Below are 221,794 nucleotides of genomic sequence, written 5' to 3' on the forward strand. Positions count from 1 at the left end.
ATTCTCAATAAATGTTTCTCTGTGGATCTGACCATGCTTTATGTATAAGAAACATATGCTTTAAAAGGACATCTTATGAGTGACAGTTTCTCTTCTATAAATAACTATTTTCTTTTTTAAAAAATTGTTATTAGTGAAACACCATGAGATACAGTTGTAGACTTACAAATTTTTGTGCTTGGGTTTCAGTTATACAATGATCAAGTACCCATCCCTCCACCAGTGTCCATTTTCCACCACCACGGATCCCAGTATCCCTCCCACCCCCCATCCCTCCCATCCCACTCTGCCTCTGTGACAGGGAATTCCCTTTTGTTCTCTCTCCTCCTGGTTGTTGTGGTCTGCAAAAGAGGCATTGAGTAGCAATCATGTTCGGTCTGTAGTCTTCTTTCAGCATGCATCTTCCATCCTGGGCAGATTTTCCCAACACCCTTTATTTGGTGCTCCCTTCTCTAGCTGAGCTGCCTTTCCCCCTAGCGTGTGCGGCTGGCCTCCAAGTTATGGAGTGAACCTCCTGGTATTTATCTCGGCTATTCTTGGGTGTTAGTCTCCTTAAATAACTATTTTCTAAAATCATCTGTTTTTCCTCATTGAAGGCATTTGTAATTGTTATGCCTCATAGCTCCCTCTAGTGAAGTAAACTGGTAATACAACAATTAAGATACCTCAAGGGCCCAGGGAGGTAATGGCGGAGGGCTCCACCCACTGCACCACACGGCCTCCAGAGCATTGAACACTGCCCGATATGACACCAGAGGAACCCATCACCACTGGGAGTGGCCAGGGTAACTTCTTGCCGCAGCGTTCTTGAACTCTGCTGGCTGAGATCCATAGGGAGTGGCCTCTGCTCCCTAGCACTGCTAGGCAGTCTTTACCAAAATTCAGAGAAAATTATCCCTACACTCAGGTTCAAACTGTTTCTACTCTGTACTTACCAGAGTTCAGTGGTGCTTTATTTATCTTTGCCAAAATAACCTATGTAGGATTCATAAATAAATCTCCGAAGATATCAACACACTGCAGAAATGCCCGCAGACCCTGTTCCAGGCTGACTCTCATATCCGGAACAGCCTGGAAGGGAGCGGGTGAGCCCACAACCCGCCCAAACAGAGCCCCAGCAGCTGAAAACCTCCACACTCCAATCGAAGCCAAGTTCACGGCCAGATTCCACAGGCTCAGGACAAGCCTCTTCCAGGAGCGAATCTGTTGAAAAACTCAGGTATGCGGGTTTTGTGACCAAAATCTCCAGGCTCTCATGGAGTCAGGGATAGGTGACCTTCTCCCAACCCTTGTTTTTCTGAGAGCCTGGCAGTCACGCCCACGAACTGCCTCTGGTGCCAATAAGTTCATTAACCGGCCATGATCTACAGACTCATAAATAAATCTTGGAAGAGATCAACAAGCTGCAGAGATGACTTTGGACCCCAAAGTCACCATCCAGTTAAAAATTTAACTTGAGCTGTATCACCCTATTTAAAATTTTGGAATTTCTGGAGTCTGTGGCCACAACATTGCATACTCTACCTCACTGATGTACATTACAGCACTGTAGCACACCACATTGAGTGGGATGCAAACTAGAAGGCAACTGATCTCAAGAAAATATTAACACACAAGTCTTAACCTTTAACAACAAACATGTTAGTAATTTCTATACAAAGGCTTAATGTCTCCAGGGTGAGATACAACAATCCTCAAACAATTTCTTCTTAAGGATACCCTTTGAACATTTTTAGTGAGTTATTGATAACAATCAATATAAAATAAATTATTTAGGACCTGCTATTGGGGCAGGCTTGGGTGGTGGAAAAATTGGAAATAATGGTGGTGGGAAGGTGTAATGGTGATAGGATTGGTGTTAGAATAGTGAATGCAATAAATCATCATGAACAACTTTCTAAAAATAAAATAATTAAAAATTAAAACACCAAAATAACCTATGTAAAAATGTCTGGGCAGTGATGTATCAGAAAATAATGCAAACATAGAAGAATACTTATAGTTTGTATGTCACCACTTTTAAATCAAAAAGCCACTGGTGCTTGTTAACACCAAATGTTATGTTAAGAAGTTTACTTAAAGAATGTATAATCTGTGTAAACATTATCAGTGATTTAACATTTACTGCATGGTTGTTTTGCTCAAGATATGCTTCAAGACAAAAATCATTTAATCATCCTATTCATTTTTGAAAAGTTCAAAAGTAAGTATAAGAAAATGATATATTGGTTTAGCTAGCTAGTTACTTTTTTCTCTCTATAGACTATAAGGGAAAATAGGGAGTTTTGAACCTAATGAGTGGTCACTCTCTGGAGAGGCAGGGGAATGAATCAGAGGAAGACCGTAGGAACTTCCAAAGATTGGAACTATTTCATTCTCGTGAGGTGGTGGGTTCTTGGATGTTTGTTTCATTATTGTGCTTTATTGCTTAGATGCTCATTTCTTTGATCAAGCAACCCCACTTTTGAGAGTGTCTTTATGTAAACAAAGTACTTGCATGTAAGGATATACTTTGAAAAGGGAAAATAGACTTGAGGGAAGGGTGGAGAAAACTTGGGACAATGGAGGAGAGGAGGTTGCAGTGGTGGTGGGGTTGGTGTTGAAACACTGAATGCTGAACCAAATGTATTATGAACAACTTTGTAAACTGCGGAGTTTAAATAAAATTGGGGGAGGAGTGAAAATTATGCAAGATGTCAGCATTTTTTAAAAAACATTGACATTTTTTATTTTATTGAGTCATTGTATGTGAGACATAACATGTTTTATGCATGCCATGTTACCGTACGTTCCTCCCAGCAGCTGCCAATATGTCTCCATCACAGCGCACTGGGCCCTTTCAACCTGCCTTCTCCCCACCCGTACGTAGCTCTGTGACCAGAATCCAGGGGTTTGTGTTTATTGTATGTTGTCTCTTCCAGTATTGGTATTTCTTCTTCTGATTTACATCACTTAGCATCACTCCCTCTTAGTTCCATCCATGTCATAGCAAAAGGCAAGATTCAGTTTTCCTTTGATCTGAGTCTAGTTTTGCCTCCTTCATTGAGCAGGTAGGTTGTTTCCAGATCTTCACTATTGTAACTAGTGCTGCAATGAACATAGTCGTGTATCTACCTTTACATATTAGTCCCTTTGTGTTCTGAGAAATTTTCATATTTTTTCATCATCTTTGCAATTTTTAAGTATGTAATATAGAACTATAACTATATAGTATGTAATATAGAGTTATAACTATAGTTCTATAACTATAGTCATCATCCTATACAATAGAACCTTAGAAATCTTTAATAATAAAGAAATCTTCTCAATTGTAGTCTTTGACAAATTGTTTCCCCAATTCCTCACCTCTATGTTGTCAAGCACCAGTCTACCATTTCTAGGGTTAAGCTTTTGTCCTGAATATTAGAGATACTTAAATTACACATATAAATGATGTCAAATAGCATAGCATGGCTTCCTCTCCCTCTCTGACTTTTTCACTTAGCATAAGTCTCCCCTATCTCTTCTCTCTCTGATAAGTAAGAAGTTGTTCCTCTATATCCCTAGAGAACCTGCTATATGTGAATTTATGTATTTATAGATGTATTTTCTTGAGCACGAGCAACTCATGACCCGGAAACATTTTCTGACTTGGGATTTTGTCTAATCTGTCAGTACCTTATAGGAGGGGCTAAGATGTTGTCTGGTTTATACATACCTGAAATGAAAGAACTACAGTGCACCAGTGAGTCTGTTTATTTAAACCTCAAAGACTCCATGGCCATAGTGTCTTCTTTTACCGCTTATAAAACCAACATGAACCCGTACACCAAATAAGTACATTGGAAATGGTCTAGCTAAGCTTAAAAATACTTAACAGGACTTAGTGTTTACTGAAATTTCTAAGCTCATAGAGTAGGAGCTGTATATACAATTTTGTTTCCAGGGACAGAATCCTCTTCCTTAGAGAATACTTCTTCTTAATAGTGAATAGTGGAAGATATTTCAGCAACTTTAGAACCAATACAATCAGGTTAAGAGGAGGATGACTGGGTTGCATGCCAGTCAACTTTGAACAAACATTGACATGTTTCTATCAGAAATTGCCTCTAGATTTCAGGAGTATTTGAGTTCTCCCCTCCCTCCTTTTAAAATGGTGTCAGAAATTAGACTTGCTGCAAGCTCTTGATTCCAGGTCCTGCAGCTCCCGATTGCCCCAGGTCAGCACCAAAGCCGCCACCTCCAGCAATCAAAATACAGGCACTGGTCATCAGCAATGATGACCCACTCTGTCCTGTTAGCAGACTTCCTTGGGGATGAGGCTTCAAGAACCACATCCCCTTCCCTCACTGGGCACATTTCAGACCAGATGAATGGTGCCACCAAGGTGCTACCAGTCTTGAAAGCTATCCCCTGCTATGATGCTTCCTTCTTCAGGACAGAGCTGGCTGGAAAACAACAAACTATCACACTGGATTTGAGCTGCAGCCCTTGAGAGCCACTGCCCTTGAGAGCAGATGCCATATCCCAGACAGACAGTTGTGAGCTCAGTATTAACAATGAGTAATTTTGCTGTACAGGGACATTTTTCCTCCAGACCATCTGAGATATGGAATTCTATGGTGTTCACTAAGTGATCATGACATAAGACAACGTGGAGATTCTATATCAACCAGCCACCATCTCCTGGAGGCATGATACTGAAGAACACCTTGTGGTTCCCAGAATGATGGAGCTGAGGATGGAGGGCATCAGGACTGTAAGATGCAACCATTCTGTGTGGATTGGCACTTCCATTCTGGCCTCTCACATCTTTGAAAGAGGAAGGATCCATCACGAAGAATATGGATGTTTGGTGTCCTTCCATAACCCCACCGCAGACTTCTACAAATATGTGAGCAGATGCATAGAAAATAATTCCTATGTGATTTCAGGTATAGAAATATGTCCTAGAAAAAAAATATATATATACACACATAAACCTTTTAGCAAGGAAAGCCTCTTTAACAAATGGTGTTGGCATAACTATACAACCACGTGAAAAAAAATGGGCCCAGACTTTGACCTAACACCACGCACAAAAGTCAGATCAAAATGAATTAAAGACCTCAACATCAGACCAAAATCCATTAGGCAGATTGAAGACAAGGTCGGAAAAATCCTCCATGATATTGAAGCTAAAGAGATCTTCAAAGATGACACGCCACTGACCAACCAAGTGGAAACAGGAATAAACAAATGGGACTATATTAAACTAAGAAGCTTCTGCACCTCAAAAGAGACAGTGACCAAAATACAAAGACAATCCACAGAATGGGAAAGGATGTTCACCCAATACCCATCTTATAAGGGTTTGATATCAAGGATATACAAAGTACTGGTTGAACTCCACAAGAAGAAAATATCCAACCCCATCAAAAAATGGGGTAATGAAATGAACAGAAACTTTCTCAAAGAAGAAATCCGAATGACCAAAAGGCACATGAAAAAAATGCTCTTCATCACTAATCATCAGGGAGATGCAGATCAAAACAACTATGAGATATCACCTCACACCACAGAGACTGGCACACATCCAAAAGAACAAAAGCAACTGGTGTTGGCATGGATGTGGGGAGAAAAGGACCCATCTTCACTGCTGGTGGGAATATTGACTGGTTCAGCCCTTTTGGAAAACAGTATAGGCGCTTCTCAAACAATTAGAAATTGAGCTCCCATTTGACTCAGTAATACCACTTCTGGGAATATATCCCACAGATGCAAAAAAATATAGTCGAAATGACATCTGCACTTGTATGTCCATTGCAGCACTGTTTACGATAGCCAGAATCTGGAAAAAAAAAACAAGTGCTGGAGAACAGATGACTGGTTAAAGAACCTTTGGTACATCTATACAATGGAATACTATGCAGCTGTTAGAAAATATAAAGTTATGAAATTTTCATATAAATAGATCAACATGGAAAGTATCATGCTAAGTGAAATGAGTCAGAAAGAGAGACAGACATAGAAAGATTGCACTCATCGGTGGAATATAAAGTAACAGAATGGGAGGCTAACACCCAAGAATAGTAGAGATATGTACCAGGAGGTTAGCTCCACGGGCTTGGAACGGCTTCCACATACTGGGGAAAAAGGCAGCTCAGATAGAGAAGGGAACACTAAGTAAAGGGTGTTTGGAGGACCCTCTCGGGATGGGAGGTGTGTGCTGAAAGTAGACTATAGACCGAACACGATGGCCACTTAATACCTCTATTGCAAACCACAACACCCAATAGGAGAGAGAGAGCAAAAGAGAATGCCCTGCCACAGAAGCGGGGTGGGGGGTGGAAGGAATGGGGTGGTGGGAGGGCTACTGGAATCATTGGTGGTCGAGAATGGGCACTGGTGGAGGGATGGATACTCGAGCATTATATAACTGAAACGCAAGCACAAAAGTTTGTAAGTCTACAACTATACCTCATGGTGATTCACTAACAAAAAATTAAAATAAAAAGAAATGTTTATTGTTACATAGTGTTTTATTTTACATTATCATAAAATATTCGTATACTTAAATTAAGAATTTGAAAATACTACTTTGCTCTATTAACAGATGACATAAACCACACTCTACAGTTCTTAGTAACTTGTGTACTAATATTAATGGATGATCTTTTTGTTTATATGTCAGATACTTAGCTATATGTATACCAGTTAGAAATGTAATTTCTTGTGTAAAGAAACAAATTCAAGCACATATGCTGCCTAAGCCCATGTGCTGCCTGTGCTCACGCGGCCAAGTACATGTGGTGCCCGAGCACATGTGTCGCCCACGTCTATCTCCCCTCTTGAGATGTGTACTTTCATGCTTTCATGAAAGTACACATCTGTGTATTTTCTGTGTATTTTCTGCTTCTAATGTGTGGAGGCTCTCTCTGCCCTTGGAGAAGCCCGTATTCTCTCTTGAATATGTTACTCTCTCTGACTCTAACTTTCTCTCCCCCTCCACACCTTAAAAAACCCTCCAAATAAAATCTATTTATTTTAAAAAATTCATTTTAGTTGTTTGATTAATTGGTCTTTTGATGAATAAATGTATCTGTCTTTATCAAGAAAAAATATATATACACTTATTGTCAACCCCATGAAACAGGAATAAAACATTGAAAACCATTTGGACTTTAAACTTGCACTGACATCACCACTGGCTTATTTTCTCCTTCGATGGAGAAAAATCTAAATCTAGACTCAGAAAGATGGTGATGACTGTGATCATACCTACCATCATGTGCTTCCCAACACTAGACCATAGTACCCAGACCCCCCCTTTCCTGACTTCTGGCTGAAGAAGTCTGTGATTCCCAATCAGTATCATGTTTACTTCTCAGGAAGATCCTAGCTTTTCACTTGTTTCTGTTTAACCACCTGTACAAATGAATTTCTAGTCCCAAAGGCGTTATCTGTAAATAATTAGTACATTAAATTGTTCTGTCTTCTATTCATGTATCATGGTCCTGAAAAACTTAACTTGAGGAAGGTTAAGGTTGTTAAATTAGAGTTGCTAAGTTAGAGTGTTAAGATAGTAAAAGTTTAAATGTATCTTCATCTCATTTTATTTCTGATGCTAAAAAAAAGTTCTGATTGTAAAGGTAGTCACGACCAAGCTTCAGAAGATTCACATAAGTAATAGGACCTTGGGAGTCAGGAACTGGAATACAGAAAATTTTTTTTGAGTCCCACGTGTTATTTTTATTGTGATTTTTTTCTGTGTATATTAAAAACTATTTCTTAGTCAAAATCCATACAAAAGTAGGTGGTTTGATCAACCAGTAGTAGTTAATACAGAAAATTTGAAAAAAAATAAAAGAAAAAACATTGAAATTTGAAAAATAAATCCCAGTCCATTCTGCTTCCAAGAAGAAACAAATAAGATGTTTTTCCAAAACAGTCCTTGGGGCTGGAGACAAAGGACATCTGTCTTGCATGTGGCCAATCTAGGTTTGATCCCCAGCATCCCATGTGGTCCTCCTGAGCACCTCCAGGAGTAATTTCTGAATGAGGGCCAGAACTGCTCCATGAGTATTGTCAGTTGTGACCCAAAAAGAGAAAAAAAAAGAGAAAGAAAAGAAAGAAAGATAAAAGGCATTCTGTTTATCAAGAAAAATATGTAGAGAAGTCAAGTTTCTCTCCCCAACATAAAGTGACAAAATAGGAGACTAACATCCAGGAATAGCCGAGATAAGTACCAGGAGGTTCACTCCATGGCTTGGAGGCCAGCCACACATGCTAGGGGAAAAGACAGCTCAAATAGAGAAGGGAGCACCAAATAAAGGGTGTTGGGAGGATCCTCCCTGCATCCTTCAGATGCAGGCTGAAAGTAGACTATAGACCAAACATGATTGCCACTCACTTTTGCAAACCACAACACCCAAAAGGAGAGAGAGAACAAAAGGGAATGCCCTGCCACAGAGGCAGGATGGGATGGGGGGATGGGGGGTGGGAGGGATACTGGAACCAGTGGTGGTGGAAAATGGGCACCGGTGGAGGGATGGGTACTCGAACATTGTATAATTGAAACCCAAGCACAAAAATTTGTAAGACTACAACTGTACCTCATGGTGTTTCACTAATAAAAATTAAAAAAAAAAAAAAGAAAGAAAAAAAAAGTTTCTCTCCCCAGCACAGAAGAGACAGTACAGCATGTAAGGCATCTGTCTGACATGCTGCCAACCTGGGTTTGATCCTCAGTATCAGTTATGGTACCCTAAGCACACGCATGAGTGAGCACAGAGTCTGGAGTAAGCCCTGAGCACTGCTAGATGAGTTCCCACAAACAAAATCCAAAAAGGGCTTCATAATTCGTAATGAAATGTGCAAATCACTATTAATTCCTCTGCATGAGATTTTCACTCTTCCCCTACATTTTCACTTTTAATAAGGTATTTCAGCTTTCAAAACGAAACAGAACATCATTCCCTTGAGATTTTAGTTACAATTTTGAGCGCCAGGAGCCTCATCTTGGATTTCTCTGGCACTCACCAATGAGTGTTTCCGGGGCCTCTTTCTGGCTAGTCTTGAAACTCGACTGATCATCTTTCTCTCGTATCCCTTGAAGACAAAAATGAAGTATGTATCACAACAAATCTACCTGGTGGGTAAGAAGAGTGTGTTTCCTTGACATCACTACGTTTTTTTTTTTTAATTTTTTATTAGTGAGACACCATGAGGTACAGTTGTAGACTTACAAATTTTGTGCTTGGGTTTCAATTATACAATGATCAGATACCCATCCCTCCACCAGACATCACTAAGTTTTCAAAAGGAATTGGAGCCAGCACAAATGCTGTCTGGCTTATAGGGGTGGCTGTGGTTTTTGAAGGACTGACTTTAGTAATTTCTTGTCCCTCTATTGGCCAAAAGACTACCCCACATTCTAGCTGTGTCCCTTGTCATGGGCCAGAGGTCTTTGGAAGCACTGAAGAGTTCCCCCCTCACACACACACCCCACTTTGTGGGTGTCCTAAGGCATATGCTTCTTCAAAAGGGGCACAAGTGTAAGGTGCAGAGACCTGCATCCTGCTTTCGAGTGGTGCAGTTTTCAGCTGTCCTGAGCACGCAGCCGCAGCCACCACCCTCCCCACTCCCAAGCCAAGTAAAACCCCAAAGGGCTCTTCTCAGAAACCCAGAGCTCAAGGAGCCGCAGTGGTTCAGCCACGGGATGACCCTTAAGCAGAAGCTGTCCCTGCTTCACTACCAGGCCTGCTGACATTGGGCAAGAGACAAGGAAGGTAGTTGTCATGGGCTACTACTCTAGTCTGTAGGACTCCGTAGGGCTGCCTTGGAAGACCCCCATAGTCAGCCCCAACAGTCAGCATCAGGGCGGGGGAGAGGGGAGCATCCGTTTGGGGAGGGGGAAACGGTTGAGGATGGAGAGCGCCTGCGTGGTGATATCACAGGGCTGCGGCTCCAGCTGGTAGCTGGCTCCCGGGCTCTGGATGGTTTCCGTTCCTCAATTCTGCCCCCTGCATCGCCTGAAATCCGTCACCTCACAGCCTTTATTGTGGTCTCCTGCTTTTGTGCTGGGACTGTCCTCCGCCCTTCATCTGTGCTGGGGAGCCCGACAGATTCTGGATAAAAATGCAGGATGCGGAGCAGAGAGCTGGCACAGCGGGTAGGCCGGTACCCACCCTGTTGGGATTCCTGGCCCAGCATAAGGGGCCCGGAGCACCCACCGCATTCGCCCCTGAGCACAGAGCCCGGAGTAAACCTGCAGTACCTTTAAGTGTAACCTCCCTAAACAAAACTGAGTTTAGACAAGCGTTTAAGGCACTGAATTATTAGTTTATTTCCTATGCAATACCTGGAAACAGTGAAAAAAGGATTCATTCTCTGAAATTAAAATTTAACTAATGGTCCGTAATTTATTTGGAAACTTTGACAGTGAACAGGTAAGTGACTACGTGATTGTTAAGTCCTGCGTAAGAGAATGAAAGGAAAATATTTTGTTTTAAAGATCAAGAGGGTTTATGATCATTTATATTTTCTTGTAAGATGGTGCTATGAAAAGAATTTGAAAAGCTATATAGTGAATTGTTTATTAAAGCATATTTTAAAATGTAGGTGTGAACCTCTGCATTTAATCCCCTGCCCCCCTTATAGTTTTAGTACTCAGTGCCAGAGTTTTTAGGCAAAACAAAAAGTGATTCGACTTCTATATTATCATTCTATTGCAATATCACTAAGCGTGAAATCCAAGGTTAAAGATAAATTATTCAACATTGATGGTTATAATGATCCTGTTATAAGTATTTAAAGTATTAAAATAATTTATTAGAATCAACTAAAATGACAGTATTGCTTTTAAGCCATTATTTTGTGTATTTTTCAGGTCACAGTTATTCATTTGAACTATTGACTATTAATGATAACCAAGGTATAGTTATTTGTTAATATTTTGATTATTTTGATAAGTGGAAAAGTAATTTCTTTCATTTGAGTGTTCTCTTAGTAATCAATATTTGGTTTGGATAAATCAATAAAATTATCATTTTTTTACTGAGCTGGTTATTAAAAACTGAACAAAAAGCACACCGAATGTTTCCTGACATGAGGTACATCTCTGCCTATGCAGTACTGAGATCAGTGAAGGACTAGGGAAGGAGTTCAAAATGATGTTTTAATAAAGGCCACGCCAGTGCTGCCTGAACCTCAGGCCACACCTGGCCCTCCTTGGGTACTGTGCAGTACTGGGGATTGAACTCCGAGCCTGCACATGCTATGTGTGTGCTCTACCAACTGGAATTTTTTCTTGACCCCTTTCAAAGTGATTTTTGATGAGGGTGAAACCAGATGGCTGTCATTCATCCAGAATTTCTGAGTAAGCATCCTGAGCTATTACTTCTTTCAGAAAATATTTTTCCTCTATGCATATAACAGCAGGAATAGGTTTCTTAAAGGTGGTCCCAACAACCATGTGGTTTCTAGGGTCATTTTAGGTTGCAATGATAGTAACATTTGTTACTCTGAACCTGTCTGTGGTGGGAAGTTAAGTCATCTACAGAACAGAGCAGTCTGAGCCTCGAACTATGTTTCTTACACTCTCCTAGATGTCCATGCAATCATGGAAACTTATGAGTCAAAACCCTTTCATTATCTATTCCACTTAAAAATATTTTAAGCAGGGGACGGGAGCAATAGCACAGCAGGTGGGGCATTTGCCTTGCATGCAGCCGACCCGGGTTCGATTCCCAGCATCCCATATGGTCCCCTGAGCACCGCTATGGGTAATTCCTGAGTGCAAAGCCAGGAGTAAACCCTGTGCATTGCCGGGTGTGACCCAAAAAACCAAAAAAATAAAAATATTTTAAGCATAGCATGTTTTGGGACTCAAGTAAAATAAAAGTAAACAGAAAGAAATACAAAATAAAATTCAAAATAGTGTTAATCAGAATTAACTGCTCTTAATGTTTTAGTATATAACAGTAGCACTGTAACACTGTCCTCCCATTGTTCATCGATTTGCTCAAGCGGGCACCAGTAACATCTCCACTGTGAGATTTGTTACTGTTTTTGGCATATCAAATTCGCCACAGGGAGCTAGCCAGGCAGGGTACTCTCGGTAGCTTGCCAGGCTCTCTGAGGGGGGTGGAGGAATTAAACCTGGGTTGGCTGCATGCAAGGCAAACACCCTACCTGCTGTGCTATTGCTCCAGCCCTTATAACAGTATCCTTTTGAAATAACTTTTGAAAAATAACTTTTCAAGATATTCCTTTTAAATAATTTACTAAAATTTTTCAGTGCGGTTGAATTTTAGAAGACATGCTACATATTTGTCCTATCTCTTGTTCTTCTAACTGTACCTCATGGTGTTTCACTAATAAAAATTAAATTAAAAAAATATGTGAGCACTTAATTTTGAAATCATCTCAACCAAAGAAAAACTAAGAATGGTCTAGAATTGAAAATTCAGACTTTTACTGGTCATAGATAACTTGATAATTCATTGATTGATCAACATTTCTGGAAAAGGTTAAAATATTGTTACCTGATTTAAAATGTTCAAAGTAAAAAGAGGGAAATAGTGATATAACAGAAAAAAAAAACTTCATTAATGATCCCACTGATAACTGCACTGAGCATGTCTGTAGTATGTCTAAAGAGTGTGTCCTTCTTGAATTTTTTATCTGATTGTGTAGTTTTTCACCAACACAATGGTGATTACCATTGTGTTTGCAAAGCATAATATAACTTAATTTTTCCACTACTTCCTTCCATGTCAAGAAATATACCTTAAAATATACTCTTCTCAATCACTGCACAGTATTGCATAATGACTGTATCATAATTTAATAATATATATGCTTAAATTATTTTCACTGCCACTGTCCTCCCGTTGTTCATCGATTTGCTCGAGCAGGCCCAGTAACGTCTCGATTGTGACAATTGTTACTGTGTTTGGCATATCGAATACATCACAGGTAGCTTGTCAGGTTTTGCCGTGTGGGCGAGGTACTCTCAGTAGCTTGCCGGGCTCTCCAAGAGGGGCGGAGGAATCAAACTCGGGTCGGCCATGTTGTCTGCTTGCAAGGCAAACACCCTACCCACTGTGCTATCACTCCAGCCCAAATTATTTTCATATCTAGTTAATAATGCTGAAAATTCTCAAAATTCTCACATACAATTGACACTTGTCTATTTTCTTTATAATAAAATAATTCTGTTATTGAGAAATGAGATAGTATACTTGCTGAAATACAGAAAGAACTTGCTTAACTGATGGTTATCTGTCAGGATGTTACCACTCACCGTGTACTGAAAATTGAAAGTTCTTTATGAAGTGTTATGAGAGAAAGTGACACCAGTCCTCTATAGTCAATGCCAAGACATTTAAAATGTCATGTGAGACTATGTGGAAGAGTTTTTACCAATCAGTTAGTCCTTATGCAACATTAGTCAGCTCAATCTCTGACTCTGGTTGGAGTCTGATTAATCTTTAGTCATCACAGTTGATTGGTTCAGTATTACTTAGAGCTCACTTTTTTTTTTTTTTGCTTTTAGAGTCACACCCGGCATTGCACAGGAGTTACTCCTGGCTCTGCACTCAGGAATTACTCCTGTCAGTGCTTGGGGGACTATATGGGATGCTGGGAATCGAACCTAGTTTGACCACGTGCAAGGCAAACACCCTACCCGCTGTGCTATTGCTCCAGCCCCAGAGCTCACAATTCTTAACCAGATACCAAATTTCAGTATTTTGTTCAACGTAGAAGGGCGCTCAGAAAGGGAGAGAGGGAAGTGCTGACTGAACTGTGTGCTCCCTATCTTGGTCCATGTGGGAAGAAGCAGTCAGTGCGAGAGGTAAACATCTGAGGAACACACAGATAGAAATATTCCTGAGGTAATAAGTTAAGAATGTAGGTACAGTTGTGAACCGTGTCAGATCTTAGCATTTAACCAATCAAGAGTCAATAACTCATGAAGAAATGAGAAGAATCAAAACCCAGGGTTGGAGATGGGCTGAGTGACCAGTTGTGTGGTCACTCACAATATGTGTATCACCAATGATGGATTGAGCTCACCTCAGGAGTCTGTCTGCAAAGCGTTTGGTGTAAGACAAAGAGGTGGTACAGCAAAGAGTCTGTACCGTATGAAGGGAAGGAAGAGTATCTCAGCAGCTTCGTCCAAAGCAAATTTTGGACAAGAAATCAGAAGTCCATTATAGAGCTGGGAATGTGGCTCAGTATTAGAGCACTTGCCTTGCATGTGCAATACCCCATTCCCAGAGAAGTGTCTTGATTTGACCTATTTATATACTCCTGGAAGACCCCACTAATACAACTATTTGGCATGGCTCATGACTGCCTCTGCCTGCACTGGGAACATTTGTTAAAGACCATCAATTAGAGGCCAATGTTAAACATCACGATTGCCTGAGGTGTAGGTTAACAATCGGGACCAGCAATAGAGCAATGCAGTATTTCTCAAGCAGTTGTCATACCGCCCCCTAGGGGTCCTCAGGATCTTTCAAGGAGGCCACAGGTAAAAATGGTATAAATGATTGGGAGAGGGATGCTCAGGTTAGATTGGAGAGGAGCAGAGGCACTGGAAAGAAACGAGGTCGAAACGGCCGTGGTTGGCAAAGGATTGGGAGACACTGCACTAATTTATATGCCATAGAGAAGTTTAAAAAGTTGCAGCATGTTCTTGGGGATCTAGAAGGCGACTTGCACATTGAGGGCTATGCACATATGCAGGACTTAAGGGAAAAAATGAGAAAGCCTAACTCTCTCACTTTTGGCTAATCTTGAAACTAAGTACGAGGAGAAGAATGAAAGTTTGATGGAGTTGTCAAATGCCTGGCTGAGTGTTGAAGGCGGTCTCTAACACACATGTAAAGCGTTTTCATAATGGTTGAGAGAGTTAACTGGTTCCAGGAATCTAGATGGAAGAACCTCTGTCCAATTATTAGCTACTTACTTCGCTAAGCAAGTTGACTTCAGTGGCCATACTGCACAAAGAACAGAGAGCTTACCAACTCTGTTCAGAAAAGTTACTCAACAAATTTAAAAACAATCAACTCTGGAAAATGGAAAAATCCAGTTGCTGTATTATTTTAAAAGCCCAGTTTTTTGACAGAAAATTAGTACATGGAAATAGAAAAGTCCCATAACCTTAAGAAGAGTTACTTTTAGGGGCTGGAGCAATAACACAGCGGATAAGGCATTTGCCTTGCATGCAGCTGACCCAGGTTCGATTCCCAGCATCCCATATGATCCCCTGAGCACCACCAGGAGTAATTACTGGGTGCCTGAGCCAGGAGTAACCCCTGTGCATCACCGGGTATAACCCAAAAAGAAAAAAAAAGTGAAGAGTTACTTTTAATTTTTGCCACTTACATAAGATAGAAAGATGAAAGGGGGGGGGGTGGAAAGACAGTACGGTGGGTAGGGTGCTGGTCTTGCATGTAACGGACCTGCGTTCGATCCCTGGCATCCCATATGGTGCCCTGAGCACCACCAAGAGTGATGCCTGAGCACAGAGATAGGAGGAGGAGTGGGGGGAGGAAGAAGAGGGGATGTAGGGGAGGAGGAGATAGCAGCTAGGATCTACCTACTGCTTTCCCCCTGGGTGAGATGGATGAGGCATTGGTAAAGGAGTTTTATTCTCAGATTAAAATTTCAAAATGGAGGGGCTGGAGCAGTAGCACAGCAGGTAGGGCGTTTGCCTTGCACATGACCGACCTGAGTTCAATTCCCAGCATCCCATATGGTTCCCCTGAGCACTGCCAGGAGCAATTCCTGAGTGCAGAGTCAGGAGTAACCCCTATGCATCACCGGGTGTGATCCAAAAAGAAAAAAAAATTTCAAATGGAAATGGTGTGGCTGTGAGGTCTTCAACTTGACCCTGAAGTCAACTTGCAAAATACAACTATACTATTTTCTCGTATATTTTTAACTGTGACCATTTACTCAGATTATAATCACAAAGATTAATCTGGAGCTAGAGGTATAATACAGAAGGGAGGGCACTTGCTCTGCACATAGCCAACCTGGGTTTGATCCCCAGCATCTCATATGGTCCTCTGAGCACCGCCAGGTATTAATTCCTGAGTGCAGAATCAGGAGTAAGTCTTGGGCACGACTGGTGTAGCCCAAAGACCGAAAAAAGAAAAAAGATTAATCTGACAACAGACCATCAGTCTTTTTTTTCCTTTTTGGGTCACACCCGGCGATGTACAGAGGTTACTCCTGGCCCTATCAGCTGTGCTATCAATCCAGTCCCCATCAGATTAATCTTGCTTTGTTCCTGTATTGTTTTGTTTTTTGGCCATGCCTGCCTGTGGTTTCGGTTCACTCCTGGCCCTAGGCTCAGGGAATTGTACCAGCCCAATTTCAGGTAGTTTAAGTAGGAAATCCTTACTTAGATTAATGCATTCTCTTCATCAGTATGTACTTCATAGTTTATTGACTGTCTTCCAGGGTCCTCACACTTTGCTTCCTTCCGTAACATATAACTGCCACCACCTTGTACAGTTTATTCATAAATTAGAATGTGTGGTATTGCTCTTTGTTTGTACCTTCAGATTTCCCTTATCGGTGGGGCTGGAGAGATCGCGCAGCAGGTAGGGCGTTTGCCTTGCATGCAGCCGACCCAGGTTCGATTCCCAGAATCCCATATGGTCCCCTGAGCACCGCCAGGAGTAACTCCTGAATGCAGAGCCAGGAGTAACCCCTGTGCATCGCCAGGTGTGACCCAAAAAGGAAAAAAAATCAGATTTCCCTTATCAGAAAAGGACGTGTGTTTTTAACTTCCAACTAACATTTGGTTGTTTCCTCACTATCTGATGAAATGATAGCTGGAAGAAATGAAATATCTTCCCTGATGTTTTAGTTAAACATAACATTAGCCAGAAACCATGAAGCCTTCTCTGGTGGTTCTCTTCAACCTACTTAGTCCAGTGTATGGGGGAAGCCAAATGCTGTCATCATCATAATAAGAACATGTAAGAATTGCTAAAAGTTCTCCAGGGCCAGGGCGATGTGCAGAGGGTGGGAAGATATTCTGTGCAAAGAACCCCATGCAGGAGCTGGGGTTCAATTGTTGGCCCAAGATGGTCCCCTAAACACAGCCCCAGAGCATTGAGATGGGAGCATCTCCCACAAGAGACATCCTCTCCATTAGATACAACAGGAAAAGAACTAGACAAGACGGTATTCTCTTTGTGGATGACTCTGAAAGGTTTTTTTTTTTTGTTTTTGTTTTTGTTTTTTGCTTTTTGAGTCACACCTGGCAATGCACAGGGGTTACTTCTGGCGGTGTTCAGGGGACCATGTGGGATGCTGGGAATCGAACCCGGGTCGGCCACGTGCAAGGCAAATGCTCTACCCGCTGTGCTATCTCTCCAGCCCCAACTCTGGAAGTTTTATCTTGATACTTCCAAACACTAAGTTTAAGAACCTTCTTTTTTTAAAAACTTTTTTGTCCATTGTTTTTATTTATTTTTTTCGTGACTTCTTGCTTTTATTTTTTTTTAAATTTTTATTAGTGAGACATCATGAGGTACAGTTGTAGACTTACAAATTTTTGCGCTTGGGTTTCAATTATACAATGATCAAATACCCATCCCTCCACCAGTGCCCATTTCCCACCACCACAGATCCCAGTATCCCTCCCACCCCCTATCCCCCCCATCCCATCCTGCCTCTGTGTCAGGGCATTCCCTTTTGTTCTCTCTCTCTTATTGGGTGTTGTGGTTTGCAAAAGAGGAATTGAGTGGCAATCATGTTTGGTCTATAGTCTACTTTCCACATGCTTCTCCCATCCTGGGAGGATCCTCCCAACACCTTTATTTGGTGTTCCCTTCCCTATCTGAGCTCCCTTTTCCCCTAGAATGTGTGGCTGGCCTCCAAGCCATGGAGTAAAATTCCTGGTACTAATCTCAGCCATTCTTGGGTGTTAGTCTCCAATTTTGTTACTTTATGTTCCCCAGATAAATGCAGTCTTCCTATGTCTATCCCTTTCTTTCTGAGTCATTTCGCTTAACATGATACTTTCCATGGAGTACCACTTGTATGTAAATTTCATGACTTCCTCTTTTCTAACAGCTACAAAGTACTCCATTGTGTAAATGTACCAAAGTTTCTTTAACCAGTCATCTGTTCTCAGGCACCCAGGTTTTTTCCAGATTCTGGCTATTGTAAAGAGTGCTGCAATGAACAAACAAGTGCAGATGTCACTTCAACTATACTTTTTTGCCTCTCTGGGATATATTCCCAGGAGTGGTATTGCTGGGTCAAATGGGAGCTCAATTTCTAATTTTTTGAGAATCGTCCATACTGTTTTCCAAAAGGGCTGAACCAGTCGGCATTCCCACCAGCAGTGAAGGAGGGTCCCTTTCTCGTCACATCTGCGCCAGCACCGGTTGCTTTTGTTCTTGTGGATATGGGCTAGTCTCTGTGGTGTGAAATGATATCTCATTGTGGTTTTGATCTGCATCTCCCTGATGATTAATGATGTGAAGCATTTTCTCATGTGCCTTTTAGGATTCTTCTTTGTGAATTCGGATTTCTTCTTTGTGAATGTTTCTATTCATTTCATCTCCCCATTTTTTGATGGGGTTGGATGTTTTCTTCTTGTGGAGTTCAACCAGTACCTTGTATATCCTTGATATCAACCCCTTGTCGGATGTGTATTTGGCGAATATCTTTTCCCATTCTGTAGACTGTATTTGTATTTTGGTGACTGTTTCTTTTGAGGTACAGAAGCTTCTTAGTTTAAGATAGTCCCATTTGTCTATCTCTGTAAGAACCGTCTGTTTTAAGAGCCGACACTCTGGGCTCCACTCTTCTAGGCTCTGAGGACCACCTGGAATCTTGTGCTTGGTGTTGCCATGGACATGGAGTTCTTATCACTAGACTGTCCTGTTCCCAGCCCCAGGTGAAGACTTCAGAGTGTAGGTCTCCGAACCAGGGTGGGCCGTCTCAGCCTTGGCCTCTTCTGTTGGCTAATGTCCCCTTACCCTCACATAGTATTATAAGAGTGGAATGTTTTTAGAGGATTAGCAGGGAGGTGGGGTGGAGCAGGGCAGGGAGGAGGAGAGGTGGCGGGGGGCAGACTTTGGGGCCAATTGATTGGAATGTTTATACTGTGCTCACTGTGGGGACCATCAATTGAACTTTCTGTGCCCAGCAACCTCCTTTAGGGGAAGGATAAAGGGGAGCTGGGGGAAGTGATTGGGAGTGAGCGTGGAGTTTAGAAAGGGCAGAAGCAGGTAAAGAGTTTTCAGGAATTGTGCCAAAAATTGACTTCATTTTGTTCTCTCTTTCCTTTTGGGTGTTGTGGTTTGCAAAAGAGTCATTGAGTGGCAATCATGTTTGGTCTATAGTCTACTTTCTGCATGCTTCTCCCATCCTGGGAGGATCCTCCCAAAACCCTTTATTTGGTGCTCCCTTCTCTATCTGAGCTCCCTTTTCCCCTAGCATGTGTGGCTGGCCTCGAAGCCAAATTCCTGGTACTAATGTCAGCCTCTGGAGGGTGGGATGGGGGGATGGGGGGTGGGAGGGATACTGGGACCTGTGGTGGTGGAAAATGGGCACTGGTGGAGGGACGGGTACTTGATCATTGTATAACTGAAACCCAAGCACAAAAATTTGTAAGTCTACAACTGTACTTCATGGTGTTTCAATAAAAATTAAAAAAAAAAGAAAATTAAATCAATCATATTGAAGGAATTAAAAAAGATTGACTTCATGGATTTGACTTGGGGAAACTGAAGGTTGAAAATTATGAAAGAAAGGAAAAGGCTGTACGTGGAAGGCCACAGGAAAGAAAAGCTGCTGGCAGAGTCTAGAGCAGGGTTCATTCTCTTTCAGGAATAGTTGTTCTCAGGCTCAGCCCTGTGGCACTGCGGGCAGACTGGAGGATGGACGGCAGGCCTGGCAGGCCTGCAGGGACCGCTAGCTTGAGGAACCCACCTTTGTTCTGCTCCACCCTTGTTCGTACCTTTCCCGGATGAAGGTCATGGGCTGTGAGCCCTGGGATTCTGACTTTCCTGCAGCAACGGGGAATTTACTAGTGGCTGGGGTTGGACCTCAGACTCCTCATCACTATTTATGCTCAGATGGGGCAGTTAAATTTTTTCCTTCTTTTTTTCTCCTCACTGCCCAGAATTTAGGGACTTGTGCCACATTCCTGACATCTCAGTGTAAAAATTGCATTGCTATGTTTTAACTTGGTAATTTTGTTTTTTATTCTCTATTAATTTCCACTGTCTTTGCTCTGTAAAATGTTGAGGGCCATATTTTTTTTTTGTTTACCCACACCTTTGATTTTTTCTATAGAATATTTCAGAGAGTGATAGCACAGCGGTAGGGTGTTTACCTTGCTCGCAGTCAGCCTGGCTGAGCTAGGTTCGATCCCTTCGCTCCTCTCGGAGAGCCCAGCAAGCTACTGAGAGTATCTTCCCCAAATGGCAAAGCCTGGCAAGCTACCCGTGACGTATTCAATGTGCCAAAAACAGTAACAACAAAGTCTCACAATGGAGATGTTACTGGGCCTGCTCGAGCAAATCGATGAACAACGGGAGGACAGTCCTACAGTGCTACAGTGCAGACCACAGCAATAGTGGGTAGGGAGTTTGCCGTGCGTGTCGCTGACCTGGGTTCCATCCCTTGCATTTTATGTGGTTCCCTGAGCATGCCAGGAGTAATTCCTGAGTGCACAGTCTGGAGTAACCCCTGAGCATTGCCTGGTGTGACACCAAAATAAACTTTTTAAAAAACCAACCAAACAAAAGAATATTTCAGGATGGGAATACTCCAAATCACCATCATGCTATAAGATTGATTTGAAAGGCTCTTGTGTGATAAGTAGCTATCTTTAAAATGTCGTATAGGCCCTCCCGTTGATCCTCGATTTGCTCGAGCGGGCCCAGTAACGTCTCCATTGGAGACTTTGTTGTTACTGTGTTTGGCATATCGAATACTCTCAGTAGCTTGCCGGGCTCTCTGAGAGGGGCAGAGGAATCGAACTCGGGTCGGCCATGTTGGCCGCTTGTAAGGCCAATGCCCTACTGCTGTGCTATTGCTCCAGCCCAAAATGTTGTATATGTAAATGTAATCAAACATTTTTTTTTCTGTTTCGGTTTCTGGGCCACATCCATATAGTCGAATATCTTGAAAATAGTCTTCCTCTATTTTATGAGCTAGAATAATGTGAAGGGCAAGTTCAAGATGAATGTTTCACAGGATTTAGAAAATGTCATAGTATTGTAGATTTATAAATTTGTGGGCTTTAGAAAATAGTGATCTATGCTCATTAAGTTCTGTGTGTCTTTGTCATTGGAGGAATAACTTGTATTTTAAACACATTAAACATAAAATTCATATATGCTTTTCCTTTTCTCAGATTAATTGTTGATTTAAATTCAACCACAAGACAATACCATGTCAGCAGCAAAGAACAATCTTCTGTTACCCCTTCTCACACGTAAAAATAAGTAAGTGATAAGACAAATTTACTGAATTTTTGCTTGTTAATTTGGGACCACACCTGACTGTGCTCAGGACCTCTCCTGACTCTGCACGTAGGATCATTCCTGGGGGTGCTGATAGAGAGGCAGGGATACACATGGGGTGCCAGGATTCCAACCTTGGTCAGCCACGTGCAAGGCAAGCACCCTACCTGCTGCTGTACTATTGCTCTGACCCCAATTCACTGGATTTAATTTTATTAAAACATTATATTGAAGTATTAGTTGACAGTACTTTTGACACTGGAGGGCCACCAGTGTGTTCAATCCTTCCGCCATTGTCCCAGTTCCCTCCTGATCATTGCGCATTCTCAGTTCCCAGTTCTGTTGATCATGCCTCAGGGTTTCTTTCTAACGGAAACGTCCCATCCCTTTCTTTCTTTGGCCGCCATCTTACAGAGCTGGCCACCTACCGCATACGCTGCAAGGGCCCCATCTCAGTCAACACATGAGACATTATTGATTTCCACAGTGATGGTCACCAGTGGATTTTCTTTTTAGTGAGATTAGCGGCTTATATATACATCAGTGGATGTAATAAACATAGGAATGTTTCAGATCTGTGAATTATTAAATTAACAATAGTGGTAACTAACCGCAGGGCTGTGATGAGGACCAACTGAGGTTTTATTAGTGAAGTATGGGGACAATGGCTGATACTCTGTAAATGTCATTGAAATGTTAGACAAACTACTTGTAAGATACTTTTGTCCTGGAAAATGTGTCCATTATTTTTTCAAATATTTCGTCATTCATTTTTTGATTTGTGCATTTCTATATACAGAATGTGATTTCGTCTTGCCCCTTCCCTTCCTGTTATTGTTGCTGTAGTTGTGATGCATGAGGCCTGTATATATTGGTAGCAGTGCTCACTGGACATGTATGTTTTGGTAGTGGTATTTCTTAGAGATTTCACACTTAGTTGCAGTGTCCACACATGCTCACATACTTAGTTATGGCTTTACAGAGGGCATACACTTCTGTTGTGCCGCCAGGGGTCCCAAATGTCAGTGCCACTGGACTTGCACTCAGCAAGAGGTTGGTATTGGGGAATTCACTCTCAGCTTCAGCTTCACACCTACAGAGCAAGTTATCCCCATTGGCGAGCAGCTCTCACTCCTTTGTCTCCAGGGTTTGTAGTGTGAGTTCTGGGAATCCGTACTTTTATTCTCTTTTTGAGCTTTTAGAAGAAGAATACTCGTCATCTTGAATAGAAACTCAAGATTTTATAGGAAATTTTGGGAATGTAATTTTGATAGGGCTGGAGCGATAGCACAGCGGGTAGGGCGTTTGCCTTGCACGCAGCCAACATGGCCGACCCGAGTTCGATTCCTCCACCCCTCTCGGAGAGCCCGGCAAGCTACCCAGAGTATTCGATATGCCAGACACAGTAACAACAAAGTCTCCAATGGAGACATTACTGGGCCTGCTCGAGCAAATTGATGATCAACGGGAGGGCCTTTACTTTACTTTACTTTACTTTTAATTTTGATGAAAATTTTGTTGTTTTGTTTTGAGACTACACCTGGTGTGCTCTGGACTTACTCCTTGCTCTGTGCTCAGAGATCACTCCTGGCTGGCTCAGGGGAACTATATGGGGAACTAGGATCAATGGGGTCAGGTGCATGCAAGGCAAGCACCTTAGTGCAGTACTATTTCTCTGGCCCTTTGATGAGAATATTAAATGTAAACTATGTATCAGTTGTTACATATTGTTGTCACATACTGATATTTTTGGCACAGAATGTGTGAAGAGAGCAGGCTGTCTAAAAGCCAGTAATATTTGTGAAAATAGTGAATCTATGCTATGATTTTATTATTTTTGACAGATAATGCAAGGTGTATTTTCATGCCTTATTTTATAGATTAAGAAATTAAGTTACAGAGAGATCAAATTACCCAACTCCTTGGTTTGGTGGTAGGAAATATGAATTTTGGATAATATAATCATGTACATTTTTTAAATGAATTAAAAGAAAAATTAATGTTTATTTGGACCTATAGTATACATTTAATTAAGAAAAATCTTGTCTTATGCATCATTTAGACCATTCTTGGCCTTCCTATTTCTTCCCTACTAAATGCTAATATTTACTGTTATGGTATTTTCTTTTTCCTCCACTTTATATTCTTTCATTAACTATTACCTACATCGACCTCCTTGTTTCCACATATCTCTGTCATGTTTCTCAGATCCACCCCAGAGTATGTGAGTACTTGGGAAATATGAAAGGAAGTTGAATCATTAGTGATATATTCACTTTCCTTCACTCTCCTTCCCCACCAGTCACATACACACATTCATACACACACGTCTAGATTAAGGATTCCAGTGATGTATCTAGAATTTTTTTTCCTTTAGTTTTTGTTATTTTTCCTCATGATTTTCTGTTTTGTGTCCTGTTATTCTGTCAGGAAAAAGAAAAAAGAACCCAATTGCTTTCTTAAAACGTCTGACTGACTTTTTTTTTTTTTAACTTTTAAAAATTCTTGTGCAGAGTTATGGCTGATTCTTCAGAGTGCAGTAATCGCATTGACGAAGAAAGGTAAGTTGACTTGTCAGATATGAGCGGTGAAAAGTTAATTAGGAGGATCAACGACAATAACGAATTTCCATGAGAGAGTATAAAGTTCCTCAGTTAATTTTCTCTTTTGGACCTATGAGCTGAATAGAACAGCACAAGATGGAAATTGCTTTTTCTTAGTCTGTTTGTGACTCTTAGTACCTAGATGTGAACACTCTTCAGAAACTAGCAGGATGTTTGTGTGTGTGACTCCACTGGGGTGGGCTTAAGGGGGGAAGCAAGACGGAGGGTGCTGGAGCTCCCCCGGAGAGGGTCAGGGTCTCGATGACCTTTATCGCTAGGATAAAATTGCTAAGGGCATATGGAAGCCCTATATTTAGCTCTATCTCTAATTTTGAGAGGTCTTCATACTATTTTCTTTAGACTTTGAACCAGTTTCCATTCTGTCACCAGTGTACAAGTGTTCATTTTTCTCCACATGCCTGACAGCATATGTTGTTCCTGGCAGCTTTTAAATATAGGTCATGTGGTGCTGGAGTGATAGCACAGTGGGTAGGGCATTTGCCTTGCAGGCAGCTGACCCGGGTTCGATTCCCAACGTCCCATATGGTTCCCTGAGCACCGCCAGGGGTGATTCCTGAGTGCAGAGCCAGAAGTAACCCCTGAGCATCGCTGGGTGTGACTCCCTCCCCAGAAAAAATTAAAAACAAATATAGATCATGCTCACAGGTGTAAACTTGTTTTGATTTACATTTCCTTGATAACCAGTGATGTTGAACATATTTTGATGTGCATCTTGGCCATCTCTGTTTTCTTTGTTGAAGTGCCTCTGCATCTGTTTCTCCCACTTTTGGATAGGTTGTCTGCATTTTTGTGATTCGTTTGTGAGTTATTGAGCTATCTTGGATAGGAGCTTTTTGCCTGACAAGTGTTGGGAGAAGTTTTTCTCATTCAGCAGGGTATCTGTTTTAGTGATAGTTTACTTTGCCCTATAGAACTTATGTTTTTTATTTAAATTACATTTACATTTTTTATGTATTTGTTTCCCCTTCTCTCTCTTTTTTTTTTTGTGGTGGTAGTAATGACGAGGGGTTGTAAACTTGTGTTGTGATGCTCAGACATATCAGTTTGTGGTTTCCTGGAGGTCCTATGCTTTGTTATGTCAATGGGAAGTTCAAATTGCAGTACTGCTAGAGTTACTTTGGCATGTGAGGTTATGATCACAGGGGCACAGATAGCCTTTGTATCCATATTGTTCTAATGGATTTTCCAACTTCATTTTTTGTTTATTTTTGGTTTGGGGGCCACACCTACTGGTGCTCAAGACTCAATCCTGACTCAATCCTGGTGCTCAGGCATCAATCCTGGCAGTCTTGAGGGACCATATGGTGTTCCAGGGATTGAAACCAGGTCAGCTGCTTGTCAGGCAAATGCCTTACTTGCTGTACTATTGCTCTGGCAATAAATTTAATTCTTTTAAAGGAATATACCATTTTCCGTAGAGACTGGATCAATTTACATTTCCTTCCACAGTGTATCGGAATTCCATTTTCTCTATATTGGTCTCCAACACTGGTTGTTTCCAGCCTTTCTGACATATGACATTTTCACCAGTGTGAGGTGACAGATCATTGTGAGTTGTATTTCCCTAATGATAAGTGTCGATAATTTTTCTCAAGTGTCTATAGACCATCTCTATATTTGTAGAAGTGTCTGTTCAATTCATTTATACATTTTTAAAATTGGGTTCTTGTGGGGTTTTGTTTTTTTTTGTGAACTTGCATAATATTTTTAATAGGTTAATGCCTTGTCAGATGTATGAGTAGGATTCCAGAGTGAGGCAGGAGTCTTTCCCCTTTTATACCTATATAACAAAGATGAGTGGGTGAGCATTTCTCTGGTATGGTCCAAGAATGTGGACCATCAAACAGCGAGAGAGGATGCTGAGATGAGTATCTTCGGCTGTCAGGATCCAGCAGGGCACAGGATCATCCAGGTTATCATGCATAGCTCAGACCCATGTAACATTGTATGTAGCGTCCATATTGTATGTAACATTCCATGCTGGTGATTCTCTTTCTTTCTTAGGGCCACATTTCTAATTTTGCCCTGCCTGTTCATTCTCCTTTTATTCCTGTAGAGTATTAATTTTTCCCTAACTTTATTTAAACAACGTGCTTTTACAAAGCTGTTTTGTAATACAGTTGTTTTGAGCATTCAGTGTCCAACACCAATTTTATCACTACAAATTTGACCTTGCCTCCACTCTTGTCCCCAGTTTCCCACCTGCCCTCCACCCCCCCACCACCAAACCTTCCCCCTTAGTATGCGCAAAATAATTTGTCTTGTACTGCTTGCTACAACAGAATGGAAAATAGAGTTATCAAAAAATAGTTCCGTAAAAAAAATTTTTGTGAAAATTGTTATATCCCACAATGGTATTATTAAAGTCATTGTTGGGATTTACAAAGCTATTCCTGCTTGTTGCTGACTGAGCCTTCTTTGTTATTATTTTCGTTTATTGAACTTCTGAGCTACTTTCCCATCCAATTTGCTGTGCTTCTACTAGGCTGTTGGTATTGTGGAATTTGAAGGTGCTGCTCTAGAAATGGGGTGATTCTTTGGCACAGTGTCTCTTTCAAGATTTGTTGTGCAGATGTGAAGCTGCCCCATTTATATGCCAGAGGTCGCAGGGGTGGGGTGTAGCTACTGGGGCTTTCCGAAGTATGATGAGAGAGAACATAAAAAAACAGAAGTTCATGGATAATTAGAAAAGCTACTGCTATCTTTTAGTCGCCCGTTATTTTCCATATAATCTTTGCATAAGCACCAAAAACTTGGTCACAATCATGGTATTTAAATGAAGAATTCACTCTACCAGTTATTAATAAGAAATGAGCCAGATCAATACAAAGGGGAAAGAAGAAAATGAAAAGTGGATGGATCAAATAGATCCAGATACGTAGACCTGTCGGGGACCTCCAAATGCCTGCCATTACTTGAAGCTGATAATCCAAACTGACCATCCCATTGGATACAGCCATTTTTAAAGTTGTATAAAGATCACGATCATGATCACGATCATCCTGTTGTTTGCCGATTGCCTTGAGCAGGCACCAGTAACGTCTCCTTGTCCTAGCCCTGAGAAATGCTCTTTCAGGGTTAGTAGAATGAGACCCATCATTGTTACTGGTATGTGGCATATTGAGTATACCACGGGGATTTTTGCCAGACTCTGCCGTGCGGGCAGGATATATTCGGTAGCCTGCCGGGTCTTCCAAAGTAAGAACGAGATAATAAGATGTCACACGGCCACACGCTTCTGGGAGCTGGGTTTTATAGTCTCTGGTCTTGGCTGTTGATTACCTGGCACCGGGGGCAGTTGGTGGGTGTGATGCCTGCCTACTGGAAGATGGGGGATCAGGGTGGAGGATGCTCAGCCTCGATCCGAGCAGGCTTGGAGATCTCAGCCCCAAGATTCGCATGCCTGGGTTCCTCTGCCGGTTCCTTCATGCATGAGGCTTGTCTGGATGTGTGGACAGTGGTCTCAGCATGGCTGTGGCTGGTTCTGGAGGTCTTTGACTGCCAGGGCTCTGCCCTGTATAAAGATCTTTTTTTTTATTAGTGAGATATCATGATGTACAGTTGCAGACTTACAAATTTTTGTGCTTGGGTTTCAATTATACAGTGATCAAACACCCATCTTATTTTAATGAAAAACGTCTATGAAATCACAGCTTTTGATCATATATATTTTCATCCTCTAGCACTGATAAGAGCAAATTGTCGCCCGTATACAGCAAGTTTTCTACTGACAGGTGAGATACAGGTCTAAAGATACACAGAAAAATATTAAAAACAGAATTTATATTTTTCTAACTATTTACACATCTGTCACTGTCACTATCCTCCCGTTGTTCACCGATTTGTTCGAGCGGGCCTAGTAACGTCTTCTTTGTGACACTTGTTACTGTGTTTGGCATATTGAATATATCACTGGTAGCTTACCAGGCTTTGCTGCGTGGGCGAGATACTCTCGGTAGCTTGCAGGGCTCTCCAAGAGGGGCGGAGGAATCGAACTCAGCTCGGCCAGGCTGGCTGCCTGCAAATGCCCTACCCGCTGTGCTATCGCTCCAGCACCTAAAAATATTTTTATGTATTTCATGATAAAAGCCCATGTTGGCTGTGTGCAAGGCAAATGCCCTACCGCTGTGCTATTGCTCCAGCCCTTAGTATCAGAGTGTTTGAACTGTGGAAATATTTAAATAAATGTCATCACAAAATGCTGTTACACACTGAGATTAAATAAACAATAATCACGATCACGATCATCCTGTTGTTTGTCGATTGCCTCGAGCAGGCCCCAGTAACGTCTCCTTCGTCCTAGCCCTGAGATTTTAAAAAGTGCCATATTCAAGACTCTTTCAGGGTTAGGAGAATGAGACCCATCATTGTTACTGGTATTTGGCATATTGGGTATGCCACGGGGAGTTTGCCAAACTCTGCTGTGTGGGCAGGTTACATTCAGTAGCCTTCCAGGTTGTCCAAAGTAAGAAAGAGATAAGTAAACAATAATATCTGGATGCAATAGTTTCCCCCACACACAGGCCTAAAATATTATCATTTAAATTCTGATTTCTAATAAAAATGTGCCAGGTTCAATTTAGTGATACACTATTTTATTTATTTTGGGTTTGATCCCACACCGAGCAGCTCTCAGGGGTTACTTCTGGCTCTGCACTTAGGGATCACTCCAGGTGGGCTTGGGGGACCATACAGGATCTCAGGGATCGAACCCAGGTGGGCCACATGCAAGTCAAAAACGCTACTTTCTGCACTAACTCTCTTGTCCCCAAAACATATAATTTTAAAAATTAATCCAAAGATTAACTATTTCACAAGTCATACTTGAATTTTATAAAGTGGTACCTGATCGTGTGTCCTTTTAATCCTTAGGACATACCTTAATGGACTGACATAAGTATTTGAGGAAGTAACCAATGAAACATAAGTCACTATGAAACATAAGAAATTAAAGAATACGTGTAATGAAATAATAGTACATATGCATATTTTTACTTTGTAAACACAGGCATACGGTATGAAGGAAGGGATTTGTGATGCTTATTCTCAGGAGCGTCCATAGTATTAGAGTTTTTTGGTTTTTCCTTTTTTTTTGCTTTTTGGGTCACACCCAGCGATGCTCAGGGGTTATTTCTGGCTCTGCACTCAGGAATTACTCCTGGCGGTGCTTGGGTGACCATATGGGATGCTGAGGATTGAACCCAGGTCGGCCACATGCAAGGCAAGCGCCCTACGCGCTGTGCTATAGCTCTGGCCCCGGTATTAGAGTTTTGATGCTATATCTAAGTCGTCTCATGGTAGTATCAAAAGTGAAATCTATATTTGAGGATCCAAATACATAAAATAAATGTTTCTCTTCTACGTGTATTGCCCTTACTTTAACTCAACAAGAAGCTCAGTTTGTCCATTGTGCAGTACAATTAGATTGGGACCAGAGAGTGAGAATCAGATTCTGATGAAGCCAGAGAACGGTGCACAGTTGCACAGAGAACGGTGGGGCCCTCCACAGAAAGAAATAAAATGAGTACCTGGGTCTGTTGCCCGCCCACCAGAGTTCAGCAATATGTGAGACTAGTATTCCACATGCAAGCCCACCATCATGGAAGGATCCTGAGACCCGTGCCTGTGGTCACGTGGCACTCCATAAAGACCGTGGAAAGCAACCAAAAAAGGTGATATTAAAATAGCGAAGAAGATACTTGAAAAGCGGAAAGCAGGTGGGGGGAAAAGGCGGGGGGTGTATCTCTACAAAGTCAAGTGCAGCAATTTTTTTTTTTCATTTTTTTTTTTTTTTTTTTTTTTATTGAATCACTGTGGGAAAGGTTACAAAGCTTTCAGGTTTATGTCTCAGTCATGCAAATATCAAACACATTTCCCTTTACCAATACTCATTTTTTACCATGAAGAACCCCAATAAAACCCCACCCCCCACCCCTCCCCGTCCCCGTGAAGCAGATGAATTCTAGTTAACACTCTATCTGCTTTGATTAGATTCATTGTTTCAACAAAAGATTCACCACTATTATTTAGAGTTTACCCCCCCCCCCCAAATCAGACATGCTGAAAAAGCATTGTGAAGTGATTTGCTTTCTACGGCTGGGTTCAAGAATTAAATGTTGGTTTTGGATTTCTGCTCTTTTACCTATTGACCCTGGAAGTATTTCTACTGAAAGTCAGATAGTTAAGAAATTGGTTTCTGTGTTCTGGAGTCCTGGCCGTGCTGGAGAGCCGCTCGCGGGGGGCAACCGGTGGCCTCGGTAGGGCGTGAAGGGCGGAGCGAAACGCCCCCCTTCCCATGAGGTTTTAGTCGCCCCCACACTCCCGGCTCATACCTGCTGTCCACAAGGCTCCCATGTGGCCGCCATCTTTCTTTCCAGAGAGGAGAGGGCGAATGGGGCAACACCCTTTCCCCTCCGGCAGACTTGATGGCCTAGATCAATGCAGAGTCTGTTCACTTTTCTGCTCCAAGCTGCTGGGTTCTGCATTAAGTCCTTGAAGTGCAGCAATTTTTTAATTGAGATTCTGTAGTTTAGAATATTGTAAATAATAATTTCGCATGCATATGATTCTAACACCACACCCTTCCCCAGTGAACTCATATCCCTCTCCAGGAGCCCCAAGGTCTCTCTCCTCCACTCCCCTCTCCACCTCCAATCTCCCACTGTGCTGCCTTTGAATTGTGTTGCTTTCATTTTCAGAACTGAGGTTAAAAAAAGGAGGGGGCACATGTCATAGCAGTTTTCTTATCCCTAGTCTCCTCCCTTCATTACTAGATGTCAAGTTCTAGGATACTATAATATTGACTGTGTGGGAGGCTCACTAAATTGGAATCAGGGAAAAGAGAAACCTATTTGGAGCACAAAGAACATAGAAAATGGTTAATTTTAGCTTTAGATTTGGGGCCACACCAGCAGTGTTTGGGGCTTGCTCCTGGTTCTGCGTCCAGGGCTCGCTCCTGTGTGCAAGGCAGTCTCCTTCCTCACTGTATCTCCAGTCCTCATATGTGAATTTTTAAAGGGCCAACTAGTTAATGAGAGAATAATTTTAACTAATTTGTACCAAAGTATTTCATCTAGAGCATCCTGTGATGCCTTTGTATCGTTTTGTTTAGCTGTCATCAAGTAAATTTAGAGCAGGAATGTCTGCCAATAAAGTAGGAGATATAATAAAGATGGAGCGATAGCTGGAGCGATAGCACAGCGGGTAGGGCGTTCGCCTTACAAGTGGCCAACATGGCCGACCCGAGTTCGATTCCTCGGCCCCTCTTGGAGAGCCCGGCAAGCTACCGAGAGTATTCGATATGCCAGACACAGTAACAACAAAGTCTCCAATGGAGACGTTACTGGGCCCGCTCGAGCAAATCGACGATCAACGGGAGGGCCGTTGATCGTTGAAAGGTAAAAGACCTTTACCTTTACCTATAATAAAGATACAAAATATATATACCTCATAATTACAGTTAGAGTATAAGAAGGAAGTTGGAGGAGGTATATTGGAGTTTGGGAAGTTTCATTTTTTGAAGAATTTAATAAAATATCTTTGACCTTTCAAAAATCTTGGTCCAGAGTGACAGTACAGTGGGTACTATCACATTGCCTTGCACATGACCAACCCAGGAAGAATCCCCAGCATCTCATATGGTCCCCGAACACTGCCACAAATAGTCCTGAGTACAGAGGCAGAAGAAACCCTTGAGCATCACAAGGTGTGATCCAAAAGGCAAAATAAATAAATAAATAAAATCTCTACTGTAGTATATATCTTTTACCTTTTTCAGACCGAATTGGTAGAAAGGTCATAAGAGAGATGTCTCTTTTTTTCTCACTGATTTGTTATCCTCAGTTAACTGAAGTTTAAGGTTCAAATATCTTCTTAAAATGTTATTTTAAGATCAAGTAGAGTAGAAGTTGGAGAATCATTGTACAATGTAAATTTAAATTTAAATTTGCACTTAATTTTAAAGGTAAATCATTATTTGCATTAAAAATAAGTGTACAAAGATAAATTGAGTATTACTGTCTTCGTTTTTAATTCTTTAGTTGTTACTCCAACAAGTCGAAAGAAAATGAAGACTATGCCGTATCCCAAACAGAAAGGTGAACATACATACATATATGTTTATTCAAAGAAAGAGGAAGGGACATTGAGATTTATAAAATCTGATGAGTTATGGAGTCGTTGTTTCAAGATCCAGAAAAAAGAGTGAGAAACAGAGGTCTGAGGATGGAGACATATGCATATTTATTCTTGGAAATATCCATGAAGAGTCAGTATTTTGGACAAGGATTATAAAGTTCTATTTAATGTGTTTAATCTTCCAACGAATTAAGTCACATTTACCAAGTCCTTTCAATTCAAAGAATTTTGTTTGCTTAAATGAATTTTCATATCTCCTTCCATGTAGAGCATCATAATGATATGTTTTTATGGTTTTTGTTATTTGAAGTATGATGGAGCAACTGTTACAGGCTGAAGACCAGTATGAAGACATTTACTTTCTCCATTCATCTGAGTAAGTCTGACACTTAAAAGGAAGGTTGGATGTCTTTTCTTTGAGAATAGAAGGCTTGTACTAAGTCAGGAAAGGAAAAAGAAAAACTGAAAAGGTGTAATACTTAGAAGGGACGAGGTACATATTAATCACTCTAATTGAATTTTCAGGTAAGTATCATGTTTGTAAACATATTTCAGCACACTTAGAAATAAATGTTCTAGTTTGAAAATGTGAAAGTGTCACTAGCAGGGAGTAATTTTCATTGTAATCTCTTAAAGGAGAAATGCAAGACAAACTAGTCTTCACTGATACTTCTTTTTTTCCTGAATTTTTTCTGATTTCCAGTTTTATATTGTCTATGAGCAAACAACACACATACCAAAATCAAACATGTTTCCCTGATTCAGTTCCTCTTCATGTTCACTGACATTTTATTAACTCCAGTTAAGTTCTCATTAATTTCACTGAAAGTACTTTCTGTTACAGGTTCTATTATGATCTGAAACCATTTTTATTATGTACTTGAACAAGAAAACAATATATTCTTAAAATCAGATGTCTGAACTGCATACGTGTTTTTTGAGGTGTTTTATTTTTCCATGTTAATCATGTCTAATTTTTTGTTTTTACCTGGGGGCATACCCATGAGTGCTCAGGGTTGCTCCCCCTGGTGGTGGGGCTGTCCAGTGCCAGGGATTGAACTTGCATGCAAACCACACACAATGCTGGTACTTTGGGCTGTCTCCCTGGTGCTGATCAGTTATTTAATCACTCACCAGCTTGCATTAATGTTGGATATTGAATAGTACTGAAGAGGAAATTGCAGGGTTTTTTTCCCCTTAGACAAAGAGTACGAGGAGTACACATAAAATAGAAAGACAGCTGATGAGTAAAATAATTATTTCATTACTCATCAATGTCCATTTTCTTTATCATCGTAAATCATTCATGAAGATTTTGCGCTGCCAAGTAAATTATATGTAGCTTCATATTTGCTATGCCTGCCCTCTGGTGGACTGCCCAGGGCTGGAGCAACATTGAGCATGGCAGTCATTCTTGATCACTTGATATCCCGTTACTCATCGATTTGCTTGAGCGAGCGCCAGTAACATCTCCATTCGTCCCTGTCGCGTGCTAGTGTAGCCCAATGGCGTCTGCTCGCTACAGGAACACAAAGAGCCTCAAACCTATCATTCAGGGTCTTGACGAAGAAGTCTGACCATCTTGTAGGTGGACGGCCAAATGTTCTTTTGACGCAGCGAGACGTCATGGCAGTCATTATTTCTTCTTAATTCCCTTCAAATGAAATAAAGTGAGGAAGGGCAGTTGTTTTAATAACAATTCTTTTTTTTAATCTATCGGTAGCATTTGAGTTAGTCCTGTGAGAAACACCGGTGTTTCAGAGCAAGGAGCCAGTATAATCATCCAGGAACAATAAATCCGTCCACGAATAATCGTTCTTCCTGGCGGGCAATTCTTTTTGTTTTTTAAAATTTCAATATTATCGATATTGAGGTAACATGTGTACAGTAGTATTAATGCTTATATTTTTGTTGAACAATTTTGCTGCACCACCAAAGTGCCCCCAACCCTCCACCGCTGTCCTTTGTCCTTTCTGTCAGGACTTCCCTCCACCCATTGGTAACCCCAGTTCTAATAGCAGAGTCCAAGGGTATGTGTTCATTCCTTGGGCTCTTGTTCATTCCTTTTCTTTGTTACTTTTTTAAAATTTTTATTAGTGAAACACCATAAGGTACAGTTGTAGACTTACAAATTTTTGTGCTTGGGTTTCAGTTATACAATGATCGAGTAGCCATCCCTCCACCAGTGCCCATCCTGCACATCTGAGTGAGGTCACACAGCATTCATCCCTTACTCATTCTGTTTCACACAATACCTTCTAGTTCCATTCAAGTCATGGCAAAGGGCGTGTAAACAGAATTCTTATTGTTGATACCATTCCTTCTAGGTTCTTTGAGCATTATGCATTTTTTTTTGGTATTTAGACCTGGTATCAACTTGCATTCCATTTAGAATAACCTTTGTAGTTATATGAATATATTTTTTGTTAATGTATGCACAAGTGCATTATATATTTGGATTATTATTTCTTTCTTGAAGTCCTGCCAACAGAAGACTTTATTTAGTTTTTATGTTTTAATGACTATATAATACTTCATGGCATCATGGTTGTGCCAAATTCATTTAAATATTCAGATATTATTGGAAGTCCAAATTGATTACAACCTTGTTGTTACCCAAACAAAGTATAAATTATGGATGAATAGTATCTTTGAGGTCAGATCTGTGTATTATTCTTTCCTTATGATACATTCTGAAAGTGAAAATTCTATAACAAAGAATGCTTATGAAGCTATTGATACTGATATCTCCCATTTCAATATGCAAAGTGGAGGGGCCAGAGAGATCATACCTTGCCTTGCACACGGCCAACCTGCGTTTGATTTCTGGTATCTCTCATGGTGCCGTGAGCCCACCAGGAGTGATTCCTGAGTGCAAAGCCAGAAGTGACCTCCTGAGCACTGCTGGGTGTGTCCTTCCCAAAAAAGACACAAAGTGTAAATTTCTTCCTCTCCCACACTAGCCATTATTTATTCTTTCAATATTCTAAATATGCTTTTCTGATGTATATTACTTTGACATTTTGGTTTGCACTTTTCTAATAGTGTTCGCATTTTGTTGTTTGCTGCTAAATTTGTTCATTTACATTGAGGTGTTTATCTCTTAGCATTAGATCGAAAAGTTGGCTATATCAGTCCTTTAAATATATATTGTGAAAGTACATTTTTCTAGGTAACCAGCCTTTTACTTTGTAAAAGTTTATAATAGTCATGCAATTAAGTATATCCGTATTTCTCTCTATGATTGATATCTTTGTGTCATACTTAAGAAATCTCTACCCAGAATGTAAATACATTCACCAAATTTGTTCCTCCATGTTCTGAAATACTTTTTTGCCCAGTTTTAATTATTTCTGTTGCACTTCTAACCTTTTCAATTGCTGATGTTATTATTATTCATGGTCTTCATAACCAGATTCAAACATCGCAAAGAAAGAAGGTTGTGTTTATTTCTTAATTGCTGAATTGCTAGTACCTAAGATCAGCCAATTCTAGGCCTACTGTGTGTGTGACTGACAGAATTAACTAATTTCTGAATAAATTATTTTAAATTATGTTATGAATTATTATATCGTACATCTTTTCCAGAATCTATTTTAAATATCTACTTTCCCAGAACCTATCATTTTACTGGTACTTTGATTACAGAAAACTTTTCACATTAAGGTATAATTTATGAAGTTTTTTTAATTTAAAGTTTTTATATCTATATTCATACATAATGAATTTTATGTGTGCACAGCATTTCTGTGAGTTTTGATAAATACTTGTACTGTGTAACCACTACCCTAACAGTGACAACGGACAGGTCTTCCATCCCCTAAGAGTTTCTCATGCACTTTTGTTTTCAACAACTCCTCCACCCCCAGCTCCTGTAAATCACTGATTCGTTTTCTGTCTGTTGTTGCACATTTCTAGTATTATTTAATGGCATAGATGAGTATTTAGTCAATTGAATTTGGCTTCTTTTCGAAAGCATAATGCACTTGAAATTAATCTACATTAATACATGTATCAGTAGCTTGTTCCACGCTATTGCTTAGTATTTCATTATATGAATGCATTAGCACAGCAGGTAGGGCATTTGCCTTGCACGCGACTGACCTGGGTTCGATTTCTCTGCCCCTCTCGGAGAGCCTGGCAAGCTACCAAGAGTATCTCGCCCACATGGCAAAGGCTGGCAAGCTACCCGTGATGTATTTGATATGCCAAAAACAAGTCTCAAGTTGTTAGAGTCTCACAATTAGAGACTCTAAAAAAATAGAGTAACAAGTCTCACAATTTGTTGTTAGACGTTACTGGTGCCCGCTCGAGCAAATAGATGAACAATGGGAGGACAGTGCTGCAGTGCTATATTTCTTTTTCCATTCACCCATTAATGGGAATTTGTATCATTTTCAGTTTGGACATGTTATGAATAATGTGATGTTGAACATGTGCATAAAAGTTTCTCTCTTTTTTTGTAGGACAAAGATTTAGTTTTTATTATTTTTTGCAGTGATTTCTTGTTTAAAAAAAATTTTTTTATTGAATCACCATGAGAGATTCAGTTACAAAGTTGCTCATGAATGAGTTTCAGTCATACAATGTTCCAACACCTGTCCCTTCACCAGTGCACATTTCCCACCACTGATGTCCTCAATGTCCACCACTCCTGTCCCCCCAAGCCTGCCTCAATGATAGACACTTTCAGACACTCTCTCTCTCTGTCTGTCTGTCTCTCTCCATAAAAGTTTTTTTATTCTTGGTTGGTTTTCCAAGGAATGGAATTGCTAACTCTTATGGTAATGTGTATTTTTACCTGTATATTTAACCCAGTAAGTCGTATTTTCCAAAATGGCGAACCATTTCAAATGGATGAGAGTTTGGGGGTATGGTGCCGCCAGCTGGTCAATCTGTATATTTCAACTCTAGTCCCACCACCACTCAAACCTGCCGAAAAGGCAATGCTAGATAATTTGTTTTGTATTGCTTGGTATGGATAGATATAATGTCCAGGAAATTCTGTATCTTTCTCTTCTGGGAGCTTTGGTTTAAAGTCTCTGGGTCCTGGCCATTGATGAAATTACATGGCGCCAGGGGCAGTTTGTGGATGTGACTGCCAAGCTACCGAAAAACTGGGGACCTGAGAGGCGGAGGACCAGTCCCAATTCAAGCGGTCCTGGAGATCTCAGTCACGGGTTCCCATTTACCTCTACGCTACCAGCCCTAACTGCATCTTTTGATCTCTTTCGAGATATATAGCTAAGATAAGGCTAATAATGAACTTATATAGCTGAGGTGGTTTGTAGGTGTGGCTTCCACATAACTAACTTTTGGCTGCTTAATTTCTTGGTAAACTTGGCCCCAAGTTTTAAGGGTCTGGCCAAAGGCACAGCAGCAATTTTGGGGTATCTGGAGGTTTGAAGGCACCATCTGTACCCTTCACCAGTGTGCATTTTATACCAACATTGTCCTCTGTTTCCCTTCTGCCACCCCCAAGCCCCCCGCCACACACACAATCTAATTCTGTAGCAGGCACTTCTCATTATTTTATATAAATATTTCTTGTCAGGTAAGAAAAGTCCATTCTTAGTGCATGAAAAGTTTTTAAATTATATACTCAGTGTGAGGGGGATTGGCTAGAGGAAAAAATAAATTATATATTAATGTTAAATTTTAATTTTAAGGGCCACACATGGCAGTGCTCAGGGCTAATCTCCTCTGTGTGCTCAGAGGTTGCTTCCAGGGGACAATATGGAATGCCAGGAACCAAACCCGGTCAGCTGCATGAAGGCAAACACCGTACCTGCTCAAACGCCCTACCTGCTATACTTTTTCTCTGGCCCCATATATATTTTTAAAATTATAATGGGGCTGTAGCAATAGCACAGAGGGTAGGGCATTTGCCTTGCACGCGGCTGACCCGGGTTCAATTCCTAGCATCCCATAGGGTCCCCCGAGCACCATCAGGAGTAATTCCTGAGTGAAGAGCCAGGAGTAACCCCTGTGCAACGCTGGATGTGACCCAAAAAGAAAAAAATATTTTAAGGGGCTCCCAAGCAGTGGTCAGAACTCTCTGGTGGCCATTGTGATACTGACCTGGCTCAGGCCCTCTAATGCTACAGCCTGCCAGGGTCTCTTTGGTGATCCAGAATTATACCCAGTGATGCTTGTGGGAGAGGGGGTTGGTTTCATATGGTATCAGGGATCAAGCCCAGGTTTCATGCCCTTAAACCTATGTCTCTCCATACCTTGAGAATTCTTGTTATGTAATATATTTTTACTGGTTTTGATATCAAGCTAGACTCTTAAAATGAGTTTGGAAATAAGTTCCTCTTCTATTTTCTGAAATAGTTTGTTTATAACTATTATTTCATCCTTAAAGAACTTGGTGTAGGGACTGGAGAAGTAGAACAGCGAATAAGGCACTTGCCTTGCATGAGAAAACAGAGTTCAATCGTCAGCATCCCACATGGTCCCTTGACCACTGCAAGGAGTGATAGTGATTACTGATGTAACCAGTAATGGCTGGTGTAAGCCATTACAACTGATGTAAGCCAGAAGTAACCCCTGAGCGTCATAGCGAGTGACCCCAAGACCAAAACCAAACAAAAAACAACCAAAACTAAAAAGAATAATTGAGTGTAATTCGTCAGTGAAATCACCTGAGCTTGAAATTTTTTTATTGTTGAAAAGTTTTAAACTAAAAGTTCAGGTTCTTTTTTAAATTTTTATTTGTTTGCTTTTTGGGTCAGGCGCAGGGATCCACAGGGTTACTCCTGGCTCTGCACTCAGAAGTTACTCCTGGCGGTGCTCAGGGGACCATATGGGATGCTGGGAATCGAACCTGGGTCGGCCGCATGCAAGGCAAACGGCCTACCTGCTGTGCTATCACTCCAGTCCCCAGAGGTTTGTTTTTTTTTATGTATTTTTAATTTCAGAATCTATTTTTAGATGCCAGGGATCTAACACAGGGCCTCAGAAATGCAAGGAGAGATCTGTACCACTGAGTTACATCTCTGGCTGCCTTTTTTAAATTGTTTAATTGAAGTTGCGGTAACATGGTTACAGTAGTAGTTAATATTTATGCTTCAAGAGCACATGACCCTGCTCCTTCTCCACAAACAAAGTGCCAACAAAAAACACTGTCAGTGTTAATTCCAGTCCATCTTTTCCTCGTTTCCCTCCAGCACCTTGGTAACTTTAGTTGAGTATTCAAAGACCAAGGGCTTGTTATCGTTTGAAAGCATCATTCCTTGCAACTTTCTTTGGAGGGGAGTGGCACACCAGGCTGTGCTCAGTGGTTGGTCCTGGATTTGCTCTCAAGGAATCTTTCCTGGAAGGGTTCAGGGGACCATATGGGGTGTTAGGGATTGAACCCGGTCAGCCATGTGCAAGACAAGGGCCCTCTCTGCTGTGTTTTCATTCCAGCCCCCACCCCACCCCGCGCCTGTTTTCTTGGCTTTGTTTCTTTATATACCATATATTGAGTGAGATCATCTAGCATTTGTTCTTTATTTCACTTAACATGACCCTATCTAATTCTATTTAAGTTGTAGCAAAAAGGCCAGATTTCATCTTTTCTTATAGCTGAGGAATATTCCATTATGCGTATATACTACAACCTCTTTATCGACATATCTGTCAGTAAAGACACTTGAATTGTTCTCATATGCAGGCTATTGTAGATAGTGCTGAATCGTTCTGTTTTTTATTTTTCATTTTTTGTTTTTGTTTTGGTGGTGCTGGGGTTCAAATTGGGTTCAGCCACTTGCAAAATAAGTGCCTTTACCCCTATTCTATTTCTTTGGTCTGGAATTAATGGTTTTATGTTCTTGGGATAGATACCAAGGAATAAAATTGCTGGGTTTCAAGGGAGCTTTATTAGTAACAAAATATGAGATTAATACCCAAGAATAGCTGAGATCAACACCAGGAGGATTACTCCATAGCTTAGAGGCCAGCCGGGTATTCTAGGGGAAAGGGCAGTTCAGATAGAGAAGGGAGCACCAAATAAAGGGTGTTTGGAGGATCCTCCCAGGAAGGGAGATGCATGTTGAAAGTAGACTATGGACTGAACATTTTTGCCACTCAATGCCTCTTTTGCAGACCACAACACCCAAAAGGAGAGAGAGAACAAAAGGGAATGCCCTGCCACAGAGGTAGGGTGGGAGGGGGGGATGGGGGGGATATTATCCATGGTGGTGGAAAATGGGCACTGGTGGAGGGATGGGTATTTGATCATTGTATGACCGAAACCCAAGCACAAAGATTTGTAAATCTACAACTGTACCCCATGGTGCTTCACTAATAAAAAAAAAAAACAAGGGAGCTTTATTTTTAACTTTTTAAGAAGTCTCCATACAGTTTTCCATAGAAATTGAACTAGACAACATTCCAACCAATGTGAATGAAGTCTTTCTCTGCAAACCCACCAACATTGGCTGGGTTTTTTTGGGGTGTCACACCGGCGATGCGCAGGGGATACTCCTGGCTCATGCACTCAGGAATTACTCCTGGCGGTGCTCAGGGGACCATATGGGATGCTGGGAATCGAACCTCCCTACCTGCTGTGCTATTGCTCCAGCCCCCTGGTTCTGAATTTTTTTTATATAAGCCGCTCTTAAGGGATTAAGGTGGTACCTAATTGTTGCTCTGATTTGCATTCTCCTGATGATGTTGAAAACTTTTTATATGCCTGTTAGTCAGTTGTCCATATGTCTTCTTCAAGGAACTCTTTTTCTTTTTTAATCTCAGCTCATTTTAGGATGGCATTTTATTTTTTCACTGTTGAGTTTTGTGAATCTATTTTGGAGAATGTTCTATGTTTGTATAGGTTCTTATGGGTTTAGAGTCTTACACATGTGCATTAACTTGTGTTGTTCTCCTTACTTATTCTTCTGTCTGGTTGTTATGTGCATATATCTTTTGGAATTGATGTGTCTAATGATGGAGCGGGATGTTAAAGTATCCTGCTACTATTCGTGCTGCTGTCCTTGCCTTCCTAAGGTGCTTGTGTTTTGGCGATTATCTTTAATTTAATGTATATGTGTTCATAAGAGTTAAGTCCTCTTGGTGTACTGAGCTCTTAATATATACTGTCCATGTTTATTTCATACTGTCATTTTACTTTTAACTCTATTTTATTGGACACAAGTATGACCGTGCTGCTTTCATGAGACTACTATTTGCCACTATGATTGTTTTCTATTCTTTTACTTTGAACCTGTATTTATCAGGAAAACTCAATTATATCTATTATAAGCAACAAACAGTTAGGTCTTATACCCAAATACATCCAGTCTCTCCGAGCATTTTGAAGCATACATTTGATCTAATATCATATAGAGGTATATTGACATAATAAAATTTATTGACATTTTTCTGTGAGCATTTTGGATGTTTTGCAGTTTGTCTTTTTTTCTCTGGCCTTCCCTTATTTTCTCCACTTTAACACTTTGATTTAGGCCTTTTATGTGGTGGTCAGTGCCCATTTGCCTGCTGTGATTTCTCATAAGAATTCTTTGCCTTGAGACTTCTGCTGATCTACCCTTCCAAATGAGATTACTTTACGGCTGAGCTCACTGATCCTACTTGAAATAGAAGACAGAACCCCACACTGCTTTTATTTGATCATAGTTTAAAAAAAAAAACTCAGGGGCTGGAGCAATAGTGTAGTGGGTAGGGTGTTTGCCTTGCATGCAGCCAACTCGGGTTCGATTTCCAGCATCCCATATGGTCCCCCAAGCACCAGCAGGAGTAATTCCTGAGCGCAGAGCCAGGAGTAATCTCTGAGCATTGCTGAGTGCGACCCAAAAAGTAAAACAAAAACAAAAACAACTCAGCTTTATATATTTACTTGAGGATAGTTGGGTAGTCATTGAAAGAGACTTTATATATTTACTTGAGGATAGTTGGGTAGTCATTGAAAGAGATATGAAAGGCTGCTAATACTCCTTCAAGTCATGCCTTTGTGTCTCCATGATTATGTCACGCATGATTTTTGAATGTTCAGTTTGTTTGGTAAATACAGATTTGGATACAGTTGTCTCTGTGTGAATGGAAGGACTTATATTAAAAGAATGACAAACTCAAAAAAATTTTACCTCTTTTTGGTCAATCAGTCCCATCCAATAAGCCTCAGCTACCCAGTCCTGGGTGATCTTGTGTGTATAGGTAGAGAGGGAGATACTAGAAGGAGACAGGAGCTCTTACAACTCAGCTCGGGCTAACACCCATGCTGTTAGCTTAAGCTGCCATGGTGTTGTTCAGCCTCAGTTCTGCCCACCAATCTCACTCCAATCTCCTGCTTCTATGGTCTCCAGTCATGAATACTGGCTATGAGCACAGCTTGAGGATGGAGTCTACTTTGGGTGGAAGGTGTGTACCAAAATGGAGGTTTCAACAGAGTGAGAAATTGTTCCCCACCGCCAATTTTCTCCAGCTGTAGGGTAAAATAAGGCATAGATGGTCTCTCTAACAAATGGGCTTTCTCCTTCTCCTCCTGTTAATGGGAAAAATCCATGGATCCCTATGGTATTTCACCTAGGAGATGTTTCTTACTAAAACCTCCAAAGCACACTTGCAAATGCCTTAGGATTCTTTCATTTTTTAAAAACTAAATCACCATGAGATACAGTTACAAAGCTTTCATGATCAAACACCCATCCCTTCACCAGTACACATTTTTCGCCACCAAAATCCCCAGTACCCCCACTCCCCCATCCCAACCCTGCCTGTGTGGCAGACAATTTCCATAATACTCTCTCTCTACTTTGATTACATTCAATATTTTGGCACCATTCCCATCATTGGATGGAAAAGAGATGGAAAGGCCCTCCCGTTGATCATCGATTTGCTCGAGCGGGCCCAGTAACGTCTCCATTGGAGACTTTGTTGTTACTGTGTCTGGCATATCGAATACGTCACGGGGAGCTTGCCAGGCTCTGCCGTGCGGGCGAGATACTCTCGGTAGCTTGCCGGGCTCTCCGAGAGGGGCAGAGGAATCGAACTTGGGTCGTCCATGTTGGCTGCGTGCAAGGCAAACGCCCTACCGCTGTGTTATCGCTCCAGCCCATCATTATTACTTGGAATTTTTCCACCACCACTCATACCTGCCAAAAAGGCAATGCTAGACAATTTATTTAGTATTGCTTGTTTATGTATAGCATAAGATGTCGTGAGAGCAGCCATGTGTTCCTGGAATTCTAAAATTTTAAATAATTAGGGCCTGAAGAGATCTCTGCAGCAAGCTTCTCGGTTCTGAGATTTTGTGTGTGTGTGTCTCCAGATCACGGAGTTAAGTAGCCTGGTGAAATCCACCTAGTGCAAAGTCCAGAGGCATCTCTGCAGCGAGCTACTTGGTTCCAAGATTCTTTTGTGTGTCTCAATTCTTTCATGTTCAGCTACAATATACAGAGGGAAACATATTTCTGTAGATAAGTTATAACAGGACAAGAAAGCCATTATTCCCTCTCCAATCTGAAGCCCATTAATTTTTTTGCAATGGAAGCAAGTCTGGCCAGATCTGATAACTTGCTCAGGATGCCACTTTCCATCACTGGGAGACCAGGAGTACAGATTTTTTTTATTTGTAATGCTTGTTTTAAAAACCTATTTTTATAAGGTTGTTCATGATGATTTATTACATTCAATATTCCAACATCAATCCCATCACCATTACACCTCCCCACCACCATTATTTCCAATTTTCCCATCCACCCCTCAAACCTGCCCCAATAGCAGGCACTAAATCATTTAATTTATATTGTTTGTTATAAGGTAAAGGTAAAGGCCCTCCCGTTGATCGTCGATTTGCTCGAGCGGGCCCAGTAACGTCTAAAAACGATCCAAAAATGTTTCCTTAGGAGAAAGTGTCTAAACGATTGTTGTGTCTCTTCTAGGAACCGTTAACCCCTTGTATAAGAGTTTACTAATATGTTGTTAGGGTTAAAAATTAGCCTTGTATGTTAATATTTTCTTAACTGAGATTGGTTGCCTTCTTCTTTACATTCCATCCAATGTGGTGTGCTAATTCTTGTATATCGGTGGTGTGGAGTTTAAGATGTTGCACAACCGTGTGCTCCAGAAATTCTAGAATTTTGAATGGGGTGACACAGCTGGCGTTAAATTTTTAGCTGGATGGTGACTTTAGGATCCAGAAGCATCTTGGCAGTTGTTGGTCTTATTAGAGATGTATTGGCTAATCTCTGAATCATGGACATTAATGAGCTTATATGGTACCAGAGGCAGTTCATGGGCGTTACTGCTAGGTTTCCGAAGAACAAGAAGATGGGGAGGTCGCCCATCCCCAGTTCTATGAGAGCTTTACAGGCAAGTTTTACAGGCAAGTACAGTGTTAACGAACATTCAAAGACTAATGTTTTATTCACATATATTCCACAATGGAAAGTAGAAAAAATCATAAAGCCTGAAGGGAAATATTTACAGTGAAAAATATCTTGTTATGAGACTTGGAAGTACTTTCCTGTTACTATACTTATACAGTCTTTTGTTAATTGATTAAGTTACATTATAGGTTTTAATAAGTATGTGATAAATGTGAAAACTCTACAGTTTTGTTTTTACTTTTTTTGGAGCAGCAACATAATTAAGAGAGCTATATACTACATTGCATCATCTTTCACATTCAGGTATGTGAGATCCTAGAAAAGAGGTAATTAAATATGGATTTTTTAATTAAATTAAATATGGATTTTATTAAATATGGATTTTTACTTGTTTTTTTTTGTTGGGGGGGGTCATAGCTGGTGGTGCCTAAAGATTCCTCCTGCCTCTACACTCAGGGATCATTCCTGGTAGGCTGATCAGACTATGGGATATCAGGGACTAAACCCCAGTTGGCCTGTGTCAGGCCAGCGCCCTCCCAGCTGTACGATATCCCAGGCCCACTAATATGTAATGCACTTTCAAAAGGAACTGCAGCTGAATTTACTACTCTTCTTAGATTATACAAATATTATAATTGATTTATGAAAAATGTATTTATGATAATACAAGAGAAAAATGCAGGTTACTTTAAATTTCAATCATGAAGATGTTTCTGGAAAAATGTATTTATATTTATATTCTTTCCATGTTCTCAGCACAGTGCCAGCAGCCTCCATTAATACTGGTTGAAAATAACACTGATTTTTAAAAATCTTACAAAGTGATCTCTTAATAGTTTATGTTAGTCTTGCTTTCACTTTTTATTACTAAGTTCTTAAAAATTACCCAGGTTAATGAAGTGTTAGTTATTATGAGATAATGATGGAAGCCCTTATGCAATTTCCAACTCTTGAGAGGAGTTTACAAGTAGAGACTTGTGATTTTAACTCACTTTACACAGTCAATCTTGAGGATTAGTCTAATGTGTCTTGTCTAAAAAAGGCATGATAATATTAAGAGATTAGTCAGGAATTTTATTTCCCTACAAAATTCTAATGGGTGAGAACTGAGTAGATTTTTTTCTTTTGTTTAGATTCTAAGGCAATGCAATTCTCTATACTACTGGACAACTTAATCCTAAACAAAGACATTTTGGTGTCAGGTCATAGACCTAAATGTAGTTTTAACGATAGAGGTAGACACCACTTATCCTTATTCTGTTTATTTTTTGTAGAATATTGGGAATTTTCCTGGTCTTTGTGGATGTGACCCTCATCATTGCAGAACAACTTGAACCTGAAAGCTCATTCTATACTCTTTTGGGATATCATTCATTTGCTTTAGCTATTGCTTTTTTTTTCTTATTTGATATTCTTCTTCGAGTATATGTAGAAGGGTAAGTTTGATTAATTTGTTTAAAATACATAAAGTCATCATGCGATGAGTGGAATGGAAAGGAATGGGAGTGAAGAGAGACGGTTGGCAACTACACCACCTCTGCTTCACTGATGACATTGTTCTAATAACACCAAACATTAGCCAAACGGCACAAATGCTGGCCGACTTCGACCGTGAGTGTGGAAAGATCGGACTGCAGCTGAATCTCACGAAGACAATGTTTATGAAAAATGGACTACTTTCTGATGTTTCATTTGCTATCAATGGAATGAAAATCTCCGAATGCAGCAGTTATGTGTACCTAGGTTGAGAACCCAACATGACAAATGACCTGGCACCTGAGCTGTGCAGGAGGAAGAGAGCAGCATGGAACGACTTGTATGTTCATTGCTGCACTGTTCACAATAGACAAAATTTGGAAAAATACCCAAGTGCCTGAGAACAGATGATTGGTTAAAGAAGGTTTAGTACATTTACACAATGGAATACTATGCAGCTGTTAGAAAAGATGAAGTCATGAAATTTACATACACGTGGTTCTACATGGAAAGTATCACGCTGAGTGATGCGAGCCAGAAGGAGAGGGACAGACATAGAAAGATTGCATTCATCTGGGAACACAAATTAACAGAATGGAAGGAAAAACACCCAAGAGTAGTTGAGATAAGCACCAGAAAGTCTGCTCCATGGCCTGGAAGCCGGCAGCACATGCTGGGGGAAAAGGCTGCTCAGATAGAGAAGGGAACACCAAGCAAAGGATGTTTGGAGGATTCACTTGAAATGTGAGATGTGTGCTGAAAGTAAACTATAGACCGAACATGATGGCCACTCAATACCTCTATTGCAAACCACAACACCCTAAAGGAAAGAAAGAGCAAAAGGGAATGCCCTACCACAGAGGCAGGCCGGTGTGTGTGTGTGGGGGGGGGGATTGGGGTGGGGGGCTGGGAGGGGTACTAAGATCAGTGGTGGTGGAGAATGGGCACTGGTGGAGGGATGGGTACTCGATCATTGTATAACTGAAACCCAAGCACAAAAGTTTGTAAGTCCACAACTCTGTACCTCATGGTGTTTCACTAATACAAAAAATTTTTTAAAAATTAAAATGTTATCTAGAAAAACTAAATAAATTGGAAACTCCCCCCTCCCCAAAAAGAGCGTAGAATAAATAGCTAAGAGGACAAAGAATCTACAGCTATAGGCACATCTTTTAGAGTCCACTGTTCTCCCTGCACTAACATACGCCTCAGAGACATGGGCCCTATGAAATTAGGATGAGAACGTTATTCGGTCTCCCAAAGAGGAATCGAAAGACCTATGCTTGGAGTATCGCGCTTCATTCAAGTGAGAGAAGGAATCCGGAGTTCCGACTTCCGTCGACAATCGAGAATCAGGGACACTGTCTTGTTTGCCAAGTCATCAAAAATCAGATGGGCTGGACATATAATGCAATTTGAAGACAACCGCTGGACTAGAACTGTTACCAACTGGATTCCATGGAATGTCAAAAGACCGCGTGGCCACGTTCGAGATGGTCAGACTTCTTTGTCAAAATCCTAAACAATGGTTTGGGGCTCTTGGTGTTCCTGTAGCGAGCAGACACCATTGGGCTACACTAGCACTCAACAGGGACACATGGAGACATTACTGGTGCCCACTCGAGCAAATTGATGAGTAATGGGCTATCAAGTGATCAAAATACATAAAAACTAGTTTATGTAGGGTACACCTACCAAATATGTACCTCCTTATCAAAAAGCGTTCTCTTTTTGATATGTTTTAAATTTTCTTATTAATAATAAGAAAAATAACATGACAAATTCAAATTTTTTTTATCGATTTGACTTTAATGTTATTGTTGTAACTGCTACTGTAGTCTCCACCAATGTTTTCTTGATGGTGCCTTCAATAAACCTTTCTGGTTTTGCCAGTAGCTCTGTCTATAAGCACATTGTTGAGAAACATGTGGAGTATAGCTATCAATGTTTTTGTTTATAGAATTTACTCTAAATAGAAACTGACGATATTGATGCTGGGATGTGGATCAGTGACAAGAGCACTTTGCCTTGCCTGCATGAGACCTGGGTTTGATCCCAGTGCCAAAAAAAAAAAAAAAGAAAGAAAAAAAGAAAACAGAAAAAGAAAAGAAAAAAATAGCAACAAGCTGAAAGCATATTTATTAAATGCTAGATCATGAACAAGTTCCTCCCTCCGTTAAAAGATTTTGATAAAGTACACAGGGGACATGAAGGGGACTCACCCTGAAAGGAAGGCTGGCCAGGAAAGCAGCAGTTTGTTGTTCTCTGCTCACTGACTTTCTGAAAAGATGGACCGAATGAGCTCCGCCCTGGAGCAGAGCTGCTGTAGGGGTGAGGAGCTGAAACTCGCTTCACCTGAAGCATTTCGGAAGGCAACTTATCTCTCCTCCTCTGGCTTTCTCTTAATGCTTCTAAACAGCTGCCCATACCTAGGTTATTTGGAACTTGAAAGGGGCCGCCTCAGAATTGGAAGAAGTTTCCCCTGAATCATCATGCCCTGAATGAAGGGAGCGAGTATTAGGGAAGAAGCAGCAGCAAATGCAAATTCAGACGGGTCCAGGAGGAGGCCACCCATCCAGGGGTATTTCAGTGCTCAGGGGGCCAGATGTGGTGCTGAGGATTTGAACCAGGGGCACAGCTGCATGCAAATTGGCTCAAGCAAAGCTAGAGGATGAGTTTTCAGGCCAGTGCAGTGAACCTCTGTCTCTTTTATAGGTTTCTCTTGTGTATTCCCCACAGCCGCGATGTGTTCAGCTTCAGTTGCCCAGTTGCACTTCCCAACGCCCTACCTGTGCTGAAACCTTCTTGCCTCATGTTCAGTCATTTGGTTACATCTCTTTCTGTACTTAGTTACCATATTGTTGCTTTTGTCATATATATGTGTAAAATAATAAATATGAATATTTCCCCTTAGTGTCACCTAGCAAATTTGTTGAAGTAGAATTCTTTTTTTTTTTCAATTTTTATTAGTGAGACATCATGAGGTACAGTTGCGGACTTACAAATTTTCATGCTTGGGTTTCAATTATACAATGATCAAATACCCATCCCTCCACCAGTGCCCATTTCCCACCACCACAGATCCCAGTATCCCGCCTACTCCCTATCCCCCCATCCCACCCTGCCTCTGTGGCAGGGCATTCCCTTTTGTTCTCTCTCTCCTTTTGGGTATTGTGGTTTGCATAAGAGGCAATGGGTGACAATCATGTTTGGTCTATAGTCTACTTTCAGCATGCTTCTCCCATCCTGGGAGGATCCTCCCAACACCCTTTATTTGGTGCTCCCTTCTCTATCTGAGCTCCCTTTTCCCCTAGCATGTGTGGTTGGCCTCCAAGCCATGGAGTAAAATTCCTGGTACTAATCTCGGCCATTCTTGGGTGCTAGTCTCCATTTTGTTTAAAGTAGAATTCTTAATGAGGATGAGTCAAATCATTTGTGTTGTTAAAATATTCCCGGGTCTGGAGAGAAAGTTCAGGAGCCAATTTGTACACAGCTGTGACCCTGGTTCACATCGTCAGCACCACATATGGTCCCCTGAGCACTGACAGGAAGAGCCTTTGAGCACTGCTGGGTATGGCACAAATCTTCCCCGACCTCCAATGAAATAAAATATTCCAATGTCTTTTTTGGTAGAAGGGCACAAATTTTGTATTTTATGTTTTATATTACAGGAGACAGAAATATTTTTCCAATTGGTTAAACTCCTTAAATGTTGTCATTGTTGTGGTGACTCTGCCAATTGACATCATGTTCGTATTTTTTCACTTAGATAAGAATATTCTTGAGGCTATTCCCAGGTAAGAAGCAGATGAAAAGTTTCTTTCCTTTTCTTTTTAGTCTCTGACTTTCATTTTGCACTGTTTAAACTGTGTGTTGAGTCCTTGACAGATTAACATATTAAAAATGAAATGATTAGGTACATATGCTGCCTGAGCCCATGCGCTGCTTGCACCCGCGTGGGCAATCACATGTGTCACCCGAGCACATGTATCAGCCAAGCATATGTGTCACCCACATCTCCCCTCTTGAGGTGTGTACTTTCATGGTTTCCAGTCTAATGCTGGGATTTGTCTCCGCCCTTGGAGAAGCCCGCATTCTCTCTTGAATGCATTATTCTCTCTCTCTCTCTCTCTCTCTCTCTCTCTCTCTCTCTCTCTCTCTCTCTCTTCCCCTCCAACCTTCAAAACCCTCCAAATAAAGTCCATTTACTTCAAAAAAAAATGAAATGATTAGACAAACAGCTGCATAATTGTCACTGTCACTGTCACTGTCCTCCCGTTGTTCATTGATTTGCTCGAGTGGGCCCAGTAACGTCTCCATTCTGGAGACTTTGTTGTTACTGTGTTTGGCATATCGACTACATCATGGGTAGCTTGCCAGGCTCTCTGAGAGGGGCGGGGGAATCGAACTCGGGTCGGCCAAGCTGCATAATTAGAAACAAAATATGGTGGTGTTTAGGAATCATGAAAGGTATATACAGAAATTCCTTTGATTGAATAAAGAAAGAGTCCTTGAATAGAAACCAAAGAGTTTATTAGCCACTTGTACTGATTAGCCACTTGTACAATTACTTAACTTTTTACAATTAAAAATTCTCATTTGAATTCCGGAGAAATAACACAAAGGGCTGAGAACACTGTGTTTCAATCCCTGACACCACATGGTTCCTTTAGCTGGTTACTGTGGAGAGTAACCCCTGCCAACACACACACACACATATGCGCACACACACACACACACACACACACACACACACACACTTACTCACTTCACATTTGACTTTAACTAAAAATACTTCAGTATCAAGCTCCTGATTCCCTTCTTTACTCAAGAGAGCACTGATTTGAACATAGACAAAATTTGCACGTATCCATTGATTCTTATAAAGAAAGCCAATAGAATAGAAGAGCCTGCGGGTGTGGATAGAAACACAGCTGTTAAATTGTTCCATAGAATTAGAATGAAAAAAGTTGGGGCAAAGTCTTCATTGTCAGAGATTAAGAAGCTTAAAATGTGTCTGAGAGCTTTTTTCTGACTCTGTCTGCATTAGAAAAAGAAGATTATAGGGGACTGGAGAGCTAGCACAGCAGGTAGGGCATTTGCCTTGCATGCAGCCAACCCAGGTTCGATTTCCAGCATCCCATATGGACCCCTGAGCAACACCAGGAGTAATTCCTGAGTGCAGAGCTAGGAGTAACCCCTGTGCATCGCTGGGTGAGACCCAAAAAGAAAAAAAAAAGATTATATACTGGGATATTGGTGTTAGGTAGCTCCAAATATACTGCATTTTTCTGCATCCAAACTCACCAGAACTTCAGTTCAGGTTCTAACAAAAATTGGTGCCATATAATAGGCTTTAGGAGTTGTTTGAAAATAAAATAAACAGGGAACAGCATGCGGCCAACCTGGGTTCAATCTCATGTGGTTTCCAGAGACCTCCAGGAGTGATTCCTGAGCGCAGAATCAGGAGTAAATCCTGAGCACTGTTAGGTGTGGCCCAAAAATAGGAAAGAAAAGAAAAAAAAAAGAAAATGGCCAGTATAGTATGGTTCTTCAACCAGTAACCTCAGCATTATCTTAAAGTCTTTGCCAGATATCCTTCATGTGGGTGGATGGTAGGTGTGGGATTGGCCAAGGAGTAGGGTGTGAAATTGCCCTTTGTTATGAATCACTGTTCTAGACTTAGTCTATAATGACAAAGCCTTTGTTTCTGAAGCAAAAATTGATCTTACTTTCTTAAACTTATTGTTTCAGAATGTTTTCCTGTCCTCTACGACTTACCATTTTGATAAGACTTTTCCATCTAACTTACCAAAAGAGACATCTTGAAATACTGACCAGAAGAATGGTATGTGGTCAAAACATGTTTAAGACTCAGAAAAATATTTGTGTTTCAAGAAGCAGCAATAAGAGTTCTAGCCACTGATTAATTATAAGGGGTTTTTTTGGTTTTACGTTGATTTATATTTAATATTTTAAATTCTCAGGTTTCCGAAAACAAACGGAGATACATGAAGGATGGATTTGACCTAGACCTCACTTATGTAACTGGTTTGTGAAGTTTAACTACTGGTTAATTTAAACTCATGTCACATTTTTCTTATGTGTAATAAGTTTATTTTATTATTGCTTTGTCTAAATCATACTTTTTTAAAGCTTTCTTTGTCCATAAAAACATATGCATGGGACCCAAGCCATAGTACAGTGGGTATGGCATTTGCCTTGCATGTGGCTCACCCAAGTTGGATCGATGGCACCCCATATGGTCCTCCAAGCCCACCTGGAGTGTACCCTGAACACAGAGCCAGGGTTAAGCCCTGGGCACTGTGAGGTATGGCCCAAACTCCCCCTCCCCCCAAACAAAAGCATTTGCCACTGTAGTGGGTTGACATTTATAGTATGATCTTCATAGTGGAAACTCCATTGTCATCAGCTATTTGGATACAGCATAGAGCGTTGAATGGAATTTCAATGGACTCTATGACCTTGGTTTAATATATGTTGAGTGCTAGCCAGTAGTTATCCTGAGTTCCAAGGATCCAGAGAGATCTGTTCATTTCTAGAAGATCAATGAACATAACTATTGATTTGAAAGTCTCTGATTTCTGGGTGAAGAGCACTAGAAGGCATCTCGACAGCAGCCTGACAATCCCCACTCTTGCTGGAGCACATTTCTCTAATTTTTCTTTGCATTTAAAAACTTCTCACCCAGAGGTATGGTGCCACCAGCAGGTCAATCTGTACCTGTGAGGCGAGTGCATCAGCAGCCTGATGGCACCTTCAGGCTTCCAGATACCCAAAAATTGCTGCTGTGCCTTTGGCCGGACCCCAAAAACTTGGGGCAAAGTTTACCAAAAAAGTAAACGGCCAAAAGTTAGGTATGTGGGAGGCACACCCACAAACCACCTCCTGCTCAGCTATATAATTGGAGGCAAGGCCTCTCTGGTTCCTGATCAAACTGCTTAATGGCCATGATCCCAGAGACTCAGAAACAAATCTCAGAACCCAGCGGCTTTTGGCAAAAATGTGTCCAGTCCCTGCAGTAGGTTATAGACACTGGGCCACCCCGGGTGGGAATAGGTTTCGGGCCTTGACCTGTTCCCCCTGGGGGCCCGTTGGCCGCCATCCTCCAGAGGCCACTGGACAGTCAGGTTTGGGCCCGCAGTGAAGAAACATGTGGGGCCTCATGGGTTGGGAGTGGAGCTGACCCTTTCATCCCCGTCCCAATGAGACTCCTAGTCGTCGCCCACAAACGGCCTCTCTGGCTCCTGATCAAGCTGGTTAACGGCCATGATCCCAGAGACTCAGGAACAAATCTCAGAATCCAGCAGGTTTTGGCAGAAATCCCTCCAGATTTAATTGTTAAAATTTAGGAATTTCAAAATCACGCAGTCACTACTGCAGCCGCGCAACATCGTATGTTATTCATAACCAGTAATAGAAAACAAATTGTCTTCTACTGTTGCCTTTTCGGCAGAGCTGAGTGTTGGGGTAAAATCCCAAATAATAATGGTAGGTCTGGCGTCAAAACATTGAATGTAATCAAAGTAGAGAGAGAGTAATGTGGAAATCATCTGCCCCACAGGTAGGGGAAGGGTGTGAGGTGGGGGTATACTGGGATTTTTGGTGGTGGAGAATGGACACTGGTGAAGGGATGGGTTTTTCTTTCTATGACCTAGACTTCGACCTAGACTTAAACCCAAAAGCTCTGTAACTGCTCTCATGGTGATTCAATAAATAAAATTATAAAAAATGAAAAAAAAAAGTAAGGTCGAGTTCATGCCCAATTCAATCAGCCTAATCAGTGGCTGAATAAATAGCAGTACTCCTACATAAAAAAATAAATAAATAAGTAAATAAAATCTTCCCACCCAGAGGGAGCTCCCGACTGAGGTTAACAGAAATGGGAGCCAATTGAGGCTTTAAATCATGCAAGTTTAATGGTCATAAAATTGGCTAATTTAATGTTATCTTGGTTAGTTTGAAAGTTAGCTAGGTTTTGGCTTTGTCATTTTAAATACCGAGTTATTTTCTATGAGAAAGGAGTCTCTGAAAATTAAACTATCATCTATCATTTCACATCTGTAATGACATTAATAATAGTGCCTGTTTAACTTCCAGACCGTATTATTGCTATGTCATTCCCATCTTCTGGAAAGCAGTCTTTCTATAGGAATCCTCTTAAGGTAAGGGTTGTGTAACAAATGTTCTATTTCTCAGTAAACTCATGGATAAATAATTTTAGTATTGGATGAGAAATAACAATATTCTAAAAAAAATTTTTACTTTTAAAGTAAAAGCTGTAATGGGTCATTGTCATTTTCTGTACTGTAAATCACTTAGTAACTTATAAAAGCAGTCATTTAACTCATGGTAATGTCTTTACCATGAGGTTTGAGTTGGGCTTAACTGAGTGTTTCTGCTGATCGGGTAAAAGCTTAACTAATTTCAGGCGGGCTGACTCCTGCCCCTAGTCTAAAGGGAGTGACTGGATTTCTCCATGAAGTGGCCCATTCTCCAGCGCCATGTCAGGCCACTCAGCAGCAGTGGCAAGGATCCCACTAGCTAAGAGCAAAAAGGAGATTCAGCCGAAGAGAAGGACAACATGGAGGACGGGATCCATAGATCCCGAAGGGAAAAAAAAAAAACAGGTTCCAAAAAGAGCCGAGATCATCGGGAAGTCCCAGATGGGGTAGGTACTGCACCCCGCCTCCCCCAGATGGAACCCTGGTGACCAGAAGCCTCTACAAGCACAGCTCGAGTATGCGGGAACTAGGACTTTTCCTCAAAACCGCGCGGCTGCTTATGCGGCCGCGTGACATCTCTCTATATACAAAGTGATCCATGGGAAGTAAACCACCCAACATTTCTCTCTGAAAATCAGAGTTAAGTTTGGAGCACGGCCACAGTCCCAGAAACACAAGGACTTAATGCATAACCCAGCAGCTTGGAGCAGAAAAGTGAACGGGCTATGCGTTAATCCAGGCCATCATGTCTGTCCGGAGGGGAAAGGGTGTTGCCCCATTCGCCCTCTCTTCTCTGGAAAGAAGGATGGCGGCCGCATGGGGGCCTTGTGGACAGCAGGTATGAGCCGGGAGAGGGGGGCGACTAAAACCTCATGGGAAGGGGGGCGTTCCGGTCCGTCCTTCACGCCCTACCGAGGCCACCAGTTGCCCCCCGCGAGCAGCTCTCCAGCATGGCCACGGCCCCAGAAGCACAAGGATTTAATGCAGAACCCGGCAGCTTGGAGCAGAAAAGTGAACGGACTATGCGTTAATCCAGGCCATCAGGTCTGTCTGGAGGGGAAAGGGTGTTGCCCCAGTCGCCTTCTCCTCTCTGGAAAGAAAGATGGCGGCCGCATGGGAGCCTTGTGGACAGCAGGTATGAGCCGGGGGAGTGGGGGCGACTAAAACCTCATGGGAAGAGGGGCGTTCCGGTCCGTCCTTCACGCCCTACCGAGGTCACCAGTTGCTCCCCACTAGTGGCTCTCCAGCACGGCCACGACTCCAGAGCACAGAAACCAATTTCTTAACTATCTGACTTTCAGTAGAAATACTTCCAGGGTCAATAAGTAAAATAGCAGAAATCCAAAACCAACATTTAATTCTTGAACCCAGCTGTAGAAAGCAAATCACTTCACAATGCTTTTTCAGCATGTCTGATTTGGGGGAAGGGGGGGTAAACTCTAAATAATAGTGGTGAATCTTTTATTGAAACAATGAATCTAATCGAAGCAGATAGAGTGTTAACTAGAATTCATCTGCCCCACAGGGACTGGGAGGGGTGGGGGATGGGGTTTTATTGGGGTTCTTCATGGTAAAAAATAAGTATTGGTAAAGGGAAATGTGTTTGATATTTGCATGACTGAGACCTAAACCTGAAAGCTTTGTAACCTTTCCCACGGTGATTCAATAAAGAAATAAATTAAAAAAAAAAAGAGCAAAAAGGACTGGAAGTCCTCTAGAGGCCCAGACTCAAATTAGTGTGATGCAGTTTTATCACATGGCATAATATAAAACAAATTACAAACCCAGTTTGATTGAAAGGAGCATCAAACAGATTGTGTCTCTTTGGTGGTGGGGGAGTATGATGGTGGGAGGGGGGCATGCCTGAATGTGCTGAGGAAATGCTCTTCTGTGTTCAGGATAATTTTTTGGCAATACTCCAGGTACCATGCATGTCACTGTCACTGTCCTCCCGTTGTTCATCGATTTGCTCAAGCGGGTCCAGTAATGCCTCCAGTGTGAGACTTTGTTGTTACTGTGTATGTAATTCTGGAAATTGAGCCTGGGCCTCCAGGGAGCTTACCAGGCATGCACTCAGCCTTTTGAGCTATCCTCTGACCTTCCATCTCTTTACCTTATTTTGGTTTTTGAAACATACCTGGTGAGTGATTGGGTATTACTCCCAACCCTGTCACTCCCTGTGGTGTTCAAAGGACTGTGAGATGCTTGAGATCAAACTTGGGCCTCTCGCATACAGGCTATGCACTTGAGTTCATGCCCAATTCAATCAGCCTAATTAATGGTTGAATAAATAGCAATACTCCTACATTAAAATAAATAAATAAATGGAAATAATATAATCTAATAGGATTACTGAAAGAGGTAATTAGGGTAAATATTAAGAAGAGATCATGGTAGAGATTATATCTCTATTTTACTCTATCAAAAGAGATGATGGGAATTCTTTTGAAATTGTGACTGGAGAAATCTCAGTAGTAGAGCACACCTGATTTGTATGTGTGAGGCCTGGATTCAATTCGTGTCTTTGCAATTAATCAATCAAATGTGTGTTCTTGGGTCAAGATCTTAAATTACTCATGGTGCTTACGGTTCCTCTAGACTAGAGAAAGGAAGAAAGGGAGAGTGGGAGGGAGGGAGGGAGGGAGGGAGGAAGGAAGGAAGGAAGGAAGGAAGGAAGGAAGGAAGGAAGGAAGGAAGGAAGGAAGGGGTACCGAATGATCTCTCTCATATGTGGGACCTTGTTTGCTACACAGCAAAGTAGCACCAAAGGACCAAAGGCAACATAATGGAAGAACTGATCTACACAGTTGAGTTGAAAGGGAGGGCCACTGGGATCCTTGGCAGAGTGAGGTAGATACACTGGTGATGGACATGGTGTAAGAATTATGTGCATGAGAAACCATTATTAACAATATTGTAAGCCACAGAATCACAATCAATAAAAATTTTGTTTTGTTTGTTTTTGTTTTGGGGTCACACCTTGGTGATGCTGGCTCTGTACTCAGAAATTTCTCTCCGCAACTCTGGGAATCAAACCTAGGTCGGCTATTTGCAAGGCAAGCGCCATACCCACTGTACTATCTATTCAGCCCCCACTGTAGAATCTTTTTAATAAAACAAAATTAAATGGTAGTCATCGGATTTACTGATACTATTTTTTAATTTTGTTAATAAAGTACATGCACTGTTAGCTCAAATATTTTCAAAATTTAATAAATTCAGTATGTGAATAAAAATAGAATAAAAGGCCCTCCCGTTGATCGTCGATTTGCTCGAGCGGGCCCAGTAACGTCTCCATTGGAGACTCTGTTGTTACTGTGTCTGGCATATCGAATACTCTCGGTAGCTTGCCGGGCTCTCCGAGAGGGGCGGAGGAATCGAGCTCGGGTTGGCCATGTTGGCTGCGTGCAAGGCAGACGCCCTACCCGCTGTGCTATCACTCCAGCTGGAGCAATAGTACAGCGGTAGGGCATTTGCCTTGCACGCAGCCAACATGGCCGACCCGAGTTCGATTCCTCCGCCCCTCTCGGAGAGCCCGGCAAGCTACCAAGAGTATTCGATATGCCAGACACAGTAACAACAGAGTCTCCAATGGAGGCGTTACTGGGCCCGCTCGAGCAAATCGACGATCAACGGGAGGGCCTTTACCTTTTACCTTTACCTTTACCTATTTCACTTTAATTTTAAAATGCATTTGCATGACTTAGGAAGGAGAGGGACAGAGAAGGGGAAAAAATCAAGAGGAGAAGGAAAAAAATGAGAAAGGCAAGTGATGGGGAACAGGGGTTGGAACCTCAGTTATATTGGTGACGTGGGAGAGTAGCATTGTTATATCCAAAGCACGGACTTGGCAACTTGGAAAACATGAGATCTAAGTTGCAATTACCAGACTTTGTAATGTGCCTGTCAAGATGAAGGCAAGGGGAATGGACTACGTGGACACTGGTGGAGGGAAGTTGACCCTGTGCTGGGACTGGTGTTAAAATAGTATATGTCTAAAACTCAACTATCAGTAACATTGTAAATAATAGTTCTTTAATTAAATAAAACTTTTAAAAATGTATTGGCAAAGAATTATTAAAATACTATAAATTTTATATGTACATACCTATCAAGAAATACACAGTTTGAAGGCTGGAACGATAGCACCGTGGGTAGGGCATTTGCCTTGCACGAGGCCAACCCGGGTTCGACATCTAAAACTCTTCAACACTGATATACAAGGAGCAACACACCACATTGGATGGAATGTAAAGCAGAAGGCAACCAATTTCAATTAAGAAAATATTAGCACACGGGGCCGGAGCTATAGTACAGCGGGTAGGGCGTTTGCCTTGCACGAGGCTGACCTGGGTTCGGTCCCCGGCATCCCATATCATCCCCCAAGCACCACCAGGGGTAATTCCTGAGTGCAAAGCCAGGAGTAATCCCTGAGCATCACTGGGTGTGACCAAAAAAAAAAAAAATAGCACACAAAGCTCAGCCTTTAACAACATGTTAGTAATCTCTTATACAAGGGCTTAATGGTTCCAGGGTTAGATACAACAATCTTCACACACTTTCTTCTAAGGAACTATTTTTTGATCATTTTTAGCAAATTATTCATAATAATCAATGCAAAATAAATTATTCAGGGCCTGCTATTGGGGCAGGTTTGGGTGGTGGTTGGGAAAATTGGACATAATGATGGCGGGGAGGTGTAATGGTGGTGGGATTGGTGTTGGAATATTGAATTTAACAAATCATCGTGAACAACATAAAAAAATAATAAAATTTATAAAAGCATATGCTTATTATATATAGCATATAATTAATAATAAAATAATATTTAAATGACACATTTTTTGTTGTAGAGTATGCTGCTGATTGAACCCATTACCTCATATATGCAAAGTCACTAAGCTACATCACCATGCCCTTAATAAGTTTATTTTTTCCTATCACACATACACAACACAATCCTATGGCATATGGTATGATTTACTTATTTAAATAGTGCCTTGGTCAGTTGTAATATCCAAGTTATTAGAGAAAAGGCATATCTCTTTAGAATTAGTTCCAGATAAGAACCCCAATAGTATTGTTGATTATTTGCTTGGAAAAAAGAATTACATATTTATATTTAGAGTAGAGGGCTAGAGCAATAGTACAGCAGAGAGGGCATTGGCCTTGCATGCGGCTGACCTGGGTTTGATTCCTGACCTCCCATATGGTTCCCTAAGCATCACCAGGAGTAATTTCTGAGTGCAGAGGGTGTGACCCAAAATGCCAACATAGAACTGTGTAGACACTTTAGGTAATCAAGCACTACTTTGTAAGCTATTTGAAGACTGATGACTTAAAACATTTAAACTCCCATAGGAGACTAACACCCAAGAATGGCCGAGATTAGTACCAGGAATTTTACTCCATGACTTGGAGGCCAGCCACACATGCTAGGGAAAAGGGAACTCAGATACAGAAGGGAGCACCAAATAAAGGGTGTTGGGAGGTTCCTCCCATAATGGGAGAAGCATGCTGAAAGTAGACTATAGACCAAACATGAATGTCAACCATTGCCTCTTTTGCAAACCACAGCACCCAAAAGGAGAGAGAGAACAAAAGGGAATGCTCTGCCACAGAGGCAGGGTGGGATGAGGGGATGTGGGATGGGAGGGATACTCGGATCAGTGGTGGTGGAAAAATGGGCACTGGTGGAGGGATGGGCGTTTGATCATTGTATAATTGAAACCCAAGCACAAAACTTTGTAAGTCTACAACTGTACCTCATGATGTATCACTAATGAAAAAAAATTTTTTTGAACTCCCTATATCCTCTCTGCAAGGTGCTAAATAAGGGACAAATATGTAAAATTTTGGTCAGTCCTAGAAAATTGCTAGTGTTGATGTCAGTTGAGTGGCTATAAGATATTTGTGCATCTTTTTTAGGAAGTTGTGCGGTTCCTGGAAACTAAGCATGGAAACCACTATCAGGTCTACAATCTATGCAGTACGTACACGACTTCATATTCTGCCATTATAGAAACACATCACTACCTGTAAGATGATTCGGTTTTTGCTTCTCACCTAATTAGAATTGACTCACCGGGTGGTGAGAGGTTAGTTTTTTTTTTTTTCCAAATCTCCATCTTGCACTGGCCTTATTGGGTAGAAAAAGATTGCTCCAGAGCAGAAAGTATGGGAGACTAGAAAGGAGGTGGCACTGTTTTAGGAAGTCTGTTTTTGTGGTGTGAAGTTTAGGAAAATCTTTCTGGTTTCTCTTCTGCCAACTTGTGTTTTGAAGACAGACCATTCACCAAATGCGTTCTCTCACCCACTGGGAGTGTGGTATGAGAGGAACTATGCAAAAACAAACAACACAACACAACTGTAGAAAACAAATCTGCCTCTTAATTTTTCCTCCTATTTTTGAGTACACATTTTCAGCAGGCAAGCATTTGAGTTGGCCGCGTTTAGTTCTGTTCTGTGGTGTTTTAATCACTGATGACTCTTTCATAAGTAATATGCTAGAAAATTAAGAGTCTATCTGCTCAACATGCCAAAATAAGTTAATAGTCAGATTACTCAGGATTGGGCTGGAGCGATAGCACAGTGGGTAGGGCGTCTGCCTTACACGCAGCCAACATGGCCGACCCGAGTTCGATTCCTCCGCCCCTCTCGGAGAGCCCGGCAAGCTACCGAGAGTATTCGATATGCCAGACACAGTAACAACAAAGTCTCCAATGGAGACGTTACTGGGCCCGCTCGAGCAAATCGATGATCAACGGGAGGGCCTTTACTTTTACTTTACTTTACTTACTCAGGATTAATAAACCACCATTATCTTTTTTCTTAACTCCCTGTCATTTTTTGAAAGATATTTTTGAACCCCCTTTTTTGAACCTCCTACATTCCCCCCCACCCAGAGAATTCCTTTGGTATGAAGGCACAAAGAAATTTCTAATAGAAAAGTATAAGTTATTTGAAGTTAGTTCATCTACTCTAGTTGTAGGGATAGAAATATGACCTGCATATCATTTACTTTTAGGTGAAAGAGCTTATCACCCTAAGCATTTCAATTATAGAGTCAATCGAATCATGATTGATGATCATAATGTTCCCTCTCTGAGGTAAGTTCAATAGCAAATTGGCTCTCAAAAGAAGGTTAAAGGGGGCTGAAGCAATAGCACAGCGGGTAGAGCGTTTGCCTTGCTTGCGGCCGACCCGGGTTCGATTCCCAGCATCCCATATGGTCCCGTGAGCACCGCCAGGGGTAATTCCTGAGTGCAGAGCCAGGAGTAACCCTGTGCATCGCCAGGTGTAACCCAAAAAGCAAAAAAAAAAAAAAAGAAGTTTAAAGATAATAGACTTAATTTGTTTGCTGGGGATGCTCAGGGGTTACTCCTGCCTCTGTGCTCTGGTGGAGCTCAGGGGATAATACGGGAAGCTGCGGGTTTGACTGCATGCACAGCAGATGCCCTGTCCACTATACTATTACTCTGGACCCTAGACTTGATTTTAAGTGTGTTAATTCAACTAAAACTCTTATACTTAAAATCAGGGAAATGTTGGTATTCTGCATGGAAGTAAAGAAGTGGCTGGCTGAAGATAATGAAAACATTGTAGCAGTTCACTGTAAGGGAGGCAAAGGTAAAAATTTCTTTCATTTCTCTCTTTTAAAAAATGCTACAGTGGGCTGAAGCAATAGCACAGCGGGTAGGGCATTTGCCTTGCACGCAGCCTACCTAGTTTCGATTCCCAGCATCCCATATGGTCCCTCGAGCACCGCCAGGAGTAATTCCTGAGTGCATGAACCAGGAGTAACTCCTGTGCATCGCCGGGTGTGACCCAAAAAGCAAAAAAAAAAAAAAAATGTTACAGTGATACAAAAACTAAACATCTGATTCCATTAATTAGTATCAGCCGCTATTGGTTTTCTAAATATTAGCTTTAGGATTGTAGTAAGGGAAAGACACAGGGAAACAAGGGAAGAACAGAGAAACCTGGACGAGAAGAACCAGGGACGGTTAAGCAAGGTTTTTTGACAAATAATTTTTTTTCTTTTTAGAATTTTCAAACAAAATATTTGTCAAAATTCTAGGGCTGGAGAGATAGAGGGTAGGGTATTTACCTTGTATGCAATCAACTGGGGTTCAATTCCTGGCATCCCATGTGGTGCCCTGAGCAAGAGTGATCTCTGAGCACAGAGCCAGGAGCAAGTCCTGAGCACCACTGAGTGTGACCCCAAAACAAACTAACACAAAAATTTATCAAAATACAAGTGACATTTAACTTTAGCAATTATCAGAGAAGTTTTTTTTAATTTAATATTGTTCTTCAACTTGAGTTAAACAGTTTTTTTTTATCCCTTTAGACTTTCAGTATCACCTAACTGTATTTCATAATTTTTGGCAAAGACTATCCATTTTGGTGGAATATAAGGCAATTTATTTTATATTGAATGCCAAGAAGACAAAAATTAAAAAAAAAAACTGCCTGATGTAGCAAAACAGAAGTTCCAGTCTGACTTTAAAACTAGTTTCAAGCCATTACTTATTAAGCAAGTTCTAATTTTCGCTCCACGTGTTGAAAATGTATAGATTTGCCATTTGTGGTACTATGGATAGATGAAAAACACAGAGATAAACAAAACATAATCGCCTGTTGTTTTCTCCTCCCCCTCCGTTGTTGCTTTTGTTAGGTGACTGGAGGTCACACACATACACCTCTGTCTGTGGCACCTGCTCATTTTGTGGTGGTGCTTGCTGGGGTTTGCGCATCGGGTCGTGGTGCTCACACACACACAGGCAGGATGCAGACCTTTGAGGCGTGTTGCCTTGGGCTCATGTTTGCCAGAGTCACACGCACTCTAGTCGTGGTGCTCACCCACACTCTGGGGTTCACTAGAGGTCACTGTCGTGTCTGGCAGGGATCTCACTCCCTCATCACGGTGCTCGCACGTTTTTGAATTGCTCTGCTCCCCAAGAGTTGCACCACTTTATTTCATTTTATGTTTTTATTTTATTTATTTATTTATTTATTTTTAATTTTTAGTAGTGAAACACCATGAGGTACAGTTGTAGACTTACAAACTTTCGTGCTTGGGTTTCAGTTGTACAATGATCGAGTACCCATCCCTCCACCAGTGCCCATTTTCCACCACCACTGATCCCAGTATCCCTCCCACCCCCTATCCCCCCCCCCATCCCACCCTGCCTTTTTGTTCGCTCTCTCCTTTTGGGTGCTGTGGTTTGCAAAAGAGGCATTGAGTGGCAATCATGTTTGGTCTATAGTCTACTTTTAGCATGCATCTCCCATCCTGGGAGGATCCTCCCAACACCCTTTATTTGGGAGTTGCACCCCTTTAGTTGTGGTGCTCACACACCAGGTTGCAGTGCCTTGGGAATTAACTTGCAGTGCTGGGAATCCCAGATAATGAAGCTGGGGGATCACACTGGGAGCGTGTAGTTCCCAGGGGCTCTAACCACCGAGCTCTCTCCCGAACCCACGGAATGGCCAATTTTGGACCATCTTTTACTTTCAGAAATGGCCATTTCATAAGACTCAGCACAGAATTATCCAAGCTTTTGATTAAAACTTTTAATTAAAACTAATTCCCTAGAGCTTTAATTTCATATTGAACTTTTGCTTTAATTTCAGCTTTAATTTCCACCCTGAAATTAAACTTTACCTTTAATTTCAAATTAAAACACTAGTTTCAAATTTGCTTTTAAAAATCTTCTTTCTGGAAGCAATTTTTACTATTTTTCTATACCCACAACTTGCATAGATTTTCCTTTAGGATTGATTGTTTGGAGGACTAGTATTTAGTTGTCATACATCAGAGTAGCCCCTTTCCTCAACCTTTTATTCATATTAGCCTTTCTTTCCTTATTATTGGTTGTCTCCTACATGTCACCAATTGTATCAAACAATCTTATTTGTTTGCTTTGGGGTCTCCCAGTTATGCTGGAGCCATGAGGGGCTACACTTGGTGTCAATGATGCTTAGTAAGCAATTCTCATCAATTTGTTCTCAGTCCCATGCAAAGTCTTCATAACTATTTAGGACTGTTTCTGAGATCTTAGTACCACACTACATAATTTTACAGCACTATAATATATCTTCATAAGAGCAGGGGTTGGAGCTGGAGCGATAGCACAGCGGGTAGGGCGTTCGCCTTACAAGAGGCCAACATGGCCGACCTGAGTTCGATTCCTCCGCCCCTTTCGGAGAGCCGGCAAGCTACCGAGAGTATTCGATATGCCAGACACAGTAACAACAAAGTCTCCAATGCAGACGTTACTGGGCCCGCTCGAGCAAATCGACGATCAACGGGAGGGCCTTTACCTTTACCTTTACCATAAGAGCAGAATTTAGTGCTCTTCTTATGCTTAATATTTTTTTTCAAATTTTATTTTTTTTTCTTTATGGGTCGTACCCTGAGATGCACAGTGGTTATTCCTGGCTCTGCACTCAGGGACTACTCCTGGCAGTGTTCAGGGGACCACATAGGATGCCGGGATTCGACCCTGGGTCGACCGCATGCAAGGCAAAAACCCTACCCACTGTGCTATCATTCCAGCCCTTTATGTTTAATTTTTTAAAGTATTACTCAACAATAACATTTTTAGTATTTTTTTAAATTTATTTTTTGTTAGATATTAGGACACCATAATCTCCTCAGTTATTCTTAGCTGGGTTTTGAGCGTGTGATGTTCCAACACTAATCCCACCACCAGTGTCCCCACAGACTGCCTTCTTGACAGTCCCAATTTTTTTCATTATAATGTAGGAGTACTATGATTTATCCAGTCATTTATTAAGCTGATTGAATTGGGCATGAACTCCACATTACTTTTTTTTTTTAATTTTTAAACTTTATAAGTTAGTTCACAATGTTTGATGACATTCAGTACTCAAACACCAATTCCACCACCATTACACCTTCCCACCACCATATTCGGGATGTTTCCATCCCAAACCCTAATATCTGTCCCAAAACACAACCAAAATAATGTATTTCGTATTATTTGTTATGAAGAACTGCTGAACACGCTTATAAAAAAAAGTGTTCATATAGGAAACAGTGTGAAGATTGTCCTATTTTGGCAGGAATGTCTTAAAGACATTCTATAGGATATCACTAAAATGTTGATAAAAGTTTGGGTGATGTAAGCTTTGGTATATATACCTCTGAAAATATGTATATATGCACATATATATTTCCCTCTATGATTTGTTGCCTACTATCTGAACCCCATCAAATGTGGTGTGGTAATTATGGAGAATGGGTAGGGAGTGTTTTATGATGTATCACATGGCTGTGTGGTCCAGGAATATGCTTACTCACATATGACGCTCAGCCCAAGCATGTGGGGAGGGCCTTGAGCATGGTGGTGGTTGGGTTGTGGAGGCTTTTGGCTGCCGGAGCTGGGTCCCTTGGGGCGGGGAGGGCTCTCATCCACCCCTCTCTGGGGTGCTCCATGTGAAACAGCCTGGCGTGGAGTTCGGTGGCATGGGGGCCTCATCTTATGCTCCCTTTTGGGAGAAGCAGCCATGTGATCTGGACGGGGGCCAGTGGCAAGATTATCTGGTGCCAGCAGGAGGTGGCTTGTGGGCGTGATCCCTGGGTCACCGGAGACTGGGGAAAGCAGGCAGGGGATCTCTGCTCCTGGTCCCATTGAGCCCGGAGTCCAAAGTCACAAAGTTACGAATTACCTGGGTTCTGTAGGACTTCACTCATGCGTGAGGCTCAGCCTGACTGCATGGGGAGCAGCCTTGAGCATGGCAGTGGTTGGGTTGTGGGGGTTTTTGGCTGGTGGATCTGGTCCCTTGGGGTAGGGAGGACTCTCACCCACCCCCCTCTGAGGCGCCCTGGAGAAGACAGCCTGGAACGGGGTCAGGACATTCTGCAGAGCTCTTTCAGGAGTTTTTCAAGACCCTGGGTCTTGGCCATTAATGAGATCACATGGCGCTGGAGGCAGTTTGTGGGTGTGACTGCCAAGCTACTGGAAAACTGGGGATCTGGGGGGAGAAGGCCCAGTCCTGATCCAAGAGGTCCTGGAGCTCTCAGTCACGAGTTTCCACCTACCTCTTTGCTACAGGCCCTAACTTCATCTTTTGATCTCTTTTGAGATTTATGGTTCTCTGAAATAAGGCCAATAAATGAGCTTATATAGCTGAGCCTGAGGTGTTTTGTGGGTGTGTCTCCCACATACCTAACTTTTGGCCATTTAATTTCTTGGTAAACTTGGACCCAAGTTGTTGGGGTCTGGTCAAAGGCACAGCGGCAATTTTGGGGTATCTGGAAGTCTGAAGGCACCATCAGGCTGCTGATGCATTCACCCCGCAGGTACAGGTTGACCCCCAGACAGTCCCATTTTTACACTTGATTGTTGTAGTTTGGATTTCATCCTTACTACATTGGATCTGTAGTTTAGGTACATACATACAGCTCATCTCTATTCTACCAATGTGCTCGAGGCTCCTGAGCCTGTCCCCATACCTGACTCCCATATCCTATATGTCTCTTCTTCCCCCTCCCCCCTTGTTTTATTTTCTTCCCTGTTCTTATTTCTATGATCAAGTATTAAGTGTTGTCTAGGTATCCTCCCTTTGAGACCATGTGTTCCCATTTCCTATTTTCCTTCTATATGCCCAGATAAGTGAGACCCTCCAGTATTTGTCCTACTTCTGACTCCACTTAACATTATACCCTCCAGTTCCATACACGTTGCAGCAAAATGCGTGATTTTTATCATTGGTTGCAGCTGCATAGTATTCCACTACGTAAATATAGCACACCTTCATTATCCACTCATTCATTACTGGACTCCTAGGTTGATTTTACATGCTATCTATTGTGCTGAGTACTGCAATGAATAGTGGTGAGCATATGTCCTTTAGAATAATGGGCACACAATGCTCTATATTGGGGATAAATGTCAACAAATGGAACAGCTGAGTTGTATGATAACTCTATTTTAACTTCTCTGAGAGACCTCCATTGTATTTTCCAAAGGGATTGGACCAGATAGCATTCACACCAGCGGTGGATGAGAACTAAATGTCAGGGTGAACAGAAGCTTATAATGTTACAAAACCTGTGTTGAATATTTCAAGAAGATTCAACGAAAACAGTGAAATTGAATGCCTACTCCTAAGATGTAGTTGAATTAAAAGCTAGTAAGAGCAATGTAAGACATTGGGACAAAATTGGCAACAGTAAAGCCTAGGAAGAGTCTTCGTCTAGATTCTTCTAATGATTCTGAGAAAGGAGGTAATAGGTGATGCAATGTTTACAGTATGGGCCCGGCCTTTCTCAGAAGAATTTCAGCTGGGAGGTCCCATACTGTGACTTTTTGTTAGAACTTTTAAAAAATATTCAAATTAGTGAATAGGACATTTAGTGAATACAATATTTATGTTTTAAGTAAAAAATAATATCTTGGAAGCAAATCTGTATCGTTTTAATGATTCTCTGCTCTGCCTGGCATCCTGGTTGAGAAAGCACAGCCACAGCACAGGGATCTGTAAAAGTTTCTTTCAGTCGAGGAAATATCCATTATGGAGACCAACAGGTATTTCAAAATTGAAATGTTAGTGTTCTATACAAGGAACTTATAAGGTCATTTATAATCAGACATCTCCATTAGCCAGAAGCTTTTATTTATCTTCATTCATTCATTCATTCATTCATCATCCTGTTATTCGTCGATTGCCTCGAGCAGGCCCCAGCAACGTCTCTTTCATCCTAGCTCTGAGATTATATTCAAGGCTCTTTAGGAGAATGAGACCCATCATTGTTACTGGTATTTGGCATATTTGGTATGCCACGGGGAGTTTGCCACACTCTGCCCTGTGGGCAGGCTACATTCGATAGCCTGCAAGTTTGTCCAAAGTAGGAATGAGATAATAAGATGTCATAAAAAAGATGTCCTGATTAGTCTCTGAGTCTTGGCCGTTGATGGGATTACACGGCGCCAGGGGGCCAGGTGGTGGGTGTGACCCCCGCCTACTGGAATTTGGAGGATCTGGGTGGAGGATGCTCGACTCCAATTCGAGTAGGCTTGGAGATCTCGGCCCCGGAACCCGTGTGGCTTTGTCCCTCTGCCAGTATCTTCATGTGTGCGGAGAGTGGTCTCAGCATGGTGGTGGCTGGTCCTGGAGGTCTTCGGCTGCCGGAGCCCTGGTCGGGGCGGGGAGGAAAGCTCAACCCGCTCCCCTCCAAGGGACCCCGGCGAGGAACAGCCAGGCGCAGGGGCAGGAGACTTTATTTATCTTAGATTTTTAAAAATTATCCTTTTAGGATGTTTGGAGGATCCTCCCAGGAGGGGAGATGCATGTCGAAAGTAGACTATGGACTGAACATGTTTGCCACTCAATGCCTCTTTTGCAGACCACAACGCCCAAAAGGAGAGAGAGAACACAGGGGATTGCCCTGCCACAGAGACAGGGGGGATGGGGGGATGGGGGTGGGAGGGATATTATCCATGGTGGTGGAAAATGGGTACTGGTGGAGGGATGGGTATATGATCATTGTATAATTGGAACCAAAGCACAAAAAATTGTAAATCTACAACTTAAAAAAAAAATAAAATAAAATAAAGGGGAAAAAAATTATCCTTTTATTATCCTAGATGAATATTTTATTTATCCTGGTAAGTGGTACAAAGACCTCTTTGGGTGTATTTGACTTGGATACTGCTTTTCAAACCATGAATTGCAAAATAAGTTTACCAGTTTTCAAAAAAAAAAAAGAATAGACTAAAAAGTAGCACTACAAACAAAGAGGACAAATTTGAAGTTACATAAAGTAAGGTCAGCTTATAATGACTAAGACAAAAGTTGTAGGTCATGATAGAAATAAAATAGCAACATTTTTTAACCCATGCCTTGTGTGGCAGTATAAAAATATTAGTTGAAATAAAACAGTATAGTCCTGGGGAATTAGGAAATAAAACGTGAGATGCTTTGGGAATGAAATGGTATGAGGCCAAGGGTGTTTTTTTGTTTTTTGTTTTTTTAATGTACAGAAGAGAGAGAAAGGCGAAATGGAGGACAAGCGGAATGGGAGAGAAGTAAAAATTAAACACAGAAAAATAAATATAATAATAGAATCTGAGTAACAGGCTTAGAGGAGTCTATTATACTATTCTCTTTAATATGTTTTGTACCACTCTTTAAAATGGAATGCATAGGGCCGGAGTGATATTACAGCAGGTAAGGCATTTGCCTTGCATGGGGCCAACCCAGGTGTATAAAACTCTGAGGAGAGCCAGGGGATGGCCTCGATGGCTCTTCCCCTGGCTGCCCAGGTTCTGGGGGCCCGGACCTCCCTCACAGCCGGGGCGGCCCGGGCCATGGGGCAGATGGCGGAGGAGACGAGAGCCAAGCCAGTTGATTGATCAGATGCCATTTATTCCATTCTCATCTCCGTTCACTCCTGTCTCTCTTTCTCTTTCTCTCCTGGGACCCGATCTGAAACCCCTCTTTCCTGGCTCTGGCTCTAAATCTTGATCTCGATCTTCACCCCCCAACCCACTCTTACAGTCTAGTTAAATCCCAAAACCATGAGGGGCTGGGCTTACACATAGGTGTGGTCACAATCAATAGGGGTAAAGTTCTTTCCCTCAAGGGATGCTAATTCTAGGACAGACTCTCTTTCAGCAAGGTCAGAATTCCACGGGTGTGTTTCTCCTCTCCTTGTCCAACAAACATATAAGCATTCATAATATTAATCATTTTCTATGGACACAGTAAGAAATGCATTAAGCTTATAGAATTGCTCTCCTGGGGTCATCCTGATCTCAGACTACAGCGCTCAGGCCAGATTAGTCTTTCAAATCCCTAGCAGAGTCCTAATCTTGTCGTTACTTTTGGATCATGATAGCATTTGTCCATGATCAAACTCTTAACTTATAGTTAAGAATTGTGGCATTTTGGCCAGGCCCATCTCGATGTCAGGGTAGCACATAGCTTACCGCTTACCCTGGTTCCATCCAGTCCCTCATTGGGACCCTGCTCTTGGGGCCACTAGGAAGTGAGGGCAACTGAGGCTTAAGTTGAGAAAGCAGATGCAGGGAATGAATAATATTCGACGACAATTAAATCCCAAGTTACAAAAGCATAATATTAATTATCTTCTTGTGTCTATACAAAAGGACGTTGCTTTAAAGTAAACTATTCAAATGACATAAGGAGAGGAGAAAGGCAATATTAACTTACAATACAAGTTCAGTGTCCTAGAAAGATCTGTCCTTAAAAATTAACAGAAACTGGTTAGGGGAATAAGCTGATTAACTGTTTGGGGAAGAGAGCATAGAGAAGTGGTTACAGATAAAAGAACGGGAGTGACTCAGAGCACTTTGATGGGTGAGACCCAATAAACCTAAACTCCTTGTGGCAAGAGAGACAAAGGACAAAGCAGTGTTATCCTACACCCAGGTTTGATCCCAGTATCCTAAATGGTCCCTCAAGCACCCGTCCTCCCATTGTTCATCAATTTGCTCAAGCGGGCCCAGTAACGTCTCCATTTTTTTTTGACACTTGTTGTTACTGTGTTTGGCATATTGAATACATCGCGGGTAGCTTGCCAAGCTCTGCCATGCGGGCGAGATACTCTCAGTAGCTTGCCGGGCTCTCCGAGAGGGGTGGAGGAATCGAACCCAGCTTGGCCGGGCTGGCTGCCTGCAAGGCAAACGCCCTACCACTGTGCTATCGCTCCAGTCCCTCCCCACAAGCCCCACCAGGACTAATTCCTGAGTGCAAAGCCAAGAGCCATCCCTGAGCATAGCTATGTGTGTCCCCAAAACAAAACCAAAAAAATGGTATGCGTAATGGACATTATTAATGTAGGTGGAATTTGGGGTTCTCTTCATGTTTTCTTTTTGTAGGTTTTCATTATGTTAGAGAAGCAGGGTGTAATTAGTGTAATTATTTATTTTTGTTAAGTAGCTTTAGAGTCCTAGAACAGCACTGGTTGCCTCTCCCTAACCCTCACCCCAACCCCCCAACCTCCCATCCTCAGGATCAAAGCAAGCATTCCCGCTGCCTTCATGTCAGCACAGAATTCTGGGTCGAACCTCACAGCAGTGAAAGAGCTTTGGCTATTTCTGAGTTAGAGTATTTTCACCAAACACGGAGAGTGAAGCAAAACCAGTTCAAATTAACTCTGAATATTTCTGAGAGGTTTTTGATACCAAATACTGCCATGGACAGTTCACGAACAAACTTCTTTTCTAGGAAGAACTGGAACTATGATTTGTGCCTACCTTCTTGCCGGAGAAATATTTTTAACTGCAGAGGTATGAAAAATGGTACTACAAACTGTCTTACACCCATTTGCTGGTTTTGAAACCTCACTGGTAGCATACTCAAGTGATTCTTTGAGTCATGATATTAATAAAATTGTTTGGGGAGGTGGATATTAGGGGCCCTGGGTTTGATGTCTCCTTGTTTAACTCGCACTAGTTAGTGACTGGCCAACGTCTCTCTTCTAGGCCAGTTTCCAGGTGAGGACAGTGAGAAACATGCTTCAGCACAAAATTTAAGAGAGTGACAAAAATCTCAGTAATTGAGAAAAAATAATATTCTAATACAGTATTTTACATCAGAATTAATGAACTAGAGGGCTGGAGCAGTAGCACAGTGGGTGGGGTGTTTACCTTGCACTCAGCCGACGACCTGGGTTCGATTCCCAGCATCCCATATAATCCCACGAGCACTGCCAGGAGTAATTCCTGAGCACAGAGCCAGGAATAACCCCTGAGCATCACTGGATGTGACCCAAAAAACAAACAAAAAAACCCAGAATAAATGAGCTAGTCTATGCTATAGATAGACTTACCAACATTTTAAATATAGATCAGTCATACCCAACAGGGATAGGATAGAGGTAGGTGGGTGAGTGCGGTGGATTTATACCAGCCGCAGAATTGAGGTCTCACTCTCCTGAATTAGTCCGTGCCCGGGTGGCTCTCCCTCCAATAACAGGACCCGCTCCATCCTCACAAGGAGACTATCAAGATCGATTAAGTTCTCCAAACGGCCTTGTACATCCTTGGACGTGCTAGGTAGATCAGAGACAGCGCTTTCAACTCAGAGCAAACCTCTCCTGAATGCTGCTGTCTTTGGTCTGGCTAAGTAGTCCGCTGAGTCAGCATGGGTGACTCCTTTCTGGCCACTAGGGGGCACTCCCAGCAGTCCACAGGCGCTGAGTCTGACAACACCTGCTACTTGTTTTTCTAATTTGAGACACACATGTTTAAAAGTCTGTGTGTGTGTGTGTGTGTGTGTGTGTGTGTGTGTGTGTGTGTGTTAGAACCATTGGTTGTTTCCAGTAGTTTGGCTCACAATCTTTCAGTTGTTAAAAAAAAATTGTGAATTTGTGACTAGCTTGTTTTGAAATAAAATAGATGGTAATATAAAAAAAATCTAACCATGTAAAGAATATTACCTTATGCACATTTTTCTTTTCTTTTGTATGTACTAATTTTCATTTTCGTTTTGTTATTTATTCTGAAGTTGAATACAATATTGCAACACTGATCCCACTTTATTTATTTATTATTTAGATTTTTATTAGTGAAACACCATGAGGTACAGTTGTAGATTTACAAATTTTTGTGCTTGGGTTTCAGTTATACAATGATCGAATACCCATCCCTCCATCAGTGCCCATTCACCACCACCACTGATCCTAGTATTCCTCCCGAACCCCCCACCCCCATCCCCTCCATCCCACCCTGCCTCTGTGGCAGGGCGTTCCCCCTTGTTCTCTCTCTCTTTTTGGGTGCTGTTGTTTGCAAAAGAGGCATTGAATGGCAATAATGTTTGGTCTAAAGTCTATTCTCTGGTAGTAGGAATTTTAGTACCAGGAATTTTGCTCCATGGCTTAGAGGCCAGCCACACATGCTAGGGGGAAAGGGAGCTCAGATAGAAGGGAGCACCAAATAAAGGGTATTGGGAGGATCCTCCCAGGATGGAAGAAGCATGCTGAAAGTAGACTATAGACCAAACATGATTGCCACTCAATGCCTCTCTTACAAACCACAGTACCCAAAAGGAGAGAGAGAGAGAGAGAACAAAAGGGAATGGCCTGCCACAGAGGCAGGGTGGGATGGGGGGATGGGGGGAGGGATACTGGGATCTATGGTGGTGGGAAATGGACACTGGTGGAAGGATAGGTCTTTGATCATTGTATAATTGAAACCCAAGCACCAAAATTTGTAAGTCTACAACTGTATGTCATGGTCTCTCACTAATAAAAATTTTAAAATTAAAAAAAGTAATTAATGGATCTCCAATAAATAAATAAAGTACCTAACAGTGAAAAAACACTGAAAGACAAAATATACAGATAAAAAAATAGAATATAGTTTATTCTCAGCACGCATGTCCCATCCTGGGAGGATCCTCCCAACACCCTGTATTTGGTCCTCCCTTCTCTATCTGAGCTGCCTTTTCCCCCAGCGAGATCCCACTTTATTTAAAATGACCTTTTCCACAAAGTGTTATTCTCTAATAGAAATTACATGACCTGAAATTAACAGAAAATCACTGATAAAATACAGTTGTATAGACTAAACGGTTCCAGTAAAATACCATTGTATAGAAAAAAGTCTAAAGGTAAGTTTTGTTTTGCAAGTCCCTTTTTTTTGGGGGGGGGAGGGCACATCTGGCAGTGCTCAGGACTTATTTCTGGTTCTGAGCTCCAGGATTACTCCTAGGGGTTCTGGGGACTACATGGGTTGCCAGGGATTGAGCCCAAGTCAGCTGCATGCAAGGCAGGTACCCTCCCCACTGTACTATCTTTTCAATCTGGTTGTTTTGTAGAACTTTTGTTTTGGTGTTGTATATGTAGAGGTGTGTGTGTGTGTGTGTGTGTGTGTGTGTGTGTGTGTGTGTGGCCTAGGTTTATTGGTGTGGATTGTACTTTAAAAACTGCAGGTTTGGGGCTAGAGCAATATCACAGTCGGTAGGGTGTTTGCCTTGCATGCAGCCAATGCGGATTTGATTCCCAGCACCCCATAAGGTTCCCAGAGCACCACCAGAGGTAATTCCTGAGTGCAGAGCCAGGAGTAACCCCTGTGCATCACCAGGTGTGACCCAAAAAGCCAAAAAACTGCAAGTTTGAAGTTTAAGGGTTCCATAGGGTCCCCCAAGCCTGACAGATGTAATCCCTGAGCACAGAGCCAAGAGTAAGCCCTGAGCACTGCCAGGTTATCACCTTGCCCCCTACCCCCCCCCCCCAAAATAATAGCAAGTTTGAAAGGCTTTTGGATGCAGAGCCTGAAGCTGAGCACCCGAGACCAGCCTCCAGATCTGTGTTCTCTCAACTCATCCTCAGAAGCTTCAGGATAGGCCACATGGTTTTCTTTCAGACTTAATCTGATCCTTTTTAAAAATAGAAAGATATGGGAAGGATCCGGAGGTCTCTAGGGTCTTTGCAGTTCTAAAGTTGTGTGCATGTCTTTGCAATCTGACTGAGAGCGGTTTTTGAAGTGGCTTTGTTAATGTTATTATTTCAAGTAGACTCTACCCCAAGACCATCGGCATAAAGAAACGAGGTGCCCTTAGAAACCTCAAGAAGGAGCTGGAGCAATTGGACAGTGGGTAGGGTACCTGCTTTGCACATGCTCGATTCAGATTCAATCCCTGGCACCTCATAGGGTCCCCTGAACACCGCCAGAAGCAAGCCGTGAGGACTGCTGGATGTGATATGCGCCCCAAAACCAAAAGGGGGAAAAAAAAGAAAAAAGAAGCTTTAAGAATGTCTTCCAGAGAGATGGAAGGTGTAGATGAATCCTGACTGGACTTTCTGCCTCCTTTTCTTTAGGAAAGTCTTTTTTACTTTGGAGAACGGCGAACAGATAAAACCACCAGCACTAAATTTCAGGGAGTAGAAACACCTTCTCAGGTAGGTTTCCTTTTATTAAAGGAGGTTCTCTGGGGGTTGGGTTAAGGCAGTTCCTATGGGTTCAAGTGGGTTTCACTTGAGATTTCCTGTTGGTGATCAGGCAGCTAGTGTTCGGGCTGAGGACAGGTCTGGGTCCCTCCAGGGACAGAACCACAGCTCAGGCACTGCCTGTGCTTTGCACGCCAAGTTGTCCCCAGCTCATCCTCCTCTCCATTTTATACTGTTGAAGTCTACAGACGTTGATCCTCTTTTCAAAGTCTTGTTTCCTAAGACCGGGAAACAGCTCAGAGCCCCGGTGTGCTGCAGGGTGAAACATGTGACTGTCCGTCATGGATGGAATGACTGGAAAACTCAAATTGTATGTAATGACGAATGCCAGGTTAAAACATTTATTTTTGTTGCCACTGGAAGAGGGAAGTAATTAGGGATTTCGAACATGGAAATGGCAAGATTAGTGCTGGGCATTGTAAATGCATGTGTTGTTTTTACCCTGTGCCCTAAAACTAAAATTTTTGCGTGGTTTGGTTTTGGGCTGGGGTGTGGTGAGAATGTGTTGGTGAATAAGGCTGGGTCTGAATATCTAGACCCTGCAGCCATCGTGTCTACCGGCTAGATCACACACAGCTCCCATTGGGGAAACTCTGATTCATGGTCTCAGCTCATCCACCAAAAGTTCCTAGCCAGTTCTCTTGTCAGTCTGGAAGCAATGTGGCGGAAACACTGTACCAAGGACCAGGAAGAATGGGCTTCACAGTCTAAACAGTTCTTGATCCGGAAAGCTCATGTCCCTGGATCTCCATTTCCAAACCTAGAGTTGGTCCCTCCTCATGGAGCACTTGAGACTGCTGAGCAAGATAGTGAACGCTGAAGTTTTGTATGGTCCAAGGAAGTCTAGAATGTTGTCAATTTTAGGGACCGGAGTGGCAGCACAGTGAGCCGTAGGGGTTTGCCTTGCCACAGCCGGCATGGGTTCAACCCCCAGAGTCCCTTATCGTCGGGTTACCCGAACCCAACCAAGAGTGATCCCTGAGCACAGAGCCAGGAGTAACCCCTGAGCTCTGCCATGTGTGGTCCCAAAATAAACAAATATTGTAAACTCTATAGGAAAAATTCCCTTGCTTCTGTAACAAATTGAAAGAAAGAAAAATGAAAGGAGGGAAATCTTTAAGCCAAATGAGACTGTAGAGAGACATGGCAGCCTAATGATGTGTCGACTTTGTTGGTGTCTTGATTGAAATAAATTAAATTTATATATATATAAGATTATGGAAATTTGGGGGCAGAGCGATAGTACAGGGGATCGGGCATGTGCCTTGCATGCAGCTCACTCAGGATTGATGCCCGTCTGGAGCCCCTCTGGAACTCAGAGTGATCCCTGAATGTAGAGTCAGGAGTAAGCCCTGAGCACAGCCAGGTGTGGCCCCCCAACAGAACTAAACAGATTATGAACATTTAACCATGGACTAGACCAGACGCTCGATATTATTAATAATATCATATTATTAATCTTAAGATATAACACTTGGAGATGATAAATGGCTCCCAGGTGTATTCAAGAAGTACCGTGAGATACACTGACATCCTTGTAGAAAGGACAGGGCTGTGGCTCAGGGTGGGAGCAGAGGGGCAGAACACTGTCTCACTGGGCTCTGACCAGTGCCAGCCCCCAATATCAATGGACCACCACAATGCAACCGAACTAGTGCGCTGGTGTCTGGCATTTCCTGCCAATGCTTGGTTCAGGCTAAGAGTGGAGACTTCAGGATTTATTTTTCCTAAGGTAGATGTGAAGCGACGAACATAGAAATGTCTGTACATGTACACACACGTCTCGTGATATTTCCATCTATTCAGTCCTTTGTCACTTTGCCTAACAGGTGCTGACTCCGCCTCCATGTAAGTTGTGGTTTCTGTCGTTTTGCAGAGTAGATATGTCACCTATTTCGAGTCCGTGAAATATAACCACAACCTGACTCTCCCTCCAAGAGTAACCCTCACGATAAAGCAATTCATTATCTACTCAATCCATGGTAAGTGCTCATGGGGAATCGGGCAGCTGGGCCTGAGGACTATTGCTCTCAGGGTCTGGGGGGCTGACACATACGGGAGATCCTGACTCCTTCCCATGGGCACACAAGGGGACCCTCGCCCCGAGACTGCCGGACCCACAGCAGGGCTGACCACGCCAGCAGCCCCTCGGCCACCTCCACCTCTCCTCCCCATCACCAGAGTGGGAACTTTCCTCTTCTTCCCTCATCTCCTGTTCTCATTTCTGCTCTGGGCTCAGCTCTGGGTGGACAATTTTGTTTGTTTTGTTCAGGGGACACACCAGGCTGTGCTCAGGATTACTCCCGGCTCTGTGCGTAGGGCTCACTCCTGGTGGGACTTGGGGACCATACGGGCTGCCGGGAACTGAAGCTGGGAGGCCACGTGCCAAGCAAGCTCCCTGCCCACTGTGCTGTCTCTCCTGCCACCTGGATTAACGTTTCCAGTAGAGCCAGTGGTGGAGCCAGGGGAGAGGCACATAACTCTTGGAGCCTACTCTTCTGAGACTCACGTTTAGTTCACCTTGGCCTCAGTAGCACCACCACTGGTTCTTTTCTCACCTGCATGTTCAGAGACCCTTGACCCCTCATCACACCAAGACTCTTCCTCCGTTCCCCCACCCCCCCACCCCCACCCCGGCCTTCATGGCCTTGAATGAACTGCAGTGAATACCAGGAGAGCGCCTTCATTTTGTTGCCTCTAATTCTAGTTGTAGAAGTTAACAGATTAGTATCTGCTTTGGGCTTGGCCTCACGCTAGTGGTTGTATGGCCCCAAAGAGTCCTCGGACTGTAAGCAGAGTAAGTGAACAAAGTGGCCACAGTGCGGGGGCTGAGTCCCGAATAGCATTCTCATCCTGTTTACGTAGGGCCCAGGTCTCTGAGGTGTATGTTAATGCAGGAAGAACAGTGGAATTGAAGAGATGTGCCCAGAGCCAGAGGTTCTTCGTCCTCTTAGCTATTTCTTTGATGCTCCTGAAGGCGCTCCAAGCCTCTCTCTTCATCCTACGCAGGTGCCAGGTCATTCATCATGTTGACTTCTCGACCTAGGTACACATAACTGTTGCATTCAGAGATGTTCATCCTGTTGAGAGTGAATGGAACGTCAGGAATGAGACTGTTTCTCATAAACATTGTCTTCATGAGATTCAGCTGCAATCCGACCTTTCCATACTGACGGTCGAAGTCAGCCAGCATTTGCTCTGCTTGGCTGATGTTTGGTGTTATTAGAATGATGTCATCAGCAAAGCAGAGGTGGTGTAGTTACCGACCATCTATCTTCACTCCCATTCCTTCCCATTCCAGTCATTGCATGACATTCTCAAGGGTGGCACTGAAGAGTTTCGGTGAAATGGTATCACCCTGCTGAACCCCTCTCTTGATGTCAATGATCACTTCCCTGTAGAATGGTGAGATTCTGGTAGTAAATCCGCTATACAGCTCATGGAGGATCCTGATGTATTGAGATTGAACGCCCTGTTCAGCTAGAGCTTCAATGACCTCTTCAGTCTCAGCAGAATCAAAGACCTTCTTTAAATCAATGAACGTTAAACAGAGTGGCATTTCGAACTCCCGAGAAACCTCAATGAGCTTGGTTATCATGTGGATATGGTCGATCGTGTTGAATCCTTTTCGGAACCCGGCTTGCTCGCATGGTTGTCCTTCATCTAGTGTTCTGCCAATTCTATTCAGGATGACTCATGTGAATGGCATGTAAACGACAGACAACAGGCAGACCGGGCAATAGTTGCCAATGTTGTGGATGTCTCCCTTCTCAGACTCATTTGGGGTTTTGTTGCAATCACACAGTGATCAAACACCCATCCCTACACCAGTGCACATTCCCCACCACCAATATTCCTGGTATGGCCCCCTTTGCCACCTTCCCCCTGCCTTCATGGTAGACATTATTCTCCATAATCTCTACTTTTGCCCAAGTGCATCCCTGATTCTTGACTGTCAATGGAGGTTCCTTCTCTCACTTGAGTGAAGTATGATACTCCAAGCATAGCTCTTTCGATTCCTTCTCTGGGATACCCGAATAGCTTTCTTATCCTGTTTTCATAGGGCCCAGGTCTCCAAGGCATATATTAGTGCAGGAAGAATGGTGAAGTAATGAAATTTCATGTCTTCTTCAGTGTGAACTTTATGACCTTAAAAAAAAATCTCCAGACTTAGGAATTCTGCTTTTGGAGACAGAAGTATGTTTAAAGACTTTCTTCTTGAGAAAAAGACCACACAAAAACCCCAAATGAGTCTGAGTTGATATAAAGTTGGAATAATTTTTTTCTTTTCTAATGGGTGAGACATTTTGGTCTTTTTCCTAACCAGCCTAACTTTCTTATTTTATTTAGGTGTTGGAAAAGGCAATGGAAGTGATTTAAAAATACAGATAATAATGGAGAAAAAGGTTGTCTTTTTCTGTTCTTCTTCCAAAAACTGTAAGGTAAGAGAAGATAAGTGAGCTGAAAATCCAGGTGTTTTTCTTAAAATTCACGTCAAAAATCATGTTGACCTCCCTACACCATTGCTTACACGTTTCTGCTGTAAGTCAGAGCCTAAAGTAAATTCCTTGTTCTGAAGAGTTGTTTTCAGGGCATTTTCTAGAAAACAGTTCCAGTTTGGATTGTTTGTTTTGCCTTTTCACTCTTGCACAACTCTCACAAATCCATCAGTTTTAAACTCATATCTGGTCTTTTTTCTCCATATTTCTTCTTTGTCATCTAACACAGCTTCCTAAATTTCAGTAAGCATGAACAACACCTAGGAAATTGTAAAGGGCACATTTTTAAAAAAAATTTTATTGGTGAAACACCAAGAGGTACAGTTGTAGACTTACAAATTTTTGTGCTTGGGTTTCAGTTATACAATGATCAAGTACCCATCCCTCCACCAGTGCCCATCCTCCACCACCACGGGTCCCAGCATCCCTACCCCCCCATTCCCCCCCATACCATCCTGCCCTTTTGTTCTCTATCTCCTTTTGGATGCTGTGGTTCGCAAAAGAGGCATTGAATGGCAATCATGTTCGGTCTATAGTCTACTTTCCGCATGCTTCTCCCATCTTGGGCGAATCCTCCTAACACCCTTTATTTGGTGCTCCCTTCTCTATCTGAGCTGCCTTTTCCCCTAGCATGTGTGGCTGACCTCCAAGCCATGGAGTGAACTTCCTGGTACTTATCTCGGATATTCTTGGGTATTTAGTCTCCTATTTTGTTACTTTATGTTCCTCAGATGAATGCAATCTTTCTATGTCTGTCCCTCTCTTTCTGACTCATTTCGATTAACATGATACTTTCCATGTAGTATCACTTGTATGTAAATTTCATGACTTCATCTTTTCTAACTGCTACATAGTATTCCATTGTGTAGATCTACCAAAGTTTCTTTAACCAGTCGTCTGTTCTCAGGCACTCAGGTTTTTTCCAGATTCTGGCTATCATAAACAGTGCTGCAATGAACAAACAAGTGCAGATGTCACTTCGACTATACTTTTTTGCCTCTCTGGAATATATTCCCAGGAGTGGTATTGCTGGGTCAAATGGGAGCTCAATTTCTAATTTTTTGAGAATCGTCCATACTGTTTTCCAAAAGGGCAGAACCAGTCGGCATTCCCACCAGCAGTGAAGGAGAGTCCCTTTCTCGCCACATCCTCGAAGGGCAAATTTTTATGATGCACTCTCAAAAGCAGGAATGGAATCCAGGAATCTCCCAGAGTTCCAGACTTTCCAGAAAAGTTTTCAGCACCCTCTTCAGAAAAAAGGAAACCCATTCATGGTCCCTCCCCCTGGAAATTTCCTTCTTTAAGTAAGCAAATGGAAAGGGCCCCCAATTGGACAGAAGCTGCTGTTCCTCTCAGTGTTTCATCACCCACCCGGGGGATGGTGACACCCATTGGAGAAACCCAGCAGTGTCCTGAGTAATTCGAGCTCTGAGGCTCAGAGGGATTAAGTATGAGAAACTGCACTGGGGAGGAACTGTACCCAAAGCAGTGGGTCAGGTTGTCATGCTGTTTTTCTAGGTGAGCTATGATTGACCTGACTTACAGTAGTTTTGGGTGCACAGCGTAATGACTTGATCATTTTGGAGTATGTTATTGTATCCAGTAATACACTTCAAAATGATCACAAAAGTCTCGTTAGGATCTGTCAGCACAAAGTTTTTGCCTTGTGCTGAGAAAATTTTTGCAACTTTCAAATATGTAATGCAATATTAATGACTATAGTCACTATGAATGAGACCAGTTGTAGTTACCGAGAAGATCAGCTGAAGAACTTCACATCGGAACCCATGGCCTAGAATGGAACGAACAGGGTGAGAGACTGTCTGAGTTCATCATGTCGACCAAGACCATTCATGGTAACTCACAGTTCCAGAAGGCAGAATCTAAACGATGGACATGGGAGTCTCCCGGTGGACGATTCCACAACGAAATAGACCACATCATATTCAATCGACGGTTTTGCCTGACTGATGTCGCTGTTGTCCCAAAATTTCGAACGGGATCGGACCACCGTCTCCTTCGTGCAAAATTCTACTTCACAGAGCGGGGAGAAAGGGCTGCAAAGTTCAAAAAGAGAACTCCCAGAACGACCACCAACTGGGAACTCTTTGGTACTATTGCGGCAACATGGGAAGATGCCATTGTTGACAACATTGACGAGGAATACGATCGACTGGTTCAGCACCTCCATGAATGTGCGAGGAACGCCAAGAGAGAGATAGCCACAAAAAGTCGCCTATCTTCGAAAACTCTTGAGCTAATTCGCCAGCGTGGTTTGGCGCATGCCTCAGGCAACCGCAAGCTAACGTCCGAGCTTGCAAAGCAGTGCAGAGATGCGATCAAGGAAGACCTCAAAGAGAGAAGAGCAGAAGTACTGGTAGATGCGGCAGAAGCCGGGAAAAGTATTCGTAACGCCCGCCTGTCCTTCGCCAACTATAAGACCAAGATGACTGCCCTCCGACGTCCTGATGGATCCATCACATCCTCCAGAACGGCAATGGAGAAGATTATCCATGACTTCTACTCAAATCTCTTCGATAGCCATGTCCACTTGCCGACATACCAAATTCCACAGGATGGGTATGTCGTTCCCAACGTTCTCCCCTCCGAAATCCGACACGCCATTTCGTCGGTAAAGAAACAAACAGCACCCGGCCCAGACAAGGTCAGACCTGAACACCTGAAGAACCTGCCGTCAGTACTCATCAATACACTGGCTCGGCTCTTCACTCGCTACCTGTCTGAATGCAAGGTTCCATCTCAATGGAAAACCAGCAGGACCGTACTACTGTTCAAGAAGGGAGACATCCATGACATTGGCAACTATCGCCCGATCTGCCTATTGTCTGTCATCTACAAGTTGTTCACTCGAGTCATCCTGAATAGGATTGGCAGAACACTAGATGAAGGACAACCATGTGAGCAAGCAGGGTTCCGCAAAGGATTCAGCACCATCGACCATATCCACACGATAACCAAACTCATTGAGGTTTCTCGGGAGTTCAAGATGCCGCTCTGCTTAACGTTCATTGATTTAAAGAAGGCCTTTGATTCTGTTGAGACGGAAGCGGTCATTGAAGCCCTAGCCAATCAGGGCATACAAGCCCAATACATCAGGATCCTCCGTGAGCTGTATTGCGGATTCACTACCAGGATCTCACCATTCTACAAAGAAGTGATCGTTGATGTCAAGAGAGGGGTGCGGCAGGGTGATACCATTTCACCAAAACTCTTCAGTGCCACCCTCGAGAACATCATGCGACGACTGGAATGGGAAGGAATGGGAGTGAAGATAGATGGTCGGCAACTACACCACCTCCGCTTTGCTGATGACATTGTTTTAATAACACCAAACATCAGCCAAGCGGCACAAATGCTGGCCGACTTTGACCGTGAGTGTGGAAAGGTAGGACTACAGCTGAATCTTACGAAGACAATGTTTATGAGAAATAGCCTTGTTCCTGACTCCCCATTCGCTCTCAATGGAACGACCATCTCCGAATGCAACAGCTATGTGTACCTAGGTCGAGAGGTCAACATGACAAATGACCTGGCACCCGAGCTGCGCAGGAGGAAGAGAGCGGCTTGGAACGCCTTCAAGAACGTCGAAGAAATAGCTAAGAGGACGAAGAACCTCCGGCTCCGGGCACATCTCTTTGATTCCACTGTTCTTCCTGCATTAACATATGCCTCAGAGACCTGGGCCCTACGCAAACAAGATGAGAACGCCATTCAGGTCTCCCAAAGAAGAATAGAAAGAGCTATGCTTGGAATATCACGTTTCACTCAAATGAGAGAACGAATCCGGAGTTCTGACATCCGTCGACGATCAAGGATCAGGGACGCTGTCTCATTTGCCAAGGTGTCGAAAATCAGATGGGCTGGTCACGTAATGAGATTTAAAGACGACCGTTGGACTAGAGCTGTTACTGATTGGATTCCACGGGATGTCAAGAGACCGCGTGGCCGCCCACCTACCAGATGGTCAGACTTCTTTGTCAAGGTCATGAACGATCGGTTTGAGGCCCTCCATGTTCCTGGAGCGAAGAGATGCCATTGGGCTACACTAGCACGCGACAGGGACAAATGGAGACGTTACTGGCGCCCGCTCGAGCAAATCGACGACTAACGGGAAGTTAAGTGATTAAGTGATAGTCACTATACACTAACCCCCATGATTTAGTTATTTTATTTTTTTTTTCAGTTTTTTTAATTAGTGAATTACCATGAGGTACAGTTACATACTTAGAAACTTTCGTGCTTGCGTTTCAATCATATAATGATCGAGTACCCATCCCTCCACCAGTACCCATTCTCCACCACCAAAGATCCCAGTATCCCTTCCACTACCACTTCCCATTCCCCCTACCCTGCCTCTGTGGCAGGGCATCCCCTTCTGTTCTCTCTTTCCTTTTGGGTGTTGTGGTTTGCAATAGAGGTATTGAGTGGCCATCATGTTTGGTCTATAGTGTACATTCGGCACGCAACTCCCAACCCGAATTGGTCCTCCAAACACCCTTTATTTGGTGTTCCCTTCTCTATCTGAGCTGCCTTTGCCCCCAGGATGGGAGGCCAGCGTCCAAGCCGTGGAGCAAACCTCCTGGTCCTTATCTCTACTATTCTTTAATGTTAGTCTCCTCTTCTTTTACTTTATATTTCACGAATGAGTGCAGTCCTCCTATGTCTGTCCTTCTCTTTCTGACTCATTTCACTTGACATGATACTTTCCATGTTGATCCACTTATATGCAAATTTCATGACTTCATCTTTCCTAACAGCTGCATAGTATTCCATTGTGTAGACGTATCAAAGTTTCTTTAACCAGTCATCTGTTTTGGGGCATTCGGGTTTTTTTTTTTTTTGCAGATTTTGGCTATTATAAACAGTGCAGCAATGAACATACAAGTGCAGATGTCATTTCTATTATACTTTTTTCCACTCCGGGATATATTCCCAGAAGTGGTATTGCTGGGTCAAATGGGAGCTCAATTTCATAATATTTTGAGAATCATCCAGAATGTTTTCCAAAAGGGCTGAACCCAGTTGGCATTTTCACCAGCAGTGAAGGAAAGTTCCTTTCTCGCCACAAGCCGCAGACCAATGGAACAGGGTGGAATATCCTGACACACACCCTCAAATATATGATCATCTAATATTTAATATGGGAGCAAGAAATGTGAAGTGGATCAAGGAAAGCCTCTTTAACAAATGGTGCTAGCAAAATTGTACAGCTACATGCAAAAAAAATGGGCTCAGATATCTACCTAATGCCATGTACAAAAGTCAGATCAAAATAGTTTAAAGGCCTCAACATCATACCAGAATCCATAAGGTACATTGAAGACAATATTGGCAAAACCCTCCACAACATTGAAGCTAAAGGTACCTTCAAAGATGACATGCCACTGGCCAAGTAAGTGGAAACAGAGATAAACAAATGAGAATATATTAAACTAAGAAGCGTCTGCACCTCAACAGAAACAGTTACCAAAATACAAAGACAGTCTACAGAATGGGAAAGGATATTCACCCAATACCCATCTGATAATGGGTTGATATCAAGGATACACAAGGCACTGGTTGAACTCTACGAAAAGAAAATACCCAACCCCATCAGAAAATGGGGCGATGAAATGAACAGAAACTTTCTCAAAGAAGAGATCCTAATGACCAAAAGGCGTATGAAAAAAATGCTCTTCATCACTAATCATAAGAGAGATGCAGATCAAAACAACAATGAGTTATCATCTCACACCACAGAGACTGGCCCACATCCAAAAGAACAAAAGCAACCGGTGTTGGCGCGGATGATTTAGTTATTTTAAAACTCGTTTGTGGTTTGTATCTTTTTTACCATTTTCACCCATTTCATTCTCTCCTACACAGACACACACACACACACACACACACACACACACACACACACACCTCTAGCAAATACCACCTGTTTCTATATGGGAGCAAGAAATGTGAAGTGCGCTTGATTTAAAAACAACAGGGGCCAGAGCGATAGAACGATGGGTTGGGTGTTTACTGCATGCAGCTGACCCAGGTTCAATCCCCAGGATTCCATATGATTTCTGAACAGTTCCAGGAGTAATTCCTGAGTTCAGAGCCAGGAGTAACCTCTGAGCATTGCCAGGTGTGACCCTCCCCCCCAAAAAACCCCAGCCACCAACAAAAATTCTATATATTAAGTGAGATGTACTGCATTTGCCTTTTTCTTTTGACTTATTCCAAATGTCTTCAATGTCCATCTGTGTTGTCACAAATGGCAAGATTTCTTTTTTTTTTCTTTTCTTTGTTTTTTTGGTGTTTGGGTCACACCTGGCAATGCTCAGGGCTTACTCCTGACTCTGTACTCAGAAATCACTCCTGGCAGTGCTCAGGGGGACCATATGGAATGTTGGGGATCAAACCAGGTAGGCCACATGCCAGGTGCCTTACCTGCTGTGTCATTTCTCTGGCCCTCATTCATTTCTGTGACTGGATAATTTCTTATATTTTTGTATATACCATATTTCTCTATTTGTTCATCTATCCAGGGACAATTTGACTCTTTCTATATCTGGCAATATGTGGGACATGAGGTACTGGAGATAACTTAGGACACTATATCCCTGGTCCTATTTTTAATTTTTTTAGTGACCTTAATACCCTCTTCTTGTGCACCAATTTCCATTCCCACCAACAGTGCTCAAAGTCTCCCTGTTCCACATCCTTGCTAGCAGTTGAGTTTCTTACCTTTTTTATAGTTGGCATTCTAACAGGTGTGAAGCAGTAATTCTTTATGGACTTGATTTGCATTTTTCTCAGTGATGAGTGATGTTGAGCATAATTTCTCACACCTGTTGATATGTCTGCTTTGGGGAAAAAATGCCTCTTCTATTTTTGATAGGACTTTCTGGGGTGTTTGTTGTCATTGTTTTGTTCTTGCTATTGCACTGTGCATTGTTTTCTTAAATGTTCAAGAAACGTCCAAAACTACAAACCTTTTCTGAAGCCACAGGAAAACTTTCTTCATAGGTATAAGAAACATCCTCTCTTGGGGAGCCCAGGGTGAGTTCAGCAGCAGAAGTACCTGTTTGAGAGCAGAAAGCCTCAAGGTGAATCAACAGAGCTGCCCACATGTGCCAAGCGTGAACCATGCAGCCCTGCTACTCATGCCTGGAAACTGATGCCTGAGATTCTCATGCAGCTACCACTAAAGGATGCAACCCGGGAGCATCACACTTCAACAGGTGCAGCACCACCCTCTGACGAGCCCAGCATCTTAAGAGTGCAAGCCCCAAAGGGACCCAGCGCAGGGTGTGAGAAACACAACCAATATGCTGTCACAGCAGTCAAAGGATGAAGGGAAGGAGAATTCAAACAACAAATGAACAAAAAGCCCTCAGGATCTTGTCTTTACTTCTGCTATTACCTCTCCAACAATATTTATTCCTTTCCCCACTGTGGGTACTTACCCAGGCAGAATTCTAGAATTTCTGTACCTAGCGCCCTATGTGCACAAATTCTGGTTGCACTCACTCATTCCCCTGCCTTATACGGTGGTTGTTTTCCATTCATCCACTACAAACATATTTATGAATGTCTGCTGTGTGTTAGAGGTAGGACTTACATCCCTGCCAGTCTCTGCTCCAATGACTGGGCCACACTTGTCAATCCCAATTTCTCACACGGCTTTTACTGTGCAGCTTCAGAGCCACCAGCAGGAGCCTCTCATTCCAGCCTTCCAATTTTACTCCTCTGATTTGTGCTTTGCCATGGCCCTACCCCCTCTAAATCCAGTTCATGGTCATTATACCTTTTCCGTGTCTATTCATTATCTGTCATTTTTTCTGTTCCCATCACCACTGCCTAGTTTCCGACTTGCTTTGCTCACGCTCCCCACTTCTATGATGATTTGACCTTTCCTCTCCTCTTTTCCAGTGCACTATGTAGGATCCTGCAGTATACATCAGGAAGTGATCCTTTGGTTGTGGAAAGTTGTAGTGAGAACCATGTGTACACAGGGACAAAGCCAGTTCATCCCTTTGACTTTGTCCTTCCTAGATTCTATCTAGGAAGATTACATCTTCCTTTCCCCACTGTGTTGAAAAGATTCAGTTAGCTAATATGTGTGAATATAGTTGTAGTTTTGGGAACTATAAACCCCCAAATAAATGTTATATGTGCTGGTTATCAAGCCATCCCATGAACTACTGCCCTGTATTCTCCAACAGCTTTATTCTTCTTTCTTGAACTCTCAAGGCACTTCTCTGTAATGCCTCAGGTTATTTCCAGCAGTAACTTGGCTTTCAGACCCCATTTCAGGGAGCCAGAGCTATAGTACAGTGGGTAGGGTGTTGGCCTTGAGTACGGCCGACATAGGTTCGATCCCTGGCATCCCATATGGTTCCCCAAGCACCACCAGGAGTAACCCCTGAGAATCGCTGGATGGGAGCCCAAAAAAGTCAAAAAAAAAAAATTTAGAAATCCAGTCAGACCCCATTCCAAGAAGACTGGAACACAGCACGCTCAGGGCTCCTTTTTGGTTCTGCTGGTATCTCCTCCCTCCCTAATGCTGGTCTGAGTTCTTAGTTCAGTTGTACAAACCCTTCACTTCATTGTAACAAACCCTTCACTTCCCACCTCAGTGTCTGCTTCCTCAGTGAAGGTAAAGCTTTTTCATTCTCCACCCCTAGTCCTCCTCCACAGCACACAAGTGCACACTCGCTCTTTATCATACTGCTGGACACTTGTCATTCTCTCTGTTCCTGTGTGTACAACTCTCTGAGACATCAACCGAATCATCTCCTGTTCCTGCATTTATCACAGGGCCTCACACAGACCCTTCTCATCGTGGATGCTCCATTGTTCAAGGATGAATTAAGAACAAAGAGATACTCAGTCTAGCTGCAAAGTCATTCATTCCAGATAATCAGTCTGTCTTTGATCACCCCATTAGCATAGACAAGACCATGAACCAGGCTAGAATAGTTGATCAGTCATTCATTGATTTTTTAATATGAATGCAAACTTAAAAATTAAACTTCTTGATGTGTACCCATCACACGAAAACCAGGTGACACATTCAACAGTAATTTAAGCTTGAAGAGAATATTCGATACTTTGATTTTCAACAGTGTCCTCCCCTCAAACACATTAGCCTTTTAAAAGTACAACTGGGGCCACAGAAAGAAGACAGAGGTCAAGGTGCTTGTCTTGCATGTGGCCAGCCTTGGTTTGATCCTCAGCACCACACAGTGCCCTGAGTATTGCTGGATGTGGCCCAGTCCCTGTTCCAAAAAAACTTACACAGAAAAATCTCATCAAATAATAAAAAGGCCCTCCCGTTGATCGTCGATTTGCTCGAGCGGGCCCAGTAACGTCTCCATTGGAGACTTTGTTGTTACTGCGTCTGGCATATCGAATACTCTCGGCAGTTTGCCGGGCTCTCCGAGAGGGGCGGAGGAATCGAACTCGGGTCGGTCATGTTGGCCGCTTGTAAGGCGAATGCCTTACCGCTGTGGGCTAGGGTGATAGCACAGCGGTAGGGCGTTTGCCTTGCACGCAGCCAACATGGCCAACCCGAGTTCGATTCCTCCGCCCCTCTCGGAGAGCCTGGCAAGCTACCGAGAGTATCTCGCCTGCACGGCAGAGCATGCCAAACAGTAACAACAAAGTCTCCAATGGAGACGTTACTGGGCCCGCTCGAGCAAATACCACCAAATAATGATTAACATTTATTCACATGTTTAGTATAGGTAAGCTACGAGAACAAGAGCTCATCAGGAATATCGGAAGCCACGATAAGTAAACATGAACATCACTGTTACACTTAGCGTATTATCAACTTTCTGAACTCTTTGTGTTCACACACAGATATATCATGATGCTGAGGCAGACAAAGTAATAATTAAACTACAGAGCTGTCCACATCTGCAAGATGATGTGAAAGTGAAATTTCTCTCTTCTTCCGTGAGTAACCGAGAAACAAAAAACGGCAGTATGCTTGTCTAATCTTTGAATAATCCCAGTGTGCTGTTTCCTTTGCTAGAGTTCTCCACACTATACACGAGAGAAGATGCTGGTCCCAAATTGAGATGGAGAGAAAAAATAAGTCAAAAACAAGTCTAATTTTTTAATTAGAAAACACTGAAGTTTTGGAAATTTTGCTCAGTTTTCAGATTTGTTTTCTTTAGGGTTTTTTTTTTTTTGCTTAGTTTGGGAGGTTTTCATTTTTGTTTGTTTGGTTTTGTTCTATTTTACACATAGAGTAGCGATTGGAGACCCAAGCAGTGCCAGGGATAAGTCAGTGCCTCGTGCATACCAGACATGTGCTCTGCCAATTTGAGTTATCTCACCAGCCCTCATTTGGGTTTCTTTTCTGTGCACTTTGTGTGTTAATTTTTTAAAAAATTTTTGTTAGTGAAACACCATGAGGTTTGTAAGTATCAGTTGTATACTTACAAATTTTTGTGCTTGGGTTTCAGTTATACAATGATTGAGTACCCATCCCTCCACCAGTGCCCATTCTCCACCACCACTGATCCCAGTATCCCTCCCACTCCCCATCCTCCCCCCCATTCCACCCTGCCTCTGTGGCAGGGCATTCCCTTTTGTTCTCTCTCCTTTTGGGTGCTGTGGTTTGCAAAAGAGGCATTGAATAACAATCATGTTTGGGACCCATTTCTTACAAATTTTTGTGCTTGGGTTTCAGTTATACAATGATCGAGTACCCATCTCTCCACCAGTGCCCATTCTCCAACACCACTAATCCCAGTATCCCTACCACCCCCCAACCCTCCTTCCCACCCTGCCTCTGTGGCAGGGCATTCCCCTTTATTCTCTCTCTCCTTTTGGGTGCTGTGGTTTGCAAAAGAGGAATTGAGTGGCTATCATGTTCAGTCTATAGTCTACTTTCAGCATTCATCTCCCATCCTGGGAGAATCCTCCCAACACCCTTTATTTGGTGCTCTAATAAGGGAAAAAAAATTAAGCCCTTTGTAATGATTTGGTTTTGGTGTCAATTTTACTATGGAAAATAATCTTTTTATTTAAAAAATACATGTTTTTTCTCCCAGAATATTCCTACATACTATGATAAATGCGCATTTTTCTTCTGGTTCCATACATCTTTTATACAAAATAACAGGTATGTCTATGATGTAATTCAGTAAGAACAACTTAATCTTCAACATTTATCTAATATACAAATATTTTTCTTATTGCTATAAAATCAATTTATAGAAACAAACAAAAATATACTTCCGTTCCTTTACCTATCTTAATCTGGTTATTTAAAATATGGCTATTATTTCTTCAAAGATAAGATTTCCAGATTTATTTTTCTGTTTTTATTGAAGCAGCATGATTTACAATACTATTAACATGAGTTTCACACCTGCACCAGAATGTCAGCTCCCCTCTACTACCATCTCAGGGTCCCTTCCAACCACCTCACCTCCTCAGTTCTGAGGAAAATATGGTCATTGTTAAGACCCACTGTTGTATTATCCTTAAGGCCCATGGCATAGAAATACATCATAAGCTAAAATGTATTTAATAATCAGATTTTGAGTATTGTAATAAATTCATCTCATTGGCGTTTAATAAAAAATTGTTGTATACTTTGAGTATGACAAATCTTCATTATGTGTTTTTTTTTTCCTTTTGGGTCATACCCAGAGATGCACAGGGGTTACTTCTGGCTCTGCACTCAGGAATGACCCCTGGCAGTGCTCAGGGGACCATATGAGATGCTGGGAATCGAACCTGGGTCAAACTCAGGTTGGCCGCATGTAAGGCAAACGCCCTACCCACTGTGCTATCGCTCCATCCCCTATATGTTAATTTATTGGTGACCAAATGCTATGCCAAAGTAAGGCATCATCTAGGAAGTACAACTAATTAAAAAACCTAATAGCTCAGTGGTGGAGGGCTTGTTTTGCATGTATGAGACCCAGGATTGAGAGGATTGATCCCTAGCACCAAAAATAAGCAAATGCAGTTGACACACTCATCTCTAGGAAGCAATTATCAGATACACTAATTAACAAGTCACTTTTAAACAGCTAAAAAAAATCATACACAGACTAACATTTGAACAGGATTTCCTGATCACTAAATTAGGATACACTTTGGAATTATTAGACGCTTATGATTCTAGACCTGCTAGGTTCTATCTGGAAACTCGTTCCTGAGTCCCAACGTTGGCCATTTTAAAGGAGTATTTGTGAAACTGGAACGACAGTACACAGTCCTGGCTCTGTGCTCAGAAGTGACGCCTGGTATTGGTCAGGGGAACGTATGTAGTGCTGGGGCTTGAAACAGGTTGACAACATGCCTTGGCCCCTGTACTGTGTCCCCAGCCCTCTATTTCCTGTTCTAATCTCTATCTAAGCATCTCTATGTTCTGTGACATATAAAAATGCTTACCAACCTAGATGTCCCCAATTCTGTCACAGAAAGTGTCACAAGAACCAGCACCATGTTGTTACTGATGTTAGTTACTGGAGATGAAAATTCTTTGTGTCTCACTCGGGGAACTGGGAGAGTGAGTTAGCTCTTCAGGCTGAGAGTCTGCCAGGGGCTTCGATAACTAGGGCCATAAGTGATGCTTTAGAGCCCCACCAAGGCTGCCTCTTCCCCCCCCCCACCCCCGACGTTCCTCTTGACTCCAAAATAACACCTAATGATTTCTCTTTGTTCTGTTCTAGGCTTTATCTTTCAAGAAATGATTTGGACAATCCCCATAAACCAAAGACATGGAAAGTTTACCGACCAGAGTTTGCTGTTGAGGTCTACTTTGACAATCAGTCAGTTAAGGCATAGCTGAGTTAGTGTCGTTCCCTTGTAGGGTAGAATCATGTTCTTCCCCACCCTGCTCCTCATTTCTCCCTCCGAAACTGACTTCCTTCCTGACATACTTACATCTGTACATATGTTCTTGAGAAATCTGTTAAATATATACCAGGGAGATGTCAGTGATTTTTTTTTTAAGGAATACACATGAAAAGTTTCTGTCTGAGATTTGGATCACAAAACACAGGGGTATTAATGAACTTTGGAATAAAACTTTCATATGAAAAGAATTGAGATATCTGACCATTGGGCTTTCCCCCAGACATTACTTGTGTATTTTTGGAAAACCAAGTATTCCTGCTCTGTTTCACACCTGTGATTTCAGATTCCTTTTCTCTTTTCTTCTTCGTCTGACTCACAAACTGTTAACAAGCATCAGACTGGCTGCAGAGACCTAAGTTGTCAATTCAGAGAAAAATCTGTTCACATAAGCCGTCTCCCAGCACGTTCTTCCTTTCTGTCTGTACTTCCAGCACTGCAGAGAGAATATTCCCAGCTTCCTTTTGTATACGGACAGCTGTGAGGGAAGGTAATAGAATATCACGAAGGATTAAGAATCCAAATTGAGCTCCCAAATTTGCATTCTTAATCCTTCGTGTTTAGCGAGGTTCCGTTACCTTCCCTCACAGCTGTCCGTATACAAAAGGAAGCTGGGCATATTCTCTCTGCAATACTGGGACCCGTGGTGGTGGAAAATGGGCACTGGTGGAGGGATGGGTATTTGATCATTGTATAATTGAAACCCAAGTGCAAAAATTTGTGAATCTACAACTGTACCTCATGGTGTTTCACTAATAAAAATTTTTAAAAAATAAAATCTTTGAAATTAAAAAAAAAAGAATCCAGGTTGATTTCTGCCATTGTATAATGCTGTGATGAAGACAAAGGAAATATTTTCCTAGAGAATTGTAGAGTTACTATTTTATTTCAGAGGAAGAGAGCTTTGGGCCACATTCCCCTATGCTCAGGGCTAACTCTGTGCTCAGGGATGGCTCCTTGTGGGTGCTCAAGGCACCATGTATCAAACCAGGATCAGGAGCATGCAAGGCAAGCACCTTACCTCTGTGCTGTCTCTCAAGCTCCTTAAGTCTCAGATCTTAAGAAAGGTTTTGCAAGGTGAGCACGTTACGGCTGCACTATCAAGACACTATTTTTTGTTTCTTTTGGGCCACACCTAGCAATGGTAGTAGGGGATTACTTCTGGCTCAGCATTCAGGAATTACTCCTGGCAGTGCTTAGGTGACCATATGGGATGCTGGGGATTTACGGCGGTCAGGCATGAGCTAACACAAGCATCCTACCCCTTGTACTATCTCTCCAGTCCACCCAAGATACTATTTTGATTTCCATTTTTGTTTTTGTTTTTGGGCTAGACCTAGTGATGCTCAGGGTTACCCCCAGCTCTGCCCTCAGGAATTGCTTCTGGCAGTGCTCTGGTGGGGGAGGGGGGGCTGGAGTGATAGCACAGCAGTAAGGCGTTCGCCTTGCGCACAAGCCAGCCCGGCCAAGCCGGGTTTAATTCCTCCGCCCCTCTCGGAGAGTCCGGCAAGCTACTGAGAGTATCTCGCCCGCACGGCAAAACGTGGCAAGCTCCCCGTGATGTATTCAATATGCCAAACACAGTAACAACAGGTCTCAAAATGGAGACGTTACTGAGCCGGCTCGAGCAAATCGATGAACAACGGGAGGACAGTGCTCTGGGAACTGTTGGGGGTTGAACCCAGGTGGCCTCATGCAAGGTAAACACCCTGTCCACTGTACTATTGCTCTGGTCCCGCAAGACACTGTTTTAAAACTCACCTGCTCACAACCAACACTGCGAAGGAAAGTCCCTTTTCATTTTAAGTACAGGTGTGGTCCTGGCAGGGAGCCTGTCCTGCTGCTGTTTTAGTCACTTTACTGCCAGTGTATCTAAAGGCCATAATTGCCCTTGAAAGCTTAAGCTCTCTGAGCTTAACAGACATTATCCTCACTTAAGTGATTCTTCTTCTTACTGCCAAGACTATCAACTATTTAGCCCCAGTGGACCTCCTCAGGAAGTGAGCTGGCGGCTAAGAAGCCACTGTGACTCTGTTAAACCAGTGGACCCTTGTTCCCAGAAACCCTGCATGACAGAAAGCGCACTCTTCCAGTGGTGGCAAAGGCCTCTCCGATCCAACAGCTCTGCCTGAACCACCCCGGCTGGCAGCTCAGAATGGCTGCGGTGGCCTCAGCACATATTTTGAAGGGGGGGATGGAGCAAATTTTCTATTAGAGAAGAGCTGGTGGGCACCAGGGTGGCACAGAGGAACTCCTCAGCTTGGAGTTCCAAGCTGAGGTCATGAATGCTGAGAATGCTTGTGCAGCCCTGGAGGCGGCCTGGGTGCAGGTGACCTTTATTGGCCCTTCAAAAGACCCCACAGAAAGGGATCAGCTGCCAGGATAGAAGCTCCACTAAAGCGATTTTGTTTTCCTGACAAGCGCCTCAACTTCCCCAACCTGGCCTGCCTTGGCAGATCCCAGAGGAGTGCGCTTCTAAGTTCCACCACATTAGAACTCTGGTACGGCTCCTGGTGGTTATAGGCCCTGTGTCGTGGCAGAAGAGGCTGGTCTCATCAGCCTTAAGGCCCAGCAGCAATACCCTAGACTGGGTGGATTCAGTGGCGGCTTCAGTGAAGGGCCCCTGTGAAGAGCACGATTCTTTAACACTAGTCGCACCATGGAAAGCCCATTCTTGAAGCATCATGTCTGCGGGCTGGGGGACGGGCATCCTCCCAGGGGGCTGGACTGCCACTCTAAGCGAGACTCAGCCCAGCTCAGGGGTCAGGTCAGTGTACCAGGGCTGGGGGCCAGAAGTGCCACAGCCAGAGCCAGGGATGAAATTCGGGGCCCATCATGCCAGGGATGCACTGCAGTCTTCTGAGCTTTCTCCCCAGCACCAAGACTGCAGTGGGGTTCCCTTCTGATCCCCCAAAGTGCACTGAAACCTCAAGCATTTATAAGTTCCTGCCTTCTCCTGGGTTTGCTCACAATAAACAAAGAGCTTTTATTATTTGTGCCTGATTCAATCAGCTTAATCAATGGCTGAATAGTAGTATTCCTACATTTAAAATTTTTAAAAGTTTAAAAAAGAACTTTTATTGTTTTAGGGCCTAGAACCCAATGTGAATCACTCCTAAAACTCTTCTAGCAATTTTTATTATAACTTCATAATCCTGGTTTTCCTGAATAGAATATATTAACCTGAGATAAAAATAGCCAATACCTAAGAGCAAAAAAAAATTAATTTTAAACAGAATGGCATTTTGCCCAGTCACATCACATCCAGAACCTAGTAGAGAAAGAATTCTTGTGGGTCAATTTTCAGAACTGTAGTTATGTAGACAGAGAATGTGCCTTTGTGTCAATGTACCTAAAACGAAATGATTTTTTATATTAAAGACAAGAAAAATCAAAATTCCCCACAGCAGACCCTCCTGAATTCTTCAATGAACCTCACAACTGGTTCTTAGCCATGATGTCAAGTACTTCAAATAACTCATCTTCCCGAGTTTGGGATATTAACAGTGATGAAGGAACAGTGGGATTTCTTTAAACATAGCATGTCAAGTCGCTGAATTTTGCCTGCTTATCAAATATATCATGGGTAGCTTGCCAGGCTTTGCCGTGCAGGTGAGATACTCTCAGTAGCTTGTCAGAAAAGCTATATCCACTGTACCCAAATTCTTTTTTTTTAAATCAACACTAGTACTAATTTATTTATGTCTTCCAGTATCCATTTAGAATTGACAATTTCCTGATGAGCCTATTAATAGTCTCTCTCTCTCTCTCTCTCTCTCTGTTTTTTTTTTAATTAGTGAAACACCACGAGGTACAGTTATAGACTTACAAATTTTTGTCCTTGGGTTTCAGTTATACAGTGATCAAGTACCCATCCCTCCACCAGCACCCATCCTCCACCACCACGGGTCCCAGCATCCCTCCCCCCTCCCCCCCGTTCCCCCATCCCACCCTTCTTCTGTGGCAGGGCATTCCCTTTTGTTCTCTCTCTCCTTTTGGGTCCTGTGGTTTGCAAGAGAGGCACTGAGTGGCAATCATGTTTGGTCTATAGTCTACTTTCAGTGTGCTTCTCCCATCCTGGGAGGATCCTCCCAACACCCTTTATTTGGTGCTCCCTTCTCTATCTGAGCTTCCTTTTCCCCTAGCACATATGGCTGGCCTCCAAGTCATGGAGCAAAATTCCTGGTACTAATCTCGGCCACTCCTGTGGTTCAAATTCTGAACCATGAATCAAGCAAGCAGAAGGAAGAGAGAATTCTCCCGGGCCAGGTCTCGGGTCCTCCCCACCACCCTCCCTTCCGTTCACCTGCTAACCACCCTTGCTCAGTGCTCCCTGGCCTTGGCTTCCTGCTGGCAGTCAGTCCTGGGGCGGCCGACACCAAGCCCCACTCAGAGCTCCCAGCCAGAGAAGTCTGGAAAGAAAAGGCAGAGGAATGTTTTCCTTGCCCCGGAAAAGGCAAGTGGGCACGAGCCAAAGCTCTCTAGCCCCCAGTGCCAGCCCTGTCCCTCACCCACCCTTGGCTGTGTTGCTCCGGCAACGGGCTGGTTACCGCAGAGACACTGCACAGGGCAAAGCTAGGGGGGAGAGCATGGTGCTGTCTAGGCAGACACAGTGCGGCAGGGGAGCACCCTCCAGGCAGCCCTTGCCTATCTGGGAGCTGCCTGGACTGAGGGTGATTTCAGGAGTTGGGGGGGGGGGGCAACAGACCCAGCTCACATTCCACCCGCAGGCCAGAAGAGCAGTTGCCCGTCCCCACGCGTGAGAAGTATACTGACTGGAGTTTTTTGTTGTGACTGTCAGGCAGAGGCTTGATAAAAATCATTTTATTAAAAGCTTCATAAAATCACTTTTATTTCATTGCTTTATAAATTCACACGCTACAAATAGTCATCATTAAAATTCCCTCAGTACCAGGACCAAATGGAAGACGCCAGGAGTTAGGGAGAGATTCCACTCCCCCCTCCCCATGAGATAAATTTCAGAATGGGTCGGCGCCGACCTAGCTCAGGGCGGAGACGGACACGAGCTTCTGTTTCGTTCTCAGGGGACAGATCTTGGCCCAGGAGCACTGCCACTCGGTCCCCAGACAGGAAGCAGGGGTTCCTTTCGGCTTTGGCACGCCACTCCCCAGAAGGACCACAGGTTGGTGGAGGCAATGAACACGGGCTGAGAGGAGGTCCACAGGCCAGAGATCATACAGTGGGATACCCAGAACCCCACAGGGTCACGGGTCCCAGAAACAAGGTCAGGGCAAAATGAGGGTCTTCAGTCCCCATCCCTGCCAACCCCCATCCCGTTGACCTGAACCCCAGAACTGAAAAACTGTTTGGGAGAAGAAAGGGGGAAGCTGGAAGTGAAGGCCCTGCTCTTGTCCAAAAAGTGTGATGCTCTGATGTGGTGGTGGACGCTCCCCTGAGAAGCAGCGTGGCACTGTCTGAACGAACAGGAGAGCGTCTTGGGGATGTCCGGGATGCCTTCTCCAAATGAGATGGAGAACACGGGACACGCACCCGTACACAGCTGACTTCTCTTTCAAACCCAGGCGGATGTGTCAGACTTAAAGGAAGGAAACCACAAGGAAACTCTTTTAAAAAAACACACCATTTAGTATCACACGCACGTTCAGCAGATTTTTAAAAAGAACCACGAGACCCGGAATGGGTTATGCAATCCTTTGCAACCATCTTCATGAGACATGGTAATCTTTGACACGTTACCTCATGAGGTGTGGGATTAAATATGGAACCAACTGGGCTTCCCTCACAACCCAGAGCCATTCAAACTGCAGATACAGGCACGAGTTTAGACCAAAGCCTGACACAGCTGTAACTCAGATTGGGCTCCGAGGGCCAGTGGTTAGCCTAGATATCCCAGCAAGGCCACAAGCAGCCAAACTTTCTACTGCAGCACAATCGTGGGCACAAATTTTACATATTGTGTTAGAGGTCCTTTCATAAAGTCTACGATTAGGGTGGAAGAAAGACAAAAAAATAATTCCCTCTAAAATCAAAGTCACTCCACATTGGTCTTGCACTTCTTGAAACCCTGAGATCAAATGTCTGTACTTGGATCACGGACCGCCTGGAACATTTCAGGATGCTTCAAACTGGCTCATCATCAGCTTCCGGCTGTATTCATAGGCCAAAAACAGGGCGCCGTTGGCAGGGAAGGCGCGGATCATCGTAGGCTTCAGCCCAGAATATAAAGCGGTTACTCCTAGAAGACAAAACAGTGCTCAGAGACGGAGCTGCTCTCCCTGGAGCCCAGCCTGGGAGCCTTGCACGCTGATACTCGCACGCTTCACGCAGCAGGAGGTGTGCGATAAAAAACCAACGAGACAAGCAAGGCTCTTCCAGGCTTCCCCGGGCGAATGACGTCACACTAATGGAAACACATGCCAGGTACGTTCAGGTGACAGCACTCAGCAGCCGGCTGATGAATGAATGGGGCAGAAATGGCAAGGCCAGGTCAGGGCACTGCTGTTCGCCTGTTCCTGAGTGCAAAGGGCATCCACACAGAAGCCAGAGTCTGTTGCTAATGCAGCGTGTTTCCTTCAGTGAAGCAGACCGGGGAGAGCTACAGGCAGGGCTGCCGGCTGGAGGCGGCACATGCACCCCACCCTCACCCCCACCCACATCTGTGCAGGGTTTTCCTGGGTTCTCCAGTGAATTTCCCACCACACCCCAAGGATGACACATGCCCTGGTGTGTCAGCTGACCCTGTGTAAGTGAGGCAGGTGTATGTACGTGCCCAAGGTAGGAGGGCATCCGATCCAGGCCTGGCTCTCACCTCAGGACCCCAAGGCTGCAGCCACAGTGACCAAACACCCCTGAGCCTGAATGAGAACAAGCAGGTTGGAACGTGAAGGAGGACACACGCGGGAAGTGTCTTTACTACACAGGGAAGTGGTGCTTCCCATAATTAGGAGTGCGCCAGAGGAACTGAACTCTAGTTTACAACACTTAGCCTGCGGGAGAGGAGGCTTCTTCATGTCTTTTACTGTGACTCAGTTTCCAAGGACCTGCCATTGAGGCTGCTGGAGAACTTTCTCCGTAAGTGCAACCCAGGGTCATAAAGAACAAATTGGCTGGGCTGGAGTGACAGCACAGCGGGTAGGCCTTTTGCCTTGCATGTGGCCGACCCAGGTTCGATACCCAGCATCCCATATGGTCCCCTGAGCACCGCCAGGGATAATTCCTGAGTGCAAAGCCAGGAGTGACCCCTGTGCATCGCCAGATGTGACCCAAAAAGCAAAAAAAAAAAAAACAAATTGGCTAATGAAGAGATCAGGACTTTATATATATTTAAAGTAGCACTACACTGTAGCACTGTCCTCCCATTGTTCATTGATTTTCTCAAGCAGGCACCAGTAATGTCTCCATTGTGAGACTTGTTGTTACTGGTTTTGGCATCTCAAGTATGCCACAGGGAGCTTGCCAGGCTCTGCTGTGCAGGCAGGATACTCTTGGTAGCTTGCCGGGCTCACAGAGATGGACGGAGGAATTGAACCGGGGTCAGCCTCTTGCAAGGCAAATGCCCTACCCGCTGTGCTATCGCTCCAGCCATAATTAAAGTACATCTGTATAAACTATGTTTAAAATTATGCAAACTTAAAGGGGGGGCTAGAGTCAGGACTGGATAAAGTGTGTGTGCTCTATTTGAGATACAAATAAGTTTCCACCTGCCATTCGTTGAAAAAAGCTATCTTAAGCACTAAGGGACAGACTGGACATGAGGAGGACATGTGATTTACTCTATAGTTGGCCCAAACCAGCTTTAGATAAACATTTCTTCAGAATTATGCATTCCTGAATAATTCTTGATAGCAAACCACCCTCAGAATGGCGAGGGCATTTCAAATCCCTGCAGTCTTCAGGAGGCTGCACGTTCCTTTCAACCCGTGGGTCCTCTCCAACGGCCATCTGCTGACAGTGCTCTGTGAAACATGGTGTTATCTTCCACATCTTTGTCCACACAGTAACTAGTCCTCCCGGGGACCTGGGATTAGCCCACTGATGCAGTGTCTGCCCTGCAAACACACCACCTTGAGTTTGATCCCTGGCACTAGCCCATGTGCCGTGTGTGATCCCGGTGACGGTGACGTTTGAGTCTCAAAGTGCACAATCTCTTGTGCACCATAACCAGGTATGTGACCCCCAATGAGTACACAACCACAACCAAGTATGTGGGCACATCAATGTAGCCACATCAACTACAGGAGAAGGGGGAAGTTCCTTCTAGACTCTTTAGAAGAACAATTCTCATCCCGAGGTTAAGAATAAGAACCTTTAGGGCTAGAGCAATAGCACAAACCCACAAACAGGGTAGAGAATTTGCCTTGCACGCGGCCAACCCAGGTTCAATTCCCAGCAATCGATATGGTCCCCTGTGCACTGCCAGGGTCAATTCCTGAGTGCAGAGCCAGGAGTAACCCCTATGCATCACCAGATGTGACCAAAAAAGAAAAAAAAAGATAAAAAGAATAAGAATCTTTAACAAGAATTTTTTTCCTTTGGTTTTGGGCCACCTGGTTCTGCACCTAGGAATCGCTTGTCACTGTGCTCGAAGTACCCTGTGGGAGGCCAGGGATGGAATCCGGGTCAGCTGCATACAAGGCAAGCACCCTCCCTGCTGTATTCTCTCTCTGGCGCCTTAATAAGAACATTCTTAAGGATAACAAAGTGAACTAAAGAGAAGAGTTTGGAAACAAACCCACAGACGGGGGCTGACGCTATGTCTGAAAAAGCCGATGAAATAGGAAGAAGGGCATGAGGTGCTGCCAAGGCCAGTGGTGGAGGAGAACCCACCCACCCTCCTCCCACATGGCACCAACTCACCTTCATTCCTCATCACGTTGATAAAGGTCCCAACAAAGCCCGCCTGCTTCCCAGACATGGAGAGAACCTGAATTCTGGACTTGATACAATCCACAGGGTACACAGCAAGCCAGAGGCAGATCCCACCAACTCCGCCGCTCAGCATCAAGGGAACAGGGCCTGGCAGAGAGAGGAGCGACAGTGGGTGTGACGTTTCCGGGGCTCAAGAGCACAGTGAGTGCCCAGCAAGATGCACGGCCATGGAGCACAGTCCTGAGGATGCTGCCAGAGCCCAACAGACACACGGCAACTCTGGTCTGTCTGCCTTTTCCCAGGTCACTGCAAGCATTGAAGCCCGAGGGCTGGAGCAATAGCACAACGGGTAGGGCGTTTGCCTTGTACACGGCCGACCCGGGTTCGACTCTCAGCATCCCATATGGTCCCCTGAGCACCACCAGGAGTAATTCCTGAGTGCATGAGCCAGGAGTAACCCCTGTGCATCGCTGGTTGTGACCCAGAAATAAAAAAAAGAAAAAAAAAAAGAAGAAACAAATCCCGGCCAGGGCTGAGGCTGAGGGCTGGGCTGGCATGGTGGCGTGGCTCCTACCTCAGCTGCTCAGGGCAGACCCATGCAGAAGCACCAGGCCCCGGCAGCATGGCAGGGTCCCTGCCTTGTGGGAGAGGAGAAGCCCCTCAGACAACAGGCTCCATCTCCAGACTGCTCACCCCAGTAACAGCCGAATGCCCAATGGCCCTGACTTCCCTTTCCCGTGAAATGACCAAAGTCATCTAACTAAATGGAACAGGCCTGAGAACTTGATTAACTCCTCCCATCACCAGAAATAAATCCAATATACTTCAATCCAGTACTGAATGGAGTTTGTTTGTTTGTTTGTTTTTTTAAGCACCACTGATACATCAAGCAGCTAACAGGACATGTTAGGAAGAACCACACTTTCCTCTGCTCTCAAAACATGATTAAACCTTAGAACCAAATTTTAAGCTTATTGCAGGGTGGCTTTTAGGGGATTTTTATTTATCAATGGTTTCCCATTGGGACAGTGATGGCCACACTGCTGTTTTCCCGAGATGGATCTAGAGACATGAGAACATGTTCTCCTGGGGAGGAAGTTTGGGACAGAATGCTTCAACACCAGCCTTGGGCATTACTGAAGTTTGACCACCTGCACCACATCCCTTCAGCCTCCAGAAACTTAGCCCAGTGAGGGGGTCCCCGGGCAGGGTCTGCAGTGATGGAGTCAGCCACAGGGAGCAGACACGATGCGAGCCAAGTGCTGGCAAGGCTGCCACTTACCCAGCTCATCCTTCGGTCTTCCAGCTGCAAAGAAAGAACGGCTCAGCTCATAGCCGCCGAAGAAGAAGAAATAGCCGGGAACCTCTCGAAGGAGCGTGCTCGAGAGTCCATGGTAGAAGCCCATGGGGCCATCCTTGCCAAGGATGCCCTTCACGACGGACCAGACTGTGCTGGGAAGAGACACAGAGAGACAGTTAGGACAGGGTGCAAGGTGACAGGGAGCTCAGACCGTGACAGACCTGATGGAACTCCAGCCAGAAACCAGAGATCTGGAGTCAGAAAGATAATCCAGCAGGTCGGGCACTTCTCCCACACAGAGGGAACCGGGTTCACTCCCCAGTACCCCAGATGGTCCCTCAAAATCCGCTAGGAGTGATCCCTGAGTGCAGAGCCAGGAGTAAGCCCTGTGCACTACTGGGGTGTGACCCAAAAACAAAGGGGGTAGATGGACAGAGAGGCTTACTGGAGAGAGTGAGGGTGGGGAGGGAGGGAGAAAGGGAGGGAAGAAGGGAAGAAAGGTGAGAGGGGGGAGAGAGAGAGGGAGGGAGTGAGAGAGAGGCAAGAGAGGAGGGAAAGAGAGAGAGAGAGAAGAGAGCAGTTGATTTTATAGACAGAGAAACCAGAATTCAGAGAAGAAAAGAATTCTGTGGCAGGATCTCTGGCACTGATACAATTTGAACATGGTTTTTCACCTTAGTGTTCAATGGTATCGTTATTTCATTAAAATGCATTTAGTGGCTGGAAAGATAGTCCAACAGACAAATGGCCTGCTTTGCACGCAGCCAGATTTGCTCCCTGGCACCATATACGGTCCCTGAAGCACCACCAGGAATGAACACTGAGCACAACATCAGGAGTAAGCTCAAAGTCTAGCCAGGGATGCTCGCCACCCCTCCAACAATGCATTTAAACATACATCACACAGGTCAGAATTCCATGGGCCCTCGGGAGCCCAGATCTCAGGCTCACAGGTCAAGAGGACACCCCTGCCTTCCCTAATGCTGGAATGTGAGCTGTCTGTCCGTGATACTCTGAGAGGGCCATGTGGGAGGTCCAGCCTTCTGGCATTATCCTCTGATTGGGAGGGGCAAGTATACTGGAAGCACAGCGGGTAGGGCGTTTGCCTTGCACGCAGCCAACATGGCCGACCTGAGTTCGATTCCTCCGCCCCTCTCGGAGAGCCCGGCAAGCTACCAAGAGTATTCGATATGCCAGACACAGTAACAACAAAGTCTTCAGTGGAGACGTTACTGGGCCCGCTTGAGCAAATCGATGATCAACGGGAGGGCCTTTACTTACTTACTTAGACAAATCTGTGTCTCTCTCTGACACCTCATTTTCATATTGTCTGAAACTTCAAAATACTCCAGCCAGGAACCTGATAATACAGCAGTTAGGGTGCTCATCTGACCTGAGTTCAACCCCTAGGATCCTATCTGAGCCCTTCAGAGCGCAAAGCACAGACCAGGGCACAGAGAACAAAGTCAGGATTATGCCCTGAGTACCGCCAAGTATGGCCCCAAAGCAAACAAGATACTCTCTCCACCAAGGCCCCAGGAAACGGAGGGCATGTGCACAGTGGGACTTACTTTTGGCCCGTGGCCACCTTCCCAGATGACTCCATCTCAAACATGGTCTGCAGCCGGCACTTCACCAGCTCGGTGGGGCAGAGCACCAGAGAAGCAAAGGCTGAGGCGAAGGAGCCCGCAGCCGCGTTCTGCAGATCACTGCAAGGTAAAGCACAGGTAAATGACCATAGGGCTCACCATCCTCCAGCAGGACAAACTCAGACAAGTGCCCACCAGCGCTCACCGCCCTCCAGCACTGCTGATAAGGGAGAGCCAAAACAGAGCGGAGAAATGTCCCCCTCGACGCCGTGTGCTGTATCCTTTAGACTCATGGGGTGGGTGGGAGGATGGGATAGCGGGTAAGGAGTTTGCCCTACACACGGCTGAGCCTGCTTTGATCCCCAGTACTGCAACTGATATCTAAAGCACTGCCAGAAAATAGCCCCTGGAAAGGGTGTTGCCCCATTCGCCCTCTCCTCTCTGGAAAGAAAGATGGCGGCCACATGGGAGCCTTGTGGACAGCAGGTATGAGCCGGGGGTGTGGGGGCGACTAAAACCTCATGGGAAGGGGGGCGTTCCGGTCCGTCCTTCACGCCCTACCGAGGTCACCAGTTGCCCCCCACGAGCGGCTCTCCAGCACGGCCACAGCCCCAGAAGCACAAGGGCTTAATGCAGAACCCAACAGCTTGGAGCAGAAAAGTGAAAGGACTATGCGTTAATCCAGGCAATCATTTCTGCCCAGAGGGGAAAGGGTGTTGCTCCCTTCCGCCCTCCTCCCTCTGGAAAGAAAGATGGCGGCCACATGGGAGCCTTGTGGACAGCAGGTATGAGCCGGGGGTGTGGGGGCGACTAAAACCTCATGGGAAGGGGGGCGTTCCGGTCCGTCCTTCACGCCCTACCGAGGTCACCAGTTGCCCCCCACGAGCGGCTCTCCAGCGCAGCCACGGCCCCAGAAGCACAAGGACTTAATGCAGAACCCAGCAGCTTGGAGCAAAAAAGTGAACGGACTATGCATTGATCCAGGCCATCAAGTCTGCCGGAGGGGAAAGGGTGTTGCCCCATTCGCCCTCTCCTCTCTGGAAAGAAAGATGGCGGCCACATTGGAGCCTTGTGGACAGCAGGTATGAGCCGGGGGAGTGGGGGCGACTAAAACCTCATGGGTCGGGGGGCGTTCCGGTCCGTCCTTCACGCCCTACCGAGGTCACCAGTCGCCCCCCGCGAGCGGCTCTCCAGCACGGCCATGGCCCCAGAAGCACAAGGACTTAATGCAGAACCCAGCAGCTTGGAGCAGAAAAGTGAATGGACTATGCGTTGATCCAGCCCATCAAGTCTGCCGGAGGGGAAAGGGTGTTGCCCCATTCGCCCTCTCCTCTCTGGAAAGAAAGATGGCGGCCACATGGGAGCCTTGTGGACAGCAGGTATGAGCCGGGAGTGTGGGGGCGACTAAAACCTCATGGGAAGGGGGGCGTTTCGCTCCGCCCTTCACGCCCTACCGAGGCCACCAGTTGCCCCCCACGAGCGGCTCTCCAGCACGGCCACGACTCCAGAACACAGAAACCAATTTCTTAACTATCTGACTTTCAGTAGAAATACTTCCAGGGTCAATAGGTAAAATAGCAGAAATCCAAAACCAACATTTAATTCTTGAACCCAGCTGTAGAAAGCAAATCACTTCACAATGCTTTTTCAGCATGTCTGATTTGGGGGGGGGGGGGTAAACTCTAAATAATAGTGGCGAATCTTTTATTGAAACAATCTAATCAAAGCGGATAGAGTGTTAACTAGAATTCATCTGCCTCACAGGGACGGGGAGGGGTGGGGGGTGGGGTTTTATGGGAAAAAATAAGTATTGGTAAAGGGAAATGTGTTTGATATTTGCATGACTGAGACATAAACCTGAAAGCTTTGTAACCTTTCCCACAGTGATTCAATAAATAAATTAAAAAAAATAAATAAATAAAAAAAAATAAAAATAAAAAAAAAAAAAGAAAATAGCCCCTGAGCACCTCTGGGTGTGACCCCAAACCCCGTACCCCACCCCCAAAAAGAAAAAAAATAGAAAAACAAAGGAAAAAAGAATCATGTAGCTCAATAGTAGAGTTTGTGTGAGGCCCTGGGTCCCATCTCAGGCACTGCAAAAGATCTTAAAGAATTCCTTAGAGCTTTAAAATGAACAGTAGCAAGGGGTATAGTGCTGGCAACAGGTCAATCTGTAGCTGCAGGGCGAGTGCATCTGCAGCCTGATGATGCCTTAAGGCTTCCTGATACCCCAAAACTGCCACTGTGCCTTTGGCCAGAACCCAACAACTTGGGAGCAAGTTTATCAAGAAATTAAAGAACCGAAAGTTAGGTATATGGGAGCATTGCCCAGAAACCACCTTCAGCTCAGCTATACAAACCCATTTATTGGCCTTATTTCAGAGACAGAAAGAGATCAAAAGCCACAGTTAATCTCAGACCACGCATGGCTGAACAGACTGGGGCAAATCAGAGGGGGCAGGTTGGCCTGTGTCTGCCCAGGCAGAGCCCCCGGCAGCTGCCTGCTTCCACAATCCAAAATCACCGCCATACCCCTGATCTGACTCAACCATCTCAGGATGAACCTCACCAAGACATAATCTGCTGAACATTTGGGTATGCGGGTTTTGTCACTGAAATCTCTAGGCTTTCATGGAGTTGGAGTGGGCTACCTCCCCCCACTTCCCAATACACATGGAAGCACTGGCAGTCACCCACACGAACCGACTCCTGCGCCACCATGTAATCTCTATTACAGGCCTTGCTTCAGAGACCCATAAATAAATCTCAAAAGGGATCAAAAGCCAGGACACAGCAGTAAGTCCTGGAAGACCCCACAGAACCAGAATCTCTCTGGGCCCCATACTGAGCCAATGTCACCGGGGTACCCCAGATGGAGCAGGTGAAGTCTCCCCGCCTACTCCAGATGGAATCCCGGTGACCAAGAGTTTTCACAAGCAAGGCCCAGGTATGCAGGTTCCAGAACTAAATCTCCATGCCACATGGCTGCAGAGGTGCCGGGCTGTCCCTCCCTGGCTCCCCACCCACTCATCCGCCTGGCTGTCACCCCCACAATGTGCCTCCAGGCATCATCTTAACACACCAACAACCCTGGTCCAGAGATGCCCAAGTGAATCCCAAAATGGATTATTGCCCTACAGAAATGTCTCTGGAACCAAATTACTTACAACTAGGATTCCAGAAGCACGTGGCCGTGGCACCCATGATATTCAAAATAAGCAAGGGACAATAAATGATCTAGCATCTGCCCCTGGCAGGGAGGCTTGAATGGTGGTGGGAAAATTCAAGCAAAACATAATGCCCCAAAACACAGCAAGAGTATTGGGGAAATTGCCTGCCACGGAGGCAGGGTGAGGACTGGGATGGGGGAGGGGAAGATACTGGGGACACTGGTGGTGGAAAATGTGCACTGGTGGAGGAATGGGTGTTTGATCATTATATGGCTGAATCTCGAACATGGAAGCTTTGTAACTGTATCTCACGGTGATTAAAAAAAAATTAATGTGGAGTTCATGCCCAATTCAATCCTCTTAATCAATGGCTGAATAAATAGCAGTGGAGCGATAGCACAGTGGTAGGGCGTTTGCCTTGCACGCAGCCAACATGGCCGACCCGAGTTCGATTCCTCCGCCCCTCTCGGAGAGCCCGGCAAGCTACCGAGAGTATTAGATATGCCAGACACAGTAACAACAAAGTCTCCAATGGAGACGTTACTGGGCCCGCTCGAGCAAATCGATGATCAACGGGAGGGCCTTTACTTTACTCCTACATTTAAAATTAATTAATTAATTAATTAAATGGACAGCAGCGCCCCAACTTCCATGAGGGGTGCAAAACCTGGAAGTGATAATAACCCAGTCACACAGCCGCCAGCAGGCTAAAAGCAACACAGGCGAGCTGACAACTCAGTGCTGGCTCTGTGAACAGCCCCACCCACATTTCTGTGCTCAACTTGAAGCTCTAAGAAGTTCTGGAGCACGACCTGAGCCGGCACTTCCCAGGCAGCTTGGTAGTACAGGGTGCAGGCAGCTCAGTAGGACAGGGTGCAGGGGTGTCTGCAGCGGGCAGGACGGACGTACTCACAGCTGGGAAATGGGCTCCCTAATGACACCAACCAGGACCTCTCATAGACTCCCCCAAGTCCCCGGGGTCACATCCCCCAAGATTTCCCTGAACTGGTGTCAAACCTGAGCATAAAACCATTCCTGGGGTAAGAGCGATAGCACAGCAGGTGGGCTTTTGCCTTGCACAAGGCCGACCCGGGTTCAATCCCCAGCATCCCAGATGGTCCCCCACACACCGCCAGGAGTAATTCCTGAGTGCAGAGCCAGGAGTAACCCCTGAGCATCACTGGGTGTGATCCAAAAAGAAAAAAAAAATTTTTTAATTAAACACACACACACACACACACACACACACAATGCTGCTTTCTACTCAGTGGGAGTCCTGGCTTCCATGCTGAGGTGTGTGCACGACAGCAGCCTAGAGCCTCAAACTGGCCTCCCCCAGCCCCATCTCTCAGAAGGAGGGTTTGGGCTTCCTTCCCGGAGGGAGACGCTGCTGACAAAAGGTCTGTTTCACTTTAGAGAACCATATGCCAGCTCGTCCTGTAGTCTGAGGAGCACCCAGCGAGCCAGAGTGGGAATCTACAGCGCGTGGCCACCGGCCACTCATTGCTCCTTCACTTAGCTCGCTGGTCAAGACCAAAGTTGACATAGGAGATAACTCAGTCCCCTCATAACTATTTGCAATGTCAAAAAAGGCCCTTTCAGTAAACCCTACCTATTTTGTTTGGATCATGGGATGCGGTGCTTGCAAAAGTTCAGCCAGGAAGGAAATAATCCTGGTAATGTGTAACAAACTTCCTGTGATACCAGTCTATAAGGGAAAGTCTATGCCAGAGTCTCCCGGCATTTGGACTTCATGTGTATGTTAACGTGTACTTTCGGATCTTCTGGAGAAAGCCATGAGGAATGTGAATAAAAAGGCAAAAAATAAAAAATAAAAATACCAAAGTTGAAGTGTTTCTGCTCTCTCTGCCACCGTGCCGGCCTGCAGAGCCCATCGGGGCCTCCCTCTGACCTGTCCACCTGTTGACGGGCATCAGGGCTGAGAACTGAGTTCGCCAGGCTTGCCGAGCAATGGTGGCACCTGTGCCCACAGCTGGGGCATCTAAGGCCAGTGGTGAGGCCACACCAGCACCCAGTGGCAGTGCAAGGGTGAGGCCCGTCAGATATACAGGGACTGTTGCTTCCTGTAAACCCTGTCACTGCCCAATGCATTGAGCCAGGCAGCCTGGCCCCAGACCACACCTGCCGGATGAGCACTGGGAACTGGAACGTGTCAGGGGGGCAGGGGCTGGGAGGTTGGGCTCTGCAAGGCTCCACTGTCGTTGTTTCACCATCCAGCACAGAGCCCTGAACAGTGCTGCTGAGTGAGACCCCGTCCATCTGTCTGTCTGTTCATGCAAAAGTCATCGAGGAACCCAATGGGGTAGCATCCAAACCTAGAGCACACAAATGACCACTGCAGAAACTGCCAACAGCGAACCCCAGCCCCCCCCCCCACACACACACACTGGTGCCTCCTTTCCTGCTTGTGCCTAGTTCTCTTTCCTCCAGCATATTTTTATAAACTGTCTTTGAACCTGTTTACTTCTCTAGGGACCATGCCCAGCCATACTGCGACAGTGCTCAGGGGTCAGTCCTTGGCAAGGCTCAGGAGACCATACTTACTGGGTGCCAGGATCGAACCAGGGTCGGCCGTGTATAAGACTAATGCCTTAACCCCTGTCCCATTCCTCCGGCCACCAAACCCTAAGATTCTCTCTACAGAATGAGGTCCCCAAAGTGTGAGGGTCTGACACTGTGGGGAAGGGATGGAGGGACTTGTTCAAGGGCCTGGTGTGGGATCCGACTTTTGGAAACTGTGCAACTCTACCCCTAAAACATGCATCGTCTTCTATAAACCAAGATGATCTCAAAAACCTCCATACATGAGAAAGTAATGATGAAGCATGGTGCTTTGTGGTGGGACATCTGGGGTAGGGCTCAGTGGGTCAGGGTTCCTCCTGGCAATTCCTGACCTACTGGCTCCATACAAGGCCCGAGGAGGCCATGCTGTTTGGGGTCTGGGGGCCAGGGCTCCCTGGAACAAAATGACAGTGCTTGGGAGTCTCCAGGGCTGTACCTAGTAGTACTCAGGGATCCCCATGGTATCAGGGCTCCAATAGGGTCAGCCGTGATGTTGAGTCCCTATACCCTAACAAGACCACCAGTAGCACTGACCTCAGATATCATGAAGATAATACGTTAATTTCAAATAATTTATTGGGGTGGGGGAAATGGTCAAAGGTTGGAGCACATGCTTAGCCCATGAAGGCTCAGATTCGATCCCTTGCACCAAATCGTCTTCCAAGTACCCCTACCCCCCCCCCCCCCACCGCTCCTTTATCCCCAATACAGAGCTGGGAATAGTCCCAGAACACTGCCAGAAACAAAAACAAAAAATCAAATTATTTTTACAAATATCAATATTCAGGGATAGTGAGATAGTACAGTGGGCAGAGTGCTAGCCTTGAGTGTGGCAGCCCTGGACTTTATCCCCGATAGCCCTGATGGACCCCCTGCCTGGCTCTGTGATCCCTGAACACAGCTGGGTGTACCCCCAAAACTCAAAATACAAAAGAAAATCAACATTCAAAGAAGGATTAGCTAAACGTCCCACAGATCCCTGAACTCTTCTCAGCTCTGAGAAAAGGCCCGGGAATGACCAAGCTCAAACCAGGATCCAAAGTTCCCGGACACTCCGCCAAAACAAACAAGAAAACCCCATGAGCTTCACCTGCTGCTTCTCAGATGCCCAAATTTCAAGTTTCTCCTCAGCCCTATTTGCTCAGGCAACCTCTTTCAATATTCTGCATTTTGCTGATGAAACAGAGGCCCAAGCCGAGGTCCTCGCCCTCTGCTGTGTTTTGACTCCAGCACCTCACGGACTCCTGTGGGTCTGCTCCTGTAAGATGGTGCTGGAGATAGTCTGCATCCCCAAGGAGTGCTGAGACGCCTGGGCTATGCAGCTCATACTTCCCGAGGCCTGAAATCTATGTAAGGCTTCTAATCAGAAAAGAAAGAGCTGATCTTTTAAAAAAAAAATAGGTTAAAAAAAAGTATCAGCAATGGAGTATTACGTAGCTGTTAGAAAAGATGAAGTCATGAAATTTACATACAAGTGGTACTACATGGAAAGTATCATGTTAAGTGAAATGAGACAGAAAGAGCAGGATAGAATAGAAAGATTGCATTCATCTGGGCAACATAAAGTAACAAAATAGGAGACTAACACCCAAGAGTGGCCAAGATTAGTACCAGGAATTTTGCTCCATGGCTTGGAGACCAGCCACACATGCTAGGGGAAAAGGCAGCTTAGATAGAGAAGGGAGCACAAAATACAGGGTGTTGGGAGGAGCCTCCCAGGAAGGGGGATGCATGCTGAAAGTAGAGTATAGACTGAACATGATTGTCACTCAATGCCTCTTTTGCAAACCACAACACCCAAAAGGAGAGAGAGAACAAAAGGGGATGCCTTGCCACAGAGGCAGGGTGGGATGGGGTGATGGGGGGTGGGAGGGTTACTGGGATCCATGGTGGTGGAAAATGGGCATTGGTGGAGGGATGGGTATTTGATCATTGTATAATTGAAACCCAAGCACAAAAATTTGTAAGTCTACAACTGTACCTCATGGTGTTTCACTAAAAAAAATTAAAAAATTTAAAAAATTTGAAAAGTCAAAAAAAAAAAAGTATCAGAAAATGGGGCTGGAGAGAGTGCAGCAGGTAGGGTTGCATGCAGCTGACCTGTGTTCGACCTCCAGCACCGCCTAGGGTCCCCCTGAGCCCCAACAGGTGCCTGAGAACAGAGGCAGGAGTAAGTCATGAACAGCGTGGGGTGTTTGCACCCAAAAGACAAAACCAAATACAAATTTTAATGCAACGAACAGGAAGTGTGACAAAAACACTGGCTAGAGAGCACCCAGCGAATCCAGGCTAGACAACAGTGTCTGTTTTGGGGGGCCGCACCTGGCAGTGCTGGGGGTGTGGGTGCTCCAGGCGCTGCTGTGGGGAACCAGGGGGTGGGGGGAGGGGAATAAATTGGGGTTCCCAAGCGCACACCTGTGCTCCCGCCCCGCCCGCCCTGCAAGCCACCTCCTGGCCTGGGCCGGTAAGTCCTTGGGGAACAAACGGCACCGTGGCCCCACCCACCTCAGCTTGGCCTGCGGGTCCAGCCCGATGACTTTGCGCACCACCTGCTGGCAGAAGCCGTAGCACATGAAGAGGACGGAGTTCTCGGCGATGTTGGCGATGAGCGCCGGGCTGGTCCCCTTGTAGAAGCCGCGGAAGCCCACCTGGGAGTAGGTCTTCAGGCAGCAGTCGGTGAGGCCGCGGTACAGGTCGGGGAACGTCTGCATCTTCACCTTCATCGTGTCGAAGGGCTGCCCGGTCAGGACGCAGGCCGTGCCCCCTGCAACCAGGATGAGACCCCCACCACTCAGCCTGAGCCAGCCGCCCCAAGGCGACCCAGGGCTGCCTCTGCTTCTGCTCGGCTGGACCTCTTCTCCCCCTACACCTCCAGCCTTCCCGTGGGACCCAGGGGTCCCTAGTGTGCCTGGAAACACACACACACACACACACACACACACACACACACACACACACATGCTACGGTCACATGGTTGGAAGAGTTGGATACTGAGGTTTCCTCTCATTCTCTTTCTCCCTCCCCCTCTCTCTCCCTCCCCCCCCCACACACAGTGGAAGAGTTGGATATTGATTCTCTCTCTCTCTTTCTCTCTCTCTCTCTCTCTCTCTCTCTCTCTCACACACACACACACACACACACACACGGGGAGACAGAAGCTGTGTTCAACAACAAAGTCACAAAAGCAAATGGCAAGGTGGGATGCACACCGAGGATCTTCCACCCTGGGGTCTGCTCTACCTGGGGTACCTGGGCCTTGACCTCTGTTCTGCACCCAGCGCGCGGGACAGCCTGGGGACAGAGCACAGATGGCAAGGAAAAGGCCGAATGCAAGCAGTGACTTGGCCGCAGTGCTCTGCGCGTGTCGGGGCCATATCAAAGGAAGGGGAAGAAAGAGCCTAAAAGGGCAGCTCACTCTTCCCTTCCAAAGCCCGGGGTATCAGCCAAGAATAAATAACCAAGGGGGAGGCAACATGCAGAGCTAATTAATCCCTCGAGACTTCGATGTTTGACCCAGTGGAAAAACATCTCATTTGAACCTTACCAATTAGAGGTGTGTACCCAGACAGGGCACAGACTGAAACTTGACTGTACTTTAGTATAAACCCTCCTTGATATCCTTTCAGACTACAGACTATTAAAGGCAGACCAATCTAAATCTCATTAGGTGAGCCAACAGGGTGTCTGAGGTAAGGAGAAGAATGAAGCATGTCCTGTCCCATCCCAGCCCCAGGCCAGCATTTTGGGGGACTTCTGCTGGTTTGTCATCCCTGCGTTGGGCCAGGCACATCCTCTGTGTATATCAGGAAACAGAACCACCAAGCAGGGTTATTCAAGTCTCATTAAAAATGAGGACTGGAGAGAAAGCTCAGTGGGCTGAGCATGGGCTCTGCATGCAGGGGGCCTGGGTTTGATCCCAGACACCACCTGGTTCCCTAAGCACTGTCAGGAGAAGTCCCGAGCATAGCCAAGAATGACCTCCCAAATCAGTTCTTGAGGTGGGAGGCAGTACAGCAGTTAGGACACACATCTAGCATGCACGTACTATGGCACCACATGGTGCCCTGAGCATCACTGGGGTATAGCACCAGAGGCTTACAAGCACCGCTAGGTGTGGCCTTGGGCCGCCAATTTTGGGGTGACATGGGAACCTTCAACACCAGAAGGCCTAGCAGCATCACAGCTTCAGGTCCTTGCGTTAAACCACCAGCCTCAGTTGGCTGAGAATGATCTGTGGGGCCCCCAAAACCTCCTGAGCACCACTTGTGAACCCACCCACCAAAAAAAGAAGATTGACTTTAAATTAATCCCTGGCAGAAAAACAGATTTCCAAAGAGCCTAAAAACTCTTTGAGCATAATTGCCTCTCTGGTGCCTCTTTTGCAAACCACAGCACCCAAAAGGAGAGAAAGAACAAAGGGGAATCCCCTGCCACAAAGGCAAGGGTAGGATGGGGGGTTGGGGGGTGGGTGGGTACTGGGATCAGTGGTGGTGGAGGATGGGCAGTGGTGGAGGGATGGGTACTCGATCATTGTATAATTGAAAACCAAGCACAAACATCTGTAAGTCTACAACTGTACCTCAAGGTGCTTCACTAATAAAAAAAAATAAATTAAAAAAAACTGGTCTCTTTGCAATCACAAGTGTGTGTGCTCTGGAATCCCATAAGCACCACTTTTTCCTTCGAGAGAGTACTGACTTCTGATTTGTCCTATATCTAACCCCAATTCTGAATGTGTGGGCTATAATTTAGTAAATGGGCACTAGAATTAGAGTGGTATTCTAACTCTCACTTACTGCTGGGCTGGAATAAAATAAGATCCTCGTCTTATCCAAGGGGATGAAATCCAGATGCTTTTTAATGGGCACATAATCTGGATAGGCCTGATGCAGAGAAGCTGAATAAGGCATTTAATTACGAGCACTAATAATTTAGCTGGGGGTCAGGGATACAGTACGGGAGTTAAGGGTTGGAGTGCTAGCACAACGAGTAGGGCATTTGCCTTGCACGCAGCCAACCTGGGTTCAATTCCGAGCATCCCATATGATCCCCTGAGCACCACCAGGAGTGATTCCTGAGTGCAGAGCCAGGAGTAACTCCAGAGAATCACCAGGTGTGACCCAAAAAGCAAAAAAAAAAAAAAAAGGAGTTAAGGCACTGTCTTGCATGCGGCCAATCTGGATCCAAAACCTGGTACCCTATATGGTTCTCAGAGCACTGCAAGGAGTAATCCCTGAGCACAGAGCCAGGGGTATCACCCCAAAGCCAAATGATGATGACAATGATTATAACAGTAATTAGCTGGAAGTCTTTCATAATTTATCCCAATGATCCTGAACAGTTAAACCATCAGAGGCTGTAATACTGGTGGCCTATCATGGGCGGGAAAGGGGCATTTCCAAGGTAGGTGGTTAATAAAGTTTCACTCCTTTCCTGGAAACCAGCCCACTTCCTGTGTTCTTCTCCACACGGAGGTCCCACCCTCGCACCCACCACGTGTAGTCCCTCCTTGAGCCTCCCCGGTGGGTATGACCATGCTGAATGTCAGCACCAGCCAGTGGGGTCTAATACCAGCAGATTCTCAAATAGCTGTCCAGGCACTGCCCCTGGGAAGAATGTCCAAGGATCCAATATTTCTGCACTTGCTTAAAGCTCAGTCTACTGAGCTGAGACCCACTCAATGGCAGATCTGAGCCCAGAGTGCAGCCTGCACAGCCAGAGGCAGGTGACTGCTCACAGGTTCCCTAGTCAGAGCACTTAGTCTGGGGAGCTGCAGCCTGACCCCAGCAGCGTGGAAGCCAACCCTCTAGGCAGGAGGTTACTGGCACAGAACCGAGGAGCCCTCAATGGCCCCTGCTCGGGGCAGGGCACGCTCCGTGACCTGCAATCCAGCAGCCAGGTCCAGGCCCTGCTCTTCTTATCAGCGCCTGTAATGTGCTGGCTCGGGCCGTCTGGGGTAGCCTGCCTCGACCTTTGGTTCAGGGAAACACACTGTGTTCCTCTCTGAACCAAGAGAATGGCAGGAAAACAGGAGGTGGCCCTGTGACCACAACTTGATCTGCTGACCCAGGATGTCCCACTGACCAAGAGGACAGTGGACAGCCCAACCTCTGGCCTCTTCACTCTAGGGAGCTGCAACCCACTCTGAGAAACAGTGAGGAGCTGGAGAGACGACTCAGAGGCCAGGGCACCTACTTTGCGTGCAGATGCCCAGGTTCACCCCCCAAAGCCGCAGGGTCCCCTGAGCACCGCTAGGAGAGATGCTCGTGAGCACAAGGCTGGATCAGCTGGCCTGGGCCCCAAACCAAACACACAACTGTTGCAAAAACGACATTGAAAATCAGCGCAGCAGGGCCAGAGATAATACAGCAGGCCGGGCTCCTACCTTGCATGCACCCAATCTGAGTTTCATTCCAACGCCCCATTTAGTCCCCCGAGCCCTCCAGGAGTGATCTCTGGGAGGACAGAGCTAAGAGTAAGCCCAGAGCACACCTGGCTGTGCCTCCCTCCCCCAAAACAAAATTGAATCCGTGCAGGAGGCAAAGGGAGCAGCACATTCCAGCTCCTGCCGAGCACTGGCCGAATTCTGAAATCCAGAGACCGGCAATGCTATCCCAATGCGTCTAGCACTGGTGCTGCTTGGGAGACCAGATGGGATGCCAGGAATCGAACCCAAGTCAGAGCCAGGAGTAACTCCTGAGCATCAACAGGTGTACCCAAAAAGCAAAATTGAAAAAAAAAAAAAACAGGGGGGAATGCTAGGCAACTTTCATCCATGCGAAGAGCAGACACCCAGGACCCTTTTTTAAGGGGATTTATTCCCAGGGAAAGCAAGCTTATGGCTTTAGGGTTACTCTCTAGAGAACTGCACATGCTCCCGGGTTACCTGCAGCACCCGCGGTCAGGTCTATGGCCGCTTGGATGGCCGGATTGCTCTTCATCTTCTCACGCTTGGCGGCCGGGGTCTGGCGAAAGTCACTCTCTGCAGCTTAGGGCAGGCACCTCGTGTCCCTGGCAGGAAGCAAGTGCTCAGTTGGTTTCCGCAGCCTTCTCGCCTGGAGGCCAGCTGCCTGGGTCGTGGCCTGGCCTTCTGGGAAGCCAGGAATCGGTTCCACAATGGGGCCTCTCTGTGGAACCTGCACGGCTTAGCTGGAGCGATCAGTATTCATCAGCCCCACCCACCACCTCCCCCCAAAAGGCTCACACCTCAAAACCCTTCTCCCCAAACCAGTGGAGGCATGTCAGCCTTTCTGGAAACCTTTGAAATGAATTCCAAAGAGTACACCCACAGCACATACATCCCCAGTGAGCAAACTCGGTTTTTCAGAGACGGGCACTGAACTCCCAGTGACCTGTCTGCTCTAAATGCAGACACAGCCAGGGGGAGTCCCCAAGAGGGTTACCGGATGCTCACAGGCTAGATGCTCACCTGCTGCTCTGATGCCCCAGAAGACACCCCAGAAGCCCTAAAACAGGGGCTGCTGTTGGAACACTGTATACATGAAACTATCATTAATAGTACTGTAAATCGCGGTGCCTACTTTTTTAAAAATCGTATTTGCATAGTAAACATTTGATGCATTCTCCCAAAAAAGAGTGTTAATTTTTTTTTTCTTCTTGGGTCACACCCGGAGATGCACAGGAGTTACTCCTGGTTCATGCACTCAGGAATTACTCCTGGCGGTGCTCGGGGGACCATATGGAATGCTGGGAATCGAACCTAGGTCGGCTGCATGCAAGGCAAATGCCCTACCCGCTGTGCTATTGCTCCAGCCCCAAGAGTGTTAATTTTTAAGGTGTTAAGGCCAGCACTCATGTCGGTCCTGCATTTTGCTGCTGAACCATATCCCCCCTCCCACTTCCCATGTTATACCTGGACTAAATAAAGGAAGGGCTAAGTCGCAATCATCCTAAATTTACATTCTCTTGGTTTGGTTTGGATCAAAGCAGCAAAGAAACCAAAGCACAACTTCCATTGTGAGGTACAAAGGCCAATACAAATAACCACATGCTGTGACTACAGACATGCTTTTTTTTTTGCTTTTCTTGGGGGGGGGGGGGTTACACCCAGCAATGCACAGGGGTTACTCCTGGCTCTGAACTCAGGAGTTACTCCTGGCGGTGCTCGGGGGACCAAATGGGATGCTGGGAATCGAAGCCGGGTCGGCCGTATGCAAGGCAAACGCCCTACCTGCTGTGCTATCTCTCCAGCTCCCTATAGACATGCTCTTTGGGTACAGATAGAGCACACAGTTAGGGCAAGATTGCCCGGGGGACTCGAGCACATGCTTTGCATGACGGAGCCTCAGATTTGATCCCAGCACCACAAGGTCCCCCAAGCCTTGAGCAAGGGAAGCCCGGCCTTTAAACCTTGCTAAAATGAGATCCCTGGACCAGTGAGATAGAGATTAAGGCACTTGACTTGCTTATAGCCAACCCCAACTTGATTCCTGGTGCCACGTGATCCTCTGAGCACTGCTGAGAGCCAACCCTGAGCACAAAGCCAGGAGTAACTCCAGACCACCGCCAGATATGTGGCGCCCAAACATTTTTTTAGTGCAGACTCCATAGCTGGCCTCAGGTGGGACCAACCATGCTGCTGCTTCTTATCTGTGCCCAGAGGAGCTGATATATAGTGACTAATCACACTTGAAGAAGAAACTGAGTTTATGCACCCCAACTTTGCTTGACAAGACTCAGGGCACTTGCCACAAGTTCAAATAACCGGGTATCAGTTCCTGGAAATCTTAATTGAGTACACTTGGGCAGGAGTCTGAGTAACTGTGAGAAAGCAAAAAGTCTACTTCTCTATCATTATACAAAAGGCAAGGAGGCAAAGGCAGGAACATGTAAAAGGTGACAGAAAAAGAAAAAGTGACTTTCACAAGGAAGATTAGAATAATTTGACAAGTATCTCTTCATGGCTTTCAAGCCAGGGGAGGAAACTTCTATGTATCACAAGGTACAACAAGGTACAGTCCCTTGTCACACTGAAGTCGTCCCTGTCTCCCCCACTCTCGGGAGGGGGACCCCACTAGATAGACGATAAACGTCAATTGGCAGCCTAGACGTCAACTGAAAATAATCGGGGGCATCAAATTATTTGGGACACCAAGAAGTTTTATAACCACTCAAAGCATTTCACCAGTGACCAGATAACCAAGATTCTTTAGCTCTCTACAAAAAGATTTTAAAACCAACAACCGCAAAAGCACAAGACTTAAGGAGAAAGAAATCAGGGTCCAGAGTGATAATGAAGGGGTAGGTAAGACTTGCACAACAGATCAGTGGTTCAATTCTTGGCACCTCATGGTCACCAAAGGACCGCCAGGAGTGATCCCTGAACACAGAGTCACGAATAAGCCCTGAGCAGGAAAAGAAAAGAAGGGGAGGAAAAGAAAGGAAAGAAATAAACAAAGCTCAGCAGTCCCGGCTCTGAGACACCGGCTCTGCAGCTCCAGGCTCAGGAAAAGGAGGGAGATGTGCTCTCGAGAGAAAGGTCTCTGGGTTCTAATCCCACCTCCCCCTTGTCCAGCTGGAAACTGAGGCCAGGAGACAAGGACTTGTCCAAGGTCAGCAAGCCAGCAGGAGAGAGAGGACAGGACTCAGGCTGGCTTTTGAAACTGTGCCTACCAACCAAAACTTCGTCCCAGAGAATTCCAACCTATCTGGAAAAACAAAACAAAGACACCCACCTCCTCATTTTAGAAGAAAAACAGGGGCAAGTAGGAGCCTCAGAGACGGGGCCCGGTCAGTGTGGTCTCTTGACGTGGTTCCTTGTGGTCCTTTTAAAAAATGTTTAAAATTTAATCACTGTGAATTACAAAGTTAGTTATTCATTATTGGGTTTCAGGCATAGAAGGTTCCAATACCCAATCCCTTCACCAGTGTCCACTCCCCTCCACCAATGTCCCCAGTTTCCCTCCCACCCCCCCAGCTTCCCTCTATGGCAGTCACTTTTTTCTTTATTTTTTCCCCCTTTTGTATACCACAGTGGGTATCTCCCAGAAGGGTATCTCCTCTTCTTTCAAGGAAAGAGATGGTGGAGATGGCAACTTAGTTGCCAATATGATTTCAGCCCCTTGAGAGGAGCCTAACTAAAACAAATCCTATGAATTACTTGTAGCATCACTAGGATAGAAAACAGTGTTGGCAACAGATTCAAGTCAGCAGTGGGCAAAGCAGAGTTTTGCAAAAAGACCTCACACGAAAGGCTGAGGGTGATTTGTGAGTCTTCCCAAGGAAAGAACTGGTTCCTTTGCGCGACCCTTTTGCCCTCTTTCAAAGCAGGGCAGAACGGACGCTTCACTTGTACAGTGAGACAACAGCGCCAACCAGACATCATTCCTGCTGGATCCCTGGGGAAGTTCACTTCTCTCCCAAGGTGGGGGGGTTGCTTTCTGCACTAGGTTGCCCGACTCCTCCAGGAAGATTCCAGCTGGAGACTCAGCTTGGCCTCGATGCAAACCAGTACTGCCACTCAACAGCCGGACAAGGAGCACCTCCACCTCCGGGGGGTTCGAGATGCTCATCCGATCCACGCACCGTTAGGAGCCCACTTGCAACTTTCCATGTCACGTTCTAAATGTCCAGACACCGACCCTGCAACCTGCGAGAGTCTCCCGGGCAAAAACGCGGTCCCCAGCGCCCCAACGCGACCGCGCGGCCCCCCACCCCCGGAGGCCGAAGGACACCACGCGGGGGGCCAAGGAGCCTGATCGCGGCGGATCAGGAGGCCGCGGAGCCCCGTCTGCAGAATCCCCGGGGCAGCGCGCGCGGTGGGGGCACCCGCAGGTCCCGAGGGTGGCACGTGGGCAACGACGCCCGCGTCCCCGCCCGGGAAGGTCGCGGCGCCCGGACGCGCAGGCCCGCCCGCCCGCTCCCCGCGCTCTCGCCACCCGCGCCGGGCCCGGCCGCGCTCACCGCCGCGCGGGGGACCGCGTCCTGCTCGCGCTCGGTCGCCGGCTCCGGGCGCTCCCGAGACGCGGGGCGGCCGCTTCACGCGCGCGTCGGCCCGGCCGGCCCCCGGCCCCGCCCCCCGGGGCCCGCGCCCGGGCCGGCTCGGAGCGGAAGTCGGTGCGCGCCGGAGCGGAGCCGCGCCTGGCGCAGACGCCCGGGCACCGCGGGCCTGCCAAGCCGACTGGGAGCTGGACCCGGCTGGGGCGGGTCGGAGGGTCCAGTGGGCTCCCCCGCGACTCCTCCTGGCTGCGGCCTGAGCCCGGCCTGCATCGGAAATTCTAAGCGGGCCGGATGCGAGGGAGGGAATCCGGGAACCCTGGGGTAGAGATGGGTGTTGAGTGACGGGCTAAAACTAAATCTTGTACAGTAAAACCAAGTATTGCACAAAAGCTCAACTCCGGGTAACTTTGTAAATCATGCCTCTTTGATAAAAATTAAGATATGAGTGCAATATCTGAGTGTAAAACACCTGTAGTGTAAATGTATGATCTATTTCTATATGGTTAGCACGGTTGGCACTGTCCTCCCGTTGTTCATCGATCTGCTCCAGCGGGCCCAGTAACGTCTCCATTGGTAAACATATAAGATGTAAGATATGTATGCGTCAGATATAGAAAGTACAAAGTATAGCTAAATATGTTGTTACTGTCAACAAACACTGTCCTGTTGTTCATCGATTTGCTCAAGCGGGCCCAGTAACATCTCCATTGTGACAATTGTTACTGTGTTTGGCATATCAAATACTTGCGGGTAGCTTGCCAGGCTTTGCCATGCGGGCGAGATACTCCCGGTAGCTTGCCGAGAGGGGTAGAGGAATTGAACCCGGCTTGGGCAGGGTTGGCTGCGCGCAAGGCAAACCCCTACCGCTGTGCTATCGCTCCAGCCCATCTAAATATGTGTTTTATATAAATTAAAATATACATAAATGGGATGTATAAATAAGTGAGTACAAAAGTGCAGGCTGGTCACAAAGGGAAAATAACCCTGTATGGAGCCCGCGACAGTCCTCAGCGCACGTCCTCCCAGGAAATCCATCCTCTGAGATGACGTTCAGGAAGAGTGCGCCCACTGATGGAAACCAGGTCGTTGTTCTGACCTTTTGGTGTCTATGGGAGGAGAGACTGTTTCTAACGTGTCCTCGACATTTTATTTATTTATTCATAGTTGCTGGAGGACACCTTCGGGAAAATGGTAGACCCCCAAGTCAAGGAATTTTCTTCAGCACCCCAGGATACAGTGCTGCCTATTCTGGGACTGGTGCTCCTGATGGAGCTCTTTCTGAGTTACAGCTGGAGACTTGCTGGGTTCATCTGCTTCCCCACCCTTATTCATTTTTTCACATCCCGCAATGAGTATTCTTAAAACAGTCTCATTTGGCTGTACTTTCACCCGTATGATTTTATACACACACGCACACACACATTTTATTTAAGCAAATAAAGTTTACAAAGTTGTTTGTGATGATTTGTTACAGGCACTCAGTCTTACAACACCAACTCCATCACCACTGTTACCTTCCTTTCACAACTGGCTCCATTTTCCCAACCACCCCACAAGCCTCCCCATAGTAGGCCCACAAGAAAACTGTCCCGGGGGCTGGAGAGATAGCACAGCCAGTAGGGCGTTTGCCTTGCATGCAGCCAACCCGAGTTCGATTCCCAGCATCCCATATGGTCCCTTGAGCACCGTCAGGAGTAACTCCTGAGTGCAGAGCCAAGAGTAACCCCTGTGCATCGCCAGGTGTGACCCAAAAAGCAAAAAAAAAAAAAAAAAAAAAAAAAAAGAAAGAAAACTGTCCCCTAGCAGCCAGAATGTGGGTTCTCATTGCGAATGCCTTCTTGATCTGGAGGAACTGGCTCCTGGGGTGAAGGGGTAGGTCGCTTTGTTGGTAGCTGCCCCCTGTTGTTGCTCCTCTGCCTGAGCTGTCCTTTCATCCTCCTCACAGGTCTGGCTATTTCTGGATTTGCCACAGTTCCCATCCTCCATGAGCATCTTGGCACCCGCTGCCCTTCCCAAGAGACTCTGTTGAGTGTCATGACATCCCGAGGGTGCCTCTCCCCCTGAACGGGCGCCACAGGACCATCTTGACCAACGTTATTGTGATCCACATCCTCATCCCTGGCGAGCGCTGGCTCCGCTGGGCAGCTGCTTTGAGAGCGAGGTTCCAGGCTCTCATGGAGTAAGAGACACGGTCCTGGTTCACAAGGAACCAGCGCGAGCAGCCCAGGCAGAGGGGAAGAGGGTGCCCGCTTTAGAACTTAATCCTTGGAACATCTCTGTTTGCTTTGTGACTACACTCAGTGGTGCTCAGGGCTCACTCCTGGCACTGCGTTTAGGGATCACTCCTGGAGGGACCCGCAGGATCCTAATGGAGTGCTGGGGATCGAACTGGGATCAGCTGCATGCAAGGCAAGCACCCAACCCAGCTCTATTGCCTCTCTGCACACAGTTTAAAAACAGAGGTCAAAAAGGACTTTAAGTGACTAATCCCCAAATGTACATGTAACTTGACCATGAGAAAAATATCCGGAAGCAGAAGTTGCAGTTAAATGCACCCTCACCCCACCCCCCCAGAACAGGAGACTTTTAATAGGGTCTGGTCCAATGAATTTTAGGACTTAAAAAAAAAAATAAGGCTCAAAGAAAACATCACACAGGTCATATCAGCTGGCTTTGCAAATTCATTTGAAAGAGCACTAAAATGATGAAGAAATCTCTGCCTGACTTCTAAAGGGTGGTTTCAACTTTTTAAAACCCAGCTCTCAGGTGACTGCCCCTGGCCTCCTTTGAACTCTGCTCCCTGAGTTGGCCAGAACTTTCCATCCACCCTCCTTATCTACCTGGCTCCAGACTAAGGCCCCTAATCCCAGTGGGCTTTGGAAGGCGCGGCATCCTTTAACCCCTTCCTCTCTGACCTTCATAAGGATAGTTCCAGACTGTCTTTCTTCCTTCTCCATGTACAATTCTTCTCTGCCTTGCTGCTCTTAAGCTTTAGCTTCCATTTATCCTGTAAGCTAAAAAAGTCATCAGGGAGCTTAACAGGCAGAACTTTAACCCTGGATCTACAACGGTTCATTTTGTTTGTTTTGGGGATGCCAGGGATCGAACTCTGCAACTCGACCTCTGAGGCAAGGCAAGTGCTCTACTATTTTGCTATACCCCCGGCTCCCTAATCAACAAATACGCCTTTTTCTTCTCTGGCGATATGTCTCATCTGCTTTTCCTCCCTCTTGTTGCCTTGCTTTGCTGTGGCATCTTGACTGGCCCCCGTGCCGCTGGGTGAAGAAAGTGAGGCTTAGAGAGGACCAGTCATTGTCAACGTTACCAAGTACTGGAGAAACAGCTTTTCCTTCTTTCTCTGATTTTGCAGTTTCTGCAGTACCGGGGATAGAGGCCAGCACTCATGTCAGCCCTGCCACATCCCTCCTCCCCTTTCCCATGTTACACCTGGACTAAAGGAAGAGCTAAATCATAATAATTCTAAATTTACATTCTCTTGGTCTGGTTTGGGTTGGATTGGGGGCCCACACCGGTGGTTTTAAGGGCCTCTTCCTGGCTCTGTACTCAGAGTGACCTCTGGTGGTGCTCAGGGGACCCTGTGAGGTGTCAGGGATTCTAACCCCGCTCCCAGCAGACACAGCCACACGTGAAGCAAGTGCCTCACCTCCTGCACTAGTGCTATAGTCCCTAAAGTTCACATTAAAAAAAAAAATTTTTTTTATTGAGTCATCATGAGATACACAGTTACAAAGATGTTCATGATCGGGTTTCAGTCATACAATGTTCTAACACCCATCCCTCCACCAGTGTCCATTTCCCACCACCGATGACCCCAGTTTCCCTCCCACCCCCACCCCACCTTCAACCTCTCTCTATGGGAGGTACTTCTCACTCTCTCCGCCTCCCCCCCTTTTGGGCATTATGGTTTGCCGTACAGATACTGAGGGACTGTCATGTTTGTTCCTTTACCTACTTTCATTACGTAGTTCTTATCCAGAGTGATCATTTCTAACTATCTTTGTCATAATGATGCCTTCCCTATCCCAACTACCTTTTCCCCAAGCACTTGAAACAAACTTCCAGCTGTGGACCAATCCTCCTGGCACTTGTTTCTACTGTCCTTACTGCTATGCTAACACCTGGTTATGGCTTCTTAAAATCATTTAAAGGACAGAGGTTCTCCTAGAATAGCTCCTTCCGTAATAATTTCATGAAATCACCTTAGCCCCATAACAGCCTGACTCATGACTGGTTTTACCTGTGTTTTAGGGAGAAACAAATACACACATGTTTAAAAGCTTAGAATCTGGGCCAGAGCGATATAATACAATGGACAGGGCACCTTCTTTGCAAGCATCAAACCTCAGCACTACATATGGTCCCCCAAGCATTGCTAGGAGTGATCCCTGAGTGCAGAACCAGACATGAGCCCTGAGCACACCAGTGTCACCCTCTACCCTCCGCCCCCAAAATGCTTAACATTATTGGATTAGGAACAAAAGAATGGGATAGGGATCGAACTGGGGTCAGCTTCATGAAACACAAATGCCTGTCGCCTGAACTCTCTCTCTCTGCCCTTAAAAGCTCGACCTCTTATAGAGCCTTGATAACAGATTGGAAATCACCTGGTTATATTAAATCCTGCAGATCTTTTTCCAAGGCTAATTCCCCAGTAGCCCTATGGCCTCCTGAGAAGCCAACTTGAGTCCTCTGCATTACTGCCCTCAGTATGGTTAGGGAATATCCAATAGTATTATTAACTTGGGATCAAAGCAGCAAACCAAAGCACAAATCCTGTTGTGAGGAGCTATTTGCTGTGCTTGGACTTGCACAACTCAAGGACATCTGCGGTGAAGGGACAGGTGTGACGCAGGTCAGAGGTAAGGGGACAGACTGGGTGGCTAACTCATTTGTCCTTTGCTGTTTCAACAGAATTTCACAATGCTTTGGTTAATGATACCAAAACACTTACACCACTTGAAGATTTTTGGTCCTGCCAATATCTGGGTGTGTTTTAACAACATGTTAATTAGAATTGCGAATAATTCAAAAGCATTGATCATTCCTTATTCAAGGGTGCTTTTAATTAATGAATGAAAGAACAAAATAATGCTTTAATTATACAATTTCAAATCCTTGGCTACTGATATAAGTTTATTGGAAATTCCCATAAATCTCTTTTGGAATCAAGTACTTTAAATAAACAAGTGTGGATTTGGATTTCTGCCTAGATATATATGGAGTAAGGGAGTAATTGGTGTTGTTTGAGAAGGTTGTTATAAAATATGTTAAAGGGAGGAGACAAATTGTCTTTTCTTTGGTGGCTTTTTTTTTTATCTTGGGACCTGAATGATAGTATAGCAGGTGGGGCATTTGCTTTGCATGTAACTGACCTGGGTTTGATCCCCAGTATCCAATATGGTCCTCTGAGCACCACCAGGAATGATTCCTGAGTGCAAAGTCAAAAGTAAGCCCTGAGTAAGTACCATGGTTTACAAGGGTGTTAATAATAGAGTTTCAGGAGTACAATGTTCCAATTCCAAGCTGTTGTTGTTGTTTGTTTGTTTTTTGGGGTCATACCCGGCAATCCTCAGGAGTTACGCCTGGCTCTGCACTCAGGAATTACTCCTGGCAGTGGACCCTATGGCATGCTGGGGATCCAACCCAGGTCAACCACATGCAAGGTAAAGCCTTACTCACTGTACTATTGCTCTGGCCCCAATTCCATGTCTTTTTAATGGTCTAACAAAAGAAAAAGTAAGAAACTCAACTTAGGTGTCTGTTTCATGAGTCTTAGGTTGAACCTGTAAAATATATTATAATAGTGGCCATAATTATATTAACAAAGAATTAGGGGGAGTGCCCAAATGGGTAAAATGCAATAGGAAATACTATACTGTAATTAAATTTTTAAAACTAGTTTCTTGAATTATCTGCTTTATGATATTTAACTACAAACAGTAAAAAGTCCAGCTCTCAGGATATTTATTTGAATCGAAAAAGAAGAAGTGGAAGGGACTGTCACACCGCACAACAGTTATCTGAATCAATGTCTCTGTGTTTCACTTGGCTTTTTGCTTGTGACGTCAGACCAACCTGTCACAGCCTTGCCTGCAACACCCGAAGGCAAGGGCGGAGCACTCTCCTTTTATCAGAGGAGGGAAAATCTTTCCCCAAACTTCTTTCACTTCCACTCTTTCATTGGCACTGAACTGGATCTTTTGCTCCCATCCAAACAAAAATGCTTGGAAGAGAATGGAGTTACCATAAGTGGGTTGAGAACAAGGTTCAGTAAATGTCTTCAAAAATGTACCAGCAAGGGGCTGGAGCGAGAGCACAGTGGGGTAAGGCATTTGCCCTGCAACACGGCTGACCTGGGTTTGATTTGATTTCCAGCATCCCATGTGGTTCCCCAAGCACTGCTAGGAGTAATTCCTGAGTGCATGAGCCAGGAGTAACTCCTGTACAAAAAGAAAAGAAAAAAAGTACCAGCTAATGGAGCTGGAGAGATAGAACAGTGGGTAAGATACTTGTCTTTTACATGGCCCACCTTGGTTCAAACCCTGGCACATGGTCCCTCAAGCCCCATCAGGATTGATCCCTGGACACAGAACCAGATGTGCCCCACTCCAGCTCCCGCCCTCATCTCCCCACCACCACCAAAAAAAAAAAAAAAAAGATGATGGAATAAAGAACTGTATAGGCTGGGCAATAGTACAGAGGTTAAGGTGCTTGCCTTGTGCACAGTTTACCTCAATTCCATCACTGCCACTACATATGCATGTGGTCCCCCAAGTACCACCAGGAGCAAGTACCACCAGGAGCAATCCTTAAGCACAGAACCAGGAGTAAACCCCGAGCACTGCAGGGTAAAATGAATGGCAAGATCTGTAAGTTTCAGGTGGAGGAAACTTGTCTGGATTTACCCAAGTTCACTTGACATGAGACAGTGCCTATGGCTGGCGCTTAGTGAATGTGTTGGTGGCATGAAAGATTATTTCAGATAGTGGCAATGGAGCAGGGCAACTGGATAGGACAGAAGGTGCCACATCCAATGCAACACACCGTGGAAAAGACACCCAGCTCCAAAGATGTGTCGGAGCCGTCAGGGGTCAGTCTTTGAGAAGAAAAATCCAAGCAAAAGTCTGTTCCATGCAGTGCCAGGGATTTACCTCTCGAGGCTGGAGCACATTGTCTGAGAGAGTCATGGTGTATCTCTACACCACATGGTCCTCTGGGAACCACTGGGGGTGAACCCCTGCACACCATCAAAGGTAGCCTCCAAACAAACAAACAGAAGCCAACACTTTCCAGACTGACACTAAACATTCTCCAGAAAATCTGTGTGAAGAGCCTAAAGAAGGGCAAGGAGCTGGAAGCAATGAGCAAGGAGAGGTGGGAGCCAGGGAGAGCCCAGAGCAGTTGGTCACAGGTACAGGGTAACAGTTATTCCAAGTGCACTGCAGAGCCCCTGTGAGTACCGGAAGCAGGGAGGTTAAATCGGAAAGGATGATCTGAATTAAGTTATAGGAGATGATTTTTGTAGCACAGTGGGTAGGGCGTCTGCTTTGCACGCAGCCAACATGGCTGACCCGAGTTCGATTCCTCCGCCCCTCTCGGAGAGCCCGGCAAGCTACTGAGAGTATTCGATATGCCAGACACAGTAAAAACAAAGTCTCCAATGGAGACGTTACTGGGCCCGCTCGAGCAAATCGATGATCAACGGGAGGGCCTTTACTTTACTTATATTTCATTATAGCCTCACGTTTTACCAAGTTGTTCACAATACAGTTGTTTAGGCAATGAAACACCAACCCCACCACCACTGTGACCTTCCTTCCACCAGTGTCCCCAGTCTCCCACCCAGCACTGCAACCTGACCCCTGGAAGTTACTATTAAATTTACTTCATATTGTTTGTTACAACACAAAGACAAAGAGAGTTATCAAAATTTACATCGAGGGGCTGGAGCAATAGCACAGCGGGTGGGGTGCCTTGCACGCGGCCGACCCAGATTCGATTCCCAGCATCCCATATGGTCCCCTGAGCACCGCCAGGAGTGATTCCTGAGTGCAGAGCCAGGAGTAACCCCTGTGCAACGCCAGGTGTGACGCAAAAAAGAAAGAAAGAAAGAAAGAAAGAAAGAAAGAAAGAAAGAAAGAAAGAAAGAAAGAAAGAAAGAAAATAAACTTACATCGATAAGAGTCAACTTGTGACCATTGTTCTATCTCACGGTGATGTTACTAAAGTCATTGTCTGAGAGTCTACTGTGTTGGTTCATGCTAGTTTTGTGTCTAGGAAGAGAAAAAATTGTAGGAAAGTGAGAGTGAGAAGAAGGGGAAATATTGACCAGTCAAGGCACTAATCAAGGAGGGCTTAGACTGGGAAATAAAACAGAAGTCAGAGGAATGAACACAAACCCAGCAGCTCTGCTCAGGTCCAATAACAAGGCAAAGCATGCATAGTAGACACACACACATACACACACACACACAAAACACACACACACACACACCCCCCTAAGTGCTTTGTATAGCACATAAATATTCTTGCCTGCAGAGGGCACTTGAACATTACAAATGACAGAGGTCTGAAAGCAATTTCCCAAGGGCATCAGTTAAGACCAGGAAAGTAAAACAATTTCAGATGAAGTCACAGTCTTGACTTAGAATTTAAAAGAGGGAGGAAGGAAGGGAAGGGAAGGAAGGGAGGGAGGGAAAGAAGGATGAAAAAGGAAAGAAGGAAAAGAAGGAGAGGAAGAGAGGAAGGGAAGGGAAGGAAGGGAGGGAGGGAAAGAAGGACAAGAAGGGAGGAAGGAAAGGGAAAGAAGGAAAGGAAGAGAAGAAGGGAGGAAAGGAGGAAGAAGAACAGGTTGGCTCAAAATGACTTGTACAATAAGCCAGAAACTTGGGATTTCGTGTAAATTAGCTTCATAATATCAGCAGCCTCCTGGTGGGTAAATGAGAGGAGTTTAACAGGCAGGGCTGGGGAATGGAGGACAACTGAGAGGGGTGTCTGGAAGTCTGACACAGCACTGAGAAGTCTGAGCCGCACAGAGTTGGCCAGGGGGATGGAGAGAAAATATGTGTGGGGGTGGGGGAGGAGGTAGGTGGAGGCACCAGGGCTTCAGATGCTTCAGCATTTATTATTATTTTTAAAAATTGAATAACCTTGAGCCTCAGTTACAAAACTTTCATGTTTGAGTTTCAGTCATACAATAATCGAACACCCATTCCTCCATCAGTGTACATTTTCCACCACCAATGTCCCCAGTATCCCTCCCACCCTGTCTGACCCCTTCCCCTGCCTCTATGGCAGACAATTTCCCTCTTACTCTTTCTCTTCTTATGGGTATTATGGTTTGCGATACAGATACTGAGAGGCCACCGTGTTTGGTCCTTTATCTACCTGCAGCACACATCCCAAGAGATCCTTCCGACTATCATTGCTTCAGCATTTGACTGAAGGACAGTTCTGCCCGTAAGCCCATCTACCATCTCAAATCGCTCACTAAAGGGTTGTCTGAGCATAACTCAGCCTCTTATTCTAACACAATACCCTTTCAGGAGACATGATCTTGGTCTTTTAGAAACAAAATACAAAACCATTCTACTGTCCATATGGGAAGAATGTGCCCTTTTACATAGGATGGGAGACAGGCACCTGGCCAGTCTAATTGAAAGGGTCTGAACCAAGGTGGTGTTGGGCCACACCCAGTGGTGCTCAGGGATCACTCCTGGTCAGCTCTGGGGATCATATGGGATCAGATTTGTGTCAGCTGTATACAGGGCAAACACCTTACCTACTGTACAATTTTTCCTGCCCAATCAGTTAGCCTTATCTTTTTTCAAAGATGTCAGAATTGGATCTGGCAGGCTACAACGCACACATCCATTCCCCACCCAAAACAGGAAACCCTCGTGACAAACTATGCCCCAGGGTACCCAACCTCGCCCACTTCCTGTTTGATAGACCCTTTACAGTGCCTTGCCTTTGGAAAGATGTTCACAATCATTTAAGACCTTTGGTAGTGAGATCACAAGTAAGTGAAGGTGATTGACTGAGACTGCTAGATAAATAGGCCAAGGTCTATTTTAGACTTATTTCTCAAAGGACAAATCCTAGTGTACCAATCACTGCACTGGCCTCGCTAATTAGATTCGCAAATATTGACTGTTCCTGAACTCCTTCTTACGTGATGTTACCCATCTGCTGTGACAAAAATCACCCTAAAATGGATCATCTTAATGTTATATGTGAATTAAATGAAATAGGAGATATATGCTGTCCAGTCCTCAGTGATAGCAGTTAGAATGGTTATTATCACAAATTACTGTGTGGCAGGAATATATGGAAACTTCCCCTTTAGTTGGTGGAATTTTTTTTATGTGCTATGTACGTAGGAGCATTGAAAGTTTTAATTTAGAGTTGATTTCAGAGGGCAAGAGTGTTGTGTGATTTTATGAAGTGGATTAAAAAAAAAAACCCATAAATTCTGGATACTCCTTAATGTCTACCAAACCAACCCTAGAGGCAGAATGTAAAATTGTAGCCCAAAGTAAATACAATGATTTCCATGAAGAATATGTTTGTTTATATCAAAGGATCCTTTTATACAGCAGGCAACAAAGCAACATTTAGTGGGAAATGAAGCTACATCTGTAAGTAATGGTAACAGAAAATCACATTAATTCAATGTGATTACAAATGTGGTTGCATATGGCTTAGCAATTATGATGGGAAGTGGAGCAAAATAAGCAGACATGCATTTTGAAGGAGGCATAAGCAAGTCGCCAATGTACCTGTGACACTCACCCTGCTCTGGCTTCTGTATTCCATGTCTCACCCTGAGGCAGACTAAGTGGCTTCTCTGTTTGTCCTGTTGTGTCACCCTGCAGAGGCAGTTTGGCAGCAAGTGGCAGAATGGCAGAATATTTCTCACTTTTCCTGAATTGCTGTGTATTTACTCATTTAAGTCTTTCAAAGGTATATTGCTTCAGATTAGCATAGGAATGAAATCGCATGAGAAATTTATGTGAAGTACATTTAATATTATGGAAAAGAAGAGCATGAAGTGAAACTGTTTATAACATTAACTGCTTGTAACATTCACCCACTATTTTAATGTCTTTGGTGCTATTTTTGAATAATTAATCCTATTTTAACACCACTATACAACTAATACTAGGGATAACACACTTCATCAACCTAGTGACCCATATACTGAACCCTTTTCTAACTTGCCAGCTAACAAATTTCAAGTGTAGTTTATTCATAGAGGACAATGGAATCGATTGAGTGGATAGAAAGATAGAGTTTAGGGGTGTGTGGTATGTTATATAGCGACAAATATAACTATTATATGAACTCTAGATACCTGCCAGCATAGACAATTTTTTTATTTTGTCAGCTAGACCAGCTTTTCCCAGGAGGTCTTATGAGTATGTATGTATATATGTGTTTTTATTGAATATGTAAAGTAAAAGTAAAGTAAGGCCCTCCCGTTGATCATCGATTTGCTCGAGCGGGCCCAGTAACGTCTCCATTGGAGACTTTGTTGTTACTGTGTCTGGCATATCGAATACTCTCGGTAGCTTGCCGGGCTCTCCGAGAGGGGCGGAGGAATCGAACTCGGGTCGGCCATGTTGGCTGCGTGCAAGGCAGACGCCCTACCCGCTGTGCTATCGCTCCAGCCCATTGAATATGTATATAGGTATATGTGCATCCACGTGGGAATGCTTATGCATATGTGTACGTGTGTGCATATGATGCCCAGAATCAAACTTAGGATGTCCAAAGAGAGGCATGCACTCTACTATTGAGCTATACTCCTGTCCTTCCCAATAGCGCTCGTTATACCCTCTGACATATACCCAAGAGGACCACTCCTTGTCTGCCACAGAGAGCCATATGCTTCTCATGTTTCAGAACATGATTCCTCCTAAACATCTGGACTGGTCTCATCCAAGGATGAGATCATTATATCAATTACTATATTTGGAAAACTCTTTTCAACATCCATCAGTAAGTATGCTACTTCATTATAATACAATTGAATGCAATGACAATACTGTTCTCACATAAGTTTCTGCCTTTGAATAATAGATCTACCATGAATTGACCAAAAGAATATACTTCTTATTTCTTTTTTTGTTTTGTTTTGGGGCAACCCCCCAGCAATGCTCAGGAATTACTCCTGGCTCAGCGGTTACTGAGGGGTTACTCAGGGGTTACTCCTGGCTCTGCACTCAGAAATCACCTCTGGTTGTGCTCAGGAGGACTATATGGGGTGCCAGGGATGGAGTCCCAGTCAGTGGTGCAAGGCAAACGCCTTACCTGCTGTACTCTCTCTGATCCCTAGACTCTTTGTTTCTTAAAATGTTGTTTTCCTCAGCACTGCATATAGAATATAATTGAATCCCTTTAAAAAAATTTTTTTGAATCCTTAAAAGTGACAACAATCTGGAACTGAGAGCTAGTCCAGGTGCTAAGATACAAAGCTTGCATACAGAAAACTCTGGATAAATTCCCTGTACCACACGGTCCCTGGAGCATCTTCAGTGTGGCCCTAGAGCCCTGGGCCCCCACAAGAATCTCCAGGGTGGCCTAGTTGGTCAAGAATCATTGGGAGAGAGGGGCCGGAGCAATAGTACAGCAGGTAGAGTGTTTGCCTTGCACTGAGCCAACCTGGATTCAATCCCTGACATCCCATATGGTCCCCCCAAGCACCACCAGGAGTAATTCCTGAGTGCAGAGCCAGGAGTAACCCCTGAGCATCGCCGGGTGTGCCCCTCCTCCCACCCCCCCCCAAAAAAAACCAGAATTACTTGTCCTCTTGAGCTCTGCTGGGGTGCCCCACTTCTCAAAAAAGCAACCACAATCCATCTGCCAGGAGAACACCCACCTACAAGCACACAAGTTTTGTACTTAAGGCTCTCCCAGTCCTCCTTACATATATCTTCATTCAGTTGTTCTTTTTTGTTTTCGTTTTAGGGCAACACCCTGCAGTGCTCAGGGTTTACTCCAGACTCTGCACTTAGGGATCACTCCTGGCTAGATTAAGGGACTAGATGAGATAGCAGAGATGGAATTTAGGTTAAACTGTTCTGCTGTACAGTTTTTCCCGGGCATTGTAGGTGTTCTTTGTATTAATTAATTAATTAATTAATTTTATTTGGGAGGGCTGGAGCGATAGCACAGCGGGTGGGGCGTTTGCCTTGCATGCAGCCGGCCCAGTCAGCCCAGGTCCAATTCCTCCGCCCCTCTCGGAGAGCCCGGCAAGCTACCGAGAATATTTTGCCCACACAGCAAAGCCTGGCAAGCTACCTGTGGCGTACTCGATATGCCAAACACAGTAACAACAAGTCTCACAATGGAGACGCTGCTGGGCCCACTCGAGCAAATCGATAAACAGTGAGAACAGTGCTACAGTGCTTATTTGGGAGGGTGGCAGTCACATCCAGCGAGGCTCAGGGTTTAGTCCTGGCTCTACACTCAGGCATTAGTCCTGGTGGTGCTCCAGGAACCATATGAGATATTGGAGATGGAACCTGGGTCATGCACGTGTAAGGCAAACACCCTATCTGCTGTAATATTGCTCTGTCCCTGGCTGTTCAATTTTAATATCACCAGTTATGGGACAAATAACTTCTCACGACATGAAGCACAGTATCAGTTCTGTCCAAAATAATTTCAGTTTAATCACTAGGATTGCTCAATCTCGGGTGGCTGAACGCCACTTGTCCCTCTAAGAAGTTGGGGGATGCCGACCTAAGGGCATCACAGACAGCCGAAGACCTCCAGGACCAGCCACCACCATGCTGAGACCACTCTCCGCACACATGAAGGTACTGGAGAGGGACAAAGCCATGTGGGTTCTGGGGCCGAGATCTCCAAACCTACTCAGACTGGGGCCGAGCATCCTCCACCCAGATCCTCCAAATTCCAGTAGGCGGGGGTCACACCCACCACCTGGCCCCCTGGCGCCGTGTAATCCCATCAACGGCCAAGACTCAGAGACTATAAAAACCAGCTCCCGGAACCGCGCGGCAGCATTCGCGGCCGCGCGACATCTTATTATGACATCTTATTATCTCATTCCTACTTTGGACAAACTGGCAGGCTACCGAATGTAGCCTGCCCACATGGCAGAGTCTGGCAAACTCCCCGTGGCATAACCAATATGCCAAATACCAGTAACAATGATGGGTCTCATTCTCCTAAAGAGCCTGAATATAATCTCAGGGCTAGGATGAAGGAGACGTTACTGGGGCCTGCTATACAATCGACGAATAACAGGATGGTCATGATTCGTGATTTGTGAATCACTAGGATAGCACAGCGGTAGGGCGTTTGCCTTGCATGCAGCCAGCCCGGCCAAGCCGGGTTCGATTCCTCCGCCCCTCTCGGAGAGCCCGGCAAGCTACCAAGAGTATTCAATATGCCAAACACAGTAACAAGTCTCAAAATGGAGATGTTACTGGACCCACTCGAGCAAATTGATGAACAATGGGAGGATAGTGTTTGTTTATAGTGTTGTTAATCACTAGGAAACAGAGAAGAAGGGTATACTGCAAAACAACTAGGTTAATCCTTCCAAAATGTCAGGATAAGGAAGGACAGAGACCAACAAGAGAACTAAAGTGGATTCAAGTAGGAGAAAGTGGCAAGACATTCATAGCAACATGTGATCTCTGGTTCCTGGACAAGGGGTTTCTCTTTCGTTAAAAGGACACCATTGTTGGTGAAATTTGAAATGACCTATAGATTGGACTGAGTATGTATCAATATTAGTTTCCCTAATTTCAAATGCCCTCATTTTTAGGTAATACAACCAACATTATTTAGGGGGAAATGCATTGTTTTGTGAAAAAGTAATAGGGTGCAGAATGAGAATGACAAAAAAAGGGGGGGTTAAGATTTGTGTGATTTGAAAATAGACTATAGACCAAACATGATTGCCACTCAATGTTTCTTTTGCAAACCACAACACCCAAAAGGAGAGAGAGAACAGAGGGGAATGAATGCCCTGCCACAGAGACAGGGTGGGATGGGGGGATGGGGGGTGGGAGGGATACTGGGATCCGTGGTGGTGGGAAATGGGCACTAGTGGAGGGATGGGTGTTTGATCATTGTATAATTGAAACCCAAGCACAAAAATGTGTAAGTCTGCAACTGTACCTCATGATGTCTCACTATTAAAAAATTTTATAATTAAAAAAAAATTTTGTGTGATTTTGGGGCCAGAGGGGTAGTACTGTAAGGTGCTTGCCTTGCATGTAGAGAACCCAGGTTGAGTCCCCAGCATCCTATATGGTATCCCACCCCTAGAACCCCCGAGAGTAATTCCTGAGTGCAAAGTCAGGAGTAAACTCTGAGGATCACAGGATGTGGCCCTAAAACAAAACAGAAAAGAGTAAGGATATGAGAGAAATATGTCGTGCTTTTGTAACTTTTCTGTGTGCCTGGGTTTATGTCAAAATAAACATTTTGTTAACAAAATTTCTTTCACTTTTTAATTTTTTTGGTTCACACCTGACTGTGCTCGGGGCTTATTCCTGGCTCTTTGCTCAGGAATCACTCGTGGCAGAACTTGGAGGGCCGTATGCAATGCCAGGAATTGAACCCAGGTTGGCCATGTGCAAAGCAAACACCTAACCTTCTGTACTATCTCTCTGGCCACTAGAGGAAATTTCTTTTTGCTCATCTTTGAACCTTTGAAGGTGGTGATCAGAGTCTCAGTTTTACCTGAATGGCAGCAAACACCTAGAGCTAATTGTTCTGGTCCTTGTCACTGTCACAGACACCTGAGGGACTTGCCTGTCTCTGTAGCTGCCCTACCCCATAGGCTGCTGCGGTCAGTCCCTTTTGCATAGAGGAGTATCAGTTCCCTTACCCAGAGAAGGTAAGGGAACTTGCCCAACATCACAAACAGAGGGGAGGTGCCCAGCGGCTGACTTCCTGAGTGGGTTATCTCTGTCTGTTCCCTCCAACTCCATCAAAATCCAATTGAGGGAGAAGATTAGCATGGCCCCTGCGCAAGGACGACACGCAAATTCGTGAAGCATTCCATATTTTTCAGTAGACTATAGACTGAACATGATTGCCAGACTCAATGCCTCTTTTGCAAACCACAGCACCCAAAAGGAGAGAGAAAACAAAAGGGAATGCCCTGCCACAGGGGTGGGGTGGGGTGGGGGGAATAGGGGGTGGGAGGGATACTGGGAGCATTGGAGGTGGAGAATGGGCACTGGTGGAGGGATAGGTACTCAATCATTGTATTAACTGAAACCCAAGCACAAAAATTTGTATGTCTACAACTGTACCTCATGGTGTATCACTAATAAAATTTTTTTTAAAAAATCCAATTGAGGGACTATGTTATTCTTTATTTTTCACGCGTTTGGTTTCTTGGAAAATAATTTCAAACATGTCAGGAACATGTGGGTAGGACACTTGCCTTGCACACACAGTCAACCCGGGTTTGATCTCCATCATTTCATATGGTCCCCCAACCCCACCAGGAGTCATCCCTGAGCACAGAACCAGGAATAAGTAGAAACTGAGTACTACTGGGTGTAGCCTCAAAACAAACAAACATGTGTCAGAGTTTATTGCTCTCCAATTACAGGAATTTAGTGGGCGTTCTCTACGAGACATAGCTTTCAAATAGCTTTGTCTGCCCTTCGTATTAGGTCCTGTGTTGGCCTGTGTCCATGTAGTAAGGAACTCAGGAAACCATGAAATTAACTTGCTAACATAAAACAGGATCTTTCTCTTGGGATGGGTTTCAATATTTGTTTTGTATTGTGAACCAGCAACACTAAATAATGTCACCCATAAATATTTGAAATCTGTAAACATAGGATATTTTCCTCAAGATCCTTTGAGCTTTCATGATGCATTTCTGCATCATTTTAGATCAGCCTTACATTAGGGTGTGACCACATTTATCACTACAAAATGGTTATCTCCTATTTCACAATATGAAAATTATGTTTAACAGATGAAGGGATTAAGTGACCTTTGAAACATATTTTTTGTTCCTTACCACAGCCCTGCTTTTCATCAAAGAATCTAAATAATCATGGTACAGCTGGATGCTACAACACAATGACTCAAAAGTTTATTTTCCAAGAACTGGGTTTGCCTTTCCTAGACAATATTACCAAAAGAAATCACCTCCATTCCACTATCTCCTTGACAACCTTTTACTCTCCCAGCTCTGACTTTAAGCAATTTCAGCATTTATTATGAATTCATTTTAACCATAGAGAGGAAAAGCAAGGACAAGAAGAGAAAGTGACATTCAGACTAATCCATTTTTCACCTTTTTATCATCCTAAAAAAGCAGATGGGAGGACAGGTGAGACAACCATCTGATTTAAAAGTCACTTAGCGTGAGACCAGAGAGACAATACAGGGGCCAAGGCATTTGCTTTGAATCTCCCACAAATAAAAAATTAAAAAATCACTAAGCATGTATGTGAATGATTTTTGCAAACCTCCTATTTTACTGTTATGGAGGATTTATGCTGGTGGCAGGGGAGCTACCAGTATCTTAGAGTTCCTTACTTTTAAATAGTAAAATCAGCACCTATAATTTTAATTTGAAATGCATTCTAATTAAAACCTCTCTAATTGATGGGTTCCTCAGGTTTCCTCGGCTCAGTCTTCATCTGTCTTGCCACACTGGTGGAAGAACCTTGGTTTTGCTAACATCAGCACTTGAGTGTTGTCAGTGGAACTGCAGCCCGCCATCTCAGGCTGGAAGGACGCCAACAGGACACAAACCTGCCATTATAAGGGCGTGAGAACTGGGGAGGGAGGCTGGGCTGGAGCGGGGAAGCCTGGGGACTGGCACTCGCTGCTCATGTGACCTCAGGAGACACTTAACTCTCTGGAGTTTGTTTTCCTCATTAGTAAACAGGAGATAAATGTCCTTGCTTGTACAGGGCTTAAGGTTCTTGCCTTGCACACAGCTATCCCTGTGCCATCCCTGACACCGCATATGGTCCCTGTAAAACTACCAGGAAGGAGTGATTCCTGAGCATGGTCAGAAATAAACTTTGAGGGGCTGGAGCAATAGCATAGCGGGTAGGGCGTTTGCCTTGCACGCGGCCAACCCGGGTTCGATTCCCAGCATCCCATATGGTCCCCTGAGCACCGCCAGGAGTAATTCCTGAGTGCAGAGCCAGTAGTAACCCCTGTGCATTGCTGGGTGTGACCCAAAAGGAAAAGGAAAAAAAAAAGAAAAGAAAGAAATAAACTTTGAGCACTGCTCCCTGTGGCCCCCAGACAAACCAATCAACAAAATCCTTTACTCTGCCTATCTCAACTATTACCATCATGATGAAATTCAATAATGGATATGACAGTTCTTTGCCAAATTTGATCTAAATTGAAATAAAAATTTCTTAAAAGACCACCAAAGGGGGTTAGTACGGTGGGTAAGGTGATTGCCTTGCACTCAGCTGACCAGGATTTGATCCCTAGGACTACATATGGTCTCCTGATCCCTGAGTACAGAGCCAGGAGCAATCTCTGAGCACTGCCAGGTGTGACCCCAAAACAAAATCAAGGGGCTGTAACAACAACGCAAATCCATCAAGATTGTTAGGGTTTGGGGTTGGGGGAGGTAGGAATAAAGAATTGCCAAAGTAGATTGATAAAGTGAATGAACCTGGGGGCAGAGCAACAGTACAGAGTGTAGGGTACTTGCCTTGCACGCAGCCAGCCTGGGATCAATCCCCACCACCACATATGGTCCCCCAAGTCCCACCAGGAGTGATCTCTGAGTGCAGAGCCAGTAATAACCCCTGAACAGTACTGACTGTGGCCCCCCAAAACAAAACAAAACAAAAACAATTCCATAAATTAAAGGAATTTAAAAGTTTGCTGGGATCTGATAACAAGTCCAAAAAAATGGCAACGCATCTTCTGTGGAAGGAAAGGTGAGGACCCCTAAGCTGCCAGGAGTGATTCCTGAGTGCGGAGTCAGGGTAAGCTCTGAGCACAACCATGTGTGGCCCCCAAAGAAAACAAAAAAATGCTCAGGTATTTCAGAGTGAACAAGAATATAAATTAGGGGATATGGGGGCTGGAGCAATAGCACAGCGGGTAGGGTGTTTGCCTCGCACGCGGCCAACCTGGGTTCGATTCCCAGCATCTCATATGGTCCCCTGAGCACCGCCAGGGGTAATTTCTGAGAGCAGAGCCAGGAGTGACCTCTGTGCATCACCGGGTGTAACCCAAAAAGCAAAAAGCAAAAAAAAAAAAAAATCAAAACATAAATTAGGGGATATGGTGCCATCCAGCAGGTCAACTTATATCTGCAGAGTGATTGCATCAGCAACCTGATGGTGCCCTGCACCTCTGGCCAGACCCCAGCAACTTGGGACCAAGTTTCCTGAAAAATTGACTGCCCAAAAATTAGGTTGGTACGCCCACAAACCACCTCCAGCTCAGCTCTACAAACACATTTATTGGCCTTGCTTCAGAGACCCATAAATAAATCTCAAAAGAGATCAAAAGCGGATCATTTAAGCTCATTAATGGCCATGATTCAGACACAAATGAACCTCCAACGAGAGCAGCATGCGGTAGAGATGTCTCCCCATCTCATGCCAGACTGATTTCACCGGGGCACCTCAGAGTAAAGAAGGTGTGTCCCTCCACCTGCCCCAAATGAACCCCAGTAGGCGCAAACCTCCAGAACCCAATCACCACCACACTCACGACCGACCTTCACAGACTTGTCCTGAGCCCCCCACGCGTGAGAATGAATCTGCTGAAAAACCCAGGTATGTGGGACCAGTGACTAAAAACTCCAGGCTTCAAGAGTCGGGGATGGGCGACCTTCCCCCATCTCCCCGCCCTTCCAGTTTCCTGGTACTCACACCCAAGAACTGCCTCTGGCCACCATTTAAGCACATTAATGGCCATGATTCAGAGACTCACAAATCAATCTTGTAAGAGAACAGTATGCCACTCAATGCCTCTTTTGCAAACCACAGCACCCAAAAGGAGAGAGAGAACAAAAGGGAATGCCCTGCCACAGGGTGGGGTGGGATGTGGGGGGGATGAGGGGTGGGAGGGATACTGGGATCATTGGTGGTGGAGAATGAGCACTGGTGGAGGGATGGGTACTCGATCATTGTATAACTGAAACCAAAGCACAAAAATTTGTAAGTCTACAACTGTACCTCATGGTGTTTTACTAATAAAAATAAAAAATGAAAAAACAATGTTAAAAAGAGAGAGAGAGAGAAAGAGAGAGAGAGAGAGAGAGAGGGAGAGAGAGAGAGAGAGAGAGAGAGAGAGCAGGATGACAGGGAGATGCCTCCAGGCCTCAAATATTTAAAACTTTTAGAATTCCAGGAGCACATGGCCATTTTTGTAGCCACGTGACATCTCATACTATTCATGGCAAGCAACACAAAATAAATTATTTAGCATCTGCCTGAGGGGCAGGCTGGGGTGGTGGTGGAAATATTCAAAGTACTGGTAGTGGGAAGGTGCAATGGTGGTGGGATTGGTGTTGAAATACTGAATATAAACAATTATTGAAAACAACTTTTTTAAAATTTTAAAACTGTTAAAAAAATTTAAAAAATTTAAAAAGTAATGTGAAGTTCACGCCAGCTTCAATCAGCTTAATTTACGGCTGAATAAACAGCAGTACTCCTACATTATAAAATATATAAGTTAGATATGTTGATTTTTCGTCCACCACTACCAAATTCTATCTGCACAAAATTAGGCACATTTGTATTGGTACTTAGTTTTTCCTTTGTGTTGGAAAATCCTGTGAGCCAAAGATTTCTGGTCATCTACTATGTGGCTCTCAATGGTTCTCAGAACTAGGCAAGGTCCTCAGAACAGTTAATAGACAAAATCCATTTTGTTTTTGGCATTTTGAATTGTTTCTACTCTTGGTCGTACTCAGGGCTAACTCCTGGCTCTGTGATTAAGGATCACTCCTGGAGGTGCTTGGAGAACCATGCAGGGCTGGGGATTGAACTGGGATTGGCTACGTGCAATGCAAACACCTTAACCTCTGTAGTATCTCTCCAGTTCAACACAAAGACCTTTCAAGGAGCACACAGTCTCTCAGTGCAAAACAGACAAGGATGTAAGTACATAAGTATGCCAGGTATAGTTTTCTGTACTGATACTCTATAGAAAGTGGAAGAAGTCGTACTGGAGAGATTGCTCAGTGGTCAAGCACATATTAGCATGTGTGAGGCTTTGAGATACATCCTTGATATTGCATGACCTCACTAGCTGAACATGGAGCCTGTGAGTATGGTTTCATCACCTCCCCAACCCCAGCACCATGGGTGTGGACCTATTTTTCTTTTTTTAAAAAAAGATAGAAACAGGGTTTTGACATGAAAGAAACCTCAAGATAAAATCTAGGCTCCTTGCAACAAAATGACTGAACATTTGTTTAAAGAAGATGGACATGACTCTGCCTTTAGAGGAAGTGATGATAAGAGATGGGATGGCTTTATCATCCTCATCCTGAAATCTTTCATCTCTTTATGGCCAGGCAGATGGGACCTTTCCCTCTGTCTTCTTGACCTCGTTGTCTCAGCCAATGGCTCAGCCAATAAGGTCAAGTAGCCAGATGAATATCAGAAAGATTAGTTGGAGATAAAGGACCATTTTCAATACCTGCACAGGAAAATCGATGTGACTGTAAGTTACAGAGTAGATGAGCCAAGGTAAAGGTAAAGGCCCTCCCGTTGATCGTCGATTTGCTCGAGCGGGCCCAGTAACGTCTCCATTGGAGACTTTGTTGTTACTGTGTCTGGCATATCGAATAATCTCGGTAGCTTGCCGGGCTCTTCGAGAGGGGCGGAGGAATCGAACTCGGGTCGGCCATGTTGGCTGCTTGTAAGGCGAACGCCCTACCTCTGTGCTATCGCTCCAGCCCTGATTTTATTATCAAGCCTATAAACTGAGTGCGATTTTATGTGTTCTTTGGTATGATTTGGCAGTTATTTTGTGGGTGTGGGAATGCTTGACAAAATTTCCACATAAATATACAGTTTTGTTTTTTGTTTTTTTCACTTTATTGACTTTTTTTGGTTTTGTTTTGGGGTCACAGCCAGATGAGCCAAAACAAGTGTTTTTATTCTGAGGCTTCAAGAAACACACGGACTCACAGTGACCAAAGTTGATGCTCTAACTAGATGTCTGCCTTCCCACAGAGATAGGTTTCTGTGATTGAAAGATTATTTCTCAACCCAAAATCTGGGCCAGACTCATTCTTCTAAGAGGCAAGAGCTTTTCTTGAAACCCAAACTCCTATGATCTTTGCTCAATATAATCCACATGCAAGGAGATTGCATCTTGGAAGATCTGTTCTGGACATCTTGGGAAGACAGTGCAGGTAACCTCCTGGGGAAGTCCTAATCTTCATGGCTATCTAGTTTGCTTCAGTCCCATCATCTTGTCTTTAACTCTAACTCAGAGAAGAATAAAAGGTTTGTGAGGGACTCCTATTGACTTTTTCTTTGGGGGGACCACAATGGCAGTGCTCAGGACTTACTCCTGGCTCTGTACTAGGGATCACTTGTGGTAGGCTAGGCCCTCTGGAGTGCCAGAGATTGAACCTAAGTTGGCCATGCGCAAGGCAACTGCCTTACCCACTGTACTATAACTATGGTGCCTCCTGATCACTTTTTAAGGGCACATCACTTTGAGTCACAGTCTTCTGATTATAAGCCTATCATAAAGGAGGCGGGGAAATATCTCCATTGATGTGGCCAAGCACTCAGCTGAACATCCAGGAGAAGGAAGGAACTGGTATTGTGGGCCAAGAGCAATTCTGTCAGAGTGGAATCAGATGTGGCAGGAGGCTATTTGAACCAGGCTACTCAAAGAAGACAAGTCTAAATTAGGGATTGCAGTAGGGGCCAGTGAGAGCAAGGTTGAGTGTTAACCCCTACTCTTGACCCTGAGTGAGACACTCCCAGGCAGATCACAGCCAACCTACCCTCATGCTGCCAGTTGCCAAAGGTGACCAGGATCAGGCTAACTGCAATAGGAAATTCCTCCCGAGTTATATGGACACTTCACTTACCCTTATTATTATTAATTATTATTATTATTATTATTATTATTATTATTGGGCTAGAGCGATAGCACAGCGGTAGGGCGTTTGCCTTGCGCGCAGCCGGCGGCCGAGCTGGGTTTGATTCCTCCGCCCCTCTTGGAGAGCCTGGCAATCTACGGAGAGTATCTCCCCAGCACGGCAAAGCCTGGCAAGCTCTCCGTGACATATTCAATACGCCAAACACAGTAACAACAAGTCTCACGATGGAGATGTTACTGGGCCCGCTTGAACAAATAGATGAACAATGGGAGGATCGTGACCGTGATTATTATTATTATTTTATTTTTGATTAAAGAAAAGAGGGGGCTGGAGCAATAACACAGAAGTTAGAACACTGAATTCAATCAGCTAATCAGTGGCTGAATAAATAGCAGTACTCCTACATTAAAAAAAAAAAAAAGTTAGGACACTTGCCATGCAAGAGAGGAATCTGGGTTCAGTACCTGGCATCCCATATTAACCCTTGAGCCCCGCCTGAAGTGACCCCTGAGCACAGAGTCAGGAGTAAACCCTGAGTACCGCTGGGTGTGACTCCAAACCAAAACCCCCCAAAAAACCAAATATTGACCCACTTAGGGATCAGGGTGTTAGCTCAAGAGGTAGAATTTACTGTGATAGAGTTTGATCGCCAGTACGGCAAAAATAAATCGCTACATCAAATAACGTTTATGCCACAGACATATGTCGGGGTGGCATATGCGTTCCTTTGGGACACTGTAGATCCTTTCTTCCCCCCCAGCAATGCAAAGTCATCAGTTCTGAGCCTGAGCTTACTGGTGTGTGCAGTCCCTGTGCCCGCTTGATCACGCCCTCCTCGTGCAGCTTTCCGAGCCAGACCCAGCACCTCCACCTGCAACCTGTCCACCCACTCTGCATGGCGTGGGTGTGTGTGTGTGTGGGGGGGGGGGGTTCCCTCGGCAGGCGGGGTCGCCTTGCAGGTAACAGCCTCCGCCTGTCCCACCCCACCCTTGCAAGCCCGGAACGCAGTTACGCGACCCGGTTGTGCACCGGAAGGGGACGGTGCGGACCGGCTCGGCCTGGGAGCGGAAGGAGCGCCGCGGGACAGTTTTAGCAGCGGGACGCACTGGTTCCCGGCGCTTGTCCGCTCGGGCGGCCTGGCCGTGATGTTCCCGAGGGTGTCCGCGGTCGTCCACCTCCGGCCCGTTTCCCGCCTGCCTTTGAGCCCCGGAGGCCCGGCTGGGGCGAGCGCGGTGCTCGCGGCCCAGCACGGAGCGGTCAGGTACCGTCGGCCCGCGGGCTCTGCAGAGCGCTCTGGTCCTCGCCGCTCGGCGCAGGTGTCCCCGCGGGAGGGGGGGAGGGGGCATCCCGGGGTCAGCGCACGAAGTGGGGGGTGGGGGGACGCGGCCCCGGAGAAGCCCTGGCCTCCAAGCCGAGGGACAGGACGCCCGGGCAAGAGGCCGTGACTTGTCCAAGGTCACGCCGGCGCGACCCCCCGGAGCCCCTGCTGAGTGGGGGTGGTTCCGCTGTCGGCCACGCACCGCCCCCTTTTGTAACTCCAGCCACGTTGTGGGGGGCCAAGTTGGTGGTCTTAGTTTGGGGGGAGCTGCTCGGCAGGGGGTGCTGGGGGTTTCTTTGATGAAGGTCACGGTCTGGGTTCCTTTTGTCCTTTGTGCATCCCTGACAGTGCTCTCGTTGTCATTGAAGTCCAGTCTTCTTCCAAGTTGGCCATGTGGGTTCGAGGAGGATAGAGCTGAGTGAGATGGTCTCGGGTGGTCTCTTAAGACTGCTGGCAGAACTGTTTACAGTAGCCAGAATCTGGAAAAAAACCTCAGTTCCCCGGGAACAGACGACTGGTTAAAGACACTTTGGCACATCTACCCAATGGAGTACTATGTAGCTGTTAGGAAAGATGAAGTCATGAAATTTACACACAAGTAGTACTACATGGAAAGTATCATGTTAGGCGAAATGAGTCAGAAAGAGAGGGGCAGACATAGAAAGATTGCATTCATCTGGTGGATATAAAGTAACAAATAGGGGACTAACACCCAAGAATATCCGAGATAAGTACCAGGAGGTTCACTCCATGGCTTGGAGGCCAGCTGCGCAGGCTAGAGGGAAAGGATAGAGATAGATAGAGAAGGGAGCACCAAGTCAAGGGTGTTGGGAGGATCCTCCCAGGATGGGAGATGCATGCTGAAAGTAGACTGTAGACCGAACATGATTGCCACCCATTGCCTCTTTTGCAAACCACAACACCCAAAAGGAGAGAGAGAATAGGGGGGAATGCCCTGCCACAGAGGCAAGGTGGGATGGGGGGGGATGGAGGGTGGGAGGGATACTGGGATCTGTGGTGGTGGGAAATGGGCACTGGTGGAGGGATGGGTATTTGATTATTGTATAATTGAAACCCAAGCACAAAATTTATAAGTCTACAACTGTACCTCATGGTGTTTCACTAATAAAATTTTTTTTTAAAAAAAGGTGCTGGCTGAAGAGGGAGCCAGCGATTTGAAAAAAGCCCCCCCCCCAAAAAATTTTTTTTTTTGGTCACGTCCAGCGATGCACCAGGGTTACTCTTGGCTTTGCACTCAGAAACCACTCTTGGTGGTGCTCGGGCGAACCATTTGGGATGCTGGGAATCGAACCCAGGTCGATACAGATTCTTCAGCCCCATTCCAAACTTACAACCAAGAGTGCTCGACTCTTAAATAGTCCCTGTAGGTGACTCACTTAATTCTCTGTGTTAGATTCACTTACCTGACTCAGTAGCAGTTTCTTCTTTTGTGCCCTGGGAATAACAGAAGCTGCCCTGTAAAGAAGCGGTAGAACAGAACTACTGAGATGTGGTCCTCACGGGGCGGCGCTGTCCTTATCAAATGCAGATTCCTTAATCTCTCTCAGAGCTTAGGAATCAGAACTCTGAGGAAACCAAATGATCTGTTTTAACAGGTCCTGGGGAATTCCTCCATCTATTTGTGTGGGCACTAGTGCTTCAACCAGGAGGCTCGCTGATGCCCTGCACTGTCTGCAGAACGCCTAGCACAGAGTCACCATTAGGCGTCAGTGGGGGTGCAGATACAGTACCTTCTCCCCAAAGTGGAAATAACATTTTTTTAAGTCTCACAATATCAGATATCAAAAGGGATTTTAACCTAAAAATAAAATGAGATGTGTGGGGAACGTAGAATTAGAAAAGCCTGAAATAGGGGCCGGAGCGATAGCACAGTGGGTAGGGCGTTTACCTTGCATGCGGCCAACCCGGGTTCGATCCCCGGCATCCCATATGGTCCCCCCAAGCACCACCAGGAGTAATTCCTGAATACAAAGCCAGGAGTAATCCCTGAGCATTGCTGGGTGTGACCCAAAAAGCAAAAAAAAAGGAAAAAAGGGGAAAGCCTGAAATAGAAATTATTTGTGTTGTTCCTTTTCACAGATATATCTGATAAAGAAAGCAGAATAGCAGTGTTGGCCTTAACCTTACTTCTGTTTCATTTTAGCAGAGCCATCAGGTGAAACTTGGTTAAATGGCAAAGCTTAATGCAAAAGATGCCCAGAGAAATATAAACCGATTTAAAAAAATAAAATAAATTAGCCATTTTATATTGATTTTTCAAACCATTTAATTACAGATTCTGGGTTTGGTTTTGGGACCACACCTGACAGTGTTCAGGGATTCAACCAGGGTCAACTGTGTACATGGCAAACTCCCTGTACTATCTCTCCAGGCCCTGTATTACACCTTTACTCTTAATATCATACTCAGAGTAAAGACTTGGCAGTCAGAATTGGGCTTGAGCAGAATAAATTAAAATATAATGACCATGTAGGTGTCTTGCAAGGTTTTGGTTTATTTTTAATGTTATTGGCAACATAGAAATGGTCTAAAATGGTATTTGTACCTAGCAATGGGATAAAGGCTGACAGCTGATAGGAGTACCCAGCCACCGCAAGGACCTGGTAGTGTGTATCCCAGCACACGTAGGAGCCCTTTGTGGTCTTGGAGTCACTTGCAGCTATTTGTGGTCTTAGGCCTCAGAAAGATCTGAATGGTTAGACTTTGGAGGGCGGAGCAAGAGGACAGCAGGGAGGGCATTTGCCTTGCACATGGCCAAGCTGAGTTCAATCCCCAGCACCCCATATGAACCCCTGAGCATGCCAGGAATAATTCCTGTGTGCAGAGCCAGGAGTAACACCTGAACATTGGACATTGGATGTGTCGTCCACACCACCCCCCACCCCCACCACCAAAAAAAAAAAAAAAAGACCTAGGATAAGTCATTTCTCTGGTTTCTGTATCGCAAGATGGGAACATCACAGACTTTGAACTGATGGATGGGAGTATGAGGAAATAAATGTACCTGAACTAGATTGCATAAGACTAGGCACGTAGTGTATGTACAATAAATGTTAAGATGCTGGTCTAGGAGCTGGAGTGATAGCACAGTGGGTAGGGCGTTTGCCTTGCATGCAGCCGACCCGGGTTCAATTCCCAGCATTCCATATGGTCCCCTGAGCACCGCCAAGAGTAATTCCTGAGTGCAGAGCCAGGAGTAAACCCTGTGCATTGCCAGGTATGACCCAAAAAGCAAAAAAAAAAAGATGCTAGTCTAAGTGGTTAACAGTGATTTCCAAAGGTTAACGATGATTTCTAAAAAATAAAAGGAAAAGACTTGACAGTTTCTAAAAACATTTTGAGTATTTCTTTTGTAATTTTTTTGTTGTTTTTTTCTTCAATACGTCTTTCCAGGACAAATAATATCCAGAGATATTTTGGCACTACTAGCGTGATTTACAGCAAGAAAGATGAGCAGTCCGTTCCACCCCAGGAGACTTCCAAGGAGACAGAGGACCAAGATGGTGTGAAGGAGAAAAAGAAAAAAGACTTGTTGGGTATTATTAAGGACATGAAAATCGAATTAAGCACAGTAAATGTGCGGACTACAAAGCCACCAAGCAGACGACCTGTTAAAAGCTTGCCACCTGCAGTTGGCAAACCTCGGAAAGCTGCAGAAGATGCCCCGAAGCAGAGGTAAATTGAATTCTAATGGAATATTCTTGCAAAGTGACTCTTTCAACTTTAGTGAAGCTTTATCCCATAGGGGAAGAAAAATTGTAGATACTGAGTTAATGAAGATAGAATACCAGTTTGTAAAGATAGAGGCTAATAATTACTTGGAAATCGCTGTTACTTGGTGGATATGTATATCTAGAGTATTTATACTTAATGATTCCAAGTGCAGCCAGTGATGTTTCGGGCAGTTTGTTATAGATTAAATGCACTATTTGGTTTTATTGATAAATTATCATGTCTACATCAGTGGCATCACTGATTCAAGTGTGTTGTATGTGGTTTTACAATTCCATAACTTCTTGGTAGAATGAGCAGTTATGTAGAGTCCTCAAAATACTACATTTAACATTTTGATGGCATTTTTGGTTTCTGCACTGTATCCAATTTGATCAGAAATACCTGTAGAAAGTGTAAATGGTTGGTTGAGAGAAGCTGATTCAATCAGTGAGTACCTTCACCTCCTTTAAAAGATGTTTTCAATTAAAAAATATTATATATAGGCATATGTGAGTAGATAATAAACAAATACAAATACTTGTTAAAAGTGTTTTTTTAAGCTTCCAGACCTGTTTGTAACTCATTGTGCTTTTTGTCATATAGTTTAACTATTACAGATTTTTAAAAATTACTTCCAAATTAGGTATGATTAAGACAGGCGGGGGCTGGAGCAATAGCACAGCAGGTAGGACGTTTGCCTTGCATGCGGCTGAACCAGGTTCGATTCCCAACATCCCATATGGTCCCCTGAGTACCACCAGGAGTAATTCCTGAGTTCAGAGCCAGGAGTAACCCCCGTGCATTGCCGAGTGTGACCCAAAAAGAAAAAAAAAAAAAGAAGTAAAAACCTAGGAAGATTCTTTATTCAGATTACTTCAGAAGTGATTTTAAGTTCTTGCTCCATGCTTTCCACTTTAACCAATATTGGAACTATGGGAAGGTGTGGAGTGGCCACATTGCCCAAGTGATTATTTCTATCTTGGGACTGCTAACAGTGAGCTATGTTCAAAGACCTGAGTTTTTGTTTCTGCGTCAAAAGATTGATGAATGAGGTCCGTTTGTTTTGAATTTTCAAAAGGTACCTTTTGGGGCCAGAGAAATAAAACAGGAGTTAAGGCACTTGCCCTGCATCCCACCAGCCCTGGTTCAAATGGCACCGCATATGGACCCCCAATGCCCCAGGACTATTCCCTGAGCATAATTTCTCCACCCCCAACAAAACCTAAGTACAAAGATGCCTTTTTGTGATACCTTTTAATACCTCAAGCTCCACTTTATTTATTTATTTATTTATTTATTATAATAGGTTTATTTCAATTTTTCATATAAACAACAGGCATTCACATACAGTGTTAGACATTTTACATTTTTTTTCTTTTTTTTTTAATTAGGCCCTGGGGCCTCCTGGGCAATTTGCATTGTGAGAATAAAATCACTACAAATATCTGGAACACCTTTCCTTAAGAATCTTATAATCTAGCAAAGGAAAGATTTATGAACACATGGGAAGTTAAATTGAAATGATTTTTTTTTTTTGATTAGCGAAACACCATGAGGTACCGTTATAGACTTACAAATTTTTATGCTTGGGTTTCAGTTATACAATGATCAAGTACCCATCCCTCCACCAGTTCCCATCCTCCACCACCACGGGTCCCAGAATCCCTCCCACCCCCCTACCCCCCATCCCACCCTGCCTCTGTGGCAGGGCATTCCCCCTTGTTCTCTCTCTCTTCTTTTGGGTCCTGTGTTTTGCAAGAGAGGCATTGAGTGGCAATCATGTTTAGTCTATAGTCTACTTTCAGCATGCTTCTCCCACCCTGGGAGGATCCTCACAACACCTTTTATTTGGTGCTCTCTTCTCTATCTGAGCTTCCTTTTCCCCTAGCATGTGTGGCTGGCCTCCAAGTCATGGAGCAAAATTCCTGGTACTAATCTTGGCCACTCCTGGGTGTTAGTCTCCCATTTTGTTGCTTTATGTTCCCCAGATGAATGCAATCTTTCTGTGTTTATCCCGCTCTTTCTGACTCATTTCGACAAGCCCCATTTTAAAAGGGATCCCTGGTGCACAGAATTGGGTCGATCATTGTTTTTAAGGGCTGGAGCGATAAAACAGCGGTAGGGCGTTCGCCTTACAAGCGGCCAACATGGCCGACCCGAGTTCGATTCCTCCGCCCCTCTCGGAGAGCCCGGCAAGCTACCGAGAGTATTCGATATGCCAGACACAGTAACAACAAAGTCTCCAATGGAGACGTTACTGGGCCCGCTCGAGCAAATCGACGATCAACGGGAGGGCCTTTACCTTTACCTTTACCTATTGTTTTTGGTTAGAGTGGTACTGCCACTATTGTTCTATATATTGCCTGCTCTTAGTTTCTTCATAACGAGCCCTTATTTATACCCCTCAAAGTTGGCAGATCAGACAGCCAGCATTCGGGTTCTTTTGGTTTGGAGGCCACATCTGGTGGTGTTCAGGACTTACTTCTGGCTCTGTGTTCAGGAATCGCTCCTTGCGGGACTCGGGGATCGTATATGAGCTGACATCCGCACTGCCATGTGCACGGCAAGCATCCTGTGCTCTGTACTATAACTCCAACCTCTTACCCATAAACAGTTTTTTGTTTGTGGGTTCACTGGGTTTGAATGAAACATGAGGACCAAGTTGACCTCCACTCACAACCATTGAGGACCTCGTTGGGAGACTTGAAGGCTTGCTCACTCACAGATCTGCGGTAGATGCTGGCTGTCTGCTGGGGACTGCAGCAGGATTATTACTAGAACCCTCGCAGGTGGCTTCTGTGGCCTGGATTTCCAAGCCCCTTGGTGGCAGGTTCTGAGGATGAGTGTCGTGAGAGAAAGTGAGCCAGGAGACATTTGTGTTGTTCCAAACGAGCCTTGGAATCAGATTGGACACCACCATGCTCCTCCTTTTCTTGCTGATTCTTTGTCATCCCAGCAGTGGCCAAAAAAGCATTTTCAAACAGGTGTGATGTACCCCAGGGTGCCCTAGGGCACAGCTTGGAAACCAAGATCCGATCCTGCCTGGAGCTTCCTCGGAGAGACCTTGGGACCATGCCCTTTGGTTTCTTAGAAACCATCTTGACTCTCTGAGATCTTAACAAAGGGTTTTGCAATCTCTCCTGCAGCTCTTTCTTGTGGTGTGTGTGTGTGTGTGTGTGTGTGTGTGTGTGTTTGTGTACATGTGTAGAAGACCAATGCATGTGCTTTTCTGCTAATCAGTATGCCATGGTGTGATCTTCAGACTTTCTCACACTGCTGCAGCCTTGGTCTTTGTTTAGAAGCCACGTCCAGAGGCTGGAGAGATGATACCACTGGTAAGACCCAGCTTTGATCCTTCGCACTCCATATGACCCCTTGGCACTGCTAGGACTGATTGCTGAGCACAGGGCCAGGCCAGCACAGGGCCCTGCTGGTTATGACCCCAAACTGAACAAAAACAAAACTGACACCAGGTCCATATTTCCGCTTTCCTCACTGTCTATAGTTCAGAATGATGGTAATGTTTTCCTCTTGATTCCAGCCTGTTTTGACTTCTCTCCATGTGATAGTTCTTACTCCCCTTCACATTTTACCAGGAGGCACTTTGAGCACTGAAAATCTTCTTAGCTTCTTAACACTTCCATTCATAAGTGTTTCTCCTGTTTTCCATATTACTGGAAGCAGTTCTGAGCTAAACAGAGGTCTGCTTCGTCCAGCCTCTGGTAACATTTATGTTCCCAAAGCCCCCATTGACAGCTTGAGGGTTGTGACATGAAGCCCTTTGAGGCCCTGTGCTTGCTAACACTCTCTTCAAGGGAATTACAGTTTTTGTTTTGTTTGGGGATCACACCCAGTGATGCTTAGGAGCTACTCCTGGCTCTGCATTCAGGGATCACTCCTGGTGGGCCCAGGGGACTATATGAGGTGTTGGGGATCATTCAGCCTTGGGTTGGCCACATGCAAGGCAAGTGCCCTTCCCCCATACTATCTCTATGGCAATAGTATTTATATGCTCTTTTTGTTAATGCAGTACCGAACTCCCAGGCATCATCATCCTTTCCATTTACTGACTGGTGCGTAATGAGTGTAATGCAGAAAGCCAAAACCTAATGGCTTATAGCAGTCATCGCATTGGGGTCCGGAATGTGGCTGCCTCGCATATGGAGGTACCAGGTTTGATCCCTAGTACCACAATGCAATACCCAACAGTGAGCGCGGATGTTTGTATTTAGGGCCGAGCCTGTGAGCTGCAAGGAGCCCGGCAAGGCAGGTCAAGGCTGGATCTGCAGTCACCTGGGCTTGCTCACTTACTATTCAAGTGGCCAGAACTGGTCGTCAGGTGGACTGGAAGTGGGGACTCCACACAGCATCTTCCCCCAAGGCCCTTCAGGTGGTCCAGCATTCGGATAGCCGGGTGTCATAGTCAGATATCCATGTGGTCCAGCGTTCTGATACCTGGGTGTCATAGTCAGATGTCTTGAGAGATGTGAGAGCTGTGTCACCATCTTGTGTGACTTAGCTTTGCAAGTTAGGGTATGTGACTTCTAGATCAGTTGGGTCACAGAGCCTCCACTGGTCTTTAAGGGGAGAGGAAGTAGATCCCCACCCACATCCCTTTACGGAGGGGCAGGGGCCAGCAAGGCTTTGTAAGAACATATGGTTTCATTCACTAGAGGAATACAATCTATTTTAAAAGATCTGAATATAAATTTTAAACACAAATTTTACAACTGAAAAATAGTGTCTGGAATTCAAACTTCTCTAATCTTGACATAAAAGAAGTAGCAAGGAAAGAATTCATAAACTTGAAAATAATGTGTTACATCTCCCTTTCTCTCCCTTTTTATCTGTTAGTATTGGGGCATACCACGTTCATTTTCTTTGAATCTTTATGTTTCCATGTGGGCCTTTCCTCTCCTTTTACACGTATCTATTAGATATTTCTCGGAGAACCAGCTTAATGTTGAAGAATTCCTTTGACAGTTGGTTTTCTGAAAAGTTCTTGATTGTTCCTTTTAAACGGAATGGTCACCTAGCTAGTGGATTATTCTTGGGCAGAATCCTCTTCCCACCATCATTTTATTTTTTCTTGGTTTGGGGGGGGGGTCACACCCTGCAGTGTTCAGGGCTTAATCCTGGCTCTGCACCCAGGGATCATTCCTGTCGGGGTTTAGGACTGGGGCAGGGAGGGGTCATATGTGATGTCAGAGTCAAACCTGGGTTAGCTACTTGCAAGGTAAGTGTCTTTCTGCTGTCCTACCAGTTTGGCCCCCTGCTTAATGTATTGTTCTAAACTAATACTGTGCTTCAGTAAATGGCTGTTAACTTCAGCATTTTTGAGTTTGGATCAGACCAGTGCCTAATTTTAGGATTCTTGTATTGTGTGAGAAATTAAGTAATGTTTTCGACTGACAAAGTGTTTTCCCTGAGACAGACTCACTGTCATTAAGCTGGCCTCGGTGCTGCCTCAGTTTCCTTCCTTGTTTTCTTTTGCAGCGGTGAGCCCCTGAGTCCCGAGTTGGTGTCGGCCGTGTCGGCTGTCGCAGACTCTCTGCCCTTCGACAAGCAGACGACCAAGTCAGAACTGCTTAGGCAGCTCCAGCAATATGAGAAGGAGTCCAGGGCCCAGAAAGAAGGAGAAAGACCCAAAATTAGGTGAGTGCCTCAGTCTGTCGTGCCTGCTGGCACCTCAGAGTAGGCTCTTTCCTGGGACTGGTGAGTACAATTAGACACACTGTATTCCTGTGTGTAGATTACATATTTACTATAAGAGATGACTCATAAAGTGAATAGCATTAGTTTTTTTTTTTTAAACTCGTATCTTTAGTAAGATTTCAGGATTTTGTTTGGTTTCTGAGGGGCATTGTTTGGGCCAGTGCTCAGGGATCACTGCTGGTGGTCCTCACAAGACCATATGTGGTGCTAGGAATTGAACTGGGGTTGGCACCATGCAAGGCAAACACCTGTACTATCTCTTTGGCCTCAAGATATTAGTTTATTTCATGCCCAGTGAGTGCTGGAGAGGTAATACAGCACGTATGTGAGGCACTTGCCTTGCACACGGCTGACCAGGCTTCCATTCCTGCACCCCATGTAGCTCGCCAAGTCCCTCCAGGAGTGATCCCTGAGCACCACTGGGTGTGACCCAAAAACCAAAAAAAGTTGATTATAAAAATGAAAGCCAAGATATTATTCCTGGCTCTGCACTCAGAAATTATTCCTGGCAGTGCTTGGGGGACCATATGGCAAACACCCTACCCGCAATTGAATGGTTAAACTTTAGTTTTACAAAATTATACTGTTTCCTGTCTCTGGAGAAGAAATAGTAAATTTAGAAAAGCAATCATGCATATGTAAAAGGGTAACACAGTTTCTGTGAGATTTCTTGATATTAAATAACTTACAAGGGGCTGGAGCAGTAGTACAGCGGGTAGGGCATTTGCCTTGCACTCAGCTGACACGGGTTCTATCTCCAGCATCCCATATGGTTCCCCCTGAGCACGGCCAGGAGTAATTTCTGAGTGCAGAGCCAAGAGTAGCCTGTGAGCATTGCTGGGTGTGAACCCCCCCCTCCCCACACACACACACCCAAGTAAATAAATAAATTGCTAGTTTTATGAACATTGAGGTAAGTGTTAGGCCCGATCCCTTCCTGGTTTCTTACTGTGGTGCTCTGACATCTTTCCCCTCAGCCTCTCATCTTCAGACTCCTCTTGCCAGGTTTGAATGCTGCCGACATGAAGTCAGTGGTTATGCTTTGCATTGGAGAACATCCAAAGACTTGAACGGGATGTGTACCAGATTTATCCTGGAAACTGAGAATAATACATACAAATGACTAGACTGTCTCTTGTATCACTTGTTTAGGGCCAGGGAGATAGTTAAAAGCGCTGAAGCACATGTTTTGCATGCTATGTGCTCATTTTGAATCCCTGTAACTCCATGTTCTTGTGAGCATGGCCAGGAGCAAGCCCTGATAACTGGTGTAGGAGTAGCCTCAGAAGACCGCAACCTATGGGGCCCCCTCCCCAGAAATCACTTCTTTATATTATCATGATGTAAGACAGCAACTTAAAGGTGCCTAGATTTCTAGAATGTTTAAACATAGTTGGTATGCATACAGATGTTGATTGCATGTCAGTAAAATTCTCTGTATGTTTATTTGTAAATGATATGTTTATGTTTTAAATGAATGTTTGTTTTGTTTTGACCACACCCAGCCAGACTGAGGTATTGCTTCTGGCTCTGAACTCAGGAATTATTCCTGGCAGTGCTCTGGGGATCATATGGTAAACCCCGGCAGGCCCCTAAATCAACATTTTTTTAAGAGCATCTTTAAAATACAAAGGAGGGACTGGGGAGGTAGAGCAAGTGCTAGAACTCATGCCCAGCCTGTGCAGAGCCCTGAGTTCGTTTCTGGTACTGCATGGCCCTTGAGCACAGCTAGAACTGCTCAGGTGGCCCTTGAGCACCCCTGGCCCCTCCTAACAAGGTCTTCTGGGAGTGGCCCCTGTTAAAAAGAAATAAACATATTTTTTATGGAATATGAATTTTCATATTTGACATTCTTATTTAAACATAATCTTTTTCTGAAATTGTGCATAGAAATGGGGAAAAATTAATTTGATGCTTACCATGGTTTGGAGGTGGGTGGGAGTGGCCAGGGGCACTGGTGGGGGTGTGGTATTGGAACACTCTGTATAATTAAAATCATAGTGCCTAAAGTTTAAAAAGATATATATATATATCTTTAAAGACTTAAAAAGACAGGAATCCTAAGTTTAAGATGGTGCCTTTACTGTCCCTTTTCTGGTTTTAGTTTCAGTAACCTAATATCGGATATGAAAGTCGCTCGGAACACCACAGCAAGAGTCAGTACAAGGCCAGTGCATCAGATCCAGTTTGACGAAGGCACTGACCATATTCTTCTGGGTGAGAAGACGATCGACATGAGAAATAGGTATTCAGACTTTGCAGTCTGTTTGCTCTTATCTACTGACTGTAGTGCCCATTATTGCTAACTCTTTGCACATTACAGATGCACTTTCCTCGTGTACCATTTTCTAGAGATGGAAAGATGTTCTGGGTTTCGCCCTCTATTTATGGTACGTTTTCCTACAGCATTCCTCTGAACCACCCTCCCTCTCATGGGGCCTCTAGGAGCAGCTCCTTCCTGATTTACAATAACTGGCACTGACTGACTGTATTCTAAACAATGGGCATCTTGTGAGAAGCAGTAGTTTTCATTCTGTGGCCCTAACAATTATTCATATATTCTTCATATCTCTGTATATACATTCTTCTTCATAGTTCGAGAGAAGACAAAGGAAGGAAGGAAGCTCTGGTATAGGAACCAGGGAGATAGCTCTGAGGCCTGGCGCCCCTGCCTTCTGCCATCCATAATTCCTGGCACCAGACACCCCACCTCCACCCTCCACTGTTCATTGTCGCCCTGGAGGCCTCTGAGTACTGCTGGGCCCTGGTGGCTCTCAGCACTGGTGGCCCTGAGCATTGAACTCAGGCCTGAGCAGCTGGGCCAAGCCTCGAATGGCGTGGCCCCTGGTCCCCCTGTGCCATGCTCAAGGGGGAGCATTCTTCCCCGCTGCACCCCACACTCAGCAGCCCAGCATAAGACCTCCAGGGGAGGGTGACTGTGGCAGTGTGAATTTCATGTTTTGCAGGCCAAGATGAAATCCAGGCAGGGCTTCATTAGCATACACGTTTTTATTTTTCAGTAGAAAACTGTTTGCATTTACAGAAAGTTTCTGTTTTCTCCTTTCTACCAGCTGTAAGGTAGTAGTGGAAAGAAGGGAACAGACATTTAGTGTGTTTTAACAAAAACAAGTTCCCTCTGTAGCATACCCTGCCGCATCACTGAAGCATTTTCAGTGTGTGTTCGATGAATTTTTATTTATTCATGGTACACCTGGTGGTGCTCAGGGATCACTCCTGGAGGGACTTGGGGGACCATACGGGATGCTGGGGATTGAACTCAGGTCAGAGGTGTGCACGGCTTGCAAGTGCCTTACCTGCTATAATATCGCTCTGGCCCATCCATGGATTTTGTTTTAAGTGAAATCTAAGGAACTTGGGTAATTTCCTTATGCTGTGCAGTAGACTAATTTGTACAGGGAGATTAGAAAAGATGGGTAGCAGTTAATATTGTTAAGAGGTCACAGTGGTTTGGAAAATTACTCTGATTACTAATTTTCTAGCACTGTCACTGTCCTCCCATTGTTCATCGATTTGCTTGAGCGGGCCCAGTAACGTCTCCATCGTGAGACATGTTGTTCCTATGTTTGGCATATCGAATACATCACGGGTAGCTTGCCAAGCTCTGCCATGCGGGCGAGATACTCTCGGTAGCTTGGCGGGCTCTCCGAGAGGGGTGGAGGGATCGAACCCAGGTCTGCCAGGTTGGCCGCATGCAAGGCAAGAGCCCTACCACTGTGCTATAATTTTAACTTTTTATCATGGCTTATTAGTAGAACACATACCTGGAATTTTATATCAGATTCCTTACGAATATTTAGCCTTAGGCTAAGGAGACAGTTGGAACTGCGAAAGGCGAACTGCTTAGCATGCCAGAGGCGCAAGATGAATCCCCAGCACCCAGGGTGACCCCTGAGCAGTGTGGAAGCAGCCTCTAATGCACTAACAGGTGTAGCCCCAAGACAAACACAGAGGAATATTTAACTTCAGTCTTCTTTGAATCTTTGAATTGATTCCCTGTAGCTATTAGAATGCTGCAGCATACTTGATTTTGAAAAATACTTTTTTTGAAATTAGAGATTTCAAGGGAGAAACTAATAGGGAAGGGTTGATGTACAAGAAACTGACTAAAGTCCTCCGGAATACGGGGAAGCAGTGAGGTACCAAGTTGCTCACCGATTTCTGACTCGGATGATCCTGAGATAACCCCGCCTGCACTGAGCCCCAGAATAGTGGAACATCCTGGGCCAAATTCTGCAGCTGAGGATGGAGAGTGGGGAGGCATGGGGCAGTGGCCACCTCCAAATCAGTGCTGGGCTACTGGCTGCTGCGAGGACTTTGCGACGTCAGAGGCCCCTTCCTGACTGCGCTGACTGCCCCTGGGGAAGGTGCTTCCTGAGAGGATCCTATTCTAAATGACTTTCTGCTGGGCTGGAAAGCAAGATGGACTAAGATGATTGTGTTACAGGTGGCCAACCCCAATTCAGTTCCCCGAGCTCTGTCAAGATTGATCCCGAGTACAGCCAGGAATGGCCTCAAACGAATTTTTTTTTGTGGGGGGGGGTCACACCCGGCAGTGCACAGGGGTTACTCCTGGCTCTGCAGGAATTACCCCTGGCGGTGCTCAGATAACCGTATGGGATGCTGGGAATTGAACTCGGGTTGACAGCGTGCAAGGCAAATGCCCTACCCACTGTGCTATCGCTCCAGCCCCTCAAAAGAATTTTTTAAAACAATTTTTCTTGGGGACTGGAGCAACAGTATAGTTGGTAAAGTGCTTGCCTTGTTTTTTGTTTTTTTGTTTTGTTTATTTTTTGCTTTTTTGGGGGGGGGGGGGTCACACCCAGCGATGCACAGGGGTTACTCCTGGCTCTTCACTCAGAAACCACTCCTTGGCGGTGCTCAGGGGACCACATGGGATGCTGGGGTTGGCCGCATGCAAGACTTGCCTTGTTTGTGGCCTATTCAGATTTGATCCCCAGCATCTCAGATGGTCCCCTGAGCACCACCAGGAGTGATCTCTAAAACTGCTGGGTGTGGCCAAAAAAAATAAGACATTTGAGGAATAGGGAAAAAACATGCATAAACTACATAGTGAATGCACAGTAAATGTCCATTCTTACCTTTTCCACTCTATCAAGTGTGTAATCACCAGGCGACTGGGGAGCCCTGTGGCTCTCCCTCGTTGCCTGCGTTCAGTGGTCTTAGGCCATTCCCCTCCTAGGACGGCCAATGCCATGGGCAGGTGCAGGAGGAAACGAGGGCCAGGCTGCTTGGTGATCAGTTGCTGTTCCTTCCATTCTCCCCGCGCACCTGTTCCAGTCTCACTGAACCCCTCATTCTAGTCTCACACTGTCTCCTTTTGTCTCCCGCTCATCTCTCTGCCCTCCATCTGGCTACCTGGTGTCTCCCTCTCCCTCCCCTTCCGCTCCCTTTCCCTTCCCTCTCCCTCCCCCTCCCTCCCAGCCTTGGGGGTAGCACAATCAACATACCAAAAGCCCTTCCTGATCAACAATCAGGCACTAGGGAGGAAATACCACCTACAGGTGTTTCTCCACTCCTTGATCCAGTAGCTTAATTAACATCTTAATTCTACTTCTTAGTATTAGTTATTTTGTATGGACACAGTGAAAGGAATATATTAAGCCTGTACATTAAGGCTCTCCTGGGGACATCTCACTATAGATCTCAGACTACAGTGCTCAGCCAGATTAATCTTTCCTAACCCTAGCAGGATCCTAATCCAGATGCTACTTTTTGGATCAGGACAAAATCTGTCCATGACTAGGCTCTTAACTTATAGTTAAGTACTACAGCGCTTTTGCCTGGCCCATTTTGATGCCAGTGTAGCATACAGCTTGCCCCGGGTCCATCCAGTCCCTCATCAGGACCCTGCTTTTGGGGTGCTAGGAAGTAAGAGAGAACAGATGCCGGGGCTGGAGAGATAGCACAACGGGTAGAGCGTTTGCCTTGCATGCGGCCGACCCAGGTTCGATTCCCAGCATCCCATATGGTCCCCTGAGCACCACCAGGAGTAACTCCTGAGTACATCGCCAGGTGTGACCCCCCCCCAAAAAAAAAGAGGGGGCTGGAGCAATAGCACAGCAGGTAGGGCATTTGCCTTGCATGCGGCCAACCCAGATTCGATTCTCAACCTCCCATATGGTCCCCTGAGCACCACCAGGGGTAATTCCTGAGCACAGAGCCAGGAGTAACCCCTGTGCTTTGCCCGGTGTGACCCAAAAAGCAAAAGAAAAGAGAGAGAAGAGAGAGAGAGAGAGAGAGAGAGAGAGAGAGAGAGAGAGAGAGAGAGAGAGAGAACAGATGCCCAGGAGTGAATATCATTTGGAGTCAATTAACTCCCAAGTGACAAAAGCATAGCAATAACTGTCTTTCTGTATCTCTACAAAAAGGACTTTGCTCTGAATTAACTATGCAAAGGGCTTAAGGAGAAAGGAAAAGCAATATTTACAAATTAAGAGTCTGGTTAGGAGATAAAGGTAATTGACCAGTTGGGGGAAGCAGAGCACAAAAAAAAGAGGTTACAAATAAACACAGAGGAATGGGAGCACTGTGATGGGAGTAACCCAATAAGCCTAAGCTCCCTGTGGCAAGGCAGAAAGGACAAACCAATATTACCCTTCTTTCGAGCACTTTTGTGTGTTTTTGTTTGCACCACAAGGCTTGAACCTGGAGATACGTTGCTCTGCCCCTGAGCCACGTCCCAGGTCCCTGGCAGGACTTCCTTTAATCCAGTAGCCTACCCACCTGAGAGGAATCTGGGTGAATGCCGATGGGAAAAAGCATTAAAGGCACTGAGGGTAGCTTGGAATATCCATGACTCTGGTTAGAGATATCAAATATAAATAAATGTCTCCTACAAGAAAACATGTGATTTGATATCACTTTGCCTAATTTTAAGGCTGTGTTTGTATTTTTATTTCATTTAATTTAGTAGAAAAAAGATAATTTGATCCAAAAGGATTCAAAAACATTTTAAAAATTGACGCTCCTTTAAGGACTAGAGAAATTGGGGTTAAAGCAGTTGCCTTAACCCTAGTTTGATCTTGACACTGCATATGGGCCACCAGGAGCAATCTCTGAGCACTGCCAGTATGATCCACGTCCCCCAAATTAAATTAACCATCCCTCCCCATTTATAAACTGATTTGGAATGTGCCAGTAAATTTTTTTCAAGGGCATGAATCTATACCCAAAGCATAAACATTTGATTGAAGTAGACCAGGAAGATGTTTCCTGTTAGCTCTCTGACATTAATTTCAATAGTTAATTAAAAATAATTATGTACAGAAAGTTAATAATTTCAAAATTGTAAGATGATTGCTTCATCCACTGTAGGGTTTTGATTTATCTTTTTTTTTTTTTTTTTTTGGCTTTTTGGTCACACCCGGCGATGCACAGGGGTTACTCCTGGTTCATACACTCAGAAATTACTCCTGGCTGTGCTCAGGGGACCACATGGGATGCTGGGAATTGAACCCAGGTCGGGCCGAGTGCAAGGCAAACACCCTACCCACTGTGCTATCACTCCAGCCCCTTGATTTATCTTTTATAATTTTAATTAAACACTGCAGTGTTTTCTTTTTTTTTTTTCTTTTTTTTTAAAATTTCATTGAATCACTGTGAGATAGTTACGAGCTTTCATGTTTGGGTTACCATCACACAATGATCAAACACCCGTCCCTCCACCATTAAACATTCCCGACCACCAGTGTCCCCAGTAAATCCCCCCAACCCCCCTTTCCCAACCTCTCCCTGCCTCCATGGCAGACAATATTCCCCATACTCTCGCTCTACTTTTTCGCGTTATGGATTGCAATACACACACTCAGAGGTTCTCATGTTTGGTCCTTTATCTGCTTTCAGCCCATATCTCCCATCCCAACCGATTCCTCCAGCCATCTTTTTCTTAGCGATCCCGTCTCTATTCCAGCCTTCTCCCCTTTGCTCCTGAGGTAGGCTTCCAGCTATGGAGCAGTCTTCCTGACCCGTGTCTCTACCATCCTTAGGAGTCACCTTCCTTTTACGTTGTTTTATTCTCCACAAATGAGTGCAGTCCTTCTATGTCTGTCCCTCTCTTTCTGACTCATTTCACTTAGCATGATACTCTCCATGTCTATCCATTTATAAGCAAATTTCATGACATCATCTCTCCTAACAGCTGCATAGTATTCCATTGTGTAGATGTACCAAAGTTTCTTTAATCAGTCATCTGTTCTAGGGCACTTGAAGTTGTTTCCAGATTTTGGCTATTGTGAACAGTGACATTGCAGTGTTTTCTTTACTTAAACTTAAGTCAAGTGTTGACTTTAATACCTCTACCTTAACATTTTCTTGATATTTTTCTACAACATTGGATTTTCTAAATTTTGTTTGTTCTGATTTGGGGCTACACCCTGCAGTGCTGAGGTCTTTCTCCTGGCTCTGCACTCAGAGATCATTCTTGGTAGGAATGGAGACCATATGGGATGCCAGGAACTGAACCTGGTCGGCTGTGTGCAAAGCAAGTACTCTCCCACTGTATTATCTCCCTAGCCCTGGATTTTCTAAATTCTTAATATTAAATGGGTTAACTTAAATTGTGACAAATTAAGCTAACCTTTACAATGAAGTGTTTGAGGAATTAAACTGCTCTCACCGTTTTATTGTATTATAAAGCAAAAATTGAAGTGCATTTTTCCCTGTTTCAGTCAGTGGTCCTGCAGTCTTGAGAGATCAGTTAAGAGTAGTGTAGGTCAGTAGATTTATTTTAAATTGTAGATTAACTGGTGCATGTAAAAACTTCTCATAAACATTTTGTTGATTGCGTATAAGTATTCGTTAAAATTGTTTTCTTTTTAGTATTAAGAGAAGTATATCCAAGGGGAAGAGACTTAACATTTTTGAGCCGAAGACAGACACTGCAGAGGCACCCAAAGCAGGTTTGTTAAGAAAAGAACTCTGGGACCAGAGATGGTACCGTGGGTGGCCGGGGCACTGGCCTTGCTGGGGCCGACCTGGGTTCCCTCCCTGACATCCCTTATCCCTGACATTCCTGAATGCAGAGCCAGGAATAAGCTCTGATCACGGCCAGTGTTACCCAAAAACAAAACAGAAAGAAAGGTGGATGGGAGGAGGGAAAAAAGGAACTCCACTATTTCTGTGCTGTAGAAACGTGTCATCTTTCCTTCTTCACAAAGTTTCTGAATGCTTTGAGGGCATACTGGTTGGGCATTTTGAGATCTCATCTTGTCACTAGCCTGGCTCATGTTTATGAAGTTCCCCGATGTTCTTGGTTTTGGTCAGTTTGGAATGCTTTGCAGAGACCCTACACTTATTTTGCTTTCTGCCCCCTGGGGGGGGGGGGGGGGGGGACAGCCCAATTCTCCCCTAGAAATATATTGGGTTTTTTTGTTTGTTTGTGGCCGCAGCCAGCTGTGTTTGGGGTTCCTCCCAGCTCTGTTTTATTTGGGCCAAACTGTTCAGAGGCTTGAACTCCCTCAAGCAGGCCCCCAGCCTTCCGAGCTATCTCCCACCTAGGAAATCGCGACACTTGCTGCCATCCCCAGGTGAGGCACTTGGATTTTTGAAGGATCTTGCTTTCTTTTGTGTTTCGCTTTGTAATTTTTAAGTCTGAAATCTTATTTGCGAAACAAATACTGAAATTCAGATAAAAATATCCATTTTATTAAAAAGTAGAAAATTAGTGTATTTCAGTAAAGAAAATTATGTGCAAATTTATGAAAGTGGACTCGAAGCCAGTTCTGTTTTAGTGAGTGGTAATTGCATGAGTCTAAGGACTGTCTTTTGTTGCCAGTTGACATTTGATGACTCCTCTTTCCTCCCACCGCCAATAATGCCTGACCCCTAGTTGGCATTCAGTAATTCCCTATTGGTTCACTGAGCTTCTCTGTCCCAGGCCAGCCTGCTGAGTTCTTTCTGCTGTTGCCACAAGTTCCTCCTGCTGACTCTGGAGTCAGCTCCAGCCGAGAGAGAGTGTGCAGCAGTAGGAAGAGCTTTGGTGCTGGGTAGATCTCAGTCCATATTTCAGTTCTGCTCTGTGAACCTCTCTGAATTTCCCTTTCTTGGCATAAAGTAGGTGTAATGCATACTTTTTGAGGATTAAACAAGGTAAGAGAAATCTCGGGCAAAGGGCAAGAGGCATTCAGTAAGTGTTCACAGCTACTCAGCAGTGTAAGAATAGCAGTCATGATGGAAAGGACATAGGCTGGTCAGTGTCCACTGGATACATGCTTTAAATATGACCAGGATAAATAAGTAATGTTTTAGTTGCTCTGCAGATATCGCTGATTAGCCCAACTTGAGTCATTGTTTCTCTGCATCAGGTGTCCAAGGCCAGTGGACTCAGTTTCCAACAGTTAATTGTGTGACCAGTTAATTGTGTACACCCCAAAACTCATAGAAACCGGGCAGGTAGGTCACTTTCTTTGCATGCAGCCAACCCTGGGTTCCATCTCCGGCACCCTATATGGTCCCCTGATTGCTGCCAGAAGTGATCCCTTAGCACCGGCAAGTGTGACCCTCAAAACAATAATAACAAAGTAAAAAAAAAAGGAAAAGAAAAGAACCAACTTAGAAAGAGCACACTCTAGGAAGAATAAATGAGCAGGTAAACCAATGCACCTCCCTGTCGGATGCTGTAGAACTGTCTCAACAGTTAGCTCTGTCCCTTTCAGACAGTGACTTCAGAGCCTAGGCCCTCGACTCTTCTGCTGCGTGTGGCTTCTTACTCATCAGAGGTTTGAGATTTACCAGTACTGTTGCATCTGCCGGGACTTTGTCTATAGTAGCAGGTGTTTGTAGGAATGTACCATGTCTGTGTTCACTCACCTTTGGTGGGTGTTCTGATTGTTTCCACTTTGTACCTTTTACAAATATAGCTGTTATTCGTCAATTGCCTCGAGCAGGCCCCAGTAACGTCTCCTTCATCCTAGCCCTGAGATTATATTCAAGTCTCTTTAGGAGAATGAGACCCATCAATGTTACTGGTATTTGGCATATTTGGTATGCCACGGGGAGTTTGCCAGACTTTGCCCTATGGGCAGGCTACATTCAATAGCCTGCAAGTTTGTCCGAAGTAGGAATGAGATAATAAGATGTCATAAAAAGATGTCCTGATAAGATGTTGCGCGACCGCAAATGCGGCCGTGCAGTTCCGGGAGCTGGGTTTTATAGTCTCTGAGTCTTGGCCGTTGATGGGATTACACGGCGCCAGGGGGCCAGGTGGTGGGTGTGACCCCTGCCTACTGGAATTTGGAGGATCTGGGTGGAAGATGCTCGACTCCAATTCGAGTAGGCTTGGAGGTCTCGGCCCCGGAACCCGCGTGGCTTTGTCCCTCTGCCAGTACCTTCATGTGTGCGGAGAGTGGTCTCAGCATGGTGGTGGCTGGTCCTGGAGGTCTTCGGCTGCTGGAGCCCTGGTCGGGGCGGGGAGGAAAGCTCAACCCGCTCCCCTCCAAGGGACCCCGGCGAGGAACAGCCAGGCGCAGGGGCAGGAGACTGCTTGAGCTTTTATGTACAGGTCTTTGTGTTGTTTTCTTTTGGGTATTATCTAGGAGTAAAGCATTATCTATCTATCATTAGCTGTTTCAGAAATTGCACCGCCCTTTTCCAAAGTGTTGTACCATTTTACCATCCCACTAGCAGTGGCTAGTAGAAATAGGACTTCTTGGGTTTCCCAATAAAAGATGGCTTCCCTTCTATAGAAATCACTCAGCACCCCACCCCGCCTGGAACTTTACCTACTGTAAATAGGGAAAACAAAAGCGCTCCCTGTTGTGCCTAAAGGCACTCCTACACCCCCCCTCCACACACACACACACACCCGGGACTTTGGACAGGGAGGGGAACATTGCTCCAGAGGCTGATTACCTGGCTTGCCATGATTCTAGTTGATACACTGTAGAACTCTCCTCCCATTGTTCAGTTGTTCATTGATTTGCTCCAGCAGGCACCAGTAACATCTCCATTGTGAAACTTGTTACTGTTTTTGGCACATCGAATATCCCAGGGGTAGCTTGCCATACTCTGCCATGCGAGCGGGTTACTCTCAGTAGCTTGCTGGGCTCTCCAAGAGGAAAGGAGGAATCGAACCCAGGTCAGCCGCTTGCAAGGCAAACACCCTACCCGCTGTGCTATGATTCTGCAACTGATTCTAGTTGTAGTCTTATATTTTATATTTGTTTCAGTGGCGCTCTCAAAGAGTGAACTACTGCTGAATTAGGAGCATCAGTTGGAAATGTAAGACCAAATCAGAGTTAAGCATAGCACTTTAAAAAAAAAATTTTTTTTTCATTGTGGGCCACACCTATGCTCACACTGTGCTCAGGGCTTACTCCTGGCTCCGCACTCAGAAATTACTCCTGGTGGGACCATATGGGATGCTGGGGATCAAACCCAGGTGGGCCACTTGCAAAGCAAGTACCTTTCCACTTTATTCTGTCTACTGTACTACCTACCACTCTAGCCCCTAACGATAGTACTTTTATAAAGAAAGCGACTTACTTTGACTTGTGCCTATATACAATGCTTTTATTACACAGAGACGGCCCCTACACTTTGGGATGTGGAATTTGCGAAGCAGTTAGCCACAGTAAACCAACAACCCTTTCGGAATGGTTTTGAAGAGATGATCGAGTGGACAAAGGAAGGGAAACTGTGGACATTCCCAATTGACAATGAAGCTGGTAAGTCAGAACCGCAGAGGTCTGATGAAATTTCAGTAATTGGATAATCTCTGGCATATGTTCTGTTATAGGATCTAAACTTTTGCGTCAATGTCAAAACTCTGGAGAAATAGTTCTTCGTGTCCTGAAAGAAATCTAACAGTTACTTTTAAAAGAATATTAAAGTTTTACTTAGTTATAGGTGTTTGAGAAGGAAAATAAAGTAAAAGGCCCTCCCGTTGATCATCGATTTGCTCAAGCGGGCCCAGTAACGTCTCCATTGGAGACTTTGTTGTTACTGTGTCTGGCATATCGAATACTCTCGGTAGCTTGCCGGGCTCTCCGAGAGGGGCGGAGGAATCGAACTCGGGTCAGCCATGTTGGCTGCATGCAAGGCAAACGCCCTACCCGCTGTGCTATCGCTCCAGCCCGAAGAAATAAAATTATATGATAAATGTATCGTGAATTTCTTTTAATGAGTGTTGAGTACTCCAAATGAGGGTAGTTGCTAAGATTATTTGGAAATCTAACATATTTAAGTATTGGATTAGAAGATAAATTCCATTTTGGAGAACATTATAGTTCTTATGCTTGTGGTATCTTGTATTTGCAAAACCATTGCATTAATGAGGTGCAAGGTATTTCTACATAAAGCCAATTAAAGCAAAAGTGCTAGGAGGCTTTGAAATTCTATTGAACTCTTTGGCTTATGTACCTAGATGCTTTAAACTAATAGTAAATATTACCTGATTTCCTGGGGATTTTTTTCAAGGATAGTAGCTCTTCGTCCATTCAAAGAAGAGCAGTATAGCCATGTTACTACTTACTATTTTTCCTTTAGGGGACCCACGTTGTCATCAGTTAAATGTGTATATTGAATTCTTTTAGTTGGAGGAGGGGGAGGTGCTATAATCTGAACTTGTCTTGAGGCCCCACCTGGTGGAACTCAAGGTTTACACTCCGGCCTTTTGCTCAGGGATCACTCCTGTAAGTACTTTAAGGATTCGTATGTGATGGCGAGGATTGAACCCTATAGGCTATATACAAGGCAAGTACCTTTCCTGCTGTCTTCTCTTTGGCCCTTCTAGGTATATTTACAATTCGAAGAGAGCTGTGTACTGTTTTTTGTTTGTTTGCTTTGGGGACCACACCCAGCAGTGATTGGGACTTAGTCCTGGCTCTGCACTCAGGGATCACTCAGGATGGGGCACAGGGACCATATGGGGTACTGTGGATTGAATCCTGATTGGCTGCATTACAAGACTCCAACCCCAGATTTTTAAATCTTAAAATATTAGCGAGGATACTTTATTTTCCCAGATTTATAAATCTTAAATATTTACGAGGATACCCAGTAAGGTAATAGAAAAGCATGCCATTAGTGGTACAATGTCTTCAATAGTTTAACACTTAAATTTTTCAGATTCTTGAGTGTTCTAATTCCAAAGCAATTTAATCAGAGCCAGAGGGGTAGTACAGCAGGTAGTGTTTTTGCCTTGCACACAGCCAACCTGGGTTCGATCTCCAGCATCCCATATGGTCCCTGTCCCCTGCCATGAGTGATCCATGAGTGCATAGCCGGGAACAACCTCTGAGCACTGCCAGATATGACCCAAAAAAGCAAAAGAGGAAAAAAAAGGAAATTTAATCTTAATTTTGGCCTGTTTTTTTTTTTTAAGGTTAAGGAAAAAATACATGTATTTCAGCCTGGCTGTGGAGATAAGTGTGACATGCAGCCATGCACACGTTATCAATGCATCACAGTCAGAGGGGAGGTGTCTCTTTCTGACTAGGGCAGTTGTTATCTGGATGAATAATAGGAACAGAGTACACTTTCTCACTTTGATCACTCCCCACAGCACATGCGTAGGAAATTCTGAGTACCAGGAGAGATTCGGGACCAGAGAGAGCCTTAAGTACTTTAATAACTTTATTTCTTACTCTAAATTTGTAAGATTGATAAACTAGGCTCTCTCTGCAGATACTAGCTTCATGAATACCTATGGTGCGCTATCTTTGTGTCCCAAATGAAAGCTGTTTTTAAAATGCTAAGAGTAATTTTAAGTATGGAGAGTTGCTGGGACAAAAATAGCCCCGTCCTGGAAAACAGTCACCCTTTTGTTTTTATTCTTCAGCTAGCTTAAACTTTTCCACTTCTGCTGTGACACCCTTTGATATTTATGGAGAACATGTTGTAATCTGAGCTTGTGAGAAGAGTCTGACAGTTTGAGATCACCATAAAAAGTGGGTTCTTCTGATTACCATAAAAAGAGGGTTTCGGCCTGGAGAACATAGGGGTGGGTATAAAGATTGTTAGATATAAAGATTATTAGGTCCATGTCAGCTGAACTGGTCTGACAGTTGTTGCCGATGAGACAGGCAGCCTCCAGCGACTAACAGTGATGGTGAGCACAAGTAGAGGTTGTGCAGAGTGAGAGTGAGTGAGACTTGGTCTGCCTCGTAAAAGTCCCTGTCACGGCATGTAACTGGATTGCACCCATTATCCGTCATATCTTATTTAGGACTGTATTTGCCAGTACTTCATTGCTTTTAGCCTTTGCTTTCCTTGGCGTGTGTCTCCCAAGTGTTGCTCAGGAGACCCAGGAGCCCCTCCCCTTGATGCTTGGCCCGGCCACGATGGTACTTCAATACTGGGGCTCAAGATACGGTGCTGGAGATGGCCAGGGTCACTTCTGGTCATTGTGAGGGGGCCACCAGTGTTGCTGCAGTCAGCAGTGCTCCAGGAGGCCATGCAGTGCCGGGGTTCAAACGGGGGTCCTAGACATGGAAAGCATGCACCCCTAGTCTTGTACTATCTCCCAACCCCTAATTAAAGTTTCTCTCGAGGGGCTGGAGCGATAGCACAGCGGGTGGGGCATTTGCCTTGCTTGTGCCCGACCCAGGTTCGATTCCCAGCATCCCATATGGTCCCCTAAGCACCGCCAGGAGTAATTTCTGAGTGCAGAGCCAGGAGTAACCCCTGAGCATCTCCGGTGTGACCCCCCAAAAAAAAAGTTTCTCTAGAGGCCATTCCCAGTGGTGTGGGCTCAGGGCCCACTTTCAGTTGCTCACTGTGGTGCCATGAGGGGCAGGATACAGTGCTGGAAATTAATTTTTCTTTCTTTTTTTGGAAGGGGGGAGGCAAGGGAGGGGACCACACCCAGTGGTGCTCAGGATTCACTCTCCCTGTGGGTTCGGGGGACCATATGAGATGCTAGAGATTGAAACTGGGTCAGCTGCATGCAAGGCAAGTGCCCTCCCTCTGTCCTTTCTCCTGGTCCTCTCAGCTACTTATATGCTCTGCCACCCAAGTTCTCTCTGGCCCCAAAGCATTTTTATTCTGACTCAGATCTTGATTTTTTTTTTCCTTCTTGATACATGGAAGTCAGCTCTCTTTGTTTTTTTATGATGTTATGAAACCTCTAGATACATAGAGGTCAGCTTTTATTTTGCCTCAATATGTTGTAAAATAAAACATTTTACTTAATAGTTATGTGGTTTTCCATTGTATGAATACATTGGAAATTATTTTACCATTTTTATTTATTTTTTTTGGGGGGTCACACCCAGCAATGCACAGGAGTCACTCCTGGCTCTGCACTCAGGAATTACTCCTGGTGGTGCTCGGGGGACCATATGGGATGCTGGGAATTGAACCCGGGTTGGCCGCATACAAGGCTAACACCCTACCCACTGTGCTATCACTCCAGCCCCCTATTTTAACATTTTCTTTCTGATTGATGGAGATGTAATGGATTTTTATACATGTCTTTTTGTATATATTTGAGTTCTTTTCGTTTCCAAAAGGAGCAAACAACAGGTATATTTTGCTTAATTTTAATTTGTTTGGCTGGGGACCACCCCTGACTGTGCTTGGGGCTCACTCTGGCTCTGTGCTCCTCACTGGGAGAGACCCCGGGTCCGTGTGTGCCGGGGACTGAACCCGAGTCAGCTGATGCAAGGGAAGCGCCTCACCCTTTACCATGTCTCCAGTCCTGTAAACGTGTCTTTTAATTGCAGTAGTTACACATTCTCTTCTAAAAAAAATACCCTGGGGCTGGAGCAATAACACAGCGGGTAGGGTGTTTGCTTTGCACGCATCCAACCCGGGTTCAATTCCCAGCATCCCATATGGTCCCCTGAGTACCGCCAGGGGCAATTCCTGAGTGCAGAGCCAGGAGTAACCCCTGTACATCGCCAGGTGTGACCCAAAACAAAAACAAAAACAAAAAAATAACTAACCTGTCCCCCTAATTACCTGAAGACCCTGTTCTTCATATCCAAACTAATACCAAATATTAATTTTTTAATTATAATTTAAGGAAAATAGTGGTATCATGGGCTGGAGCGATAGCACAGCGGTAAGGTGTTTGCCTTGCACGTGGCCTACAGGGCCGATCCGAGTTCGATTCCTCCACCCCTCTCAGAGAGCCCGGCAAGCTACCGAGAGTATCTCGCCCGCACGGCAGAGCCTGGCAAGCTCCCCGTGAAGTACTCTATATGCCAAACACAGGAGCAACAAGTTTCACAATGGAGACGTTACTAGGCCCGCTTGGGAAAATCGATGAACAACAGGAGAACAGTGACAGTGACAGTGGTATTGTGGGGTTTTGCAGAGTGGGGGCTGAGGGGTATCAGGAGCCACATGCTGGCGGTGCTCAGGGGCTACTCCTGGCCCCATGCTCTGGGGGTGAACCCAGGCCACTGACATGCAGCGCATTTGCACTTGCCCCTTGAGCTATCACCCTGATTTACCCCCTGCACCTCCGCCCCCACCACATCGTTGATGTTACGTACATTTGGTGGGGATTGATTGGGGACCAGGGCTGGAGCGATAGCACAGCGGTAGGGCGTTTGCCTTGCACGCAGCCAACATGGCCAACCCAAGTTCGATTCCTCCACCCCTCTCGGAGAGCCCGGCAAGCTACCGAGAGTATCTCGCCCGCACGGCAGAGCCTGGCAAGCTCCCCATGATGCATTCGATATGCCAAACACACTAACAAGTCTCACGATGGAGACGTTACTGGGCCCGCTCGAGCAAATTGATGAACAGGAGGACCGTGACTGACCGTGACTGATTGGGGGCCACACCCAGAGGAGCTCAGGGTCTTATTTCCAGTGTGGACATTTTCAAATTGCTTGTTTTCATATATGTTGGCTATATTAATTTGTATTTTTCTCTAATTCACCTGTTTTTAGTCTTTGACTTCTTTCCCCCACTGGGTTGTTCTATCATTTTATAAGAACTTGATATATTAGAGACTTGAAATTTGTTTTTCAAATTTCTAAATTACATGTCTAATTCCGTTACTCATTTTTGGTGTTACTCTAAATACCTAAATGTCACACATTCATCCTGCCAACACAGATCATCTTAATTTTTGTTAGATCTGTAGTAATTTTTATTACTGACTAATATTTATAAGTCTCAGGATGCCGATCCTTGGTGGGGGGGTTGAAGTCGTTGTTCTAGGGCAGGGAGCAGTCTCAGAGGACTGCAGAGCATGCTTGCATGTAGGAGCCACGCACCCAGCTGCCGGCACCTGCAGAGGTGCTCCCCAGAGCACTGCTCTGGGCACTGTGCCTGAGCACCTCTGGCCCTGGCCCAAGGAAAAAAGAAATGCTCACTGTCCTAAGCATCATCGGGTTCTTTCACCTGGAAATTTCAGTTTTCAGTTTTGAAGAAATTTTATTTTAATTCACAGTTTTAAAAAAGTAGAAGAAAGCACAAGGAAATGGAAGAATGTTCCATGTTCATAGATTGGAGGACTCAACATGGTCAAAATGAGTACCCTGCCCAAAGCATTATGATGCAGGTTCAGTGCTGTGCCCACCGAGATTCAAGCGGCATTCTCCAGGGACACAGGACCAGTACTGCTAAAATTCCTATCGAACCGTTAAACTCCTGAATAGTGAAAGAAATTCTAAGAAAAAGATGGGCCTTGCATTCCCTGACTTGAAGCTGTTAGAAGGCTGTGGTGATCAAAGCAATATGGTACTGACATAAAAGCACTTTCAAGGGGCTGGAGTGATCCTAGAGCAACTTAAGTGTTTGCCTTGCATGCAGCCATTCTGGGTTCAATTCCCAACACCCCATTTGTCCCCCCCAAACCCACCAGAAGTGACTCCGGAGTGCAGAGTGGTGTTCAGGGCTTACTCCTAACTCTGTGCTCAGGGATCACTCCTGGCTGACTCAGGGACCACCTGGGATGTCAGGGACCTAACCTTGGTTGACCATGTTAAAGGCAAGCACCCTACCCCCTGTACTATCTCTGTGGCCTGATACTTCTGCTTCTAACACTGAATTTCTGAGAACAGGGCCTGGAGAGGTAGTGCAGTGGGTTGGGTGCTTGCCTTGCAAGCAGCCGACCCGGGTTTGATCCCCAGCATCCTATATGATCTCCTGAGCACCACCAGGAGTGAGGTCAGAACCAGGAGTAGTCCCTAAGATCGCCAGGTGTAGCCAAAAAGAATTTCTGAGATTGGGAAACCCCTTCTGCTGGTCAGACATTGGTGAAGTCATGGTCGGCACTGGCGGGTGTCGATGTGCACTAGACTTTCAGAAGACACAGTGGAGAAATCTGAAATAACGCTGCACCGGGAATGCTTTTCATGGTGTGGGACAATTCAAAGTGGCCCCTGGGAGTTGGAAAATCAAGTCAGGATACGGGAATTCTGAGTATGAAGAGGTCTCAGCAGTGCTATAGAACCAACTGTATGTTCGTTTTTGCTGCATGACCAGCCATTTGAAAGCTCAGTGAAAATGATGGGTTTTATCTTGTGGGTTTTCTGGCTGGTTTGGGGAGGTTGCAGGGCTTCTTTTGGGTGCTCTGTTTGTCAGTGGGGAGATGGTGATACCTGGGCTGTGTTGTGCTCATCCTCCTGCAGGCTAGCCTGGACTTGTTCAAGTGGCCACAACACAGGCCCTGACCACAAGAGAAAACAAGTATTGATGTGCAGGCGCTTTTCAGGCCTCCTCATGTTGTGTTTGGAGATACCCCATTGGCCAAAGCAGATAACCCGGTCAACTCCCAAATTCAAGTGTCGAAGAAACAGGCTCTGTTTCTGCGAAGAATGGCCAAGTGCACTGGAAAGGGGCCGTTGTACATGAAGGCCATGACACGACAGCATGTGACAATATGCCACGTGGGCTCATTTTTGACAGGCTTTAGGTTTTACAAAAGTAGTGCAAATGATCTGTTTTCCAAAAGTATTGTAAAAGATCTCTTCACTGTTCAAAATTGTACTCGTCTGTCAGTAACAGAATAATTCAGAGTGATAGAAAATTTCAAATCCTTTTGGGATCAGGCTGGAGCCATAGTACTGTGGGTAGGGCGCTTTCCTTGCCTGTGACTGACCTGGGTTCACACCGCAGCAGCCCATATAGTCGGTCTCTTGAGCACCGCCAGGTGTGATTCCTGCTTGCAGAGCACCGTTGGTGTGGCCTCAAAACAAAAACAGTAGCATGTGGATTCACATGGTGTTACGAGGAATAATAAATGTCCCATTTGTCCTTTACCAATTTAACCTCAGTAATTACCACGTACCTGAAGTACAATAACTGCCGCAGAGCTGTCATTGGTGCAGTCCCTTAGCCTGTGGTGACCATATCTGCTTGCCTCCCACTGTCTCCTGTATGGAGGGAGAGTCAGCTTGGTGCCTGATATTCAGCATGCACCCAGCCTGTTCTTTGTTTCCATCAGTTTCCACTTCAAGAAAAATATACAAGGGCCAGAGCAACAGTTTAGTGGGTAAGGTGTTTGCCTTGCACACGGCCAACCTGGATTGAATCACCAGCATCCCATATGGTCCCTTGAAGCACTGCCGGGAGTGATTCTTGAGTGCAGAGCCAGGAGTAATCCCTGAGCTTCGCCAGGTGTGACCCAAAAAGTCAAAAGTATATATGCAGATGGAATCGTATAGTATGTAATCTTTGATGGCTGAATTTTTTCACTGCGAGATGAATTCTATGGAAGTTTATCCAAGTTGTGGAATAGTAATTGTTATGGTCTTCTTTTGTTTTAATTTATTGCTGAGTATTCCATATTTTCAGTGTACTGTATAACCATTCACCTGAATGTACTGTTGAACAGTTTGCATGATAGACTTCTGGGTTTTACCAGAGTTCATCTGTTACAAATTAAGGTACTGTGAATACTCATGTTCAGATTTTTATGTTACTATTTCTCTTGGATAAATACTTGGGACTACAGTTGCTGGATCATATGGTAGATGCATATTTATTTTTTAAGGAAAGTTTTTGTTTTTCAGAATGGATATTTTGTATCCTATTACCAATGCATGAATGATCTATTTTCTCCTCATTTTTTCTGTTTTTCACATGGTTGGTAGTTTCATGGGTTTACGTAGTGCTTTGTTTCACACTGTTCTCTCTTTATTTAGTTTTGACCACACTCAGAGGTGCTCAGGGGACCATGTGTTACCGGGGATCAGACCAGGGTCAGCAGTATGCAAAAGGAGCATCTCTCCAATTCTTAGTGGGTTTGGTTTTGTTTTGTCTTGGGACCATACCTGGCAGGTCTCAAGGCTTATTCCTGGTTTTGCACTCAGGAAACACTCCTGACAGGGCTGAGGGAGTCAAACCCGTTCAGCTGCATGCAAGAAAAGCACCTAATTTGTGCTTTTCTTGTGCCATCTCTCCAGTCCTTCACACTTTTTTTTTAGTCCTGGTGCTTGCCAGAGGTTGTGCCCCCCTTTTAAGTTGATACACACACACACACACACACACACTCACTTACTCACACACAGTCACACAAACCTACTGTCTTGTGTGGCCAGAAATTACTTGCCATGACAAGGATCAGACTGCAGAATTGCCAGACTGACTGTGACTGTCTCATTGGCCGCACCAAGGGTTAGACTCATAGCCTGAGGCTAGCAGGGCAGATGCTTTAACCACTAAGTGTGCTCCCAGTCCTAGGAAGATGGTATTTTAAGTCTCTTTAATGATATGGGAGTTCTTGCTCAGTTAATATCATTTACCCTGTCATAGAGTTGTTTTATTGGTGAGCAAACCTATGTCTGACGCAGGTTCTTTCCCTAACTGTAATGCTGTTACCTAGCTAATGTTGATTTTATGATGTAAGATTTGCATTCAGAATTACAATGTGTCTTTTTTTCTTATTTCCAAGGTTTTGATGATGACGGTTCAGAATTTCACGAACATATATTTCTGGATAAATACCTGGAGGATTTTCCAAAACAAGGACCTATTCGCCACTTCATGGAGCTGGTGACCTGTGGCCTTTCCAAAAACCCATATTTGAGTGTTAAACAGAAGGTGGAACACATAGAATGGTTTAGAAATTATTTTAATGAAAAACAGGATATTCTAAAAGAAAGTGGCATTCAGTTCAGTTCATGACTATGCAATTTTTTTATTTCAAGCTCCTGGAAATAGGTATATCACTAAATAAATTCTACTGGAAGTTTTTCTATATTGTGTTCATTATTATATCTGATTTGAATGATATAAATGTTAAATTGTCTAAATGTATATAAATCATGGTAACTAAAATATTCTTAAGGGGCCGGAGTGATAGCATAGCAGGTAGGGCGTTTGCCTTGCACGCGGCCGACCTGGGTTCGATCCCCAGCATCCCATATGGTCCTCCAAACACCGCCAGGAGTAATTCCTGAGTGCAGAGTCAGGAGGTACTCCTGAGCATCGCTGGGTGTGGCCCAGAAAAGCAAAAATAAATGTTCTTAAATGCTAAACAATTACCAGCATTTGTAGATGCCACTAGCAGTTTCTTTAAGTGAAGTTACATAACTTTATTATGCAGGGATACTGAGTTGAAGGAGAATGTGGAATTCTCCAGAAGCAAGCACCAAAGTCAAAGAAATCTGTGCCCTTAACCAGGGACGCAGGCAGCCCAAGGGTTGAATGCTGTGATGAAAGGACGGTTGGGATGTGGGCCACCCCCACCTCCACCCCCCCCAACACACACACACACACACACACACACACACACACACGCCCAGAATGCAGTGAGTCAAGGGAAAAAGTTGCACGCCCAAAGTCAAGGGTGTGGCCAGCTCTGACCCAAAGCAGTATCTCAGAATTATCTGTGCTAAAGGCTACTTCCTCTAACTTTGTACTTTCATTCAGTGACTATACTTGTTTTAAAGTAATTACTTGCCAGCTATCTGCTAACATCAGTGTTGTAGCAGTTGAGGGGCGTATGTTTATGTAGAGAATACAGATATCTAAATATGATAAATCATGTACATTTGCATCTATAACCAAACTGAATTAACTTCCTTGATTTAGTCTGAGTCACTACAGAGAAGTAACTTTATTTAAAAAGATAAGCTGTTAAATTCCCACATGTACCAATAAATAAAGGGCATATTTCAATCCTTATTTTGGACCTTCATGCCAATATTAGAACTATTTTTTATTACAAGGTGGTACAATGTGATTCAAATTAATGTAGCTCAAAAGAATGAGGATTCTTGGGACTGGAGCAATCGCACAGTGGGTAGGGTGTTTGCCTTGCACGTGGCCAACCCCAGTTTGATTCCCAGTGTCCCGATGGTCCCCTGAGCACCACCAGGTGTGATTCCTGAGTGCAGAGCCAGGAGTAACCCCTGAGCATCGCTGGGTGTGACCCAAAAAGGAAAAAAAAAAGCAATAATTTAATTTTCAGAGACCACAGGCCAGTAGTCTCTGTCCCTCACACAAGCAAGCAAAATCCTTGTGGAGGAACCTGTTGCAGTCTCAGTTTCATGTTGCAAACACACCAGGAAATGAAGCAACATGAATTCACACCGACACAGACAACAAACACCACAGAATGAGACTTTTAAAGCCTTAAATAAGGTAAGGTAAAGGTAAAGGCCCTCCCGTCGATCGTCGATTTGCTCGAGCGGGCCCAGTAACGTCTCCATTGGAGACTTTGTTGTTACTGTGTCTGGCATATCGAATACTCTCGGTAGCTTGCCGGGCTCTCCGAGAGGGGCGGAGGAATCGAACTCGGGTCGGCCATGTTGGCTGCTTGTAAGGCGAACGCCCTACCACTGTGCCATCGCTCCAGCCCTGAACCATATAAAAAATGTAAATCGTGTAGGGGCTGGGGTGATAGTACAGTGGGTAGGGCCTTGCCTTGCACACAGCCGACCTGGTTTCAGTCCCTGGCATCCCATATGGTCCCCCAAACCCGCCAGAAGTGATTTCTGAGTGTAGAGCCAGGGGTAACCCATGAGTACTGCAGGACGTGGCCAAAAAAAAAAAAAGAGCATAAAACAGACTTCTATAAAAGTAGTGAAACAACTGCACAGTAAAGATTAAATGAAGTTTCACAACATGTTACTCCAAAAAATATGTCTAATGGTGTGAGTGGGGGTGGGGAGTGTCTGGGTCGCTAATTCAGACCCTTAAGATAGTCTGTAAAATACCCCATGTGCTAGGCATGATCCTGGCAGCTGTGCTGTCCGAGAGCCTCAACACCAAAAGTGCTTTCATGCAACGCCACAGACAGGTGTTTGTAAGCTCAGCTCACAGGGCACATCCCCCCCCACCCCCCTTCGTGCGCACTGCTACAAGATATGTGAGCACCACCACTAAGTAGTATAGTCCTCTTGCAGGCACAGTTGTGAGCACTGCAGCCAGGATGGGCATGAATATCACCCCACTGCACATGCATGCACATACCACAGCTAAAGAAGAGCGATCAATGAGAAGCGCCACGACCGGTAGCCTGAGTACTGTAGCTGATGTGTGACCTTGGCAAGCAACATCAGAGTGGAGAGATAGTACTGCCGGCCGCTAGGGTACTTGCCTGGCACAAGGCCAACCTGGATACACTCCCAGCACCACCTGTGGTCCCGAAGCACAGAGCCTGGAATGTGTCCTGAGCAGCACCAAGTGTGGTCCAAAAACCGAACTGTTGGATGGGATGTAATGTAGTAGGCAACCAATCTCAGTTAACAAAATCCAAACACACAAGGCTTAATCTGTGGCACTTTGGTAATCTCTAGCACGAAGATAATGGTTCCATGGTGAGATACAACTCTCTTCACTAACTTTCTTCTAAGGAAACAATTTTTTTTTAAACTTTGTTTTTATTTTATTTATTTTTGCTTTTTGGGTCACACCCGGCGATGCACAGGAGTTACTCCTGTTTTATGCATTCAGGAGTTACTCCTGGTGGTGCTCGGGGACCATATGGGATGCTGGGAATCAAACCCGGGTTGGCCGCGTGCAAGGCAAACACCCTACCCGCAGTGCTATCGCTCCCAGCCCCAGGAAACATTTTTAAATCATACTGTTAACAAATTATAACCAGCAATATAAAATAAATTATTGAGGACCTGCTATGGGGGCAGGCTTAACAAGTGGTTTAGGAAATTGGAGACAATGGTGGAGGGAAGGTCTGATGGTGGTGGGATTGATGTTGGAATATTGAATATAGCATCATCATGAACAAGTTTGTAAACCACTTTTTATCAAGTGTAAGGGGAAAATAAAATTTTTAAAAAACCCAAAAGAAAGAAATTGAATAAAGAAATAAATTATGTGTAACAGAAATTGTTAGTGTAAGAAAGTAATCTTTATGTATTCAGATTTTCTAAACGAGAGAAATAAAGAAATAAGATCGGGTGGTCATTGGATAGTTAATGGGTCTGTAGCACTGTCCTCCCGTTGTTCATCGATTTGCTCAAGCGGGCACCAGTAATATCTCACAACAAATTGTGAGACTTATTGTTACTGTTTTTGGCATGTCGAATACGTCACGGATAGCTTGCCAGGCTTTTCCGTGTGGGCGAGATACTCTCGGTAGCTTGCTGGGCTCTCCGAGAGGGGCAGAGGAATCGAACCTGGGTAGGCAGTGTGCAAGGCAAATGCCCTACCCGCTATGCTATCGCTCCAGCCCAGTTAATGGGTACATGTACTTTATGATTTTTTATCTTTAAAAAAAAAGTTTTTAATTGAATTACCATGAGATACACAGTTACAAAGATGTGGTTGTGTTTCAGTTACACAGTGTTCCAACCCCCATCCCTTCACCAGTGTACATTTCCCACCACCAATGTCCCCAGTTTCCTTGCCACCACCACCCCACCAGCCTGCCTCAATAGCAGACACTTTTCTTTTTCTCTCTCACTCATTTTACAATTTCTAAAGACATCAATTCATAGCTCAACAAGATTTCTTAGTCATGTACATGACCGGCAGCACCTCAGAAGGCTTGAATCCTTGGTTCCCTTTAGCAGCAAGCTCTGTGTTACCCACTGCCTTGGTTTCATCCTGTCCAGTCATCCCAATAGGTGCAGAAGTGTCACTGTGGAAATTAGGACGCCATAAAATCCTGAGTAAACAACCTAGAATTCTGCAAACGATAATCTATTAAGCTCAACACATCAAGGTTAAGGACGGAAAGCTGTTTAACTCAACCAATCAGAGCTAACCATTTCAAACAATGAGGAGACAGCAATATACCACAGCTGATGAAACCCAGGGAAATTTTTTATGCAACACAACTAAGAGTTCAAAGCAACAGTTATAACTGCTTATCAGGGTCAGAAAGATCATACAATGAATGTAATCAATGTAGAGAAGAGTTAGGTAGAAATCATCTGCCTCACAGGCATTAGGAGGGGTGGGAGGGGGGGTATATTGGGGTTCTTGGTGGTGAAAAATGAGTACTGGTGAAAGAAAAGGTGTTTGATCATTGTATGATCGAGACAAACCTGAAAGCTTAGTAACCTTTCCCACAGTGATTAAATAAATAAATATAAGAAGAAAAAATATAATAAAATTATGGGAAAAAAAAGTAAGGTGGAGTTCATGCCCAATTCAATCAGCTAATCAGTGACTGAATAAATAGCAGTACTCCTACATAAAAAATCATACAGGAGCTAAAATGCTTGCTTTGCATGCAATGGACCCTGGTTCAAATCCTAGCACCCACATATGGTCCCCTGAGCACCATCAGGTGTGGGCCCAAAAACTAAAACCAAAAACCAAAGCAATGCTTATCAAAAATAAGAGCAATCGGGCTGGAGCGATAGCACAGCGGGTAGGGTGTTCGCCTTGCACGTGGCCGACCCGGATATGATTCCCAGCATCTCATATGGTCCCCTGAGCACCGCCAGGAGTGATTCCTGAGTGCAGAGCCAGGAGTAATCCCTGTGCAACACCGGGTGTGACCCAAAAAGAAAAAAAAAGAAAATAGCAATCAGCGAACAAAGCAGTCAGTACTCAAGAACTGAGGATAGTGTTTTAAACAGAAATAATAAAGCTAGGCTAGAGATGTGGTTCAATGGTAATGTGCATGCATGCCTTGCCTGTGTGAGACCCGAGTTTCATTCTCAACAAAAGAAAAGAATGATAGAGAAAAAGAATAGAACTAAAGAACTTAAATTTTTTTTTAATTTTTTTTCTCTTACTGAAATTTTTTTTCTAATTTTTTGTTTTAATTTTTATTAGTGAGACACCATGAGGTACAGTTGTAGACTTACAAATTTTGTGCTTGGGTTTCAATTATACAATGATCAAATACCCATCTCTCCACCAGTGCCCATTTCCCATCACCACGGATCCCAGTATCCCTCCCACCCCCCATCCCCCCACCCCACTCTGCCTCTGTGGCAGGGCATTTGCCTTTGTTCTGTCTCTCCTTTTGGGTGCTGTGGCCTGCGAAAGAGGCATTTAGTCGCAATCACGTTTGGTCTATAGTCTACTTTCAGCATGCTTCTCCCATCCTGGGAAGAACTTAAAAATTTTTAAGCTGAACTTGAAAATGCGATAAAATACCCAACCTAGAAGCAACTGTTAGAATCAGAAAGCTGAAACAGAACAATGAAAAACACCCAAACAGACCAGCAAAAAAAAAAATTAAAAAAAAAATTGAAAACCACAAAACAGCTTAAAAACTTTGTGAGATACAAGAGAATAACCACATCATAGGAGGTCCCCAGGAGAGTTGAGGAAGGGATAGACACTTTCATTTGAAAAAATAACTGAGAACTTCCCTAACTTGGGTAAGGAACCAAACATTTAGTTACAAGAGGCTTAAAAGTGCTACAAACACTGTTAGAAAAGATGAAGTCATAAAATTTACATACAAGTGGTACAACATGGAAAGTATCATGCTAAGCGAAATGAGTCAGAAAGAGAGGGATAGACATAGAAAGATTGCATTCATCTGGGGGATATAAAGTAACAAAGTATGAGATTAATACCCAAGAATAGCTGAGATCAGCACCAGGAGGATTACTCCATAGCTTAGAGGCCAGCCGGGCATTCTAGGGGAAAGGGCAGCTCAGATAGAGAAGGGAGCAGCAAATAAAGGGTGTTTGGAGGATCCTCCCAGGAGGGGAGATGCATGTTGAAAGTAGACTATGGACTGAACATGTTTGCCACTCAATGCCTCTTTTGCAGACCACAACACCCAAAAGGAGAGAGAGAACACAAGGGATTGCCCTGCCACAGAGGCAGGGTGGGATGGGAGGGATGGGGGTGGGAAGGATATTATCCATGGTGGTGGAAAATGGGCACTGGTGGAGGGATGGGCATTTGATCATTGTATAATAGAAACCCAAGCACAAATTTGTAAATCTACAACTGTACTTCATGGTGTTTCACTAATAAAAAGAAAAAAAATGAAAAAAAAAGTGCTACAAACAATAAACCCGAATAGGAACATGCTGGTAAAAAATTAAAGATGGAAAAAATGTTTAACAAACATCTAGAGCAAAACCAGGTTATTTGCAAGGGAACCCCAATTAGAATATCATTAATTTTTCAGTGGAAATCTTTCAGGACAGAAGGAAATGATGCAATATATTTAAAGTAAGGAAAAGAATTTTCAAATGAGAGTATCCTGCCAGATTATCTTTCAAAACAAAATACGAATCAACTGTGTAAGATTTGCATATTGACAATTGACAGTCACTGTAGAAAAAAAAATTTCCGGGATTTGGAGAAATATATTCCATGTTCATGAACTGGAAGAATTACCATTGTCAAAGTGACCATCCTAGAAAAAAATGTTGTACAGATCCAATGCAATCTCCAGGCACATTCTCACAAAAGCATTGTACAGATCTAATACAGTTCCCATCTAAGTTCCAATGATATATTTCATGAACTTCGATTAAGCACTGCTAAAAATTATAGGGAATCATTAACCTCCTTGAATAGCCAAAGCAATTCTAAGGGAAAAAAGATGGGGGACAGACCAGCAGGAAAGGTGGGTGCTTACTTTGTATGAGACTAGCCTGGATTCAATCCAGCACCAAATATGGTTCTCTGGGCACTGCCAGGAGTGATCCCTGAGCACAGAGCAAGACTAAACCCTGACCACTGCCATTTGTGACACAAAAACAATGCCCCACCCCCCCAAAAAAAGAGGGAGGTATTGTATTCACTGTTTATGCTATAAAGCTAGAGTATCAAAACTGTGGCACTGGAATAGCCTCTGATAGAATAATTAAAGTGAATAAGTCATAATAATTATGACTGTTGATCTATAACAAAGGAGCTGGGTTCATGAAATGGAGTAGAGAAACCACTTCAACAAATGGTGTTCAGAAAACTTCATGTAGACAACATACAAAAACAAATGAAACTGGATTTTTTTTTAAAAATTGTATCACCCTGCGAACGCCCTGAGATACAAAGCTATTCATGGTTGACTGAAACTCAGCCATGAAACTGAATTCTTATCTCACACCATACACCAAAGTTACTTTGAGGGTCAGAAAGATAGCACAGGGGGTAAGGTACTTGCCTGGTTCAAATCCCTGGCACCAAATATGGTCCCAGAGTGTCCCAGAATACCACCAGCAGTGATCCCTGAGTACAGAGCTAACAGTAAGCCCTGAACAGTATTGGGTATGGCCCAAGCCCCACAACCAAAACCAAAAAAAAAAAAAAAAGTTGGAATTCAAAGTCGATTTTATTTTATTTGCTTTTTGGGTCACACTGGGCTATCTTAGTGGTCTATTCCTGGCTCTGCACTCAGGAATCACTCTTGTCTGTGCTCAGGCCAGCCACATGCAAGGCAAACTCCCTACCCACTAAACTATCACTCCAGCCTCCTCAAAGTAGGTTTTAGACAAGAGGTTAGACCAGAATTTATAAAATACATTGTGGAAAACATTGGCAGAATTCTCCAGGATACGGACCTCTGAGGTATTCCAGTGATTTGACTTCACTGGAGAGAAAATATTTGCATATCATATATCAGATAGAGGACTAGTACTCAAGATATATAAAGCACTCCTGAAGCTCAAAAAAATGAGAAATAAACAGATGCTTGGCAGGTTGAGTTTCCCTCCCCGCCCCGAGCAGAACCCCAGCAGCCGAAGACCTCCGGAACCAGCCACTACTATGCTGAGACCACTCTCCACACGCATGAAGGTAACGGCAGAGGAACAAAGGCATGCGGGTTCTGGGGCTGAGATCTCCAAGCCTGCTCAGATCAGGGCTGAGCATCCGCCACCCAGATCCTCCATCTTCCAGTAGGCGGGGGTCACACCCACCAACTGGCCCCGGCACCATGTAATCCCATCAACGGCCAAGACCCAGAGACTATAAAACCCAGCTCCTGGAAGAGAACAGCACAGAGTCTCCTGCCCCCGTGCCTGGCTGTCCTCGCTGGGGCCCCTTGGAGCGGGGGGGGGGGGGGGGGGGGGGGGGGAGGGGGGGGTTGAGTTTCCCTCCCTGCCCCAAGCAGAACCCTAGCAGCCGAAGACCTCCGGAACCAGCCACAACCATGCTGAGACCACTTATTATCTCATTCTTGCTTTGGACAACTTGGCAGGCTACCGAATGTAGCTTGCCCACACGGCAGAGTCTGGCAAACTCCCCGTGGCGTACCCAATCAGCCAAATACCAGTAACAATGATGGGTCTCATTCTCCTAACCCTGAAAGAGCCTTGAATGTGGCACTTTTTAGAATCTCAGGGCTAGGGTGAAGGAGACATTACCGGTGCCTGCTCGAAGCAATGGATGAACAACAGGATGATCGTGATCGTGATCATGAAACAGATGCTTCACTGAAGATGAATATGACTGCCCACTATCACTTATAAATTAAAATGCAAATCAGGAGCCAGAGTGATAGTACAGCAGTGATAGCACACAGGTTCAATCCCTGTAATCCCATATGGTCCCCCTAGTACTGACAGGAGTTATTCCTGAGCATAGAGCGTGATCATCACCCCACCAAAAAAAGACAAAAATGCAAATCAAAAGGACAAGAAACAGGCTGGAGGGATAGTACAGGGGGTAGGATGTTTGCCTTGCACGCGGTCGACCCAGTTTTGATTCCCAGTATCCCATAAGGTCCCCCAAGCACTGCCAGGAGTGATTCCTAAGTGTAAAGACAGGAGTAGTAACCCCTGTGCATTGTCGGGTGTGACCCAAAAAGCAAAAAAAAGAAAAAAAAAGACAAGAAACACCACCACCACCACCACTTCTGGTCCACCACTTCCTGCTGGGTCCAGCAGCCTCCACGCGAGACCCTGCTGTATAAGGGGCCCAGCACCACATCTGGAGTGTGTGGTCACTGGAGTCATCAAGTCTGACACTGCTCACAATTGAATTTCCTGTCACTGGGTGGAGAGATGAGTAGGGAAGGAAAAGAGCAAAACTCAACCTAACCCTCAGTTTGGGGGCAGGGGGGAGGGTGCGACTAACAACATAGACTGGACCACAGCCAAACACAATGGGAAAGACACAGACAAACCCACCAAGCTCAGTGGGTGAAAACAGTAACGGAGAGGCTTAGCACCAACCTGTCCTGTAAAGCCTCAGGAAACGGCTGTAGTAGCACTACCGTGAGGATATTTAATGAGCTCAAAGAAACCATGGCACAGGTAGTCAGCAAAGCACAAGAAAGTGTGAGAGCTGAAATGAGAAAACGACAGGCAGAACTGACAGGAAGATAAAGAAAACCTGTCAGAAGGTTTGAGCTGCAGAATTAACAGCAGCTGAGGAAAAGATCGAGGAACTCCAAGATAAGAGGGAAACCGGAGACCGGAGCGATAGTACAGCAGGTAGGACGTTTGCCTTGAATGCGGCCAACCTGCGTTCGATCCCCTGCGTTCCATATGGTCCCCGAGCACTGCCAGGAGTAATTTCTGAGTGCAGAGCCAGGAGTAAACCCTGTGCATCGCTGGGTGCTGGGACCCGTGGTGGTGGAGGATGGGCGCTGGTGGAGGGATGGGTACTTGATCATTGTAGAACTGAAACCCAAGCACAAAAATTTGTAAGTCTATAACTGTACCTCATGGTGTTTCACTAATAAAAAGAGAGAGAGAGAACGAGAGAAGAGGGAAACCTCTAGGAAACAACAGATGATGGGAAAATAAGAAGAAATGGACAGCACAGCAGAGAGCTAAGGAATGAGTTTGAGGAAGAATATCAGAGCTGCCTGAGTCCCTGAAGGAAAGAAAGGTGAATGTGATGAAGAACCAATAGTTGAGGGGATGGGGAGACAGAGAATTTGGTCTTTGCTTTGCACATGACCAACCCAGATTCAATCTCTCTTGCACCATATGTTTCCTTGAGACTTGCCAGGAGTGATCCCTGAGCACAAAGCCAGGAGTATGCCCTGAACACCACCAGGTCTGATTTAAAAAAAGAATAATAACAATAACAAACAGAAAAGAAAATAATCTATGCATTTATACAGGCATGCAAATACACTGTTAGGAAGATTTTAAATAACCATGTCTTAAGGGGCTAATGCAAATCTGATTTCTAAAATATATTAACTCAAGGACTAAGCAATTGCTGAAAACAGAAATTTAATGGGTCTCAAAATAGCTCCTTGAACTAAAATCCTAGTGGTAGTGGCAGAGAGGAGGAAATAGCTCAGACTAGGAAAAGGAAAAAGCTGCTGGTATATGCTTATGATTTAAAGCCTTTTCTAAAAAAAAATTCTGTTAACTGTACAAGAAAGAAAGGACATTATAATGTTTCCAAGGTTTCAGTAGCTTGATGACTGGTGAAATATGGGTGTTCTTTACAATGCAATGCAGAATTAAAAAAACAGACACAGTGTCAGGCTTGGTACCATTAAGAGAGATCAAATGAATATCTGATATTAGTTTACCTGATAGGTAAAGGCCCTCCCGTTGATCATCGATTTGCTCGAGCGGGCCCAGTAACGTCTCCATTGGAGACTTTGTTGTTACTGTGTTTGGCATATCGAATACTCTCGGTAGCTTGCCGGACTCTCCGAGAGGGGCGGAGGAATCGAACTCGGGTCGGCCATGTTGGCCACTTGTAAGGCGAATGCCCTACCCGCTGTGCTATCCATTCCTAATTGGAATAAATAGAATATATCTCTCTCATTTTTCAAAAGAAGAGCAAAAGCCAGTCTGAAATAACTTTGTACTTACTGCTGTTCAACGAACAGTTTAGAGGACAAGGAAGCAAAGACAAACGCTCTAGCTGTATCTTCGCCAGCCAGCACCTACATTGTTGGTGACTGTGGACTTTCTGGATATTTCTCTTTCCTTTTTTTCTGCTTTAGTATCAGGAACCTTGGATAAAACCCCATGCCATCCTATGAGCTTTGATCAGGCAGACCCAACTTATTCGTTTCAGTCTATTTCCTACTTAGACAATGGTGCTTGGGGGTTGCTCCCAGCAGGATTCAGGGGACCATGCAGTGTTGGATTGAACCTCCTGCATGCAAAGCATGTGTTCATCCTGTGAAGCTCTCTCCTCATGTTTGGGGGACTCAGAGAAGCAGAATGAAAGATCTTTGCTTATGATGGAAGGGTCACCTCGAACACTCAGATACTCTCTTCTGTAGCATAGAGATGTTCTTTCACACCTCTCATTCATTCCCTGATTTGCCAAAAAAGTTCCTGGATTCTGCCAAGGGCTGGCCTCTACAGACTCTATGGTAAATGCCCTGGGGGGGGGGGGTGCTCCCTGGCCTGGACAGTCATGTTCAACATGACTTCTCCAGGAAGTCTCTCTCCCTTCTTTGTTAAGTGGTTTCTCCTTTTTCACTTGTCTCTTTAGTTTCTTTCCAACACTTCCCATCAGGTACTGTGTTCCAGAACTCGGGTATGGCTAAACCCAAATAGTTACTCAATAAAACCAGTGAAGTGAGTTTAAGGAGGAATGAGACATGCTGCATTAGAAAGAGAAAAGTAAAGATTCCACCGATATGAATTACAAGACATTGAAAGGAGTTGATGTGTAAAAGTTGATCATGGAGGGCAGAGAGGATAGGTCAGTGGGCTGGAGCACACACTTCTTCTAATAAGGGAACCTGGGTTTGTTCTAGTACCTCATGATCTCTGACCACTGTTGGGAATGATCCCTGAGCACTGAGCCAGGAATAGCCCATGGACACTACAAACCAAGCAAAACAAAGTGCAGCATGTAGCCAGACTATGTACGAGCTGAACTGTTTCCCTTTCCACAGGACACTTGTCTCAGGCCAGCACTCTGGAAATGATGCCTTAGATTTTCTTAATTCTGGGGTGCAGAAATGGAGGGCCATCTGCCCTGTTTTGTTTATAAGAAGAGAAATACCATCAAAGCATGGTCTATACATGCAAGGGAGTGCCTTCACTGTATCACTGTATCACTGTCATCCCGTTGTTCATCAATTTACTCTAGTGGGCTCCGTAATGTCTCATTTGTCCCAGCCTTGAGATTTTAGCAGCCTTCTCTTTCCCATCTTTCCCAACACTACCATATTGGAGCCTCTTTCAGGGTCTGGGTAATGAGGCCCATTATTGTTACTGTTTTTGACATAATGAATACGCCACGGGTAGCTCGCCAGGCTCTGTCATGTGGGCAAGATACTCTCGGCAGCTTGCCGGGCTCTTCGAGAGGCCCACATCTTATAATTTAAAAAGAAAGTTGCAGAACCAGGGACTTGGCTTTCCCCATGAACGTGCCCCTGGTGTCTTCTAGGACCCTGGGACACTCACCATCTCTCCACGACATTAAAGCTAACAGTATCTTCAAAGATGACACGTCACTGGCCAAGTAAGTAAAAACAGAGATAGACAAATGGTACTATCTTAAACTAAGAAGCTTCTGCACCTCAAAAGAAACAGTGACAAAAATACAAAGACAGTCTACAGAATGGGAAAGGATATTCGTCCAATACCCATCCTACAAGGGGTTGATATCAAGCATATACAAAGTACTGGTTGAACTCCACAAAAAAGAAAACATCCAACCCCATCAAAAAATGGGGTGATGAAATGAATAGAAACTTTCTCAAAGAAGAAATCCAAATGGCAAAAAGGCACATGAGAAAATGCTCTACATCACTAATCATCAGGGAGATGCAGATCAAAACAACAATGAAATATCATCTCACACCACAGAGACTGGCCCACATCCTAAAGAACAAAAGCAACCGGTGCTGGCGCGATGTGACTAGAAAGGGACCCTCCTTCACTGCTGGTGGGAATGCCGACTGGTTCAGCCCTTTTGGAAAGCAGATGGATGATTCTCAAAAAATTAGAGAAATTGAGCTTCCATTTGACCCAGCAATACCGCTCCTGGGAATATATCCCGGCGAGGCAAAAAATGTATAGTCGAAGTGACATCTGCACTTGTTTGTTCATTGCAGCACTGTTTACAAGAGCCAAAATCTGGAAAAAAACCCGAGTTCCCCGAGAACAGATGACCGGTTAAAGAAACTTTGGTTCATCTACACAATGGAGTACTATGTAGCTGTTAGAAAAGATGAAGTCATGAAATTTACATACAAGTGGTACTACATGGAAAGTATCATGTTAAGCAAAATGAGTCAGAAAGAACGGGATAGACACAGAAAGATTGCATTCATCTGGGGAACATAAAGTAACAAAATCGGAGACTAACACCCAGGAGTGGCCAAGATTAGTACCAGGAATTTTGCTCCATGACTTGGAGGCCAGCCGCACATGCTAGGGGGAACAGCAGCTCAGATAGAGAAGGGAGCACCAAGTAAAGGGTGTTGGGAGGATCCTCCCAGGATGGGAGATGCATGCTGAAAGTAGACTATAGACCGAACATGATTGCCACTCAATGCCTCTTTTGCAAACCACAGCACCCAAAAGGAGAGAGAGAACAAAAGGGAATGCCCTGCCACAGAGGCGGCGTGGGATAGGGGGAAGGGAGGTGAGAGGGCTACTGGGATCATTGGTGGTGGAGAAAGGGCACTGGTGGAGGGATGGGTACTTGATCATTGTATAATTGAAATTCAATAACAAAAACTTGTAAGTCCACAACTGTACCTCATGGTGTTTCACTCATAAAAATTAGAAAAATGGAAGTTACTTGATCTCATTGATAATCAAATATATGCAAAGTTATCAGTGACACATGGAAAGAGTAACACATACTGAAAACACTGGTAGCCAACATAGCTGAGAGTGAGGAAACAGGGCCCCTTGTCGGTCATGCTTTCAGCAGCCATTTTATACTCATGGGCCAGCTTTGGTCCTTGGGTTTTAGACAGAAAACCATTATTCTAGACCCCTTCCCCGATCTCTGCCATCTTTCCCTTCTCATAGTTGTCTCACCACGAGTCACACACACACCTGGCTGGGGTGCACACCTGGCTGGGGTGCACCTCTCCTGTACCACAGTCCCAGCCTGTCACCCCAAACGTGTTGACCCTAAAACCTCACTCTGCAGCCCAAGTGAGAGCACAAACCAGCTGCGCCTTGACCTTGGGGCTCAGTGGCCCCCCACTGAGCACCACAACTAGAAATGAACATGAATTCATTTGGACTGTGGTAAAGTTGGTGGGGATCACATGCCCCAGCAGAGCCTCAGGGACAGGGCCTGGTGCAACCAGCACTGGGGGTTGAACCCAAAGCTACCAGGGTCAGTGCTACAGGCATTGGCATCCCCGGGCCTCTGGGCACCTTTCTGAGAGCACTCGCTACTGGTTGAAATGTGCAATGTGCTTTTGTCTTAGCAATTCCATGTTTAGAAATGATCTATCAGGTATGTGTAACTTCAAGTATAATAAAAAGCATGTGCGGGGCCAGAGAGATAGTACAGCAAGTAGGATTTTTGCATTGCCCACAGAAGACCCAGCTTCTATTCCTGGTACCCCCAGATGGTCCCCTGAGGCAGCCAGGAGTGATTCTTAAGTCTGAGTCAAGGGGAAGAAGCCCTGAGCACTATTGGGTGCAGCCCCAAAACCAAAAATAAATAGGTATTAAGTAAATAAAAATGTGTGTGTGCACACGTGCATGTGTGTGTGTGTGTGTGTGTGTGCGTGTGTGTGTGTGTGTATGTGCATTGGGAATGAAGAGAGGACATTCAAGAAAAAGCTATAGTACAGAAGCCCCAAGGTCAAGGCGCAGCTGGTTTGTGCTCTCACTTGGGCTGCAGAGTGAGGTTTTAGGGTCAACACGTTTGGGGTGACAGGCTGGAACTGTGGTACAGGAGAGGTTTGGCCGTGGTAGAGACCCCGGGAGTTGCTGGAGAGAAGAGGAACCCAGAGGTGGAGAAAGTAAGCCCAGGACTTGGGGTGACCGAGTCAAAGACTGTGTGACCTCTGCTGCCCTCCCCGAGACAGGCAGAAAGGAAACTGCCCCCCAAGTTCAGGATTTGAACAGAGACGCCTCCAACTCCTGATCAGAGAGCCGACTCACATTATTACTATATTTTTTATGATAATCTCTTTTATTTTTTTAATGAGTTACAAGTAATCTTTTATCCTTAAAAGTTAGTAAAAGAAGGCAGCATAATTCTAGGGAGTGTTTTCCAGGATCAGGTTCTAGTCTGATCATCTGTCCATTTGTAGTGTAGCCTTTCTTCGATTGTGTATACTCTGCAAGCTGTGTACAAAATGGGGAAAATGATATCCTGGAAATGTACTTGTGTCTGAAAATTTACTTGTCAAGGGCTGGAGCAATAGCGCAGCGGGTAGGGTGTTTGCCTTGCACTCGGCCGACCCAGGTTCGATTCCTCCACCCCTCTCGAAGAACCCGGCAAGCTACTGAGAGTATCCCGCCTGCACGGCAAAGCCTGGCAAACTACCCATGACATATTCGATATGCCAAAAACAGTAACAACAAGTCTCACAATGGAGACATTACTGGTGCCCACTCGAGCAAATTGATGAACAAAGGGAGAACAGTGCTACAGTGCTACATAAGATAAAGGAAGCAGTAAAGAAGAGCCATGTGATAATATGGAAATTCAGAGAGAGTGAGCAAAAGATTCTTAGCTAAAAAGGCACTGGAGAGGAGGTGGGAGTAGCCTGGGCGGTGCTTGGAAGGACATCTGGGACACTGATCTCAGGAGGGTCTCCACAGTGCAACCCACTAGCTCCTCCAAATACGCCCACACGCTTAAACTCAAGCGCAGCTGAAAAAAAAGAAACAAGAAGCACAACTGCTTCCGGGGCCCCCTGGTTCTCTTTACATGGGGGGTTTCCCATCTGCTCACCATTGCCTCCCTCCACATTGAATCACAATCTTCTATTCATGTGTGAGTTTCCTCAGCTTCACTCTGAAACTCCTTGAAGCTCGTTTTTCCTAGCACCCAGCGATGCTCAGCGGTTACTCCTAGCTCTGCACTCAGGAATTACTCCTGGTGGTGCTCAGGGGACCATATGGGATGCTGGGAATCGATCCCGGGTTGGCCGCGTGCAAGGCAAACGCCCTACCTCTGTGCTATCGCTCCAGCCTCCCCCTCCCCCTGCCATTGTTGTTTTGATCTGCATCTCCCTGATGATTAGCGGTATGGAACATTTATATTTCTTTTTTGAGGAACTTCTGTTCATTTCTTCTCCCCATTTTTTGAGGCTTTTTTCTTGTACAATTCTACTAGTGTCTTGTATATCCCGGATATTAATCCCTTGTCAGATGGGTATTGGGGTAAATATTCTTTCCCATTCTGTGGGCTCTCTCTGTATTTTAGTCTCTGTTTTTCTTGCAGTGCAGAAACTTCTTAGTTTGATGCAGTCCCTTTTGTTTATGTTTGTTTCCACTTGCTTGGTCAGTGGTGTTTCATCCTTAGAGACGCCTTTAGTTTCAATGTCACTGAGGTTTCTGCCTGTTTTCCTCCATGTGCTTTATGGATTCATTCTGACATTGAGGTCTTTAATCCACTTTGATCTGACTTTTCCCTTATAATTTGTGTGTCTTATTTTGTGCATTTTAGAAACACTATTCTGAGAGGGAGTCCATAGATTTTTCCTTCTCAGCCAAACAAGCGCATGGCAGGTAGGAAGGGCAGTGGTTCAGGAGTATAGCATCATCAACCACTCTCTAACCAAAGATTGGGGTGTCACAGCTCAGCTCCCCTCAAACAGGCACCCTCTTTGTCCTCTCCCCACTCATAACTTTTTGGACTCCGACAACTCTTCCAATTAGACTCAGCACTGTGCTCCCATTTTCCAGTTTAACTTCAGAACGGCTGTCAAATCCGAACGCCCTGCCTGTCTTCTCTCCAAATCTTCCTCTTGCATTGCCACCAGTCCCCTCTGTTTTTTTGTGTGTTCAGCTTATCTTAAATTCATCATCTCTCTTTACAAATTACTTCCTTTCCCCATTCTCTCTCTTCTCCTATTCTCTCAAATTCAAAGTGCAACTATCAACTTGGAGCATGATGTGGCTAGTCAGAAAACAGTCCATTTATTCTCCTAGACATTTAAGTTTCTCCGTGTTGGATGGTCTTTATTTTATAGTATTTTAGAATTAGCAGGGGGGGGGTGTGTGTGAGTCTACATTAATCTTAATCTACACCTTAGATGCTGTTCACATTTCAAGCACCCTGGTTAGGAACCCATAGTCTCAAGGGGGATTATTAGCATTTGAATTACCCTCATCAGAAATTCATTCTCTGGAGATAGTTATACTGGCACTTTAAATCCATTATTGATTTACAAATGAGATGATAAGATCTCTGGAATTTTGCTCCATATAATCCAAGAGGACCAAATGGAAACCAACAGGGCTAAAGCAAGCATTGATGTGTTATTGCAACCACAGTGAGTGACAGGGGGTGGGCACTGTTCCCTTCACTAACATTCCCATCAGGAATAAGACCTGAAAACAGCTGGGTGTGCCCCCAAACCAAAAATAAATGAAAGTTTTAAAATATGTCATGATCACCAGTTTCATTTGTGTATCTAAAGATGGCAGGGTCATCAAGTTATCTACTTTCCTTACTGAAGCCTCATTAAAATGTCATTGAAGGGGCCAGAAGCAGAATACAGTGGGTAGGTAGGGTAAGAACCAGAGCCCATATGCTTTCCTTGCAGGTGGCGGACTCACGTTTGATACCTGGCACCCCATATGGTCCCCCGAGCGCCACCAGGAGTGATTCCTGAGTACAGAGATGGGAGTAAGCCTGAGCACCACCAGGTGTGCCCCCCCCCAAACAAAACAAAACAAAACAAAACAAAAAATGTCAATGAAGGGTTTTATTTTGTTTTCTCAAAGTGTACACATACAAGTTTGGAGAGACTGGGAGAAAAGAATGAGAACATTCAGGAGTCTGGAGAGACAAAGGTGGTGAAAGTGGATTGACAGGCACAGAAAATGAAACTGACCTATTTCACACGGTAGAATTCTGCCAGGGATGTGGTTCAGCAGTACAGTATTTGGTGTTTCCTGTGTGAGGCTGAGGGTTCAATTCCTGGCAGTGGCATAAAAACGAAACAGAAGTCTCCACCCCTACCGAAATCAGCAATCAATTACCCTATAATTTACTGGGATTGTGGGGAGTCAAGGAACGGGGGTAAATAAGGAATATTGACTGAAAATATGTTTAAGAAGAGTTAGGTACCTGTTCCTTCTGTGTTTTGCTTTGGGGCCACGTCTGGTGGTTCTTGGGGCTTACTCCTGGCTCTGCACTCAGGGGTCACTCCTAGCAAGGTTAGACGAATCATAGGGGGTGCTAGTTAATAGAATTCGGGTCAACCGCATGCAAGACAGCTCCCTACTCGCTGGAGGAGCTCTCCAACCCCTTGTCCCTTACTGTTCTCTGGCAAAGAACTGGAGTTTTGTTCCAGAGAGGGTAAAACATAAGAGTTGAACTGGAAGTTGTCAGAGATGTGGGATTGTGTTGCCTCTTCACTGTATTGTTGGTGTTTTGCCAGTGAACTGTGCAGTTAGCTGAAACTCATGAATACTGTCTTTCAGTACCCTGTGCTTTCTTTTTTTTTTTTTTAATTTTTATTAGTGAGACACCATGAGGTACAGTTGTAGATTTACAAATTTTGTGCTTGGGTTTCAATTATACAATGATCAAATACCCATCCCTCCACCAGTGCCCATTTCCCACCACCATGGATCCCGGTAACCCTCCCACTCCCCTCATCCCCCCCCATCACACCCTACCTCTGTGGCAGGGCATTCCCCTTTGTTCTCTCTCTCCTTTTGGGTGCTTTGGTTTGCAAAAGAGGCATTGAGTAGCAATAATGTTCGGTCTATAGTCCACTTTCAGCATGCATCTCCCATCCTGGGAGGATCCTCCCAACACCCTTTATTTGGTGCTCCCTTCTCTATCTGAGCTGCCTTTCCCCCTAGCATGTGTGATACCCTGTGCTTTCTAAAGTTAACATTTACACTGGTGGACCTGCTTGTCATCAAAGGTAAGGACCAGAGCCCCAGGAGTGGCAGGATGCAAAGTCAAGAGAAGGTGCCAGAGGAAGACGAAAATCCGAAGTGTCTGTGTTTAATGCACATCAAGTGGACTTGATAACTGGGAAAGTGTTCATTAAAAAGACAATCAAATGCAGAGTTGCCACGAATCTGCCTTTCTGGCAATCCATCTTCCACACTATTCCTGGGATGGTTTCAAGGTGCCAGTTGCTTCAGAAGCAAAGACTCAACTCACCTACTCAGGCTATTCGAACAGAAAGAGGGTTTGCCAAGAGCTCACTTTGCCTTGACTGGTCCTTGTAGGAGCGGGTCCTGTGCCCAGTGTGCAGCTGCACTGTCCCCCTGCTGCTGGCCTGTCCTCCTCTCCCTGCTATCCACCCAGGAGATGTTATTAGGCTACACCAGAAGTAAGAATGGGGACCAGGCCAGGCCCAGAACCCAGGACACTCCTAGGAGCAGGCCGGCAGTGCTTTTCAAGCACAGACAGCGTGATCTGGAAGGTAGATTATTTCCGATAAAACTCCTGGAACATTCTTTAACTTTTTAAATATTTTTGTGTGTGTGTGTGTGTGTGTGTGTGTGTGTGTGTGTGTGTCTTTGACTGGTGGGCAAAAGTCTTCGTGAATAAAAGTCTACAGTGAAGGATCTGCTGTCAGTCAGCGGGAGAGCTGTTTTTCTGTAATCATTGAACAGCTGAGTTAAGTGGCTTCATTTTTTTCATTTTTCACCAAGACAACTGCTGCAGATAGGGCATCAGTCGCTGCTGCAAGAGCAGTGTCTACTGGCCCCAGAGCTACCCTGGCGCACTGAGAATTGGCTGCAGGGCATGAGATTCCAAGACAGGACAGAGTTCCTCATGACAGCACAGCTGAGAGGGAGCCTGGGTGGGGCTGTCCATGGCTGTCCTGGTTCTAGTCACAACAACATGAGCATGTCCCGCTGCTGAGTGACTAATGATGCTGTTTTTCTCTTAATTGCCAGACTGGGTTAGGGTACCCCAACATCTCGAGATAGGCTTTTGAGAGGAGTGTCTGACATTTCATCGGGAGCGGAGCCCTTGGGAGGTCCTGTTAGCAGCTCGGAGACCTTGGTGGTTGTTGACATGTTCTTTGGCCACATGGATTGCTTACGGTTTTCTGGCTGAGGAAGATTGTTGACTCTTGCCCTGCCCTGGTCTGGGAAAAATTATAAACAATATTGCTGACTGTCTGTGGAGTCATTTCAGAGTGCCCTAGACCCGAAGGTAGCAGAGGTGGCATTTGCCAGCGGTCTAAGAGCAAGTGTTTCCTAACCACTCACACATGAACACTTGGGAATGTTCTTTCCATCTCAACACTGGAGCTGGAGACTGAGCTCAGAACCGGTGTCACACCGACAACCAGTCACCCTCATCTCAACTTTGTTTTTTGGGTCTTTTTTTTTTTTTGCTTTGAGTGCTTAAAATATTTATTTATTTATTTATTTATTTGTAGACTTACAAATTTTGTGCTTGGGTTTCAATTATACAATGATCAAATACCCATCCCTCCACCAGTGCCCATTTCCCACCACCACAGATCCCAGTATCCCTCCTATCCCCCATCCCCCCCCCATCCCTCCCTGCCTCTGTGGCAGGGCATTCCCTTTTGTTCTCTCTCTCCTTTTGAGTGTTGTGGTTTGCAAAAGAGTGGCAATTGAGTGGCAATCATGTTTGGTCTATAGTCTACTTTCAGCAAGCTTCTCCTATCCTGGGAGGATCCTCCCAACACTTTTGGGTCTTTTTTTAATCATGGTGAGATGCAGTTACAAAGTTGTTCCTGCTTGAGTTTCAGTCATACAAAGGTCTAACACCCATCCCTTCACCAGTCCACATTTCCCACCACCAATATCCCCAGTTTCCCTCCCGCTACCTCCTGTAACCCCCAGTCCTTTTGCTTTGTTTTATTTTGACTTCAGGACCATGCCTGGTGGTGCTCATAGCTCTGTGCTCAGGGCTCAATCCCGGCTGGTTCCATCCCGGAACCAACAAGCAAAACCTTTGAGCGTCCTCTCTGGCCCAGTCTCACCCATAGGTACTTCAACTTGGAAAGAACTGGTCTGACTGGCTTAGTAGTCACTGAAATTCTTTGTTTGTTTGTTTGTTTGTTTTGGGGCCACACCCACTGGTGCTCAGGAGCCCCACCTGGCTCTGGGCTCAGGGGTTGTGCCTAGCAGTGTTCAGGGGAATCAAACCAGGGCTGCATTCTCACCACAGGCTAGGCAAGCAAACGTCTTTGAACTGGCCCTCTGGCCTGTCACCACAGTGCTCAGTGGCCATGACTGTGCTCTCAGGGCCCCTCTCGACCTACTGTGGGTGAGCCACTCCGATGAGACTTGATTCCTCCTCTTTCGTCACGGCCAGCTCTGCCCCCAGGGGCCCAGCACAGCTGCCCTGAGCAGGTGCCTGTGGGTGAGTCAGTTTCATCTGGGTGTGGAAAGCGTTATGTCTAGCAGACAGATTTTTTAATCCAAAACAGAATTTGAAGATACCATTAGCTTCAATATCACGCAATGCCAACTGGTTTAGCCTTTTTGGAAAACAGTATGGACGATTCTCAAAAAATTAGAAATTGAGCTCCCATTTGACCCAGCAATACCACTCCTGGGAATATATCCCGGCGAGGCAAAAAAAGTATAGTCGAAGTGACATCTGCACTTGTTTGTTCATTGCAGCACTATTTACAATAGCCAGAATCTGGAAAATACCTGAGTGTCTATAAAATACCTGGAGTACTATATAGCTGTTAGAAAAGATGAAGTCATGAAATTTACATACAAGTGGTACTACATGGAAACTATCATGCTAGGCGAAATGAGTCAGAAAGAGAGGGACAGACATAGAAAGATTGCATTCATCTGAGGAACATAAAGTAGCAAAATAGGAGACTAACACCCAAGAGTGGCTGAGGTTAGTACCAGGAGGTTTGCTCCACGGCTTGGAGACCAGCCACACATGCTAGGGGAAAAGGGAGCTCAGATAGAGAAGGGAGCACCAAATAAAGGGTGTTGGGAGGATCCTCTCAGGATGGGAGAACAAAAAGGGAATGCCCTGCCACAGAGGCAAGGTGGGATGGGGGGGATGGGGAGTGGGAAGGATACTGGGACCAATGGTGGTAGAAAATGGACACTGGTGGAGGGATGGGTATTTGATCATTGTATAATTGAAATCCAAGCACAAAAATTTGTAAGACTACAACTGTACCTCATGGTGTTTCACCAATAAAATTTTTTAAAAAACCAGAGTTTGAGTCATGTATGCCTCTTTCTATTAACCCCTTGCTGTTTACTCTTAGATTCTTTACCTACTGTCGTGGTTTCTAGTAAGTTATGCCAGAGAGCCAGGGAAAGCCCTGAGCACCAACACACTCCAAAAAGTGGTTTAAGCAACAACAATAGCACTGCACCGTAGCACTGTCCTCCTGTTGCTCAACGATTTGCTCGGGCGGGCACCAGTAACATCTCCATTGTGAGACTTGTCATTACTAGTTTTGGCATATCGAATCTGCCACAGGGAACTTGCCAGGCTCTGATGTGTGGGCGGGATACTCTCGGTAGCTTGCCGGGCTCTCCAAAGGGATGGAGGAATCGAACCCGGGACAGCCGCATGCAAGGCAAAGACCCTACCCACTGTGCTATTGCTCCAGCCCCAATAATAAATAATTTTTTAAAAAGAAAGTCAGGGCAACCGCATTTTATTTCAGGCTTTTTCCACCTCTAGAGAATGCTGGACCGTCTAGGGGTTATGCTTCTAATGACAGAAGCTCACCTTTGCAACAAGACTGCAGAGGCCAGGGATGTTTGTAGGTGTCAGTCTGTTCCTCCTCTGAGAGAGATAGATATATTGGTCAGATTATGGAGACGCAGATGAATAGGAGCTCCTTCCTAAAATAATTTACATGTTAATAGAACTCGATTATCATTTTTTCCTTTCTACTCCTTTCCTTCACCTTGAGCTTGAGCTGAGACGTGAAGTTGAATTGGACTTCTCATGTGTTTCTTTTTTTTTTCCTTAAATTTTTATTAGTGAAACACCATGAGGTACAGTTGTAGACTTACAAATTTTTGTGCTTGGGTTTCAGTTATACAATGATCGAATACCCATCCCTCCACCAGTGCCCATTCTCCACCACCACCAGTCCCAGTATCACTCCCACCCTCCTTCCCCCATCCTCCATCCCACCATACCACTGTGGCAGGGCATTCCCTTTTGTTATCTCTCTCCTTTTGAGTGCTGTGGTTTGCAAAAGAGATATTGAGTGGCAATCTTGTTTGGACTATAGTCTACCCTCATCAAGCATTTCCCATCCTGAGAGGAACCTTCCAACCCCCTTTATTTGGTGCTCCCTTCTCTATCTGAGCTGCCTTTTCCCCTAGCGTGTGCGGTTGTCCTCAAAGCCATGGAGTAATCCTCCTGGTACTTATCTCAGCTATTCTTGGGTGTTAGTCTCCTATTTTGTTACTTTATGTTACCCAGATGAATGCAATCTTTCTATGTCTATCCCTCTCTTTCTGACTCATTTCACTTAGCATGGTACTTTCTCATGTGTTTCTGACCTGACAAGAAGTAGACCCAGAGCCCTAGTTTTCAAGTTGTCTCCCTCCTGTGAACCATAATGGGTGGGTCTGACTTCAGAAGAGCTGTCAGTTAAAGCAGCAACGCCCATCCCCCAAAGCCTGATTAACAATGGCAGTTATTAAAATTGAAGCTGAAATACCTAGAATTAAGATTTTGGCAGAACATACTGAGACGTTCTATGGTTTTGTACATTTTAAGTATATGCCTTGATGAAATGTTCACTTCCCGTTTACCAGATTTTTTAAAGTGAGAAGGAGAGATAAATGACCGAAATAAAAGGTCTCTGATAAATGCACCTCAAATGCTTCTCCTCCAATGTTAACACAAAGGAGGGAAAGCATGAGGAGAAGATGGAGTCTAAAAAATATGGAAAATAGTTTAGAAAATCCTGGTGGAACTGACAGAAGAATATTTTAGGCAATTTAAATTTCTTAGGAAGCTTTACTACTCCTGAAGAGAGAGAACTTTGAGAGCATTTTCCCCTCTCAGGCGCCTCAGGGCTCCTTTGCTACTCAACAAGACTGCAGATCTGGCACAAGGGTGTTAAGTGGAGTGGTTTCACTTGGTCCATTTTTAACTTGAACCTCTTCCTAGTTTCCCTCTGGCTACCCATCACCAACTGAAGTGGAACCACTGAATTCCAAAGCACATGTCTGTCATCCCCATGCAATCCCCTGGAAGAGCCCTGGGGACACCCCCTGCCCCCATCCTCGCCCCCCCCCCCCCCACTACTACAGATCAGGTTCCAGTTGGTGGCATGCTTAGATTCTCCCTTCAGGGAGTGCAGAGAGCTCTCAGATGCATGAGGTCCCCTTGTCGGGGTGGGCCACTCTTCAGACCCATTTACAATGCAAGAAAATAGAAAATGTGCAAACCCATGTTGCAAAACTAGTTTTTTTTTTTTTTTTTTTTTTTTTTTTTTTGCTTTTTGGGTCACACCCAGTGACGCACAGGGGTTACTTCTGGCTTATGCACTCAGGAATTACTCCTGGTGGTGCTCGGGGGACCATATGGGATGCTGGGAATTTGACCTGGGTTGGCTACTTGCAAGACAAACGCCCTACCCACTGTGCTATCACTCCAGCCCCCGCAAAACTATTTTTGCTGTCTGAAAGAGGACTCAGTGGGCCAGAGAGGTAGCACAGTGGGTAAGGTGCCTGCTTTGCACACAGTTGACTCTGGTTCAAATCCCTGGCGCCGCTTACGATCCCTGGAGCACTACCAGGAGTGACCCCTGATCACAGAGTCAGAAGTAAGCCTTGTGCCCCACACAATATGGCCCTAATCCCACCCCAAATAAATTTAAAAAATATATTTTAAAATAAAGCCGAGCTTTCTTTATCAGGAACAAAATCGTTTATCCACATTTATCCACATTTAGTTAATAATATTCCACTTTCAACATTGTGTGTGCGCGCGAATGTGTTACATATCTGGCAGTGCTCAGGATTTATTCCTGGCTCAGGAGTAACTCCAGGTGGTGCTTAGGAGAATACCATAGGCAGTGCCAGGGATTGAACCTGGGACGGTGGAGTGAAAAGCAAATGTACAGTCTCTCCAGTCCAACTTTCAACTCTTCGTTGTTGCTGTTGTTCCTTTCTGGGTCACACCTGGCGGTGCTCAGGGGTTACTCCTGGCTCTGTACTCAGGAATTACTCTTGGCAGTGCCCCGGGGGACTATATGTGATGCTGGAATCGAACCCAGGTCAGCTGCGTGCTAGGCAAACCCCATACTCACTGGACAATGGTTTCAGCCTGCCCCACCCCCAACAATTATTCCCACTCCTTTGCCTTGGTTCCTGTCCACCCCTGGCCCTTCCACCCTCTGACTTCTTGTGGCCTGGGTTGCTTGTCTGTCATCTCTAAAGGGATTGGGGTTTTCATTCACCAGTCTGTTTCCATAATCATTATCATTGGCCATGCGAATCCAAGAAATAAGTTTTCTTGTTTGGGGGGCCAAACCTGGAAGTACTAAGAGCTTACTCCAGGCTCTGTACTCAGGGATCACTCCTGGTGATCCCCTGGTAGTGCTCAGGGGATCAAATAAAGTACTGGGGATCAAATTGGGTTAGCCTCATGCAGGACAATTGCTTTAACCCCTGTACTATCTCTTTGACCCAGAATCAGTTTCCTTTAAAGATTGACCCAGGGGGGGCTGGAGCAATAGCACAGCGGGTAGGGCGTTTGCCTTGCACGCAGCCGACCCGAGTTCGATTCCCAGCATCGCATATGGTCCCCTGAGCACTGTCATGAGTAACTGCTGAGTGCAGAGCCAGGAGTAACACCTGTGCATCGCCAGGTGTGACCGAAAAAAGCAAAAAAAAAAAAAAGCTCCACCATGGAGTGACTTGAGCACAGAGTTGGGAGCAGCTCCTGAACAGACAGTGTGTGACCCCAAATCCAAAAGAAAATTAATCCAAAAAAAATAGAACATTTTGCTATTTCCCACAGCGGGTAAGGCTGGAAATAGCAAAATGTTGACCAATCTGGATTCGATACCTCCGCCCAGGCAAGCTCCCTGTGGCACATTTGAATTCCATTTTGTTATATCGATTATGCCACGGGGAGCTTGCCAGGCTCTGCAGTGTGGGCGGGATACTCTCGCGAGCTTGCCAGGCTCTCAGAGAGGGCCAGAGGAATCAAACCCAGGTCCATAGCTGGAAGCCTGCCTCATGAGTAAAGGGGAGAAGGCAGCTGGAATAGAGAAGGGATCACTAAGAAAAAGATGGCTGGAGGAACCGGTCAGGATGGGAGATGTGTGCAGAAAGTAGATGAAGGACCAAACATGATAACCTCTCAGGGTCTGTATTGCAAACCATAACGCAATAAGTAGAGAGAGATTATGGGAAATATTGTCTGCCACGGAGGCAGGGGGAGGGTGGGAAAGGGGGGTTATACTGGGGATATTGGTGGTGGGGAATGTGCACTGGAGGAGGGATGGGTGTTTGATCATTGTGTGATTGTAACCCAAACATGAAAGCTTATAACTATCTCACGGTGATTCAATAAAACTAAAAAAAAGAAAAAGGAAGATATACAAAGAAAAGCATCTGGGGCATGCTATGCTTCATAATCCTGCCTGTTGAAGAGTTAAATAATGTATTGGATTCCTTGGTATGTAAAAAAAAAAAAAAACAGTAACAACAAGTCTCACAATGGAGCCGTTACTGGGCCTGCTGGAGCAAATCGATGAACAATGGGAAGACAGTGATACAGTGCTAATAAAATTAATAAAGGGGGGGCGGTCACACCCAGTGGTGCTCAGGGATCACTCCTGGAAGGGGACGTACGGATACGGGATGCCGCGGAATTGAACCCAGTCGGCCACATACAAGACAAGCACTTATCCACTATGCTGTCCCTACGGCTATGAAATTAAACAATTTTTAAAAGCGGCCTGAAATATTTTTTGTGACTTCTTTTGAGTTTGTCTAAAAAAGGCGAAGTGAACCGTGTGTACAAATGTAATGAACCACAAATGTCACCTACCAGTAGGGGGCACTAGAGCATCACTTTTAAATGCTTCTCAAAAGGACTTTTTAGTCCGTGAAAAAGAAAAGAATTTTGGGGGCAGGTTTTTTTTTTTGGTTTTCTTTTGTTGGTTTTTTTTTTTTTTTTTTTTTTTTTGCTCCTTTACTTTAATCGGAAAATGCTGGCGACCTGACTAGCTGAGAGAAAACCCCAGTGCAATGGGAAAATCAATGCTAACAAGTTACCTGCACGTGGGGTGGAGAAAATCGTATTGGGTGTAAATACCAGCCAAGCGCATGATGCTGAATGTGTTTAGCAAATGTCTCATGGTTACAAAATTTCCTGCTCTCTGGCCTTTTTCTTCCATCAGGACTGGAGAGCAATCACGTATGGGGACCCCCACACTGCAATAAATGCTGAAATGCATTTACCCCTTGCAGCTGCTGTGTGCTTGAAGGGCCTAAAATGGGTGGCTCGAAGCTTCCAGAAGGATGCAAACAGTTCTCATATCACAAACCACCTGCTGAGCGGCCAGTGGGAATGAGCAGAGGGTGTTCTCCAGTGCGGGGGTGCAGACTGCCCTAGGCTGGAGCTGGGGGGACCTTCAGCTCCAGGAGGTAGATGAGTATCTGGTCCTGAAAAAAAGTTCTGTTTCTTGAATTGTTTATCGCCGAGTGAGAGAGGGGAGGGGTGGGGGCAGGAAGGAGGGAGGAAGGAGAGAGGGAAGAAAGCAGGAAAGGGAGAGCAGAGTAGGAGAGTGAAGGAAGCAGACGGAGAGAAGCAAGGCCCTACGCTTATTTCCCTGTGGGGCATGCCTCCCCAGCAGGGCTAGAGCACTAAATTTAGTCTGGCCCCCGGCATTTTTTCCCCTTTCTTTTTATCATTTGTTTTGCAAATGTTACTAGCAGGGAAAGGAACTTTTAGCTGGAGAAGGGTGTGGGGCTGGATCCTGAGGTTCTGAATCGGCAGAGATTGTTATCAGACACAGGACTGGCCCAGCCTCGCATCTAAATGCTGCCTGGGTCGTGCTAAAAAGCTTGGGAGCTTCCACCACTGGGGGTGGTGGTGGAACTCAGCCGGAGACGTGCGGGGTTCAGAGCCAGCGGGGACAGCAGCTTCGCTCCTGCGAGCCGACAGGAGTGCCCAGGGGGTGGGGGTGGGGGGTTGGATGCTGCTTCCGAAGGGGGGCTCTCTGCTGAGCCAGAGGCCTGGATGGCAAAGACCAGGGAGACGCTGAGAACAAGCCCCAGCCAGCAGCCAGCAGCCAGCAGCCAGCAGCTCTTGGTGTTGGCCACAAATCCGAAGGGCCTACTCTGCAGGAAACCCGTGAGCCCCAGAGTTTATCTCAAACCCCGCACATCTGAGGTCAGCTGCGGGAAGGCAGGGCCAGCAGTCATGTGCTCTGCAGACATGTGGGTCAGGGCAGCTGAGCCACTGGAATTGCACTCGGGCCAGTTGAGTACTGGAGAGAGGAGGAGGGGAACAAACTTTTTTTTTTCTTTTTAAGGAATTTTTTTGCTGTTTGGGTTTCTTTGGGCCAGGAGTGGCAATGCTTAGGGCTATTTTGGCTTATTGCAAAGGGTGACTCCTGGTGGTGCTCTGGAGAGAGGCCATGCGTGCACTCCAGCACCCACATCCCCCCCTGCCCTGGGCTCCTGTCAGATCTTCATTCAGCCTCCTCTCCTTGCATTAATGGGCTCTTCTCCCAAAAGCTTCTCAGCCAAGGACTCTGCCTGAACGTGCTATTTCTGGGCTCTCCAGAAGCCTGGGGAAAGTGCGAGAGAAGTGTTTTGGGGCCCAGGAAAGGGCAAATGTCTTTCCATCCCATTTCAACCTGTCACCTGAGAGTTTCCCTATGTTAGGTGAGGAGTGACCGACTGACTAGAATGGTGGGGCTGCTTGAGCCTCTGATCATTCCTGCAGATACAAGAGAGCAGTTGGTAAGAAAGAGAAGGTGGTTTTCAAAAGGGGGAAAGGCGGGAGGGAGAGACAGACAGACAGACAGACAGACAGAGAAGGAGAGGGAGACAGACAAGACAGTCAGACAGACAGACAGAGGCAGATGTGGAGGGTGAAGAGTGGAAACCGGGGACATGGGTGGTGGGAAATGTGCCCTGGAGAAGGGACTGGCGTTAGAACATTGTATGACTGAAACCAAATCATGGACAACTTTGTAACTGTATATCCCATGATGATTTCAATAAAATAATTTTTTTCTTTTGAATTTTATTTTGAAAGAGTTTGCTTTTTCTTTTTGGGGGGCTGGGGGCACACTGGTGTTGCTCAGGGATCCTTCCTGGCAGTTGCTGGGATCATATGCCAGGGCTGTCACATGCAAGACAAGTAAGTGCCTTCCTCCTTACCTGAAGTGCTATCTCTCAGGCCTTAGGGTTTTCTGTCACACCTCCGTCCCTCCCCGTGTACGTGCGCGCACGCACACATGCACACACGCACACACACACACACACACACACACACACACACATACACACATGGCAAGTATGTGCAACCTAATGCTGAGCGAGCACACCCCCCCGTCCTGGAAACTATGGCCAAGTGGGTTCCCACTTCGCAGACCCCCTTAGGGGTTCTTCCAAAGGAATCATCAAGGCTCGTCCTTCAAGACCACCGTCTCTGGTGAACGTGTATCTCTCTTGCTCCCTCTCTGTGTCTTCGCTCGCTTATTCCCACTCTGAGAAGCCTGTGATCTCCCTGGAATACTCCTCTCCTTCTCTCCTCTCACATCTTTCTAAATAAAATCTTGCTTCACCAAAACAAACAAACAAAAACGCAAAGGAATCATCAGTCCTTTAAGCCAGTCTCTGAGGAGTGGCCTGATCCCCCCTGCAAGCCCCTTTCTGGAATTTCCACAGGTGACCCCACAGCAGGTCAGTTTTATCATTGCCTTCACTCCCCAAAAGGAAACTGCCTGGAGGAATTAGGACCTGAGAGTTTGAATGCGGCCTTTTACCCCTGAACTCGGGTGAGCATAGGGTAGTATTTGCTCTCCTGCTTAGAGAAGCTGCTGGCTATGCCTGTCAGCTAGGAAACCTAGCAGAGCACTCAGCCTCCTGCTGGCTCAATATCTTCAAATGTAAAAAAGCATGTCCCCAAAAGCTTTTGTGGCACTGAGATGAATATTATATATATATATTATATATAATATATACATATGGAGAGAGAGAGAAAAGAGAGAGAGAGAGAAAAAGTGAGAGAGAGAGAGAGAGAGAGAGAGAGAGAGAGAGAGAGAGAGAAATCCCCAGCACACAGCAGGGACTAGAGACATGTTTTCCCTAATGACACCCATGCGCTTGTTAGCCAAGCCAGGCATGCACCCCCTGCTGAAGCAGGAGTCAGCTCAGTGGTAGAGCAGACACATCCCCTGCATACCTGGGATCATATTCCTCAGCCCTTTCCAAACATTCGAATGATTGTTTTATATGCTTTACTGCCTTTCTGGGTAGGAATCCATCCTGAATTCAATCTTAAAAATCTAACCTGGGGCTGGAGAGATAGTGTAGCAGATAAGGCCTTTCACATGGTAGACCTGGGATTGATTTCCTGCACCACATCAAACCAAACCAAACCAAACCAAACCAAACCAAACCAATCTAACCTATTTGGTACTCACTGTAGACCAATGATCAAGAAATAAGAAAAACTGGAGACTGGAACAATGAGTGGGTAGGTCATTTGTCTTGCATGCAGCCAACTGGGTTCCAACTCTGGCATCCCATTTGGTTCTCCAGCCCCACCAGGAGTGATTCCTGAATGCAGAGCCAAGAGTGTATTATTTGTTTTAATTAAATCACTGTGAGACCATCAATTTCAAAGCTGTCCATGATTGGGTTTCAGTCATACAATGTTCTAATACACGTCCCTATACCAGTATACATTTCCCACCACCAACGTCCCTAGTTTCCTTCCTTCCATCTCCCATCCCCATCAGTCTGCCCCTATGACAGTCTTCTTTCCCTTCTCCTTCTCCTTCTTCTCTCTTTCGCTCTCCTATTGGTCATTATGGTTTGTGTATGGTTTGTGTTACAGGTGCCAAGAGTAAATCTTAGCACATCTGGGTATGTCCCTCTTCGAAAGAAAGAAAGAAAGAAAGAAAGAAAGAAAGAAAGAAAGAAAGAAAGAAAGCAGGAAGGAAGGAAGGAAGGAAGGAAGGAAGGAAAGGCAGGCAGGCAGGCAGGCAGGAAGGTAGGAAGGAAGGAAGGAAGGAAGGAAGGAAGGAAGGAAGGAAGGAAGGAAGAAAGGAAGGGCAGGAAGGAAGGAAAGGCAGGAAGGAAGGAAGAAAGGAAGGAAGGAAGGAAGGAAGGAAGGAAGGAAGGAAGGAAAAGCAGGAAGGAAGGAAGGAAGGAAGGAAGGAAGGAAGGAAGGAAGGAAGGAAGGAGAGGCAGGCAGGCATGCAGGCAAGGCAAGTGCTCTCTACCTCGGTATTATCTCCCTACCCCTAAAAATATTTTTTTTCTCCCTTCTCTCCAGTTTCAGTAAATTTATCAGCAAAGGTAACTCAGGTTTTTGCTAATAAAAAACTTTCACGACATTAAATGTTCTTGGTAACATTTACACTGCAAGTTCTTGCCTTCACTGTGTGATTTTTAACAAGTCTTGTGTTTTTAATTTTAGGTCTTCTTGATTTCTAATTTAAGAGGCTTTCGTAGTTCTCATCAATTTTTGTTTATTAGTGACTACATTTGTTGTATGTTTCAATTGAACTGTGAAAATCAGGTGACATATACGATCTTTTAATAGAAATCTGGCTTGTACACATAAGAACTTGACTGCTCTGTGCACACACACGCGTTGACACGTGGTTTTACAAGTACAACTGCCAAGAATAACTAATCTAGGAATAACTGCAGAATCTGATAATACAGGTGGTGTTTCTAGTTAGATATGATTTATCTGCATGAACAGACATGAATCTGTTTCAATTAAAAAATTAAAATGAAGCGACTGCCTCCTTTCTAAGTAAGTATTTAAATAGTCTTTAAAAAATACCAAACAACTGGGGAGCTGGAGCAATAGCATAGCACGGTGAATGGGACACTTGCCTTGCATGTGACCTACACGGGTTCAATCCCTGACATCCCATCTGGTCCCCTGAGTACCTCCAGGAGTGAACCCTGAACACAGAACCAGGAGTAAGCCCCAGGTGTGGCCCAAAACCCCAAACCCCAAACCCCAAATAAGACAAGGCTAGAAATTAGGAAAAGTTCTAAAGTTACTCTAAGGTCTTAGAATCCACTATACTTCAATTCCCTTTTAAAATAGAATATTTGTGGGGCTGGAGTGATAGCACAGCGGGTAGGGCATTTGCCTTGCACGCGGCCAACCTGGGTTCGATTCCCAGCATCCCATATGGTCCCCCGAGCACCGTCAGGAGTAATTCCTGAGTGCACGAGCCAGGAGTAACCCCTGTGTATCGCCCGGTGTGACCCAAAAAGGAAAAAAAAATGAATATTTGTTTTGTTACTTTTGGGATTTTTATTTTGGCCTGCACCTCCCCAGCCCACTCACATACATACATTAAAAAAAAAAAAAAAGGTACTATACCTTATACGTAATAGTGCTGGGGATAAAGGCAGAGTAAGCAGTGCCAGGCCTTCCCTACATGGGTATGTGCTGTCTCTTGTGTATTACACCCCCCCTTACTGTTCCTGTTGTTTCATGTGTTAATTTTTTCCACCAGGCAAATTCTGGAGGAGTATTGTATTTTCTCTTCCTGAGAGAGTCCTTGTCTACAAGTTTTTATCTTTTTCAAAGGCAACATTAACTCTTCCAAAATATGTTGAGGTGTCATAGCTGACTTTAGTTTGTCAAAATTGTACCCAAGAGAAGTAATCAACAGAAAATTAAAGAATACATTGTATCTCTTTTTGCTGTGGTCCTAGAGAATTTGCTGTACTATTTATTGGAGCTGTTATGCTGCTTTCTAGGATAATAGTATCTGCTAAGTTGAGGTGGCCAGTGTCAGCATCAGCTAAACTCCCCAAATGAATCAGCTAACTTTATTTTTAACTACTTTTTAATTGCCTGCTGAGAAGATCAAAAATAATATCCAAGGGGCTGGAGCAATAGCACAATGGGTAAGACATTTGCCTTGCCTGCAGCCGGCCCGGGTTTGATTCCCAGCATCCCATATGGTCCCCTGAGCACCACCAGGAGTAATTCCTGAGTGCAGAGCCAGGAGTAACCCCCGTGCATTGCCAGGTGTTACCCAAAAACCATAATAATAATAATAATAATATCCAAGAATTTTCAAAATCTTAACAGTAAAATGTTTGTATCTCAAGCCATATTTTAAAAGGTGATCAAAGACTCAGAGTTCTCAAGTCATTTTCATGTATATTTTAAAACTACCATAGGGATGGACAAGTAGTTAAAAAATCTCTAAGATGGGGGCTGGGGTAATAGGACAGCGGGTAGGGCGTTTGCCTTTCACAGGGCCCGACCCGGGTTTGATTCCCAGCATCCCATTTGGTCCCCTGAGCACTGCCAGGGGTAATTTCTGAGTGCAGAACCAGGAGTAACCCCTGTGCATCGCAGGGTGTGACCCAAAAAGCAAAAAAAAAAAAAAAACCTCTTAGACTTTCCCCAAATTCTTTCTATGACATTCCAGAGGCATTAGATCCCCTATCTCTGAACTCACAAGAATCCGTTGGAGTTTGGTAAGCAAAGTATGCAACACTTTAAATGTGAAAAATAAAAATGTATGATTTAGAACAAATATCAGTGATTCAGAAATTATGTATTTACCTAAGGTTTAGTAATTTGGAGAGTAACAAAAACCTACCCAGGAGGTTGTTCAAGCTTCAGAGAACAAACATTTCTTCCCGGATTCAAAACACTTTCAGACATTATTTTGATCCTTACAATACCTCTTCGGGACATGTGGGTGGCAAGGCAAACTTAATATAAAAATTCAAAATGCAGAATAAGCTGAACAGTAGTTTGAAAATAAAAGGGCTTCCTGGCAATTGTGCTTTGTTGATTTTCCTGCTCCCCTTGGATGATCCATTCTGCCTTGTTACCTTTTGCTTGTGGAACAGACTTGGTAACCCAGCAGGCCCGTCTGCAGCTTCCTACCCAGGACTGAGGGCCACGCTGGGGTGTGCGCTCAGATCCAGCTCATTTGTCCACTCAACCTCCCAGACCTCGTTGCGAGACTTCTAGTATAGCTGTTTCTCCAGCTAGAAGTGGAAAAGCCAAGTAACAAATCCCTGGCTATGAATGAAGAAGTCATAATAGATTTGGAGACCTCACTGATTTTACCTGGCTATCACATAAAAGTTGACGTTAGTCTTCAACGTTTCCTGACTCGCACGTTTACTGAATGCTTTTATACTCAGCGGATCCTTACAACTAGGACAGCTCCTGGAGATGGGACAGTATCATGGTGTCATTTTCCTCTTGTAATCGATGTCCAGGCAATTTAGATGGTGCCAGTCTGAAAAGAAGGCAGCTCCAGGTAAGTACTTTTGACTAAGACTGTGCAGTAGTCTGGCTTGTACTTGGCTGTGATGTGATGTGAAGACAAGAGAATACAGCCTCAATTTAGAGCTAAAGAATGTTTTATTCATGCTTTTAATGAAGATTGAGATCACGGTCACACGGTCACGGTCCTCCCGCTGTTCATCAATTTGCCCAGTAACGTCTCCTCCGTGAGACTTCTTGTTACTGTGTTTGGCATATCGAATACATTGAAATTTAATGCTACCCCTTCTCTATAGGAAGCTTTTGTGGGGGGTTTCTTGGCCATACCCAGAGGTGCTCAGGACTTACTCTTGGCTCTGCACTCAGGGATCACTCATGGCAGGCTTGGGGGATCATATGTGATGCCAAGGATCATACCTGGGTTGGTTGCTTGTAAGGTGAATGTCCGTCCTAACCTCTGTATTGTCGCTCTGGTCCCCAACAGAAAGCTTTCTAAAGGTGCTTCAAAAATGTCACCCATTGCCTCTTTTGCAAACCACAACACCCAATAAGAGAAAGAGAGAACAAAAGGGAATGCCCTGCCACAGAGGCAGGGTGGGATGGGGTGGATGGGGGGTGGGAGGGATACTGGGATCCGTGGTGGTGGAAAATGGCACTGGTGGAGGGATGGGTATTTGATCATTGTATAATTGAAACCCAAGCACAAAAATGTGTAAGTCTGCAACTGTACCTCATGGTGTCTCACTAATAAAAATTAAAAAAAAATGTTTCTGATATTTTATGCCCACCTGGTGAAGGAGGGGACACTTTGTAGTGCACTTAGAGGTCGATTGCAAAATTGAGCAGAATTTAGGATTCTGTTGGTTTTGCTTCAATTTTATTGCCTGATGAAAGAAAACCTTGATGGCTTTGACTGATATTGAATGGGTTCATCAAAAGAGTCTGCAGGAATAAATGCCCCCTCACTTTGAACTGTAAAGCATATGTTTATTTGTTCTAATCTAACTTCAAGCTTTGAAACTCAGATAAAGGCTTTTAGATAAAAATCCTATGCTAATCACTTTTTCCTGGCTGGGACATATCTAACCAAGTTCTACAGCTCAGTAGAGCTGAATACAACTCTATAATGCCATAGAACTTGGTTAGATGCATCTTTATTCAGAATAAGGGAGTTTTGGAAAGAGTTCCAGATAAGCCTACCTTTCCGGAAAGGCAGGTTGATCTTATTGTAAATGGTCTGAGTCTGCTGTTCAAATAAGCACGTGTTAATGGCTTGAAATCCCCTCATCATTGCTTTATACAAATGCAAACATCAGCATTATTGTTGTTATTTACATTCTGTCTCTAGGTCTCTTTCATTAACATACACTGATCTGGTTTCTGCAGTGCTGATTAATGACCCCCTTCCCCACACCTCACAAAGGGCCCAAATGTGACTTTTCCGAAAATTTGAATCATTAAATTAACTCCTGACTAATACGGAGAACTCTAAAAAAAATCCCTTAACATATAAAGGAGGTAGAAGTATAGTGATAATAAGGATTTTTTTAATGGGATTTTAATAATGGTAGTTTGGAGACTTACTAAAACCAGATAAGCTTCCATGATAGGCTTTACTTAGTCTTTTATGCTTCAATTTCAATTTCTGTAATACATGAACCAAAATAAGCTAATATTATGAGGCAGTTTTGAGGAATGTTTAAGATAATGTCTATGAAGTAATTATCTGTAGTTCCTGTTGAAAAAAATAAACTTTTTTTTTATTAGCTTGGGGTATAAAGAAAGTTACTTTTCTGTTTATATTCTGATTCTGGGTTAAAAAAATGATTTATGGGAAGGAACATGGGGACATTGGTGGAGGAAAATCCACACCCATGTTGGGATAGGTGTTAGAACATTGTCTGCCTGAACATTACTGTGAATAATTTTGTAAATCATGTTGCCTTACTAATACATTTAAAAAATATTTTAAACAAGTGATTTATGGTTTAGAACTGAAAACATTTAAAAAAAGATGCATATATTTATATTTCTCAATGTATCTGTCATTTTGTTTCAGTTGATTTAAAAATCTGGAAAAAAAAAAAAGCAGAGATTATACGAAGCATAGTCTTGGGTTGTAGAAAGATTTTTCCAGGTTGGGATCCTCCAGAATGCAGACATGCAACATAGCTGTCAAATGTTCTGTTTTCAGTTTGTTGTTCAAACACAGAACTATTTAAAGTACACATGGCATCATAGGAGCTAACTTGGTTTTTCTTCCAGCACAATATCTAATCAGCTCATTAGAAATTCCTTTTTGAAATGTTAAACCTTAGAATATAGAACATTTCAGTGTGTTTTAAAAGACTGTGTTTACTCACCACAAATGAGAAACCTGATATCCTGGAGAATGCTATGGACTCATCTATATATTTCATCTGTTTAGAATTCATCTCCATTTACTCTGAGATGCCGCCAACTTTGCATATGGGTGGGCCTTGTGAGCCAGCCAAAGCTGACATTTGCTAAACTATTTTTTTTTTTTGGTTGGGGGGCCAATTTAGACCACACCTGGATGTGCCTGGGGGCTTTTGCTGGTTCTGTGCTGCAGGCAGTCTACGGGGACCACATGCAGTGGGGATTTAAACCTGTGCCCAGCTGCACTCAAGGGAAGTGACTTTAACCCCTTTCCAAACTTTTACCTTCTGGTTTTGCACCATAATTAACATAGTGACTCTGTGTTTCACATCAGAAACACATATACCGTTGTCCTGAGATGTAGCACAACATCACTACTGCATGTGTGAGGCCCTGGGTTTAATCCCTGGCACTGTGACAACAATATCAAATTTGCATGCACACATCATTACCCCTGTTATTAGTCTTGATCAACATATGACAAATGACATAATTACTTACTATGAAATGCTAACAGATGGGCCAGGATGTAGCTCAGTGGTGGAGTGCTTGCCTTGCATGTGCCAGGCCTTTCGTTTTAACCCTAGCACCAAAATAAGTAAATTAAAAAAATATATATATATATATATCTATCATATTGCTAGCAGTTTCTCCTTACTAATGTCAAATAGTGTTATTCTTTTTCTTCTTTTCACATTTACATTTGACTCCCTACTATAATGTTATGAAAATAGGGTGATTTGATTAGGAAAAAAATGATATTTATAAGACAGCAATTAAATCTTACTGCCTAACTTGAACATTCATACTATTAGTTTTTCAAGCAAATAAGTAAAATGCCTTGTTAAATTTCCTTTCTGCCAAAAATGTTCTACCATCTGTGTTCTGCATGGCAGCATTTTCTTATTTAATACATATGTTCCCCCCTTTTTGGGAAAGCATGTTAAGAGCTTTAATACGACATGAAACAGAAATAAAATAGTGAAAACACATTGTGTTTCAAGCATGAATGCAAAATTCAGATTTGTGACATTCAAAGAATTTGTAATTTCTCATGCCATCCATTAATGTTATGGCCCTTCAAGAGTTCTTATTTAGAAAAAAATAATTGTAATATGTGTACAGTCTAGAAGTTGGCTCTTTTATTGCAGCAAAGATCGTTACGGAGCTAGTGTTTCATGTCTACCAACTGATACTAATTTTTATTCAATAGTCAGGGTGCTCCAGTTAGAAAGGGATGGAGGGTACTCGTGAGGGTATGGCTGAGGGTCTGGGTCTGCCTGTTCGGGATCATTCTCTGCTCTAACTGTTCCCCTCACTGTGCAGCCTTGGGCAAAGCATTATTTCCAATCTGCTACACATTTCAGTTATAGGATCTGTAAAGCCCCAGAGAGAGACAGAATGTGACCTGGAACAAGAGACAGACATGTCTCAGTAACCATTCACGGCTGAAACGTACATTACTATCAGGGAGGACAGAAGTCTTCATAAATGTCATAACAAACATTACAGCACAGCAGGTAGGGCGTTTGCCTTGCATGCCGCCAACCCGGGTTCAATTCCTTCAGTCCCTCTCAGAGAGCCCGGCAAGCTACCAAAGAGTATCCTGCTCACAGGGCAGAGCCTGGCAAGCTCCCTGTAGCGTATTAGATGTGCCAAGAACAGTAATAACAAGTCTCACAATGGAGACATTACTGGTGCCCGCTCGAGCAAATCGATGAACAATGGGAAGACAATGACAGTGACAGCTATTCTCTGTGAAGAAATTTGTATTTAATTTGTTGTTGTAGATACAGTTATTTTCTTTCTTTTTTAAAAAGAAATTCCTTTATTGAGATTCTGTGGTTTACAATGCTACAAATAATGGTTTCTCATGCACATAATTCCAAAGGATAATGCATGTCTTAGTGTTTGTTTTCTTATCTGTAAAGCCAGACGTTGTGTTCAACAAGGAACATTGCCTTTAGGTCCATCACTCCAAAACAATTACTGATAATTTTTTAATTTGTTGTTGTTTTTGCTTTGGGATCAAACCTGGCAGTGCTCAGGAGCTACCCCCAGCTTTGCTTCCCTGGCAGTTTAGAAAACTATCACGGTCCTCCCGTTGTTCATCGATTTGCTCGAGTGGGCCCAGTAACGTCTCCATTGGAGCCTTAGTTGTTACTGTGTCTGGCATATCGAATACTCTCGGTAGCTTGCCAGGCTCTCCGAGAGGGGCGGAGGAATCGAACTCGGGTCGGCCATGTTGGCTGCGTGCAAGGCAAACGCCCTACTGCTGTGGTATCTAGCTCAGAAAAACTATAGCTCAGAAAACTATGAAGTTCTGAGAATGGAACCCAGGCCTTCTGTATGCCAAACATGAGCTCCAGTCAGCTGAGCTCTCTCTGGCCCCAAGGCTAAAAACAGCAACAAATATCTAAGTAAGTAAATGTATTTATTTTAGATACTATTTATTTTTTAAAAAATTAATGTTATTTGGGGCTAGAGCAATAGAACAGCAGGTACGGCATTTGCCTTGCACGTGGCCGACCCGGGTTCAATTCCCAGAATCCCAAATGGTCCCCCGAGCACCGCCATCGCCGGGTGTAACCAAAAAAGAAAAAAAAAAGAGAAGAAAAGAAAATTAATGTTATTTGAGGCACTGTGAACAACTTCTTTTTGAGTGCATGTGTGTACAGAGCCAGAATTGTCCCTTCAGCGTTGCTAGGTATGTTCCCCCCACCCTCCCCAAACAAAACAAAACAAAAAGAGTCTTAGCACTGGCATGAAACATTAAAGGAAAATGGGTTGAAGAGATAGTATAGGAATTGCATGTGGCCAGCCTTAGTCTAATCCCTGCACCCAAATGCTTCCCCAACCATCACCAGGAGTGATCCCTGAGTACAGCTAGGTATGGCTCAAAAATAAACCAAATACAACAACAATAACAATCAAACCCCCCAAAACCTCAAACTCAAACCCCAACTCCTCCTTAAGGAATTTGTTCATCACAGTGGGCATCTCATCTAGAGATGTACAGGCCTGAACATACACAGTAGATGGTCTAGAAAAATGTGTTGAACAAATGACAAAGTCCAAAAGAAATTATCCCTCAATAAAAATGAGTGAGTGGGGTGGAGGAAATAGTCCAGGAATAGGAATTGGGCCCCTGCACCACATGGCCTCCTGAGTATTGCTGGCTGCAGCCCAGGAGGCCCCCAGGCACCACTGGGGTAGACCAGGAGGTCCTGATGGTGGTTCTGGCATCTCACGGCCCAATCAGCACTGTATCTTCAGACCCTAGCACTAAACTACTGGCCCAGATTGGCTGAGTGGCCCCAAGTTCTATGAACATCCTCCTCCTTCAAGCTGTCCTGCCAACCCTTGCGCCCCTCCAAAAAAAACAGAAAATGAAAGATTACTTCTTGTTTGTTTGGATGATGAAAGGGTTTCTCCCTGCTCAGTGATTGAAGAGTTGCACTGGATGGTGTTCAGGGCATTGAGGGTGTTATGGCAATCAAACCCGGGGCTTACATGCAAAGTGCATGGAGTGATTTCCCCAGTTCCAGAATGACTGCTTCTGAGATCACGCTTGCTACTGCTTAATAAAGCAGCTTGCTGGATATTGATTTGATACCTGAAACTCCCTCTCTCCTTCCCTCCCTTCCTTCCTTCCTTCCTTCCTTCCTTCCTATTACTATTTTCTATTATTAGTTTTTTTTTTTTGACTATTTTTGGGTCACACCTGGCAATGCTCATGGGTTACTCCTGGCTTTTGCATTCAGGAATCACTCCTGGCGGTGCTCAGGGGACCATATGGGATGCTGGGAATCGAACCCGGGTCCACCATGTGCAAGGCAAACGCCCTATCCGCTGTGCTATCGCTCCAGCTCCATGTTTTTTTTTTTTAATAACAGATTACTGTTTTCTATTTCTAAGAAATGCTATTTTAGGTTGATAGCAAGACCCTTTAGCAATCAAGATAATATTGGTAGGGAGAGTTGTGCGGCAAAGGGACTGTGGAATATGAAGCTAGTGGCTGCACTGAAAAATAAGCACCAGGCTTCTTATTTACTCATTGAATTAGACTTAAATAACAAGAATCTAAACCCTAGATTTGTGTGTTGGTGGTAAGGTAAATACAGAAGTTTCTGCCTCACAATTGATCAAAGGGAACAATTCCTAAGTCTTCTTGTCAAGGGTGACCCAACAATTATCTTGAAAATCAGGTGGGGAAAAGAGCATCATAGTAATTTGTGAAAGGAGTTTTGTGTGGATAAGTTTCTTATCCATTTTAGTTCTTCTTATCTGACATGAATCAAAGCAAACAACTACCACAGAAGACAAAATTTGCTAAGGGAGAAAAGAAATGAACTAGTGTAACATAAGTACTTAGGCTTCCTTCAGAGACAGAAAATATTTCCATTTTTGACGCAATTTAAAAAAAAAGCAAACCATTTCTTTGATAATCTTTAGAGTCTTAATCTTCTAAATCAAACCTTCCTTTAGTTCAGTGGAGTTCATCTAACAAAAATTGGCAAAATCTATGGGATTGACTGGAAGAAAATACACAAAGTTTCTTCCATCATTATTACTATTGGTTTTGGGGCCACACCCGGCAACATTTTTTTTCTTTTTGGGTCACACCCGGAGATGCTCAGGGGTTACTCCTGGCTCTGCACTCAGGAATCACTCCTGGCGTTGCTCGGGGGACCATATGGGATGCTGGGAATTGAACCCGGGTCTGCCGCATGCAAGGCAAACGCCCTACCTGCTGTGCTATTGCTCCAGCCCCAACATATTGTTTTTTTTTAATAATCCAGGATCACACTGTTGGGGAGACTTAGCCCATTATTTTTTTTGCTTCTTGGGTCACACCCAGTGATGCTCAGGGGTTACTCCTGGCTCTGCACTCAGAAATTACTCCTGGCAGTGCTCAGGGAAGCACATGGGATGCTGGGACTCGAACCCAGGTTGGCCGCATGCAAACCAAACACCCTGCCCGCTGTGCTATTGCTCCAGTCCCAACACTACAAGATTTTAAAGTGGCTATTGCTGTACTGAAATTTCAGACTATGCAAGAAATTGAGAACTGTGTGATCCTGGGTAAATATTTTAATATCCCTGTGCCTCAGTTTCTTTAGGGTACTACCAAAGTAATTTCCAAGTTTATTTTCAACTATACCACTCTGGGGAGCATCTGAATGAGAGATCTTAGCATAATACAATCATGACATAGAGCAACTTGGTGGTGTGTCTCAAAATTCCAAATGCCATCATAAAGTTCCTTCTATAGATATACTTGCACAGATGTGAAAGGATTTATATAAAATTATTAATTGCAGAATATTTGTGATAGCTAAAGATTGGGAACAGACCAAAGTTCAGGGGGTCAGAGAGATAGTACAGCAGGTAAAGCCTTGCATGCGGCTAACCTGGGTTCGATCCCTGGCACCACATATGGCCCCCCTAACACTGCTAGGAGTAAACCCTGAGCATCACTAGGTGTGGCCCCAAAAGCAACACCTCCCTTCAAAAAAAAAAAAAACCAACTAAATCCCCCCTCCTTCAAAAAATTTACCTTAGGTCTAGTACATTGATAAGGATGGGGTTAGGGAGAGAGTACAGGTCTGGAGCATGTGCTTCGCATGCAGGAGGCTTTGGGTTAGATTCCAGGAGTTCTTGGTTTAACTGGTCCTCCAGATATGCTTGAACAGCAGTGAGTGACTCAGAAAGAAAAAAAAAAGCTACAAATAAAAATATAGCAGGCAACTACACATATGTTTAAATATATATCAAATATTTTTAACTGTCAGTAGACACTGGTACTGTGTCTACTTCAATTAGCACTGTCCTCCCGTTGTTCATCGATTTGCTCAAGCGGTCACCAGTAACGTCTCCATTGTGAGACTTGTTACTATTTTTGGCACATTGAATACGCCACCGGGAGCTTGCCAGTCTCTGCTATGTGGGCAGGATACTCTCGAGAGGGACGGAGGAATCAAACATGGGTCAGTCACATGCAAGGCAAACATCCTACCCGCTGTGCTATCGCTCCAGCCCCTACTTCAATTAAGAATTTTTTTTTTAAAGGACAGAACATTCATCAGCAGAAGTATAAACCTTCAGTTGTGGTACAATATTACCACACCCTACCCACCAACATATTGCCAAAGTGCCAATATCCCTCCCACCACATTGCCCTGGAAATCCCTCCCCACTCATTCTTCAGTCAGTTGGGAGTACAGCCTTGGACAAAACTTTTTCCTTTGCTTTGGTTCCTTATAGACAATGAGTTAGATCATCCAGTATTTGTCCTTCTCCTGACTAAACTTGCTTCGTATCAACCCCTTCAGTCCCATCCATCCAGATCATCCAGTTGAAGGCAAGATTTCATCTCTTCTAATAGCAGAGTAGTGTGTGTGCGAGGTGTGTTTAGTGTAAACACACACACACACACACAAGTTCTTTATCCACTAATCTGTCCTTGGGCACTTTAAGTCAAATCAACCAACCAATGATATCTAAAGAAGGAATTAGGCAGAGCGTGTAACACATCTCAAGGATGGAGGGGGGGTTGGGGGTGAAGTCAGTAAAAAAACTCTAAAGACTCTCCTTTCAGCCCAGGTCTGGAAAGTCAGATTTAGACATGGAAACAGGGACAAATGTGCAGCTGATTCTCTCCGCCAAAAGTCCTCTACTAGATCCACTGGGGCTCTGCCTTTTCGCAGTCCCTGATCCTCTGAATCTGCGGGTGCAGCTCTGAGCGCCTGAGCCAGCAACAGTCGAGCTGAAGCTCAAACTCCAACGCTCCTCTGGGCTCCTCACCTGGGCTACTGAGGTCCCCTAGCGGCTGGCAGCGGAGGTCTGAACTGTCTAAACTCGATAGTAAAAGCCAAAAGAGTCAGAGCCGAGGAGACTGAGAATTCAAACATCCCTTTTCTTCAAACATCCGGCTCAGAACCCTCCTTTACTCTCCCGGCTGTAACAGTCGCGAGTTATTGAGATAAGTGGATTATGGAGACCTAGGAGTCAGACTCGTCATATGCAAAAGAATAAAATCTTAAAGTCCTTGAATATTTCGGCAAAAAGAGTCCTAAATCTTCGCAGGTCACTTTTTTTTCCCCCCAACTGAAGACTGATCTGAGGAGCAGAAATGAAAACCTGTTGTCCCTCTTCCATCCTAATAGATCCCATCCTTCTCAAAGGAAATGCCTTCCATATTCCTTCCGAAAAAAAGCAAAAGCAAAACAAAACTCAACTTGGCAAAATGTGTCTTCTGCTCCCGGAGACACAGGGCCATTGTCTTTCCACCTATGGTCCCCACTGATCACCACAGGGCGGCCCGGAGCTGGAGCACGGGGAGTGTGTGTGTGTGTGTGTGTGTGTGTGTGTGTGTTGGGGGGGGGGGTTGTTGGAGTGAGGCCTTATCGATGCATTCAGCGAGACCGGTCCTGGGGTAGTGGGTGGGAGGAGGGCTGCACCCCAAGGCTTTGGTCCTTTAGCCCACCTTCAGTTTTTACATCACTCTCATTCGAAGTGGCAAGGAGATTACAGGCAAGCCGTTGTTTAAAATTAATCGGGGGTGGTGGGGCTAAGGAATAAAAGTGACAACGTTTTCGCCAAATGCTCCCTAGACTCGCTTCGCTGCCGGCCAGGACGGGCTCGAGGGGCGGGGGGACAGGCTGATGTTCC

General features: G+C 44.6%; 3 protein-coding genes and 1 pseudogene across 4 annotated transcripts; 3 read left to right on the forward strand and 1 right to left on the reverse strand.

The window, feature by feature from the left end:
* Nucleotides 1–44,434: 44,434 nt before the first annotated feature.
* LOC130034763 (phosphatidylinositol 3,4,5-trisphosphate 3-phosphatase TPTE2-like) lies at nucleotides 44,435–92,558 on the forward strand. The gene is made up of 17 exons (XM_056126370.1): nucleotides 44,435–44,564; nucleotides 44,757–44,871; nucleotides 45,843–46,004; nucleotides 49,716–49,841; nucleotides 51,799–51,892; nucleotides 52,032–52,095; nucleotides 54,166–54,230; nucleotides 60,219–60,279; nucleotides 61,318–61,399; nucleotides 61,831–61,919; nucleotides 71,517–71,578; nucleotides 75,112–75,192; nucleotides 77,117–77,222; nucleotides 79,591–79,682; nucleotides 89,607–89,702; nucleotides 90,809–90,879; nucleotides 92,444–92,558. The coding sequence occupies exons 1-17, from the start codon at nucleotides 44,435–44,437 to the stop codon at nucleotides 92,556–92,558; spliced, it is 1,611 nt and encodes a 536-aa protein (XP_055982345.1).
* A 4,877-nt stretch (nucleotides 92,559–97,435) lies between these two features.
* Nucleotides 97,436–121,169, reverse strand: SLC25A15 (solute carrier family 25 member 15). 2 transcript variants are annotated; one of them, XM_056126283.1, is made up of 8 exons: nucleotides 121,044–121,169; nucleotides 119,816–119,905; nucleotides 117,007–117,131; nucleotides 112,625–112,883; nucleotides 104,349–104,486; nucleotides 102,760–102,929; nucleotides 101,466–101,624; nucleotides 97,436–98,844 (listed from the first exon to the last, which is right to left on the reverse strand). In XM_056126283.1, exons 3-8 carry the CDS (start codon nucleotides 117,059–117,061, stop codon nucleotides 98,720–98,722), a joined length of 906 nt encoding a protein of 301 aa, XP_055982258.1. In that variant the 5' UTR covers nucleotides 117,062–117,131; nucleotides 119,816–119,905; nucleotides 121,044–121,169; the 3' UTR covers nucleotides 97,436–98,719. The 2 variants fall into 2 exon arrangements, with proteins under 2 accessions (XP_055982258.1, XP_055982259.1); XM_056126284.1 differs by lacking the exon at nucleotides 121,044–121,169 and adding an exon at nucleotides 120,666–120,798.
* Nucleotides 121,170–137,092: 15,923 nt separating this feature from the next.
* Nucleotides 137,093–137,157, forward strand: LOC130034819 (uncharacterized; annotated as a pseudogene).
* An 8,134-nt stretch (nucleotides 137,158–145,291) lies between these two features.
* On the forward strand, nucleotides 145,292–177,092 carry MRPS31 (mitochondrial ribosomal protein S31). Its single transcript, XM_056126210.1, has 7 exons — nucleotides 145,292–145,444; nucleotides 148,916–149,197; nucleotides 154,733–154,891; nucleotides 157,056–157,196; nucleotides 163,811–163,890; nucleotides 167,512–167,655; nucleotides 176,787–177,092. Exons 1-7 carry the CDS (start codon nucleotides 145,329–145,331, stop codon nucleotides 177,017–177,019), a joined length of 1,155 nt encoding a protein of 384 aa, XP_055982185.1. The 5' UTR covers nucleotides 145,292–145,328; the 3' UTR covers nucleotides 177,020–177,092.
* Nucleotides 177,093–221,794: the final 44,702 nt, after the last annotated feature.

Source organism: Sorex fumeus, unplaced genomic scaffold (genome assembly GCF_029834395.1).
Source record: "Sorex fumeus unplaced genomic scaffold, SorFum_2.1 ptg000061l, whole genome shotgun sequence".
In the NCBI taxonomy this organism is placed as follows: domain Eukaryota; kingdom Metazoa; phylum Chordata; class Mammalia; order Eulipotyphla; family Soricidae; genus Sorex; species Sorex fumeus.

Bases quoted from the DNA above. Each gene is read 5' to 3' on its own strand.
- LOC130034763 (XM_056126370.1), top strand. From the start codon at position 44,435: ATGGACATTAATGAGCTTATATGGTACCAGAGGCAGTTCATGGGCGTT. The intron at 52,096-54,165 runs GTTTGTGAAGTT...TTTAACTTCCAG, and splicing joins AGACCTCACTTATGTAACTG to ACCGTATTATTGCTATGTCA. The intron at 90,880-92,443 runs GTATGTCTATGA...GTTCTGTTCTAG, and splicing joins TCTTTTATACAAAATAACAG to GCTTTATCTTTCAAGAAATG.
- SLC25A15 (XM_056126283.1), bottom strand. From the start codon at position 117,061: ATGAAGAGCAATCCGGCCATCCAAGCGGCCATAGACCTGACCGCGGGT. The intron at 112,884-117,006 runs GTAACCCGGGAG...TCCTGGTTGCAG, and splicing joins CCTGACCGCGGGTGCTGCAG to GGGGCACGGCCTGCGTCCTG. The intron at 104,487-112,624 runs GTGGGTGGGGCC...TTTACCTTGCAG, and splicing joins GACCCGCAGGCCAAGCTGAG to TGATCTGCAGAACGCGGCTG.
- MRPS31 (XM_056126210.1), top strand. From the start codon at position 145,329: ATGTTCCCGAGGGTGTCCGCGGTCGTCCACCTCCGGCCCGTTTCCCGC. The intron at 149,198-154,732 runs GTAAATTGAATT...TTTCTTTTGCAG, and splicing joins GAAGATGCCCCGAAGCAGAG to CGGTGAGCCCCTGAGTCCCG. The intron at 163,891-167,511 runs GTTTGTTAAGAA...TTTATTACACAG, and splicing joins TGCAGAGGCACCCAAAGCAG to AGACGGCCCCTACACTTTGG.